Raw genomic sequence first — 255,469 nt, 5'->3', positions numbered from 1 at the left:
CTTATTAAGACACCTTAGAGGTGTCGAAAACTAGTTCAATGGTTGGAAACAGTGAAAACTGGTAGCCGTTTTCCATAGTAGTTTACGGGGCCAGAACTAGGTTTCTAGATCAACTTCAGTGCTCATATATGGATCACTTCTAGTAAGTCTAGCTGCGACAGCTTCAAAACTACAAATCCTAAACTAAAAAGTCAAATATTAGAACGGTATATAACATGGCTGTCTCTGTCTTATTGCAGATTATATGCGAGTGTTCGACGTTACCGTAATCTTCTTTGCAGAATCGAAAGAATCAGTAACAGATTTGGTGGAGCTATGGCTTTGGAATTTACTAATGGTACGACAAAGATTGTTTCAGCTTAACCAAACAGTCTGGGCTGCAAACGGTTACCTCGCTCCTGCATTAAAAATGCTACACATAACTGAGAACCATTGAGAAATATTACTGAATTCTCGAACTGGAACGCTCCGTCAGTGTGACACTACACGCGCTAGATCATTTGGGTTCAGGACGTGGCGAGAGGCTTGTTAGTAAAGGAAACAGTTTCACTGACTAATGGTAGTCACTTTGAGAACACCTTTAAATACCCTCTCGTCTTTTCACTACCTGGGCTCGGGTTCATATACAGACCACAGGGTCTTGTATACTGGAATAGATAATGAAAGAGTAATATAATACAAAGAGTACCTCAACCGCGTAACTCAATCCACCTCAGCAGCTGCGAGGCCAGCATGGCACATTGCTAACCGAAGAGCTACAGGTTCGATTCATAGCAAAGTCGGTGACTTTTCTGCGCTCGGGTACTGGGCGTTGTGTTGTCTTACGTTGGTACCATCATAACTGACAAGCCAACAGTTTGTCTTTCCATTGTTGAGATGACTAAATGTGCATCAACTAACTGAAAAAAAACAAGTCACCGTACAATAGCGTACTGTTTCTATAAAGGTTGATATTCAAAATATCGAACTCCTCGAACATGACTGATCAGTGCACATGCCCATTCTGGACTGTCATGCACAGAAGACCGACACGCAGCTTAACCCCCGGATGAACATCAGAACAGCCACATCCATACTGGTGTGTAGGGGAGTCAAATAAATTCAGTTCTTCTTGGTATCAATGTTTCCGCAAGGGTTCCACACGTAAGGATATTAAGCAAAAAATGTTCATAGTACTTTCAAAGTTTTTCAGAAGAGTTTAGACTCAGCATCATATATAATAGGAGGTCTGTCGAAATTCGACATCAGTTAGCTCAAAGTTGGTGCACATCCCTCATATTGTTACTATTACTATAAACGTGGTCATTCTTATAAAAATTTATTTTATAAATTCTAAGCTTTATTCAAGATCTTGCCAGCTAATCCTATTATTAAAATACTATGAAATTTCAAGGATCACTCTGAACTATAAGAACAGATTTCGTAGAAAAAGAATGTGCTGGTTAACTATTCTGTCTTTTTTTGTGCAAGTAAGGCTGCAACAGTTACTAAGAATTGAATCATTAACACCCTAATTACACTGCGCAACAGGATTAAAGGATGACTTTTTCGAAGCCCAGTAACCGTTTCCCATTGCGACACAGAAGTTTGAAAGTTGATTCAAAGATGCCTACAACCTTTCTCTGTAATGGTGAAAAAGCGTAGCGCCCTGAAATGTCAAGCTCGGGCTCGACGACGCTTCAGACAGCAAGGTGTTGACACGCGAAAAGAACGCCGGAGCCCAGAAATCCATATCGATTCGTGCAGGCGTCTGCTGATATTGTTTGCCGACAGTAGCCATTGTCTTCGGCTGAAAACCACCCCAGGGATACCAGGGGGCATTGTTGAACAGAGAGTTCTTGGGGGGGGGGGGGGTGGAGGGGTCTTGGAGCTGCCAGTGGGGTAGTCGTGTAGTGACGGCCCTGCTAGGCACCAGGGAGTGAGCCGACACAGCGAGGCAGGGTCGGTTGTTCCCGCCTGACTGGGAGACTGGACTCTGGATGGTTAGCCACCGAGGATCACACGCTCGTACATCAAGTCACTTACATGGTTATTGAGATGTGATGTGTGGCTCTGGCCGGTGGAACGCCTTGCCCTGAGTTTCATACACGTCGGTACCCACTGCCTATGCTGGAAATGCACACCTATTAATCAGAAATGTGCATGTATGAACCCAAGTGATCATTTTGTCAAGACTATAATTATTCTGGTGAGCTTTCTGTTGCTTCTGTAGTGTGGCGCTCCAGTACTTGTGTGGTGTAGGTTCAGTTTTTAGATTGACTGTAAATTCTGCGGAAGTGTGTTGTTCAATTGTATTACAGGAAGTGCTATAAATTTAAATGGTAATTGATTCTGCTCGTATTTGCACTCTGGCGGAAGTTGTCAGTTTGGATAAATGCGATGCAAGGCATATGCATGGTAGCTTCACGTATTTTGTATTTTGTTACCAACGCTTGAATATGAACTGAGTCCAAGCTGTCGAGCGAACTTTCTTAGTGTTTGTTTTCAGATTTCATTACGCTTAATAAAAACGGTCAAAATATATTGGACTACACCATTTTGGAAAGAAAAGCTGCTTCACTCTCTGGTTACTGTCAATTTTAAGAATTCTGTAGCTTCCCAATATTGGGCAAATTGACTAGAAGGCCCTATTAGCGTAGTACAGTTTATGTACTCCTCACATTGTGCAGTTGCTTAGCAGTCTGAATCAGGTTTTCAGTCTGGCGGTTTAATGCCTGTTGCATTAGGTAGTTTGATGCACATACTGCAGCTTGCCGTATGACTCATATATGCATTTGTCGTTGAATTATGTTTAATCAATTACGTAAATGTTTTATAGCATGGATGGATGTTGCTGTTCTGATATCCTTGCAGTTATTAAACTTCAAAGTGGCATTTATTCTAGTGTTATTGGTTTTTAATTATTTGTGATACTTTCATTATTTCAGTGCCGTTTCAGATAGGGTCCTTCTGGAACTATATTTGAATTTACTCAAAAAAGAGATTAAGTTTTAAAAATTTCAAGGTTTAAATTGTTTATTGCCGTTTAGCTCAGCCCAAATTTATTAAATTCGAGTAGTGACTTTTCTAAAGCGCCACGATTTAAATCTTTATAGCGTTTCAGTTTTCTGGTTAAAAAAAATAAAAAAAAGATGGGGTCCGTTCATATTTGAAATTTAGTCTTAGTTTTTAGTCTGTTGTAGTGACCTGATTGTAACTGCCCTTCTCTCTGTGTCCGCGGGTCATGCTGGGTGATCCTGTAGTCGCTGCTGGGTTTGCCGGACTGTGACCATCTGTTATGGCGCCCGTTTAAAAATTCTCGTCCTGAACTTTATATTGTATTCTTTCCAAAATGTTTAAAATCAAGGTGCAGATAATTTGATTATTAATGTGTAAAATGGCCTTTAAAATAAATATTTGTTGAAATTTGTTATTTAACTATGAATGGTTTTTGAAAAATTATTTCCGCTACTTGTTGCGGCGTCAAACTCGGGCCAAACAGCTAACTGTGCTGACGCAAAGGTTACGTGACATATCACGTAATCCATATAAGGTGGCCTAATGATGTCACAGTAGCACCAAATTTCACCACAATCCTGCCCAACGCTACCGTGGTAGTGTCCCAGAATGGGAAGGTCGTCGCAGCCCCTCTTACCTACATTTCACCTCTTCTTTTGACGCCTCTGCAATGGAGGTCAGAACCGCGATGTCCAACGTTAAAATCACGCAACCTGTAGTTCGTCAACTGGCAGTGGATGTGAGTCAAGGAGTTGCCTGACACATGGGTGAATATAATATCAAAGTGTCACTCTAATACAAGGGGTGAAATGTGGGTAAGAGGTACCTTGACGACCTTCATATCCTGTGACACGATCATGGTGGCGCTGGGAAGAATCGTGATGCGATTTGGTGCCAATGTAACGTCACCAACCCATCTTACACGTCACATAAGCTTCTGAGCTCTGGCATTTTTCTTTTTTCTTCTTTTGCGACTTGTCGACAACTTGCTGTCTAAAGCATCGCGGAGCCAGAGGGTGACGTTACAGAGCGCCACGCTTTTGCACCATTACAAACGCATGTTGTAGGCACCTTAGAGCCACATTTCAAACTTTGTGTCACAGTGGAAGACAATTACAGCGTTTCGAAAAAGTGATCCTTTAATTCCGTTGCACAGGGTAGATAACTGCAGCTATACGCCTCAGCAAACTAAACTGCAAGCAGCCAAGTGTGGCTGGTTGCCTGACTGCTCAGTTGCAGGCGTTATTTCATAACTGTTAGGGCGTGAGCTGCACCACGCTTGTCAGTGACAACTGCGAATATCCACGGAATTTCGGATGTACCATCGCACGTTTGAGCTCCACTAACGGTTGCTTCATAGACCATGTGCACTGTATAGGCCTCACACCATTTACTCTCATATGTGTTGCAGTCACCAACTATATGATCTTCGATTGCTCTAATAGCTGTGATTTCATATATGCCTTACCTCAAAATCTATAAAAATTGAACAGGTAAACTTGGAAATCTGTTTATAATACTTAAATGGCTACAGTGGCATGTGAAACTGATAATAAGTTGTAAATTATATATTACGTTGTATTTTATTCCTAATTACAATACAAACGTGCTGGCTGAGTGAGATCTTCTCAGACGTAAAAGCAAAAGAAAGTTAGCCACATATTCCTGTTGATTAAGCTATATGCCAATAGGAAATGCAAAAGCAGATAGCGATAGGGAATACAGAAACAATTGGAAGGGCCGTGTCACAAGAATGGAAGTCGAAAGAAAACCAAAATTAATGACGAATTATTATCACACTGACAGAATATCTTTAGGGAGACCTAGGAAAAGGTGGAAACATCAACAGTTTCAATCAAGAAGTCGCAGCAGGAAAATGCCTTAGACATGCAGAAACAAGAAGAAGAAGAAACGTGTAAGTTCTTTGTTAATCAAATACCAGAACCTGGTAGACTTAGATAAATCTGTTATACTCCTCTACTCTTTGAGAAATCCTGTCTCAATGATGTTATAGGCTCCCTACCAGCATTTATTGTAATAGATCATAAAAATTTAGACATCGAAATGATTGTCTACGAGCAGGGCTTGCATCCGACGATCGCCTTTGTTCCTGATAAAGATTATGTGCCCTAACAAATACTAGATCGGTTAAATTTTCAAACAAAATTTTATAAAACTAGCTGAGAAGCGACTGCTGCACTTGGTCTTAAGTTACCCTTTGTTGTATGATTTGAAAAACAATGTGCGATTCTCATAGTATCTAACTCATTTAGAGTATATTGCTACAAACTACACTTGGTGGTTTGCATTAGGGTTTAAATAGGAGTGTTTTGTGGTCCTCTAATAAGCGAACAGGCAACGTAAAGTTGTCTGTGTGAGAAACACGAGTCTTTTAAATTCACTATGCAACACTGGAACGTTTACCAATGTGCTTTATTGAATGTCATGCTGTACGCAGATCTTACCAGGAATTGGAGAGGTGCAGGCAGTAGAAACCAAGGAGAAATTAGGAAAAAGGAATTAAAATAAAATAAAAAAGTGAGTCACATAAGAAGGACTAAAAATAATAATGTGATCATTAATGTCTATACTAATCATGTAAACATTTCTAGTAAACTAACTCGTTCCACGTCAGTTCCATAAAAGAAGCGTTCAAATAATCTATGGCACATGTAACTAATCAACTAACTAAAAAAAGGAAATAAAACCTTTCAATTTGCAGATGACAACGAAACGCTATGAGAGACGGCAGAGGATTTGGAAGCTCTAGGAATGGGTCTCTTGAAAAGAGGTTCTACGACGGTTATCAACAAAAGTAAACCAAGAATAATCGTATGCAGCAAAATTAAATCGAGCAGTACTAAGAGAATTATGTTAGGAAACAAACCATTAGAATCAGCTGCTTATGCAGCAAAGTAACTGAGCTGGCAAAATTAAAGAAGATATAAAACTCAGAGTAGTTGGTTTCGTTTGAGATCCAAGACGGCAGCCAGAATGGTGAGTATTCAAGCTGCAGTGTTAGAACGTAACTGAAATCGGCGTCGTGTGAAGTTTAGGAACCTTGTGACCAATTTAGAGTTGTTTCATAGCCGTAGTCATGATCTTACAGTGAACCTAGAGTATCCGTTAAGTAGCTCGTTAACTAGTCTGGTACACATATTAATTTCGGTGCTTGTATAACCTCTCCTTAATACCACAGGTAACGTAGTTATTTCTGCCACATCATTGAAGACCTATCTCGGCGATCCTTGTAAATAGTGCCTCTTTTACACCATCTCTCCCAGTACCCCGCAGACGTACCATATGCCCCCGTTAACTTTAACTGAGACAGTGTAAGGCCTCACGTATTTCTTGTTATTTCTGAACGAAGATGTTCGCCATTTTTATATTCTCCGATGTGTCTACACACAAGGGAACTGCATTAATGATAAGTGAGATAGTTTAATGCACCATATATTTCTCTTTGTTTCTAGCGGTGTTCGCCATATTTAGCTTTTCCGATGTGCCAATAATGTGTTTAATTATCAGACTCTGGTTGGTATCATTTCGATAGTTTATTGATACAGTGTAATTTGAAACAAAATTAACCAAGGCCATCAGCCATACCTATGGGTGAAGGACATTGTTTCTGATGACAATTCTGTGGTGCAAACCTTCTTTAAAATAACACATAGCTTCCGATCAGTCTGCAGGTCATAAGCTATATTTCTTTGTTTTGTATTATTCATTGGTGCTCCATATTTAGCTTTTCCGATGTGCCAATAATGTGTTTAATTATCAGACTCTGATTGGTATCATTTCGATAGTTTACTGATACAGTGTAATTTGAAACAAAATTAACCAAGGCCATCAGCCATACCTATGGGTGAAGGACATTGTTTCTGATGACAATTCTGTGGTGCAAACCTTCTTTAAAATAACACATAGCTTCCGATCAGCCTGCAGGTCATAAGCTATATTTCTTTGTTTTGTATTATTCATTGGTGCTCAGGCTTCTGGTGACCCTTGTATTGGCTCATTAGTAGAATGTAACTGCAACAGGTTACTTAGTAACTCCCTACATATAGGTTAATAGTAGACATCTTTCACACGTGCTGAAGATACTTTTAATATAATTGAACCATCTGCTACGGTATATCTATAGCTTCTGTAGCAAATTAATTTCATTATTAACAACTCATAATCGATTATTAACAACTTATAATCCAAGAGCTTCGCATGCTGCTTCACAAAATGGTCAATGCTTACCACTAGGTACGACCAATAAGAAGAAACTTGCCACCTCATGATGGCAATCCATCTAAACTCGTAGCAGATACAATAAAATATCGTGATTGATGCAGAATAATATTTTTTTCAACGGTCCTGAAGTCGCTGTTCAATGCCTTCGGCTTACTCAGGACATATGAAAGGGGGGACTGGAAAAACTGAAGCAGATCTGTTGTTGTTGTTGTCATCTTCAGTTCTGAGACTGGTTTGATGCAACTCTCCATGCTACTCTATCCTATGCAAGCTTCTTCATCTCTCAGTACTTACTGCAACCTACATCCTTCTGAATCTGCTTAGTGTATTCATCACTTGGTCTTCCTCTACGATTTTTACCCTCCACGCTGCCCTCCAATGCTAAATTTGTGATCCCTTGATGCCTCAGAACATGTCCTACTAACCGGTCCCTTCTTTTTGTCAAGTTGTGCCACATACTCCTCTTCTCCCCAATGCTATTCAATACTTCCTCATTAGTTATGTGATCTACCCATCTAATCTTCAGCATTTTTCTGTAGCACCACATTTCGAAAGCTTCTATTCTCTTCTTGTCCAAACTATTTATCGTCCATGTTTCACTTCCATACATGGCTACACTCCAAACAAATACTTTCAGAAACGACTTCCTGACACTTAAATCTATACTCAATGTTAACAAATTTCTCTTCTTCAGAAACGCTTTCCTTGCCATTGCCAGTCTACATTTTATACACTCCTGGAAATTGAAATAAGAACACCGTGAATTCATTGTCCCAGGAAGGGGAAACTTTATTGACACATTCCTGGGGTCAGATACATCACATGATCACACTGACAGAACCACAGGCACATAAACACAGGCAACAGAGCATGCACAATGTCGGCACTAGTATAGTGTATATCCACCTTTCGCAGCAATGCAGGCTGCTATTCTCCCATGGAGACGATCATAGAGATGCTGGATGTAGTCCTGTGGAACGGCTTGCCATGCCATTTCCACCTGGCGTCTCAGTTGGACCAGCGTTCGTGCTGGACGTGCAGACCGCGTGAGACGACGCTTCATCCAGTCCCAAACATGCTCAATGGGGGACAGATCCGGAGATCTTGCTGGCCAGGGTAGTTGACGTACACCTTCTAGAGTACGTTGAATGGCACGGGATACATGCGGACGTGCATTGTCCTGTTGGAACAGCAAGTTCCCTTGCCGGTCTAGGAATGGTAGAACGATGGGTTCGATGACGGTTTGGATGTACCGTGCACTATTCAGTGTCCCCTCGACGATCACCAGTGGTGTACGGCCAGTGTAGGAGATCGCTCCCCACACCATGATGCCGGGTGTTGGCCCTGTGTGCCTCGGTCGTATGCAGTCCTGATTGTGGCGCTCACCTGCACGGCGCCAAACACGCATACGACCATCATTGGCACCAAGGCAGAAGCGACTCTCATCGCTGAAGACGACACGTCTCCATTCGTCCCTCCATTCACGCCTGTCGCGACACCACTGGAGGCGGGCTGCACGGTGTTGGGGCGTGAGCGGAAGACGGCCTAACGGTGTGCGGGACCGTAGCCCGGCTTCATGGAGACGGTTGCGAATGGTCCATGCCGATACCCCAGGAGCCCTGTCGCAGTGTCCGGAGCAAGTATGGTGGGTCTGACACACCGGTGTCAATGTGTTCTTTTTTCCATTTCCAGGAGTGTATCTTCTCTACTTCGACCATCATCACTTATTTTGCTCCCCAAATAGCAAATCTCCTTTACTACTTTAAGTGTCTCATTTCCTAATCTAATTCCCTCAGCATCACCCGACTTAATTCGACCGCATTCCATTATCCTCGCTTTGCTTTTGTTTATGTTCATCTTATATCCTCCTTTCAAGACACTGTCCATTCCGTTCAACTGCTCTTCCAAGTCCTTTGCAGTCTCTGACAGAATTACAATGTCATCGGCGAACCTCAAAGTTTTTATTTCTTCTCCATGGATTTTAATACCTACTCCGAATTTTTCTTTTGTTTCCTTTACTGCTTGCTCAATATACAGATTGGGGACAGGCTACAACCCTGTCTCACTCCCTTCCCAACCGCCGCTTCCCTTTCATGCCCCTCGACTCTTGTAAGTGCCATCAGGTTGCTGTAAAAATTGTAAATAGTCTTTCGCTCCCTGTATTTTACCCCTGCCACCTTTAGAATTCGAAAGAGAGTATTTCAGTCAACATTGTCAAAAGCTTTCTCTAAGTCTACAAATGCTAAAAACGTAGATTGGCCTTTCCTTAATCTTTCTTCTAAGATTAGTCGTAAGGTCAGTATTGCCTCACGTGTTCCAACATTCCTACGGAATCCAAACTGATCTTCCCCGAGGTCGGCTTCTATCAGTTTTTCCATTCGTCTGTAAAGAATTCACGTTAGTATTTTGCAGCTGTGCCCTATTAAACTGATAGTTCGGTAATTTTCACATCTGTCAACAACTGCTTTCTTTGGGATTGGAATTATTATATTCTTCTTGAAGTCTGAGGGTATTTCGCCTATCTCATACATCTTGGTCACCACATGGTAGAGTTTTGTCAGGACTGGCTCTCCCAAGGCCGTCAGTAGTTCTAATGGAATGTTGTGTACTCCCGGGGCCTTGTTTCGACTCAGGTCTTTCAGTGCTCTATCAAACTCTTCACGCAGTATCGTATCTCCCATTTCATCTTCATCTACAACCTCTTAAATTTCCATAACATTGTCCTCAAGTACATCGCCTTTGTGTAGACCCTCTATATACTCCTTCCACCTTTCTGCTTTCCCTTCTTTGCTTAGAACTGGGTTTCCATCTGAGCTCTTGATATTCATACAAGTGGTTCTCTTTTCTCCAAAGGTCTCTTTAATTTTCCTGTAGGCAGTATCTACCTTACCCCTAGTGAGATAAGCCTCTACATCCTTACATTTGTCCTCTAGCAATCCCTGCTTAGCCATTTTGCACTCCCTGTCGATCTCATTTTTGAGACGTCTGTATTCCTTTTTGCGTGTTTCATTTACTGCATTTTTATATTTTCTCCTTTTATCAATTAAGTTCAATATTTCTTCTGTTACCCAAAGAGTTCTACTAGCCCTCGTCTTTTTACCTACTTGATCCTCTGCTGCCTTCACTACTTCATCCCTCAGAGCTACCCGTTCATCTTCTACTGTACTTCTTTCCCCCATTCCTGTCAATTGTTAGCTTATGCTCTCCCTGAAACTCTGTACAACCTCTGGTTCTTTCAGCTTATCCAGGTCCCATCTCCTTAAATTCCCACCTTTTTGCAGTTTCTTCAGTTTTAATCTACAGTTCATAACCAATAGATTGTGGTCAGGGTCCACATCTGCCCCTGCAAATGTCTTACAATTTAAAACCTGGTTCCTAAATCTCTGTATTACCATTATATAATCTATCTGATACCTTCTAGTATCTCCATGATTCTTCCTTGTATACAACCTTCTTTCATGATTCTTGAACCAAGTGTTAGCTATGATTAAGTTATACTCTGCGCAAAATTCTACCAGGCGGCTTCCTCTTTCATTTCTTAGCCCCAATCCATATTCACCTACTATTTTTCCTTCTCTCCCTTTTCCTACTCTAGAATTCCAGTCACCCACGACTATTAAATTTTCGTCTCCTTTCACTACCTGAATAATTTCTTTTATCTCCTCATACATTTCTTCAATTTCTTCATCATCTGCAGAGCTAGTTGGCATATAAACTTGTACTACTGTAGTAGGCGTGGGCTTCGTGTCTATCTTGGCCACAATAATGCGTTCACTATGCTATTTGTAGTAGCTTACCCGCACTCCTATTTTTTTATTCATTATTAAACCTACTCCTGCATTACCCCTATGTGATTTTGTGTTTATAACCCTGTATTCACCTGACCAAAAGTCTTGTTCCTCGTGCCACCGAACTTCACTAATTCCCACTATATCTAGCTTTAACCTATCCATTTCCCTTTTTAATGTTTCTAATCAACCTGCCCGGTTAAGGGATGTGACGTTCCACGCTCCGATCCGTAGAAGGCTAGTTTTCTTTTTCCTGACAACAACGTCCTTTTGAGTAGTCCCCGTCCGGAGATCCGAATGGGGGACTATTTTACCTTCGGAATATTTTACCCAAGAGGACGCCATCATCATTTATTCATACCGTAAAGCTGCATGCCCTTGGGAAAAATTACGGCTGTAGTTTCCCCTTGCTTTCAGCCGTTCGCAGTACCAGCACAGAAAGGCCGTTTTGGTTAATGTTGCAAGGCCAGGTCAGTCAATCATCCAGACTGTTACCCCTGCAACTACTGATAAGGCTGCTGCCCCTCTTCAGGAACCACACGTTTGTCTGGCCTCTCAACAGATACCCCTCCGTTGTGGTTGCACCTACAGTACGGCCATCTGTATCGCTGTGGCACGCAAGCCTCCCCACCAACGGCAAGGTCCATAGTTCATGGGGGCGGGAAGCAGATCTAACAAAAGTAAAAAACAAAATTGCAAATTTTCTTGTTGAAAGCTAACGATAAATTATATGCAGTTAAGCGTGGTGTCAAATAAAATACTTTCTAAGTGTGGACGATGATGTAAATTCAAGTGTATGCATTCCTGGAAGCAAGTACTGAGATGACTTTTTCACGAACCCTTGTTACAACTCAGCGACTGTTGTTCTGCAAATGGCGAGCTTACCAAAGAAATGTCGAGCCGCTGCAATTGTCATTCTGGCTGTATGAGCCTTGGGTCCGGTTTTGCTGAAATCAAGGATTAGGAACATCTGAAGAGTTCTGAAGTTATTCTACCACAAAAGTATCGAGCATACCCACATATCGTTCAGACATGACTATCGTTGCATTTCACGTACCATTTTCAATGAAGAGAGGGGCAGTCTTATTTCTTTGTGTAACACACCGAAGTGTAAACTTTATATTGTGTAATGCTCTTTCGTGCGACTTACGAGTGTTTTTCAGGTGCCCCAAATCTGGAATTCTACTTGTTTCCGTACCCACTAATGTGCCAATGAGTCTCATCCAGCATGAAACGATTGTCAAGAAAATTGTTGTCAATCTTTTCCATAGTTGTTGCACATTTTTACTGCCGTTCCATGTCTGATGATTTCTGTCCCTGAATAATTTTAATTTTGCTAAAGCATTCCACGGACAGGATTGTCCGACTTAGGTTTAATGTTGCTACGTGTATTCTTACCACATTTCTTCAATGTTTCCTGGTGTCCGTTGAGTGGGTTACCTCCTGGTCGATTCTTTTTAAGAACAGAATCCACTTCTTCGAAATTCTGAACCCATGTCTTTATCGCCTGATAAGGTGGAGCGCATGTTGTCGAAACTCACGTCGATTACCAATCAGACTCATCATCGTCATTATCATCAGCACTTTGATCACTCGGTGATGTGCCCCGTTTGAGTCGGCGTCCTACGTAGGATCTCTCCAGGTTCTTCCATTTATGCCGATCTTGAGCTTCCCGTTGCCAAGTCAGTTCGGTTGTCTTTCTTAAGTCTCTGTTCAATATATCCAGTGGTCTTTCCCTTCGCGTTTTAAGTAAATTTGGTTCCAGTCTTGCGCTTACTTTGACCACCCACCATCTTCTCTTCGAGTGACATAATCAGCCCAGTGCCATCTCTAGGTATTCACACTTTCCATTATGTCGTTCTTTCAATTATTGCTGACATCAACTGATTTCTTTACAGAAAGAAAGACTGTCAGCATCGTTGTAAAATGCTTTCAGGGTGAATGCACGTTCTAAATCGATCAGCTGTTCCCTGATACGGTTATTACTAAATGAAAAGGAGTTACGCGTAACGGGATGTACGCAATTTCCACATTTTAATCAACGTCTTAGGATTACTAATACATTAGTAATTTCCGGCTTCTACACAATAACTATTTCGTTCGTTCTTCAGAGATGTCATAGAACCAGCACCAAAGCCGGTTCTATAAACCTTAAGGACGTTTGGAATTGGATTTCTAATAACAGCAGTCATAAGTTTCATTTCAGTCTTGTTCATTCATCTTATGCCAAGGTCTTGGAGGCCTCTTGTCCTTCTTCTGGACCATTCTTGAGGATTAACAAGCGGTAGGAATATGATCTGTGACAGCAGTTTCTCTACGAACACTGAGATATAATTCTTCGCGCATGTAACAGCAAGACATCCAATATCAAACATTTTCAAATTTACAGCCGGCCACTGTGGCCGAGCGGTTCTAGGCGCTTCCGTCTGGAATCGCGTGACCGCTACGATCGCATGTTCGAATCCAGCCTCGGTCATGGATGTGTGTGATGTCCTTAGATTAGTTAGGTTTAAGTAGTTTTGAGTTCTAGGGGACTGTTGACCTCAGATGTTAAGTCCCATTGTGCTCACAGCCATTTGAACCATTTTCTCAAATTTACATTGTGCTTTAGGAGTTATGCTTTTATTTCTCATCTTGAATTAGTGTTTTAGGGTCCGGTAGCACTATTTACACGGCATCTCTGGATGTTTTAATAAATAAAAGTATGTATTACAAAATAAATTTTAATAAATGATCTAACTAAGAAAATAAATACAATCAAATATTTTCACACTGTACATACAATCATATACAATATTATTTATAACTTATATTATATTTATGGTTTTTCGAGCACTTACTGCCATGTAGATTATACTTAGAAAATACACCACAATTGTCAACAAAGAAACAAATAATTAACTACTGCTGGAATCCATGTAAAATAATGAATAAAAAATTTGTAAATTTAATAAAACTCAAAATCTGTGCGTGATTAGTGGAAGAAACACAGTGCTTGACAGTCTTTGGTTACATTGGGTGTTTTTGGCTGCCCTTGCTGCTGCGACATCTTGATCCCTTCCCAGAATATATACTTAAAAATTTCCCAATGTTCAGTACCCATGGAATAGCAAGTTGATTTAAATAACTGCAGATCATTTTCATACAGCTTATTTATTAGGAACTATAGTTTAAAACTCGGTATTTATTTGTAAAATCTGCTTGAAGTTTTTGAGTAAATTTAGATAAAACTTTGTACTATCTCCTTTGATAGTAAGGGAAAAACACGACCGAAATACAACGAAAACTCAGATGATAATGTAACACTTGTCAAGAAAATACGAGCATTATTCATACGTATCACTTGTTCAGTAGGCTTGATTTGGAATGTAGCGGGTAAAATGAGACACTGATGTTTCCTACAAGTGGGTGATCAAGGAAGACTTTTTCCGCTGTCTTTCATCTGTTGAGAACTTGTTCCGTTTTTAATGGCCACGTTGTCGACAAGCTGACAAACGATCATCTTCCTGCTAAAATAAAATGCTTTCTTTAGTTTTCAGTGCACATCGAACATTAAACACTCAACTTCGACAGTGGGGAAGAGGGTGATCTTGGAAAAAATTTCTGAAACGAAGTAAGAAAGTAAATTTTTGAAGGAATACCTAGAGCAATGGTAGTCCACTAGGTCCCTACCCTTCACCAGAGGCAGTTTCAGCTTTCATGATGGGCGTTAGGTGCAGGGGTTTTATAAAATTTTGACGTAGAACGTCTGGTACGTTAACTATTACTATATGCTCTGATTTCCTATAACTCTGCTTTACAGATTTTGTAAAGTACGTAACTTCCCTACTTTATTCATCACCATTACTGAGGAAACGAAGGTCGGTTAGAAAATTTTAGTACTAACAATGATACAAAAGTTGGTGGCAACTAAAAACGTTGAGCATCCCTGACCTGGAGGAAGTAAATGCGGAAGAAAAAGTGCACGTATAAAATAAATAGGGGTAAGAAGGCTAATGACAAGAAAAGATAATAAAGGATCAGTGTTCAATAGTATTCTTAACATATAGCATGGAACTGACACCACATCAGGGCTAAAAAAAAATTTTAACGACTGGAATTCGAAAGCAAACGATACAAAAATTGTGTTGTCACTAATGACAAAGACTAAATGAAAATACAGTATTGAACATAATGTTTCTTGCAGCTGACTTTTTGCAGCCGTCGAGTGCCAGTGCACCCTTTCCTCGCTAGAGACAGTAGACAAGTGCCGGCTACCGGCGGCCCGACTGCAGGCTGTGCAGCTTGTGGTAGATGCCCCGTCGCTCCAGCAGCTCTGTGTGTTTCCCGAGCTCAGCGACGCGACCTTCGTTGATGACGCAGATGACGTCCGCGTCCTGGATGGTTGACAGTCGGTGCGCGATGGTGATGCACGTGCGCCCCTCCTTCGCCTTGTCGAGGGCTTCCTGTACCACCTGTCGGACGATCACACGTCATTGAAGAAGTATACTGAAGATAAATGTGGCAGTAATAACAATATAACTCGTCTAAACCGAGTCAGGTGGTGTGCATTAGTTAGCACACTGGACTTGATTTTTTTTTTGGGGGGGGGGGGGAGTAGAATGGTACAGATTCCCTAAATGGTTTAAGGCAAATGACCAATTTCTTTCTACATCCTGCCCTAATACGAGCCTGTGCTTCGTCCCAAATGACCTCATTGTCGACGGAACGTTAAACGCTAATCTTCCTTCTTCCTCGCTTCGTCCGTCTCAAGAACTATTTCCTAAACTAACTGATTGATGAAAGTAACGTAGTGAAGTAGTTATGCTGAACATATTTACAAGTGTGTTGGTTTAATGTTATTTATGGAGAAGATGACATCTCTCTTACGTACTCATCCTATGAACGTGATGGTATATGTATGGCAGATATTTTTTTTAAAACTTACATTTGCATGCAGCATAAAATTTTCCAAATACTCCACTTGAATGTGGCCACATGTCCTAAGCTACACACATCAAAAAAAGTTTTGTTTCACCCCGGTTCGCAGAAATCCTGAAGACAGACTGACTGTGGATATTGTATCACAGACACAGTCCCTTTGGCTGTTCAGAGATGTCACTAAATCAGCCCAAAGATGTAAACAACCATGGATGAGCAGTGTCCGACAGCCGACAGTCGATCAGTTCCAGTCATTCCACAAGGAAGGAGGTTGGACACGTCTCGTGTTGTCTGTAGTTCAACCATGCCTAGATGGTCAATACCACAGTTCGATCGCCTACGCATTGTTGCTATGTACCAGGAAGGGCTCTCAACAAGGAAAGTGTCTAGATGTCTCGGAGTGAACCAAAGAGATGGTGTTCGGACATGGAGCAGATACAGAGACTGGAACTGTTGATGACACCCTCGCTCAGGCCCCCAAGGGCTACTACTGCAGTGGATGACCGCTGACCACGGATTATGGCTCGGAGGACCCCTGACAGCAACACCACCATGTTGAATAATGCTTTTCGTGTTACGACTCAAACTTTGCGCAATAGGCTGCATGATGCACAACTTCATTCCTGACGTCCATGGCGAGGTCCATCTTTGAAACCACGACACCATGCAGCGCGGTACAGATGGGCCCAACAACATGCCGAAAGGACCGCTCAGGATTGCCATCACGTTCTCTTCACCGATGAGTGTCGCATATGCCTTCAACCAGACAATCGTCGGAGGCGTGTTTGGAGGCAACCCAGTCAGGCTGAACACCTTAGACACACTGTGCTGCGAGTGCAGCAAGGTGGAGGTTACCTGCTGTTTTGGGGTAGCATTATGTGTGGGCGACGTAAGCCGCTGGTGGTCCTGGAAGGCGCCGTAACGGCTGTACGATACGTGAATGCCACCCTCCGACCGATAGTGCAACCATATCGGCAGCATACTGGCGAGGCAATCGTCTTCATCGACGACAATGATTCGCGCCGCCATCGTGCACATCTTGTGAATGACTGCCTTCAGGATAACGACATTGTTCGACTAGAGTGGCCAGCATTTTCTCCTGACATAAACACTATCGAACATGCTTGGGATCGATTGAAAATGGCTGTTTATGGACGACATGACCCACCAATCACTCTGAGGGATCTACGCCGAGTCGCCGTTGAGGAGTGGGACAATCTGGACCAACATTGCCTTGATGAACTTATGGTTAGTATGCCACGACGAATACAGGCATGCATCAATGGAAGAAGACAAGCTACTGGGTATTAGAGGTACCGGTGTGTACAGAAATCTGGACCACCACCTGAAGGTCTCGTTGTATGGTGGTACAACATACAATGTGTGGTTTTCATGAGCAATAAAAAGGGCGGAAATGATTTTTATGTTGATCTCTATTCCAATTTTCTGCACAAGTTCCGGAACTCTCGGAAGCGACGTGATAGAAAACTTTTTTTGGTGTGTGTAATATGGTGGATTTCGTGAATGAATATTTTTCACAGTCAAAGATGAACACGAGCTCTTTCAAAAAAATTTTGGTTCCACTGTGTTTTCCGAGTAATGCCACTGATGACAGCATATTTTCTCCGTAATGCTTTTCATTGTATGTAACGGATCGTGGTCATCAAATGATTTCTATTTCCTGTGTGCCCTTACTGCATATACAGGAGTATGTATAAAGAAATGAAGTGGATGAGGTGAACTGCTCGTAGTGTTGGTACGTTTGCTACTCGGTAATGGCACAGTGTCTTTAATCTTTCCGCAAAAATCAGGCGGAAAAAATGAAATTAATGTCAAATTTATTAACATTAAATCCAGTAGACAATGTAGACTTTTTGAGATTTGTTTGGAGGACTTTGAAAAGAAATAATTGATGTATTCGCGTGCAACATACAACAGCAACTAGTGTCCGTGTAAAAATTGTGTTCTTTATAATCCACTTGTCACACCACTGGAATAGAAACAAATGACTAATTTGGACGTCTGTGAGCTCCACCGAAATGCTCAATGAAGTGTGTTGCGTAGCGCTATTAACACACTTAAAGTTGCAGGTGATGTAAAGTTATGTATGGCACACATGTTATAAGCTGTATGAAGTTTTTTTAGGTGTTAGTGCCCGAATTTCTCAATAATCTGACGCATCCTGATACTCTAAGTTACCTAATACGATTATTCGAACGTTTCTCAGCCTTTGCTTTCTTTCAAGAGACTGTTTATTGTCAGACGAACACAGTAACAGCGAAGACCATGGTTACATGCTACATTTTCCGCATAGACGGTCGTTAGGCGATCTGGTCACACAGCAGCTGGGCTCTACCAAAAAGCGATTCTGTAGACGTGTGTTTTTCGTTTCTTTGTTTCTTTCGCATATAATTAAAACCACACTTCGTTCAGTGTTAGTCCATAACGTATTTTACGTCCTTACAAAATATAAATTGCATTTTATAAGTCATAAAATTACCCACTCTTATACCTTCTGCGCCTCTACGCAAACAAAGCAGTTACTTGTATACATAAACATAAAAAATCTGTATACTTATTCTTATTTTGTACTCAGTGGAACGTTCCTCAACATGATCAAGGGCAGTTTTCTGTCATTGTCGATAGGTGCGAATGTTGTTTGTGACTAATAGAAAGATGTTTTATGTAGGCGCAACGATGTATTGAAGCGATTTTTGATATGTTTTTGTTTTGTAGTTTTTTTTAATTTTACTTTTTTTTAGGAAATTGTGTTTTGTGGCACTATATGGCAAGTCTGTAACTTTTTATTATGCTTTTATTTCACTACAACATTCCTCTGTCTCACATTACAGATCAACAATTTTTTGAATAAATCCTGAATTAAACCATGAAAATTTCATTTTTCTTAAAAATACTGATTATTTATAAGTAACTGACAGGAGGTTAACTAAGTAGAGCAGACATGTCTCGCAGTTTACGCAGCCTATTATATACCCTCACATATTTTCTAGACGGTTCACTGCTTCTGGTTTCTAGGGTAATCTGGTTAGGACAATAATCGCAAAAAGCAAATAAAGCCTTCGAAACGAGGTAACGCCCGATAGGTATGCAGCACACCTGATGTACAGGTAATGCGGTTACAATCTTAAATGTCCCAGGCTACCAGGAAAACTACCGTAGTCTGCACTTGCTTGTGATAGCCTATGGTAGTTTTATAGCTATACATATTGCATACACGGAGGCAAGAAACTGCACATACACTGTAGTAAAACCGATTTTTGGTACCTACCTTCTCACTCTCGGCATCGAGTGCAGATGTAGCCTCGTCGAGCAGCAGTATCTTGGGGTTCCGGACGAGCGCCCTCGCGATGGCCACGCGCTGCTTCTGCCCTCCAGACAGCTGCGTGCCCTTCTCCCCCATGCGCGTGTCGTAGCCCTGCAAAAACACACCAAGTGCGACACGTCCCGTCAGGCTCACCATCGAAACTGTGAGAAGCTATTTTTCTTCTGTTCAGATTTGCACCTATTATTACTCATTTCGTATTTGTGTTGTGTTTATAATGCAGATGAGAGTAAGTATCATTCGTCTTTTGCAGATGAATATTTATTTCCTTTCCAACCAACATGTTTCACCACTGCATGAGGATAAAAAGAAATACGGCTGTCTTACACTACTGTCTGTATTGCTAAACGGCAAAAGACGATCATACAGTGCAGGCTGCAGATCGTCTATCTGACGACTTCCAGGAGCAAAAAAAAAATGATTACAGTACTTCATGTAACTATTGACCTTATTTAAAATTTTGAATAGCTGTGATGGTATACTCATTAATAGACAGGACCCCATATTAAAGATTTAACACAGTAAGCCAAGTGTTAAAGTTAGAAACTGTGTTGACGCAACGTAACTCACTACGCGTAAGTTACTCACACTATATTCATTCAGTGTTTTATAATGAAATTACTTCCAACAAACTTTAAACATAATTTCAATCGCTTTTTTCAACTTTTTCTCTCTGACATCTCCCACAAACTGCACGTACAGTCACATTAGTGTGACCACCCATAGAAAGTTTGAAAAACCACCTTTTGTAGCGCAGAAAGAGAGTTAATGAAGTATTGCAAGGCACCAACATTGATTCGGAGCAATCCCGACTCCACTGCTGTGACCGGCTGCGCTAGGTTTCTCGGCTGAGGATCCTGGTGCGAACAGTCAAGTCGAATTGGTCCTACAGATTTTCCATTGGGTTTAAATCCGGGGAATTTGATGGCAATGGAAGAACGATATACATATCCTGATGCTCTTCAGACTATACACGTACACTGTGAGTTCTGTAACACTCTGCCTCGTCCTGCTGGTAGATGCCATCATGCCGAGGAAAAACAAAGTGCATGCAGGGTGTTGTTCCTCAACCATAAGGCATAGTTGTGTTGATCCCTTATAGCTTCCAGAATGCCAAGATTATTGAGGGAATGCCACGTAAACATTCCACAGACCAGATCGCTCCCTTCTCTTATGTGGACCCTTCGGATGATTCTTGCCAGACATTTTACTCCGTACATGCCAAAGGCCATGTGTCCAATGGTGAATAAAACGTGATTCGTCTGAAAAGGCCACTTCTCGCCACCCAGTGGCCGTCCAGTAGCGGTACTGGTGTGCAAATTCCAGCCTACGGCGCCAATGGAAATGGAAATGAGCGTTTGGCTTCATTGGCCGGGAGGCCCGTTACAGAGCAGGTCCGGCCGCCTTGGTGCATTCGAGGCCACATTGGGCGGCCTGCGCGCCATATGGGGATGAAATAATGATGAAGACAACACAACATCCAGTCTCTGATCCGAGAAAATCACCGACCCAGCCGGGAATCGAATCCGGGCCCCTTAGGACGGCAGTCCGTCACGTTGACCATTCAGCTATCGGAGCAGACTACGCCGCCAATGAACAGCAGTCAGCATGGATGCCTGAACCAGGCACGTCGGAGGCCCGTACGTGGCAACGTTCGCTGAACAGTTGCTGGAGAGACAGTGTTGGTCGCTCCTTGGTTCATTACAGCGGTCAGTTGCTTAGCAACTGCGTCTACTCGCCCGTAATCTCCGCAGCCGTTGTCCACCATCTTCGTCTATGGCCCGTTGTGCACCACAGTTCTTTCCGCATCGGTTTCGTACAGGGCCATTTTCCTACTCACGGTGTAAATTAACCACAGCGGCATGCGACCAGTTTACAAACTTAGACGTTTCGGAAATGCTTCCAATCTTGGTCTAAAATCCAATGATCAAGCGCTTTTGAAGGTCTGATAAATCGCTCCGTTCCCTCCTAACGACAAAGACTGCGCTGAGTTCCTCATCCCTCTGACACGCTTCGTATACCCCCTACTGCTAGTACTGCGACGTTCCACCTGCGAGCGGTTACAGTACTTTGACGTCTAGCATAGGCGGTGGCCACATTAATTTGACTGCGCTGTGTAATAACATGAAAAGTTTATCTCTTGCTACATTTTTGCTGTTGATGTAAATCTTCGGGATCACGTATGACATTTTAATTTACTCCTCTACTGCTAACTTTATTTACAACACGATTTGCAGAGTTTAACCACATATGCTACTGGATGAACCTGCAAAATTAAGTCATCGTACGACGGATTTCGTTTGAAGCTGTTTTATAAATGAGAGTTCGATTCTTGAAAGAATGGTACGTGGTAAAGGGGCAGTGGCGGTGGGGGCGCGGGGCATTACTCTGAAGAAAAGAAAGGGTCTGCTCACTCAGAAAGTTTATTTTATACAAGGAGGCATCAACAAAAATGAAAGGTTGCTCAATGACCAAATAAGAAATAATTGAAGGACAATAACCCAACTAATTCAGAGATTAGCGTAAAGTTATTATAAATGAAAGTAAAAATCGGATTAAGATAATAGCGTGCAAGAACGTGCACGCTCGCGCGCGCGCGCGCACACACACACACACACACACACACACACACACACACACACACACACAGAGAGAGAGAGAGAGAGAGAGAGAGAGAGAGAGAGAGAGAGTGGTACCACCCTATCCACACACCATCCCTCCCCACTCCAACATCTTACTGCACTGGATCCCTCAGTTAATCCTGCAGCAGGAAGCACGGTGTGAAGTGTACAGTGAGGGGCACACTTATCACGTGCAATTACTACAGATGAGCCAATACACTTATGAAAAGAATAGCACACAAAATAATAAATGATTAATCACAATCCTATCATCGTAAACACACTCTAAGGGAAAAAAAACGATGTACCACGAAGGAATTATCCGAGTGGGACGGAAATCGATATGTGTAGCGCACATATAGAGATAAACAAATTATTTTACAATTTCGGAAAAAATGGATGATTTATTCAAGGGAAAATGCATCACAAGGCACCGACACTGATTCGGAGCAATGCCGACTCCACTGCTGTGACCGGCTGCGCTAGGTTTCTCGGCTGAGGATCCTGGTGCGAACAGCCAAATCTGGCCTCTATGCAAACAGTTATTCGGCTTGGCATTGGTTGATAGAGTTGTTGGAGTTGCTCGTGGGGGACATCGTGCCAAGTTATATCAACTGGCGCGTTCGATCGTCAAAATCCCAAGCTGGCTAGAGGGCCCTGCCCATAGTGCTTCAAAGTTCTCAATTGGGGAGAGATCTGGTGACCTTGCAGGCCAAGTCAGGGTTTGGCAAGCACGAAGATAAGCAGGAGAAACTTGCGCCGTATTCGGACGGGCATTATCTTGCTGAAATGTTAGTCCAGAATAGCTTGGCACGAAGAGCAACAGGACGTACGGTATCGTCGATGGATCGCTGTGCTGTTAGGGCAGCCAAACGAGTTCTGCTGTGAAAGGAAATAGCACCCCAGACCATCAATGCTCGTTGTCACGCCGTACGACGGGCGACCGTCTAGTTTGTATTCCCCCCGCTGTCCAGGGCGTCTCCAGATACACCTTCGGTCTGGAATGTCATTAACAGGAATAGAATTGTCTTCAGTGACGGGTGCTGCTTCGACTTCAGCTCCGACCCGACTATCGCCCACCATACGACCCCATAACCAGGAGTCATGGTCCGGGGTGCCATTTCCTTTCTTTGGTTGTCATCCGCGGCGCCCTTACAGCACAGTGGTAGGTCGATGACATTCTATACCCAGTTTTGTTGTCCTTGATGGCAAGTCATCTTGGGCTTACATTCCAGCAACATAATACCCACCCGCAGATGGTGAGCGTTTGTAATGCTTGCCTTTGTGCTTCTTAAACTTTATCTTGGCCAGAAAGGTCGCCGAATCTTTCCTCAGCAGAGAACGTTTGGAGTATTACGGACAGGGGCCTCCAACCAGCTCAGTATTCTGACGATCTAACGAGCAAATTGTGCAGAATCTGGCACGATATTCCCCAGGACATCCATCAACTATCAATCAATGCCAAACCAAATAACTGCCTCCATAAATGCCAGAGGCAACACAACGCATTGTTGACCTGCTTAGTTTGTGATGCTCTTTCTCTTGAATAAATCATCGATTTTTTTATAAAATAGTAATCATTTGTTTATCTTTACATGTGCATCACATCTACCGATTTCAGTCCTATTCAGGTAAGTGCTTCGTGGGTCACCTTTTTTGTTTTAGAGTGTATTACGATAACCCAAACCTGCCTCCAGAAAATGTTTCTCGTCTCACAAGAAAATATGTACATTTGAACAATTACATTTTATTTTGTAGACCATTGATAGTGCCTAATATGAATAGGTGAAACGTGTTTGGTTGAAAACATAATAAACATTCAGCTGGGGAACAAATAATATTTATTCTCATCTACATCATAAATGTACCACATCTTATTCGTTCTAACTGTGTAATATCCTTAATTAGTGTTTGTTCCCGAATACTGTTTATCAAAATCGGTATCATTTTTGAGGACTTTAATTCTAGGATTACGTATGACAATATAACTGTGCACGGTGAAGAATGACCACTATGGCAGTGAAATATCGTGTTTTGGCGTTAGACAAGCACAGTTTTCGACGTGTCGACCTTTCAGGTCAAGTGTTTTACCAACCGCTTTTCATTGGATAGAATCCGTCACTAAAACGTGGTTCTGGAAGGTCTCACAAGGCCCTGTTTTACAGCTGCCATATTCTACTCATCCAATTTAAAGATTTTTTCTAGACGCAAATATCTTTAGATGTAGGGCCTATTATATCTTGTGAATGATAATGATCTGCTGCCAGTCTAGCTCTCATGATGTAAATGTTTTCAGATGTCGGGAGTATTGTAACTTCCGAATGATAGCGATCTGCTAGCTCTCATTGGTTGTTTTAAAATAACCTTTATTTTGCATTTAGAACCACTGAGCAGTTTCATCTGTTTAGCCAGTTTGAGTGGTTGTGTAGTGTAAGATGGACTTACTTGGTTAGAGCTGGTGCTTCAGTAATATAACAGAAACACTACGACTGTGTGGCAAGAATTATTATTGATGACATGCAAAGCCAAACAATCTACGGAATGGAGAGATGCTGCAGAGAATGGGCAAGAATCGAAGTTTATAACTGTTTTTAACAGTTTCACAAAAAGTTTGCTAGTGTCATAGTGTCACACTGTTAGAACTGCAGCTCGCTTTAAACAACGGTTGTCTTAGATTTTATTTTGTTGAACAAAGAACATGAACTGAGAATGGTGAAAGAGAAGATCAGTAAAAAGGTCTTTGGTAAGAAATAGTCATAGACACGTTCCCTACATTTCTGTACATATAAATCACTTTTGGGTTATACAAGATTAGGCTGCTGTTAACAATGTCCAAGCAGTGGCGAAGGTCAACTAGGGAACATAAAAGGTATTTCTGAAATCAGCCTCATTAATCAGATATCGGTAATTAGTTGATTGATACCCTATCTAATCTTTGGTCTGACGACATCTATCCTCTTCTACTTTCTGCAGTGAAAATGGCTGGATATTACAGTTTTCAGATTCGACGACCTTTCCTCCCCATTACATATACCGTCAAAATTATTGAATTACTGAGAAGTATCAGTATCAAACATCTTTGCAGATTAAAAATGTATAGAAGGTCGGCCTCTGGTAGGCATTTCATAATCCTGTTCACCTTGAAGCCTCGCGTCGATCCATAAAATGTACAGATACACTGTGATGGTAGGTACGGTGAGTATGACGTCTAAGTATTGTTCACCGTATTGCTCTTCCTTTTTTTGCTCTTATGAAAGTGTAAGATGGAAGACATATAGCTTTTTCTAACATATACACAGGTCAGTCGCCACGTTATAATGAAAGATACAATAGTAAATGTCCCTAGTGTCCTAATGATAACCAAGAACAACGAACATTTCATTATTACCTCAATTCGATGTTGAAGAAATAGATTTTGAAATTTTAGACTGTATTGTTGCAAAAAAAAAAAAAAAAAAATATCGTCAGGCTCCCATGAGTTGATGTTGCACTTAATCAAAACTACTATTAGACCTCTCAAATATTTGTGTTTACGTATAAATTTTGCAATATTAAAACACCGATGTTTTGACCCAATTTTTTAAATTCATAACAGAGTGAATATGCACACGTGATGTTACTGAATAGTTAAAAGATGTAATACAAATAATTATCAGTTAGTAAATTGTTAAATGAAACATCTGTAACAACAGTGCTGACGACACTTTTCTGTGTTTACGCTTAGTTGCATCACTTGCCCGATACTGACATAAATTCTATATGTGATCAAATGCCATTGTGTCGCACTGTGACTGAAAAAGGTATTTTACGTTTTCCATCAAATATCATAGTACAACATCCTTAAAAGACTTCTGGGTGTTATCTTAGTTTAGAATATAAAGTACAAACCATAATAAAACAAGCAGCACTTAACCTGTACTGCAGCGATCATTTGTCAGAGCAAAGGCTTCTTTTAGTGAATTTGTTTGCTCCTATATATTGTATTTCAGGCAATCTCAAGCTGCGCATTAGTACGCTTGCAAATCAACTAATCACCTACGATTACACCTTGCCTGCATTCGGTAAGTGAGAGACGCTTCTTGGCAGACGATTTGTCTGACGTGGCAGTTATTTTGTTTTCCAGGCCATTGTGTAAAGGTACTTCATATAACCTCAATGATTTAATCAACAAACGCCCGGAAAGTCCTCAGGAGGCATGAATGTTGCGCGTTATACATGCAGCTGACTTCCTGGAGTGACATTTCGTGGAGTGAACAAGGGCCACTTGGTGGTCACCAGGTCGCAATGGAGCTCGATGCGATCTACAGCGACTTTCTGGCCGCCCGACTCCGGAGCAATTCCGGCGCTTGCGACATTTTCTTTGTGACCTTTTCATACATTTCGGCTCACACCCCGTAAACTCTATGGGGAAGTTAGGCTGTCGGCAATAGCTAACGTCGGCCTTCTAGTAGCAGTAGCTCGCGCCTGCCTGTCACTGTGGTCGGGTAACCTTATGCCTTTCTCCTGTGCCCACAAACCTCCCTCGTGACTCTGTGTGTATACGAATTAAAACAGTATCAAACTTTTTATAGTAGTTCCTGAGATTAGCCAGAACATACAGACAAGAAAAATGTGTCAGGTGCCCTAAATTTATAATATCTATGAATGATTCCAAAGAGTTCTGTCATTCACCACTAGGTGGCAATGATATCTTTTCACAATTTTGAGGGACTTTAATTAGTTGAGCCAATTTCCACGAAATATTCGTGTATTATACGCAAAAAAATTTCTTGCAAATTAGTTTATTTAGTGTTGAAAACCGTATGAACATATTTACAGTAGTTCCTGTGATTCGTGCAAGCATACTAACTGATACTTCGGTGTGGACTTTGTACAGGGTGGTTACAAATCGTCTGAAAAGCTTGTAAGGCTGTGGCAGGGTGCGCGTGTGCTGAGAAATAACTGTTAAGGATAAAATTCGATACATGGATACGTTTCCGAGTTAATTAGCATTGAATTTACTCAAAAATGGCGAGCCGCCCGCAAATTCAAGTGGCCTAACAGAGACAGTGTCGCCAAACGTGTTCTTCGTTTGGTTTCCTAAAACCGAACGAGAGAGAGATACAAAAGCGGCCAGGGGACGATGGTAAGAATCGAACCCGAGTGAAAGACTTAACGGTCTCTTGCGCTATCGTCTACGCTATGAGAGCAATTGACACTACTCGTTCCGGCAGGCTGGTTGAAAATGCGCTTGCAGAGACCTGATTAGCTTACTTCAGTGTTAAATAACTCTGCAACAGATGAACGTATAGATTTTTTTTAACAGCTGTTCTCAGCAGCCGGCCGCTGTGACAGAGTGGTTCTATGCGCTTCAGTCCGGAACCGCGCTGCTTCTGCGATCGCAGGTTCGAATTCTGCCTCGGGCATGGATGTGTGTGATGTCCTTAGGTTAGTTAGGTCTAAGTAGTTCTAAGTTCTAGGGGACTGATGACCTCAGATGTTAAGTCCCATAGTGCTTAGAGCCATTTGAACCATTTTTCTCAGCAGAACGTCCCTTCCAACTCCCTTACAAGCTTTACAATCTGTTTCTAACCACCCTGTGGATCGCACCCAGACAAGAACAGCAACACAACTAAAAAAGCAATACTTGCGAAAACTCGACTTAAAGAATTCATTCTGTAAAAGTTATATTAAAATAGTGTAACCTTCCTTTAAATTTCGAGTAAGTATTGTTGGCCGTCAATTCCATTGCACTTTTAGTGTGCGTTGGGACACTTCACGTGTATTTTTCAGCGACATACTTAAATTGTCGGTTTTGTCACTTTTCATGCCAAGTTGCAATATGTGTAGAAGTTAGAAGAAGAGGATGGATAGACAGATAATGCTGTTGCTAGTCTTACCACATTGTTGATACCATGCAATAAATAACCACATCAGTATAAAACGCAGATTTCCTTAGGCCTTCACAATGGAGCTGAAATGTTGCTCATTTTAAGAATTTTGAGTTACGGTGCAACTGTAAAGAACTTTAACGCTACCAAAAGCGGAAGTTTAAGCGGTTATGTTATACGTAAGCTTACCCACGAATCTGTTTTAACAGCAGAGATTACAAGTACACCGGAACAAAAATTAGCCACCCAATTAAATGCTCCTACCCTCGTTCATTACCTTAATTCCCTGAAAAACTGAGTCCATTAGACGAGATTGTGCACAGCATACATACAGCATACTACATCATGATGGCGTACAGGGTCAACCAGAACTCCACGGACAAACTTTCAAAGGTTCTTCAGGGATATCGTCGTAGTATTTGGGAATAAGGGAACCACGGTCTCCGGCGGATTGTTACAGAGCAATAATGTAAGTATGGTTCATTTGGTTTGTTACCGCAATTACGCTATTTTCTGTGCATATACATTCGTAGCTGTGAAGAAGCATGTAATGTTCAATAAACAAAACATACAACAGAAAACGCAGAGTAATGAAGCAACCTCTGTCGGCAGAACTGCTGTGATGATATTGCCAGACGTTGGGACCAGGTTCACTGCATTCAGCGGACCAACACAAAGGGTGCATATCGGCCAAACTTCAGTAAACCGTCCGTAGTGCTGCTGTGTGTCACTCTTAACGTACAACCAACACCGCTGGAAAAAAAAAAAACCTGGCCATATCCGAGCAGTACTGAATGCAAACTGAAGGGCAACGCGTTGAAGAGGGCATTACTGTTCTCAACAGCAGAAACCGTGAGCGAATGAGAGACGGGACACACAGCGCATTATGTCGACGTGTTCACTGTTGTCCACTCTTTTCAATGGGATACAGATAAAGAGCTAACTGGGGCAAGAATCCAAATGAACTGCAATAGCTCTATAACTATCCGCGGGAGGCCATGGGTCCCCTGTACCAAATACCCAGGGCATATCACTGGAAAATCTCTGAAATTTTGTCGGTGGAGTTCTGGTTCATACAGTAGAAGAAACGGTAACACGAATACTGAAATAAACATTATGGATCATGTTCGTACTAACGTGAATGAGTGCGCCGAAGTCATGGCACGAAACATACCACCAACCTCCGAGAATTAAGTCCGACCTGAACTACACCTTCCAAACAATGTGGTTTAGACACCTCATTGGGTCATCGGTACTCTCCTCGTATCACACTAGAGGCCCAAGTCAACTAATACCCAGTTTCTGTGTTGTTTGGCCAAATGCAGACGCATAGCCTTATGTACCGCTGTGAACAATGCGAGTTACGCAAATCCCTTCTCAATAATCTATCGGAAAATTGTGTAGGTGGATCTGCATTCGCTGATAGCAGCAATTGCTGTATGTTATGAAACAGATTCTCATTGACAAGGCACATTTCTGTCGCTCAGGATCTCTTTGAACTGCTGCTCTCCAGCCGTTTTACATAGGTACGACCGGTACACGATTCCTTGCAGAAACGCTGGACAATCCGCATTGATATATCTACAATTCTGGTATCGTGATTCACATTGTCGCCAAGGACATGCCCAAACACGATATTTTCTTTCTGTCACTATGTCGCGTACCCACGTCGGCCGACTTTTCTGCGCTCATCCCATGCAATGGACACTCGTAATACTTTAGTACCATGACTTACTTCAGGGGTAGAGGATCACGTGACCGACAGGTACCAGCTGTGCACCATCTATAGCGCTCCACAATGACCGTGGGCTCTTTTAAGGGAACGATTAATATTTTGTGCGGAATGTTTATATTTTCCACAAATTTGACAACTGACGTGGTGAAAACCGATAGCCAATAAATTATTAATTAGTAATAGAAATTACAAATTCTTATATGTAAGTTATTTGCCTAGTGTAGAGGAATTTGAGTTGTACTACATCTATATCTACATCTACATGGATACTCTGCAAATCACATTTAAGTGCCTGGCAGAGGGTTGATCGAACCACGATCACAATTCTGTATTATTCCAATCTCGTATAGCGCGCGGAAAGAATGAACACCTATATCTTTCCGTACGAGCTCTGATTTGCCTTATTTTACCGTGTTGATCGTTTCTCCCTACGTAGGTCGGTGTCAACAAAATATTTTCGTATTCGGAGGAGAAAGTTGGTGATTGTAATTTCGGGAGAAGATTCCGTTGCAACGAAAAACGACTTTCTTTTAATGAAGTCCAGCCCAAATCCAGTATCATTCGTGTGACACTCTCTCCCATATTTCGCGATAATACAAAACGTGCTGCCTTTCTTCGAACTTTTTCGATGTACTCCGTCAGTACTATCTGGTAAGGATCCCACACCGCGCAGTAGTATTCTAAAAGTGGACGGACAAGCGTATTGTAGGCAGTCTCCTTAGTAGGTCTGTTACATATCCTAAGTGTCCTGCCAATAAAACGCAGCCTTTGGTTAGCCAACCCCACAACATTTTCTGTGTGTTCTTTCCAGTTTAAGTTGTTCGTAATTGTAATACCTAGGTATTTAGTTGAACTTACGGCTTTTAGATTATACCGTGTAACCGAAGTTTAACAAGTTCCTTTTAGTACTTACGTGGGTGACCTCACACTTTTCGTTATTTAGGGTCAACTGCCACTTTTCGCACCATTCAGATATCTTTTCTAAATTTTTTTGCAGTTTGTCTGGTTTTCTGATGACTTTATTAGTCGATAAACGACAGCGTCATCTGCAAACAACCGAAGACGGTTGCTCGGATTGTCTCCCAAATCGTTCATATAGATAAGGAACAGCAAAGGGCCTATAACACTACCTTGTGGAACGCCAGAAATTGCTTCTGTTTTACTCCACGTTAAATGATTGCAGTACCTGAGGCAGTGAGGCGATGAAGTTGTGGATGTTGGACTTCTTGGCAGCCTCAATGATCTCCGCCATGGGCACTGTTCTGGTGTTGTCTCCGTATGCGATGTTCTCTGCGACCGTCCTGTCGAAAAGAACCGGCTCCTGAGACACGATGCCGAGCGGAGCACGCAGCTCCGACATCAGGATCGAGGACACGTCTCTTCCGTCCATGGACTGAAAAAGAAAACCGAAGAGTTCTCAGAAATCACTTCGTGAATGTGCACTAATGGTTCAAATTGATTTGAGCAGTATGGGACTTAACATCTGAGGTCATCAGTCCCCTAGAACGTAGAACTACTTAAACCTAACCGAAGGACATCACACACATCCGTGCCCGAGGCAGGATTCGAACCCGCAACCGTAGCGGTCGCGCGGTTCCAGACTGTAGCGCCTAGAACCGCTCGGCCGCTCCGGCTGGCTGTGCACTAATCTCAAAGCTTCAGAAAATGAGTAACGTTCGCCACAAGAAGTTTATTCACATGAAATGCTGACAAGGAAACTAGTGGATGGAACAAGGACTACTGACACATGAAAAGAAACAGGAAGGAAAGAAGTCTATGGCAGAGCAGAAGAAGAGTCTTGTCCACTAACGCAAGGGAATTTGGTATGCACTGTCAAATTGAGACCTCATACTAGAAGTAGAAATGGTTTCCACACAGACTATACGTTCCTATCCGGAGTTCTCAGTTGAATTTTAGATGATGGACAAAAATCGATTTGAAATTTCTGGCATATTTCAAACAGGATATTGGAAATGACAATCTTGTTGCCTCGGTGACACTGTGTAATGGGAGCTTTACCAATGAACTACACTCCTGGAAATGGAAAAAAGAACACATTGACACCGGTGTGTCAGACCCACCATACTTGCTCCGGACACTGCGAGAGGGCTGTACAAGCAATGATCACACGCACGGCACAGCGGACACACCAGGAACCGCGGTGTTGGCCGTCGAATGGCGCTAGCTGCACAGCATTTGTGCACCGCCGCCGTCAATGTCAGCCAGTTTGCCGTGGCATACGGAGCTCCATCGCAGTCTTTAACACTGGTAGCATGCCGCGACAGCGTGGACGTGAACCGTATGTGCAGTTGACGGACTTTGAGCGAGGGCGTATAGTGGGCATGCGGGAGGCCGGGTGGACGTACCGCCGAATTGCTCAACACGTGGGGCGTGAGGTCTCCACAGTACATCGATGGTGTCGCCAGTGGTCGGCGGAAGGTGCACGTGCCCGTCGACCTGGGACCGGACCGCAGCGACGCACGGATGCACGCCAAGACCGTAGGATCCTACGCAGTGCCATAGGGGACCGCACCGCCACTTCCCAGCAAATTAGGGACACTGTTGCTCCTGGGGTATCGGCGAGGACCATTCGAAACCGTCTCCATGAAGCTGGGCTACGGTCCCGCACACCGTTAGGCCGTCTTCCGCTCACGCCCCAACATCGTGCAGCCCGCCTCCAGTGGTGTCGCGACAGGCGTGAATGGAGGGACGAATGGAGACGTGTCGTCTTCAGCGATGAGAGTCGCTTCTGCCTTGGTGCCAATGATGGTCGTATGCGTGTTTGGCGCCGTGCAGGTGAGCGCCACAATCAGGACTGCATACGACCGAGGCACACAGGGCCAACACCCGGCACCATGGTGTGGGGAGCGATCTCCTACACTGGCCGTACACCACTGGTGATCGTCGAGGGGACACTGAATAGTGCACGGTACATCCAAACCGTCATCGAACCCATCGTTCTACCATTCCTTGACCGGCAAGGGAACTTGCTGTTCCAACAGGACAATGCACGTCCGCATGTATCCTGTGCCACCCAACGTGCTCTAGAAGGTGTAAGTCAACTACCCTGGCCAGCAAGATCTCCGGATCTGTCCCCCATTGAGCATGTTTGGGACTGGATGAAGCGTCGTCTCACGCGGTCTGCACGTCCAGCACGAACGCTGGTCCAACTGAGGCGCCAGGTGGAAATGGCATGGCAAGCCGTTCCACAGGACTACATCCAGCATCTCTACGATCGTCTCCATGGGAGAATAGCAGCCTGCATTGCTGCGAAAGGTGGATATACACTGTACTAGTGCCGACATTGTGCATGCTCTGTTGCCTGTGTCTATGTGCCTGTGGTTCTGTCAGTGTGATCATGTGATGTATCTGACCCCAGGAATGTGTCAATAAAGTTTCCCCTTCCTGGGACAATGAATTCACGGTGTTCTTATTTCAATTTCCAGGAGTGTATTTTCTTTCGGAGCACTTAGTCTATTTTCAAACTAATGTCCCTTCAGATGAGTAGGTTGTTTATTTTCTTTGCAATGGATTACGAAGCTTTTGATGGTGTCATCTTAAATATTTACGTACAGTTATAGAAATTAAATACAATCACAAGTAAATCTTATTGCTTTACCGCAGCTCCTTCTAATGAATACACTACCTAACAGAAAGTGAAGCACCCGGCATGAGACGGGGAAACGAAACATCTCTGGCTGAGAGGGTGTGTGGTGTTAGTTTGATGATTAGAAAATCATGTCGTATTCACAAAGAACTAGGTAGTATGAGCCCATATACCAGTATGATGTTGCATCACCTCTGTCGTCGATGCATCCACCGATTCAGTTGGGTACGCTTTCCTGGAGCAATTGGCAATTGTTAACTGTTCCTTGGTATCGTGGATACTGGGACAGAGTTGACGTCCGAGGCTACCCCAGACATATTCTATCGGGGATAGATCCAAAGAATTGTGCTGCTCACGGGTGTACCTCAACATGACACAGAGAGTTGAGACACGTGCCTTGTGTGGGCGAGAATGGCTGTTTTGAAAAATCGCACCACGATACTCTCACACGACAGGAAACACGTGAGAACGCGGTATGTCCGTGCCACACCATTTTGCAGTCAGAACTCTCTTGGTCACAATCAGCTGTGACCGGAAGCTACCCGCAACGTGTCGCCACGTGAAACACAGCTACGGCAGTCCAAAATATTGTAAGAATGATGTACATCCGTAGTAGTGCAGGTCCGATAGTCGTCGCGACGCCGTTCTTCAGCAGTCCATGCACCTCAGTCATGGCACCACTCTACACGCAGTCGTTTATGTTTCGTGTTAACGTATGGAACGATAACTCCCTAGTATAGCTGCTGCTGGTCTCCGACCAGTGGTGTAGGATGATACAGGATGTCGCGTGGAGTCCATTACTTGTCCTTGGCGGCAGGCGCAGATGTGAATAGCTGACGATGTCCTTTGTGTACAGTATGGCGAAGCTCCCTTGTCGTTGGACAGACTTAGTCGGCCGGAACCCTGACGACAAGCATGCCTGCCCTCACGTTCCTATAGTCCAGTACTGGACCACTGTCAGATTCGAAAGTCACACAAATCTGAATTGCTCTATTCGACCAGCCAGACGAATGCAGACCGACAATAATTCGTCAGGTGCTGATAACGTTGTCTCATACGTATGCGCCGTGCCCGTGTCCTTCGCAGTGATCGCCCAACATCTGACGCTGTACACACTCCTTTTATAGCTTGCCTGGTCTGTGTTACAATACAAACAGCATTAACAGATTTTGAAAAAAACGGGACTTCTGTCGGATGTTCGTGTCGTTCTCGCACGGTATCTCGACGGCGTAACTCGCTGTCTTCTTCAGGTGCTACCAGAGAATGGTCTTTGGGCGGATCGAATGCAATATTTATGCCTGTAAGGTGCTTGGCGCTCCCTAGCCGGTCCGCGCCGCATCGGCTGCTCCCTCCGCGGTCCGCTTCCACCAGACGCGGCTCCTATGGTCCTCTCTGGCCGCTGGTGTTCCCACTGCCGACCGCGCCGCGGCCTAGCCGGGCGGTGCTTCCTCTCAAGAATTTACACCCCAAGCAGGAGTACCACAAGGAGGCATCTTGTCTCCGCTACTGTACGCGCTTTGCACGGCTGACGTACCATCGACAACAAACCATACAGAAACGGTATGACTTAACGCTGACGACACCGCCTACTGGTGTACAGAATTGAAGGCGACAAACGTACAACGAAAGACACAGACCTACCTACAACGACTACAAACCTGGATGGCAAAATGGAGGATCCGTCCAAACCCATCCAAAACCCAAAAGGTTTTGTTTGGACACAGACACCTGACAAAAAACGAAAACAAAACACAGATGACATTCAACTGAAGCTCTGGAACACCCCACTAAGGCTTAATGACACTTTCAGGCACCTAGGTGTGTACCTAGACAAATATCTAAATTGGAAAACACGCCTCACATACCTGCTAAACAAGACAAGACAAAGACAAGGCCTAATGAGACGAATACAAGGACGATTTCACGGATCTGACGACCAAACTGCAATCCACACCTACTAAACGTACATTAGACCTGTGGTAGAATATTCTGCAGCCCCCTTAGGGGGCCTGCGTAAACCGGTAGCAGAACGACTTTATTCGACCAAGAGACGACTCTTACGCAGCATCTCAAGACTAAATGGCTCTAAGAACTATGGGACTTAACATCTGAGGTCATCAGTCCCCTAGACGTAGAACTACTTAAACGTAACTAACCTAAGGACATGGCACACATCCATGCCCGAGGCAGGATTCGAACCTGCGACCGTAGCAGCAGCGCAGTTGCGGACTGAAGCGCCTAGAACCGCTCGGTCACTGCGGCCGGCTCATCTCAACACTGTGAAGGCTCACGCGCAGTGACGACGTATATATGACACCACTGGCGTGGAGCCGCTACAGGCCAGGTTAACTAAACTCAGAACAAACTACGGGAGACACATATTAACGAAACGTCCAGACATGGGAGACATCCTGACAACAAGACCAAGAGTGAACAGGCGACCAAAATTTAAATACATCCAACCAGCGCGTACAGTAGCATACAACACCAGCCAGGAATACCCAGACCTCGCCATTACCATGGAACTCTTAACCCAAGACATTCCACTTCCCCCACACCTGAACCAAAGACAGAGAAACTATCCCTACAAAACATGCAAAGGCGCCCCCCCCTCCCCCCAACACACACGCACGCACGCATATAAAAAATAGAATTAAGCTATACATAAAATGTAGCATAGATTTAAATAAATTAAAAAATTATATACAATATGTAAGTCTTCACCACTGCCACGAAAGTCATGCCCCTAAGGTGACTGGAGGAGCTGATGTAAACAGGAGTGCGCCTTAAACGCCCAACTGACAACAGCTCTCTAAATTCAATTCTATAATCAAATTAATAGTATGTCTTCAAATTATCCTCGCCTCCCACCTATACCGGACAATATAAAGAAAAGTGGAATAAATTGCATAAGTAGTAGCATAAAACAAGAACACCACCACTCACACACATAAAGTGAAGCAACACCACAATTGTATTATATTTTTATTGTATTCTACTAACTTTATTGTATGTTAATGTGTTCCAATATGATACATGGAATAATCGTGATATAAAATATTCTACAATCTATAGCACTTGTGCTGTATTTCAATATGACTTAAAATTTTATATTCCATATTGTAAAAATGATCAACTGCACAATTGCAAGAAAGCTGAACAAATAAATAAACGAAATGTGCCAGTACAACAAAAGGGTGAACAGGGTAATGGAAGCCCTCAAACACCCCGCCCAACCCCTTCAGGGAATGGAATGAAAAGTGAAAAAAAAAACACCCAAGGACCATTCTCTGGTAGCACATGAAGAAACCATCGAGTTACACCTTCAAAATATAGTGCGAGAACGACGCGAACATCCGGTAGATGTTCCGTTTTTTTTTTTTTTTTTTCAAAGTGTCAACAGATCGCCAGGAAATCCTGAAGAATTACAGCATTAATACACTTTGGTAGGCTTTCTAGGTGACACAGAGGATTGCAGTTCTGAGTGTTGATCTACCTGCCGAAGGTGTGTACGCGTGTGAAGCTACACTGACATCGGACCATGTCTTCTGGGTGCTCAGTTTTTTTTATAGAGTACAGGGCTATTACAAATGATTGAAGCGATTTCATAAATTCACTGTAACTCCATTCATTGACATATGGTCACGACACACTACAGATACTTAGAAAAACTCATAAAGTTTTGTTCGGCTGAAACCGCACTTCAGGTTTCTGCCGTCAGAGCGCTCGAGAGCGCAGTGAGACACATTGGCGACAGGAGCCGAGAAAGCGTATGTCGTGCTTGAAATGCACTCACATCAGTCAGTCATAACAGTGCAACGACGCTTCAGGACGAAGTTCAACAAAGATTCACCAACTGCTAACTCCATTCGGCGATGGTATGCGCAGTTTAAAGCTTCTGGATGCCTCTGTAAGGGGAAATCAACGGGTCGGCCTGCAGTGAGCGAAGAAACGGTTGAACGCGTGCGGGCAAGTTTCACGCGTAGCCCGCGGAAGTCGAAGAAAAAAGCAAGCAGGGAGCTAAACGTACCACAGCCGACGGTTTGGAAAATCTTACGGAAAAGGCTAAAGCAGAAGCCTTACCGTTTACAATTGCTACAAGCCCTGACACCCGATGACAAAGTCAAACGCTTTGAATTTTCGGCGCGGTTGCAACAGCTCATGGAAGAGGATGCGTTCAGTGCGAAACTTGTTTTCAGTGATGAAGCAACATTTTTTCTTAATGGTGAAGTGAACAGACACAATGTGCGAATCTGGGCGGTAGAGATTCCTCACGCATTCGTGCAGCAAATTCGCAATTCACCAAAAGTTAACGTGTTTTGTGCAATCTCACGGTTTAAAGTTTACGGCCCCTTTTTCTTCTGCGAAAAAAACGTTACAGGACACGTGTATCTGGACATGCTGGAAAATTGGCTCATGCCACAACTGGAGACCGACAGCGCCGACTTCATCTTTCAACAGGATGGTGCTCCACCGCACTTCCATCATGATATTCGGCATTTCTTAAACAGGAGATTGGAAAACCGATGGATCGGTCGTGGTGGAGATCATGATCAGCAATTCATGTCATGGCCTCTACGCTCTCCGGACTTAACCCCATGCGATTTCTTTCTGTGGGGTTATGTGAAAGATTCAGTGTTTAAACCTCCTCTACCAAGAAACGTGCCAGGACTGCGAGCTCGAATCAACGATGCTTTCGAACTCATTGATGGGGACATGCTGCGCCGAGTGTGGGAGGAACTTGATTATCGGCTTGATGTCTGCCGAATCACTAAAGGGGCACATATAGAACATTTGTGAATGCGTAAAAAAACTTTTTGAGTTTTTGTATGTGTGTGCAAAGCATTGTGAAAATATCTCAAATAATTAAGTTATTGTAGAGCTGTGAAATCGCTTCAATCATTTGTAATAACCCTGTATAAAAACTACGTTCACAAAATTTTAGTGTCTAGAGGAGAAAAAATAAATAATTCTTTATTTGATAAAGATGTTTCACAAGTGCGCCGTTTCCCCTCTAGGCATAGAGTCAGAGCGGGTTTTCGAAGTATCATGTGATGAATATTGTTTTAGAGACTTTACTTGACTTCTCTATCTTTCTTTTTGTGGAGGCAGATGAAGCGTTTTGTGTACGAGACTGAGATGAACACTCTAGAAGAGATAGTTGCCCATCTGGCTGAAGCTGCAGCCATTATTTGAAAAACAGCTGGTTGGTTTGAGCGTGTTGGACAGTTATTATTAGCACGTAAATTTCAGTTAAGCATTAATGTAAATGGTCGACATTTTTAGGAACATTTATAAAATAATATCCACACGCTGTCACTCTGCCTCTGATTGTGATTAACGTCAAAACTCTCATGCACTACTATAGAGATAAGGCAGCACCTGCGCAACTTTTGCCACATAAAAAGTGTTTCTTTTTATCTATTCTACTTTAAAGTTTTGTATCTGTAGTTTTTTTACACGCTGACTCAACGTTGCTGTGTCACAAATCGCTATGGGGTAACATCTCTCAATCACGTGTTAATTACATTCTCACAGTATTCTCAAGAAAAAGTGGGTTCAGTGTCTGACCTGCCTTCCGAACAGAAACAACGACTGTGATTGCCTGCCGCGACTTGACTGAAATGCAAAACGCGGACAATTCTTTTCTGTAAAAAGTCATCACAGATGTTGAGACTTAGTATTGTCAATGCGAACCTAACACAACACGACGAAGTGCTGAAATTCGCATGAAGCCTCAACGCTTTGACCACATAACCGCCTAAATTCACGCCAATGGGATGCGCGAGTCGAACAGCATCCCCGAGGAGGGCCTCTCAGACAGTTTCGTATGGCTGTGTGGGGCGGTCTGTGCATTGTACACAGTTTGGGGGAGACTACGCGGAACACCACCATCTTACTTTTTCTTAGTTTTTTAATTAATCAAGTCTTGAAACTACATGGGCTGACGGAATGTATTTTATATTTATAAATAATGCCGTAAAAGTACTTTATGAAAACTGAAATGGCGGGTGCAAAGTGGGGTCCGTGATTTGCTTGCAAAATTTCATTTGTTTGAAAATAATCCGAAATACCTAGTGAACTGTTTTCATATTGCCAATTTCTCTGGTGTGTTGTTTTTTCTATTCTTCTACTACGTTTAGGGCGTTCACTACTAGAGTGGAAGTCCAATGTGGAACTACTTAATTTAGTTGACTTGGCGTTCGCGAACGAGGAATTATGAAAAGTGTGATATACTAGTAATGAGACAGTATTGAATTTTTGTTAAAATCGCAGTCGAATTTTCTTAAAAATGATTGTCACTTCCAATTGCCTTAAAGAATAGCTTCTGTAAGGTTTCCATGTGTTTATAATAGCCACATTCATGCAATAAGATAATCTGGTCGATTCTGCCTCTGTATTATTAGGTAATTATCTTACTAATAGTTTGTTTACATTAACTGTAAATTTATCACCAATGTTATTTGCGATGTCAATCAGTTTTTGGAACAGCTAGATTTCATGTCATAAAAGGAAAACAGAAAACATCCGCAGCTATTTTTAAAAAGTTCCACATACTGTAAACTAGCAAACAAATAAACAGGGCGAGAGTACTTGGAAATTTTATGTAGAGACTGACATTTAAATTAAATAAACACATGTAGTCAATATTCCACATTTAGTCGTAGTAAATAACTTACATATTGTCAAAACTGCATCACATCTGCAGAATTTTGCCTCGTATTCATGTATTTTCTACAACACACGAATTGAACACCTTAGTACACAAATGAAACGTGTTCACTTTGGTCCGCAAGGGTTTAATATAAAAATTAGCATTCTTTCAATCCATCTAATGTTACTTATTTGTTTTACATTTGGGAATGATTTCTAGCATTCTGTCCACTGTGCAGCGCAGATAACTGCTAGGGCCACATTTTGGAACGTGATACGCAGCGTGTTCTACAGGTCAAGCATTGTTCTCCATTCAGCCGTCGCGGTAGCGTGAATGGGAGGATGATGTTACTATAATACCACGCTACAAATACGGCCCGAATCTGCGTTAACAATTACGTGCAACCTTACCATGGAGATTAGCATCTTTCGTTCTGAGAAGTTTTGTAAATACAAGTCGTCTAAGTATGGCCTAGGAGACGAGTGAAGCGGACGATATAATTATCCGTGTGGTACTGGTCATATCACGTTATGAAGAATTCTGAACACAGGTAGAAACCAGTGTCTATTACTCCCTATTCTCTTTGCAGGTACTATATAAGACATGTTACTAAAAATGTTCCAGACAGGTCACATACATGCATTTCACATATCACTTGTCGTGTGCTCGTAGCTGGATCGTAATCTACACATTGTAAGGCTCTGTAATTTTTTAGAACATTTCTCATGGAGAAAAACAGCGGTTTGGCTAGAATAAATCAGAAACAATTTTGGGCGCCATAAAATATTTATTTGCAGCGGTTACCAGTTTCGGTAAGAATGTGAGCAATTGACAATCGTGGAGTCACAACGCCTGTCCCGTTCATCCCACCGCTTTCATCTCGGTATAAAGGGTCTGAAGATGGTCACATTCTAACCGAACCCAGTAACCACTGCAAATAAATATTTTATTGCAGGCAAGATTTTTTAATCCATTTTTATTGTAAGGCTTGTTTCTCCAGTAGTACTGAGTCTGTCTCATACACGCAACAATGCGGTGCTACAGGTAGTAAGTTTCGTGTACAGAAAATGTTCCCGATGCAGGAATATTTTTTCACACTTTGCATGTCTACACATTAACATCGTGTCTCCATGTTCCATATTCAAATAATGTTCCATATTTGCACATGTCATGCTACATGCCCTGTTGAACTGTGCACTACTCGTCGACCTTTTCACATGAATGACTGAAGACGCGCTAGGTGTATTACACATCGAAAAGCGTTTGTTTCGTACTGCCTGTGGTCTAGTACAGAAGTCTCTAGAACAAATAATCACTCCAAAACACTGTTCAGTAGATATGCACCGTACAACATTTTGTGTAAATACCAGTCCAGTACATATTTTAATTGGAATTTATTGAGTTGTCTTTTTCTCCTAGGAATCAGACCTCGTTCTCTGTGATAGCAGATTTAAACATCATGTTGTGTGCGACATGTTGTTGTTGAAAGAGTGTAATAACATTAGTGACGAAACCAGAAGTGAATAAGAAAGCTTGCGGTACGTCGGAGGCGATTACTCACCACAATGCCAGAAATGGGGTCGTAGAACCTCTCGAGCAGCTGTATGCAGGTGGACTTGCCACAGCCAGAGGGCCCCACCAGCGCCACCGTCTGACCGGGCCGTACCTCCATTCTGAGCCCACGCAGCACCATTGTGGTGAGCCGTGTGGGATACGCGAACTCCACCGACTCGTACTGCACCTCTCCACGTGTCTCCTAAGCAGACGACCATCTGACTTTTAATTCGCTCATCGTATTAATATTACAATATTACTATATTTCTCAATAAATACTAAGCAATGGAATGAAATAATATGTACAAAAACCAAAAATGAAAAATATAATTACGAAAACGAGAAAATTATTTCTCATGTGGATACTATAAAAATACTATATTGCTTAAATTCAGTATCGAATGACAGTGAAGAAAACTAAACAAGATCTAATAACACAAATAAAAGTGTTAGTGGAACAGACACCACTAATATACTTCACAAAAGATGTTCTTCTTCACTGGAGCTGCCACTATCCTCAAATGTCTAGGAACAGGCGGAATGCCCAGACATTTTCAGTTGTAGTAAATGCAGATTGAGATTTACTTCCTGAATTTAAAGGAAATGTAAATTCATCCACGAAGGAGATGATTTACTAAGCCCTCGTTCCACCGAGCATTCTTCCTCGCCAGAATGACAAAACTGTTGCGTAGCGTAAATTACGGAGTCAGAAGAAATTTAGTGAAGAATTAGATATTTTGTGCTGAGTTTGTTCTATAGGCGCTAGAACACCTTCCATTTCATTGCAACGACGGACGTCACAAAAGAGGCGTCGCACAATGTTGTTATTTGTTAAGATCTAGAGATTACTTGTCCCAAGAAGAGTAAATCAAATTTCGTATGTTTCTCACGAAAACATATAATTTGAAAGAAAAGGAGAGAGCGCTTACTTGGAGAACTGCAGTCACTCTTCTTTCCATTCCTCATTTGCGAATAAAACAGAAATGGAAAGCAATGACGTTCAGCACACAGCGTAAACTGTGCTGCGACAAAATTTATAGATTTATTTAGAAAGGAATGTAATAGACAAAACAATAGTAGGAAGCACATGAACATACGAGTCAGAGGTTTAGAAAATAAGAGAGATAGAAAAAGATCAACTGCTGTCCATGGAAAATGATTACAGGAGACGAAGTGCAAGAGTTTCACTATTAAACGACAACTTAAATGAAGAAAAAAAATGGTTGAACTAGAAGCGAACTTAATTGAAGTTACTGATAGGAAGAGGTTATTGTCGTATGGCCATTTAGAATGAGTGGATTATAATATATAGGCAAAGAAGATGGGATTAGCTCCAGCAGGGAAAAAGGAAACGAGAATATTGATGAGAGATCTCTAGAAAGCCATGCATTCTAGAAACGTCCAAGAGGGAGCATTGTGCAGAGCGAAAATAAGGAAGGTGAGAAGCGAGAAACCATATAATCGTACAGATAAGCAGAAATACTAGTAATAAAGGGCGAGGACGTCTGATATACAGTCTTCTCAGAACAAGCATCAGAGTTTCGGAGGACACGATAAAACAATCAGAAACCGTAATTCAGCAGTATGAGGAGAAACTGAAAATAAAAATCGGAGCATACGAATATTAGCGAACATCAGCATATGTAAAGATGATTACCAAAGACGTTGTGTGTGACAGCACACGGCGCGAAGAGATGGAGCAAGAAGACTCATGTTTAAAAAAAAATTGTTTTGCAGTTCATTCAGCTCTTTAAGGGAACAACCTAAACACAGAAATAAGGGTGGACTTGCTTTGAAATCTGAGAAAAATGATCATAGTTTCAGGAAATCGCACTAAGAGATATGGTTAGAATGAAATGATCAGAGAGAACCAGTGAGAAACTACCTGAACAAGAGCTTGCCTGTGCGAGTCACGATGGGCAAGAGCATGGCTGTTACTCACGCGCATTTCCTTGGAGGGATTTGCTGGGTCTGTGATGCGGGGCTCCCGCCTCAGGAGGTGAAACACGTTGGCAGCTGCGTCGATGCCCTTCTGCAAGTTGGGTGCGAAGGACAGCGCGTTGGCCACGACCGTGGTGCCCATGATGAGCGACTGCGACACTCTAAACAGTGTGAGGGCATGCCATCAGATAGCGGCGAAGACACCTTTAATTTCTAAAATGCGTTACGAACCAGTATTGAGAAAGCCATTAATCTTCAACAAAGCTACTACAAAAGATATGCACTGCTAACAAAGAGGAAAAAGACTGTTACGTTATGACGACATTATCAGAAAATAAGAAATTTAGAGCTTAATTGTGTAATATATTTTCCTTGAAGCAACATTCTCTATAGAAGTGAGCAATTAATTATTCATTATCAAGTATTTGTGGGATACAGTTGTGGTATTGCTGTCTAATGTTATCATTCAGGTGCCACATAGATGGGCACCTACACGGTGAAGCCATTCCAGAACGACATATTATCCAGCATTATAACTGCATCAATCATGTTCAACCACGTGTACCACGGAAAGAACCTTGAACGATTTTTCCACTGATACTTTCCGTTAATATTGAGATACAGATTTTTCCTCAACTCTTTCGTGTGGTATATTTTTGTTTACAACTTAATACTTTCGTCACAATAAAATATGAAGCTGTATTAATACCATACATCTACAGTGAGTTGACTAAGTCAGGAGATAGCGATATTCACATATACAGATGAAGGTCGCATCGCTATCACAAGATGTAAATGGATAGTGTATTGACGGAGCTGTCATTTGTACTTAGGTGATTCATGTGAAAAGGTTTCCGACGAAATTACGGCCGTGCGACGGAAACTGATAGTCTTTCAACGCGGAATGGTAGTTGGAGACATAAGGATAGCATATTTCATTTCGGAAAGCGTGAGAGAAATCAACTGTCCGAGATCCACAGGCCAAGAGTGTGCTAAGAATTCCAAATTTCAGGCACCTCTTACCACAGACAAGGCAGTGGCTGACGGCCTTCACTTAACGACCTAGAGCAGCGGCGTTTGTGTAGAGTTTTCAGTGCTAACAGACAGCAACCCAGCATGAAATAACCGTAGAAATCAACGTGGAACGTACGACTAACGTATCTGTCACGAACGTGCGGGAGAAATTAGGCATTAATGACTTATAGCAGCAGACGACCGACGTGAGTGCCTTTGGTAACAGCACGACATCGCCTGCAGTGCCTCTCCTGAGCGTGTGAGCATATAGTTTGGACCCTAGACGACTGAAAAACCGTGACCTGGTCCGATGAGTCCCTATTTCAATTCATAAGAGATGATGGTACGGTTCGAGTGTGGCGCAGACCTCACGAAGCCATGTACCCAAGTTGTCAACAGGGCACTGTGTAAGTAGGTGGTGGCTCCATAATGGTGTGAGCTTTGCTTCCAAGGAATGAACTGGATCCTTGTTCCAACTGAACCAACCACTGACAGGAAATGGTTATGTTCTGCTGCTTGGAGACCATTTGCAGCCATTCATGGACTTCATGTTCGCAAAAAACGATGAAACTGTATGACGATGCGCAATATTACCGGTCGACAGTTGTTCGCGGTTGGTTTGAAGAACATTCTGGACTATTCGAGCGAATGAATGATCCACAAAGATCGACCGACACGAATCTCGAACATTTATGGGGCACAATCGAGAGGTCAGTTCGTGCACAGATCCTGCACCAGCAACACTTGCACAAGTACGGATGGCCATAGAGGCAGGAAACTTCCAAAGACTTGTTGACACCATTTAATAAAAAAAATAAATAAATAAAAATAAATAAAAAAAACGAGCTGATGTACTGCGCTGGGCAAAAGCATGCCCAGCACGATATTAGGAGGTACCCATGACTTTTGTCATCTAAATGTGTATGTATGCATATACCCCTCAAGACAATGTACAGTGCTTGGTGCTGCGACTCTATACCAATATTAGCGACCCTTAGTACTTCCCTAATAATCGTGTGGGCCGAGGGAGAAACGACTCTATGTACAGTGAGTGCAGGCGTCGCCTGAAAGGAAAAAAAGCGACCTTTAGAAATTAAAATTTTGGAGCAGCCACAAGTCGCATACATATCACCTTTACTGACATGCTTCACTCGACAGACACGCGCATCTTCGGAAATTTAGTAGCTAAGAACCACGAGTTAAATATATCTGGCTATAGCGCCATTGTCGTTGTTCGCATATGTGCGAGGTTTGTCCGGAAAATACGTATAAAAGTTGAATAATAACTTTATTTTACAATTATTCAGGTATTACAATATGGTCTCCTTCAAAGTACTCGCCCTGAGACGCGATACACTTCTGCCAACGCCGTTTCCACTCTTGATATCATTGCTGAAAGTCTTGAGTTGTGATGTTGTTCAGTTGCCGTGTCGTTTCCGCCTTGATGGCTTCCACATCTCCCAAGTGCCGCCCCCGAAGCACCATTTTGCATTTCGGGAACATGAAGAAGTCACACGGGGCTAAGTCGGATGAATAAGGCGGGTGATCTGTCACGGTGATTGAGCTTCGGGCCAAAAACTCGCGCACAACGAGCGACGCGTGAGCGGGCGCATTGTCGTGATGAAGGATCCACCTGCCCCCTTTTGCCAACTCCGGTCGAAATCGGGCCACACGAGCTGTGAGACGTGTCAGAAATTCAACGTAAAAATTTCCATTCACTCTTTGACTGGGAGGGACAAATTCCTTGTGAACAATGCCCCTAGAATCAAAGAAAACAATCAACATTGTCTTCACATTGGACCTTGATTTTCACTACTTTTTTGTTCTCAGTTCTCCTGCTAGTTTCCATTCCTTGCTTTGAGATTTGAGCTCCACATCGAATTCGTAAAACCAGGACTCGTCTCCAGTGATGACTCGGTTGAGAAAGTCCCCTCGTTCCTCTGCTTCCAAGCAACCCTCACAGCACTCAACCCTCTTTGCTTTCTAAAAATGGCTCTGAGCACTATGGGACTTAACATCTGTGGTCATCAGTCCCCTAGAACGTAGAACTACTTAAACCTAACTAACCTAAGGACATCACACAACACCCAGTCATCACGAGGCAGAGAATCTTTGCTTTCTGTTCTGGCGTCAAGAGCTTCGGTACGATTTTCGCACACAGTTTCTTCATTTCAAGTTTTTGTGTCAGGATTTCGTGAACGATTGTTTTGGGGACTGACAGCTCGTCAGCAATCATTCTGACTGTCAATCTACGGTCTTTACGAACACAAGCCCGAATTCGTTCAACATTTGCATCGGAACTCGATGTCGACGGGCGTCCTGGGCGAGGGTGATCGTTCACTTCTTCTCGGCCATCCCGGAACCTTTTTAACCACTTGTTCACGGTTGGTTCCTTCAGAGAATTGTCTCCGTAAACCTGTTTCAAACACTCAAAAATCTCACGGGCATTCTTGCCTAGCTTTGCAAGAAACTTGATGTTGACGCGCTGTTCCTCAATCAGAGAGAGCTCCATGCCGACGGCAGGTGAGAAAGGGTAACTGTCAACAAGCTGCCGCGCACTCCTACCTTCACGCAGAGTGCTCTGACTCGAACTGAGCGTTGATGGGATTGATTACAGCAGTAGTCCCACCTGGCGGTGATTGCAACTTGTAACACAAAGACATTATTCAACTTTTATACGTATTTTCCGGACAAACTTCGTATATACAGACAGATATATTTAAAGTGTGGTCCTTGGCTATTAAATTTCCGAATATTTGATTTTCGCGTCTGTCGAGTGAAACAAGTCAGTAAAGGAAAGCTACTCTATGTGGTCAAAAGTATCCGGACACCCCCAAAAACATACATTTTCATATCAGGTGCATGGTGCTGCCACCTACTGCCAGGGGCGACATATCAGCGACCTCAGTAGTTATTAGACATAATGAGAGAGCAGAAAGGGGTGCTCCGCATAACTCACCGAATTGGAAAGTGGTCAGGTGATTGGGTGTCACTGCTTTTCTTCATGCGAGATTTCCACACTCCTAAACATCTGTAGGTCCGATGTAGTAGTGAAGTGGAAACGTGAAGGGACAAGTACAGCACGTAAGCTTGCTGGCCGACGTCGTCTGTTGACTGACAGAGACCGCCGACAGTTGAAGAGTGTCGTAATGTGTAATAGGCAGACATCAATTCAGACCTTCACAGAGGAATTCCAGACTGCATCAGGATCCACTGCAAGTACTATGACACTTAGGAGGGACATGAGAAAGCTGGATTTCATGGTCGAGCGACTGGACATAAGCCACACATCACGCCAGTAAATGACAAACGATGTCTCGCTTGGTGTAAGGAGCTTAAACACTGGACAATTGAACAGTGGAAAAACGTTGTGTGGAGTGACGAATCACGGTACACAATGTGGTGATCCGACGGCGGTGTGTTGGTTTCGCGAACGCTCGGTGAACGTCATCTGCCAGCGTGTGTAGCGCCAATAGTAAAATTCGGAGGCTGTGGTGTGTTTTTCATGGAGGGGTCTTGTACCCTCGTTGTTTTGCGGCGCACTATCACAGCCCAGGCCTACATTGATGTTTTAAGCACGTTCTTGCTTCCCACTGTTGAAGAGCAATTCGGGGATAGTGATTGCATCTTTCAACACGATCGAGCACCTGTTCATAATGCACGGCCTGTGGCGGAGTTGTTACATGACAATAGCATCCCTGTAATAGACTGGCCTGCACAGAGTCCTGACTTGAATCCTACGGAACCCCTTTGGGATGGTTTGGAACGCCGACTTAGTGCCAGGCCTCACCGACCGACATCGATATCTCTCCTCAGTGCAGCACTCTGTGAAGAATGGGTTGCCATTCCCCAAGAATCCTTTCAGCACCTGATTGAACGTATGCCTGCGACAGTGGAAGCTGTCATCAAGGCCAGACGTGGGCCAACACCTTATTGAATTCCAGCATTACCGAAGGAGGTCGTCAAGAACTTGTATGTCATTTTCAGCCAGGTGTCCGGATACTTTTGATTGTATAGTGTATGTGGGACAAGTGACTGCTCCACTTGGTTACCACAGGAGATATTGAATTTAATTGAGGAAAGGAAAAATATAAAAATGCAGTAAATGAATCAGGTGAGAGGGAATAAAAACCTCCAAAAAATGACAGACAGGAAGCGCAATATGGCTAAGCTTGAATGGCTAGAGGACAAATGAAAGTCTATTGAAGCATGTTTAACTAAGATAAAGACAGATACGCCTTTGGAGAAAAGAAAAGCAGTCGTCTGAATACCAAGAGCACAGATGGAAAACCAGAACTAAGCAAAGAGGGGAAAACTGGAAGATAGAAGGAATGTACATACAGAAATAATATTGAAGACAATATTCCAAGTAGGGAATAGTAAATCGCTGAATATGATATTAGATGTATAATGCTGCTAGAATCATGTGACAGGGCGCTGAAAGTCCTAAGACGAAACAAGGCCCCTGGAATAGCCGGTATTCCCTCAGAAATGATGATATCTTTAAGACAGCCAGCCATGCTAAACCACTCCATTGGTATGCAAGATACTTGAGACAGGGAAAATACACTCAGACTTCAAAAAGCGTGTAATAATTTCAATTACAAAGAAAGTGGGTGCAGACTGTTACGAATTTTTTACAGAAGAATGGAAAAACTAGTAGAAACTGACCTCGGAGAGACCAGTTTGGATTTAGAGAAATGTAGGAACACGTGGCGCAATATTGACGGTATAAATTCCCTTAGAAGATAGGTTACGGAAAGGCAAACGCACGTTTATGACATTTGTAGACTTAAAGAAAGTTTTTAATAATGTTGACTGGGATACACTCTTTGAAATTCTAAATGCAGCAGGCGTGAAATACAGGGAACGAATGGCTATTTGCAAGTTGTTCAGAAACCAGAAGGTATTTGTGAGTCGAGGAGCGTGAGAGGGAAGCAGTGGTTGAGAAGGGAGTGAGAAAGGGTTGTAGCTTATCCCCGATGTTATTTAATTTGTACATTGAGCTAGTAGTAAAGGAAACCAAAGAAATATTTCGAGAAGAAATTAGAAGTTCAGGGAGAAGAAATGAAAACTTTGAGGATTGCTGATGACATTGTAATTCTGTCAGAGAGCACAAAGGACTTGGAAGAGCCGTTGAATGAACTGGAGGGTTTCTTTAAAGGTTGATATAAGATAAACATCAATAAAACAAAAAGAAGGGTAATGGAATATAGCCAAATTTAACCGGATGATGGCTGAGGGAAATAGATGGGAAGCGACACACTAAAAGTAGTAAATGAGTTCTCCTACGTGGACGGTAAAGTAACTGATGATGGCCAAATTAGAGACTATGAAAAATGGCAAGAAAAATCTTTCCGAGAAAAAAGTAATTTGTTAACATCGAATATACATTTAACCGGTAGGAGATCTTTTTTGAAGTTAGTTGTCTGACGTGTAGCCTTTATGGAAGTGGAACGTTAACGATTAGCAATTCAGACAATACGAGAATAAAAGCTTTTGAAAAGTGGTGCTACAGAAGAATACTGAAGTTTAGATAGGTAGATCACGTAAGCATTTGACAGAGAGCAAGAGAGAGATGCATGAAGTGGCTTCAAGCGAATGAGCGTTGCAATAGTTATTCGGAGATGAAGACAATTGCCCAGGAGAGAACGACGTGGAGAACTGCATCAAAGCAGTCTTCGCACTGAAGACAACAATGTCTTCGGGTCGAGTGCCTTCACAGTGTATTGGTGAATTACAGCATGGAAATGGGTTCCCGCCCGGGGGATTAGAGCGTCAAGTTATTATGTGAGAACATTAGAGTTCCTTCCTCCAGATTTGCAGGGAGCCTAATATATACAAAATTCTTTGAACCCAAAACTATGGATTTCCTCCCTTCATACATTTTGCGAAGTAGGTAAAATATTGTGGGCACGTCATATATAATGTAGGGTCAGCTTTTTCGGTCTGTCCCTACTGACTCTTTCATCCTCCGAAGTATAGCTTTGTCTAGCAGATATTTGTATTTGGGAATGGATTCCTTAGTTTGCGTGGCATACGTACAGCTAGTGCCTGCACAGAATTTCGCGCATGCTGACTGCGATAACCGTTGGCTTGAAATTTAATACAGTTAAGCTAAGGAGGATGCTATATCAGTATAACGCATAAAAATCTTTAATAGATAGATAAAAAGTCCCGGGACTGACATTTGCACCGAGCAAGGTAGGGCAGTGATTAGCACATTGGACTCGTTTTCGGGAGAGCGACGGTTCAAACCTGCTTACGGCCATGCTGATTTAGGTTTTCCGTCATTTCCCTAAATCACTTCAGGCAGATGTTGGGATGGTTCCTTTGAAAGGGCGCGGCCGACTTCCTTCCCCAATCCGATGGGACTGACAACCTTGCTGTTTCTTCCCTCTCCCAATCAACCAACCAACTGACATTTGCACGAGAATCAAGTTTAACTGCTACTCGAACAAATATGAAACTCTGTAGAAAGTACTAATGTGGTAATTTTTTTTTTCGTTTTGACGACTGGCGACAGTCTGCTTCTAGAGCACGAGATCAGCGAGGGGGCGTGTTTATTCGTGGGCATTGTTTAACGTGTGTTGCACCAAAAATGTTTTTGCAATTGTACCTGATTTACTCTAAAAAGGTTTAAGGTGCAAGGTGTATAAGTTTTTATTACATTATAAAAAATAACTCAGGAAAGCCATAGTCTTTAAGCAAACCTATGACTACACACAGACTAACTGACCATTGTCAAATAATATCTGATGCTTCCATAGTAACTCACGTCTTCTCGCTTCATTCTTTGGCCTAACGAGGGTCAAAACCCTCGCTGCAGGTGTTTGACAAAGGAATGCATGCATGTTGGAAATATACATGTTGCATTTTACACAGACTAGGCATACTGTCCTGCGGGTGCATAGCACCAGCTTCACTCGCAACGTGGACTCATACAAATTAATAATTCATATTGCCCTTTGAACCCATTAAGCTTCTACGTTGAGAGCTGAATCATTCCACCCACTAAATCATGAGTGCAAAATGGAAACACCAAAGTACCTACAAATGCAATACCGATCCCATATAATGACGCAGCATAACCCACTATTGAAAGTCTTCTCGGGTTTGCTGCCGGATCCTAAATTCACTTCATTCAATATTTCGGCGATCCAACAGTCCGCCATCTTCAGGAACACGCTGCTACTGTTGAGTCCTGCTGCAAATTGATGCCAAGTCTGCAAAACATTCTACTATGTAGGCCCCTGTACCGTACACGGCGCATGCGCCGTCCGACACAATTGCTGCCCTTCAAGACTGGGCAGGTGGTGCTGAACTTAGCAGAACACCGGAGGCAACAATATAGCGCACTCAAACATTTAGACTGGCCGCTTCGTAGAACGTTCTGTTTTTATGCGGGATAATGCAGGGCTACATGTTTTGCTAAGAGAAAAGCCATTGTCTCTATTAATCAAATCGTCTGCGTACCATATTTCAATTGCTTCTTTGTAAATGCTGTTCCAAAATCCGGCGGAGTTGGCAACTATCATAGTCTCGTCAAATTTCATCCCGTGTTCCTCGTTTAAGCTGTGTTCTCCTACCACCGTTTTTTTCGTCTGTTGGATACTCGTATAATAGCGATGTTCCACGCTCCTGCCCTGAAGAGTGCGGGTCGAATGGTCGATGTAATCCTTCTCGCAGTCTCACGGAATTTTGTATATGCTATGCTTCCTAAGCCCTACATTACCTTCCAGAGCCGAATAGTGCCCCAGTACTGGAAGGCGAATGGAACACGCTCTTCATGTTAAAACTCCTTAAAATTCTTTTAGTCACAACGACATGCACCCAGCTCAAGGAATAAAGGCCATAGTTTTATGTTCCTCCTCATGCATTCTCCATATTCCGTAGCCCGATGAATCTGCTTCTCAGAGAATTCATTTTCCTTAAAACTGCCGACAAATGTGCAAGTTCTTGGGTTAAACTGTCCGTGTCGGAATTGGCATATGCTCTGCGAATAGAGTGTTAAAGACACCACTTGATTGGGATGGTGGATGGCAACTCTTAGGGTGCAGGTACGAATCGGTATATGTCGGCTTTCGATGAACACTATGTCCCTGAATATCATTTTGTTTTTTGTGAACCTTGACGTCCAAAAATGGGAGCATCTCATTATTTTCAGCATCCATTTTAAATTTAATACTGCGCTGAAGTCAGCTGAAGTGGTCCAGAAATCTGTTGAGAGTATCAAGTCCACGCGGCCAAACGAAAAAGGTATCATCTATGTACCTCGAGAAGACCGTTGGTTGCAAAGCTGAACTCCTCAGTGCCGTATCCTCGAAGTTCTCCATAAATAAGTTAGCTACTATGGGCGATAAAGAATTACCCGGAGCCAGTCCATTATTCTGTGCAAAAATATTTCAGTTAAATGAAAAATACGTGGATATCAGCACATGACGACAAAGCTCCATCAACTCTTCATGCAGTTTTTCACTAATCATATTCAGGCACTTTTCCAGAAGGACTCATGTAAGCAGAGGTATCACATCAAAACTCACTAGTAAATCCGGAGGACGCAGCCTCAAAGATTTCAGTCATCGAATAAAATCCATCGAATTGGAGATACGATGTTCAAACCTGTGAAAATATGGGCTGAGAACAGACTTCGCCAGAATATAAGTGGGTGCACCCAGATTACTAACAATAGGGCTAGAGAAACCACTTCTATATGTAACTTAGGCAGACCTTGCAAGGTAGGCTCCACAGCGGGACCAGGATGAAGTTTCCTAAGCAGATCTTCTGACGACGAAGCCTTTTAGAAAAGTTTTTTTTTCGCTCAATCCTTTCTGTGGTGTCCCTAAATAGTCTTCTGTAATTAGTGTCGTGGAGTAGTAAATCCATTTTAAGAACATAATCATCCAGTGTCAATACAACCATGTCATTCCCCTCTGAGTGCGAGTTGCCGTTGCTGCCGGTGCTCTGCTAAGGGCAGCGTCATCTGCCCAGTCTTGGAGCACAGCAACTGTGATGGGCGGCGCAAGCGCCGTGAACGTTACGGAGCCTTATACAGGATGATTTTTTGCAGACTTGGTATCAGTTTGCATTGGGACTTAGCAGCAGAAAGGTGTTCTTGGAGATGGCGGACATTTGGATCGCTGAAATATTTAATCAAATTCATTTTAGGCTCCGGCAGCAAATCCGAAGATTCTTTCACGACTTATTACGCCATGAAAGCCTACGAAGTCACATAGCCCAGTACTGTGGTAATGGACTTAGGCCAAGTGCCCTGTCTCTCTTGTATTCCCTCTTTTCGTCTGCCTCTTTCTCCCTCGTAACTTACAATTGCCCTTTTCTCTGTTATTCAGCATTCATTCGTGAACTATTACTGTTCCTTCCTAATATTTTTAACCACCCACCGCTGTTGCCTATGATGCTGGTACGGTATTAGTGCATCCATCGCAGGCGGTCCCTATGTAAACCCTCAGCTGCAGTAAACGCAGACAATGAATGATACCAATGACCCGTAACAAACTACCTCTTCAAATTGGTTCAAATGGCACTATGCGACTTAACTTCTGAGGTCATCAGTCGCCTAGAACGTAGAACTAATTAAACCTAACTAACCTAATGACATCACACACATCCATGCCCGAGGCAGGATTCGAACCTGCGACCGTAGCGGTCGCTCGGCTCCGACCTGTAGCGCCTAGAACCGTATGGCCACTCCAGCCGGCACAACCTCTCCCATCCAGCCCACATCGCTCCCATCGTCTTGTACACGGGAAGACAGTGACGAAATTTTTTAAATTGTATTTTGTATTTTATTGTGAGCTAGTGCCGAAACTACGGAAACTACACTGTATGTATTGATCAGTTTCAGTCGCTATATGCGGTCTTCTTTAGGCGATACAGCAACTCGTCCCGGTTGTCAACCACTGGTAATAGGTGTAGTGATCAAGACGTATTAAAAAGTTACATGTAGTGATCTGTCTCACTGTTTCCGACCGCCACTACGTCTATTTTGGAAGGAACAGAGTACGACATCCCCAGAATGAGTTTTGAGGAAGGAATTTGCAGGCTCACAGTACTTACTTGAAGACGTTCTTGTAAGGCAAGCCCTCTGCTTCGACGAGCGAGCCTCCGTAGAACATGCAGGCGGAGTAGGCGAAGAAGCCGATGCTGCGAGACAGGCCGAAGACGACACCCCGGACGTGCACGTTGCGCCGCGCCAGCCGGTAGCTGGGCCGCAGCTCCAGCATGTACTGCTGGTGGAAGTAGCGCTCCTTGCACAGGCCCGCCACCGTGCGGATGTTGCCCACCGCCTCGACTGCCAGCTGTAACAAACCAGAGTGTCACTGGCTGCACAATGCAAGCAGGTCGCTGTGCAGAATATCTACATATGATCCATCTACTAGGAGTATACTTTTTTTCTGAAAGCTGAATGTTTTATTCAAGATTCCAATACACCATATTATTGCCAGCTCGTTTAGCCTACAATATGCTATTTTTGAACGTAAAGGCGATGACCTTACGCTGTCATACTAGGAGGGACTGTATCCACGCATGGTACCTCTCTAGTGGTTCAAATGGCTCTGAGCACTATGGGACTTCACTGCTGTGGTCATCAGTCCCCTAGAACTTATAACTAGTTAAACCTAACTAACCTAAGGACGTCACCCACATCCATGCCCGAGGCAGGATTCGAACCTGCGACCGTACCGGTCGCGCGGTTCCAGACTGTAGCAACCTAGAACCGCTCGGCCACTCATGCTGGCCATCAATAACCTCCTATCATCCAAACATCTGAAAGACTGAAGGTGCTAGATCCGGGCTGTAGGGTGGAAGAGGAAAAACAGTCCAGTGAAGTCCTGTGCGCTCCTCCCGTGTTCGCAGACTTGTGTGACGCCTTGCGTTGTCGTGGAGAAGGAGATGTTCATTTGCATTTTTGTGGCGATGAACACGCTTAAATTCCAATACTGTGGAAGCCACAGCGGTGTGCGACCGGCCGGCGGCAAACAGGACAGGTTTGCGCGACGTTGTTACGATTATGACAGACGACACACCGTGCATTTCTTCACTGCCGGGAAGTCTCCGTAGACATTATGCAAGTGCCTAAGAATATCTATGATGCTCTGGGTTTCCGCCAAAAGAAACTAAATGACAGCTGTCTGCCTGGAATACAGATGCCATTTAGAAGGCTACTTATCGGAACTTCACGAAACTATAGACGCTGAAGCGGGAGTTTTCCACGATGTCCCACAACAAATTCCGCATCATATCAACCGAAACTGGCCGATAATATGTGATCCATTTCTTATGGAACGCCTCTCGTACGATAATACTCCGCAAGTCACCTGATAGTGCGTGGCGGAGGGTACTTCTGATACTACTGTCTGTATCCCCGTTCCTTGATCCATTCACGAACGGCGCGTGGGGAGAATAACTGTCGGTAAGTCTACATCTACATCCATACTCCGCAAGCCACCTGACGGTGTGTGGCGCAGGGCACCCTGAGTACCTCCAACGGTTCTCCCTTCTATTCCAGTCTCGTATTGTTCGTGGAAAGAAAGATTGTCGGTATGCTTCTGTGTGGGCTCTAATCTCTCTGATTTTATCCTCATGGTCTCTTCGCGAGATATACGTAGGAGGGAGCAATATACTGCTTGACTCTTCGGTGAAGGTATGCTCTCGAAACTTTAACAAAAGCCCGTACCGAGCTACTGAGCGTCTCTCCTGCAGAGTCTTCCACTGGAGTTTATCTATCATCTCCGTAACGCTTTCGCGATTACTAAATGATCCTGTAACGAAGCGCGCTGCTCTCCGTTGGATCTTCTCTATCTCTTCTATCAACCCTATCTGGTACGGATCCCACACTGCTGAGCAGTATTCAAGCAGTGGGCGAACAAGCGTACTGTAACCTACTTCCTTTGTTTTCGGATTGCATTTCCTTAGGATACTTCCAATGAATCTCAGTCTGGCATCTGCTTTACCGACGATCAACTTTATATAATCATTCCATTTTAAATCACTCCTAGTGCGTGCTCCCAGATAATTTATGGAATTAACTGCTTCCAGTTGCTGACCTGCTGTTTTGTAGTTAAACGATAAGGGGACTATCTTTCTATGTATTCGCAGCACATTACGCTTGTCTACATTGAGATTCAATAGCCAATCTCTGCACCATGCGGCAATTCGCTGCAGATCCTCCTGCATTTCAGTACCATTTTCCATTGTTACAACCTCTCGATACACCACAGCATCATCTGCAAAAAGCCTCAGTGAACTTCCGATGTCACCCACAAGGTCATTTATGTATATTGTGAATAGCAACGGTCCTATGACACTCCCCTGCCGCACACCTGAAATCACTCTTACTTCGGAAGACTTCTCTCCATTGAGAATGACATGCTGCGTTCTGTTATCTAGGAACTCTTCAATCCAATCACACAATTGGTCTGATAGTCCATATGCTCTTACTTTGTTCATCAAACGACTGTGGGGAACTGTATCGAACGCCTTGCGGAAGTCAAGAAACACGGCATCTACCTGGGAACTCGTGTCTATGGCTCTCTGAGTCTCGTGGACGAATAGCGCGAGCTGGGTTTCACACGACCGTCTTTTTCGAAACCCATGCTGATTCCTAGAGAGTAGATTTCTAGTCTCCAGAAAAGTCATTATACTCGAACATAATACGTATTAGAGATATAGGTCTATAGTTCTGCACATCTGTTCGACGTCCCTTCTTGAAAACGGGGATGACTTGTGCCCTTTTCCAATCCTTTGGAACGCTACGCTCTTCTAGAGACCTACGGTACACCACTGCAAGAAGAGGGGCAAGTTCCTTCGCGTACTGTGTGTAAAATCGAACTGGTATCCCATCAGGTCCAGCGGCCTTTCCTCTTTTGAGCGATTTTAATTGTTTCTCTATCCCTCTGTCGTCTATTTCGATATCTACCATTTTGTCATCTGTGCGACAATCTAGAGAAGGAACTACAGTGCAGTCTTCCTCTGTGAAACAGCTTTGGAAAAAGACATTTAGTATTTGAGCCTTTAGTCTGTCATCCTCTGTTTCAGTACCATTTTGGTCACAGAGTGTCTGGACATTTTGTTTTGAGCCACCTACCGCTTTGACATAAGACCAAAATTTCTTAGGATTTTCAGCCAAGTCATACATAGAACTTTACTTTCGAATTCATTGAACGCCTCTCGCATAGCCCTCCTCACACTACATTTCGCTTGGCGTAATTTTTGTTTGTCTGCAAGGCTTTGGCTGTGTTTATGTTTGCTGTGAAGTTCCCTTTGCTTCCGCAGCAGTTTTCTAACTCGGTTGTTGTACCACGGTGGCTCTTTTCCACCTCTTACGATCTCAGAGTTCCTCATGGAAGACTCCCGGAACGAGGTTGATTGGCTGCCGGCAGTGTGCAGTGGTGTTCTGTTTTAAACTGGCCCACCTTTAGATGTGAGGTATAGTTTATGGGCAGAGCGTGACTGACGACCAGTTCTGCATTTACCGAAACCAGTGTGGAAAGCAGGATAGAAACACTGAGGTTGGCCGATGTTCCATGCCAATAGACATTATTACTCATCGCGGGTTCAATGCAAGTCTGACACATCCTTGTGTGGCATGCTAGTCCGCAGCGTGCTAAATTATAGGAGACGGCCCATATTGAATTACTATGAAATTATAATTACACAAATTTGCTTATGTGGAGGCGTAACAAGCGTCATTCTTCCAATTATGCAAAGTTCGGGAAGGGAAAGTGGAAGAGGGAGGGGAGGGGGCGGAGATGCTGCCGGTATACTGTGTAACTTCGCATCATATCTACATCTACATGGTTACTCTGGCAGAGGGTTCATTGAACCACCTTCAACATAATTCTCTATTACTCTAGCCTCGAACAGCGCGGGCCGGCCGCTGTGACCGAGCGGTTCTAGCCTCTTCAGTCCTTAGGTTAGTTAGGTTTAAGTAGTTCTACGTGTAGGGGACTGATGACCACAGATGTTAAGTCCCATAGTGCTTAGAGCCATCTGAACCATTTGATCAGCGCGCGGAAAAAACGAACACTTACACCTTTCCGTGCGAGCTTTGATTTCCCTATTTTATTATGATGATCGTTTCTCCCTATGCAGGTCGGCGTCTACAATTATTTTCGCACTCGGAGGAGAAAGTTGATGATTGAAATTTTATGAGAAGATTTTGCCGAAACGAATAACGCCTTTGTTTTAATGACGTCCACCTCAAATCCCGTATCATGTCAGTGACACTCTCTTCCGTATTTCGCGATAATATAAAACGTGCTGCTCTTCTTTGAACTTTCTCGATGTAATCCGTCAATCCTATCCGTTAAGGATCCCAGACTCCGCAGCAGTACTCCAAAAGAAGACGGACAAGCGTATTGTAGGCAGTCGCTTTAGTAGATCTGTTGCATTTTCTAAGCGTTCTGCCAATAAAATGCAGTCTTTGGTTTGCCTTCTATATGTTCTTTCCAATTTAAGTTGTTTATAATTGTAATACTTCGATATTTACTTGAATTTGTGGGCGGTGGATTTTGGTCTACACTCATATTGTTAATGTCGAAGGAAGGATTCAAGTGAATTTTTATCAGATTTCTTGCACGGGCTTAATTTCCGTTTGTTTTAGGAGGATTTGGGGGATACAATACTCAGTCTCGCTACGATAACCCTGTGTTCACTAGTAACTGCATCCGTTTTGATGCTCGTTATTAACTCAGCATTACTTGTTGCTAAGAGGTCAAGTGTGTTTTCACAACCGTTTACTATTCGCGTGGGCTCATGAAGTAACTGTTCGAAATAATTTTCAGAGAATGCGCCCAGCACAATTTCGGATTCTAAAGAGCATAGAAAATGGATCTAAATTAAATGAAAGAAAGGTGAAAGTAATGAACGGTATCAGAAATGAGATGATCATAACATGAAAATTGGGGACAACGAAGTAGAAGAAGTCACGTCTTGTACTTTGAAAGCGAATAAATGAATGCCGGACGAAGCAAGGAGGTCATAAAAGGCAACTATCACAGTCAAAGAGGGCATTCCTATCAAAAAGAAATCTATTAGTATCAGGCATCGGCCTTAACTTGTGGAAAAATTTATGAAAATTTACATCTGAAGCACAGCATTGTGTGTAAATTGTCATGGACTGTGGGAAAACAGGACAGAAAACGAAATGAAGTGCTGAAAGTTAGGTGTACTGATAAGGTAAGAAGTGGAGAGCTTCCGACCGAACGAATAACTTCCACGGTATCAGAGGAGGCTATAAAGATGAAGTTCCACTTCCTGGCCATTCACAGACCAATCCGACCCTATTGACCGCCGTGTCATCCTCTACCAATTCCGTCGTCGGGTGCCGTAAGGATGGACATGTAGTCAGCACACTGCTCACCCGGTCGATTTTTGACGTTGGAACCGCCACTGATCACTATAGAAGCTCTTCAGTCACCCTCACGTCATTGAACTCAATCCTTGACGCCAGTCTTTCCCCTTGGAAAAATCCCTGGCAGTTCCGGGAATAGAAACTGGGTCACCCGCACTGACCACTCAGCTACGGAGGCGGATTAGAGGAAGCTGTAGAGGCTAAAAAACTGTAGAGGAAGACAGGGATTGGGGTGTATCCAACAAATAACCTCGGACGATGAGCGTAAGTGCTACACTGAGCTGAAGAGGTTATCAGACGAGAAGTCGTAGCGGGCCTCATTAGCAAGAAAACTGACGCAGAGAGAGAGAGAGAGAGAAGTCGGAGCGTAACTTCTTTCTTTCTTTCTATGGTGCCATTTCCCAAGCTGACGCGGTGTCGGCATTGTTAGGAACGTATTTGGCAAGGTTACTGGAAAGGGGTGGCCGGATGGCCTTCCTGCCGCCAGCCCCGTGCCCCCTGGGACGGAATGAGTGTAGCCCGACTGTCTGCGTCGAGTGTAATTAATGGAATAGTGCAAGAGTGTTCAGATGTCTGCGAGTCGTGTAACTGAGGCGGAACAGGGGTACCAGCCCAGTATTGACTTATTGGGATGTGGAAAACCGCCTAAAAACCACATCCAGGCTGGCCGGAACACCGGCCCTTGTCGTTAATCTGCCGAGCAGATTCGATCCGGGGCCGGCGCGCCTACCTGAGTCCAGGAAGCAGCGTGTTAGCGTTCTCGGCTACCCTGGCGGGTCCGAAGTCGGAGCATAAGACTATCGTCGAATTCTGATATTGGTGGAGGCCGTTAGCAGACTGCTGTACCTTGATGGCCTTCTCCATGGCGTCAGCTTGGCCCAGCGTCTCTCCCCGCACCAGCTTGCGCTGCATGACTTGCGCGGCCAGCATGAAGGGCGTGAAGGAAACGGCGACCAGCCCCAGGCGCCACTCGTAGTACACGGCCAGACCCACCGCCAGCACCAGCGTCGCCAGCGACTGCACGATCGAGCCGATCCGCTGGCCCGTCGCCTGTGGGTATACATGTAACACCTGTTTACAACATCCGCTACACCACGGCCAACTTACACTAGAAAAAGTTTAGATGTACGAACATCATATAGCTGCTTATGTCACAGTAATGTATTGAACAATATCCTGACAAGTAGGTACCGAATATTCCGATTCGAAAAATTATGAGCTCATCATACCAGCAAGCCAGAAAAAAATTGAATCATCTCTCCTCAAGTCTATGTACAAGCTCACAAACGTGATTTAGCAACAGAAAAGGTGAGTGATTATAAGTACGAGTTGTCGTAACAACAAATAATAAGCGAAGCACAAGCCTGCAGTTTTTAAACATTGTGACAGGCAGTTTAATGCAGGATATAACAAAACAACACGGACGAAAGGGCTATGGAGAATGCATTGAGCAACAAATCAAGGGTAGCAGTCCATTTACGGAGATGTCACCGAACAATGTTACAGTGTCTCTAATTTAAAATTCCCGGTCATTAGGCAACCTCACTGGCAGTAACGAGAATTTGTACGTCGTTGCCTCTGCCACCTCTGCGCTTAGCGGTCTCTACGGTGATGTATTAGGCGTGCAGCGCTCGACGCCATCTAAGGAACTGACGAACTGTGTGTTGTTAGGGCCAATGTGATACGGCTTGCGATCGCTCTGTGTACAAATTCACGCATGTTGCAGAAGAGTAGCCCAGCAAAAGTCGTATGTTCCTACAGCTTGAAAGTTCCGCTGGATGACGTGTTCGGACATGCGTTCCCAACCTCAGTTCGTTTCTCCAGACACATACTCCAATCCTAAGAAGTTGGTTGTTAACCTTATGTTAGACACTATATAACACTTTGCGTTATTGTGTTATTTGTAACCTTAATTACAATGTGTGATTATGGCAGCAGCCGATCTCGCCAGTAATATGACTAACAAATAAAAAAAATAGATCAGATGCTATTGTTCGAAAAAATTAAATAATAAATAAAAAAATCGAATGAAGCCATCCGATACGGATTTCTCTGAGTGAGTTAAGGATGTTCCTACATAAATTGTAATTTCTTTCAGAATGTCGTCTTGGATCCATGACATTCATAAATGAGTATTTTACAGATCTTTCCAAAACGCAAGTCAGCGGTAGAATCTGCTCACTAAAAATCATTTGACAATGTACTTGACATAAAAAAACGCTATGTAGCAAATTAAATGCAGTTTTATCTGAAGACTGTTAATCTTTCAAAGCCACACCGACGAACTTTCGCTTTGTCCTCACATCAGAAATGTGTACCCGGTAGTACGAACAATACTCCCTTCTCGCAAATTTCGAAATCCTTGATCAACGTTTTTTTCACCAGTTTAGAATAAAACATTTCGCAAAAATAACCGCCCAACTTTCTATTGCCACGTGGACTTCCATATAAAAATACAAGTCTAAAGCAACGTTACGCTGGACTTCGCGCTTGGCATATTTCCCCCTTACTTTTGTGAAACACGTCATTGCGGACGTTTATTTTCAGTTACAAGCATCCCATTCCAATATTAAGGTGAGTTACATTACTATACTCCAGACCTATCAGATACCTAGATACAAGTAGTAAGTTGTAATTATTAACGATAGGGAAAAGTACTGGGTTTTTTCGTAGCTTTCATTGCTTTAAAACTTTGTATCTATGTGCTGAACACTTGGTGAAAAATTAAGATTGTTTACTGACAGCATTTCTGCGTAATAGAGATACCGGATTCAAGCACAGTACTTTAGAAAGAATTTCATGTCCAGTAGTGCTGTAACTACAATAAAACTGTAAATAGAAAAGAGAGACTCATTTTATGAGAACCATCATGCGAACGTTTATTCCAAGCGAAAATTAATTGCGTGATTAGTACTGTTCAGCTTCAACCAAACGTGGTGTTCTGATGGTCCACAAATGTCATAATTTATTGACACCCCCATGTTTACAGTTAACAGTTGTCCACCTGGAAGTACCTATTCGTCATGACATAAATCTGATACAGGGAAGAGTTTGTCTGAAACCACTGTGCAATTGTGACAAACTGGAAGAAGCACTGTGTGATCGGAAAGAAGAGCTTGTAATGACCTTAGCCAATCAGGCCGTTGAGTGCGCAAATTCAAGCAGCCCGTCAGACAGAATTTTTGTCAGTTGTTCTCGTAGACTAGATGACAGCGCAAGAGACTGCTCAGGCTGTGGCTCGGATTCGATCCTTATTACCGTCCGAAGTCCAATTTTGGTATCACTTTCTTGTTCGGTTTTAGGAAACCAAGCGAATAACACATTTGGCGACACTGTCTCTAGAGGGCCGCCTGTATTTGTGTGCGCAACGGCATGATTGGCTAACTTCAGTGCTAATTAACTCAGATAGGGCGCAACGTAACGATTTTTTGCCTTAACAACTACTTCCCAGCACAACCCATCTTCAAACACCATTACAAGCTTTTCATTCTGTTTCCGACAACCCTGTATAATGCGTAGTCACTGTAGGAGTTAGGAGTACAAATATAGAAAAAGTAAGCATTAATATTCAAGAGTACCAGCCATCGAGGATAAGGTAGCTACAGGTGTAGTTAGTAGTAAAGAGTTGTGTTGCAGTAGTAATACGTAGAATTTTGTAATCCCTTAGGCTGGGTTATCTAGATAAAACAAAAACCATAATAAAGGCTTTCACAGAAAAGAGAGTAAGCTGAGGACATCATAAGACTGCTAATGCACTGTGGAATTACACAACACGAAGTCGGGCACGGAACGCCTGCACCCCTTCAGTTACGAGTGAGTTCGTACTCACCCCCTGAACGCTGGCAGCGTCACCGGAGAGACGGGCGCAGAGCGCTCCCGTGCTGTTGTTCTTGTCGTCGAACCAGGCCACCTCCTGGCGCAGCATCGCCGAGAACATGAGGCTTCGGACTCGCATCGTCAGCTTCTCTCCAGCTATGCCGTACATGAAAATCTGTAACCGTACGAACACAAGCACACATTCATCGCTCTTCTGTTAGGTGAGGCACCCACAACATTTATTGGACACACGGAGCTAATGTCAATGAAGCTGTAGGCAACAGAATAGTCGAAGAGGTAGTCTGACAACAGTTGTTACAAACACTCTACAAGACTCGTTATTTCTTGCCAATCATTTTTTCGCGGAGCCACCGCAGAAAGTAATCCATTGTCGATAGGACATGTGAACGGGCGTTTTGAAATGTCCAATTTATTTTAGTAGTGCTGCCAATATTTCCACAAGTCAGTATCAAAATTTATTTAGATACTTAGTTAATTCGAAATCGATGTGAGTATGGCATATAGTATTCTAACATTCCGAATAGCAACATACTGTTACATTTGTGTAAATAATGATTACCGCTTTCATTCAAATTTTAAACGTCTTCAGATCCACTGTAGTCGCAGAGCAATCCGTTACTTTTATGTGCTACGCGCAGCTGCCAGAAGTCTCTAGGGCACATACATTGAAAAGTCGTGAATTAGAAAGGAGAACTATAAAGGCTGCGTAAAACAGATAAAACTGACCGGTTTCTCTGCGACTACGACGGATCTGAACGTGTTCAAAATCTGAAAAACTCGGTAATCGTTATACAGACTAATGCGACATTAGACTGCAATACAAAATGCTAGAGTAATAATGAGGTATAGCGGATATACCTCCACTTAACATCATGCCAAGCTTACATACACTATATGTAGTCTCATCAACAGGCACCAGACGATCTTCAAATTCTAGTATCGCGACCATTCGTCAAAATCTAGAAGATACCACAAGGATAGTTAGGTTTAAGTAGTTCTAAGTTATAGGGGACTGATAACCTCAGAAGTTAAGTCCCATAGTGCTCAGAACCATACAGTTATACCACATTTAGCACAGTTTTAAGACAATTAATTTAAGACTAACAGGTCAGTTTATCATCGTTATCATTTGGTTATCGGCCTTGCGCCAGGTTTAGGCTTCATAGCCTTCCATGCTTCTCTGTGCTCTGATTTTCTCTTCATTCTGTGGTACCTTCCTTGAGGTCAACTTACGTCATCCGGATTCTGATGTCTTCTTCTGACCTTCCCTCTCTTCCTCGGACTAAAACGTTCAGTTGCTTCTAGTAGAAGCAATCTCGTCTCAAATTATGTGCTATGCAGCCTGTTATCCTATTCTTCACTGTCAGCAACATCCTCCGACCTTTTCCAGCTCTTCTCAGTACCTCCTAATTCCTGACTTTATCAGTCCAGTTGATTTTCTCCATACTTTCTCCAGGCTGCGCTATATCCACATTACACAAGCTTCAGTTCTCCTCCCTTCCTGCTTGTTCAGTGTTCATGCTCCTGTCCCGTAGAAGGCCGCGCTCCACATCAGGCATTTCACTAGTCACTTCCTTAACTCTGTGTAAATCACTTGCTAAGAGTCTTTTCTGAGTTTGCTAGCCATTCTGACTTTGGTGTCCTGTTCACAATGCTTATCTTCCTTCACCATACTTCCCAAATATTTGAATGCTCTCACCTTTTCTATGGTTTCTCCTATCATATGAAAGATATTAAATAAGTAGCACGTACTCAACATATATCCTTTATCAGACATAATTAGGACATTGGTAGCTAGCTTTTAGAATCCTATGTTTCTACAGGCTCCGAAACTACAATGTCGCACTCGCTCTATTTATGATTGAATTAATCATAGGTTACCTCACAAATTGTATAGCTATCTTCGTATCTTATTAATGTTGATAAAAACAGCGTGGCGTAGTTTTTGCCTTGTAATATACCATTTTTTCCTTTAAAGGATAAAATTTGATTTGGTTGAACCATTTTGAATTTATCCAGTCGTTATGCCTTAAACATTACCTGCAAGAAATAGCTGCATCCTATGACAACGCCAACAATAACGAAGAGCACACAGTAGCGATTCGTATCTTTCCGCATTTGATCTCCATCTTGCAAGCTGAGTGTCTGAAACAGAAACACACAATTAAATAGTATCGCTTTACTTCCCGTTAGATGGCTAACCTTTTGCAGGTTGGTTTTGTAACGTCAGGAGTAACAAATGTGTACAGTACCTTAATTCTATGATCACCATTCATCTTGTTGTCACTAACGTCTTGTGCCTGGTACACTAACTGTATCTCAGACTTGTGAAAACTGTAAGATTTTTCCTTCGTTAGTCTGTGTAGGTAATTGAACTTGCTGTAACAGACGAATTGAATGGTACAGCTGACCAGATTACCAAGCAGTAGAGCAACCCGTGTGTACCTAAACAACTGTTTGCTTATTACATTATTCTGGTGATGCACGTGTAGTTACCAGGTCGCTGAAGCATTCGAATGATCCATGCCATATAAATTATTTGCATCTGATCATTTTACTGTTTTTACATATTCCATAAACCGTAGCTACGATAAAGGTAATGATGTGTACTGTGACGCTCTTACATATTGGCCATTTTTAATTATCTGATTGACTACATAATTCTGTTCACGAAGATATTTTTTCATCATCCTCTCCTTCACCTCCACTCCTCCCCCCTCCATCACTCCAGAGGTACATTATGAAATTTGTTCATGGCTTCCCGGGGAGATAATTACATGGAGAAACATACCGCTACAGTTTTCCAGGTACCTGAAGGAGGCACTTGCAGCGCTGAAGTACAGAAACGTTTCGTTGTAATACGTCAGTCGTAGAATAGCAACGACATGAGACAGTACCTGCAGAAGTTCTATTTATGGTGCAGGGACTGTTAGTTGATCTTGAACGTGAATATATGTGATATATTGGTCATAAATGGTTGAATAAACCCATTCTCTACAAATAGACCTTACTGACGGATCATTGGGCAAAGTAATTACAGTAAAATAACTAGAACAGACCTAAAATGGAATTACCACATAAAACAAATAATTCCAGATTCATAGGAAGAAACTGAAGGAAATGTAATTCACTTACCAATTTACTCGCTAACAAAGCACTTGTCCGACAGGTTCGTGAGTATTGTTCATCACTCTGGTATCCTTATAAGGTAGAACTGACAGAACAGTTCGAGAGGATCCAACGAAGAGTGGCACGTTTCTTCACGAGATCGTTTAATGGACACGAAAGCACCACAGATGTGCTCAACAAACTCCTATGGCACGCGTGGCAAGAGAGACGCTGCGCATCACGGAGAGGTTCACTACTAAAATGTCGAGAGAGTACGTCCTAGGAAGAGTCGAACAACGTATTACTTCCTCCATCATACATCTCCACTGGTGTCCCCCTTAACAATGCTCCACCGTCGTCTCTGCTCACTACCTGATGAGACATGGTCTGAAGATTCTTTTTGATAAAATCGTAACCGATTACGATTATGACGTGTGATTTTTAGTTTTTAATAATCAATGTTACCAACACTGATCGGTATTTTAGCTCTCCAAAAACTTTGAGATAAAAATTGGAGACAGGGTGCCAGTGCTACTCTGAGATGATGAGGTTAGCGCAGGAGAGGAATTCATGGTGGGCCGCATCGAACTATTCAGAAGACTGATAACCGAGAACGAAAGTGCAGCGAACTGGGAAACCAAAAAGATAACGTCAATAAGGGCTGCCTGACAGTCGCATATGGCACTGCCTTGGTACCAGACACACAGAAAATGCTACTTCTGTCGGAGACAGAATTTAGAACAATTATTGAAAATATTCCACAGAAATTATTCAAAAATCAGTGCAAAATCATAAAAGTGAGCTCATTCAAATATTTACATGAATGGCTAAGTATAAACAACAAGTCAAAGGAAGTCTACATAAAAGAGCGAATAAGATGAACATTGTATTCCAGAACACTGGAATAATTAAACATTACTCAGAAGGCGTTCAATAAATAAAACATTTTTTCCTGGAAACTGGTTGGTCTTATTCAGGATTTCTATACACCATATTATTCTCCACTTTCTTGGCTACAAAAAATTAGTTTCAACAGAATCTGCGTTCAGTACGACGACCTTACGCCACCGTACTGGGAGGGCCTGGTACCACTGTACTTCTCGACGTCGGAGCCGACGTTTTCGTGGATCAATAACCTCATACATGTACTGCTTTCCGCAGAGTGTATCCTTCGTTGGGCCAAACAGGTGGAAGTCGGAAGGTGCGAAATCCGAGCTGTAGGGCGGATGAGAAAGAAGAGTTCCGTGAGGTTTCGTGAGCTCTTCTCATGTGCCCAGAGTTGTTTGTAGCTATTTGAACAGCGAGATATTTGTGATCCGACGATCACATCGAATGGGTGTGTCCGCACGTTCTAACATTGCAGGAATCACAGCTGCGTGCGGCCGGTCGGCGCGCACGAGATCGGGTAGGTTGCTGTTTGAAGACAGATTCCCTGCCCCACGAATCACCGTGCTTTTGTTCACTGCCAGGTCTCCGTACACATTCTGCAATAATACTCAGACCTGAGACTCTTTATGGCGGGGAGACGCAAAAACTAATGCGCAAAGGCGGCATAAACAAATTTATGAATATGGAAAGAAGATTGCTTAGACGCAAAATTAGCCCAAGTGCAACTGACACAGAATTGAAAAGACCACAACCTCACAAAGAACTCTATCAACATGCAGAGAATAAACACAACGTGCAAAAGAAGACTGTCGCTCTTCGGAAATTTGGATGGACTGGATGATGACAGACCGACGAAGCAAATATTTAGAAAATTTAAAAAGCTGAGTGGACAACCGAAACCTAAAAGAAGCAAACATCAATGCAATGGACACGTATAACACGTGTTTGTTTAGGAACAAGATTCAGACAATGGTCTTCAGTGACGAAGAGGAAAAGAAAAGAGAAGAGCCTCATAACACAAACATCTCTGGAAGCAGAGATCATAGCATATACGCCGAGACTGACTGTACCCCCTCCATCCTCCCGCTGACAGTACCGGGAACTGAGCTCCAGAACTGCAGACATGCTGATCATTCATTTAGGGAGGCGGAGTTACGAGTGCATACAGATCAAAGACTTGCGGATACGCTTGGAGGTACGAATAAAACCGTCGGCACACGGATCGCGCTGTCGAACGTCAACGTTGAGCGTGCCAAGTTCAACGTGCTGCTGAACACTCAAGAACGATGCGACTTGTGCATAAGGTACATGGGCCCCAACGTGGTATACGCGATTGCAACACACTCCAGCGGCAGTTGAGCCACGTTTCTAGTTCGTAAATCACACTGTTTACTCAACGGGCGCGAGTAAAATTCTCACGTTAGCTCTATTAAAATGCACATTTCCTTCATTGTCCACGAAAAGGAAAGTACCACGTCCAATCAGTAAGGACACAGGCTTATAAAAGTTCCATTACAAACAGTGCGGTACAAATATGGAAAACTCCGCATAAGATAAACATTATTTCATCATTCCCACATTTTAGTAAAACCCCAAGGTCAGTCTTACTTGATCACTGTTCCTACCCAGTAGCAGAATCTTTGCAACATGTAAATTACGAAGCGTAAAAGAAAAAGGAGTAAAATATCTTTATACAAGTAGCGCAAGCTGTTCTGTAGATTAAGCCAATCGAACAAGTCACCCCTAAAAAAAAGGTGAGCTTATATTTACATAACTTCAAATATTATAACATATATTAAACTAATAATAAAGTATCAGAACCTAATAAAAACGCGAATGTTAGGAAAAAAATTTTGGGAGTGTTACGACGCGAACCACCGCCCTAACGGAAACTCATTAATGGTCAGAGTCGTTGCTCATTACGCTGAATCAACAATACACTCTGTAGCCTTAGCCATATTGTGTTACCTCTTGCTAAAAACTTTAATCGTAGATAATTTTGTTACTTAATTGAAATTTAACTATAACAAATTGTACCAAGAACAATGCGGTTTGGGTGGATCTTCAGTGTGTCGCTGCCTTCAAATAGCCTGCTCTCACAATACGCAAGTTGCAACAATTCTTTTGCCACGAATGTGATGTTTCTCATTATTTTATTGGAACGAATAACACAGTTAACAACGGGTTTCCAGTGATTCTCAATTTGATGGTGCTGAGAAACGGCATATATACATATAGGCTTGAAATGAATCCCAATATGGCGCCTCACAACTCTGAACTGAAGGCAGACGGCGTGCGTGTGAGTAGGTGGCGTTCTGCCATCTCATTGGTCAACGCTGAGACGCACGCTCAGAATATCTGACACGCCAGATATTGCTCCCCACGTTCGGAAAGACTCCCGAACGTGCTATTCCACGCTATGACGTCAGAAACTCGGCACGCTCAACGCTCAACGTTCGGATGCACGGTCCGTGTGCCGACGGCTTAAGGGACGTGTGGATAGCATTACTTGGTTGTCCACACAAATTTGTTTGGTACCCATTCGTAAAGAAATAGGGCTAGTCGTCAAAATGTGGCTCATTCCCTTACCCCGATGACGTCACCGAAGAGTACGGCGAAGACGGGCATGGCGCAGCCGGCGACTATGGAGAAGACGGTGCCGATAGCAAGCTGCGGCCACTCGGGGCTGTTGAGGCGCATCACCTCGAGCACGCCCACCGGCTGCGGCGGCTGCTCGGCGTACCTCTCGGCGGCGGCGCGCAGTGCGGGGTTCATCTCCTGCTCCTCCGCCTCCTCCTCCCCCGCAGCCGACGACGCGTCACTGCGCACACTCAGCAGGCGTTCCGGCCTCACGCGGCTCGCGTCTGCAACCACCGGTTCCACGTGACACTTCTACGCCATTCACATCTACCCTACTGGATACCAAAGTTGCAACAAAATTTTACTTACTGCATGCGTACAGTATAGTGGGCAGAACACCTGATTAAATTTGTATATGATTCAGCGGTACGCGCAATCTAAATCTTAAAACAGATCAGTCACCTCTGCCAGCAGCAACAGCTCTGTTGCCCGCCCGTATGGAGTCGAAATGGTCTTGCGTGACAGATGCAGGTCTGTTCCAGATATAGTCAATCGACTGGTGGAATGATGGTCTCCAATACAACGTGTGTTTTCGATGGGTGAGGGGTCTTTAGTATGTGATGACCCAGGAAGTAGTTCAGGGTGCCATTTATCGAGCTAGGTTAGCACAGAAAGAGCAAAAAAATTCTTGCGCTATCTTGTTGAAAATATAACGTCACAGACACCTCGAAAATGGGGCACAGCCACCGATTCTAACACATAATAAATGTAACGGCTGCTGTACAAATTAACACTGGAAATGGTGTTATGTATCCAATACAGGGTTATTCATACATACCTCTGGAATTTCCAAATACGACTGCACGAAAACTACAGGGCGTACAGAAAACAGACTGCCCAAGAAAATACCACTTCTTCGAAACCCGAAAACAGTCAAATGGTTCAAATGGCTCTGAGCACTATGGGACTCAACTGCTGAGGTCATTAGTCCCCTAGAACTTAGAACTAGTTAAACCTAACTAACCTAAGGACATCACAAACATCCATGCCCGAGGCAGGATTCGAACCTGCGACGGTAGCGGTCTTGCGGTTCCAGACTGCAGCGCCTTTAACCGCACGGCCACTTCGGCCGGCCGAAAACAGTCGCTCATTGTGACCCGTAAGTTTGAAATTTGGTTCAAAGGTGCCTACAACCTTTCTCTGTAATGGTAAAAAACTGTAGCGCCCTGCGACGTCACCCTCGGGGTCGGCAACGCTTCAAACAACAGAGTGACATGTGGAGAAAAGGCCGCGGCTCAGAACGTCGCGTGACGTGACAATAGTCATGGGATAGCCATATGCGCATGTACAGACGGCGACAGTATCGCTTACACGAGGTATAAAAGGGCAGTGCTATAGCGGACCTGTCATTTGTACTCAGGTGATTCAAGTGAAAAGGTTTCCAACGTGATTATGGCTGCACGACGGAAATTAACAGACACTGAACGCGGAGCAGTAGTTGCAGCTAGACATTCCATTTCGGAAACCGTTAGAAAATTTAATATTCCGAGATCCACAGTGGCAAGAGTGTGCTGAGAATACCGAAATACCTCTCACCACGAACAACGCAGTGGCCTACTGCACTGACTTAACGATCGAGAGCAGCGGCATTAGTATAGGATTGTCAGCGTTGACAGATAAGTAGCACTGCGAGAAATAACAGCAGAAATCGTTGTTGGAGGTATGATGAGCGTATCCGTTAGGACAGTGAGATGAAATCTTTCGTTAATGGGCTATGGCAGCAGACGACCGAGGCGAGTGCGTTTGCCAACAGAACGACATCGCCTGCAACGACACTCTCGGTTCGTAACCATATCGGTTGGACCCTAGAAGACTGGAAAACCGTGGCTTCGCCAGATTAGTCCCGATTTCAGTTGGTAAGAACTGATGGTAGTGTTCGAATGAGGTGCAAACTCCATGAAGCCATGGACCAAAGTCGTCACTGTGCAAGCTGGTGGTGCCACGACAGTGGTGCGTGCTGTGTTTACAAGGACTGGACTGGGTCCTCTGGTCCAGCTGAATCAATTACTGACTGGAAATGGTTGTGTTCAGCTACTTGGAGACCATTTGCAGTCATTGACGAACTTCATATTCCCAAACAATGATGACAGTTCTATGGATGACAATGCGTCACGTAAACACTTCGCAGATGTTCGCGATTGGTTTGAAGAACATTCTGGACAGTTAGAACGAATGATTTGGCCGTCCAGATCGGCCGACACGAATCATATCGAACATTTATGGCCCATAATCGGGAGGTGAGTGCCTACACAAAATCATGTACCTGCAACACTTTCGCACTATGGACGGCTATGCAGGCAACATGGCGCAGCATTTCTGCAGGGACTTCCAACCGTCGAGCTGCTGCACTACGTGTGGCAAATGGAGGTCCAACACGATTTTTAGCCACATCATAATCGGGAGGTGAGTGCCTACACAAAATCATGTACCTGCAACACTTTCGCACTATGGACGGCTATGCAGGCAACATGGCGCAGCATTTCTGCAGGGACTTCCAACCGTCGAGCTGCTGCACTACGTGTGGCAAATGGAGGTCTAACACGATTTTTAGCCACATCAGTGTACATTAGACGATTACTCTAAGGAAATACATCAGTAATTTAATAACAAATAATTTTTCTCCTTCACGGCTTATGTTTCTATAGCTGTTGTCGCGTTTTACAATAATTTCTGTTGTTGCTTCCTGTTATAGTACGAATCTTCATAGTACTGTGTTCCCTGGCTGTAGTAAGCGAATAATATGCTTCTGTTCAGTGTAGACGACGATAGTGACACTTCTCGCCTCGTCACTTCATGCGCATGCGGCAATTTTTAATATACACTATATGATCAAAAGTATCCGGACACCTGGCTGCAAATGACTCACAAGTTCGTGGCGCCCTCCATCGGTAATTCTGGAATTCAATATCTTGGCCCACCCTTAGCCTTGATGACAGCTTTCACTCTCGCAGGCATACGTTCAATCAGGTGCTGGAAGGTTCCTCGGGGAATGGCAGCCCATTCCTCATGGAGTGCTGCACTAAGCAGAGGTATCGATGTCGGTCGTTGAGATCTGCCACGAAGTCGGCATTCCAAAACATCCCAAAGGTGTACTATAGGCTTCAAGTCAGGATTCTATGCAGGCTAGTCCATTACAGGGATGTTATTGTCGTGTAACCACTCCACCACAGGCCGTGTATTATGAACAGGTGCTCGATCGTGTTGAAAGATGCAATCGCCATCCCCGAATTGCTCTTCAACAGTGGGAACAAGAAGGTGCTTAAAACGTCAATATAGGGCTGTGCTGTGATAGTGCCACGCAAACTAACAAGTGGTGCAAGCCCTCTCCTTGAAAAACACGACCACACCAGAATTTTGCTGTTCGCACTACACACGCTGGCAGATGAGGTTCACCGGGCATTCACTATACCAACACCCCGCCGTCGGATCGCCACATTATGTACCGTGATTCGTCACTCCATACAACGTTTTTCCACTGTCAATCGTCCAATGTTTACGCTCCTTACACCAAGCGAGACGTCGTTTAGTGCCCGCATCTCGTGGTCGTGCGGTAGCGTTCCCGCTTCCCACGCCCGGGTTCCCGGGTTCGATTCCCGGCGGGGTCAGGGATTTTCTCTGCCTAGTGATGGCTGGGTGTTGTGTGATGTCCTTAGGTTAGTTAGGTTTAAGTAGTTCTAAGTTCTAGGGGACTGATGACCATAGATGTTAAGTCCCATAGTGCTCAGAGCCAGCCACGTCGTTTGGTATTTACCGGCGTGATGTGTGGCTTATGACCAGCCGCTCGACCATGAAATCAGTTTTCTCACCTCCCGCCTAACCCTCATAGTACTTGCAGTGGATCCTGATGCCGTTTGGAATTCCTGTGTGATGGTCTGAATAGGTGTCTGCTTATTACACAGTATGACTCTCTTCAACTGTCGGCGGTCAACAGACGAGGTCGGCCTGTACGCTCTTGTGCTTACGTGTCCCTTCACGTTTCCACTTCACTATCACATCGGAAACAGTGGACCTAGGGAAGTTCAGTAGTGTGGAAATCTCGCGTACGGACGTATGACACAAGTGAACCGAATCACCTGACCACGTTCGAAGCCCGTGGGTTCCGCGGAGCGCCCCATTCTGCTCTCTCACGATGTCTAATGACTACTGAGGTCGTTGATATGGTGTACTACTTGGCAGTAGGTGGCAGCATAACGCACCTAATATGAAAAACGTATGTTTTTGGATGTGTCTGGATACTTTTGCTCACATAGTGTACGTTTCCATAGAGAAGTGATCTACTCATCAAGCTTTCTGGACATATATTGGAACGTAATATGTGCCATGCAAAGTGTAATCAGAGTAGCAAGATACGGTGAGTATACTTTTAGTTTCCTGGACATGACGCAACTACAACTGTATGCACCCTTCTTTAAAAACGCTGGAAAATGGGTAACAGGCGAGGACACTCGTTCTTCGTAACTGTCTCTAAGCGGCTGTGAACGCACGACGGGCTCTAAGAGGCTTACCTGCAGATTCATTTGAAGATTTAGAAGTGTCTTCAGAGTCGGTGACCTGTGTGGTGACGAGGTTGTGGTAATGGCCCTGCAGTGCCATGAGCGCGTCGTGCGGACCCTCCTCGACGACGGAGCCTCCGCTGATCACCACGATCCTGTCCGCGTTGCGGATGGTTGACAGTCGGTGTGCCACGATGATGGTCGTGCGTCCAACGCTGGCCTGAAAGAGTTGGAACTAGAGAGTTTCAAAAGGCGACAAACACAGAGAAGCCCAGAAAATGAATACACTCTTTAGTTACACATAACTTCTAAATTAATTGACGAAAACGTCTCATTTTCCTTGAAAGTGTAGCTTAAACTTATTGAAATCAGTGCAGGTGTTGGAAATGGTCACCATTAACATCCTTACAGAGGTGATGTCGCAGAAATTCTGCACTACCTACTGACTATAACGTTTCCAGTTGGATACCTGTACATGAATGTTCTATGCATCCTCGACGTTCATCCAGTGTGGGTAGTTTTTGTGTCGATAAACGACGTCCTTTAGTGTTACCCATCGGGTAAATTTCAGAGTCGTTAAATCTGGAGAACGTGGTGGACACTTGACAGAATCTCTTGCACCTGTCCATCGTGAGGATAGAATTTTGTGGAGGCACTCCCTGACACGATTATGGTAGTGGGGTGGGACACCGTTTTGTTGAAAGTAAAGCCTTTCTTTCGTATATCCATCCTTTTAGCAGGAGGTGTCTGCGATGACGGCCGTTTACTATCGTGACACAAAATAATAACACCTACAGCCGTCCTTACGATTTTAATTTATTTTGTCGCTACCAGTTTCAACGCTTCATCGCGTCATCTTCAGGCCTGTATGCATAAAACATTAAAGATAGCATTATCAGCTTATACCTTCTATGTATACGTTCTATATATGTGGGTGTTGTGTGATGGCCTTAGGTTAGTTAGGTTTAAGTACTTCTAAGTTCTAGGGGACTGATGACCATAGATGTTAAGTTTCATAGTGCTCAGAGCCATTTGAACCATTTTTCTATGTATATGGGTCCTACATTCAGTTTATACCACGTCTTGGACGTTCATTTTGTAGATATGACGTAGTGTGTGCCCCTTATCTGTGTACAAATAAGCACTTTATACGTACTTTGACACGACACATAGGTCATGTTCCTTGTTTTTACTTCTTTGTGAGGTATTGTTTCCTTCCTTTCATCACCTTTTACAGTTATTTTGTCTTACAGTAAGTTGTTTCAGGATTGTGCGGATAATGCATGTCCGACTGTCAGATAAAACTCATGATTAGTATTTAAAGAAGTTTTAATAGATAGTATAATTGTACAATGTATTGAGTGGAAATTCGTGATGGTACATTTTAGATATGTGACAATGGATTTATCTGTTCTTTCTGTCAGATGCTCGGTGTAAATTCATTGTAGAGTCTTGCCATTGTTCTCATTCTGTTTTAATCTGTTTCTATGTAACTTGATTGATAAGCTGATAATGCTATCTTTAATGTTTTATGCATACAGGCCTGAAGATGACGCAATGAAGCGTTGAAACTGGTAGCGACAAAGTAAATTAAAATCGTAAAGCCTTTCGTCCCCATGCAATTCACGATCGGGAGATAAAATAGATGTCTCAAGTTTCTCTGGTTAAATCTCACTGCTAACAGTGCCTTCAGAGAAAAATGGCCCGATCAAAGCCCGATAAGATACCCCACACCACAGATTCACTCCCGATAAACTTACGGTTCTTTTCACATTGAAGTGCCAATTTGCTGCAACCCATTAGGCGCAACTGTGCCGGTTTTCTGTACCACCGCATTAACGTGCACCGCAGTAGACCACGCAATTACCTCTACAAACGCTTCATCTCCGTGCGCCGTACTATTAACCCACTCGCAGTTCTACATTCTACGATATGCGTTGTCCTCGTTTAGTGTATTTGGTCTTGGGATGTAGCGCTTAAACTTCGCAGTCTTCTAAACGCGCTGAACGCCTGAGCGGCTCAGAGTGGTTTCAGGGGCTCGCTGTCTCTCAGACATCTGTCATGACCGAGCGAATTGTTGTAACACAGTACGGGAAATCGCTGGACGTGTTGCTGCTAGAGGGTTTCCGTATCATTGTTTGTGAACATCTATAACACAGCCTTCGACTTCAAACTTGTTTCAAATGTGTGCAACTGTTACACTTGTCGATGTCTCTGTTTGAAACTCATATTTCCATTGGTGTTGAACCTCATTAATGTTTTCATACTTAATTTACCAGTTCAAAACTATTTTTCTTTAATCGAATGTCAGCCTTGTACTAGCCATGTACAAAACAACGCTTGTGTGGTGTCGAACATGGAAAAAAGCAAAACAACACTTCTGTGGCGACTATCATGCAACAAAATAAAAGATATGTGGCAACTGACAGACAACAGCAAAATATGACATGTTTCGGCAAATTAATTAGGAAGTAATGCTAATTAACCAACTTACACTTTTTGAACCACTCTGAATATGTGGTGCACGATTGCAAACGTGAATTTGTCAGGAATTATGGTAAAATCCTTATAACTATAATAAGTAATTAGTTATCAGCAGAAGAATACTGGAACAATGTTGTATTATTTCTGTTGGCCTGGAAAAACGAGACATACTTTAAGAAGTCCTGTCACCAGTGGAGAAGTCCAAGTGCAATAACAACAGCGAAGACAATATCAGAATCGCCTACCAGTTTTTTACTAACTATTCTGCGATGTTTTCTGTCTCCTAGGAAACAAACCTGTTTACATTGCTTTTGCAGTGGCTTATTTCCTGATGCAACTCTTTCCGCGCCACTTTAGTATCGGAAGTGTCACTATGTTAACGGAGAGAGTCGTTGAGTTTGGCGAGTGTGTGTGTAGTATCGCATCGTGTTTCTGCTATTGATTCTAATGAAAACACGGGATAGTAAAACTAGGTGCCAGTATATAATCTCGTCCAATCTATTAACACCAATGAGGCCGCCATACGTATCATCCCTATCCGACGGATGCCTTACCGTGAAGTGCCAAGTACTCTCACACTACGCCAATATTGGCGCATCTTCCCTTGCTGTAATAGCGCTAATGTCTAAAATTCATTGCCCAACCAAGATTCGTGCAATCATATATTAGCTAACTCTGTGTAAGGACAGTGGTTGAGGTTAACTGCCATATCTGGTGTTGGATGCGACCGAGTGCCGAGGAATAGGTGGGTACTCGGACAGAAATCAGAAATAGTTAGAAGTACACGTCGTCATACGAATGACATAATAACATCAGTTAACTTGAAACAGTTAAATCCAAAAGTATCCCTTAATCAGAGCGTAGTTATCTCACATTAGCACAATCACGGATAGCTACTATAAACTACTGACATGTGTGTGTATACGAGTGGTGTCTGTTCCGTTGCACGTGTCCGACAGAACAGACACTGCTCGTGTATATATATGCATTTCTGTAATAGCGTGATGGATCCATGACATTCACTTCAGTGCGAATGCAGTAGTATCGTCCGAAACTCTGCGGGAATCAGTTATTTGCGAGTAGGACGTTAATGGACGAGGGACGCTGCACTGTAGCCGTAGCAGATGGCAAGAAGATCATGTGCAACAAATGACCATACAACGAACACCGCGTCAGCGCCACCTATCTGTTATTTAAAACCAACGTTAGTTCTCAGTTCAACAACAGTCCAAAACACAATGCAACTCCTGACGCAGTTGTAAACATGATGAATCGCTGATACAATATGAAGTATCCGTGTCTGCGTCAGAGATGAAATATATCTGTAGATCTGTCAACTGTTAGTGTAAGTAGGCTGTTTAGGTTTTCTTATTGGTAACGCCACGTAGCACTCTGTGTGAGAATCACTGGCTGTGCTGTGTGCAGTCTGTGGCTAGTTTGTATTGTTGTCTGCCATTGTAGTGTTGGGCAGCGGCAGCTGGATGTGAACAGCACGTAGCGTTGCGCAGTTGGAGGTGAGCCGCCAGCAGTGGTGGATGTGCGGAGAGAGATGGCGGAGTTTTGTAATTTGTCATGAACTGATATATATATTATGACTATTAAGGTAAATACATTGTTTGTTCTCTATTAAAATCTTTCATTTGCTAACTATGCCTATCAGTAGTTAGTGCCTTCCGTAGTTTGAATCTTTCATTTAGCTGGCAGTAGTGGCGCTCGCTGTATTGCAGTAGCTTGAGTAACGAAGATTTTGGTGAGGTAAGTGATTTGTGAAAGGTACAGGTTAATGTTAGTAAGGGCCATTCTTTTGTAAGGATTTTTGAAAGTCAGATTGCGTTGCGCTAATAAAAATATTGTGTGTCTGGTTAAGGACAGTCTTGTATAAATTTTTCAAAGGGGACGTTTCATAACGTTACATTATCAAATTAGACCTAACTACACTATGCAAATTAAAGTTATCCCATCATATTTCTTAGCACATGGCTGCGTCACTATTATTTATGTAGTGTAATTATGTGTTTATCTAATTTTTGATGTAGTATTGATAAGTGTGTATGTTGCCTATTGTGTCTTGTTTCATAGGGCTGTTGAAAAAGAATTAAGTGTCGAAACCGATTCAACCAATAAACACTATATGTGAGCATAGACCGGTAAGCACCAATTACGAATCAAATATGAACGAGCTACTTATATGGCATATCTTACCAATATTATCTCACAATGCAACATCAGTTCAACTTAGAACTAATGAAACGTCCGCTTTGAAAAATTTATACAAGACTGTCCTTAACCTGACACACAATATTTTTATTAGCGCAACGCAATCTGACTTTCAAAAATCCCTACAAAAGAATGGCCCTTACTAACATTAACCTGTACCTTTCACAAATCACTTACCTCACAAAAATCTTCGTTACTCAAGCTACTGCAATACAGCGAGCGCCACTACTGCCAGCTAAATGAAAGATTCAAACTACGGAAGGCACTAACTACTGATAGGCATAGTTAGCAAATGAAAGATTTTAATAGAGAACAAACAATGTATTTACCTTAATAGTCATAATATATATATCAGTTCATGACAAATTACAAAACTCCGCCATCTCTCTCGCCACATCCACCACTGCTGGCGGCTCACCTCCAACTGCGCAACGCTACGTGCTGTTCACATCCAGCTGCCGCTGTCCAACACTACAATGGCAGACAACAATACAAACTAGCCACAGACTGCACACAGCACAGCCAGTGATTCTCACACAGAGTGCTACGTGGCGTTACCAATATGAAAACCTAAACAGCCTACTTACAACGTTGACAAGAGCATTTTTGTATATTGTCTCTAGTTTCGTAGGGATATTGACCAGACGTCCCGGTTTTGCCGGGAAAGACCCGGTTTTCACATAAATGTCACGGTGTCCCGAAATAATAATTGGCACACACAATTGTCCCGGTTTTGTGTCGAGAAAGGAAATGAGAGGAATAATATTTCTCATTTAATTAAATATCTGTGTAAAACAAATTTCCTAGAAGAAGAACGTTATGGAAATATTTATTTTCACAATATATACCACATTTGATTAACTCATCTTCTGCCTAAAGAAAGAATGAGAGGTGTTGGAAAGACAAACAGGTATTACCTACGCTCGCCCCAAACTTGCCGACCTTCTACTTTTCGGCCGTCGAGACAATTAAAACCAAAATAAAAGGAGGTATAACAGAGAATCATTCTCCTAACAGGACTGCAGCCAAATGGAAGTTAATTTTGTGAAGAATGTGAGCGATGCAGCTCGTGTTAGCGGTGCTTATTGAATATTGCTTGGCATGTATGCACTAGACTAGAAGTAAAAGTCGGTGGCTGATCAACTGTGCACACAAAGTTACTACCTCGTTTTGTTAGAAGTCAGTGAATGTGGATATTAAATAAAGGAAGTGTGGTGTCTGGTGAAAATGCCCAACTGGAGGTGTTCATTTAATGAAAGGTTAAAGAAAGAATTCATTTCTTTGCGAAAGCTTCATAAACGGTAAAGTTGCATGTACGTTATGCAGATCGGTGTTTTCAATAGATCGCGGCAGGAGAAGCGATTTACAAAAGGAGAAGCTCAAGGAAGCATCATCGACATCTACAAGTAGCAAGGAGATGAATTCTTTTTTTAAGAGAAACACTTCAAGAGTGCTTGAATTAAAACTGGCTACTGAAGAAAGCACGTTTGCGTATCACGTCATCTATCAAAATCATAGCTTTCGATTAAATCACTGTACTTCTTCTCTGATTCGTAAACTGTTCGGCAGTCCCAAATATTGTTGTGCCAGAACTAAAAGTGAAGCAATTGTTGTTAATTGTTTGTCACTCATGTTCTTACAGTAATAGTTAATGAATCACAAAAAGAAAAATATGTTTCCACAATGAATGATGTATTAAATCTCAAATCAATGAAAACGATTCTATTAATATTTCGATATTACATTCCTGCTTGCGACGTAAAAGTAAAAAGTTTGGTTATTATCTAAGTTCAAAACGAAATAGCTGACACACAAATACGTTTTAATGGACAAAGTAATTGCATATTCTGCAGACAATGCAAATACCAATTTTGGGGGAGCCAACCGTAATGGAACACTCAATGTTTACCAGTATCTCTAAGCGAAACTAAATAAGTCACGTGTTGATGTTCGACGATGTGGTGCTAACGTTTTGCACAGTAGTGTTCAATCAGTAGCAAATAGTCCGTCTATTGATGTTGAGGTGACTATGTTCAAAATTTACAAATGTTTTAAAACTTGTACCGTAAGAGACCAAGCCTTAAAAGAATTCCATGAGTTTACTGGAGTTGAATACAAGTCCCTGTTACATAACAGGAAAACACGTTGGCTGTATCTTCTTCCTGCCTTGCAGAAGATGCTGATGAAAGGTGGTGCTAATTTAAATAAAGTAACAGCTGTTATTATTGTGAAAACTCATTTCAGTTTTCTTGCACAGAATTTTATAATTATTTTCTTTCTGACAAGGAACTGCTACAATCCGTTCAGTCTCCTGATAAATACAGCAAAGTAAATCTTAGAACGAAAAATTGTATCTGATAAATAATATTACAAAGTTTGCAGGACTAACAAATTTTACCTATTTAAAATAGTGACTGAACATTGCAGAAAATACATCCAGTCTATTTCTGAAGAAAAGAATTTTACTTATTTGTAATGCACCTACATTTTTCTTTCCAATTCACAAAAAGAAAATTCATTCTTGCTCTAGGTTTTTCAGTTGCTGCAACGGCGTATCCCTGTAGTAGATTTCAAAATCTGACATGGAATACAAGCTTAAGTGCAGTAACGAAGTTAAGTATAAACTGCAGCCACAAGAGTCACAGTTTTTTTGTCTTTGAGATCTGGTCAGCCTAGCTATTGAAAATGACTGAAGTGTTGTAACGTGTCCAACCAAAAACAACATGTGAGAGCACCGACTGATAATGTCTGTATTCATATAAGTGGCGTTCATATTATATTCGATTTATGGTCATATATTGCGGATGATCATTGTGGCATGTCCTACAGCATTCAATGTGTAAAATTACTTTGGAATAACCATGAATCACTTGAAAACGAGTACAGATCTGAAATTTCAATATTGTAAAAAAGCAGAATAAAAGAACAGTCAAACGCTTAGACACTTCTAAGTGACTTTGACTCCCAGTCAGGTGCAGAATGTAACTATAGTACATCATAATTACTCTGATGGTTTGGAGCATCGCTAAATTTACCATTTACCAAGTTACTTAATACGTTACTCAGAACCACAAAGCAACAAAGCCACATGTCTCCATTACTATGAATTTTTTAAACCTTACTAGCAATTATTTGAGGATCACTTTTCTAGATGTTAGTTATTACTTTGAGGCAAGCAGAACATTGGCAGCTGGAGTCTGCCAGGGGTGCTTTATTGTATGTCGTTATTACAAGGCAGGTGTTTTACTGGTGGCGTCAACATTCGCAAAGATTCAATTTTGTTCCCTGGAATCTGCGTACAGTGGTCGTCTCTATCACAGTCGATAGTACAAACTAGATTCACCGTCTGCCAGCAACGTTTCAGATCGATAGTTATCGCTGACGCTCCCAACGAAAGTAGAGAGTGACATTCCATCGGAAAACGAGGCATCTAATGTCAGAGATTGCAACAACGTCCTATTCAGTATAGCTATATCAGAAACTCTTCTTTCCTATACTCTACTTCAATCGCCACCGTAATAGTGTTCTTATCTTGATTGGACAGACAGACTCTTAGTGTCATCAGTTGAATTACTGATGCTCGTGACTAGAGCTTCCTTTTAAATAATTATTGTCCTGAATGTATTCTTGAGTAATGCCAGTATCTCTCCAGTAGTCTGCAAAATATATTTTATGCTGAGACACAAATTTTCTGATACTGGAACTGAATAATTGTGCGTTATTATCATCACCTGCAGTCCGCCCCTGGTAGCTGAGTGGTCAGCGCGACGGAATGTCGTACCTAACGGCCCGGGTTCCATTCCCGGCTGGGTCGGAGATTTTCTCCGCTCAGGGACAGGGTGTTGTGTTGTCCTTAGTATCATCATTTCATCCCCATCGGCATGCAAGTCGCCGAAGTGGCGTCCACTCGAAAGGCTTTCACCAGGCGAACGGTTACCTGACGGGAGGCCCTAGCCACACGGCATTTCCATTTTTTATCACTTGCAGAGCAACAGCTGATAGGTCCCAGTCACAACCACAGAGACACTTTGAGAGGTTTGCACTGGGTTCATTGACTGGCGAAAAATCTTCATCCTTGTCTTCAGATTTATCACTGTATCGACACCCATGACTTTCATAAACGGTAAGGCATCTGCCGCTTGTACTTACTGTGAGGCTGAGTTCTTTGCACTGTGTGTAAGCAGATCCGCAAAAAATGCACATATGGCAAGTTTTCCTTCCGCGATTGTATGGCTTAGAGCGTATATAACTGATATAACCGCGTAGGCATAAATATCGTACGGCGTAGAAATGTAAATAAACTATACTGGATAAACTAACGTAGACTCGGAACACTCAGAAGGAGGCCACTGTAACGGTGCCAGAAACGTTGACATTTTTATGTCAATTGGATGTGATTGAAACACTAACTGCTTCCGTAGCCGAGATCGCTAGCGCACAACTATGTGATGGCCCTCGGAAGTACACTGCTGGCCACCGTAAATGCAACACCAAGAAAGACAAGAGGTAGCACAACAAAATTTATTTTGTAGATAACATGTTGACCAAGTATCAAATGATTACGTTTACAGACGTCTGTGACATGTGGTTCCTGCCAGAATCAGTAGCCAGAGTAGCCGCCATTGTTGGAGATCACCGCTGCCACACGTCTCGGCATTGAGTCAAAGAGACGTTGGATGTGTTCCTGGGGTACAGCAGCCCAAGCAGCTTCCACACGTTGCCAAAGATCATCTGGTGTGGCAGCTGGGGATGTAATCTGGGTCACTCGTTGAGCAACCATGGACCACACGTTTTCTATCGGCGAAAGATCCGGAGAGCGAGCCGGCCAGGGAAGCACTTCAATCTGGTTATTGACAAAGAACCTTTGGACAATGCGTGCCACGTGTGGTCGCGCATTATCCTGTTGAAATATGGCTGTGGCCGAGCCCTGAAGGTAAGGAAGGACAACTGGCTCCAGCACCTCGGATATGTAGCGCCGGCTATTTAAAGTACCGGCAATGCGTACTAGAGGCGTGCGAGAGTAATATCAAATACCGCCCCATACCATAATACCCGGTGCAAGACCAGTGTGGCGGTGCATAATGCAGCTGTCCAGCATCCTCTCTCCACGGTGTCTCCACACTCGAATCCGACCATCGTGGTGCTGCAGACAGAAGCGTGCCTCGTCAGTAAAGACAACGTCATTCCATTCTGCCGTCCACATCCGTCTGTCATCACACCATTGGCGACGGAGACGTCTGTGGCTCTGCGTCAATGGTAGACGAAGCAATGGACGTCTTGCGGACAGACCACTCTGCTGTAAACGGCGTCGAATGGTACGCGCAGACACTGGATGATGCGTTACAGACGCAATGTGCTGTGCTATGGTTCAGGATGTCACTGAGCGATCCGTCACTGCCATGCTCACAATTTGCCTATCAGCACGTGCAGTGGTGCACCGAGGTGAATGCGATCGACCACGCCGGTCCGTCGTACCCTCCTGCATCCAACGGTCACATATCCGCATTACGCCGGCCGAAGTGGCCGTGCGGTTAAAGGCGCTGCAGTCTGGAACGGTCGCAGGTTCGAATCCTGCCTCGGGCATGGATGTTTGTGATGTCCTTAGGTTAGTTAGGTTTAACTAGTTCTCAGTTCTAGGGGACTAATGACCTCAGCAGCTGAGTCCCATAGTACTTAGAGCCATTTGAACCATTTTATCCGCATTACAGTTGTTTGGTTTCGTCCAACACGACTAGCGATTTCTCTGTATCATAATCCACAATCTCGGTAAGCCACTACCCTTCCTCTGTCGAACTCGGATACTTGATCAAACGATGTTCGCGCTGTTGTCTACGAGGCATAACTGATCGTCTTGTGAAACAACCACAAGGTAAACACACGTGCCGAATGTACACTCGTCGAAATCGCCAAGCCTTAAATGGCGCTATGAGGTGGCGCCACAGACGCGCGTGATGTGCGTCTGCGCTGAAATTCTAATCAGTTGCATATCTCATCGCTGCAAACCCGTGGTGTAAATTTCACTTGATTCGGATGCTTCCTTCAGGGTGTTGCATTTACGGTGGCCAGCAGTGTAAATCAATTCAAATATTGCTCGTATAAAATGTTCACTGGCAATATTTGGAGGAGAGGTGTTGGTGTAAAATTCTTGATCACCAAACTTTGCACCAGCATCGTATATTAAATTCCAAATCTCTCCGCAGTGTCTCCTGAAATGAAGGCATATGACATCGTTGATGGTGATCCATCCGTCTGTTGCAAACGTTAAGCTCAAGAGCCCTCTCGGTGCTATTCGAGAGGAGCAGGATATATGTCGACACCGAGTTTCACTCTCTCCCTTCCGTTTATGCATAACAACACAAACTCAACACTACGCTGCACAAGCATTCACTCCCGCGACACAGATACACACTTGTCACTTCGTAACAGGTGGAGGAAGGTATCGAGAAACCAACTCCATTAAGACCTGACCAAGAATGGCGATGCGGGTTCTTGCATCTGTTCATTTGGCTTTCTGAACTGCTACACTACGAGCGCCATATCACAATAAAGCTGCGTATCTGGTGGTAAATAAGGAAGTACAAATAATCAAGTCTGCAAGAATTCTGTTCAAGCACGTTGCTGGAATTAACTTTTGGTGCGTTGCTCTCACCTTGTCTAGCGCGGCCTGCACCTTGGCCTCGCTGCCGGTGTCCAGAGCAGAGGTGGCCTCGTCCAGCAGCAGGATCTTGGGGCGGCGCACCAGCGCCCTGGCGATGGCGATGCGCTGCTTCTGGCCGCCCGACAGCTGGGCCCCGCGCTCGCCCACCAGCGTGTCGTAGCCCTGCACAGGCATGTGGTCCACTGTCAGGCACGTGGGCAGTGAGGGTGGTCACACACGGTTACAATCCACCTCTGCAACCACTGCTGTTGCTTGTTTTAGTACTTGGGTCTGCAGACAGTTACTATAGTCACGAAAACGAGTAATAAAAAGAGCGCGGTATGTAGTACCTCTGAGGCTTAAAGTAGTATTTATTACCCCCATTAGTGAAGACTAATCAAGTGGTAACCGGAGACGGACCATTAGATACTGAAATACGGAAGAAAATGGCTATTTACACTACCGGCCATTAAAATTGCTGCACCACGAAGATGACGTGCTACAGACGCGAAATTTAACAGACAGGAAGAAGACGCTGTGATATGCAAATGATTAGCTTTTCAGAGCATTCACACAAGGGTGGTGCCGGTGGCGACACCTACAACGTGTAGACATGAGGAACGTTTCCAACCGATTTCTCATACACAAGCACCAATTGACCGGCATTGCCTGGTGAAACGTTGTTGTGATGACTCATGTAAGGAAGAGAAATGTGTACCATCACGTTTCCGACTTTGGGGTATAGGTTGGATTGTAGCCTATCGCGATTGCGGTTCATCGTATCGCGACATTACTGCTCGCCTTGGTCGAGATCCAATGACTGTTAGCAGAATATGGAATCGGTAGGTTCAGGAGGGTCATACGGAACGCCGTGCTGGATCCCAACGGCCTCGTATCACTAGCAGTCGAGATGACAGGCATCTTATCCGCATGGTTGTAACGGATCGTGCAGCCACGTCTCGATCCCTGAATCAACAGATGGGGACGTTTGCAAGACAACAACCATCTTCACGAACAATTCGACGATGTTTGCAGTAGCATGGACTATCAGCGCGGAGACCATGGCTGCGGTTACCCTTGACGTTGCATCACAGACAGGAGCGCCTGCGATGGTGTACTCAATGACGAACCTGAGTGCACGAATGGCAAAACGTAATTTTTTTCGGATGCATCCAGGTTCTGTTTACAGCATCATGATGGTCGCATTCGTGTTTGGCGATATCGCGGTTAACGCACATTGGAAGCGTGTATTCGTCATCACCATACTGGCGTATCACCCGGCGTGATGGTATGGGGTGCCATTGGTTGCACATCTCGGTCACCTCTTGTTCGCATTGATGGCACTTTGAACAGTGGACGTTACATTTCAGATGTGTTACGACCCGTGGCTCTACCTTTCATTCGATCCCTGCGAAACCCTGCATTTCAGCAGGATAATGCACGACCGCATGTTGCTGGTCCTGTACGGGACTTTCTGGATACAGAAAATGTTCGACTGCTGCCCTTGCCAGCACATTCTCCAGATCTCTCACCAATTGAAAACGTCTGGTCAATGGTGGCTGAGCAACTGGCTCGTCACAATACGCCAGTCACTACTCTTGATGAACTGTGGTATCGTGTTGAAGCTGCATGGGTAGCTGTATCTGCACACGCCATCCAAGCTCTGACTCAATGCCCAGGCGTATCAAGGCCGTTATTACGGCCAGAGGTGGTTGTTCTGGGTACTGATTTCTCGGGATCTATGCACCCAAATTGCGTGAAAATGTAATCACATGTCAGTTCTAGTATAATATATTTGTCCAATGAATATATGTTTATCATCTGCATTTCTTCTTGGTGTAGCAATTATAATGGCCAGTAGTGTATTTAATAAAGATCCATATAGGAGTACAGATAAGATAGCAATTTGCCAAACAAATACAAGGTTACATTCTTATTACCTGCCAAAGAAAATTTACAATGATACAAAGGAAAGACAAACTTGTAGCTTATTTCCAAGGGGCAAGTATAGCAAGTTCGGCACATGATCCGCTCAAGAGAGTGACACATTTTCCCGTAGTAAATAATTCCTATGATTAGAATTTGACAAGAAAAAAGAAAACAAAAACGAATGTGCTATAGAAAGGAAAGTACTCCAGTTAATGCTGTCTGGTCCTCTTCTCGCGGACGTGTCAGTGTCTGTTCAGTAACAGTTAGATCAATATACACTACTGGCGAAAAATACAACAGCCTCAAGTACTGTGTTCGTTGGCACCTGTGTATAATATGTGCATACTGTGTTAGTGGCTCATTTTTCTTGGTGTTCGCGATCAGAAGGCGCTCGGGAGGCCTCTTTGTACACGCTCTGTTTTCACTCTGGAGGTAGAAACATTCGTTCCAGGGTACATACTCTGGTTGAAGATCTTCAGGCAATTGAGCAGGACCACACTACAGGAAGCTGGACGGAAGTATCAACGGATTGCTGCACGTGTTAGCCACAGTGTATCGGTGGTGTGTCGCTGCTTTCAGCAGTGGTCTGTGGAACGTTGCCACACCATTAGACCAAGTTCTGGACGTCCGCGTAGTGCAGGCTCACGTCAAGATGTACGTATTACGTGAGCAGTGGTGGCCGACCCAAAAGCATCCACGGACGAAATCGTGGCCCATGTTGCCACGTTCTGTGTGACCAGGGACCATTGAGAACCCTCTGCTTGCAGCACGACCATCACGTGTGCCTCTGACGATGCTATCAACCGTACAGCGAAAACACCAAGCATGGCTGCTCTGGTGTCGTGAAAGAGTCAACTGAAGAGTGGTACGGCGCTCTATTATCGTCCTTGCAGAGTGCCTGTATGAGAGTGATGGATATACTCGTATATGGCTAGACCAGGTAAACTGCCTATTGTGGAATGTGTTCGCCCACAACACACATGTCCCATTCCGGGCTCCTGCTGTTGGGGGCAATCAGTTACATCTCGCGTTAACATTTGATGTTTCTGCTGGCTAAGGTAACCAGTGCCTGCAACATTGCACAGGCTGTTAGTTCCACGCTACTGCCATTTCTTCGAAAAAGGGTGATGCACTTTTTCAACAAGACAATGCACGTCCATATGCGGGTACTACGATGCATCGTGCTCTCCATCGAGTAAAACAATTGCCCTGGCCGCAAGATTACTAGATCTCTCGCCAAATAAACACATAATGGGACACGATGAACTTATTGTTCTCCAGAGTCTGCAAGAACCATTGCCGAATTAAGTCGTAAGATGCTTGGTAGAATCCATCGCAGGGTGCCGTTCTGCTCCTTTGTGATTATTTACATGTGAGACTACACGCCTCCATTGCTGCCAGAGCAGGGTACACTGTGTTCTGATGCGATTGTTTGGACATCCTTTACTATCAGAAGCGTGTATCATTTGCTTTGAGTTTGTTACCATATACTCTTACAATGATGAACAATCAATAAAATGACCTTATCTTGAGGGTGTTGGATTTTTATTTTCCGGCAGTGTAAAATACTCAGCATGAAGAGAATTTTGTATGTTTAGTCATTTCAGCCTTTTGTTGTCAATAAAATGATCATAACATCAACTAAATCTTAAGGCCACACGGCAAAAACCATCTACATGTTGCTGCTGTGAGCGCAGATTCGATACAGGAAAACGGCTGTCTTGTGGCTGGGCACCTCTCAGGCTCTCTGTGATAAGTGAACTGTAGCCTGTACCAAGCTTTATTTCACACAACTACAAACCTAATGAAAGAAATAACTTGAACATCTACATCTGTGCAGAAAGTACATCAGATAAAGACCGACTCAACAATATCTATAAGGAATTTTTATCATTAATATCATATGTTGAACTAATAAAGACATTACTTAGTGTGAAATGCTACAAGATGTTCGAAATTATCTGAACTATAGGAGTATTGGGAAAGACGGGCAGAAATATACCTTAAGTACAGGAACCAAGAGGGTATGACAAGAATGTAGGAACAAGAAAGAAGCACCTGGATTAAGAAGACTGTAAGAGAAGCAGTCTTTCGTCCCTACTGAACGATCTACACATCCAAAAAGCAATGATGGACATAAAACAAAGATTGAAGAGTGGGATTAAAATTCGAGGTGAAAGGATATCGACGATAGTATTGGACGGTGGCATTATTATGCTCAGTGAACGTGAAGAAGAATTACGCGATCTGTTGACTGGAACGAGCGGTGTAATCAGTATATAATATGAATCTAGAGTGAATCGGAGAAAGACAAAAATTATGACGATTAGCAGAAATGAAATTAGCGATAAATTTAACATTAAAATTATTGACTTAAACCCAAGAAAGACGAATCTTATAAAGACCAGCAGATGAGATTAGCGACAAACTTAACATCAAAATTGTTGATTAGGGAAATCTGCTACCTTGGAAAAAATATAACATATCGGACGAAGCAAGGAGGACATAAAAAAAGCAGATTAGCACAAGCAAATAAGGTAATCCTGTTTAAAAGATGTCTACTATTGAGGAAGAAATTTCTGATAATGTACGTTTCCCGTATAGCATTGTGTGGTAGAGAATATGGTCTGCGGGAAATCCGGAAAAGAGATTCGAAGCGTCTGAGATGTTGTGCCACAGAAGGATGTCGGTAATTAGGGGACTGGAAGAAGGTAAGGAATGAGGTTCTCCGCAGAACCGGTGAAGAAAGAAATTGCGGGATTTATATCAAACAAAATAACAAATGATGGAACTGATCCCCCGCGGCACACAAAACAGGTCAGAATACTGTTACAGAAACAATGAAAAAAGCATACCAAAATTAAACGAACGCAAAATCTCCAAGATTGGTGATCTTTGACAGAAAGCCGAAATTCGGCGCAGACTTCAATGCGAGATGCTTATAAAGCATCTGTCATTCTGGTCGAATGTAAAGTATGCTAGCGACAATACTCATTCAAATGCCTTCTCTGCGCTATAGCAATGGAATTATTATCGATCACAGTGCTGCTAAAGCAGAGTTGCTAAACACAGCCTTCCGAAATTCCTTCGCTACAACAGACCAAGTAAATATTCCAGAATTCAAAGCAAGAACAAATGGTTCAAATGGCTCTGAGCACTATGGGACTTAACATCTGAGGTCATCAGTCCCCTCGAACTTAGAACTACTTAAACCTAACTATCCTAAGGACATCACACACATCCATGCGCGAGGCAGGATTCGAATCTGCGACCGTAGCGGTCGTGCAGTTCCAGACTGAAGCGCCTAGAACCGCTCGGCCACACAAATCAAGAACAGCTGCCCTAGAAGTAGTATCCTTGGAGTAGTGAAGCAACTTAAATCACTTAATAAATGTGAGTCTTCCGGTCTAGACTCGATACCAGTCACGTTTCTTTCAGAGTATGCTGTTGCAATAGCTCCATACTTAACAATCATATACAATCGCTCGCTCGACGAAAGACTCCTACCCAAAGGCTGGAAAGTTGTACAGGTCACACCAATGTTCAAGCAAGGCAACGGAAGTAATCCGCTAAATTGCAGGCCCATATCGTTAACGTCGATATTCAGCACGATTATGGAACATATATTGTGTTTGAGCATTATGAATTATCTTCAAGAGAACGATCTATTGAGACACGGATTTAGAAAACATCGTTCTTGTGAAACACGAAGTTTTGAGTGCTATCGACAAGGGATTTCAAACTGATTCGTATTTATAGATTTCCAGAATGTTTTCTACACCGCACCTCACAAGCGGCTTGTAATAGAACTGCGTGCTTATGGAATAACATATCAGTTATTAGTACTGGATTCGTGATTACCCGTCAAAGAGGTCGCAGTTCGCAGTCATTAACGGAAAGTCATCGACTAAAACAGAAGTGATTTCTGCTGCACCTTCTCTACATAAACGATTTAGAAGACAATCTGAGCAACAGTCTTAGGTTGTCTGCAGATGACACCGTCGTTACCGCCTAGTAAAGTCATCATCAGATCAAAACCAATTGCAAAACGACTTAGAAAAGATATTAGTGTGGTGCCAAAATTGGCAATTGACCCTAAATAATGAAATGTGTGAGATCATCTTCATGAGTACTAAAAGGAGTCCGTTGAACTTCGGTGCCACGATAAATCAATCAAATATAAAGTCAGAAAATTCAACTAAATACCTAGGAATTACAGTCACGAACAACTTAAATTGGAAAGACCACACAGAAAATGTTCTGGGGAAATCGAACCAGGGACTGCGTTTTATTGGCAAAACACTTAGAAGATGCAACAGACTGCCTACACTGCCCTTTTCCGTCCCGTTTTGGAGTACTGCTCCGCAGTGTGGGATCCTTACCAGGTAGGGTAAACGGAGTACATCGAAAAAGTTTAAAGAAGGGCAGCATGTTTTGTATCATCGAGAAATAGTGAAGAGAGTTTTATGGACACGATGCAGGATTTGGGGTGGATATCGTTAAAAAAAAGGCGTTTCTCGTTGCGGCGAGATCTTCTCACGAAATTTCAATCATCAGCTTTCTCCTCCGAGTGCAATATATTTTGTTGACTCTGACCTACACAGGGAGAAACGACCATCATAATAAAATAAGGCAAATCAAATCTGGCACTGGAAGATATAAGTGTTCGTTTTCTCCGTGCGGTGTTCTAGAGTCGAATAACAGAGAATTATTGTGAATATGGTTCAATTAAATGTGATTTGCAGAGTATATGTGTAGAGGTAGATGTAGACATAGATACGCAAAACATTGACAAAAAGACGGAAGAGTATAATTGCACATGTGTTACGACACCAGCGATTAAGTTCCTTGGTGCTAGAGGAAACTGTAGGGAGTAAAAACTACTAGGGAAGACATATATCGGAAACATTCACGGACTAATTGAGTACGGTGTAAGTATAAGTGCAGGTGGAAGAGACTGGCACAATAGTGCAATCAAACCTGTAAGAATACCGATGACTCAAAAGAAAATGTTAAAACCATGGAACACAGACTGCATTCGTCGTATATGCACAATGGCGTGCGGTATCGCACCTCTGACGTATCACAATAGGCAGCTTAAAGTGTCCCAGCGTCTGCTAGAGCCACTCGCCTGTATGAGTCCATTTTACCATGGCGGATAATGATTGTGAAAGCATCCGCTTGCAATGATTAAACTGATTTTCAACGTGTTTAACGACTAACCGTGACTCACTCCGCTGGAAAAGCTACATTTCACAAACAACACGAAATGCCTTGACCAGTAACCCAGGTTCATGACAGGAACGTCGAATGCTGTCCCTTTACTTTCAACATCCCCACTGGTACTAACAAAAATTAAATATTTTTCTATTCTTATGTGACTTTTAGACCACCGATAGTTTATGACATTAACAATCAACGATATAATTCAGGAATGAAATTCACTAAAATGAAAAGAACTAATCGATGTACTTGAACTATTGAAGATACAATGACATGACTACGTCATTTCGAACGGTTCAGATATGCTGCACCTACAGTGCGTAAGACGCCATTATGCTACGGCTAATTGTAAACTATGCCTCTCTGATCTGCACAGAATGAACCCCACGATATGCAGATTGTCCCACAGGGACTCGGGTATGAAGTGAAAAACTGCGTAACGGAAGCAGCGACGCCCTAACAGGTGAGTCCAGGGTGTGGTCCTAACAGAAATTAGTGGTAATAAAGGAAGCTATGGAGTTCATCTGTATTCTGAAATTAAAGATAGGTCTAGTTTGACCATAATTTTTTGTTATAAAAATGGAAACAGGAACACCAGTATGATTAAGAAATGGTACCCTATCACCTCCAAACCAAGTATCATCTACAAACCTACAGAGATAAGAGATTATTGGTACACAAATACTTGCAATAAAATAATTTAAGTATAAACACTAAACGGTAACATCCTCGTGGAAAGGGTAGAGAAAGGTATCTGGTAATTAATCCTCTGAGATAAATCCAATAAGTGATTCGGCATCGGAAATGATGACTGAATCCATCTACTGTGGCGCAAAAAAACTCAAATGTAGGAACAAAAAGTGCCCGGACCATGAGTGAGGCACCAAGTACCCAGAGTAACTCTAAAACGACGTCCCATTAACTTTACGAAGAAACACAGCTACATCTTTCTCGTCACTCTCATCCGCCATTCATCTTGGCAGCGTGATCTTACCATACTTCTCCGTCACTAGAATGTGGTCTACTCGTACATCCGCCATCCGGAGAAACGAAATCCAGTACCAAAATCTCCACAGCCATGGCCATTTTCCAAGTCTCCAAAACAAGGTTTGTCTTCCTAAGTCTAAATCCAAGTTTCTAACGTCGCAATCGATGTCTCTCATCCCGAATCCAAAATCTACCTGTCTCCAAAATAACTCTACTCCGGTGGTAGTCATATTCTGGATACCACGCAACAAAAATTTGCCTCACTCCTCCGAATAGTCTACTTAACTGCTAGCCAATCACTTACTTTTTCAATTATACAAAATTCTAACAGTTCCACAAAATTTCGGTAGTGCAGCCGCATTAATTCAACTTCTCAGAAGAAGAAATTTTATGGAACAGTTTTTGCGCCACGATAATATGAAGATGCAAAATCCTAATAATCTGGCGGCAAATTCCCACTCTCGTGAAACGTTGCTGCCCTGACCAATAGGAGCAAAGCTTTTCTCGGAACACGACTTCCGATCTCCCACTCCGTCTAATTTTTTGGGCATCATCTACTGATCTTTTCTTGAATAATTGGTTCAACAAGCTCCATGGTCCGACGACAGGAAGTCGTGTGCAGGCTTTTCTCAAAGCGCGCGTAACATTCCATAAATTTTGTTTTCTCATGGACCTAGCAAGATGTCATCTGGTTTCCGTCTCACTACTGCATCATCTAAGACTGGTTAAGCGTAATCCGAAAAATTAAACGACGGGCTGGCGCCAGTCTGACGCGTTTCAATTGTAATGAACATGTAGTGGCAATTGAAAATGCGTGCTGAATGTGACTGAAATACGCTCAAGAAAGAGACAAAATCGTAAACAATACGTCTCTATATTTTGCATTATAACCGGCATTATACATCAAATGGCTGCGATACAAAATAATTGTTACTTCTGAGAAATAAAACTGAATTCTTCAAAAGCTTCAAGAACAACCAAGTGGTGAACGCTTTGGTGCCTTTATGAAGTATGTTCTGTTTTCAGGGGAGCTATTTTATTAACGGTGAGATAACTAAAATATACTGAGCGAAAGGTCGATGGTTGTGCAGGAATGGACTACATTAACTGCATATTTAGTGCAACAGAAACAGCATGTAAATTAACATCGGTCTCGTAACTGTAGGCGGAACGCAGACACAACTGTGGAAAGATTAAAAGTATAGTGTTTGCAGTACCACAGATTACGTGATGCTAAACATGAAATAGACAGATAACGTATGAAATGAGGTCTCCTGTTCCATTCGAAAACAGAGCAAGGGAAAAGGGACTGTCTCTATTCCTCCATACGAGCCATAATCTCTCTAGTACACTAATGGCCATTAAAATTGCTACACCAGGAAGAAATGCAGACGATAAACGGGTATTCATTGGACAAATATATTGTACTAGAACTGACATGTGATTACATTTTCACGCAATTTGGGTGCATAGATCCTGAGAAATCAGAACAACCTCCTCTGGCCGTAATAACGGCCTTGATACGCCTGGGCATAGAATCAAACAGAGCTTGGATGGCGTGTACAGGTGCCCATGCAGCTTCAACACGATACCACAGTTCATGAAGAGTAGTGAGGGCGTATTGCGATGAGCCAGTTGCTCGGCCACCATTGACCGGACGTTTTCAATTGGTGAGAGATCTGGAGAATGTGCTGGCAAGGGCAGCAGTCGAACATTTTCTGTATCCAAAAAGGTCCGTAAAGGACCTGCAACATGCGGTCGTGCATTATCCTCCTGAAATGTATGGTTTCGCAGGGATCGAATGAAGGGTAGAACCACGGGTCGCAACACATTTGGCGCAGTGGTTAGACACTGGACTCGCATTCGGGAGGACGACGGTTCAATCCCGCGTCCGGCCATCCTGATTTAGGTTTTCCGTGATTTCCCTAAATCGCTCCAGGCCAATGCCGGGATGGTTCCTTTCAAAGGGCACGGCCGACTTCCTTCCCCGTCCTTCCCTAATCCGATGAGACCGATGACCTCGCTGTCTCGTCTCCTTCCCCAAAACCAACCAACCAACCAACACATTTGAAATGTAACGTCCAAAGTGCCGTCAATGCGAACAAGAGGTGACCGAGACGTCTAACCAATGGCACCCCATACCAACACGCCGGGTGATACGCCAGTATGGCGATGACGAATACACGCTTCCAATGTGCGTTCACCGCGATGTCGCCAAACACGGATACGACCATCATGATGCTGTAAACAGAACCTGGATTCATCCGAAAAAATGTTTTGCCATTCGTGCACTCACGTTCGTCGTTGAGTACACCATCGCAGGCGCTCCTGTCTGTGATGCAGCGTCAAGGGTAACCGCATCCTTGGTCTCCGTGCTGATAGTCCATGCTACTGCAAACGTCGTCGAACTGTTGGTGCAGATGGTTGTTGTCTTGCAAACGTCCCTATCTGTTGGCTCATGGATAGAGACGTGGCTGCACGATCCGTTACAGCCATGCCGATAAGATGCCTGTCAGAGACGTGGCTGCACGATACATTACAGCCATGCCGATAAGATGCCTGTCATTTCGACTGCTAGTGATACGAGGCCGTTGGGATCCAGCACGGCGTTCCTTATTACCCTCCTGAACCCACCGATTCCATATTCTGCTAACAGTCATAGGATCTCGACCAACGCGAGCAGCAATGTCGCGATACGATAAACCGCAATCGCGATAGGTTACAATCCGACCTTCAGCAAAGTCGGAAACGTGATGGTACACGAGGCATCACAACAACGTTTCACCAGGCAACGCCGGTCAACTGCTGTTTGTGTATGAGAAATCGGTTGGAAACGTTCCTCACGTCAGCACGTTGTAGGTGTCGTCACCGGCGTCAATCTTGTGTGAATGCTCTGAAAAGCTAATCATTTTCATATCACAGCATCTTCTTCCTGTCGGTTAAATTTCGCGTCTGTAGCAAGTCATCTTCGTGGCGTAGCAATTTTAATGGCCAGTAGTGTATTATCTTCATGGCCCTTACGCAAAACGTACGTTGGCGGCAGTAGAATCATTCTGTGGCCATCATCAAATGCCAGTTCTCTAAATTTTCTTATCAGTGCTTCTCGAAAAGGAAGTCTCCTTTCCTCCAGTGATTCTCAGTAGAGTTCCAGAAGCATCTCCGCAACGCTTGCATGTTTTTCTAGCCTACTGGCAAAAAATCCAGCAGACCACCTCTGAATTAAAAAACTTCCTGGCAGATTAAAACTGTGTGCCCGACCGAGACTCGAACTCGGGACCTTCGCCTTTCGCGGGCAAGTGCTCTACCAACTGAGCTACCGAAGCACGACTCACGCCCGGCACTCACAGCTTTACTTCTGCCAGTACCTCGTCTCTTACCTTCCAAACTTTACAGAAGCTGTCAGCGCACGCTCCACTGCAGAGTGAAAATCTCATTCTGGAAACATCCCCCAGGCTGTGGCTAAGCCATGTCTCCGCAATATCCTTTCTTTCAGGAGTGCTAGTTCTGCAAGTTTCGCAGGAGAGCTTCTGTAAAGTTTGGAAGGTAGGAGACGAGGTACTGGCAGAAGTAAAGCTGTGAGTGTCGGACGTGAGTCGTGCTTCGGTAGCTCAGTTGCTAGAGCACTTGTCCGCGAAAGGCAAAGGTCCCGATTTCGAGTCTCGGTCGGGCACACAATTTTAATCTGCCAGGAAGTTTCATATCAGCGCACACTCCGCTGCAGAGTGAAAATCTCATTCTGGGAACCTCTGAATTACTTCGATGTCTTCTTTTGATCCAACCTTGTGCGGATCCCAAACACTTGAACAGTACTCAAAGGGCCGCACTAGTGTCTTATGCGCGGTCTCCTTCACAGATGAACCACACGTTACTAAAATTATTCCAGTATACTTTACTATGGTCCATTCCATGTTTAATCGACGTGACGGTGTGAAGTAGCACACTACCAGCGCTGCATTCGAACATAATGGATTTATTTTTCATTCCCATCTGCATTAAATTACGTCTTTTTTTGCATTTAGAACTAGCTAGCATTCATCCACCAACTAGAAATTTTGTCTAAGTCATCTGACGTCGTTCTGGTCGCTCAACGACGACACCTTCCCATACTCCACAACGTTATCAGCAAACAGTCGCAGACTGCTGCTTACCCTGTCCTTCAGATTATTTATGTGTATAGAAAATGAAAGGTGCAGTCGAGGAGAGCTTGTGCAGGGTGGGGCAAATAAAAGTGGATCGGATGACTGGATGTGATTGGACGTGTATGTATGCGTAGAACCACACCCCGTGACGCGCACATGTGTACCTCCACCGCGTGATTCACACGGGTTTAGAGCGTATTGCGGGCAGTGACAGTGTCAGGGGAGCGCTGCAAAGGGTACGACGGTACTCACAGTGGAGCAGCGGGTATTCGTTGTGGAAAGTTACGTGACAACGAAGTAGTGGAAACTGTGTGGTCAGTTGTTTGCTGAGACGTTTAATGGTGTCGAAGTGCCAGCAAAGAGTGCCATGCAACGTTTAGTCCGAAAATGCTGTCAGACAGGCTGACAGGCTCTGTTTTTCTCAACTCAGATACTATTCCGAACCACGGCCCGAAAGTTCCAAGAGACGAATGGTAGTCCGTTTCAACATCTGTTATGGCCCGGTTTTTTCTGTTTCTTTTTTCTTTTCTTTGAATCATCATTCTTCTGACTTGTTTTATGCGCCCCGCCACGAATCCTTCTCCCGTGCCAGCTTCTTCACGACAGAGTAGCATTTGCAACCTACGTCCTCAATTATTTGCTGGATGCATTACAATCTCTGTCCTCCTCTACAGTTTTTCCCACTACTGCCATGGAAGTCATTCCCTGATGTCCTAACAGATGTCCTATCATCCTGTACCTTCTCCTTGTCAATGTTTCACACGTATTCCTTACTCCACCGATTCTGCGCACAGCCTCTTCATTCCTTACGTTATCAACCCAAAAAATTCGTCTGTAGCATTACATCTCAAATGCTTTTATCCTCTTTTCCGGTTTTCTCACAGTCCATGTTTCACTACCATACAGCGGCTGGTCCCGGCGGAGGTTCGAGTCCTCCCTCGGGCATGGCTGTGTGTTTGTCCTTAGGATAATTTAGGTTAAGTAGTGTGTAAGCTTAGGGACTGATGACTTTAGCAGTGAAGCCCCATAAGATTTCACACACATTTGAACATTTTTGAACTACCATACAATGCTGCGCTCCAAATGTACATTCTCAGGAATTTCTTCCTCAAATTAAGGTCTGTGTTTGTTAGTAGTAAACTTCTCTTGGCCAGGGATGCGCTTTTCCCAGTGCTAGTTTGCTTTTGATGTCCTCCTTGCTCCGACCATCACTGGTTAGTTTGCTGCCTAGGTAGCAGAATTCCTTAACATCATCTACTTCGTCACCACCAATCCTGACGTTAATTTCCTCCCTGTTCTCATTTCTGCCACTTCTTTTTATTTTCTCTTTCTTCGATTCACTCTCAATCCATATTCTGTACTTATAAGACTGATCATTGCATTCAGCAGATCGTGTAATTTTTCTTCACACCGAGCGAGGTGGCGCAGTGGTTAGCACACTGGACTCTCATTCGGGAGGACGACGGTTCAATCCCGTCTCCGGCCATCCTGATTTAGGTTTTCCGTGATTTCCCTAAATCGTTTCAGGCAAATGCCGGGATGGTTCCTTTGAAAGGGCACGGCCGATTTCCTTCCCAGTCCTTCCCTAACCCGAGCTTGCGCTCCGTATCTAATGACCTCGTTGTCGACGGGACGTTAAACACTAACCACCACCACCACCACCATCTTCTTCACTTTCACTCTGGATAGCAATGTCATCAGCGAATCATATCATTGAAATCCTTTCACCTTGAATTTTAATTCCTCTCCAGATCTTTTCTTTCATTTCCACCATTGATTCTTCGCTGTACAGATGCAACAGTAAGGGCGGAAGACTACATCCCTGTTTTAATCCGAGCACTTCGTTCTTGGCCGTCCTCTCTTATTATTCCCTCTGAGCTCTTGCACATGTTGTTCATTACTCGCCTCTCCCTGTAGCTTATCCCAATTTTTCTCAGAATTTCGAACATCTTGCACCATTTTACATTGTCGAACGCTTTTTCTAGGTCGAAAACTCCTATGAACGTGTCTTATGTAATCTTTAGTCTTGCTTCCATTATCAACCACAACGTCAGAATTGCCTTTCTGGTGCCTTTACCATTCCCAGAGCCAAACTGATCGTCATCCAACACATTCTCAATTTTATTTTCCATTCTTCTGTATATTATTAATTTCACCAAATATTGTTTTGATCTATATGCTGATTCAGTCCTTAAGACAATCTTTTCATTCTCAGTTTCTTCGCATTTTTGATGCAACCATTTCGTCTTAGCTTCCCTGCACTTACTGTTTATTTCATTTCTCAGCCACTTGTATTTCTGTATTCCTGAAATTCCCTGAACATTTTTGTAGTTCCTTCTTTCATCAATTAACTGAAGTATTTCTTCTGTTACCCACGGTTTCTTCGCAGTTACCTTCTTTGTATCTATGTTTAACCAGGTTAGTACTATATTTACTTTACTCTACTGTGTTTCTTTGTACCCTGGAACTCTGCTCTCCAGGCCACTTTTATTTGCTCCACCCTGCAGAAAAATGTACTGAGCACTGAAGAAACAAAAGTGAAGCATTGACACGTTATACAAACAGAGTAAACATAGAATCGAAACGGTAGAAAAAGTAGTGACTGTATAAATGCGAACCATGGTTTGCTAAATAGTAGCATACGTCTAGAGCTTACCTGCGGGAGCTTGGAAATGAAGTCATGCGCGTTGGCCATTTTGGCTGCCTCTATTATTTCCTCCATGGTTGAACCGTCTCGTCCGTAGCGTATGTTCTCTGCAATGCTGGTCTGGAAGAGTACCGGCTCCTGTCCCACCACGCCAATCTGCGACCGTAGCCAGCCAACATTCAGCTTCTTGATATCGTGGCCATCCAGCTCCACCTGTGTGCAAACACCAGCATCCGTTGGTTTTCACCATTAGCACTCTGAACATCTCAAAGAAACACGAGACGGTTAAAAATAAAACAGAACGTCGTCATTAAAGGAGACCAGTGTTACAGGGCCATAGCCGGCAGTGAGCTATGATATTCCAGAAAATAAGCAAAAAAAAAAAAATTGTTTTCCCATCTCTGACGAGGATTTATTTCCACTCTCCAGTTATCATAAATTTCTACATCTACGTAAATACTCCGCAAGCCACTGTACAGAGCTTGGCGGAGAGTACGTCGTATCAATATTGTTTTCATTCACATTTCAGTAGAGTTTTGAACGAGGGAAAGATGATCGTCGAAATGCCTCCGTAAGAACCCTGATAGCTCATCTTCCTCTCACGTTTCCTATGCGAAACATACGTTGGTTATAGCGTGATGGTCACACAGTCGCCTACGAACACTGGTTCTCTAAATTTAACGAACAGGGTCTCCTGAGAGCTACGTCTTTCTTTCAGGTATTCTCACTTCATTTAGATTTGTTCGTCATTTTTCCTACTTCTCCTCATTTCCTGTGTCACGAACAGTTTATTTCCTAGAATGTTTGTGTTTCTTCCCTTCTCAATTTTCTGTTCTTTACACCGATCAACCATTTGTTCACACCCATTCTTCACCTACCTATCCTGGGCGTTATCTAACAAGTGTGGTATTCAAGATTTCTTTGCTCTGTCGAGGTAGTCAACATACATCATTATAAGGAGGACGTTCAATAAGTAATGCAACACTTTTTTCCCGAAAACGGGTTGGTTTTATTCAGGATTCCAACAAACCACATTATTTCCCACTCTTTTGGCTAAAAAACTGTATTTTTCAACATAATCTTAGTGTAATACGATTGCCTTACGCCAGCTTGTTGTGAGAGCCTGTGTAGCTGTATGGTACCACTCTACTGGTCAACGTCGGAGCCAACGTCTTGCTGCGTCAATAACCTCCCAGTCATTCACGTACTGTGTCCCGCGAAGTTCATCCTTCATTGGGCCAAATAGATGGAAGTCGGAAGGTGCATTGGCGGCAAGGAACCTAGCACACACACACATAACCTCTGAGTACCCCACCTGGTCGACGAGTGTGTCAGCACTACCAGCAGAGACGTTTAGTTGTGCAGCGAGGTGTCTGATTGTGATCCGTCAATCACCTCGAATGAGAGTGTCCACACGCTCAGTATGGAAGGAGATGCAAATGTGTGCAGCCGGCTGTCATGCGGGATATCGTACGGGTTTGCACGACCTTGTCGCGATAATGACGTACGCCTCGCCTTACGACACACCTTGCTTTTGTTTACTGACAGGTCTTCTTAGACATCCCCCAAGCACTTGCGACGCTCTGGTTTTCCGCCAAAAGAAACTCACTGACAGCTCCCTGCTTGGAACGCTCCTCCGCTGTAGCCGCCATTTTGAAGGCTACGTATAGCGTGCCACTTATCGGAACTTTATGAAACTCTACCTGCTTAAGTGGGAATATTCCACAATAAATTCCGCATTTTTCTAATGAAATTTGGTGGAAAAAATGTATTGCATTACTTGTCGAACGTCTCTCGTGCTATACCTCCTTAGAAGTCCTCCAGAATTATTTTAGACTTGGCTGTCTCCTTAGCTAATTAGCCTGTTAATTCCAGTCTCGTTACTTTCTCCTAATTCTTATTTTCTACATCTACATCTACATGATTACTCTGCAATTCACATTTAAGTGCTTGGCAGAGGGTTCATCGAACCACAATCATACTATCTCTCTACCATTCCACTCCCGAACAGCGCGCAGGCAAAACGAACACCTAAACCTTTCTGTTCGAGCTCTGATTTCTCTCATTTTATTTTGGTGATCATTCCTACCTATGCAGGTTGGGCTCAACAAAATATTTTCGCATTCGGAAGAGAAAGTTGGTGACTGAAATTTCGTAAATAGATCTCGCCGCGACGAAAAACGTCTTTGCTTTAATGACTTCCATCCCAACTCGCGTATCATATCTGCCACACTCTCTCCCCTATTACGTGATAATACAAAACGAGCTGCCCTTTTTTGCACCGTTTCGATGTCCTCCGTCAATCCCACCTGGTAAGGATCCCAGCAATATTCTAACAGAGGACGAACGAGTGTAGTGTAAGCTGTCTCTTTAGTGGACTTGTTGCATCTTCTAAGTGTCCTGCCAATGAAACGCAACCTTTGGCTCGCCTTCCCCACAATATTATCGATGTGGTCTTTCCAACTGAAGTTGTTCGTAATTTTAACACCCACGTACTTAGTTGAATTGACAGCCTTGAGAATTGTACTATTTATCGAGTAATCGAATTCCAACGGATTTCTTTTGGAAATCATGTGGATCACCTCACACTTTTCGTTATTTAGCGTCAACTGCCACCTGCCACACCATTCACCAATCTTTTCTAAATCGCTTTGCAACTGATATTGGTCTTCGGATGACCTTACTAGACGGTAAATTACAGCATCATCTGCGAACAACCTAAGAGATCAGTAATCAAACTGTGAATCCTGGAAGAGATGTGGTCGTTGAAGTTTTCTCGAGTTATGGTATCTTGACCATCGTCTAGCGGAATCGTTGACTGCGTTTTGCTTACAGTATTTGGAAGAGAGAACTTATCATCTTCGTGAGTCACTTCGATCAACCGTCTTACGTTTGGGCACTGCCTAGCCTAAAACCAGACATTATTTTGCACCTTTTACATCCCGACAAAATTGGGAGTATTGAACGCTGGGGAGGATGAATGGTGTAGAGAAACTACCACGTGCAGCATTTCTCTGATAAGCAAAGTAAAGTAACAACTTTAGTCGGGACAACGAGGATGGAACCGTTTTAATTTGTTTCTGCGATAATGTTGCCCTAGACAATAACATGAAGACCAAATGTCTGTATTCACTCTTTTTTCGTATGTGTGTATGTGTGTTACGTGACTGACTGGCCGCTAGAGTACTTATAACAAAATGGCAAAAGCCCGTTGACTTATTAACTCTTGTGAACTGATATGACACAGCAGAACATTTCCACTGCTGCCGTTAACGAATTACTAGGCGATATTGCACTCTATTTTGATTTGACTCCTCGGCGTGTTAGGTTTCGGCTGCGGGGAATTCAATGTGTACCACGGCTCCGGACATGTACACTAAGATGACAGAAGTTTTGGTATATCTCCTAATATAGAGCGTGCCGAACCTCCTTTTGCCCGACGTAGTACAGGAACTAGATGTGGCACAGACTCAGCAAGTCGTTGAAAGTCCCATTCTTAAATATTCAACCATGCTGCATCCATAGCCGTCCACAATTTCGGAAGTGTTACCGGTGCAGGATTTTGTGCACGAACTGACCTCTCAATTATGTCCCATAAATGTTCGTTGAGATTCATGTCGGTCGCGCCAAACCATTTGCTTGAATTATCCAGAATGTTCTTCAAATGAATTGTGAATAATCGTGGACCGGTGACATGGCGCACTGTCATCCATAACAAGAGGTCCATGAATGGCTGGAAATGGTCTCGAGGAAGACGAACATAGCCATTTGTAATCAAGAATGGTTTCATTTGCACCAGAGGACCCAATCCATTCTGTGTAAACATAGCTCACACCATTATGGAGCCACTACAAGCTTGCTTAGTGTCACAGTTGGGTCCACAGCTTCGTGGGGTCAGCGCCATACTCAAATCGTACCATCAACTCTTACCAACAGAAATCGGGACTCATCTGACGAGTCGTCCAGGGACTAACTCATATGGTCACGAGTCCAGGAGAGGCACAGCAGGCGATGTCGTGCTGTTACAAAACGCAATCACGTCTGGCGTTTGCTGCCACAGCCCATTAAGGACAAGTTTCGCCACACTCTCCTAGCACATACGTTCGTCGTATGCCCCACATTAATTTCTGCTGTTACTTCACGCATTGTTGCTTGTCTGTTAGAACTGACAACTCTACGCAAATGCGGCTGCTCTCGGTAGTTAAGTGGAGGCCGTCGGCCACTGTGCTGTCCGTGGTGAGAGGTAATGCCAGGAATTCGGTATTCTTGGCTCAGTCTTGACACTGTGGATCTCGGAATACTGAATTCCCTAATAATTTCCAAAATGAATTATCTCATGCGTCTAGGTGCAACTACCAGTCCGCCTTCGAAGTCTGCTAATTGCCGTCGTGCGGCCATAATCACGTCGGAAACATTTTCACATGAATTACCTGAGTACAAGTGACAGCTCCACCAGTGCACTGCTCCTTTGTCTGGAGGTCCTATGTTACGCCGTCGCCAAGGTAGCCCCTGGGGGCTGGCAACACATCTAACACCACACAGGACCGAGGTTGTCTATGCCCAAGGCGTCAGCAATGGTAAACATCGGCTGTTTAGGAAACAGACATTCCGTGCGCTACTTCCTGCAGAGAGAGTTGAGATGGTCTGCAGAGAGTATTGCTACATCTGATTGGCTGGCCCATATTGTTTAAAGGCTAGAACCAGCATCGGACGTCAGTTCACGCCGAATACCGACCTCAAGGACGTCGGCACGGAAGGTTACGTCTTCGTCAGCGGAATAGGACTTGGAATTAAGTGGATGTGTGTTACCACGGACTCTTGTCGGAAACTTAGACGTTATCTTTTGTGGCCTCTAGTAGGAAATTCGTATTGGCTTTGTGATTGTGACTTTTGGTTGTTATTCAGTCATTTCCATGGAGACTCACGTAAATAAAAGTTGTGTTGAAAAAACTTACAAATTGTCAGCTACAGCACAAGTGGCGACGAGTTTGTGCCTGCGTGTCTCTTCATCATGGCCGAAGTAGTGCTTCAGCAGCTGATCCAAAGTGTGCACTACCTACTGCAAGGTTTTAAACAGTTTAGTCAGAAATCTCAAGATACGCAGGAACGTTTCTTTACGGAAGTCTTGAAAAACCAACCGGTTCCGCCTCCCCCACGGTTTCCCATTTTCAACGAAGATACTGAGGACTGGGAAACATACGAGAAGCGGCTCCTGCAGCATTTTCACATCCACCAGGTTGTCCAAGAGGCTGCTCGTCGTTCCTACTTTTTGTCCTGATACCAGCCCAAAGTGTATGTACTCTTGACGATACTACAACCTCAGCCTCCAGATTCTTTGACTTTCTCCCAGATTTGTGAGGTTATCACAGCTTACTACCGACGACAGTTCCACTTGTTGGCTGCCAGGGTCGAATTCTACCAGTGTCGCAAGAAGGCAGGCCAAACCTATCGCCAGTGGGCAGCATAACTACAAGGTCTCAGCCGGAAGTGTCACTTCACCACACGGGTCTCCAAAGGATCCTACGCGGACGAGATGGTCCGAGGCCACCTCATCCACGCTGCCCCTGACTCGACTTTCCGACGCGACTCCCTCAGACTCGACGATCCTACTCTGGACGAGATCATTGATCTGGCATTCAAGTACGAAGTCTCTACGGCGGTCGACAAGCGTTTGGAATCCTGGGCGGGAGTAGCGTCCCTCCGAGACCACGACGCCTCGGAGCCTGCCGCATCGCTGGTGGAGGTCGAAGACATCGCCGACATCCATTCCTATGACCGGCGCCGGCCCCCAGGTTTAGCACAGCATCGGCAGGGCGACTGCCCTGTCCAGGACTTCGCAACCTCGGCCGGCTCCTCGGATCCGGCGTGGAGTGTCGGTACACAGAGGCCTCGCCAGCGCCGCCAGCCCCTCCGGCTTGCGTCCTGCCCACGATGCTTTCAGGACCATGCACTGGAAGACTGCCCTGATAGGTGGGCGTATTGTACAGTGTGTACCCATAACGGACATGTCAGTTCGGTCTGCCGATCTCGGCAGCCTCCTCCTCCTCCTCCTCCAGCCATGACCGTCGGAGGCCTATACTCATCGACGTCAACCAGGTGCAATCTTCGGGATCTTCCAAGCTGATGATCAACGTTTAGGTCAACAGTCGGCCGCTGCAGATCCAGGTGGATACCAGAGCAGCAGTCTCACTGATCAACTATTCCCCTTATGCGAAGATTGGGGCACCCCCCCTCCCCCAACCACCCTGACGCCGCACCTCGGCGCCTCCTTACTTACACTAAGCAAGCGATTGCTCTCTTGGGTCAGTTCACAGCTTCCGTCCTGTATAAATCAGTTCGCCGGGAAGTTACCTTCCTTGTGGTCAACAATGCAGCCACCGCGGGCCTCTTTGAGTTGGCTGCCTACTCCCACTTCCCTTTCATTGTCTGATGCTCATCTTACCACGGAGACTACTATCATGGCCCTGTACAAGATATTTTCCGTTGAAGGCCTTCCCGTCACCTTGGTCACTGATAGCGGCCAGCAATTTCGCAGTCAAGAGTTCACCAAATTCTGCCACGATAATGTTACCCACCGTGTCTTTACCCGGCCTTTTCATCCACAATCCAATGGCGGGGTGGAGTGCCTTGTTCGCACGTTTAAAATTCAGATGCAGAAGTACACGCAGGACCGTTCTCCGGAAGACGCTCTTACATTATTTCTCAGTTCCTACAGGACCATAGCAGCTGAACTGCTCCATGGTCACCAGCCTCTGACGCTACTCCATCTACTCCTGCCGCAGATGCCACCTTGCACCTGGCCCGGCGCTTCCAGATATTCATTCGGCTCCACGGGTCCCGGCCCCAGTGGCTGCCATGGGTCGTTCTCTGGTCGACAACTGTTCGACGTCCGCCTGGACGACAGGGTGGTTTCACGTCATCGCAACCAACTCCGACCTCGTTTCCTCGGCCATCCGCAGCCCCAAACGCCGGCTTCTCTCTCTCTCCCGTTGCCGGCCCCTTCTGTGAGGCCTATGTTGCTGCCCTCTCCTCAGTTAGTGGGGGATCTTCTAGGAAATGGCCAACAGCCGCCGGCTGCGAGCCCCACGCCACCGCCGCCTTCTCTGGACCTGGGGCAACCCCGAGACCTTCCCCAGGATCCACTTCTCGGCCCCTCTTCGGCGCCGCCCGGTTGGACTACGCGGACGTTCCCATGCCGCTTGCCCAACCCACCGTCGCCTCGCAACCGCCACCGTTTCCACGTTCCCTCCGCATCGTGGGGAAGGCAGCACCCAACTTACCGGAAGCCGGCTTCCACCGCCTCCTTCAGATCGACTTAGCTGCCGATCGGCCTACGGCACCGGGCTACGTTGGTGCTCTCTCCCCCGTGGTCGCCCGTGCCGCTCCAGCTCTTCCAAGGGGCGAGGGGTGTTACGCCGTCGCCAAGGTAGCCCCTGTGGGCCGGCAACACATCTAACACCACACAGGACCCAAGGCGTAAGCAATGGTAAACATCGACTTTTTTGGAAACAGACATTCCGCGCACTACTTCCTGCAGAGGGAGTTCGAGATGGCCTGCGGGAAGTATTACTACACCAACATCTGATAGGCTGGCCCATACTATTTAAAGGCTAGAACCAGCACCGGACGTCGAATACCGACCTCAAAGATGTCGCCACGGAAGACTACGTCTTCGCCAGCGGAATAGGACTTGGAATTAAGTGTATTTGTGTTACCACGGACTCTTGTGTGAAACTTAGAAGTTATCTTTTGTTGCCTCTAGTAGGAAATTCTTACTGGCTTTGGGATTGTGACTTTTCGTTGTAATTCAGTCATTTCCATGTAGACTCATGAAAATAAAAGTTGTGTTGTAAAAACTTTCAAATTGTCAGTTATAGCATTTTAACTACCGGTCCATAGTGAATTAGATGTTTTATTAATATTAGAGGTGTGCTTGAACCACTACGAAACCAGGAAAACCCACTTTCGAAAATTTTCTTTACTCATGAAGTGTTTCTATTGCTACTGTCTTGTGAATTCCGCTACAGTTGATACATCAATTTTTTAATAGCTGTATCTGTACATTTTAGATGTCTGTACGCAAGCAGTTTCCTAAAACTTTGGGTACTGTTTTATTGTGACTTGGTAGTAACTTCGTATTTTTACCCATTTTTAACATATATTCTCAGTCTCTGTTGTCGATTCCTTTTTTTATTTAACACATATTTCTGCCACTTTTCCTATTTCTACGCACACATTTCACACATCACGTGATATGGAGTCCATACATTAGCATCTCTGCACTCCATATCACTTACTCTCTGAATATTTACACATTTGCCGCCTTTACGATCCACGTAGCACGGCTGCTACGTTTTAAACTTAGGTTTTTGTACCTTTATTTCAACTGCTTTTGACACGTGTACATTGTATGGAACAGCAGATAAATTCACAACACCAGACACAACTGCTCTTACACAGCGGTGACAGCTTTATATTGTTGAGTGGGTTACAATACCCACATAAGGAGCTTTAAAATTTTCACTTTCAATGTTTGTCACTTTCTTAATTAGGTGTATTATATTTGACGACTAATTGCTTTCAGAATGCTTCTAAATGACCACATGTCGAAACTGCAGTCGCAATAAATAACGTTTAAACAGCCAAAATCAGAACGATTTCATTTAAAATATTTCCTAAAAACTGTTTAGTTTCTAATTTTTTCCTCGAGCAACGAAAGCCATTTTTTATTTGTTGCTCGTAATATGTAATCGGACTTCGAAATAGTAACATAAGATGTTTGATCGCACGGTGGCCCACTGATGGTGTTTGTAACCCTATTTGCACTTCAGTAAGGAAAAGTCGGTTCTTTATTTAATGTGCAGTGGTCCAACGTGTAGTGGCTACATTGAGTGTGAAACCAAAATTGGCTGAAGTGAAATAACTATTTATCAAATAATGTTAGTACAACTTTAGAAAGTGAGTAGGAGCTAGGATTACACGTTTATGATCTTACCGAGCCTTGCAGCGGGTCGTAGAACCTCTGGACCAGCTGAATGCACGTCGACTTTCCGCAGCCGGACCCGCCGACCAAGGCCACTGTCTCCCCACGGTTGATGGTCAAGTTGAGTCCTCGCAGAATCTGCACAGCACACAAACACAGAAGCTGCAGTACATCTTCTCTAGATAGATAAATTCAAGTTCTCTACTCGCTTCTGTCTGTATGTACGGGCTAATCTCAAAAACTACTGTAGGGGTTTTCATCCTGTTTTGTCTGATAGATAGACTGATTCACGAGGAAAGTTCACGGATTTAATTTATAAATATTTTGCGGAATTTACGTCGAATGCCTCTGTGAAAACGATGACAATGCACGTAGCGGTTCAGCCGCCGCCTATGTAACAGTAGCGAAGCTTGATCAGAATACCTGTCGGGACTGTCGTCTAGCATATGCCTCAGAACTGAAAAGTAGCGGAATCCAATCCCAGGCGGATCACAGTATTTCTGTCTGTATGTGGAGGGTAGTATCAGCAACTACAGATTTTGATAATCGCGGAGTCTTCGATGCACGGCTGCGGTTGCGGTCTGATAGTTCATTCATGCCTTTACGATCTACAGTATTCCGTCAGGTGGCGTGAACTGCTAAAAAAAAAAAAAAAAAAAAAAAAAAAAAAAAAAAAAAAAAAAAAAAAAAAAAGAATATTACCGCTACGCCCGACAGGTCTTCCGGCCACAAATACTTCCTTCTACCCGTGCGAAGCCGAGGCGGGTTGCTAGTGTAATATAAAGGAGACGTAAGTTCACGCGCCGCTCTGGCCTTCGGGTATTCTCATTTGAGTGAAACGTCTCAATGTGGATAATATCGTTAAACGTCTTTGCCATGCTACTGATTTCTATCCTGTCGTCTTATGCCAAAATAATTTTAAATATTCGTGGAGGTTTTTCCGTTTTTGCAGCTAAAAGAAAGACAGTTTGTTGGTTGCCATAAGCGTTTCGCTTCTTTTATTTATGAACCATCTTCAGTAGCCTGTAATACATGTTCGTTTTTACATACATAATAAATACATTATGATGAAGTTATAACTATGTCACTATGATTCGTTTTCACACATGTTTTTCTCTTATTTTTCGTGTTGGAAACAACTTTTGTAGCACAGGTTTCATGACATTGAATTAATGTTTGGTGTTACTTACGATTTTCAGTGTTGTTAGTCCATCTGGGTGGTGCTGGAGATATGTTTACTCGCTCCCCATACTCAGGATGGCCGATATCCGGCTTTCTTTTTCTCATCCACATTTACTACAACATTTCAATTGTACTTTTCATTGTGTGTCGAACGTTAGTGTTGTTATATACAGGCCGAAGAGACTGTTATTGTAGTCTGATAGGATACTGAGGATATAAGAACAAGAATCTTCCTCATTGAGCAGTTGGCAAAAACACCCTGGAGCAGTCCACTTGCAACAGCGGCCGAAACGTCTGGGAATTTTACACGCTGACAATGCGGTCACATATCCAGAAGTATTTTGTTGGTCGTGGCCACTGTCGCGGGATCCTGCGCTTACATTTAACATACGCGAACCTCGAAGTAGGAAAATAGCCATTCTGCTGTTGCTGAACAGTTGATAAAACATGGACATGAACCACTGAACATGGACTAAGACATGAAAGTTATTAGAGTGACTAAACTCCTCACATTACAGGAAAATTTTCATATATGGAGAACCCTTGTAATGAAAAACAAAGAAATTTGACCAAATCAATATAAGCAATAACTCACTGATCATGTTAGCCACTAATACAATAACAAACAGAAATTTGAAACATAACCAAAACAAATAAATAATGAATCCCTCTCTCTCCGCTCTCTCTCTCTCTCTCTCTCTCTCTCTCTCTCTCTCTCTCTCTCTCTCTCTCATCCACACACACTCACACATACACACACACGAACAAATGAGCAGATATCAAACCACACAAACACAAACAAAAGACAAAAGATATACGCACAGAAACAGCTGGCTACACTACTCATTGTAAACAAACAATCAACAATGAATGATAAATGCACGTGCAGCGTTGTAATAAATGTGGGTAAAAAACCACCGGAAATCGGCCATCTGGAGTGTGGGAACCGAGTAACAACATCTCTGGAGCCACACACATGAACCAGCAACACCAAACGATAATTTAACCACACGAAATGAATGCTGCATAAGTTGTTTCTCAGGAGATAAATAAGAGAAAAACTTGAGGAAACGTATCATGTTAATATACTTGCGACTAATACGCGTATGGCAACAAACAAACTGCAAAGTTGTAAGGACGGAAAGTACTTCCATGAATTATGAAGTAACTTAGGAACGACGGGAAACGGAAAAAATGGCGGTAAGTACAAAGAATTTCCAAATATCAAAAAATTTTCACGTCTTAATACGTGATGGTATCGCTGATCTAGAACCACTATAAATTATATACAAACTATATTGTTCAGTGTATAAATACATCAAGAATTACGTGCTACTTGAAGGGTACATGCCCAGTTTCATAAATTGTGAAACTGACACTGGCGGTAAGGTGGCAGTATATGAAGAGCTCACCTTGACGCCTTTGCGAGACGGATACTCGAAGTGAACGTTCTTGAAGCTCACGTTGCCGTTGACTTCCTTGAGCCTGTCGCCCTCCTCAGACATGCTGTTGATTGGAGACACCCGGTCCACCACGCTGTACACCTTGGCGGCTGCACCTTTTGCGATGGAGAAAGCCTCGATGTACGGCGAAGCCATACCGAACATCATGGAACCCATCATAACGGAGAAGAAAACCTGGGCACAAGGAAAAATACAGAGTCATTTCCGCTCACTTTCCTACACCAAGTTGTCTTGTGATACAAAAATCGTCACCTGCTCGATGTTAGTATACTGAAAATTCATAGTCATTTTCGAATGAGGCTGTTTGTAGGATTCATTTAGAGAGGTCTCAATACGGTATTAAAGTAAATAAAGCAAAGATCCGATTGTGTAATCGCAATCGCTTAGTACACTGATTAAAAAATGGTTCAAATGGCTCTAGGCACTATGCGACTTAACATCTGAGGTCATCAGTCCCCTAGACCATACACAACTTCCCAACGCATGTCGGTTTCTTAAACAAACACGTGAGTTTGTGCTACCACGGTACTACTCTCACACAGCTATTCATTCTTTCAATGGTATGAAAATCATCACACTGAGCTGCTTAAGTCAGATCACAACTTAAGCTTGTTGGTTAGTACACTTGTTATGTACTAAAGATTCAGATTTCGCTTCGATTTAAGGTTTTATCTGGTCGATGTAGGCTCCAAATGGCTCGATGGTGAATGAAATCTAAAATGTTTCACTAATTGCGATAAGAAAATAATAAATATCTTGTAACTAATGTTTCTTTTGTCCCAGCTTGACACTGATGGTCCTTACACAGTGCTGAAGCTTGTGGTGAATCACCAAAGACGAAGTTTATAACGTGCACGAAGATTGTTCTGCCGCTACGGTCGATGAGTTACATTGTGGACGATCCCTCTCGTAACATCTTGATTCGTTGGTCTTTCGCGCCACAGCTATGATATTACTGCGACCACGGCACTTATGAACTGATTTATCCCTTAATATCATTCTCTTGGATGAGTTGGACCCATTCTTTGTTGGGCCGACAGTACTATTGACTTTTACAGCTTACACCGTCCTACCTGTATGTTTCTAGGAAAAGATAGTGCTTACTATTTTGTGTCCTATTTAGACCAGTATCACAAGATCCAGAGTAGAACAAATAGTGTTCTTCTTGTATGTTTTTTTCTTAGATGTTTTAGGGATTTCTCTGAGGAAATGAGCTGCGGCGAAACATGCCTGAACAATCCCATTTTCGCGGTGTGCCCCCCCTGCTGTAACAACTCACCGTGATCATCGTTGCGGGGGTGTACACCTTGTCCTCGTAGTTCCAGCCGATTTCCTTGATGACCAGCCCCACTCCATAGTAAAAGGCCAGAGCATAACTGGAGTAGATACAGAACCACAGCACGCCGAAACCCAGAGCCGTGAAGAAGCTGCGCTTTATGTTTATGTTCTTTGCGGACACGAGGTTCTTTTCGTACCTGCAGACAGATGAAGGAATGTTGTACGGTGTAGAAGTGGACTGTAACTAAAAACGTAAAAGTAAATAAAAATGTAATTCATTCCTTTAACGTTTACCATTATGTACTGCTTGTGTATTTCCCTGCTGGATCACTCCCACTCCCATCCTTCTTACATTCTGCACTTTATATAGTTTTATATACGTATATTAAACGTATGTCTCATGCAGAAAGTTCGTAAACTCCCGTTACAAACTTGTAGGACTTGTAGAGGGGAGTGAGTGCATACTAATTTCAATATCAATTTGAATATGAACCCATGACTTGAAACTTATCGTTTCGGTTCTACGACGGTTTCAGTTCAAAAGTTTAACTCACCCACTTCTATATGAGGAACTGAATTAGGAATGAGGCGGCGCAATTAGTAGGTAATGACTCTAAAGGATACATAACGAGACATCCATTATCACTTAAGCACATTTGTTTGTATTAACACTTAAACATGACGCTGTAACCTACCCCTCACTTATCGACCTTAATGACAGTGAAAAATTAAACCGCGTGTACCTAATGGAAATTTGGGAAAAGCAATCGTCGCCGAAGTTAATCTATCGGTAAAGAGGGAGGAAAGGGTTACATCTAAATGAAAGGAAAAATGCAAATGAAACTGGTGGAAATTAATTTTGAAAAGGGGTGAAGTTAATAAAGAAAGTAAATATGCGGCCGTTACGTTAACAATTAACTAGCGGTAATTAGATATTTGAGATTTGGGGGAAATCACGGTCGCCAGTCCTAAGGACAATTACTATAGTAACTGAAAAAGAAAGGTTATTACACATATAATTAACACTAGAAGCGTGGCAACTGAAGGTTGACACGTGTAGTGTGAAATCTGAAAGTTTGTCAGAAGTAATAAATTTCGCTACACTCTGACTTAATTTAGCAAAAGAATTAATAAAACCAGAAAATCGAAAGTTAATTTAGTGACTGAAGTTAATAGTGAGCTTTCTTTCTGAAGCACATCGAAATCCAGTAAAATACGGTTAGTCTTGGACTACCTCAACAATCATTTCAAAAGCAACTTGACTCTACGCAATTTAGAAACAAGAGATTTAACTTTGAACTTGAATTAAATGATTCTGAACTATTAACAATAGTAAAATTTAGTACGTACCAAGCTGAGCTGCAGTCACAGGTAAGCTAAAATATGCTAACAAAACTCGCACTCTAAATTTGTGCTCGTGTAACCTAAATATTGTAGCCAGCTACTGAACTTTGAAATTAAAGCAGTGAAATCTAATTATATTATTTTAATGCTGGCGTTTGAATTTCAACGACACTCGGGTTCATTTCGGAAAAGGAAGGGACCCTGCTTGGCAATGCAATTGGGACAATGAGCAACAAAGGTTCATGCTAAGTTGCTGTAATTTTGCGAGGCAAATGGAACAATTTGAAAAGCTGAGGTCTGCCATACAGTTCTGAAACTTTACGTGCTTTTAGTCTTCCTTGTTGGCTGATTGAAGGTTTGAAGCCGTCGATCGAGGAGGTGGCGACAGTCACTCATTTTCGGCCGTCGCTGTTGCAGAAGCTGGATGTTGGCGCGCCTTCTTCTCGACACGGTCACCAGGCGAAACGGGCTCTTGATGTGCGCCAGCTAATGCTTCCGTCCGCGACACCATGTCAGAAACTATCATCGCGAGTCGAGCGCAATTACATGCTGCCAAACCCCGAAAGCGTGGCAACTCGCGGGAGCGTCACACAACACCTGCTCCACTCGCTACTCCCGCCAGACTCTCCCTGTTCTGCCCGCGCTCCACGCGGCAGAGTTAACACTACCAACGATCCTACACACTTTGATTCTTCACACGACCTATCGACGTAATCTTTCGATAGCAGTTTTCCCTAGGCAAGACCCAGCGTAACAATACAAATAATATTTACGAAACAAACCAATTAGACATCGACATAAGTGCATAAATATATATATATATCCAAACAGTAAAGCAATTACAATATATAAAGAGACAGAAATGTCATATCTTGAGGTAACAAAACAAGGAAAAAAATAATAGTACAATAGATGGAAATAGGAGGATATGCATTTCCGGCGTTACACGTGCCCCACATTGTCTGAGGATGTTCGTGTAACGTAAACAGACTCAGAAAATGTCCCAAAAAAGAAACAGCGGAAATGCATATGCTCAAAACATCAACAAAATTTAGCATTCGTCTAATTAAGCATAAATAAATTTTTAGACCATAATAATTGAGTGGAGACACTCCTAATCTTATTCCACTCTGTCACCTTGCACAAAATAAAACAGGTTGACAACATATTAAAATTCATAGAAAATATAGAAAATGGTTTAGCTATTCCAAAATCATTAAAATTCGTAACACTGTGAGAAATGGAATACTATTTACAAAATTAATCAGAGTACATGGTCATAAAAACAGGTATATCAAAATACGCAAATTAATTATTAATTACATAGAATACACATTTTATATAACCTTTTCGTAATTAATACGCTTGCCATGAGAGTCCACTTAATGCTAAACAAGAAAATAATATTCAGTAGATCGAAAAAAACATAAGTATTGACAGCAGAATTCTTTCACATCGTCTGTCCGGGAAGAAAAACAATTCCGCCTTCCGTACTTGCAAGTACAAAGAATGCCGACAGCGGCACAAGAGCCGACAGCGGCACCGCCTCGCCAGTATTGTTGCGCCCGCCTGTGCGGCACGCTTGATCTCACTCGCCTGTGTAACGGCATTTCCAGAACGTCCGTTTCACTGAATTCTTTCGGAAAAACTCACTCCCGAGTAATCTCAAGGAGTCCCTTAATACTATCACAGTGGATAACTCAACACTGTCCATCATCACACGCATGTACTAGCCTGAAACTTAAAACAGCGTCTAAGTACATCGGCAATGACTAATAAAACACACATTCATGAAATCTGACAGCTAGTTACAAAAGCATATTTACATTCCTTAATCTACTGTGACTCAGCTGAAAACTTAAACTAGCAGCTTGGATTTTTCAGTTGGTTAAACGTCTAATCAAAATTAATTACTTGTTAATTACAAGTTCTTTAATGATCTCTAGGTCAGGCAAAAGCATCGCAACATGGCACATCCTTAAATCTTCTAACTCGCTCGATTTCTCATGAGGTTTTACAAGTACTAAGTCTCCGATTGCAAACTTAGCAAAACGCGCTTTAGCGTCATGACGACGTATGCGAGCATCGGCTTTAAGCTTCATTACTTCTCGCAAACGATCTTTTTTCACACCAATACTAATGTTAATTCGTGGAGGGAATTTGATTATCTCTTCCAATTCACTTTCTACACTTTTGTCAATGCCGAAATTCCTCATGTTACGGCAGTTCAAACCCATTCCTACGTCAATGTCATTCGGCCAATTAACAATGTGTATAGGCTGGTATTGCCTATGCACACCGTCTCCTGTCTCGTCAAAACTAACTACTATTGTTTTATCTTGTGACGTACATGTCAAAGTTTTGCTTTCGCAATTAATCACTGCACGGTACTTTAATAGCCAATCTAACCCGATAATTACTTCCGTAGTTAAGTCTGGCACGACGACAAACTCTTGTTCAAATCGTGCCCCACATATCTCGAAGTTGACAAAAATCTGTTTTGTGACCGGTTTACTGGCCTTCCCAGTAGCACCGATAATTTTCACTCCTTTTACTGGCATAACTACGATGCCAGGTCTGTCTTTCAGTAACTCAAATATTTTCCCAGATACAACACTCAATTCTGCACCGGTGTCAATAACACGTTTAGTTGTAGGTCGTGCATATTAACAGACACTACTATCTGTCTACACTTGTCCTCGACTGTTTCTTTATTTTCCCACAGTAAATCCTCGTCTATATCCAGGTCATTCCAGAAAAAACCATCCGGCTTTGATCCCAAATCCGGCTTATCTGGCGGCTTTTTCAGCCTCTGTTCACATACAGTTCTAATTTCAACACGTCTGTCCTGAGGCTTAGTCTGTAGCTTCGCCTCCAATACCGAAACCTTTTCCTGTAACTCGTCAACTAGTGAGTGCTGCTTTGCTATCACTTGACTAATTGTCACCTTCGTTGATTCCTCTTTGGTCAGATTGATCTCATCTGCCAATCTACCTGGAAGAATGTGCCCAGTAGCATCTGAAATTACTTCCTCTGGATCTGCGCAACCCACACTGCTACCGTCTGACCGTATAACGTCAGCTCTAACCTCATACACGCTGTAATCTACGTGCTTTTCTACCAATCGTTTCCGGCTATCACTAAAATTTTCGTAATCTTTCTCCTTAATACTCTCGCAATGTTTAAACTGGATGTTCGCGTCGGATGGGTCGGCTACTTCTACCACTACAACTTTCGGTAAAGTCTGCCGGTTAGGGCCAGAGCTTTCCGTTACTACTTCAACATTCAACTCTTGCGGGACGAAACACGACGCATCTTGCTCGTGCTCCCCATTAACATAAACTATTTCTAGTAAAGTCTGCCGGTTAGGGCCAGAACTTTCCATCACTTCACAATCACTATTTTCCTGCGGGACGAGACGCGGCAAATCCTGCCCGCGCTCCCCATAAACACTTCTCCCGTACAGGCCCCTATAATCTCTTAGTTCGTCGTATAAGCGACCGAACTGCCTTAACCAGACCTCATCCCTCTCTGCATCCCCTCGCTCGATGACGGACGTTTTATCCGACATCTGATCTTCTTTCAACACTTGCGAATCATTCTTAAACTCAATCTCCAGTTCCGCTGTGGGTATTACAGCTGCCACTTTATAGTCGATTTCCGGAACACTACCTAAATTGTTCTCACTGACAGTGAATGTATTTTCTACTGCCGTGTCTACAGCTGATCTACTACTTGTGGGCGCACTCCTTTCTCCTAATACTGGCACACTCTCCCGCCGTTGATTATTCCATACGGAATTTTCATAACGACGACACCTGGGTTTTCTCCTGTTATTGGGCCGCCAAAATTTCTCCACGCCCGGTCGGCCCCTCACCGGCGCGGCTAATGGTTTCCCTGTCTCGTCCCAGCAGATACGCTCCCCGGATACTGCTGAGGCGGCTGATCACACCCTCTGGCGTTATTACTATTCTGCGAAGCCCGAATCACGCTAGTATGATACTGGTTTCCGTCATTCCTGTTATTATTTGCATTGTACCGATTGTTATTACGGTCCGAACCATTATTGTTATTGCTGCCATGGTTGCGGTATGCATTATTCCCATGGTTATCGTTGTTGTGGTTGCTGTGGTACCCGTTGTTGTTACCACGGCCTCTACCACTGTCGCGATTATTGCGCCAATTGTCCTCGTCCTCAACTCTTTCCAGGAAATCATTGATTGTCCTGTAATTGCTTCCTACGTAGCGTTTTGTATCATCTGGAAGCTTCATGTAGAGTTCCCAGACTATTTCGGATTCCGTGCGGCGATCGCGCAAATATTCCAACTTGCGGATCCAGCCCTCACAAAACTCCTTCATCGAACCGCGCGAATTCGCATCGAAAGGCCTCGATACGACAAATTCGCGCCAGACACTTTGCTGTTTTTGCTCTAACCAGTATTCAGCCAGAAACAAATTTTTAAACTCGTCAAAAGTCAGGTTCGTAATGTTGAGGTTTAAGCCCCAACGCTTGGCATCACCAGCCAGCACATCAATAACCGCATTAATTTTTCTCTCATTAGTCCATGATCTGGGTAAAACTCTTTCCCAATTTTTAATGAAATCCGTCGGGTGTATACCGCCTTTTTTCAAGTGGTCGAACAGCTCCTCTTTCGTCAACAACTCCGAACTATGTGCACAGATTGGCACATAGCTCTGTTTTTCGTCAAGTGTCCTTTCTAATTCCGACACCCTCGTAATCACTTGGCAAGTGGTTGTCGCAAGCGTTTCCACTTCCCTCTTTTTCTCTTCGCAGGTATTAGCCTGCTTCGTCACTTTGGTATCTACTTCGGATACTAAAGCCTTTAAAGTTTCCACCTTCTGATGATCCTCTTTTATCACTAATTGAATTTGTTCCGTCACCTTATTCTCGATGATCGGAGCAACTGCGTCTCCTACACTTTTCTCGATTCTGCTAATTTCGGAATCAAAACGAGTATTTATGCTCGCAATTTCCGCCTGAACGCCTATCATTTCCTGTTTAAGATTACCGATTTCGGTATTAATTACAACAATATCTTCTTTGATTTTATCAACTTTTGTGTTAACAACTCCAACATTGTTGATAACAACGTTAATAGCTTTGCTCTGATTGTCTAGCATCCGTTCAAATTTTTCAGACTGAGCTTCTTGCTTGGCAGCCTGAGCTTCTTGTTTGGCAGCCTGATCTTCTTGCTTGGCCGATTGACTCTTGATTTCGTTAATCAAAACATTCAATAAATCAGTTAAATTCCCGGAAACTACCGGTTTTACTTCCGCAGCAGCTTCCTCTTTAATTGTCCCCCCGTATTCTTCATCAAGGGATTCAGATTCGATTTTCACTTCCGATTCCGAAACAATTTCTAAAGTTTGGAATTCCATTTCTGCTCTTTGTTGCGTTTCGGCGGTCGCGTCTTTCATGCTAGCCGCCTGCCCCTGAACAATGGGTACCGTGGTGCGCGTTTCCCACTGTTCGACCGATTGTTCTGTATCCAAGTCTACCAAATTTTGGCAATTGTTGCCTTCACTCATTTTAATATTTTTCAATATAAATGCCAAATCTCAAATCTAATTAGGATTACTCCCACTACTTATTCTCGCTGACGTAACGGCCTGTACGTAACCAGTACTTCGTTACGAGATTTGCAACATACAAAATTCGTGTCCAGAACAACCTCAAATCCGAAGATTGTCCTGTCACCAGGTCGCCACGTGTAACCTACCCCTCACTTATCGACCTTAATGACAGTGAAAAATTAAACCGCGTGTACCTAATGGAAATTTGGGAAAAGCAATCGTCGCCGAAGTTAATCTATCGGTAAAGAGGGAGGAAAGGGTTACATCTAAATGAAAGGAAAAATGCAAATGAAACTGGTGGAAATTAATTTTGAAAAGGGGTGAAGTTAATAAAGAAAGTAAATGTGCGGCCGTTACGTTAACAATTAACCAGCGGTAATTAGATATTTGAGATTTGGGGGAAATCACGGTCGCCAGTCCTAAGGACAATTACTATAGTAACTGAAAAAGAAAGGTTATTACACATATAATTAACACTAGAAGCGTGGCAACTGAAGGTTGACACGTGTAGTGTGAAATCTGAAAGTTTGTCAGAAGCAATAAATTTCGCTACACTCTGACTTAATTTAGCAAAAGAATTAATAAAACCGGAAAATCGAAAGTTAATTTAGTGACTGAAGTTAATAGTGAGCTTTCTTTCTGAAGCACATCGAAATCCAGTAAAATACGGTTAGTCTTGGACTACCTCAACAATCATTTCAAAAGCAACTTGACTCTACGCAATTTAGAAACAAGAGATTTAACTTTGAACTTGAATTAAATGATTCTGAACTATTAACAATAGTAAAATTTAGTACGTACCAAGCTGAGCTGCAGTCACAGGTAAGCTAAAATATGCTAACAAAACTCGCACTCTAAATTTGTGCTCGTGTAACCTAAATATTGTAGCCAGCTACTGAACTTTGAAATTAAAGCAGTGAAATCTAATTATATTATTTTAATGCTGGCGTTTGAATTTCAACGACACTCGGGTTCATTTCGGAAAAGGAAGGGACCCTGCTTGGCAATGCAATTGGGACAATGAGCAACAAAGGTTCATGCTAAGTTGCTGTAATTTTGCGAGGCAAATGGAACAATTTGAAAAGCTGAGGTCTGCCATACAGTTCTGAAACTTTACGTGCTTTTAGTCTTCCTTGTTGGTTGATTGAAGGTTTGAAGCCGTCGATCGAGGAGGTGGCGACAGTCACTCATTTTCGGCCGTCGCTGTTGCAGAAGCTGGATGTTGGCGCGCCTTCTTCTCGACACGGTCACCAGGCGAAACGGGCTCTTGATGTGCACCAGCTAATGCTTCCCGTCCGCGACACCATGTCAGAAACTATCATCGCGAGTCGAGCGCAATTACATGCTGCCAAACCCCGAAAGCGCGGCAACTCGCGGGAGCGTCACACAACACCTGCTCCACTCGCTACTCCCGCCAGACTCTCCCTGTTCTGCCCGCGCTCCACGCGGCAGAGTTAACACTACCAACGATCCTACACACTTTGATTCTTCACACGACCTATCGACGTAATCTTTCGATAGCAGTTTTCCCTAGGCAAGACCCAGCGTAACAATACAAATAATATTTACGAAACAAACCAATTATACATCGACATAAGTGCATAAATATATATATATATATCCAAACAGTAAAGCAATTACAATATATAAAGAGACAGAAATGTCATATCTTGAGGTAACAAAACAAGGAAAAAAATAATAGTACAATAGATGGAAATAGGAGGATATGCATTTCCGGCGTTACAACGCGTTTAAATTATTCCAAAACAGGAAATAATCCAGTATACTGTACGTACAGAACAGTACTGATGCATTAATACAGCGGTTCGATGTGGCGACCACTAGGCATGTGCTGGTGCACACTCTCCACTCCACCTAGTGCTTCTTCATTTTCTAGTGCAGCTACCAGAACTCGTCCCAGCAGATCTTCCTCTGTCTCTAGAGGAGTCTCGTAAATTAAACTTTTCATACGACCCCACAAGAAGTACATGACATTATGTCTACCTTATTGCATGCCAGGACAAGCAACTTCGAGATCTTTCTCTTTCCCTCAGCACACGTGGTCGCGTTAGAAATACGAATTGAAATAGTAGTAGAACTGAAACGGTACGTTTCCGAACACATGTCCTACTCAAAATATTACCTACTCATTCCGCTCTACAAGTCCTACAAGTTTGTGACGGGAATTTCCGACCAGCCTATAAAGGATTATTTTTGTTGTGTGGCCACAGTGCACATCTGATTTATCAGTACGTGATATCTCGTTTGTTTGAAAGATTGAGGGGATGATGGAGTACCACAAATCTATGAGTTATATACAGAAATCACGTACAGGAATCTAGATGCTAGAGACTGTCAGGACAACTCTGCTCAGCAGTTCGGATTAAATGACTGAAATTATGAAAAATTCTTCTTGATAGTATGTTACCTTCCATATATAATATTCCACAAAACCACGAAGACAGCAATTTCGACGATAATTTTGTCAGTGGTAGTACCATGCAGTAGGCGAAGTGAAGAAATTCTGCTACCTTCAAAGCAAAGTAACACGTCACAGACATATCTGAGAAGGATACAAGTAACAGACTAGCTTAGGTAAAAGAGAGCATTCGTGTACAAAACATACTCGTATCAAAAATACGCTCTAATTTGAGAAAGAAATTTCTGTGAATCATGGACAGTGTCATTGTCGGACAAGAAGAGGTGTTTGAGGTATGGTGAAAGAGAAGAATCGTGAAAATTAAGTGAAATGTTACGAAATGAGGAGGTTTTCTGTATTATCGGGGAGGAAAGGAATACATAGAAAACGATAACTAGAAGAAGGGACAGAGTGATAGGGCTTGTATTAGACATCAACGAATAGTTTCCGCCCATGATGCCAGAGAGCGCTCCAGAAAGCAAAAAGTGGGGAGGAAGCCAGTAGTTAAGAGTATACCCATCCAGTGCTGTAGCACATCATCACACTGTTGACAAGATTGATAAACTGATGAACTAAAAGAAAATTATTTCCTCCTGGGTGTTTTTACAACGACGTACCTTAATTTTTGTTTATAGTATATCAAAAATACAGGATGTTTAAAAAAGACTCACACCGTTTTGCAGGACCTTCAAGACGAAAGAAAATAGAAACTTCGGTTGAATTTAACATTCGCATGGGACTACATTTCATTTACAAGAAAAGTCACAGAATTTTAGTAGGGTATATGTTTTACATGCAACCACGTTCTACCTAGGAGCACGTATTTCAAATACATATAGGTTCAAAGTTTGCTTTTACATTTAACAAATGGCTGATGCGCACTATGTCGGACGCACGACAAACATCCAGACGATAGTTAACCTCGTCCCACACTTTTGAGTTTGAAGTCATGATGTTGTGAACAGCGTCGCAGTGCACCCAAATTTGTTGTAAGGATGACATACAGACGAAGTCTTTCACAAACTTCGATAAGAAATAAATCGCATATTGTCAGATCTGACGGCCTAGGAGGCGAATATTGCAATGGAAGACTCATACGTCCCTTATGACCGATCCACCGTTGCGACAGTTCAGTGTTAATTCACGTTCTTATGTACACTGTCAGTACGAAATTAGACCACTCTCAAACATGAAATTTTCCGTATGCTATCGCAACTGCGGAAAGGTCGGATCTCCAACACATCTCCAAAATATTCCGCAAAATAAAAAGACTAAATGTGCGAAACACGTGAAACTCAGGAGTGCCTCTCTCGTTCTTGGCGGTGGTATGTGGCACCTGTATTTTCTATAACCTTACTGTAATGTAACTTAACCTCATCACTGAAAACTAAAGGTAAAGGACAATTTTTATCTTTCATCTCCAGTTCAAAACAATTATGATAACTCTTTAAGTTATGGTGCATTACTAACATGAAGGGCTTACAGCGACTGAATCTTGTTTAGTTTGAAGCACAAACGAAGCCGTCAAACACGCCAGAGAGACCCATGAGGAGTGGCCTTCGGGATGACTTCAGTGGACAAAGTGAAAAACTGCTGAATATACTGTATTTCCTGAACGAGCACAAGGGGGCGACCTGTGAGCTTCCCCTTACACATACAATCACTCTTGAAACTGTTGGTACCAAATACTTCTAAATGTGCAAGACGTGGAACGAGTGCCCTAATTTCATCAGGCAGATCGCTACAGACAACGAGTGAACTGGCATTCTACCGATGGTAGGGAATAAATTTGTAGTTTCGATGTGTAAGTTAAAAACGACCCAAAATTCCTATCTCCATTCACCTAGAAGATTTGTGCAGTCCGATCTATGTCAAATTGCGCGTTCTCTACGTGACGAAAAACGTAAAGCATCAGAAGCAGAGGATCAAAAGAAATGAAACCACACAGACTGGGATGGTATGCGATATTACTTCTGTGATTACAGTCCAGTTTGCAAGGAACTTGACAGTATAAGCTCATTTGCCTGTATCACGTTGCACCATCTCTGGCCTGAACGTATGGACTGATTGGTACCCAGAAGAAGGCTGCTGTAACTGTGGCTGAAAGGTTGGTATTCCAATATAGCTTTTTCATGTGACATGGTACTACACTCAGAAAAGTTTTATGTCAAATAACCGTGGCCGCACAAGCATACACAATTATATCACGCAGACGTTTCGTAGAGACGCCTGCCACGTGTGAGCGTGCATTATTCTATAGAAAAATGGCTCCATGATATTGTCACGTGAGAACGTACCGTTGTGCCAGCAGAACTCCCTCAGTCCCTACCAGCCGTGACCTGAAAACGTATCCGACAGCTCCCCACACCTCGACACCAGGAGTAGCACTGCTGTGCCTCTTCAAAACGTTGGAAAAATAGGACATTTCCACAGGTAACCGCCATAGTTGATGATGATGGCCATCTGGGTGGCAGTTCATCCTTGAGCACAACAACGACATTCACTAATGACATTCACCAGCAGTCCTTGATTTCCAGTCAGAACACCATTCTAAACGCAGCCGTTTGTGTTGTGATGTAAACGGCAGTCCACGTACGGAACGGTAAATCCGTACTGTGCCTGCCGGTAATCTCCAACCAATGATGCGGCATGTCACAGCATATCACAAAGATTCTACTACTTGTCCTCGGATGGTACGCGCAGATGTGATTGGGTTACGAAGTCACTGATGCACGGTACGGCAATCTTTTCATCTAGCCGTCAGACGTGGTTGACCATCCTCCCTCAAGTTTCTATGCCGTCCACCATCGGATCACTGTCGTTTCTGAACCCCTCACAAATCTGGACGGTATAAGATTCGACAAGCTGACCAAATGAAGCCCAGGATGAGGCTCCTCTCAAACTCTGTCAAATGCCGATGACATTGTCTCACACGATTATGCGGCACCTTCGTGTCCTTCACAATGATCACTCAGCACATGACGCTGTCCCCGTCCCTTATTTAACCTACCAAGCTTGCTGTGACCACTAAACATAAACAACACTGATGCATTCTGGTGGCGTTCTCCCTGTCACAGTTATATGCTAATGCAATAATTATACTTTCTCGGCCATAGTGTACATCTGACCAGAGTTACATTGACATCCGGCCATGTCTTCTGAGTGTTTCACTTTTTTTGACTGGCAGGAAATTTCAGATTCATGCGTTTCTTCTGCTTCACCTTGTACAACAGCCCTGGATCATAAAGATGCGAATCTATATAACTCATAAAAATGGATGTATGTAGGTATGTACTCACATGTATGTACGAGGAGCTACCAAAAGGAAACCAAACTTTTTTAAAAAATTTTATCTACTCACATTTTAAACACAAACCTTCAGTCCTTTTCGAATTACTCTCCAATTGTACAAATACGATCATCTAACCTTTTATTCCATTTTTAAAAACATTGCTTAAATTAATTCATCTTATGCGATGCCTGACAGCATCTCCGTCTCTTTCCTTTTTTTTCCAAACCTCAGCACCATCAGTAAACGCTTTCCTTTCATGCCTCTTCCTTCTAGGGAACCAAAAAAGTCGCACTGGGAAAGGTCGGATGGGTGTGGTGGGTGAGAAACAGGGGTCATAAAATTTTTGGTCAAGAACTCCCACAGGCAGAGTGTGTGTGAGAAGAGGCATTTACATGATGGGCAAACCAGTCACCCGACTGGCACAAATAACGTCGCTTCTGCTACAAATTGTTACGCAATTTTTTGAAAACTTCCAAGTGGAAAGCCTGGTTAACTATTTGACCCTGCGGAACAAGCTATGAATGAACGACCTCTCTCACATCCAAAGAACAAATCAACAGTGTTTTAATGTTTTGATTTCACGTGATAGGCTTCCCGATGTCGCGACGAACTTGCAGTCATCTACTGGCTCGGTTGATGTTCTGATTCAGGATCGTAAGCATAGCACAAAGTTTCATCACTCGTGATAGTTTTTTAAAAATAGTTCATATTATTTCCGGACTCGTCATCCAAAGAACAGCATGCTTCCACGCGACCTTGCTTTTGATCAGCAGTCAGCTATCGTGACACGAATTTGACGCCAGCTCTTTTCATTCCAAAACTTTCTGTCACAATTTGCTGTACTGAAGAACACGTCAGTTCTTCAATGGTCAGTCGTAAATCTTCGTTGATGATTGCACGAATGTTTTCAACATTTTCATGTGTTCGGAACCATGAAGGATGACCAGTAGGACGTTTGAGATCAGTTGACGTTTCACCAATTCTGACACGGGAAAAACCACTCAAACACTTGATTTTCCCCATAACATTGTCCTTGTACGCCGTTTTTAACATTTCAAGAGTTTCTATTTCATTTTTTTCGAGCAAAAACAAGAATTTCACCACCGCACGCTGTTCACGAAAATCAGCTACTGCAAAAACGACAATAACGCGAAACAGTTGTCACTATAAAATCTGCCGAAACTAGTACTGACCTTCTTCAGCAACGGCACTCGGCATACTCACTCTGGAATGTTCGCTCTATGCACCTGTAGCGGCAAAACGAGGTACTGCAACAGCTCTGCCCACTAAAAAAATTTGTTCTGTTTCTTGTGGGTATCACTCATATGTATGTATGTTCCACATCTCCTCCTAAGCAACTGAACCAATTTCAACTCAGCTTGGTACACATATCACTTTCTGGCTGCAAAGACTAACTGTGCGGGTAAGAACCACCCACCTGCCAAAAGGGGGGAGATGGGGTGAGAAAGCAGTGTAGCCCACTACACGAGAATAGCCATACTTCGGTCATCCATTATTTGAGAATGAGAGCACTTATAGAATGCAACAAACTTTACACCTAATTGCATAGCGCAAAGAAACTTTCGTCGCTGACGACCCCATAAAAGTGATGAAAGAAAAACAGCTTATCGCTAACTACATATTCGTTGTTAAGACAGTAAAACTGCCACATGAAGCGTGATGTTATAATTTATTATTTATTTACTACCAACCATACCCGTGAGACATTTTTCAGACAATATTCACTTATACCACTGAACATCCCAGAAACATTATATCGTTGTAAGACACTTACTTCAGGTGATATGACGTCATAAACACTGAACATGTAAATAACTACTACATCATGCGAGATGTTTACATTTATTATTTCGTTAACACAAACTTGATTCGCAACACTTCTCGCACATAATATCCAAATTTTCCGTTGAATTTACCTATAAAAAGTATATAATTGTACGATACATAGTTCAGAAGATACGAAGTCATAAACACTGAGGCGCTTGGTAAAATGTCGCATCATGCATGACGTTTTAGTTAATTACTTCTTTACTATCAACTCTATTCACAATACCTTTCGCACAGAAGGCACATGAACCACTGAATGTACCTGCGAAATTATATCATTGTACAGCAGGAAGGTCATGAGATGCAACGTCACAAACTTTAAGTTTCATAAAAATGAAACTGAAGGGCGAAATTGGCTAGAAATGTGGGTGAAATACGTGTACAAATACGTATAAAATATGTTAAATGTCTGTGAAATATATTTGACATGTGCGTATGAGAACAAAGCCACGTGTAAAAATCTGATCCTACTCCTCTGGAGCGATTTCAATCAAATTTGGTACACATATTAGCTACAATATGGAAAGAAGTACTGTAGAGGTAAGAACCACTAGCCTCCTACTGAAGCAAGTGCGACAACTTGGAAAGAGAAGGCAGGGCGACGAAATGGATAAATAATAAGGGAGAGGAAGGAGGTATGAGAGGGGGAGATGGACAGAAAGAGTAGAGAGGAGGAGATGTACAGAGAAAGGAAAGAGAAAGAGATGGACAGAGAGAGGGGAAGGACGAGATAGGCAGAGAGATGGGGGAGGAGGACATGAACTGCCAAGGGAGAGGAGGAAATGAACAGAGGAATAGGAAGTGATAGACAGAGATGGAGGAGAGGAGGAGATGGACACAGAAAGTAAAGGGGAGGAGATGAATAGGGAGAGGGGAGGAGGAGGTGGAGAGAAAGAAGGTGGAGGAGGAGGTGGATAGATAGAAGGGGAGATTGAGAAAGTGCTTGGGAGAAGGAATTACAGAAGGAAGGAAGAGGTGAAGAAGGAGCAGATGGACAAATGGGGGAGGCGCAGATTGAGAGAGGAAGGTTGAGAAAGAGATGACGGTGAGGGGGACATTAGGAGATGATCAGAGAGGGCGGTGGAGGAGATGGGTACAGAGAGCAGGTGATGGAGATCGACAGAGAGAGTGCAAGGAGGACACTGACTAGTAGAAGACTGGAAATACATACCTGGGCAACGCCAGGTACTAAGCTAGTGATGTAATGAAGAACGGCAAATGCTACTCGCTCTAGTACCTTTCCGCCTCAGTGGCCTGCCCGGAGAACGCTATGACGGTACGCACGGCGCCCAGCACCTCGGAGGCAATGGAGCCGGCCTTGGCGTATTCTTCGAGCTCGCGGCGCGCCAGGCGGGACGAGACGATGTTGATGGTAACCATGGCGATCATGGTGATGGGCAACGAGATGAGGCAGATGAGTGCCAGCTCCCAGCCCTTGACCAGCGCCAGCACCAGGCTGCCCACGAAACCCAGCAGCAGATGCAAGAACATGGCCACCTTCTCGCCCATGCCCTCCTCCAGTTTCAGCAGGTCCCTGCAAACGCACAGCGCAATAAGTACAGTCACAATAGGAGATCAAGCACTCGTAAACAACTGTGATACTTTGATGGAAGATAGCAGTAGTAGAGATGTAAAACAACCGTAGGCTACTGTAACAGTGATAAGTGTAGACTACTGTTGTATTCCTAGTAGCTTTGGTCTGTTAAGGTCATACCGGCGTTACCTGTGCGCTGGGTGTGCTGCGTGCCTGTAGGTCGTTACCTCATAACGATCGCATTCTTTACGTATGCAATCGGCCTCTTACAAGATTCTCCTAAAAACCAGAATCGGTGAACCATCTAGAAACTGAGTGAATATACAGGGTGTTTCAAAAATGACCGGTATATTTGAAACGGCAATAAAAACTAAACGAGCAGCGATAGAAATACACCGTTTGTTGCAATATGCTTGGGACAACAGTACATTTTCAGGCGGACAAACTTTCGAAATTACAGTAGTTACAATTTTCAACAACAGATGGCGCTGCAAGTGATGTGAACGATATAGAAGACAACGCAGTCTGTGGGTGCGCCATTCTGTACGTCGTCTTTCTGCTGTAAGCGTGTGCTGTTCACAACGTGCAAGTGTGCTGTAGACAACATGGTTTATTCCTTAGAACAGAGGATTTTTCTGGTGTTGGAATTCCACCGCCTAGAACACAGTGTTGTTGCAACAAGACGAAGTTTTCAACGGAGGTTTAATGTAACCAAAGGACCGAAAAGCGATACAATAAAGGATCTGTTTGAAAAATTTCAACGGACTGGGAACGTGACGGATGAACGTGCTGGAAAGGTAGGGCGACCGCGTACGGCAACCACAGAGGGCAACGCGCAGCTAATGCAGCAGGTGATCCAACAGCGGCCTCGGGTTTCCGTTCGCCGTGTTGCAGCTGCGGTCCAAATGACGCCAACGTCCACGTATCGTCTCATGCGCCAGAGTTTACACCTCTATCCATACAAAATTCAAACGCGGCAATCCCTCAGCGCCGCTACCATTGCTGCACGAGAGACATTCGCTAACGATATAGTGCACAGGATCGATGATGGCGATATGCATGTGGGCAGCATTTGGTTTACTGACGAAGCTTATTTTTACCTGGACGGCTTCGTCAATAAACAGAACTGGCGCATATGGGGAACCGAAAAGCCCCATGTTGCAGTCCCATCGTCCCTGCATCCTCAAAAAGTACTGGTCTGGGCCGCCATTTCTTTCAAAGGAATCATTGGCCCATTTTTCAGATCCGAAACGATTACTGCATCACGCTATCTGAACATTCTTCGTGAATTTGTGGCGGTACAAACTGCCTTAGACGACACTGCGAACACCTCGTGGTTTATGCAAGATGGTGCCCGGCCACATCGCACGGCCGACGTCTTTATTTTCCTGAATGAATATTTCGATGATCGTGTGATTGCTTTGGGCTATCCGAAACATACAGGAGGCGGCGTGGATTGGCCTCCCTATTCGCCAGACATGAACCCCTGTGACTTCTTTCTGTGGGGACACTTGAAAGACCAGGTGTACCGCCAGAATCCAGAAACAATTGAACAGCTGAAGCAGTACATCTCATCTGCATGTGAAGCCATTCCGCCAGACACGTTGTCAAAGGTTTCGGGTAATTTCATTCAGAGACTACGCCATATTATTGCTACGCATGGTGGATATGTGGAAAATATCGTACTATAGAGTTTCCCAGACCGCAGCGCCATCTGTTGTTGAAAATTGTAACTACTGTAATTTCGAAAGTTTGTCTGCCTGAAAATGTACTGTTGTCCCAAGAATATTGCAACAAACGGTGTATTTCTATCGCTGCTCGTTTAGTTTTTATTGCCGTTTCAAATATACCGGTCATTTTTGAAACACCCTGTATATATAAAGGGCAGGGTAACGTATTGAAAATTCTTATTCAACGTAGCTTAAGAATAAACAGTATTTACAATAATACTGAAACTGTCAACGTTAAATCAGGTTTTATTTGAAAATTATTATTTTGTGATGTGAAACAGAGGGATGTTGTAGTAAAAATAAAGAAAACAATACAAATTTATCATACAGCGCTAAAAAACACATCTTCCTCAACAAAAAGCTAAAATAAAAAGAAAGAAACACAAAACAAAATATGTCAAACATCGCTTCAATACTTCGTCAAACTTACATAAAACATGTTTCCGTTGTTCGTAAATAACTTTCACATTTATCAGTAACAATAGGAAACTTTTGCCTTTGATCAAGATGAAGGACGTTCTGTTGACTACAAAATAACGACAATAATTATACGTAGTTTGTATGTTTGTGCATGTAAACTGTACTTGCATCAAAAGTAATTGCTTTTGTTATATGAAAGCACAGAGTTTACGTGATCAACTAATTTTTATTACTTTCAAAAGGCAATTTATGGAAGAATATAAAGCACACAAAGGACTAACACTGAATCATGTTCGGTTCCAACTACGTGCAAAACAAACAACCAAACAAAGGAAAAACAACAAAGATAAGTCGTTGGCTTTCATTTTGTTCCTTACATGTTCATTGAAGTTTCTTTCCCCACAATTCTACCAATACTACAGGTAATCCTACCATTGACTATGTCATTTATACAGTGCACCAAAAATACCGAAGTGTAGTTTTGGTATAGAGCAGTTTTGAACAATAACGGTCAGAAGACAAATCCACTGAATGGTAGGCACTCCTGCAGTAGCCTAATAATGAGTACAACCGTATGATAAATTGTAAATTATATTTAAATCATCACTTGAACTGAAACTTCCTGATGAATTAAAACTTTGGGCCAGAACCTGTCTTTCCCAGGCAATGCTATTACCATGTGCGCTATCCAGGACCCGCACTCACAGTTTTAGTTCGGAAAATAGGTAGTGGAGGAAGGGAAACTGTGACAGTGGGTCATGAATTGTGCGTAGTTATCTGTGTCGGTAAGAGGCAAGCTCAGCACACTGTTTGAATTAGTCACAAATTTTCAAAATAGCGCACACTTCACGGCAGAATGTAATGTTCACTCTGGAAATCATTTCAGCTGCTGCTAAGATAATTGCTTTAATTTCACTACTAATTTCGCTGAAACCTGGAGTCATTCGGCACATATTGTTGTAACCAGACGGAATTCTTTTGTCCAGCCTTAGCTGCGGATTTTGTCATTGATCTAGGACAAGGCTCATCTAACTAGAACACATGAAATATTAGCTCATTTTATGACATTAATAAACGAAAGATTTACTTAACTTTGGAGCACCTCTTTGCCACAGCAGTTAAGGATAATTTACGATTGTCATGGACAATCAAAGTATCAGTTGATGCACAAACTGTTCTCTTGATGTACAATGTTCAAGATTTTCCATGGTACAAGTTCACTAGAAACTTGAACAACTCTTCGATCCTACACTGAGATGTTTTTCAGATGAGGTCAAGAACTGGGCAGAGCTCTTGTATGCTCGAGACTATATTGACCTCAGCGTGGGGGTGCTGATATGCTGGGGGATGGGGGGAGGGAGGGGAAGTGAGGTCTTCTGGGGTTCCTCCCATTGGTTGTCGCGGATTGCAGCGAGACGTCGCTAATTTCCGTGTTATCGATTAGTATTGACAAATTTTTGTGTGGCACCGCGATCTCTGGTCGACACAATATGTATCAATATAATTTTGATAGCTATATACTTTGGTATTTTAAGATGATACCAATGAACAACGTCCGTGTTATCGATTAGTATTGCCAAATTTTTGTGTGGCACCGCGATCTCTGGTCGACACCATATGTATCAATATAATTTTGATAGCTATATACTTTGGTATTTTAAGATGATACCAATGAACAACAGACTCGAACTGTAAGATAACCGTAGTTTTTTACGTTATGCTACGTGTGAGCCAATCCATTAAACCCACTGTTCTAAGTCAAATACGTGTACTACACAATCACAAATACGCGTACTACACAATCAGATCATAAAAATGAGAGTCGCTTCTAATCAGTCACTGCATCACTTTGGGTAACGACACAGCTGCTAACACGTGATGCATCACTTTAAAAAAAAAAAAAAAAAAAAAAAAAACCTGCTGATCACTGCTCCTTCTTCTTTTGCTGTGGCGCTTCAGTCCATTTTGAGCTTTGACCTTCCCAACGAGCTTCCGCTATCTATCACGGTCACGTGCTACCCTCCTCCAGTTTCTGCGTCCGAGCTTCGTAGGTCTTCTTCCACTCCATCGAGCCATTTTGCTCGAGGTCGACCTCGCCCTCTTTGTCCTCCTGAATTACCAAAGGGAATCTTCTTTACCACCTCAGACTCCTCCATACTTGCCACATGACCTGCCCATCTTATCCTTCCTGATCGTATGATGTTTTTACAGGAGCATCGGGATACATAGTGCATAATTCTGCATTGTACCTTTTCCTCCATTGTTCTCTGTCACACACAGGGTCAATTATTCTCTTCAAAACTTTCCTCTCGAATCCGTCGAGCAGCCTTGCATCGGTTTTCGTCAAGGGCCATGTTTCCGAAGCATAAGTGAGAACTGGTCTACCAAGGGTTTTACAAACAGTGAAATCTGTTGGGCGGCTGAGGAATCTTGACCGGAATAAATTACTCTAGGTGAAACATGCCACATTTGCTGATATCAGCCTAATCATAATTTCAGTTGAGATGTCATTAAAGCAAGTGGCTGAGGAACCAAGATACTTGAAGCTATCAACTCTTTCGAATGTGTATCCACTCACACAGTCCATGTATTTAGTTTTATGTTCATTTATCATAAAATCCGTCTTCTTACTTTCTTGACTTGAGGCTGTAAAACCTTTTCTCAGTACTTGTACTGTCCGTGCCATGATGTCTACGTCGTCTGCATATGCTAACATCTGCACTGACTTGTAGAAGATGGTGCTCTTGGTCTGTAGGCCTGCTTCCCTAATCACCTTCTCTAGTGCTACATTAAATAATAAGCATGCTAATGCATCTCCTTGACGTATCCCTTTTTTTATTTCCAGCAGATCTGAATAATTTCCTCGAACTCGAATGCAGCTTCTTACGTCAGACATCATCATTTTAACCATTCTCAGGAGCTTTCCATGTATCCCCATCTTCTGTGAGGCATGAAACAACTGGTTTCTATTGGCGCTGTCGTATGCAGCCTTAAAGCCAATAAAGAGGTGATGTGTTCCAATTCTATATTCAACAGTTTTCTCCAAAATTTGTGGCAGGTTGAAAATCAGGTCTATTGTTGATCTTCCTCGTCGAAATAAGCTTTGGTGTATTATAATTTCTTACACCTGTGGGGGGTAGTCAATCAAAAATAATATTAGATAACGCCTTGTACCCCAGGTACAGGAGGGTGATTCTACGGTGGTTTCTACACTCCATTCAGTCGACCTTCTTATGTGTGGGACATAATATTCCTACATTCCATTCATCATCCAGTTCGTGCTCACAATCATTAGAGATATCCTCTGCTTGCTCTATCTCTCGATCCAGTAGTTCATTAAAGTATCTTCGCCACATTTCCAGAGTCTGTTTACTCTCACTTATTATGTTTCCTTCTTCATCTCTAATCAAGCTGATTATTGGAGCAAATTGTCTTGTAGCATCGTTTACTTTTATAAAGAACTTCTAACAGTAAGCATCAAAAGTTAAACATGGTAATTGGATGTCTTAATAGACCCCATGGTCTAGGGGCCGTGTTTGGTCAGAGAGCCGGTTGGCCTCTGTAATAAAAAACTGAGTGGAACGATCAACCACCGAACTTGAACAGGCTGTCTTGCGACGTCCGCAACGACCAAAAAAAAAAAAGGGTAGCGCCATTGGCGGCCGAAGACTTCCGGCATAAGAAGTCAGCCTCATTCTGCCAACGGCCTTGTCAAAGAGGGCGGAGGAGCGGATAGAGGTTCAGGGCACTCTCTTGTCCTAGGGGTGGGAAATTGCCCCTAAAGGCGGAAGAATCAGCAATGATCAACGACATGAGGATGCAGAAGGTAATGGAAACCAATGCATTAAAGACACGTAACGTGTATCCACAGGACATGTGGCCTGTATTTGAGGAAAGTGTCATGATGATCTCTCCATTGGCAGAAGATTCCGGAATAGTCCCCCATTCGGATCTCCGGGAGGGGACTGCCAAGGGGGAGGTTACAATGAGAAAAAGATTGAATAATCAACGAAAGGATAACGTTCTACGAGTCGGGGCGTGGAATGTCAGAAGCTTGAACGTGGTAGGGAAACTAGAAAATCTGAAAAGGGAAATGCAAAGGCTCAATCTAGATATAGTAGGGGTCAGTGAAGTGAAGTGGAAGGATGACAAGGATTTCTGGTCAGATGAGTATCGGGTAATATCAACAGCAGCAGAAAATGGTATAACAGGTGTAGGATTCGTTATGAATAGGAAGGTAGGACAGAGGGTGTGTTACCGTGAACAGTTCAGTGACCGGGTTGTTCTAATCAGAATCGACAGCAGACCAACACCGACAACGATCGTTCAGGTATACATGCCGACGTCGCAAGCTGAAGATGAACAGATAGAGAAAGTGTATGAGGATATTGAAAGGGTAACGCAGTATGTAAAGGGGGACGAAAATCTAATAGTCATGGGCGACTGGAATGCAGTTGTAGGGGAAGGAGTAGAAGAAAAGGTTACAGGAGAATATGGGCTTGGGACAAGGAATGAAAGAGGAGGAAGACTAATTGAGTTCTGTAACAAGTTTCAGCTAGTAATAGCGAATACCCTGTTCAAGAATCACAAGAGGAGGAGGTATACTTGGAAAAGGCCGGGAGATACGGGAAGATTTCAATTAGATTACATCATGGTCAGACAGAGATTCCGAAATCAGATACTGGATTGTAAGGCGTACCCAGGAGCAGATATAGACTCAGATCACAATATAGTACATCACTAATGTAAAAGGCATTACAGTTTTGTAAATGAATATATGATCCTTTCCAAACATAGGACATCATCGTCAAATGTTACGATATATCATAGCATCTGTGATACTCATATGTTTGTAAGCTCTTTGTATGTATCAAAACATGTGGTGTGTGGTTGAAATGATCTCAGCGACAAATCTAAAGTGTACAGTGAGAACTGTTACGTGTGCAACAACGAGGATGCAGTGGGAATGCATTTACATCGATTGGACGAACGTTATGAAAACAAACACTCGAAACCGACGTTTCACGTAAGTCACACGCAACGAAAATCTGTAACGCAACCATCTGTGTGTGGCGTGTTTATAATTATGTTTCATTTATATTTTAGGACAATTAATCTATAAAAACACACCAAATGTCATAAAGAAAGCGTGTAAACCGTCTGATGATGAATCACAACGATTCGTAACCGGTAACGGTTTCCTTTGAATAAAGGAACTCAAAGTAAATTTGTGGCTGGTTGCTGTCCTAACACCATCAACATTTGTCTTCAAACAACAGCCACGGTCTCCAACATGTCATCATATGACAAAATTGCACCTGCCAATACATCACAGCATCATCAGCAAACGGCCGCAGACTGCTGTTTACTATGCTCGCTTCCCTGGTGCACTCCAGACAATACGCTTGTCTCTGATGAACACTCGCCGTCGAGGACGACATACTGGGCTCTGTTGCTTCGAGTCTTCCAGCCACTCATATACCTGGGAACCTATCCCGTGTTCTTGTATCTTCCCTAACAATCAGTAGTGCGGCACCGCGTCAGATGCTTCACGGAAATCTAAGATTATGGAATCCGCCTGTTGAGCTTCATCCGTGGTTCGCAGGAACTCATGTGAAAAAAAGGGCAAGCTGTGTTTCGCACGAACGATGTTTATTAAAACCGTGGTGATTTGTGGACAGAAGCTGTTCCCTCTCAAGAAAATTTGTTACATTCGAACTGATGATATGATTATGGATGCTCCAGGAAACCGATGTTAAAAATATTGGTCTATAATTTTGCCGGTTCGTTCTTTTAACTGTTCCTGTGCTGTTTTCTAATCGCTTGGGACTCTGCACTGGGCGGGATATTCGCGACAAATGCAAGATGTGTAAGGGACCAATGCTTTAAAGTACTTCTTGTAAAACAGAACTTAACATGAAACTGCAGAGTGAAAATCTCATTCTGAGAACTTAACATGTTTTATGCTCAAGAATTATGACGTTTTTGTAGCACGAAGACTTTCTTTATAAAAATCTCGCAGGAGAGCTTCTGTAAAGTTTGGAAAGTAGGAGGCGAGATACTGGCAGAAGTAAAGCTGTGAGGACGGGGCGTGAGTCGTGCTTGGGTAACTCAGTTGGTAGAGCACTTGCCCGCGAAAGGCAAAGGTCGCGAGTTCGAGTCTCGGTTTGGCACACAGTTTTAATCTGCCAGGAAATTTCATATCAGCGAACACTCCACTGCAGAGTGAAAATCTCATTCTGGAAATACTTTTGAAGTGCGACTCATGGTGAGCATTCAGATGTCCTTTATCCAAAGTTGTATCGCACTAGCAGAATGAAAAATACTGCTCATAAACTAACTTACTGTGGGAGCACTATCAACTGAGGTTACAAAAGTTATCGGACAGCGACAGGCACGTATATAGGCGGCGGTTGTATCGGGTACTCAAGGTATATAAGGGCATTGCATCGACGGAGCTTTCATGTGTACTCCGGTGATTCATGTGAAAAATTTTCCTATGTGATTATGGCCACACGACGGGAATTAACAGAGTTTGTACGCGGTGTGGTAGTTGGAGCTACACGCGTAGGACATTCCACTTCGGAAATCGTTAGGCAGTTCAATATTCCGAGATCGATAGTGTCAGGAGCGTGCAGAGAACACCAAATTTCATGCATCAGATCTCATCTCAGAAAATGCGGTATCCGAAGGCTTTCACTTAACGACCGAGAGCAGTGGCGTTTGCGTAGAGTTGTCAGTGCTAACAGACAAGCAACACTGCTTGAAAGAACCGCTGAAATCAGTGTGGGACGTACGACGAACGTACCCGTTAGGAAAGTGCGGTGAAATTTGGCGTCAATACGCTACGGCAGCAGTGGGCGACGCGAGTGCCTTTGCTGGCAGCACGAGATTGAAAGCTAGACTGCTGGGAAAGCATGGCCTGGTCGTCAGATGAGCCCCTATTTCAGTTGGTAAGAGCTGATGGTAGGGTTTGAGTGTGACACAAACCGCACGAAGCCGTGAATTCAAGTTGTCTACAAGGAACTTGACAAGCTGGTGGTGTGGCTCCATAAATGGCGTGGGTTGTGTTTTCATGGAATGGATTGGGTCATCTAGTCGAGCTGAATCGATCATTGACTGTAAACGGCTATGTTAATTTGCCTGCAGACCATTTGCAACCATTCATGGACTTCATGTTCCCAAACAACGATGGAATTTTTACGGATGACAACGCGTCATGTCACTGGGCCACAATTGTTCGCCATTAATTTAAAGAACATTCTGGACGATTCGAGCAAATAATTTGGCCACTCATCGAACATTCACGGGACATAAGCGAGATGTTGGTCCATGCACAAAATTCTGCACCAGCAACACTTTCGCATTTATCAATGGCTATATAGGCAGCATGACTCAGTATTTCTTCAGGGGACTTCCAGCGACTTCTTCAGTCCACGTCACGTCAAGATTCTGCAATACGCTGGGCAAAGGGAGGTCCCAGAGGACAGTAAGATGTATCCCATTACTTTTGTCACCTCAGTGTAATATAAAATAAAATAACCTATTAAAAAGTTGCTAATACTTACTCAGCCATTCGACTGGCGAAGTCTCCAGACTGGTGCATATCGTACCAACCGATGTCTTGCTGTAGCACTGACTTCAGGTAGATGTCACGTATTCGGTAAATCTGTAACGTAAAAAGATAAGTTTTTAGATACGGTAATCACAAAATCTCAGTTCTACAGAGAACTCACTATTACATATTTATGTATCTACTGAACACGAGTACATTAGCGGCATTCACTACCTCAGCAGAAAATAGACTTTCGGAACAATACTGCAACTGAAATACACGAAAAGATTACAGGTAAACAGCGTGTATTTCCTCTATCGCCGGTGTAATATAATTATTAATCTCTAGCACCCAGTTTAGAGGGTTTATGGTTTTACTACACTGACTTTTCATTAGCATTACAAGATTATCTTCACCTGCACTACTATGTATTTGACGTTTTAAAGAAAATAGTTCCTGTATAGGAAAACAGCGATCTGTAATTATTATGAATAAATTAGAAGCAGTCTTGATCGCTAGGCAGTACACCACCAGCCTCAAACAAGAGGACTGCCATGCGCCACCGCCTCCGGCGGACATTCATGGTCCGAAGATGATCTGAAAAAAAGATCGAAACCGGTCACCACTAAAGTAGTTAAACGATCAAGACTGCTTCTAATTTATTTACTATGTATTTGCCCTTTTATTTGCATTTCCATTTCCTGTCTTGACTCCCTCTTCCTTCTTTATGTTTAACAAACAGTTTTTCTCCTTTCCACTGTACTCGTTTACCTCTGTCTGAGATTTCATTACCCCCAGTCCATATTCTGTTGTAAGCAGACTGTCATTTAAATTCGTTTCATATAAACTATGTCATCAAATCTTACCAATAGTGTTGTTTCAGTGCGCTCTTACGTACAGTAAGACTCTCTAATTAATGTGCACCATAAAAGTAAATCAACAGGGGTTGTAAGCCGTATCTTCATGTGAACTTGTCTTTCTTTGTTTGTCACTCACACTTAAGTGTGTGTAAAATTTATTTCTCTCTCTGAATTTTGTCCACATTTCTCACAAGAATTCAAATCTTTATTTCACATCATACTGTCAGAGACATTGTCCAGGACATCATATTTCTACTCACTTGAATAGTCATCATGTCTGACCAATATAAGAGAAGATTTTTCTAGTAATTACAATTGCATACGCATCATATTTCTGCTTCATGTAAATAGTCAGCATGTCTTACATGCGCACAGAACGGCTCCGGTGCCCGGTATCACTGAAAAATCTAACTTGGTGGGAGGGCTGGAGAAGTCACGGCTGAGCCACGTAATAGTAAGAAAAACTAAGAACCTATATAATGCAGATGCAACGACTTTAGTTCAGAATCTAACATTATTGACCAAATTTTCCTCCAACTCTGCCATCCACATAATGCCGTAGTCAGACGGTCAACAGACGGGTAGCCAAGGTCACTCCGTCCTCTGCTCTTGCTCTACATGTTAGTTTCATTTTCGGTAAGGACTTTTGTGGAACGTATACATCGTTATGAATATCGGTCGTTGATATCGCATTTCTTTGTTAGCGGCGCCAACTGGATAGGTCATGCCGAATTGTGAGATGGAATCACGCAGCTGCCCTCCAAGGCCGGTTATCGCAACTTGTCCTTCACACTCAAGATCGATTCCCCAGTGGCTCTTATCGTACGATCAGCTTGTTAAGTGGCATAATTTTCCAGTATGGCCACAGTCCTAGCGTAGCCAGATAACAGGAAAGTTCGCGCAATCAGCGATAGACACAAATTCACTGAATTAGTGCGATCGGGCAGAGAACTGTGCACATCTTGATGTAAATTTGCAGTGTTTTACGTCAGATGCTTCCAACGAGGGTAAACTTGGTACCAAATTTCACCCATGGTCTACCTTATCTTGCACAACATTGGGAAAGTGATACGTGCATGATGGGTCATAGGAAAATACAAGATATCCATAATTATAGCTTCAGTTTGAAAACGCTGTACAATGGAACCACTGCTCAGAATGACATCAGATTTGAACAGCGTATTATTGGCGCAGGAGGAAATGTCATGAAAAACAATTCAACGAATATTTGACCAACAGATGGCTGTGTAACCGTCAGAATATGCACACCAACAGGCGCGCGGCACACGGCTGTTCCTCTGTTTGCGTCAGAGACACCCAACATGATTGCCTCAATGAAGGATCGCGCGGTGCTGGTGAAGCTCTTTTACATGAACGGTGACTGTACGCCAGTAGCCCTGCAGAAGTAGCGGGCACTCAAGGGTCTGGAGGAAATGATTACAAAATTCGAAAAGACAAGTTATTTTGAAGTGCAATGTGGCAGATGGAGGAAAGCAGCTGATCTGCCGTCTGTCTAAGATGTGGTCACAGCATTGCAGGAGAGGTCGAGCGGTAGTGTGCAGACATGCAGTGCTTGGGGAATTGGCCGAACGTTGGACATGCCTAAGAGCACGGTGCGTAAAATCCGACGAAACACACTGCGTTGCGATCCATGTCAAATCTTCCATGTCCAGAAGTTGCTTCTTGCTGACCTGCCAGCAAGAGAAATTTTCGCACTGAAATTTCTTGCGGGCGTGGATGGACAATGAAAGGTCATGGAACATTCTGTGGACAGACGAAGACCTTTTACGTCTCCAAAGATATTTCGATAAGGAGGATTGTAGAATATGGGCAACGGAAAATCCGTATGCACATCAACTGGTAGCACTTCTTTCTGCAATGGTAACTGTGAGGTGCGGCTGTATTTCTCCGAGAAGACGTGTCGTGAGGATCCTGTTACCTGTACCGTCACTGGTAAATGCTGTAAGAGTACTTCGTGCACAACGTCATTCCCCAACCCTCCAACAGCGTGGATGTATGGGTAGGATCATTTTTATGCAAGATGGCGCTCTTCCGCACATTACAAGCCAGTGAGGCGGCTACTGCAATGGGATTTCGGATATGCTGGAACTGTCAGCCGTCGTTTCCCTACAGTCTGGCCGTCCTGATCACCTGATTCTCATCCTTGTGACTTCTGGCGGGGGTGTTATCGGAAAGACGTTGTGTTCAGTGTACTAGTTACGGACGTACGTGAACTGAAGGCACCCAAAGCGCAATGCATTTTGAACGTGACCCGCGAGAGACTGCGGTCCTTTGTGGGACATGCTGCTTCTCGATTTCAACTTGTGACAGAAAAAGGTGGACAGAATATTGAAAATGGACTTGCGCCCGTCTCACAACTATAAAGCTATGTCATTTTGCTTTTTATGCTGTTTTTGGTTTTTGGTTTTTCCCATTCGATTTGCCATGGTCTACCTAACTAACAGTGCAACAACTGTTGCCTATCGAACTTATCGAGTCACGCACATTGAACAGTACGGTTGGTGTAATGTGCAACTCAAAAGGCAGTCGTATCGTGATTCATCTGACATTTGTAGCCGACCTCATTTACGTTAAGATGTTTACAGTGCCATCTATTGGTAAAATTTTGGTAGTTTTATTTTCTCATGACATTTCCCGCTGGGTCAATAATATGCTGTTCGATGATGACGTCATTCTGAACAATGTTTCTATTTGTACAGCGTTTCGAAAATGTAATTTTAACTATGGACAGCCTGTATTCTTTCTAGTATAAGACGACACTAAACGATCGAATATGATCCAAGATGGATAAGTAGAACACAGCTTGCACCTTGGCCTCCAAGGTCACCTAACTTCACTCCTCTGACTTTTTCTATCCTGAGCCATCTCAGAACTGAAGTGTACAGGGCTCCCATTGCTGTGGCTGAAGAACTGGAACAACGGGTTGTACAGTTTTCCAATGAGTTGAGGGGGTATTTTAAAGAATGCGTAATTCACGGTAGAGAGGAGTGCAGTGTAGGTTTCATCAAATCTGCGAACGACACGCCGAAAACCAGAACAGCACTTCTAACAGGCACGGGTGCACACGAAACTGTGACTTATAACATACTGAAGAAGTATTTTATTTCTTGTTGCGGTAGACAGTGCGTGAAATTTGAGCTCTCTAGACTCGAACTCGGTCGAACATTTTACTTTTCCGGTACTTTAATTACTAGATCGGGCCCGTCGACTTGAATGTCATTTTCCAACTGGACTGGCATATATTCCCAAAAACAAAACGCCAGTCGTATGCGTGGTATGTGGCTCATTTCATTCCCTATTCGATAACCACAGCTATTCTGGCTATTTCGACTTTCAGTCTTATCTGCAAAGCGACACTGGATCATACGACTAGGGTGTGTCAGAAAATATGTTGAGTGGTTACAAAATTATTAATCATCTCTCTAGGCTTGCAGTCACGAGGAATACAAACTGGAATTCAACTACGACCGACGACGCTTTTTGAAGAGGTAGTAATCTTTACTGGACCACAAAGGATATCATAGTCCCGAAGAAGAACACTTTTCTTTTTCATTTGAAATATGAAGAAATATAATCCAAAGAATTAAGATTAAAATGAAAAAGAAGAGGAAAAACTGAAAAACACATTTTGAATAATATAGAATGAGGAGCTAGCAAAACAGGCGTTTTTGGAGGGAAAAAAGACAGGTAGCGCCTTTACTGGTCGTCTTCACCCAATGGGTTCGATCCCAGCAGCTGCTTAAATTTTGAATAAAAGTCATCCGAAATGACGGTCGAAGATTTTCGGTATAGTCCCTCGTCCTGCCAACAGCCTTGTCAAAGTCAACGGTGGGACGGACAGAGTGTAAGGGCGTCAGGGCAGCTTCTCGCCCATGAGGTGGTAAACTGCCACTAAAAGGCTGAAAAGTCAGCAATAATCAACGCCATTAAGATGCAGAAGCCTGTGGAAGCCACAGCATTCTTTCCTCTTGCAGGCGTTTATCCTGTATCTTCACGGGATGGGCATTTTAATTTGCATTTGGCAACGTTAGTGGATGCCCTTTCTGTCGCCACTCCTTTCCCACGGGATGGAAATTGTGTACCGTATCTGTCTGCGTCTAGTATTATCCCAGGTGAAAGTGTGAGATTTTTTCCGAATCGTGTAACTAGACAGACGTTAGCGTCAAAATCACATCAAGGCTGGCAGGCACGTCGGCCCTCGGCGTTAATCCTCTGGGAAGATTCGATCTGCTGCCAGCCCGTCTCCCCGAGTCCCAGAAGCGGCATGCTAACACTCGCGTCTATCGCGGCGGGCCAATAGAACCCACTGCATTTTCAACACATATTCCTGTAAATGAGAGGTTCCACAATGATTTCTCCATTGGTTAATGACTTCGATTCGCTGAGGGGAGGTAGCCATGAGAAATAATGTTGAATAACCAACAGTCTGCAAATCGGAGCATTGAATGTCGGATGTTTGAACGTGGCGGGGAAGGTAGGAACACTAGACAGGAAACGAAAACTGAACAGGACACGCAAAAGTCCAATCTAGCCATAGTGGAGGACAGTGGAGTGAAATGGGAAGAAGACAACGTTTCTGTTCCCAAGAATAAAGAGAAATATCAGCAGCAGCAAATAATGGTAAAACAGGAGTAGGTTTCTTTACAAATAAGGCAGAGTGTGGGTTGCCGTGAATAGTTAGTTTCTAAGTTTATTCTCATCAGAATCGAGAGCAAAACAAAGCCAACCACAACAGTTCAGCCATACGACGTCACAAGCAGGAGATGAACTGGTAGAGAAACTATATGAATATAATCATAAAGTAATAATTACTAGGGTTGGTATGCGGCAGCAAAAAGAGTAGAGTAATAATGAGAGAGGAGAAACACTAATAGAGTTCTGCCGTAAATTTCAACTAGTAACAGCGAATGCACTACTCAAAAGTCGCAAAAGGATGTAGTATATTTGGAAAAGTCCCCGAGAGATGGGGACGGAGATTCCGCAATCAGATATTGGATCGAAAGGCGTACCCAGATGCAATACAGATTCCGATTGCAATTTAGAAATGATGAAGAGTAGACTGAAGTTTCAGCAAATCGACCAAAAAATTACGGAAAGGAGTGAGGTACTGAAATACTGAGGAATTATGAGATGCATTTGAAGTTCTGTAAGCTTGCAGATAATTCGATAATGAATACCACTGTAGGCAGTTCAGATGGAGAAGAATGAGCGTCTCTACTTAGGGCGACCACAGAGAATGGACAGAAAAACACAGATGCATCGAAGGTAACTACAAAAACCTTGGGTAACAGAAGGAACATTTTAACTGATCGAAAAAGAAGGAGGTCCAAAAGGATTACAGAAGTATAATCAGGAATGAAATAAATAGGAAGATCAGGGAATCAAGTGCTAAACAGCTGCAGAGAAAACCTTAATAAATAGAAAAAAAGATGGTCGTTGGAAGTTCAGATTCAGGATATGGAGAAGTCAAAATAATCTTCACCGTCAGCAAACACAAAAGGAGGTTCATTGAGCTTAAGAGTGCAATTGTAATGCTGGTATTAAATGCATACAAAAAAGCGGTAGATGGAAAAGAATGCATTGACGGCCTCTATGAGGGGGAGGACTTGTCTGATGACGTGACATAAGAAGACATGGGAGTAGATATGAGACCCATTGTTGAACAGAGCCTTGGGTAACTGAGCATCAAATCAAGCGGAAGGCACTGAAAACATTTCTACTGAATTTATAAAATCATTGAGGAAGTGCCAACCAAACCACTATTCAAATTAGTGTACAGAGTCTATGAGACTGAGGACGTAGCATCACACTTCCGGAAAAATATCATCCAGGCTGTTCCGAAGATACCGAGGGCAAATAAAGTGCGCGAACTATCGTACAATCAACAGCTAATGGATCCAAGCTGCTGACACGAATAATATGCAGAAGAGTGGAAAAGAAAATTGAGGATCTGTTAGATAACAATCAGTTTGGCTGTATGAAAGGTAAAGGCACTAGAGAGGCAGTTCTCACATTGCACTTGATAATGGAAACAAGGCTGAAGAAAAACCGAGACATAGTGATGCATTCGTCGACCTAGAAAAAGCGTTCGACAACGTAAAAAGGCGCAAGATTTTCAAAATTCTTTCAAAATTAGTAGTAAGCTATGGGCAAAGACAGGTAAAATATAATATTGTGGCGATTCTCTGTATCAGTCGATCTTGCATCTGCTTCAGAATAGTTCTGTCCACCATCCGACCTACTTCGAACCTGAGGGTTACAAACTGTAATTATTACCTCCGAGGGAACCCACACAACCAGCGGCTGAACTTCTGAAATGTAATTCCCTACATATAAACGATTTTTTGCTAATCGTTTTGTCCTAACTAACTCAGAGTAATTAGAAGAAGTCGTGTGTAATTTCTTACAATTTTAACCAGACGTGAGGAAAGATATAATACAGCTTCGCAGAATACATTAAATACAATTCATAACCTGATCGCTAATTTATTTATCATAGGTCAGTTCATTACAATCGCCCTGAAAACCCTGACGTAATATATCACGTGAACAATTAGTCTACCTTCGTAGACAATTAAAGGTAACACAGTTCGGCATAATTCGTACAAGTACACCGTCAAACCTCTAACTACTCTTAAATCCATTAACATCAATTATACGGCGCCTGTGGCCAAGCACTCAATCCCCGGATCATGGCTGACAATGTTGCTCAGAAGTGTCCCACCACTCTGTAACATATTTAATCATGCGACGAGGAAATTCCCCATCTCGGACCATGCCTGTGCAATCGGCTGCCCATTTGCACTCAGCTCATTCAACCGACCCCTTCGCTAGAATATTACGTGAAACATTATAACTTCTCGGCAGTAGGGGGACGCTACCGTAAGTACAAGAAACAATAGGAAACAATTTCAATGTAAAGCCAAGAACGAAGTCCGCGGATTAAATAAGACAGGGATGCGATCTTTCACCCCTACTATTCACTCTATATCTGTTATAAGCAATGGTGAAAAGAAAAGGAAGATTGGAAAGCGTGATTTATATAAAGGGTGAAAGAGTATCAATGATAAGATTCGCTGATGACATTCTTATCTTCAATGAAAGCGAAGAAGAGTTACAGGGCGTGTTGAATGGAATGAACAGTCTAATGAGTGCAGAATAAGAATTGAGAGCAAACCGAAGAAAGAGTGACACAGGCAAAGACGGAATTCTTAATCGAAAGAAGTCTACCGGTACCAAACATAGACCTAAATTTGAGGAAGAAATTTCTGAGAGTGTGCGCTTGTGTAAATACTTGTATGGAAATAAATCATGGACTGTAGAAAACCCTAAAAAAAAAGGGGGATGCGTTTTGGTTGTTGTACAAATGAAGAAAGTAAAAAAAAAGCAGCACATCTAGTGATGAATAAACAAAGTCCGATTAATATCAGAATCAGAAACACTTGTCAGAGAGATTTTAACGAAGGTAAGGGGGTGAGTGAGAGACAAGATGACAGTTAGTGGGGGTGTAATTAGACGACAGCAGCTTCGATGGTGAAAGGATGAGCGACGCGATGTGATAGGCATGTGACCATACCAACAATTAAAGGAACGCATAACGAAAATACTGGTCGATCAGTAAAATGTTATGTTTGTTATATAGTAGGATATGTAATTGTAATTTAGTTGAACTAAACACGTTAGTAACTATCAACAGGATAGTATGTACGTCTACAAGGAATTATGATGACCCGATGTTTTAGAGAAGCGCTGAGTACATTATGTTGTGCTGGGTCGATGTTTACCAAGCCACACAATAACTGGAGGGCTACTCGCACAGTACAGGACAACCGATCTGTAGTGGGATGGTGCTGACACGGAATGAGGAGGCTATTATCCCACTTTGGGGAGGCAAAATTCGAAATCATACCGAGGAAGCCGCAAACAAAAGAGCAACAATAGACTTCAGAGGCAACACCAATACATTCAATTTTTTTGTTTCATTGCTTATTTTCATTTCACATTCTTTCTAATTATGAATTTATGTATATTTATTCTTACGGTATATTGTCATTATTGGATATTCAAATCAAGATTTAAAAAAAAATGCAGTACTCTGTAAGAAACTTCCAAAGTTGTGAATGTAATGCACGATCCTTTTCTAGACACAAAGGGTTGTAGTTTACATGATGCAATAACTAAGTATTCCCACTGCAAAGCTAAAATAAAATAAATTTTCCGAGGTGCTTCTATGAAGGGAAGGAGAGTCTAGGTATTATCTAGTACTAATGATATACTAATGATAGAAAGTACGAGGGTTGTTCAATAAGTAATGCGCATATTTTTCCTAAGATAATTTCGGTTGAGGAAAAAAGTAGACTTAGCGTACCCGCCAGGGTAGCCGGTACCCGCCAGGGTAGCCGAGAGCGCTAACGCGCTGCTTCCTGGACTCGGGTAGGCGCGCCGGCCCCGGATCTAATCCGCCCGGCGGATTAACGACGACGGCCGGTGCGCCGGCCAACCTCGATGTGGTTTTTAGGCAGTTTTCCACATCATCCTAGGTGAATACCGGGCTGGTCCCCACGTCCCGCCTCAGGTACACGACTCGCAGACATTTGAAACACATTCACCCTATTTCACGATTTACAGTAGACACAGACAGCTGGGGTACACTAATTCCGTCCTGGGGGGTTTGGGGTGGCGACAGGATGGGCATCTGGCCACCCCTTAACATTAACAATGCCACTTCTGTACATAACCCTGCCGACCCTGCGCACAATGCGGGATAAAGGCAGTAGCAAAAGAAAGAAAAAAAAGAAAGAAAGGAGAAAAAGGTGGAATTTGCTGTGGGACATCGTGTAATATTCTTGCTTCAGCCCCTATAATTTCACGAAGTTCTGATAGGTGATGGCGCTCTAAGCAGTCTTCAAAAGGGTGTCTGTAACAGAGGTGCATTTCAAGCAGAGAGCTGTCACTGAGTTTCTTTTAACGGGAAACCAGTGCATCATAGATATTCACAGCCGGTTGCAGAATGTCTACAGAGACTTGGAAGTGAACAAAAGCAGTAGCTGGACGAGGCGTCTGTCGTCATCGCAACAAGGTCTCGCAAATCTGTCCAATCTTCCGTGTTCCGGCCGGCCGCGCACAACTGTGACGCCTGCAATGTTGAAACGTGCGGACATCCTCATCTGAGGTGATTCGCGGTTTACGAACAAATGTCTCGCTGTTCATCTGGACGCAGCACGACGTCGGCTCCGACATACAGTTCCTTCCAGTGAGGTGGCGCAAGGGCGTCACATTGAACGGAGATTATGTTAAAAAATAGAGTTTTGTAGGCAAATGAGTGGGGACTAATAGGCGCATTGGAATCCTGAATGAAACTAACCTGCTTTCAGAAAAAAAAGTGTTGCGTCAACTGTTCGATACAGTTCCGGACTGTCGCGTGATAAACAAAGTAAGAGCCTATGGAATATCAGACCAGCTGTGTGGCTGGATTGAAGAGTTTTTAGCTCTCAAGGGCGTCGCATTGAACGGAGATTATGTTAAAAAATAGAGTTTTGTACGCAAATGAGTGGGGACTAATAGGTGCATTGGAATCCTGAATGAAACTAACCTACTTTCAGAAAAAAAAACATTGCGTCAATTGTTCGATACAGTTCCGGACTGTCGCGTGATAAACAAAGTAAGAGCCTATGGAATATCAGACCAGCTGTGTGGCTGGATTGAAGAGTTTTTAGCAAACAGAAGACAGCATGTTGTTCTCAATGGAGAGACGTCTACAAAGTAACCTCTGGCGTGCCACAGGGGAATGTTATGGGACCACTGGTTTTCACAATATATATAAATGACCTAGTAGATAATGTCGAGAGTTCCATGCGGCTTTTCGCGGGTGATGCTGTAGTATACAGAGAAGTTGCAGCATTAGAAAATTGCAGCGAAATGTAGGAAGATCTACAGCGGTTAGGCACTTGGTGCAGGGAGTGGCAACTGACCCTTAACATAGACAAATGTAATGTATTGCTAATACATAGAAAGAAGGATCCTTTACTGTATGATTATACGATAGCGGAACAAACACTGGTAGCAGTTACTTTTGTAAAATATCTGGGAGTATGCGTGCGGAACGATTTGAAGTGGAGTGATCATATAAAATTAATTGTTGGTAAGGAGGGTACCAGGTTGAGATTCATTGGGAGAGTCCTTAGAAAATGTAGTCCATCAACAAAGGAGGTGGCTTACAAAACACTCGCTCGACCTATACTTGAATATTGCTCATCAGTGTGGGATCCGTACCAGGTCGGGTTGACAGAGGAAATAGAGAAGATCCAAAGAGGAGCGGCGCGTTTCGTCACAGGTTTATTTGGTAAGCGTGATAGCGTTAGGGAGATGTTTAGCAAACTCAAGTGGCAGACTCTGCAAGAGAGGCGTTCTGCAGGGTGCGTTTCTGGATGAAGTATCGAATATATTGCTTCCCCCTACTTACACCTCCAGAGGAGATCACGAATACAAAATTAGACTTTCCGGCAGTCGTTCTTCCCGCGAACCATACGCGACTGGAACAGGAAAGGGAGGTAATGACAGTGGCACGTAAAGTGCCCTCCGCCACACACCGTTGGGTGGCTTGCGGAGTATAAATGTAGATGTAGAATTATTGAATTCCCCTTCTATCGTTAGTTATTTACAGTACGAATACAGTCGCACCCTGAAATACATGTGCTGGATGCGTACCTGTCTGGTGGCGACGTAGTTGAAGAGCGTGATGGAGATGTAGGTGGCGACGAACATGATGCCACCCAGACTGGCGACGCGGACCGAGTACTGCCGAATGCCGTCGAGGAACGCCACGCTCGCGTCCTCCCTGGTCTGGCCGCTGGCAATGACCTCGTTGGGGTCGAACATGGCGCGCAGTACGACGTCGTTGACGGTGTCCTCCGGGGCGCAGCGGCCCTGCAGGTAGTCGTCGAGCGCGCGCGCTACCACCTCGCTCATCTGCGCCGCGTACTCCACCATGACGCCCGTCAGGGTGCCAAAGAAGAGCGTGTTGAGCGGCTGGCACGCGGCCGACACCACCGTCGACAGCACGGCGACCAGCAGCAGTAGCCGCTCAAATGTAGTCGAGAAGCGGAACTGTGCACAGAGGTGAGGCGCGTCAGTGAAAAACAGGCAGGTTTGAGAGACTTTCGCTCAGCTGCGGAGTTGGTGCTGTTACGAAACTCCCTGGCAGATTGAAACTGTGTGCCGGACAGAGACTCGAACCCAGAAGCTTGTCTTCCGCAGACAATGCTCTTACCGAGGGGTCTCCAAAAGACACTCATGTCCAGAAAAAAACAGAACGACTAGAGATAGGGCGTTCATATTCACAGGACATGTACATTGGTATGTTCTGCAGAAACGATTAACATTTCTCTTACTTCGGTTCATCATGTGTCCTGTTGCCTAGTAGACATGGACCCTGATAATTTGTTCCATTCGTGATGGCATCGACGCGTATATGACTCGAATGTCACCAAGTATGACTACCCATGCTGCATTCACCTGGTTCCAAAATCCATCTGTTGTAGTTGGCACTGAGTAACAGCACTGTACTCATCACACACATTTTCGATTGATGACAAGTCTCTTGATCTGGCCGCGGCAAAAGGCTGACATTCTGTGATACCAAGAAGGCACGTGTTCTAGTAGCAACATGTGGTCGTGCATTGTATTGCGGAAAAATGGCGTCTGGTGCACTGTACAGAAAGGGTATTGCTACAGGTAGCAGGATGTCATTCACGTACGTGACAGGGATCACAGTGCCCTGGACACACACCAACTTTGATTTGTCGTTGCATCCCCACACTATAAGGCCTTGAGTTGGCATTATGCAGTCACTGTGATGCTGCTCCCCTGCTGCCATATTTTTCAAGCAAACAGAACCTGGAATCGTCAGAAAACACTATCAGATGCCAGTCCTGTCCCCAGTGACGTCGCTGCATGCACCATTGCCGTCTAGCATTTTTCTGTACATTCGTTAAAGGTAGACAGAGAAATGGACGACTCACACAGAACACACGCCGTAATAAATGGTTACGGACTGTCATACCTGATACGGTAAGATGTGTTACGTTATTCCAATGTTGCACCAGAGCAGAGGACGGCGCATATCTGTCCTGCAATAACATTCGGATGAGGTGTCGAGGGGGGGGGGGGTCTCGTCCTTCCGTCAACCATTCTGCACATACCCATTGCACTGCCGAAACACTTCGCCCTACACGAGCAACAATTTCCCGGATGGTTGCATCACATTCTCTCATTCCAATAATGTGCCCTGTTTCAAACTCACTGATTTGACGGTACGCCTCGCACGTACGTCTGCGAGGCATCCTGCACTTCTGCTCAAGTAACACTGATCCATTACCATCGGTTATTAGCGGCAGTGAGAGCGGCGGGCACATTCTACCGATGGGGTGTGTTGCGCCGCGATGTCGATGTTGACCTTGAATCCGCGGGCTGACATATTTCAAATGCTAATCATTCCTGCAGAGCATACAAACGTGAATATGAACCTCCTATCTCTAGTCGTTCAAAGTGTTCTGCTTTTTCTGAACAACAGTGGGCGATCAAGTCTGGGAAAGGTTTAATCCGCCCCGAGATTGAGAGGAAGTTGTTTAAAGTGGTCCGCGATTATTCCCGCTCGACTAGCTCCTAGACGAGACCGTTTTGTAGCTATACATTCACTTGTTCATAAAGAACACTGTTAACGGAGATGCCACCAGAAGCGTCCAGCCTGCAGCCTACTGTGCCTTCCAAACTCTGTTTGCTGTGTGGTTTTTTCAAGTTTTAGTTCTTACATATACGTGTGCAGTATTTGCAATTCAACTGAACGAGATCTGACACTGAACCTACCTTGCAAGTAATACAGGCGAAACGCGTAAGGGCATAAAATTTTGTTTTTTTGGTTGTGATGAGACAGATCTATACACCAAGGCGACAAAAGTCATTGGATACCTCCCAGTATCGTGTCAGACCTTCTTTTGCCCGGCGTACAAAAATTATCATGTTAATATTATACGCAAAACTGGTATTTAAAAGTAATCTTCCCAGCTTTTGTTATTTTTCTACCACTTCTGCATTTATTCTAGCTCTTTAACAATTTTAATATCCTTGTAATTTTCATACTAGTATTTTGTTATACACATATACAGATGGCGGTAATATCGCGTACACAAGGTATGAAAGGGCAGTGCATTCGAGGAGCTCTCATTTGTACTCAGGTGATCCATGTGAGCTGGCCGCGGTGACCGAGCGGTTCTACGCGCTTCAGTCTGGAACCGCGCGACTGCTACGGTCGCGGGTTCGAATCCTGCCTCGGGCATGTATGTGTGTGATGTCCTTAGGTTAGTTAGGTTATGTAGTTCTAAGTTCTAGGGAACTGATGATTCATAAGTTAAGTCCCATAGTGCTCAGAGCCATTTGATCCATGCGAAAAGTTTCCGACGTGATTACGGCAGCAAGGCGGGAACTAACAGACTTTGAACGCGGTCTGGTATTTGGAGATAGACTCAAGGGTCATTCCATTTCAGAAATCATTAGGGAATTCAATATTCTGAGATCCACAGCGTCAACACTGTGCCGAGAATACCAAATTTCAGGCTTTACTTCTCACACGGCCAACACACTGCCTGACGGCCTTCACATAACAACCGAGAACAGCAGCATTTTCGTAGAGTTGTCAGTGCTAACAGACAAGTGACACTGCGTGAAATAACTGCAGAAATCAATGTGGGACCCACGACGAACGTATCCGTTGGGACAGTCCGGCGAAATATGGCGTTAATGGGCTATGGCAGCTGGAGAACGATGTGAGTGCCTTTGCTAACAGAACGACATTGCCTGCAGTGCCTTTCCTGGTGTCGTGAGTATATGGGCTGGACTCTATACTATTTGAAATTGTGCCTTGCTCAGTTAGTCCCGAATTCAGCTGGTAGGAGCTGATGTTAGGGTTCGAAAGTGGCGCAGACACGAACCCATGGACCGAAGTTGTCAACAAGGCATTGCGCAAGCAGGTGGTGACTCGATAATGGTGTGGGAAGTGTGACATGGAATTGACTGGGTCCTCTGGTCAAAATGAACCGATCACTGACTGGCAATGGTTACGTTCGGCAACTTCGAAACCATTTCCAGCCATTCATCCACGTCATGTTCCCAAACAATTATGTCGTGCCACTGGGCCACGATTGTTCGCGATTGGTTTGAAGAATGTTCTGGACAGTTCTAGAGAACTATTTGGCCACCTAGATAGCCTGACATGAATCCCATAGAACATTTATTGAATTTAATAGAGTGGTCAGTTTGTGCACAACTCCTCGCACTGGCAACACTTTCGAAATTGTGGACGGCTACAGAGGCAGTATGGCTAATATATCTCCAGAGACTTCCTGTGAGTTGATGACTCCATGCCACGTCAAGTTGTTGAACTACGCCGGGCAAAAGAAGGTCTGACACGATACTGGGAGGTATCCAATGACTTTTGTCGCCTCAGTGTATAGTCTAGGAATCTCGGAGGTTAACTGGTTCCGTTATTTTACTATTCATAGTAATTTTCGCTTCAGTTTGATCACCTCAAATGAAACATATTACGTCCACTTTCTTAGGGGTCTTCCATGCCACATCGGCCACTAGGAGGACCGATACGGTATTTTTTGTCACCTTGTTGTATAGTCTAAGAATCTCAGTGGTTAACTGATTCCGTTATTTTCCTACTTGTGGTACCGATAGCTACGATGCCATAGCGTAGGTACAAGGTAAGGTTGGCACTACGAAACCGACACCGACGACAGCGCCCTCTAGCCGGTGTTGTGCAGCCCTAAGAGCGCCGCTCCAGATTCTACCCATTTGATTCTGAGTAGGCGACCAAGAAACATTCTTTCTGTTGGGGTGAGCCATTACAGGCTTGCCTTTGTAACTTGTCGTAGCTGTTAGCTTTGATACTTGAACGGCTTCGCACCTACATGCTCATCTGTACGCAAAGTAATATTATCGATTGTATATATTCATACACAGTAAAAGACCTTTAACCTATACGCAGAACCGAAGTACTTCACCTTTTCCTGCTCCTACTCGCGTCCTTCACTCTCGGCCTATTTTGCAGATGCAGTTCACAGGAGCAGATCAAATGGTTCAAATGCCTCTGAGCACTATGGGACTTAACTTCTGAGGTCATCAGTCATCTAGAACTTAGAACTACTTAAACCTAAGTAACCTAAGGACATCACATGCATTCATGCCCGAGGCAGGATTCGAACCTGCGACCGTATCGGTCGCGCGGTTCCAGACTGTAGCGCCTAGAACCGCTCGGCCACCTCGGCCGGCCGGAGCAGATCCCCAAGCCGCCTATCCAGGTGGGATACAAAACTACTCATTATAATTTTTCCTTCATTTTGACAATTTCCAATGAAACATATTACTTTCGTTCTCTTATCAGATAATTTAGAATGTAGCAGATATTATGATATAACGCAACAGTGAATTGCACAAATTAATATCTTTTACCTCGTCTGACTCCACATTTTCTCTTCTCGTAAGAGAAGCTGACTATTCACAAAGGTTCAAGATGTGGCTTGCCTTGCTTGGAGAAACTTAATCTTCATATTAATACATACATATGTTAAAATTTGATTGCACTCTGGCATACTTACCAGTTTAAAGAAACCCACTGGTGGAGGTGGTTCTGGGCCCTTTTTTTTGGGCTTATCTGTGAATTGTCTGAAAAAGAGAGCAAGTCACTTCGTGATTTTTTTACTATTTTACATTGCGGCATAAAAAAATTGCAGTAAAATAAAGAAATATTCATAAGATCACGAAATTTATACCACACAAAAATAATTTGTATAAAGGTGTTAACAAATGATGGAATTTTCGAACTAAAACAGAGTCGGCTTCATGTGGTATAAAGTACAAATTGCATCAGAGAATCAAATTACAGGTACCAACGTTTTCTCAAGTACAATAGACCTTTAAAAGCCGCGTAGTGGGGACAGGGATTTCAAGCAGCATAAGATGGAGTGTTGTTTGGCGATGATTGGTTCGGGGGAAGTGCTGAAAAAAGAGTCTCATTTTGCTGTAAAACATGGCTTCATTCGTTGGGAAACATAGCTATGTTTATATATTGTACATTTTGTCTTACATTATAAAGGGTCTTCCCATTCATTACTAAGTTAACTACACTAGAATATGCGGCAGTAACATGACCTTTCATTTGGAAAGCGTCTTTCTTATAATTCCTTCTCTGCGTGGTATATCGTATCTGTATTCTTACATCACGTGCCAAATACGTTTTAAAATATTTCTGTAATACTACATTTCAAATTTTTCCAGTGTCTTGTTAGGTTTCGCCACTCGCCAGATTTCCCTTTGTACAGTATTATGTTTCAGGCCTACCACTTCAGCAGTAGCTTAAGTTTCATGTCACTAGTGAAGCTTGAGTGAAAAAAAGTTTCCTTCGCCTGCAGAAATTTGTATCTCTTATTTTTCTTACTTCGAATTTCTTGCACAAACTTGTTTCCCTCATGGGAAAGGTATTAAAACTCTTCTTCCTCCATTTTTCCTCAATTTTGAAGATTAACAACTAGCTGTCAAAATTTATGTTACTTTCCATCATTTATATTGAATACTTCTTAATCCTTTATCCATTCATTTAAAGAGTTCCGCTTAATATCGCGCATTCACGGGCAGATCGGTTATGACTTAGGTGAACTTGATTTGTACATCTTTAGTTTTTTTCTGGCAGAATGAGTATTTCATGAAATTTCTGGATCACTTCCGGTTGATGTTGAGTTCTTCAGATAACGTAAGTCCATATCCCTAGAGATACTTTCTCGCCTCGACATTTCTGCTGAAATTCAGGAAAACATCTTCAGTAGAATTTTACGACTGATGATTTGACTACCGAGCTTCAACTCCACGAATGCGCAAATCGACAATGTCACAAATCAGTGGAGTGTCTCAAATGCAGTACATTTGGATCGATGGTCCTGATCTCAACGGGGGGAGGGGGGGTAGTCGTGCAACCAATCTGTGAGCTGTGAGGGTTGGAACTTTAGTAGTGACAATTACGTACTTTCAGCTGATATAGCTGAGATACATGTTTCGTAGTTTAACTGCCCTTCAAAGTAGTCCCCATCTTCTTATATAACCCGCTAGCTACGACGTGGAGGTTGTAGAGTACTTTCACCAGCTCCAGTTGTGTTGATCGAACGGAGTGGTCTGTAAGCTCGCGAATCTCTGTACTAATTCTGAAACGTGCTACGAAGCGCTTCCTTTATCCTCAGAATCAAGTCGAAGCCGCAAAGATTTAATGACGGGGAGTATCGTAAACACTACAGCACTTCCCAGAATCATCGATGGAACAAATTAGTCATAGCTTGCACCGTAGGCTTGCGAGCATTTACCCGAAAAGTGATGGGTGGATTCTGCAGAAAATGTTGCCGCTTCTTTCTCAGAGTTGATCGCGGGTTCCTGGAATGAACGGTAATATAGCGGAATCACGGTATGCCGTTGGGTAACGGTATACGTTAGAATAACACCAGCTCGGTTCTATACGAGAATCACCATATTTTTCACATTAATGGCGTCTCATTTGGTTACTTGTAAATAATACTGTACGAGATATCCTTCACATTTGTAGCGTGATAGCCTCGTATCGCAGCCGTTCCCGTTATTCCGTCAATTCTTGCCGAACCTATTGTGATACCATTTTTCTCTTGCCCAGGCGTTCCTTTAGAGTATACAGTTCAGCCATACGTTCTACCTCAGTCTCTCAGGCCAGCTTACAAATCACTTGGAGTCGTTGACCATTCAGTAATGCTGTAATATTAATGACTGACACTAGTGACGGGATGGCCGATGTTACATTTTGGCGTTACTCGTTGGTAGCTTTAGCTCACTGTGCCATGTTGCACAAGACAACGGAGATTCCTTGCAAGCCTCTTTTAAGACCTTACTGGAATACTCAATTTTTATCCAACTACCTTGCCCTTGTTTCGAAAACAATGTGACAGCACTACGTTAGTTAGTGCGCTACACGAGGCTTTATTCTTCTTACAACTGCACATGCGCGTGATGTGGAAAGAAGAGTCCATTTGCGAAGTTGATGTTATAAATAATGTGTGGGATATGTGACATTTAATTCAATGGCATTGCATCTTCAGGACTGTTTTGCCACTATAAAATTCCTACCTTCGTACATACCGATGCGTACCAGTAGTCTTCCCCCTCTTCCTTCCATTCTCTTTTCCTAAATTGATGGCATTTGCTGAGAGTAGTTGGCAGAAGAAGGATCTCCATCTTCACCGTAGCACAAGACTCACCATTACCACCTATAATTTTCGTAGTAATACTACAAAAAAATCATCTTCCATTATCTTTCATCTTATTATTTTATTCGTTTCAATTGTGAAAAACTATGTACGTATTTTTTTATATCACCAGTCGTAAGAGTGGTTGTATGGCTGCTGCCAGCATGCCTCCAACCTCTAAAGGGGGTAGCTGAGGCTCGAAACAACAGTAAAGAAAAAACTTGTAACCTGTTCTCGAAATTCACCGGAAGTTGACGTCCTGGTCTTAGCAGAGGTATTGAGGGAAAAACTCATGAAATAAAGAGCTATGTTACCTGTTATCCATGACTGTTATTTTTCTGCTAAAATTTGCTTCGCTTACACATTTCCTAGACAGTGTGAGCGTGAACTGTAACTATGTCTTAAACCCTTTTTGGAATGGCTATCGTGACCTTACATTTTTACAATTCATTCTTACTTTTAGATTTCGATTACTCTCCTGCCTGTGGTGCACTTTGTCTTTATTCTTCTGATAATTTCAGAACGCCCCGTTCCAAATCACAATGTGTAGGGCTCCTCCTAGCACAAGGCTAGCACTAAAATCTAAGTAAACAATGTCCGTCCCTGTAGTGGCTTCATTGTCCGTTTGCCTCAACATTTGTATCAATGTAGTCTCTCCAAGAGATGGCCGTTTGATGTCCTGCAGTGTTATGAACTGCTGTTCCTAGAGAGAACCAACGCCAATAATTACTAACAAGACGATCACAAGCACAATAAGCTGTTTGGCAATAAGTCGTCGCGATACTCTGTATTGAGTATCGGTCGTGACGGTCCAAAATATTACAGGTGTTGCAGTTCCGAAGCACGTGGCAGTAAACAGAGGTCTGCCTGTGATCTGGCAGATCAGCATGTTGATCCTGCGCGTCTCTGATGTTAGGACTGTGTACATTCGCGATGACTATCCAGCTCCACATCTGACGTTGTCTTGACGACGTTCTTACTGGTATCGCTCGCCATCTCCACATCTGTTTCTGTAGCGTTGGATACAAAATACTACACCTAGTAGCACTAACTTTGCTGCATGGTTCAGTGTGCACCGGGAACAAACAAAGTGAATAATTCAGTGTAAGCTATACTCTGTAATAATTTTACCTCAACTAAGACCAAAAACTGCGTTATTTTTGCTGTTTACTATTGCTTATTACTCTCATGAAACATCAGTTTATGATGCCGCCGCTAACCACTAGTACGTATTTATCAGAGCTGTCACAAACTTTATCTTAAAGGACATAAATATAAAATGTATACTCAACCATGAAATTGGGGACTAAAGCAAAGAGTATAAAAAACGAATCCAACAAATTTAACAGTGTCTTACACATCCAAAGGATCCTGTTTCTTTCCAATTGTTTCATCTTCGTCCAGTCTTTTGACCCTCATCACGTGCACGTCGTCCTCACTATTAATGCCATTTTCTGCGGAGTTCTTCATGTTTCTGCGAACCCTGTTAGAAAGATAAACAAAATAAAAATTTTAACTTCCAGTGAAGATTTTCTCAGCAGTAATGGTTTTACAAGAATTGCCATACGTATGTTCGTTGATATGAAGACTGAACTGTGGCCTGATACTCGATCAAGTATCGAGATAAGATCTATACAGTTTACTCCCAAAGATTTGTAGATAACATGAAATTTACATATTACGTAACTTCTGTCGAACCTCTTGTCAGCTTCAAGGATCCTTATCTATCGATAGGCCTTTTCGCTGTTCTTGGATTTTTGAGAGTGGGGATATCAGAGGGAGAGAGGGGATAAAGGTTAAAGATATCGAATTTTATGACTACTATGTAAAGGGGAGGCATTTACCAATAAAATCAGTCATGTTGGATTAAAAGATTAAACTGCTGATCCAGTCCGATGTACTATTGACGATCAAGAGAAATCAGTGGTGATAGGTTATCAGCGTACCACTTGTTTTCGTATATCTATGTAAGTAGGCTGTTTAGGTTTTTATGTTGGTAACGCCATGTAGCGCTCTATATGAAAATCACTGACTGTGCTGTGTGCAGTCTGTGGGTGGTTTGCATTGTTGGAATTTGCTGTTGTAGTATTGGGCAGTTGTATGTGAGCAGCGCGTAGCGTCGTGCAGTTCGAGATGAGCCGCCAGCTTTGGTGGATGTGGGGAGAAAGATGGCGGAGTTTTGAGAGCGGATTATCTGGACGTGTGTCCATCAGAGACAGTAAATTTGTAAGCCTGGATGTCATGAACTGATAAATATATTATGACTTTTGAACACTATTAAGGTAAATACATTGTTTGTTCTCTATCAAAATCTTTCATTTGCTAACTATGCCTATCAGTAGTTAGTGTCTTCAGTAATTAGAATCTTTTATTTAGCTGGCAGTAGTGGCGCTCGCTGTATTGCAGTAGTTCGAGTAACTAAGATTTTTGTGAGGTAAGTGATTGATGAAAGGTATAGATTATTGTTAGTCATGGCCATTCTTTTGTAGGGATTTTTGAAAGTCAGATTGCGTTGCACTAAAAATATTTTGTGTCAGTAAAGTGTTGATCAGAATAGGCAAAGAGCGAAATGTCTGAGTACGTTCAGTTCTTCTCAGCTGTTTGAAAATCAAATAATGTAAGAGGTTTATCAGCACAGTAATTCATTAATTTTTCTAAGGGGAGGTTATACTATAAATGCCGCAAAGTTTTTGGTCAAAATGCTGGGTGACTTGGCTGGCCTGGCGAAATGGACACAATTCCTGTGTTCACATGAACTTCTGGACTGTGGTCTTTCTTTCGCATGTCTCAGCTCTTTGCTGTTCGAAGTGTCGCCGAGCCGTATGGTGACGCCACGCTTTGCACCATACATAAGAAGGTTTTAGGCACCGTTGAAACATATCTCAAACCTGCATCACAATAGGAAGCAATTACGGCCTTTCAAAAAAAGTGATCCTTCAGTTCTGTTGAGCAGTGTCTATTAAGAGGATACGTTCCTAAAGGGATAAAATACAAAGGACGATACGTTAACTGCAAGTTGTACATAAACCACGCTGCAGTTATGTGAGTCCAAGAATGTGAAAAGGAGGCAGCAGTTCAGAACTCTAATCGATCCCCGTATTATTCAGTCAGTATGGAAATGCAAATGAAGTCCCATGTTTCTTGACAGAACGTTGGGGAACGATGCGGGAGACCCGCACTGCCGTACTAGGCAAGGTCCTAATGGAGGTGGTTTACCGTTGCCTTCCTCCGAGCGGAATAGGGATGAATGATGATGATGAAGACGACGCAACAACACCCAGTCATCTCGGGGCAGGTGAAAATCCCTGACCCCGCCGGGAATCGAACCCGGGACCCCGTGCTCGGGAAGCGAGAACGCTACCGCGAGACGACGAGTTGCAGACTTAGTCAGTAAACAGCAATAAATTGAATCAGAGACCAAGAAAACGAGTTAATGTTCATTGAAGAAGTATCATAAACTTCAAGTTTTGTCAGCGGCACTGTAATTCTGCCAGAGACGTTACGATATTCTTCCTGGAAGTATTTTTCTGGTTGCGTACGCTTATATTTTATAATTTAAACGTGGTATACGAACAAATTGGCTTCAGTGGGTATAGCACAATGGATTATTTGGTTTATTAACGCCATATAGATTTCAAGAATGGAAATTCCTAGTTAGAACGTACTGTACGTTAAAGGCAATTGAGAATACAGTAGAAAATGTACATCATTGTTCCAGCTTTCATTAGACAGTATCAGAACAGTGAGAAATTTAGAACTGATGCTGATGTTTGGTTTGGGTGTCGCTCAACCGCGAGGTCATCAACCATCAATTTTTACACAGTCCAATTTTCTTTTTCGCAGTCCAATCTAGCCACTGGCACGAATGATGATGATGATGATGATGAAATGATGAGGACAACATAAACACCCAGTCCCCGGGCAGAGAAGATCGTGAACCCGACCGGGAATCGAACCCGGGACCGCGTGATCCGGAGGCAGCAACGCTAACCACTAGACCACGAGCTGTGGACAAATTTAGAACTGAAACAGGAATTAAGTAAGTGGAATATCGATAACGGCCAGATATTTGTCCCGAGAATTTCGATAAGTTTTAACTTTAAATTCTTTTGTGAAATTTCTCCTATCCTATTGCAATTCCTGAGGAAAAGGGGTCTTAACAGAAGGACAGATAGTCGGATAACGAGTGACCAAAAAATTTTTTTCGTGCGATATAATTACAAATTAACAACTTAAGGACTTTTCCTTCATTTCTACAGAACCCTCGCTCCCTGCCATGTTTCATGACTCTAGGTCAACTTGAAGTATCCTACAAGTTTTGATGAGTGAATTTGCGAGTATCAAAATATGTGACATAAAAGGCTGTATCTTTTGATTTCACTGACTTCGTGCTTAAATTTCTTACATTGCCAAGTGGCCATAGATATTAGTGTGTGACGTAAATCTGAAGTTGGTACGTCCCACTCGTTCCTGAGAAAAAGGAGATCTTAACAGGCAGACAGACACACATACAGCTAACAAATGATAAAAAACATATTTTTTCGTGCGATATAATTATAAATTAGCAATTTCTGGATTTTGTTCCCTTATTTATACTTTGGAACCTTACTTCTTGCCAAATTTCGCGATTTGTGTTGGAAATTATTAGTGGAGAAAGGAAAGAAAGAAATAGGTTAGGGTACAGAACAGAGTGCAAAACATAAACCTGACTATAATGAAAAAAAATGGCGGGCAATAGAGGCAGATGAGACCAAGAAGGTTGTTTATTGGTTTAGAAGAGATAAATAGACGGAGAATATGAATAGTGGAAGGTGAACAGATAACAGTAGAGAACATGCAAGAGTAATGTGGATATTATAGCTGAAGACCACAATGCATGGAAAAAAGAGTCCTTCAACCAAAGGTAGATGTCAAGTGGATGTCAATGATGGCATTCGTCAGCAGATATCGCTCATATGTTTATACATGCCGCACTTCGATCGGAACCAACGCATAAAGTTTGATGAACAGTATATCTAGAAGACTTTTTCATGTATTTAATACACTCCTGGAAATTGAAATAAGAACACCGTGAATTCATTGTCCCAGGAAGGGGAAACTTTGTTGACACATTCCTGGGGTCAGATACATCACATGATCACACTGACAGAACCACAGGCACATAGACACAGGCAACAGAGCATGCACAATGTCGGCACTAGTACAGTGTATATCCACCTTTCGCAGCAATGCAGGCTGCTATTCTCCCATGGAGACGATCGTACAGATGCTGGATGTAGTCCTGTGGAACGGCTTGCCATGCCATTTCCACCTGGCGCCTCAGTTGGACCAGTGTTCGTGCTGGACGTGCAGACCGTGTGAGACAACGCTTCATCCAGTCCCAAACATGCTCAATGGGGGACAGATCCGGAGATCTTGCTGGCCAGGGTAGTTGACTTACACCTTCTAGAGCACGTTGGGTGGCACGGGATACATGCGGACGTGCATTGTCCTGTTGGAACAGCAAGTTCCCTTGCCGGTATAGGAATGGTAGAACGATGGGTTCGATGACGGTTTGGATGTACCGTGCACTATTCAGTGTCCCCTCGACGATCACCAGTGGTGTACGGCCAGTGTAGGAGATCGCTCCCCACACCATGATGCCGGGTGTTGGCCCTGTGTGCCTCGGTCGTATGCAGTCCTGATTGTGGCGCTCACCTGCACGGCGCCAAACACGCATACGACCATCATTGGCACCAAGGCAGAAGCGACTCTCATCGCTGAAGACGACACGTCTCCATTCGTCCCTCCATTCACGCCTGTCGCGGCACCACTGGAGGCGGGCTGCACGATGTTGGGGCGTGAGCGGAAGACGGCCTAACGGTGTGCGGGACCGTAGCCCAGCTTCATAGAGACGGTTGCGAATGGTCCTCGCCGATACCCCAGGAGCAACAGTGTCCCTAATTTGCTGGGAAGTGGCGGTGCGGTCCCCTACGGCACTGCGTAGGATCCTACGGTCTTGGCGTGCATCCGTGCGTCGCTGCGGTCCGGTCCCAGGTCGACGGGCACGTGCACTTACCGCCGACCACTGGCCCACTGGCGACAACATCGATGTACTGTGGAGACCTCACGCCCCACGTGTTGAGCAATTCGGCGGTACGTCCACCCGGCCTCCCACATGCCCACTATACGCCCTCGCTCAAAGTCCGTCAACTGCACATACGGTTCACGTCCACGCTGTCGCGGCATGCTACCAGTGTTTGCGATGGAGCTCCGTATGCCACGGCAAACTGGCTGACACTGACGGCGGCGGTGCACAAATGCTGCGCAGCTAGCGCCATTCGACGGCCAACACCGCAGTTCCTGGTGTGTCCGCTGTGCCGTGCGTGTGATCATTGCTTGTACAGCCCTCTCGCAGTGTCCGGAGCAAGTATGGTGGGTCTGACACACCGGTGTCAATGTGTTCTTTTTTCCATTTCCAGGAGTGTAGAAACCATATCGGTAAAAATTTCTGCGGCCATTATAGTGAAAGACGAATCACAACTGCCGTGACTGTATCTTCGACAGATGGACTTCAAAAAACTTCGACTTCAGCTTCACATTAATATCAGGCTGCATTTGATCATGTACCGTACTCTTTATTTTTTGGAGAACTGAGAACTCACATAACCACTTCAAGCTGTACACTTTGGAGTTTAACTGTAGTATTGCAGCGTTTTGGAGGCTGTGCAGCACTGTCTTGGGCAGACTTAATGAAAATCACGTAGTAGCAAATATAGGATTGGATGGTACATTTGAAGAAGTAGAGAATGTATTAAAAACATCGTTTCACACAACTTTTAGCAGCTAGAAGCAGCACCAAGACCCTTCACTGAAATTAATAGATTTATAAAAATTCTAAAAAACAAAAGCTAATGTGGGGCTAACGGAATTTCAGACAAAATTCTGAATAGTTGTTTCAGCTTAATAAGTAATGTTCTTAGCGATAGATGTAACGCATCACTGGAACAGGTAATTTTCCAGGAAAGTTAAAATGCGCACTGTTAAACTAGTTAATAAGAAAGGTGATAAGACATCATCCAATTCTCATACTGACATCTTTTTCCAAAATCTTCTATAAAGTAATGTGGAAACAATTTATCTAACTTATTACAGTTTGGGTTCCAAAATTCCTCGACTGAGAATGCTATTTATACATTCACTCACCAATTGGTACAAGGCTTAAATAATGATATGTCTCCTGTTGGTACTTTTGTGATCTTTCCAAGGCTTTTGAGTGTGTAAATCATGTTACTTTCCAAGAAAAGTTCAAGTTTCTTGGAATTGATGGGTTTATGCACAACTAGTTTGAATCATAATTAACAAACAGAGTGCAAAAGGTTGTGCTACATAGTTGTGGCTACGTCGGGAAAGGTAGAACATTTTTAATGACTGGGGAATAAATCACAAAGGGAGTCCCACAGCGTTCGATATGGTTCAACTTCTTTTCCTTAAATATGTGAATGAGCTCCCACTTCACATTCAACAAGCAAAATTGGTACTTTTTGCAGGCGATACTAGTGTTACAATAAATCATATTAGAGAGAAAACTATACAAGAGGGAAATGATATTTTGCAAAGAATTATTAAGTGGTTCTCTTAAAATGGACTCACCCTATATTTTCAAAATGGCACCCTACATTCAGTTCTATACAATAAATAAATCATACCAACGGCTGATGTAGTACACGAGCAAGGATCAGTAAATAGGGTAGAAGGCTCCAAATTTTTGAGAGTACATATTGATGAAAACTTGAAAAGGATGAGGCATATTACTGAGCTTGTCAAACAGTCAAATTCAACTACTTTTATTCTTCGTGTAACTGCTAACTTAGGAAACCAACTTATCAACCTCTTGACATAATTTGCACATTTCTACTCAATGTTATCGTACGGAATAATTTTCAGGGGTAACTCATCACTTAAAAAGAAAATATTGTTTGCACAAAAGCGAGCAGTAAGAATTACACTCCTGGAAATGGAATAAAGAACACATTGACACCGGTGTGTCAGACCCACCATACTTGCTCCGGACACTGCGAGAGGGCTGTACAAGCAATGATCACACGCACGGCACAGAGGACACACCAGGAACCGCGGTGTTGGCCGTCGAATGGCGCTAGCTGCGCAGCATTTGTGCACCGCCGCCGTCAGTGTCAGCCAGTTTGCCGTGGCATACGGAGCTCCATCGAAGTCTTTAACACTGGTAGCATGCCGCGACAGCGTGGACGTGAACCGTATGTGCAGTTGACGGACTTTGAGCGAGGGCGTATTGTGGGCATGCGGGAGGCCGGGTGGACGTACCGCCGAATTGCTCAACACGTGGGGCGTGAGGTCTCCACAGTACATCGATGTTGTCGCCAGTGGTCGGCGGAAGGTGCACGTGCCCGTCGACCTGGGACCGGACCGCAGCGACGCACGGATGCACGCCAAGACCGTAGGATTCTACGCAGTGCCGTAGGGGACCGCACCGCCACTTCCAAGCAAATTAGGGACTCTGTTGCTCCTGGGGTATCGGCGAGGACCATTCGCAACCGTCTCCATGAAGCTGGGCTACGGTCCCGCACACCGTTAGGCCGTCTTCCACTCACGCCCCAACATCGCGCAGCCCACCTCCAGTGGTGTCGCGACAGGCGTGAATGGAGGGACGAATGGAGACGTGTCGTCTTCAGCGATGAGAGTCGCTTCTGCCTTGGTGCCAATGATGGTCGTATGCGTGTTTGGCGCCGTGCAGGTGAGCGCCACAATCAGGACTGCATACGACCGAGGCACACAGGGCCAACACCCGGCATCATGGTGTGGGGAGCGATCTCCTACACTGGCCGTACACCACTGGTGATCGTCGAGGGGACACTGAATAGTGCACGGTACATCCAAACCGTCATCGAACCCATCGTTCTACCATTCCTAGACCGGCAAGGGAACTTGCTGTTCCAACAGGACAATGCAAGTCCGCATGTATCCCGTGCCACCCAACGTGCTCTAGAAGGTGTAAGTCAACTACCCTGGCCAGCAAGATCTCCGGATCTGTCCCCCATTGAGCATGTCTGGGACTGGATGACGCGTCGTCTCACGCGGTCTGCACGTCCAGCACGAACGATGGTCCAACTGAGGCGCCAGGTGGAAATGGCATGGCAAGCCGTTCCACAGGACTACATCCAGCATCTGTACGATCGTCTCCATGGGAGAATAGCAGCCTGCATTGCTGCGAAAGGTGGATATACACTGTACTAGTGCCGACATTGTGCATGTTTTGTTGCCTGTGTCTATGTGCCTGTGGTTCTGTCAGTGTGATCATGTGATGTATCTGACCCCAGGAACGTGTCAATAAAGTTTCCCCTTCCTGGGACAATGAATTCACGGTGTTCTTATTTCAATTTCCAGGAGTGTATATGTAACGTTGACCCACGGACGTCATGTAGATAGGTATCTCTTCAAGGAACTAGGCATTGTAATTGCCTCGCCACAATATATACATTCTCTAATGAAATTCGTCATAATCTTTAATGATTTGAGAAGAACTGTGATATTCATACCTACAACATTTGAGAGAAAAATGATTTTTATTACAGTGCTGTCAGCGGCTCAGAAAGGAATTCAGTTTGGAGCAACAAAAAAATTTTGATACTTTGCTCAATAACATAAAATTTCTTACGGGTAGCCAAGCATGTTTTAAATCTAATTTAAACTTATTTCTTCTGGACCAGTACTTCAATTCCATTGAAAATTTATGTATAAAAACTGTTAATCAGTAAAAAAATTCATTGTAGCTTTCTTGTAATCTGACTCGTTCCATATCAATTGCCTCGCCACAATATATACATTCTCTAATGAAATTCGTCATAATCTTTAACGATTTGAGAAGAACTGTGATATTCATACCTACAACATTTGAGAGAAAAATGATTTTTATTACAGTGCTGTCAGCGGCTCAGAAAGGAATTCAGTTTGGAGCAACAAAAAAATTTTGATACTTTGCTCAATAACATAAAATTTCTTACGGGTAGCCAAGCATGTTTTAAATCTAATTTAAACTTATTTCTTCTGGACCAGTACTTCAATTCCATTGAAAATTTATGTATAAAAACTGTTAATCAGTAAAAAAATTCATTGTAGCTTTCTTGTAATCTGACTCGTTCCATATCATTTCCGTAAAAGAGTCGATCAGATGATCTATGTAATACGTCACACACAAAAGTTTACACTATTCAGAGATGGTTCACACGTCCTCTCTCTCTCTCTCTCTCTCTCTCGCTCCCCCCCTCCCTCAGGTGAACTGACGACACGGGGGACAGGAAGAAAATAAGACCACAAATTAAATGAAACTAAATTTGTTACACCATGAAAACGGTGGAGCCCCTAAGACAGGATGCACTCTAGGAAAGAGAGGTATATCCTTCGTGTCTGTTTTGGGAAGATGTTTCACCTACTTTGTTCATTGTGCTAATCGAACGTAGGACGTAGGGTTGGCCATTTCTAAATTCTTGTTTCGTATAATTATCGTCAAAATTTATGCTCGTCTGTCTGGAAGACTTTTATTCTTTTTAATGTCCCAGTTTCAGATGATTTATGAATAGTTTTTTGAATTTTATGATCTTTGTTGCGAGCACGTGGCCTTATGACGTATATCCTACTCTCAATGTAATAAACGCGTGTTGCGTACTGTGTATTTCACAGCGTACTTTCCACCATTTACTGTGATCCCAACGCCTCACTTCGTGTATAAGATTAGGTCTTCAGTGTTTCGTCCTCATAATGTGTGTGACTTGCCAAATTAAAATACCGTACGTAATTTAAGTAACGAAGAGCTCTCCTGTTTCAGTCTCCTGTCTCCAACGGCTTCACAGTAGTTGTGACGTCACGTTCTTCTCATCCATATTCCCTGTTTTCATGCGCATTAGGTACACTGCCTTCGAACTACATTCCTCATCTGATATTTATTGAGAACTACATATCTGTCGCTTTTCGATCAGTATTCTGATAAATATCTGGAACATCCGTTGGTCACGTTTGATTGCGAAAGTACTACACCGTCTGAGTTTGGAGATAAGATAACGATACGATCTGTCGCTTTTGCGCCTGTCAGCGAGTCTTGAAACAGCATGATCCACATTGCCTTACTATGCGCCACTGCCTGAAAATAGACGTCTGGTGTCTCTGAGTTCTGTTTATTCTGAAAACTATAGGTGTACACACGATGTTGACTTTGTATCTCTTGTGTAAAACCTACACGTACGTACTTTTTATTACTCTTAAGACAAAGTTCGGGCATTAGTGCAGAGGATCTTGTATCACATACGTCAGTTTCTTTTAAATTTATTTCTTCTGGTATCTCGTCTTGTGGATGTGTTCGCAGCAGTTGTTTAAAGTTATTTCGAATTTCTTTTGCTACATGCGTTCAGATGGACATCCAGTCCTAAACGGTACAGCACAGAAGCAGGAGAAATAATGAAACGTCTTGACAGGTTAAAAGTGAAATGAGTGAGACGCAGTCCTGCCACCAGTGCGTATTAAACAGTTGCGTCAGGGCAAGAGGAGTAACTCAATAAGAAGCTGTCAGACGCATAAATACACTCTAAGACATACAAAACGACCCACCACGTCGGAATTATCCGAGTAGGCCGGAAATCGATGGATGTGATGTACACGTGCAGATAAACAAATAATTACAGTTTCACAAAAATTGGATGACTTGTTCAAGAGAAACGGCTTCACAAATTGAGAAAGTCACTAATGCGTTGGTCCACCTATTTCCCTCATGCAAGCAGTTATTCAGCTCTGTAACGTGGGACTTAGGGGAAACTGGGACTGATGACCATAGATGTTAAGTCCCATAGTGCTCCGAGCCATTTGAAGCCACTTAAGGGAAACAGGAAAAGGTGTGGACGGGGCCTGATCAGTTACCGTTGGTTGCACGGTAAACACATACACTTTATTTAAGGAAATAAGTTTTTTAAAGCAATCATTTAAAAGGAATTGACTGTAACACAAGCTACACTGACTGCTGAAGGCCTTATTAAGAAAAATTCAAATTATTTGTCGGCTGAAAGCCACAAGAAATAGGAATAATTTAAACAAAACATTATTTTTTAAACAATTTCCACAAACAGACCAAATAAAGAAGGAAGTGATCCACCGACAGTGCTCCAAGGATCAACCTGGGAAGGTCCCTCAAACGTAAGTAAGGTGAGATAGGCAGTCCAGTGTTATACTCACTTAACAGGATGGCAACTCAAACCAGTCACAGTTGAACGCAAGACCAACACTCTCGCAAAATCTACCTAAGTCCGATACTCAATACACAATAGAATAACCCATGCCAGGCAGACGGGCAGACTACACTCTTGACATCGTAAAACGACAAACATTACACAAGTTCAAAATGGTTCAAATGGCTCTGAGCACAATGGGACTTAACATCTTAGGTCATCAGTCCCCTAGAACTTAGAACTACTTAAACCTAACTAACCTAAGGACATCACACACATCCATGCCCGAGGCAGGATTCGAACCTGCGACCGTAACGGTCGCGCGGTTCCAGGCTGAAGCGCCTAGAACCATTCGGCCACGGTGGCCGGCATTATACAAGAGAACATGTTCAAACGCAAGAATAATCCGAGGTAATCACCACAAGTTGCCTCCACGAATCCAGTACGTAGACAGCGTTAAAATGACTGCTCATTCAAAACCACGCTAGATACACACGGATCCTCGAAAACAATTCCACAAACAACTCAAACAATACTACAACCAGTCACTGTGGAGCAACAAGGACGAATTACAAGACACAGAGAACCCAGAAGCGGTCGGAAGACCGAATACACGTCGTCCGTTGAGACGACCGACCGAACGACCAAACAACGGTCGCTCTCAGTCAAGTCAGGCAAGGCAAACGTCCCAGTTTGAATCGTCGACTGACAATTGATTCCATAAGGTCACTTCGACGGACACACTTCGACGGACACACACACATACACACACACACACACACACACACACCAGTGAAGGTTGCACTAGTCGCATATAACGATCGATTCAACTAAAACTCGCTGAATCCGGACCTCGACGTGGTCGTGAACTCTTGCGACCACATTTTTCCATTGGGCAGTGCATGTATCGCCGTCCCCCAAGTGAACTCCGTCACACGACGACCTGAAAAAAGTTGAGGTCGCTCCAAAGATAGTACCACGATACTCGCTATCGATAAACGCCGCTGCTGCCACCCACGGACAGACAAAGCGAGCAAATGCAGTGGCGCCAGAGAACGCACTAAGTAAACGAGAGGTCACAATTCGAATACACGACGCCAACCTGTCAACGGCAGAAACGCGAGACGGAGCGCGGCTCAGGCTTGGCAATGATTGATTGAGTTGTTGGATACCCTCCTGAGGGATATAATGCCAAATTATGTCCAATTAGCAAACTGAATCGACAAAATCCCGAGATGGATGGAGGGCCCTGCCTGTAATGCTGCAACCGTTCTCAGAAGGGGAGAGATCCAGTGACCTGTCTGACCAAGGTAAGGGTTTGGCAAGCTCGAAGGCAAGCAGTAGAAACTCTCGCCGTGCGTGGATAGACATTATCTTGTTGAAATTTAAGCAGGGGAGATTTTCCAAGAATGGCAACAAAACGGGGAGTAAAATATCGTTGACTTGCCGTGGATGCGACCAAAACCGTTCTCCTATGAAAGATAAGGCACCCCAGACCACCATGCCTGGTTGCCGGGCCGTACCGCGGGCACAGTCAGGTTGGTATCCCAGGGGTGTCTGGGGCGCCCAGAGACGTCTTCGGCCTGGAATCTCACTGACACGTAGAACAGTTTTCGGTGATGAGTTACGCTCCGAAATGAGCTCCGTTAACCACCTAAGGCGTGCCTGGAGACACCTCGGACTTAGGCAGGATACCAACTACACAGTCGCCCTCATACGGCCCGACAATCAGGAACGGTGGAACCATTTCTGTTTTTCATTTACTGATTTGTGTAAAGTCTTGATCTAGGCAGGACTACCCTTACGTGCATTTTCGCACCGAAATAAGTGTTGGACGGACAGTTTTATATAAATTTCAGATAAAGTACTTTCGTCAGTTTTATTGCGTTACCTCCCACAACAACCTCATATATGAACGTCAACACAACCTCAATGCCACATCATATTACAAGGCACATAATGGAGAACCGGATTCTTCTTAAGAGAACTATTCCCTGAAATTTTCGTTGACACTTCCAAATGGAAGCTCTTCACTTAGCGCAATGCTCTCCACACCACCATGTTCCTGTTCAGCTGGTTAGTGACTGTTCAGTCTTATCTGGGTAACAATTTTTTGTACCTACACCTTGAAATAAAAACACGTTTTCATGGTAGTTCACCAGTAGAAAAGAAGAGAGCGACGTGGTCCTGTGGTTAGCGGATTGGAGAACATTTCTGGAGGAACAGGCCTCGAATTCTCCAGTGATTATCCAGAAGTAGGCCACCTATCGTTTTCTCAAATCGATTAAGTCGAATGTTGAGGCGGAACCATGGTACAGAACATAGGTGTTCCTCACCCCTCATCAATCCAGGCTTTTGTGATGTCGCTAATGACCGTTTTGTCAACCGTGCGTTAAATTCTAATCTTTATTTTACAGTCAAGAAAAACTATGTAATTTTATATTTTTTATATTATAAAGTGTACAAAAAAACTGAATATTTCCTTTGCTTAGGACACTGATTCTACAGCTCCATCGAGATAGGATGGGATTTCAAAAAGCAAGCTACATGTTGCTACGGCAGGGTAAGTAATTTATATTGAATGCCTCACTAATCGTCAAAGTGACACAGAAAAATGACATTATTTTCCAACATAGTCACCACATCTACCAGTTGTTCAGTCCCTCGACGATGGACCCGCTCCTCGGTCACGAAGCCTTTCGAGAACCGGTTTGTGAATGTCCTCCTCGTAGGAAAGTCTCATTTCCCCAGATATTTTTCGGATTGCCAAAAAGATCTAAATCGCATGATGCATATCTCAAATGTATGGCGGATCAGCATCAACCGATTCTGCGCACCCTTGCTTAGATTGTTGGCACCTTTTCACTAGGACCGGACGCGACGATGCGTTGTTCAGTTTATCTCTAGAATACCGCAGCGAATATCTGTGTGAAATTTAGACGTCTTGACCACAAGAATTGCAGGCCTACTGTCCCACGTACTTCGGAATACATTTCCAGTTGGCGTACCATTTCACTCGCTCACTGGGGTGAATACTGCAGTAGAGCTGTGTCTCCTGTAAACCCGTAACACGTACTCTCTTCCGACAATGTGGCACTACTGTCTTATCGTGGAACGCCATGCTTTGTCCATATTCATATAGGGTGGTAGGTAGAACTGCAGATATTTTTATTGGTGACTGAGGACAGTGTACTAAACAACGTTACATCAGTATTTACTGCATTTGCAGACTATTCATTGAAGCTGTTAGGAGTAATAGGTGTTTAGTTAGGTATCTCGAAGTACATGTGGCAACGGCAAGCCATTAATGCTAATTTCTCCTTGGGCAGCACGTCAGCTGTTGACGTTCGGACACTTGGGTGCAAGAAGGTTAATTTATACTGACAGGCGTAGTCCATTTAGCGGTGAAGTTACGACTGTGCAAAAAACATCAGGTAGTAAATTATTTGCGTTCTCGGGGGAATACTTTTAGATACAATGAAGAAACAATGAACACACTGAATATTTACATGGTTATGGTGCGGAAAGAACAGACACCATTGATGACCTACACGCGACTCGAACATCGACGAGTCTGCTTATCCGTTCAAAATGGTTCAAATGACTCTGAGCACTATGGGACTTAACATCTGAGGTCATCAGTCCCCTAGAACTTAGAACTACTTAAACCGAACTAACTTAAGGACATCACACACATCCATGCCCGAGGCAGGATTCGAACCTGCGACCGTAGCGGTCGCGCGGTTCCAGACTGAAGTGCCCAGAACCGCTCGTCCACAACGGCCGGCTCTTATCCGTTCCCCACGGCATTTGCTTCGTCTCACTTTTTTTTTTTTTTTTGTTATCAGGTTGACTCGGTACTTTCATGAGCATGCGGAAGACCACAGTCAAAAGCATCACGTAGTATGAACTGCAAACTGAGAATACAATTTTTAGTAACAAAACAAGAAAAAAGATTCTGAATAACCAGGAAACTAACTCACAACCTATTGTCAAAATTTTTAATTTCACTTATTTATATTTTTATTTCTTTTTATTTTATTTTATTTTATTTTTTTATAAGGAAGAAAACTGAAGACTTCAGGGGAACTTATGAGGATCGTTCCCTCCTTCAACAACGTAGGGACCCAGTAGCCAGACGACCGAATTCGTTTTCGTCTGAGGGAAAAAGGATACGTCCGGACGAATAGGAAATTCATCCGAAAAAGCGAATTCAGACCCTCGGGGAAGAAAATATAAATGTTGACGAATCCAGAGTCAATGATTCCATCCACAACATACCAGCCTGTGAAGTAAAGTATCAGTGTGATGACGTTCGGTACATGGATCAATCGGGCAAAATCCTATACGAAAAAGACTGATTCTATAACACGACGAAGCAGTATCCATCAGTGTTATAGGAAGGTTGATATGGGACCAGACAGTTTTCCACAATGTTGACGGGGAAGCTGTTTCTACAGGGGAGATGCAAGACAGTTGACCTCAACGGGGTGATAAGTCTCCGATACTGAAATGCGTCTTCGAAGGGATATTAGCACCTAAGAAACTGACAATAATAAAATGTTCGCGGAGGAAATGGAATACGGCTCCTGTGTACATGTTAAGACATTGTGTCGTACAAACAAGATAGACGCCTTCACTTTAATATTAGGAAGACCTAATTCTTCATGTCTGCGGGGCCTGGCCATCGCTTCAGACTTAATTCGAAAGATGTGTCATCGCCACAGCAATCGACCGGATAATTCTTTGAGTCTGTTGGCCATCACTGTAAGAAGAGGGTATATCTGTGCAGTGTAATAGTCTTTAACGAAAATATAGGCGTCCAAGGCCAATACTTGGCGAAGAAGGCTAAGGAAACGGCGTTCATGTTCAAGAGTCGCTACCTGTACACGGATAATAACCTTTCGCCAGTTAAGTGCTGCACGTTTGGTTGGGTTGCGACCTATTATAATTTCTAAAGTAATGTGACGATCGACCACCGTCGCCCAAGGTATTACCATTCAGTTACAGCCCAGCGACCGCAGGAACGCGCATTCGAGATCATTGATGTGGGCATCAGCTAGGGAAAATCAAAGGTATCCTTGAATCCGGAAATGTACTATTTCGTACTAAAACCGTGACGTCACCAGCGGAAGCGAGGAGCTAGAATCGTTCTCACAACAGAGTCCAGCAATACAGTTGCATGGCAATAAAACGAAGCAAGGGTTCTAAGAACAAAATAAGGTGACGTGATAGTGGGTTTCCTTGGGGTAGACCCCGTCGATCGAAATACAGGTGGGGCCGGGGTGAGGGACGGTTGTAAGTAGGCTGTTTAGGTTTTTATGTTGGTAACGTCACGTAGCGCTCTGTATGAAAATCACTGGCTCTGCTGTGTGCAGTCTCTGGCTGGTTGACATTGTTGGAATATTCGCTATTGTAGTGTTGGGCAGTTGGATGTGAACAGCGCGTAGCGTTGCGCAGTTGGAGGTGTGCCGCCAGCAGTGGTGGATGTGGGGAGAGAGATGGCAGAATTTTGAGAGCGGACGATCTGGACATGTTTCCATCAGAAAGAGTAAAGTTGTAATACTGGATATCATAAACTGATATATATATATGATGACTTTTGAACATTATTAAGGTAAATACATTGTTTGTTCTCTATCAAAATCTTTCGTTTATTAACTATGCCTATCAGTAGTTAGTGCCATCAGTAGTTAGAATCTTTTATTTAGCTTGCAGTATTGGCACTCGCTGTATTGCAGTAGTTCGAGTAACGAAGATTTTTGTGAGGTAAGTGATTCATGAAAGGTATAGGTTATTGTTAGTCAGGGCGATTCTTTTGTAGGGATTATTGAAAGTCAGATTGCGTTGCGCTAAAAATATTGTGTGTCAGCTTAGTGTTGATCAGAATAAGTAAAGAGCGAAATGTCTGAGTACGTTCAGTTCTGCTCAGCTGTTTGCAAATCAAATAAGGTAAGGGGTTTATCAGCACAGTCATTTATAAATTTCCAGCGCCCGGGTTCCCGGGTTCGATTCCCGGCGGGGTCAGGGATTTTCTCTGCCTCGTGATGACTGGGTGTTGTGTGATGTCCTTAGATTAGTTAGGTTTAAGTAGTTCTAAGTTCTAGGGGACTGATGACCGTAGATGTTAAGTCCCATAGTGCTCAGAACCATTTATAAATTTTTCTAAGGGGATGTTTCACGGTGGTAAGGTGCCCGTTCACAACCATTGAGAAAAGATTGACTGGGAGCTGGCATGCGTCATGCTTTAAATCCAGAAATTAACACACTCATTAAAAAACTGACTGACACGGTCAGATGCATTGTGGAAGTCGAGAAAAAAAAGGTTTCCAAGACATTAGCGGCCTCAGCCACCTAAGCGACATCTCAACGTTCGATAACAGAAGTCCGCATTGTGCGTCTAGGCACACAACCATTGTGAACAGCAATAATTTTGTGAAGCAACGTAGAGATATAGATGTTTATAGTTCCAGCGACAATTTTATAGTCGGAGTTTAGGTGAGTAATCGGACGCAGTGAGTCAAGATCGGGTCTATGCTTGTTTTCCAGGATGAGGACCATTTTATCTTCCTTGAATGGAGCAGGTAGCGAGACACCCCGTATCACTTCATTGTGTAATTTATGAGAGACCGAAAGTGATCATAAAATTCGTTAGGAATACCATCCAATCCAGGTGACTTGCGTGATTGAAACTTGGTAACAACATCATATATATTTTCCTTGCGGAAATCATTTAAAAAAAGCATCATTTAGTTTAGGGGTGACGACGCAATCCAGCAAAGGGAAAAAGTCGCAGGAAACTTTTCAACCGGAACGTGGGAATCTTACAGTTTAGCAGAGTAGTCAGAAATTAAACTGAAAATATCACGACGGGACGTAGACACTCGATAATTGTCGTTAGCAAGGGATGCAGTGGAAACTCATTTCCTGCGTGCCCACATAGGGATAAGATGGTACAGCGAAGTCAGTTCGCCTTGTAAAACGGAACGTCCTTCCACCTGAAATTGATTTAACTGTAGCAATTTCGCATTAGTTCGCCGTACATCAATAATCCATAGAGGAACTAGCCTAGCGCTATCGTAAAAGTAATATGGAGTGATAAAATTCCTCGGTCCTCCGGACGTCTGCCGCCTTAAAGCAGCAAAACGCACGAGAACATTACGAAGTTTTGGCTTGGCGTGCAGCGTCCATCATTCCTAGTATCGTTCTATAGAACGAGAGCAACGGGCCCACTCTTGCTGAATGACGACACCAAAGGAATGGTCCTGTAGGTAGGCTATACTGAGCATCAAGGGAAGGCGATACAGTTTTACCGGCTGCTGCACATAATTAAATGTGACAGCTACAGCACAGTGATCGGTAAAACGGGCAGGTATCATGTCAACGTCCAGAAACTGCCCGCACAAGGAATCAAAAATGTAAAGGCGATCGACTGCTAGAGGTGGCAGTAAAAAAAGTGTATCGGGCAAGTGTAGGATACCGACAAACCCATGCGTCGCAAAAGTGCAGCCATCGAGTTCTTTACTGAAATTAGGAGGCTGGTTCACCGGCTAGGGAACACAAAATCACAACCCTACAGAATCTTTGTAGGGGATTTACGAAGGAGAAAAGTGACTTCCTCTCTGTATAGAAAGACCGCAGCCAAAAGGGGCATAAAGAAGAATTAAAGTGAGATCACAAAAGGTGCATCCTATACCCCTACCATTATCGTGAAATTCGAAATCTCGTAATGAAATTCGTTCCATTTACTCATAGAGTTCGGAAGCCACATTAAAAAGGGTAGAGAACCCAGGAATTCAAAATGGTTCAAATAACACATCCGGTAAAAAAATAACGTCTGCACCAGAGTGATATATAAACCGTGGTAAACCGGGGAGCCGGATTTCGCAACCAGCCCTGTTAATATCCAAAGTGAGGAAAGTGTGTGCTTACATAGACAGTTTAACTGGAACAAAAGCTACAAAATTACAAAACCATCATCGAACAAAAGCATGTATCAATATCCATGGCAGAAACAGTAGAACAAATGGAAGGAGAAGAAGTATGAACATCTCCCCTAACTTGCAGCTGTTTTTTCTTCTTCGGTGATGCGGCTCTCTCAGCCTGCATACGTTGTTTACTGTCGTGCGCTTGTGTGGACGGGTCATGCAGAAAGTCCACTTCTGAGAGAGGAGACGTCCGAAGCCCATTCGTCGACGGACAGGAGTTCGCGTGTGGAGTTTTGTTCAGTAACGACGAGGTACTCCTGTCATTGGGAATTAATCAAGTCTTGCTCATATATGGCTGTGTCATGGAGGCTGTGACAGGTGGTGCGGAAATAGTTTGTGAAGCTGAGACAACAGGAGACGTATCGATAGAGCCGAGGGAGAAAGTGGGGCCCTGATACAGATGCCCTAACAGGTGGCGGCGGCGAGGCGGCCTGGTTGACAAGAATTTCGCCAGATGACGTACCAGTAACCATCTTTGATGTTAATCAGCCGCTTCAACTGTGTTTCGTCCTTATCACGAAACTGGTTATGATCTCACTAGCAGTTTCTTGACACTAAAAGCCACATCTTCAGGTGAACATACAATTAAAACATTAGAGCTTTTTAGCTCTAATGTTATAGTTTTATGTTCACTTTCACCTTGGAGCATTTTAGCTTTTACGCTTTAGTTACATGTTCACCTGCAAGTTCGTATTTTAGTGCCGCGAAACCGGTAGCAAACTAAAACTAAAGAACTAAATACATCTGAAGCGGTTGGTTATTAACCAAGATGATTACTCATAGCTGTGGTTGCCCTACCTACAAGGCTGTCTCCCGTATCACAAACCACCTGACGAAGAGCAGAAGCAGACTTCCTCGTCCACAAATTCAGGCTGGAGAAGAGGTCCTTCAATGAAAGACTATCCAAAGGGAGAACCAAATGAAAGATTCCTCAACTGCATCATCGTCCTGCGTTCTGTGACGTGGCCGGCATTGCGGGGAGTGACGACGTTAATGCCTCTACGTGTGGGCAGCAGGGAAAAATCACGAGCTTTACTTCTCAAGTATCCACCTTGATCTTCGGTGACAAGGGTTTGCTCAGCTTGTGGGAGAAGATCTACAAAGTCAATTTTTTACGCTTTCTATAAGCGGATTTTAATACCACCCACAATACGCGGACAGTTCGTACGGAGGTTGCCGCTCAGATTAAAAAAAAGCAGGTTCGTTCCTGGCCAGTATAAATAATATGAACCCGATAACCACATACCTACATATGAGAAGGAATAGTTTTTCAATCACCGTTTCCACCGACTGAACAATCACTTCTATTACCCATCACCATAAAAGGGCAGTATGAATTTCAGAAAATTGTCATTTACCACGGGCAGAAGATTGAGAACCCGAACATTTGTACAGACCACTTCCACATTCGCCAAAACAACCATGCTAGAGGAACCATCACGATGAGTAAAGGGCACCTGAGACCCGGACGTAATAACATCCTGTCAACCTGAAGTGGTCGAGAAATTTAACAAAAATCACTTACAATTCCGAGTCAAAGTACGTAGTATGCCCTTGATCTTTGGTAACCTTGATCTTGTCCACCAACTCGTCGTGTATCTCTAAAGAGCCGGGTTGCACATGCTGCGTGGATTTATCAAACTGAACCTGATAGTAACTGTATGTGGAATAGACGTGGGAAGCATGTTGTAAATCACAGCACAAGACAACACCGCTTCAGAAAGGGCACCCCAAACACCAGTCACTATGCAGTCAATGCACGTAAGGTCTCACATGACAGTGAACGCAACCAAGGGAGACACGGGATGCTCGGTAAGAGGAGTAACTAGGACAACCTGCTACCTCAACGCGCGAGTATGAATGCCTTACTAAACCAATGGGACAACTCCCGCGGAGCACACATTTCATGCTACCTATTCCTGGCCGTGCTGCACACAGTTACAGCGATGCCAGAGCCCCGGTTTTTAAATCTGTTGCTGAGACTAGGTTTTGCCAGATAGACTTTTGTCTTGAACTATGATGAGGAGCCGCAAGCCGACCACCAAGTGCAGCATTTTTTCTTCATCCTGTATACAAATACCGTGAGAAACAACCAATCGCCGGCCGCTGTGGTCGAGCGGTTCTAGGCGCTTCAGTCTGGAACCGCGCGACCGTTACGGTCGCAGGTTCGAATGCTGCTTCGGGTATGGATGTGTGTGATGTCCTTAGGTTAGTTAGGTTTAAGTAGTTCTAAGTTCTAGGGGACTGATGACCTCAGATGTTATGTCCCATAGTGCTCAGAGCCATTTGAACCATTTTAGCCAACCAATCAGATATATATACTTTAGATGAAGAGAGGTGTATGATTCAGGCAAACAGACGTGAACACAGTAAACACAATATGCAGCAGGTGCCGCTCAGTCGAGCACCGGCGTCGGGCGTGTTGCGTGTTGCTATCAAGTCAGGTGGGGGACTCCACTAGTAAATACTCTGGGAGAACACTTTCATAGTTGAGATCTCCACTGATACAAAGCAAGTTAAATGGTAAAGTTCTTCATAGCCTAACACGCGAAGTTTTCGCAAATTTCTACCATTTTATGAAGAAAGGAGATGTGTCAGGTTCAAGATGGTTCAAATGGCTCTGAGCACTATGGGACTTAACATCTGAGGTCATCAGTCCCCTAGAACTTAGAACTACTTAAACCTAACTAACCTGAGGACATCACACACATCCATGCCCGAGGCAGGATTCGAACCTGCGACCGTAGTGGTCGCGCAGTTCCAGACTATAGCGCCTAGAACCGCTCGGCCACCCCGGCCGGTGATGTGTCAGGTGCTCCATTCAAACTGAAATCCACGTTGAACAGAATGGAAGAAGCAAATTGTCATTAATTTACCTCCGTTCAGCGATCAGGAGATCTGGGAAGAGTCCAGGTAGCTGAATCCTCGACATTTTCAAAGAGACCAGGTAGATGAATCCTCGACATTTTCAACGCCTAATGAGGAAAGGCCCAGAAGCTCTAGGAAGGCCATTTCAGACAATTTTAATCAGCAAGCCGTCCACCGGATGGTGAAAAATTTCTACATTACCGATAAAGAAGATCCACTTTAAATGAGATTTAAAAAATTATTGAATTCAATATACAGGGTCTTACGAAAAGGTGCGGCCAAACTTTCAGGAAACATTCCTCACACGCAAAGAAAGAAAATATGTTATGTGGACATGTGTCCGGAAACGCTTACTTTCCATGTTAGAGCTCATTTTATTACTTCTCTTCAAATCACACAGCAACAGAACGTACCAGCGTGGCTTCAAACACTTTGTTACAGGAAATGTTCAAAATGTCCTCCGTTAGCGAGGATACATGCATCCACCCTCCGTCGCATGGAATCCCTGATGCGCTGATGCAGCCCTGGAGAATGGCGTATTGTATCACAGCCGTCCACAATACGAGCACGAAGAGTCTCTACATTTGGTACCGGGGTTGCGTAGACAAGAGCTTTCAAATGCCCTCATAAATGAAACTCAAGAGGGTTGAGGTCAGGAGAGCGTGGAGGCGATGGAATTGGTCCGCCTCTACCAATCCATCGGTCACCGAATCTGTTGTTGAGAAGCGTACGAACACTTGACTGAAATGTGCAGGAGCTCCATCGTGCATGAACCACATGTTTTGTCGTACTTGTAAAGGCACATGTTCTAGCAGCACAGGCAGAGTATCCCGTATGAAATTATGATAACGTGCTCCATTGAGCGTAGGTGGAAGAACATACTGACGAAACTAAAATGAGCTCTAAAATGGAAATTAAGCGTTTCCGGACACATGTACACATAACATCTTTTCTTTTTTTGTGTGTGAAGAATGTTTCCTGAAAGTTTGGCCGTACTTTTTTGTAACACCCTGTATTTTGAAGGACCATAGTAGTATTAGGGCAAAACGAACTTCTTACTTAAAAAGTACCCGATAGTAGGCAGGCAGTCGTGAATATCGTCCATATATCTATATGAATGAGACATGTGTTCACAGTTGTCAAACAGGATCGTATGGGTATCGTGATAATTCACTACGGGGTCTGTCGAAATTTGTTTCGAAAAAAAGCGAAAGCGTCATAATCGATACTGGCGGCGAAAACGGTTTGCACCGAACGCCTGCATAATGTTTAAATCTGGCCAGAAGAAAGGGGATTATCAAAACGACATGGATCTCTCAAATTACCAGAAGTGGCTCAGGGTCGGATTAATACCTAATCTACTACCTCATACTGTTATAGATAACGTCCCTTACAACAAGAAGCAACTGACTCGTCGTCCAATATCAATCTTCATGAGGAGACAAAGGATGTCCTGGTTAACAGAAAAGCTAATTCCTTTCCACAACGGAATGTTTAGACCGTAATTATGTACACTGATCAACCTGAACAAACTAGATTACATCACCTATACTATTTTAACCAATCATAGTCATACTGTGTTACTGTTTCCTATGCTATACAAAATGGATCAAAACACTGTTACAGAAACAATGAGGAAAACGTGCCAAATTTAAACAGACGCTAAATCTCCAAGATTGGCGATCTTTTACATAAGCTCGAAATTTAGCGTGGGCTTCAGTGCCTGATGCTATCGAAGACAGTGCTGCCAAAGCAGTCGCTAAACACAGCCTTGTGAAATGCATTCAGAAAAGAAGACGACATAAATATTGCAGAATTCGAATCGAGAACAGCTCCCAACGTGAGTAATGTAGAAGTAGACGTCTTCGGAGCAGTGAAGCAACTTGAATGACTTAATAAAAACAATTCTACTGGTCCAGACTATATTCCAATTAGGTTTCAGGGTATGCTGATGCAATAGCTCCATACTTAACAATCATAGACAACCGTGACAGGTTCCATGTCCTCCTTTGCATGTAGCCTCTCATTTTCATCAATTTTATTAATGTTTTATGTCATTGCACGGTGGCAACAGGTCAAATAAGGTTATTATAATGAGAGTATTTGTACTGAGAGCTCAAAATACTTGATTCCTATGCGTGTTGGGTTACTTCCCTGGGTGGCCTGTGCAAGGCGAGCGCCGGAGGACGCGGCACACTGCGTTTCCGGTTTGGAGCTGCTCTTCCACGAATACTGAGAGGGTCGTACATCAATGGACTTAAGCGCCTGGCGGAACGACTAATGTCGGTCGAGTTTCGCCTATTGTATGCAGGGCGAAACGACCTGTGAGGCCTCTGAGTGTCACCGCAGTTCATGTGTTTACCGCTCCGGCGCGTCTGAAACGAAGACTGCTGGTGACGACTGACTGCATTGTCCGCATCATTCCGAGAATACTTGTGGACCGTGCCCTGCTGGGCGCGACTGTCTGCCGCCGTATGGACAGTGGTCTAGGCATGTTTTCGTAGCTGGTCAAACGGCAAGTTCAGTGCTCTCAACTAAATAGCAGAGGCATGATTGGTCAATTTAAACTGAGGCTAGTTAACGTCATAAAGCCCTGCTCGAAATTGGAGGGAACGGCCGCTATTGGCGCGAATGATGGTCTCAGATAGTGTGAGGGAATTTTAGAATCAGCACTGAATGCTGATTCACGGTTTTCGAGGGTAGTAGGGAGTTGAGCAATGTTGGCTTCGCTCTTGCGTTGTGCGGGCGTAGGGCATTCGGAATCTGATCTTCGTCAGAGTCGGATGGTCTTGTGACTTAGTCGCACTTTTTCGGCAGAACTTACTATTCTCAGATAGCCTTAGAGGCCAGGGGTTGAAACAGTGTTGATGCACTGCAGACGTCGGCGCCTACATCATCAGTACGCTGCCTACAGACGACGTGCTGCAGATTTCAGAACTGGTACAGTATATTGCAACTTCGGCCTTGTAGAAGCTATCAATTTTATACGGAATCCTTCAGCAGCACGCTCGCTTTGCTACAAATCCATCTTGCTTGTTTTTCCATGTGACCCCATTTAAGCTCTCACTAATAATCGCAATTAGAGTTTGGGGAGTAATATTTGATTCATTATGACGTCCAGTCATTATCGTCAATCTATTACATCACAGAGAGTAGGAGCCACTTGTTCTCGAGTCAACTCTTATTCTCATAATAGTTCTGTATAACCTACACTATAGCCTACTGTTTCTATTGGCAATCAAGTACCTTTGTGTTTTGATTTGGAATAAATCACATTGTAATATTTAGTCCGCATATCATTTCATAGATAGATGCAGAATCCCATTTCCTGTCGTTTATTGTGATAAAATTTCGCTTTTCCTTTACTGAGTAGATAATGATTTTTACTAAATTATTGTGAGTGTGCACTCCTTATTTTACCAACTAGCAGGGTCCACCATCAATACCTTTCCTTACAGTTGCGCACATAATCAACTAGGTGGTAGGTAAGGAGGAGATGGAGTGCATGTCCAGTTCCCATGCAAAATTCCCCAGAATTAAAGGATTACAAACTCTTCTCCACCCCGGCACCTCGCAACCGTTCGCTCTACGAAAGACCCGTACCCAAAGACTGGAAAGTTGCATAGGTCACATCTAAAGGCCGTAAAATCTACTAAATACCTAGGAATTACAATTACAAACAACTTAAATAAGAAGGAACACACAGAAAATGTTGTGGGGAAGGCTAACCAAAGACTGCGTTTTATTGGCAGGACACTTAGAAAATGTAACAGATCTACTAAGGAGACTACCTACACCACACTTGTCCGTCCTCTTTTAGAATACTGCTGAGCGGTGTGGGATCCTTACCAGATAGCACTGATGAAGTACATCGAATAAGTTCAAAGAAGGGCAGCACTTTTTGTATTATCGCGAAATAGGGGAGAGAGTGTCACTGAAATGATACAGGATTTGGGATGGACATCATTAAAACAAAGGCGTTTTTCGTCGCAGAGCAGTCTTCTCACGAAATTACAATTTAAAACTTTCTCCTTCGAACGTGAAAACATTTTGTTGATACCAACCTACATAGTGAAAAACGATCAGCATGATAAAATAAGGGAAATCAGCGCTCGTACGGAAAGATATAGGTGTTCGTTCTTTCCGCGTGGTATAACTTATTTGAACAATAGAGAATTGTGAAGGTGGTTCGATAAACCCCTTTGCTAGACACTTAAATGTGATTAGTAGAGTGTCCATGTAGATGTAGATAAGGTGCTGAAACGGGCAAGAATCAAGGGGGCGTTCTGAACGCAATGCGACATTCAGAATGAACACATTATAAAGATTTATAGATTAACAAGTTGCTTCCAAGACAAAAGAAGAGCGAAATAAAAGCTCCGAAGATTTCCAGTGATGGTTTACTGGGCCAAGCGCTGGGGAAGATCATAAACTTGGGAAGTGGTACAGTCATAGCGATGCAAGCAATACTAGTTCCGGAAAATAAGATGAATGTGAATCCATTGACACTGCCAGTGGAAGTGAAGCAGATGCGGCTACTGAAAAGGAAGAAACGTAGGTCGGAGCGTTTTCTAAATGTGTTTTGCGTGTGGAAATACAGACAGTGAAAGATCCACAGCATTATGTCGAACGATGAACTGTATTATTTTTAGTGTACCGTTGTGTCTGCAATTACTCTAGAGCTCTGTGAAGGTCCTCTTAACAGTGAAGCTACTGTTTGCAACCAAATTTTCTCGTCACAGTGCTTACGAAAAAACTCACTTATATTTTCGTATCTACATTCGTGCCGCCCCTAACCCCTTTGCTCGTCCGCTACTCTGCAGTACCTCTTCCACTCCCTTGCATTTCCACTCCTGCGCGTCCTAGTACTTTCATCTGTTGGCATGAAGTGTACTTCCTGGAATATAAGACCAAGTTTACGTCGAAACTGCCAATAAATGTCGAAAATTCATCCGTAAACAGAAGAATCGAAAATTCTTGTCGTTGAGGTTACTCACTCAAACACACGTCTCTGTGTCGAATCGTGAAGTTCGACACAAAGAACACCGTTATGTCTCGAAGTCTTAATCGAACACTGTGCGAATGTATCATGCTCAAGAATGACGTAGATCAGGGTTGCAAAACTACTTCCTTTGCCGTGTTGCAGTAACCTTTCAAAAGAATTATCGTCAGAGGACAATGGTAGATAGCGGTCGCTATCACTTGCGACTGGTTATATAAAAAGAGTGCTGCTGACTGTACCGTTACATAAATGCTGTTATGTAACAGTCTAGTGGCAAGATCATTTGGTGACAACATCGCGAAAATATTCAGAAAATACTTTTGAACTGACTTACCACATCGTTAATAGGAGTGTCAGATTCACCCAACTATCTCACTGAAAAAGCAGGTCTGATCTTCCTATAGACGATGCCGTAGTTAACTGCTTAATATTACAGATATTGGTAACACAAGAAGTAAATGTGTAAAATGCATAATTGTGTAAATGTGTAAAATTATTTAAAATCCTCTCTGTATTTTGATGATGTAAAAAAATCTGATATAAAGCTAACCAAGGAAGCTCACTGCATATTGCAAGTGTCTAAATTTAGTACATCGATCTGTGTCTGAAAGAATGGTACGTTTTTTTTCTGGTGCAAATGTGAACGTTTGTTTAAAATTGAATTCTGATTGAAGGAACCTGTATTCTACTTTCTGATTAACTTTATATGATGATGAATTTTATATCTTGAGATTGTCCCTAGAAAACCTTAAGAAAGGAAGTCACTATCACTCTGGAGAAGTAACATTTTCATTCTGAATCACCGTGGTTATTTATCCACCACTAAAGAGACGTGTGGTATCATTTATTAAATTTTTATCTGGGAGAGTTCGAACCATAATGGTCCTGAGTGACAATTTCAATTGATCAGCTGATCTCTTTTCGTGTTTTTTCTCTGCTTCATTGGTTTGAGTCTATTTCTTAGTTAACTGCATAATATGTGTAGATCTTGGTAATAGAAGCAATAAAATGTGCTATATCATATTAGTAAGAAACGATTCAAATTATTTAAAACCTTTTCTGTGTTTTACTGATATAAAAAATTTGTTACAAAAGTAACCATGGGTAGCTCATTACACAGTACGAGTCTCTGGATTCAATACATCGATAGGTGTCTGAAAGAATGCCACATTTTCATACAGGTGCAAGTATGCAACGTTATTTAAAATTTGATGGAAGACACTTATCTTCTATTTTCTGTTATGCTCTGTATGATGGAAAACGTTACATCCTCAACGTATCCCCAGAAATAGTTTACGAAAAGTGATCTTGATCGCTCTTGAGAGATAATATTTTCATTCTGAATCACCTTGATAATTTGTCAACCGTTAAGTGGACACATCATTTATTAGATTTTCCTAGGTAGGTTTCGATCCAACAGAGCCCTGAACAACAAGGTCAGTGGATCAGTGGTTCTCTTTTCGTGCTGTTTCTCTACTTCATTGGCCTGAGTCTATTTTCTAGTGTAAGCTTGCCTATAATCTTTCATTAGTATTCTGATCTTGTACCGACGTCTGTGAATTTTACCGCGAATGTCAATTACACCCCAGTATTTTCTTACTTCCTACATCTAGTTAAACTTATTGTGTTCTACGTAATGTAGTCTATCCTCATTAAGTGTCCCACGGGTTTCATTCTTCTCTTTGGTGCTATGCTCTGGTGCAGCTGCTGCCTCGAACTATATGACTGAACTTCATATTTTACCATGGCTGATATATCTCTTATTATGTGTGAATGCAATTTCTGTGGCTGTGCAAAACACCACTTGCCCAATGTCATTCCTTTTGTAGCATAATGTGCTACGTTCTTAGCCGTTGTCGTACAGTGACGTAGTCTCCAAGTGGTCAGTAATCTTCTTTTTAAAATTACATAACAGTAACACGAAATAAATCTAAAGGTACATTTAAACAATATATGCGAGACTATACTGAATCATAAGTACTATGTAACTCACTTGTTGGCCACGATACAACTCAGACACCTCATCTTCGCACAGTGTGAGGGTACTGATCAGACAATAGGTGGTATTTACACGGATAAAGGAGGAACGATGGTGTTCCACATGATTTTTGACAATTATCGCTCAAACTGTTGCGTTTGTGTGAGAATAGAACAGCGATGGTGTATCGTCGGAGTGAACACGGAGAAACTATTACCTGCCAGCACAAATCAGAAATGTAGTGGGAGTTTCAGAGTTGAGGGAAGCTTCGAATTCAGCGACCGGTACTTATCGACTGTGAATCAGTTGACTGTCCTACCGACCAGTGCTCACCTCGACAAAATATCCATGACCTTGTGACGGCCATTCCAGCCGAGGCCCTTCGGATTCTCCTGCGAAATAGTTTCGTCTTTTCGAATGTACATGCCAAATTATAGATTAATGACTAAAAATAATATGAAGCGGGATGTTTAAGCCTCTAATTGGACACGTGTTCCACAATACGCACATAAGGCTATTGCTCGTGTTTGGTATCCGATGACTAGATCGGTGATCACTGAATGGTGTAAAAAGTATACGGACTGCTGATACGCTTAGCGAAACTAGCGATTTTATTTCTGTTTCACGAACTTCTTGCAAGCTAGGTGCGTTTGACAACTCCGTTCATTTCCGCCAAAGCAACGGTTTCTGTCAAAATGAAATGCTGCCATAGCGCGCATGTCTAGTGCAGAATATGGGTGCATTAGCAACTTATATAAACTTCCCTGGTTCACTGAATGTTATTAGTAGTGAGATATTGTGGTACTCAATAAACGGCATATCCCGTGACAAGAATCTAATTCTCAAACCGACTTAAGCGCTTGCAGCCTGATTGCCTTAATGAGCATCTTATTAGACTTTGAGGACCTTCCAGCGCTGGTTTTCGCTATTAGAGACCAATTCCCTAAAGTGCTTTTAGATGTTCGACCACGTCATCATGTACGATTTGATCTAAATTGGTGTCTATAACAACAGCCGAAACGTCAGTTGTTACTTTATACACTCCTGGAAATTGAAATAAGAACACCGTGAATTCATTGTCCCAGGAAGGGGAAACTTTATTGACACGTTCCTGGGGTCAGATACATCACATGATCACACTGACAGAACCACAGGCACATAGACACAGGCAACAGAGCATGCACAATGTCGGCACTAGTACAGTGTATATCCACCTTTCGCAGCAATGCAGGGTCCTATTCTCCCATGGAGACGATCGTAGAGATGCTGGATGTAGTCCTGTGGAACGGCTTGCCATGCCATTTCCACCTGGCGCCTCAGTTGGACCAGCGTTCGTGCCGGACGTGCAGACCGCGTGAGACGACGCTTCATCCAGTCCCAAACATGCTCAATGGGGGACAGATCCGGAGATCTTGCTGGCCAGGGTAGTTGACTTACACCTTCTAGAGCACGTTGGGTGGCACGGGATACATGCGGACGTGCATTGTCCTGTTGGAACAGCAAGTTCCCTTGCCGGTCTAGGAATGGTAGAACGATGGGTTCGATGACGGTTTGGATGTACCGTGCACTATTCAGTGTCCCCTCGACGATCACCAGTGGTGTACGGCCAGTGTAGGAGATCGCTCCCCACACCATGATGCCGGGTGTTGGCCCTGTGTGCCTCGGTCGTATGCAGTCCTGATTGTGGCGCCCACCTGCACTGCGCCAAACACGCATACGACCATCATTGGCACCAAGGCAGAAGCGACTCTCATCGCTGAAGACGACACGTCTCCATTCGTCCCTCCATTCACGCCTGTCGCGACACCACTGGAGGCGGGCTGCACGATGTTGGGGCGTGAGCGGAAGACGGCCTAACGGTGTGCGGGACCGTAGCCTAGCTTCATGGAGACGGTTGCGAATGGTCCTCGCCGATACCCCAGGAGCAACAGTGTCCCTAATTTGCTGGGAAGTGGCGGTGCGGTCCCCTACGGCACTACGTAGGATCCTACGGTCTTGGCGTGCATCCGTGCGTCGCTGCGGTCCGGTCCCAGGTCGACGGGCACGTGCACCTTCCGCCGACCACTGGCGACAACATCGATGTACTGTGGAGACCTCACGCCCCACGTGTTGAGCAATTCGGCGGTACGTCCACCCGGCCTCTCGCATGCCCACTATACGCCCTTGCTCAAAGTCCGTCAACTGCACATACGGTTCACGTCCACGCTGTCGCGGCATGCTACCAGTGTTAAAGACTGTGATGGAACTCCGTATGCCACGGCAAACTGGCTGACACTGACGGCGGCGGTGCACAAATGCTGCGCAGCTAGCGCCATTCGACGGCCAACACCGCGGTTCCTGGTATGTCCGCTGTGCCGTGCGCGTGATCATTGCTTGTACAGCCCTCTCGCAGTGTCCGGAGTAAGTATGGTGGGTCTGACACACCGGTGTCAATGTGTTCTTTTTTCCATTTCCAGGAGTGTATCATGACGCGGTCACATGCCGATAGGAATGCTACTGAACAGTAGAGAGATCATGTTACTTCTCTCTTCTAGGATCGCTACCATAATATGAAAGGGCAATAACAATCATATAGTGAACAATCATTTGTTGAACTCGAAGAAAACAAATGGAATTAAGATTACGGAAATTCGCTGCCTGCCATCGCTTACATCTTATTAGGTGATTAGACAGAACCGCACATTAAAAGTTTGTGAAACTTATCTGGAGAAGAAAGACATTTTGAAGAATATGATAACCCAGAGGCAAACACATAACAGGGTAAATGAATTAATTTAGTAACCTTTTTTCAGCCGGCAGGGGTGGCCGAGCGGTTCTTGGCGCTACGGTCGCATGTTCGAATCCTGCCTCGGTCATGGATGTGTGTGATGTCCTTAGGTTAGTTAGGTTTAAGTAGTTCTAAGTTCTAGGGGACTGATGACCTAAGAAGTTAAGTCCCATAGCGCACAGAGCCATTTGAACCATTTTTTAACCTTTTTCACATTTATATTAGTCATTTTGTATCAAGCTATGCCATTATACGGTCAGAGAAACGACGTAAACACCACCAGCGTCGCTAAATTAAATCGTACATTGATTAAACTAACGATTATGCAGTGGTTAACAACGACATCGCGGAAGCAGCAGTAGCTTTTTGTAATGAATATTTATATCCAGACAACTAGTTTCAATCAGGCTAACATCTTTAGCTAACCTGTGTATGGATGCGTTACATGGCAAAATCGTTGCAGTGAGCTATTGTATGCAACAGATACTTAAACGCTAGTATACCTCAAGTTTAAAGAAGATTGCTTGGCGTCAATACATAAATGTTTCTTAGTTCGATCATCTACAGCAGTTAGTAAAAAGTAAAACACATGTGAAATATTAAAATGAATAGTATAAAAATGTGTATTCCAATATCCGTGACATAATCGTGCTTCTGTTATCTCATAAATTTTTCAACAGTCATTAAGTACAAAATTCAACACAATATTACTTTGTTAACCTCACTGTCAGACCAGAGTGGTACGAGATACTGATAATTGAATTTTTACAAGTAAAAATATCTCGTATGTTCTTAGTTATGGATGATTAAAAATAACGTTGGTAACACAGAATAAGCGATATGGACTGCCAAACCATAAAATGACTGTGATGAAGCGTGGATTATACTAGCATAAACGAAAAATGTACATTAACCTATAGAACCAGATACGTCATGTAAGTTAAGGTACGACGCAGTAGCTTTGTATTATCTGCCATCCATAAAACAATCTTGCTTTTAGACAATTACGTTATATTATATTGCTATTTTTATATAACTAACAGCCAAGGCGACACGAGTTTACAACGATTGTTCCACACAGACGTATGACGTATACTTCCTCATCATCCACAATAAAGGACACAATGTACTCATGTAATGCATCTTTGAGAAAGTTATGATCGCTTTTCTACATACATTTGGATGTGCTAACTTCTAACAAATGTCGCTGTACTCGTGAGTAAAGCAAACATCGGCTGATAGAGTCATAAATTCTCAGCTTCAAAGGATTGGATTGATTTAGTGGAAGAGACCAGACAGCGACATCACCGGTCTCATCGGATTAGGGAAGGAAGTTGGCCGTGCCCTTTCAGAGGAAAGATCCCGGCATTTACCTGAAGCGAATTAGGGAAATCATGGAATACCTAAATCAGGATAGCCGTACGTGGGATTGAACCATCGTCCTCCCGAATGTGAGTTCAGTGTGCTAACCACTGCGCCACCTCGCTCGGCCTCAGCATTGTAACAGACTACTGATTTTTGTTCTTGGACACTTCTGGAAAGCGTATGAGGTAATAGAAGTACTTGTATGCGAAAGGTACTCGTGATAAATCTATGTATACATACTGCAGATAACTTGTATAAATTGGTAAACTAAATACCTGGATATTCAAAGACAAAGAACTAATTTCAGTTGTTTATTGTAAAGTATGAAAGACAGAACCGCAATGCGCATGTCTCTTTATGTGGGAATGTTGAAAGTTTTGACACAGCTGCGCTGTTGTTTGTTTTTTTTCCCCATAGGGAACATAAAATGCAAAATCTTTGTCTCACCTATAGCAGGGCAGCTACTCTTCAAGAGCTGAGAAATCTAATTGTTGAAGCTGTCGATTCCATAAACGGGGACCTGTTGACTAGTATGTGGAGTAAAATAGACTACCGTTTCGATGTTTCTCGAGGAACGAGAGGTGCTCATGTTGAGTGCATGGTGTAATGTCTATACGGACCATAAACTTTCAGTCTTCCTCTATACAGCGATGTTCGTAATGTGTTTCTACTTTTCTTAGCTTGTCTGTAATAAACAAATGAAATTTGTACAATCTTTTTTAATGACTCTGTATTTTAGTGATGTTATACATATCTTATTTTTAACTCTCTTGTAGATGCAGAAAGAAAGAAACGTGTATCTGATGCCAAGGAAGCTTCCTTAAAATTTGTGTAGTGCTCTTCCGTAAGAATCTTTTAGGTACAATGGTTTACCGCAACAGTTCTGTCATGTAATATTTGTTATACTTGTTGATGCACACGTTGATGGCTTGAAAACTATCACTTAACCGAAACTAACTATCTTGAAATAAATATTTATTACCACTGCTTTTGGTGATTTCAGGAACTCGTTCTTTAAAAACATAGAAACTGTGCAGCACTGTTTACAGAAAAAAAGTAGTTTTGGTTATAATTCTGGACTTGTATACAAGAGAACGTAGTGGTTTAGGTTTACCGAGTTTCCCTAAGACACTTCAGTAGAGTACTGGAATGACTTCATCAGAAATTTCACGAGAAAACACTTCCTGTTTTCCAAATCTGCGCTAGTTCTCTATCTCTAATAACTTCAACGTCGCATTTCCTTACTTGCCCATTGTGTATTAAATAGTCCTCAGTTCAGTTTCCATAAGTGCTTCGATTACTTGTGTGGTGGGGTGCACGGATACGGATAGTAGATAAACAAGACATAAGAAAAAGTACTGTGATTCAAATATTTTTTCACCTTTTGCTGCCGCAATTTATATCATCATCAGCAGCATAGGTTGTCAAACTTCAGCACGGATGTGGATTTCGGTGACAAACTGTCTTTTGAGTTTTGCCATCGCCCTGTTCTTTCACGTGCAGTTTTCGTCAGCACGCAGTTACTCCATCTTTTAAAATTGCACCGTTCTTTAGGAATGTAAGTGTCCTCATTTATTATTTACTTTCCATCGCTCACATTGAGCGGAAGACGTGTTCCTTAAAGGAAACGAGAAGTAAGTTGCGGTGGCTATGATTACCAAGGAAACGAGAAGTAAGTCGTGGTGGCTATGATTACCGTTTATGTTTTTCGTTAGTCACATTTTTTTTTTACTTTTTCGAGGTTTCTAGAAGAAAATAATGTATCTTAAACATTCCGTATAGTTACTCGGGAGGGGTAGATTAACAAGGGTGATAATTCAATTTTCTAAAAACGAAAATTTCTTATTATGAACCACGTGGAGAGTAGGCAAGTGTCAGGGGTCTAAAAAGCTGGAAGTTTTATAAAATTGAATTAGTAAACAAAGAAAATTAGGGTTTGCGAAGTCTGGGAATGTTTTCGTTATTTGAAAAGAAACCATTTACCGTTCGTCAGACAGTACCTTGAACCAATAAGATTCAAAAATGTTCACGCGTGCATAGTTTTTGCACAAGTATTACGAAATTATGTTCCCTCGAGGACAATTGTTCTTTATGTCTTCAGTGTACATGGTGCTATGATACAATGGAGTCATTTGAAAGCTTTAACACAAGAACAAGAATTTCAGAGATACTGAGACGCAGTATCAGTATAACATTGCCTTCCTCTATTCCCAGCACACACTGTTCAAATTTACAAAAGAAAATGTAGGCTCTTACGAAAACAGCAAAAAAAATTATAATACTTAGATCTTAGGAAAATTTAGTGGCCAAGTTAAGAGCTGTTTTAATCAGACAGCCGACCGGAGTGGCCGAGCGGTTCTAGGCGCTACAGTCTGGAACCGCGCGACCGCTACGGTCGCAGGTTCGAATCCTGCCTCGGACATGGATGTGTGTGATGTCCTTAGGTTAGTTAGGTTTAAGTAGTTCTGAGTGCTAGGGGACTGATGGCGTCAGAAGTTAGGTCCCATAGTGCTCAGAGCCATTTGAACCATTTTTTAATCAGACACACACACACACACACACACACACACACACACACGCACACACACACACACACACACACACACACACACACACAGGATAAACTTTTAAACTTTTAGATTTGATATTGTAGTTAACGATCCGTTGTTGGATGAAAAGATTTAGATGCTGAAAAACTGCTAGTATCTGCCAGTAACTGCTTATATTCATTTCAGAAATTGTTAAACAGTGTTGACCAAATTAAGTAGGGGACAGTGCTAGAATCTGTGTCATTCACAACAAATTAAATTACTGTCCTAAAACAGTAATTTAGCAGGAATACGTAGCATGCTTGTATAAAACCTGCTCAGTTCAGTAAATAGTAACTTCAAAGCACTTTGGAAACTAAACAAAACGATTTTTGTAGATTTCCCAACTCAGGGACAAACAAGACTGAAGCCGTATTGAGAAAGTGCCACTGAACTTACCAGTTCCTCCGACGCCAGACAATCACTGGTCACCTGTAAGCTGCCACCTGCTCTGCGATGGAAATTCTACACTGACAGGATAAAACCAATGTGCTTTACGTAAGAGGCGGCCAGAGTCCAGCGAATCGATATGAGCTGAAAATACGTGGACGGAACTTTATCTAGAGACAGCGTCAGAGATAACGGGTGACTTGCGCTGTGAAGCCGTGAGTTCTGTGCACTAAGGTTCCAACCAGCGTAGGCCTACCTCACGAAGCCACTGTGCGGTAGTGTAAGGCACCACCGACGGACAGTGTAAGCACGGGACAGAGACAGGCTGATTTACAATATCGGCCAAAGAGTTCTTCCTTTCCGTTATCCGCCCCTCTCGTACCCTGAAAACATTCTCTCTTTCTAATCCTATCGCGTATATTACTGAACGCCTAACTCAATACAAGGTTCATTGAGCATTATGCCAGTTGCAGGTTGCCTATCTAACAGCTTCCATGAGCAAAACAGTTTCATTTTTAATACATCGTATAATTAAGGGCCTAATTCAAAAATTCAAGACTCTCTCACAATATACTCATTTCAAAGTTTTAACAAGTAACACAAGTATTACAGCAGGAAACTGAAAATATATCTACAGGCAGCATAGCTGATCGCGCGTAGATACCCAGACTGTATTCATCCAGTATTTGAGAATGAGATCACTTAGTGACTTGCAAGAAACTTCACACATGGTTTCAAATCTTCAGCTCCGGGCTTGAAGTTTTAACTTATTCTTCATTACTAACTCTATTCACAACATAAGTTTTGCAGGCAGTATCCATTGAATATACCTGTAAGATTGTATCGTTGTACGACACGTAGTTCGGGAGACGTCATCAGCAGTGGGATACGTGAAAAACTAGCTTTTGCTTAAAACGAGGCGCAAATTACACAGAATATGTTCATCCACTGTTTGGTAGTGAAAGGACTTAGGGACTTCCAATAAAATTTAAACATAATTTCTTATAATTAAAGTCAATTATTTAACAAATTAATTTATTTGTAAAGTATTTATGTTTGATTTTTTTGGGTTAATTTTGACTCTTAAAAGACGGGAGGGGGGGGGGGGGGGAGTTTACTGGTCATTACTAACTTACTACATTCTTTGACTCCAAAATTATTTCCTCTCCACCTCCAGTCTTCTCTCCTTCCTTCCTCCTGCTGTCTCTATTTACTGTAATCGCATTCATTCATGTCATTTACCAACTTTCCCACGATGTTCTTTCATTTGCTTCATACATCTGTAACGGAACAACCGTAAACCATTACTGAGCTTTCAGTTTCGCACCTACTAACTAGACTAGAGATCAATACTCAGTATCGCTGTGAAGAAGCTGTGATTTTATCCTCTATTTGTCGCCTTCGCCCGTAGCCTCTTCGTCCATACAGTTTCCCTTGGCTTCGCCTTTCGTACTTTCGCTAATCTGCAACGCGTCATCTTTAGTCAATGTCACGTCTTCGGCAGCAATTGCTACATCATCATCTGTCTGTCAGTGAATCATCTTCCAATACCTCAATCGTCAGACCATTTATCCATCAGCCATTCTTCTGGTAGTTGCTCTGGCTGGCGGGAAAATACCCTCTTTTTCCAACCCAGCCCTCTCCTGCCTGTTCTACATCAAGCATACCTGGAGCATGTATATCGGGAGCAACATCGATCAGACCCCTACAACACCAACATCAGCACTATACATCGAAATAGCAACATCATCTGCAGCAGCTTTAACATTATCTTTGCAAACGGGTGTTAGCCATAGACTGAAACTAGTTAATGTCTTCATGCTCCTATCTCCGAACTTTATTTTTTTTTTGTATTACTTCAACATAAGAAAATTTTCTGATACAATTAAAAATGGCCTGGAAATGAAGGTTGAAACAGATCGTGGATTTAAATAAAGAATTAATTAATTCTAAGAATAGATCCTCTCACAACTTTCTTATTTCCCGTTAAGACTAAAACAAGTAAATCTGAATCCTTTCATATCTGAAATCAAAATAAGCACCACTTCCTCACATGTAAACCATATTATAGTGCGCAAAGGCTTCATCTTAATATCCCCAAACTTTGACTTCATGTTCCTCCAGAAACTCCCAACATTTCATTTGGTCCAATTGTAAACATAATGCCTTTCCCCAGAACCAAAATCTCCAGACCGTCCACATCCCTTCCTTCCCCACCCCTATCCACCACCAATCACCATCCTCAATGAAGTGATGAAAGAGCTAGCCCTTGGCATCACAGATTACGAGGTCAGTTTATATACAGTTCTAGGAAACTGGTATAAGCAGGCATATTCAAATACAGAGATATGTAAACAGGCAACGTCTGAATAAGACAAGAGTCTGGCGCAGTTGTTAGATCGGTTACTGCTGCTACAATGGTAGGTTATCAAGATTTAAGTGAGTTTGAACGTCGTGTTATAGTCGGCACACGAGCACTGGGACACAGCATTTCTTAGGTAGAAAAGAAGTGAGGATTTTCCCTTATGACCATTTGACGAGTGTACCATGAATATCAGGAATCGGATAAAACGCCAGTCTCCGACAACGCTGCCGCCGGAAAAAGATCTTGTAAGAACGGGACCGCGACGACTGAAGAGAATCGTTCAACGAGACAGAAGTGCTGCAGATTTCAATGCTGAGGATTCAGATTTACTTGTTTTAGACTTAACGGGAAATAAGAAAGGTGTGAGAGGATGCTATTCTTAGAATTAATTAATTCTTTATTTAAATCCACGATCTGTTTCAACCTTCATTTCCAGGCCATTTTCAATTATATCAGAAAATTTTCTTATGTTGAAGTAATACAAGTGTCTGCGTGCGAACCATTGAATGAAACATCATCGATATGGGCTTTCGGAGCCGAAGGCCCACTCGTGTACCCTTGATGACCGCACGACACAAAGCTTTACGCCTCACCAGGGCCCGACAACACCGACATTGGACTGTTGATGGTTGGATGCGTGTTGTCTGGTCGGACGAGTCTCGTTTCAAATTTCATCGAGCGATGGACATGTGCGGGTATGGAGACAACCTCATGAATCCATGGACCCTGAATGTCAGCAGGAGACTGTCCAGGCTGGTGAAGGCTCTGTAATGGTGTGGGACGTGGGTAGTTGGAGTGATATTGGACCCCTGATGCGTCTAGAATCGACTCTGGCGGTCACAAGTACGTAAGCATCATGTCAGATCACCTCCATCCATTCATGTCCATCGTGTGTTCCGACGGGTTTGGGAAATTCCAGCAGGACAATGCGACACCCCATATGTCCGGAATTGCTTCAGAGTGACACCAGGAACACTCTTCTGTGTTTAAACACTTCCAATGGCCACCAAACGCCCCAGACATGAACATTATTGAACATCTCACTGATGCCTTGCAACGTGCTCCTCAGAAGAGATCTCCACCCCCTCGTACTTTTACGTATTTATGGACAGCCCTGCAAGATTCATGGCGTCAATTCCCTCCAGCACTACTTAGTCCAGTCCATGTTACGTCGTGTTGCGACACTTCTGCGTGCTCGTGGTGGCCCTACGCTATATTAGGCAGGTGTACCAGTTTCTTTGTCTCTCTCTCTCTCTCTCTCGTGTGTGTGTGTGTGTGTGTGTGTGTGTGTGTGAGTGTGTGGGCTGACTTACCCAATAGCCCATATGTCAACCTTTGGCAATCATAACAGCGGCGATGCCTCGTGACCTGGAAGCCTCGGTATGTCCCTCGAGGTAGTTGTCACCATATCTGCACACATAAGTCATATATATTATCCACAAATTCTAGGTACGGGGGCGAGGAACTTTGACACGACGTTGAATCACATCCCAGATGTGTTCGATCGCGTTCAGATCTGACGAGATGGGGGACCAGCACATCAATTAGAACTCGCCACTGTGTTCCTCAAATCACTCCATCACACTCCTGCCGGCCGGAGTGGCCGAGCGGTTCTAGGCGTTTCAGTCTGGAACCGCGCTACCGCTACGGTCGCAGGTTCGAATCCTACCTCGGGCGTGGATGTGTGTGATGTCCTTAGGTTTAAGTAGTTCGAAGTTCTAGGGGACTGATAACGTTAGAAGTCAAGTCCCATAGTGCTCAGAGCCATTTGAACCATCACACTCCTGGCCTTGTGACAAGGTGTATTATTTTGTTGAAATTGCCTCTGCAGTTGGGGAACATGATTCTCATGAACGGGTGCACAAAGTCTGCAACCAATGTATGATACTCCTTGGCCGTCACAGTGCCTTGCACGAGCTACTGGACCCACGGACTCCCACTGAATGTTCCCCTGGGGCATAATGGAGCCGCCAGCAGCTTGTCTCCGTCCCGCCGTGTAGGTGTCAAGGAGCGGTTCCCCTGGAAGACGACAGATTGGCTCCTTCCCACAGGCATGGTGAAGAAGGTATCGGTATTCGTTAGACCACGCAACGCTCTGCCGCTGCGCCAACGTCCAGTGCCGACAGTCACGTGTCATTTCAGTGGTTGTTGTCGATGTCGTGGTGTTAACATTGGCACATGCACGGGCCGTCGGCAGTGGAGGCCCATCTATAGGAGTGTTCGGTGCACTGTGTGTTCACACACACTTGTACTCTGCCCAACATTAAAGTCTGATGTTACCCAACATTAAAGTCTGATGCGAATTCCGCCCCATTCGCCGCCTCATCTGTTTTACCTGTCTGCTCAGCCTACTACGTCCGACATCCGTGCCCTGTGTAAGGAAAATCTTGGAATGACCACAAAATCGAATGACAGAAATATCATGGGCAGTTATTTGGACTAGCATGTAGACATCTCTCAAGGGTTTGCACTTTGCGTAGATTAAGCCACTGAGACGCTTTGCCACGAAGATTCTATTCACAGCCGTTAAAACTGTGCAGTCGCTCGTTCGTTGTCCTGCTCTCGGTCGGCATTCTGTACACGTTGTTGGCAGTGTTTTTATGCTGAGATAAATGAACGTGGACCAAGATGCAGCTGTTACTAGTGAGATGGTGACAGGCTTCTGGCTAGGGAACACATTGTTTTTACGGTCTACTGCACTCACTTGTAACGAATATGTTCATCCCAGATCACGCTTTTATGCAAATTCTTCCTTTTTTTGCTTTCTGATTGAAACTGGAACTTTTATTTCGTGAATGGGTTTGGCCTTGTGCTCATGTGGGCTTGTTTATCCACTCAGTCTATCGGTAACAGTGCCTGTATTGTACGTACATGCCCTTTCTCAACTGGCAGCAAGTTAATCTGATTATAGTGAAAATCGTTATTTGTGATGCTTTCCCTCAAACTAACCTATTTTGTATTTGTTTCGAGTATGTTTTCGTATGAAATTAATATCACAGTTTTGAAAGCTGGGCAAATGTATCACGGCCCACAAAACCCATCATTTTCCCATAGTACTTGAATAGCTTTTGGTAAAATATGTATTCAGAATTCTAGTGCTTAAGGACTACAGTAATTTCCTTGTCTGTAATATGTTCATATTCAGTTGGTGGGACCGCGTGGTGTTGCTTAATGACACTAAATGTGCACTTTTTTGTCTCGAAAAAGCTGTTTCTTGTATATAGTGATTCTAAATAATCTTGTGAATATAGCTGCCATCTTCCGAGATTTCCTTTGTTTTACATTTACTAATAGCATGTAGCATGCGACTGCGTCAGTCTCTGCAAATGTTTCGCACCTTCCGCAGCACTTCTGATTTTTAACATTATATGTGTTTTCAGCCATAAAATATAAGTCTTCGAGCAGTAAAGCTGGTGGCAACAACCTGAAGCATAATCATGGGCCTTCATATAAATGCCCTTCAAACATTCAGTTAACAGTCCCAGGCAAAATATTCTATCAACTCACTTAAGAAACACTCACAGATTTTGCAGATTGTACAAAAAAGTACCACATGTGTATAGCAAGGACTATTCCTATACGGAAAATTCCATTTATACTAAACATCATCCAGAAGATGACTAATTTTTTGGGTTGGTAATTGTTGTTGCTCTTAATCATTTCCGGTGACGCGTCATAGGCTATGTCCGTTGCTCTTTATATCGCGAGAACTAATTGTTGACCCCATGTTACACAGATTACATAGTCAGATGCATAATTAAATGGGCTTATCTCGAAATGGCTTCAAACTAATTTCAAATATAGCATTCTTAACTCGAAATATTAGGTAGCAGTTAGCTTTCAGTGTGAAGAATCTATTAGAATCTAAAAATACCACAGAATTTCTGAAGAATGTGATCCAACAGCACTTAAATTAATAAGGTGGGATAAATATGGGAATTATCGTGTAAACGATCTCAAAGCTCGCAATAAAGGAGAACAGTGGGTCTTTTGAATGACGACGAGTTTTCCTTGAGGAAAAGCAAAGGTTCGAGAGAGGCCGGTGTTACAAGACGTGTGATAATTGAAGCAAGACGATTCAAAACACTTTCGTGGGATTTGTCGACCTAGGAGAAGCGTGCGACGTAGTAAAGTACTGCAAGATGATCATAATGTAGAATGTAATATGCGTTACGGGGAAAGACGCGCAAGTACGCCATGTATGGGTATCAATAGGGTATTCTCCTCTACTGTTCAAACTTTATCGTAGAAGCGATGAAGGGGATAAAAGATAGGTTCATAATGATCAAATTTTGGGGTGAAAGGATATCAACGATAATAATCACTGATGACATTGCTGTCCTCTGTGAAAATAGCGAGTAATTAATTACTGGAGGTATTGTAATGAAGTTGGGCCCATTTAGCAGGAAAAAATTACCGTATTCTGCCACCTTGGAAACAAAATAATGCATGATGAATGATACAAGGAAGACACAAGAAGCACACCAGCTCAGACAAAGAAATAATTCCTGATCAAACGAAGTCTATTTTGTATTAAACATAGAACTTAACGCGAGAAAGAAATTTCGGGGAATTTGCGTCTGATGTACAAGCAGGGCAGTACTGGGGCCTTGGTGAGATTAGCCTCCGCCAAGAGCGCCGGCACAGAGGGGCGGGTCAATAAATGGCTGAAAAATTTAAGAAAATAAAATGTCTAGGAAGACTGTTGAAGAATAAACCTGGAGGAATATGTTGATTCACTTGCTCGGCGTGTTGCTATCTTCTGAATGCGAGAAGAAGCCTTTCCCTCGACCTGAACTGCAAAACGAATTTTCATTAGTCGCTTCAGTCTCCATATGTAAGTCATAGATGTTCGAGAGTTGAGAAGGTCTCTGCAAGCATATAGCTTCATTTCATTACAAGCACCTCTGCCTGGGAGACAGGACCCCGCTTTTTGCTCTGTGCTGAGGTGTTATTCCAATACCGTTGGAGAACATCTGCAATGCTTTTCGAGTTTAGAGGGAGTGCCAAGTGGACTGAGGCCTGAATGGGAATATTGACGGAGGAGGAAAACATACCAGGGAAATCTGTGCAGTTGTCCAAAACCACTCTGTCAGGATGGCATAGTGGTTAGTGCATATGACTAGTGAGCAGGAGACCCGGTTTCGAGTCCCGTCCTTCGTACAAATTTTCATTCGTCACTTCAATCTGCATATATGTTGATTTCTGGCACCTGACGGCTGAAGTGAAACTGTTTAAGCTAGAGTGCATCAAAATATATAATAAAATAAAAAGTGAAATAGGAAACAGATCTCACAAAAAACATATCAACTCACTTCAATTTCTTCTCATAAAAACCTAAAATGAGCTCTTTACCTTATACAGCAGAAACATAAACGCAGGTGAGCTTGTTAATTAAATAGCGGCTTACAATTTATGACAGTTCCATTGACTGGTCAACGCAGTTTCACCGGATTAAACATGTTAAGAACTACGTACGATTGAGCACTGGTGACGCTGACTGTCAAATTCAGTTATCTTGTCAACAGAATATGACACAGTTGTTAAATTTGACTTGAATGAGGTAACCAATAGAAGCATATGGAAACTAAAATTATATAAAAACGTAATTCTAGAAAATAAAGATGTCCTCAACACTTCGTTACAGTGATTTTCTTTTCATTTCCAGCTAATAAAGTATAAACTATCAACAATTTATGACGAACAAATAAAATCGTGTTAATATGCATCATAATAAAATCAGTGTGCAGTCACCGACATAAAAAATATGACTTACGTATTGTTTTATTTTCATTTTATTGTACGTGGAATAATTTTATTCTGTTGTTGATGTTGCAATCTTCTAGTCCACAGAATTGTTTGATGCAGTTCTCCATGCAGGGTCGATTCCAGAACATCTTTCCACACAAGTGACTTACCATTTGATGCCCCCTCCCCCACCCCTTCGTTTTCTCGCATGCACTTTTACCCGTGTCAATTTTCGCTACTGACTGTGATACAAATGTATACAAATCCTGCGCTTTGGCGTCATTGGCACCCCTCAGAGCTTCCTGTGTGGATACCTTTCAGTTATGCTGCCTTTGGCCCCGCTCCTGGCTTGGTTCCCCAAGGTGCGGCTTGATCTTAAACCGACCCTGCCTACCTACTGGTCTCTTCTGTGTACGCGTCTTCATCTCTGCGTAACAACCACAGCCTACATCCATTTTAACCTGCTTACTATATTCATTTCAAGTCTTGGTCTCCCTCTGCAGTATTTACCACCTCCCCCGACCCACCCCTGCCCTCCCCCCGCTCCACACACACACACACACACACACATACACATACGCACACACGCACGCACACGCACTTGCCTCCATTAATAAACTGATAACACTGATGCCGCAGGATGTGACTCGTCAAGCGATCTATTCTTTTAGTCAAATCTGCTTAAAATTCGTTTTTCCCGGTTTATAAAAGTACAGAACTCCTCATTGGTTATTCGAGCTATTGAGTATTTTTCTATAGCACCAAATATCACCTTTCATCTTCTTCTTGTCTAAATTGTCGCCAGCTGGTGTGGCCGTGCGGTTCTAGGCGCTTCAGTCTGGAACCGTGCGACAGCTACGGTCGCAGGTTCGAATCCTGCCTCGGGCATGGATGTGTGTGATGTCTTTAGGTTAGTTAGGTTTAAGTAGTTCTAAGTTCTAGGAGACTGATGACCACAGATGTTAAGTCCCATAGTGCTCAGAGGCATTTGAACCATTTTTTTCTAAATTGTCTATCGCCGACCATTCTCTTCCATAAAAGGCTATCCTCCAGACATGTACCTTCAGCAAAGAATTCCCAACACTAAGGTTTGTATCAGATGTTAACGAAAGCCTCTTTCTCAGCAATACTTTACTTCCAACTGCCAGTCTGCATCTTATTTCTTTCAAGCTTTGGCCATCATCTGTAACTCTGCATTTCGACCAACGGAACTCATACAGTGCCTTTAGTGTTTCATTTCCTAATGTAATACCCTCAGTGATGTAGCTCTGCTACATTCCACTAGCATTACTTTTACTTTCATTTATGGTCATGTTATAATCTCCACTCAAGACACTCTTCACTCCGTTCAAAAGATCTTCCAGGACCTTAGGCGTCTTTTACAGAAACATGTTATCAGCCAAAAGCAAAGTTGTTATTTCTTCTTCCTGAATTTTAATCCCCTTCCCAAATTTCTCTCTCATTATCTTCACAGCTTGCTCAATGTACATATTGAATAACTTTACGGATAGTTTATAATCCTGTCTTATTCCTTTCCCAGCTACTGCTTCCCTTTTATTTCTTTCGGCTCTTATAATTACAGTTTAGTTGCAAATAAGCTTTTGGCCTTCGTATTTTTTCCCTACCATTATTCTAAATTTCAATGAGTACGGTCCAGTCAACATTGTCAAAACCTTTCCTAAATCTACAAATGGTGTAGACGTAGATTTGCCTTTTCGCTATCTTTCTGCTAGGATAGGTCATAAGTCAGTGTTGCCTCACGTGTTCTTATATTTCCCAGAAACACAAACAGATATTTTCCAATGTCACCGTTTACCCGTTTATCCATTCTTCTCTAAATAATTCGTGTCTGTATTTCGCAAACATGGCTTGTGGTCCGATAGTAATATTCACTCCTGACAACAACTGCCTTCTTTAGAATTCGGATTGTTCCATTCTTTCTGAAGTCTGAGGGTATTTCGCCTCTCTCATATATCGTGCACGGCAAGCTGAATAATTTTGTCATAGCTGGCTGGATCTCTCAAACACTTCAACAACTCGGAGGAAATGTCGTCTACTCCAGGGGCATTGTTTCCACTTGTTTCAGTACTCTGTCAAATTTATCTCGCAGTATTGTAACTTCCGTCTGATCTTCACCTACTTTCAACTTCCTTTTTCAAAATATCATCATCAAGTTCATTTTCCTGAAGAGGTCCTATATTATACTCCTCACTTCTTTCGGCTTTCTCTTTTGTGCATAACACCGTCTGAACTCATCACGTTCACATAGTTGTTTCACTTCTCTCCAAAAGTCTCTCTGCTTTTCTTGTAGGCAGCGCTTATCTTTCCTCTTTGGATTTTTGTTCTCTATACCGTAATTAATAATTAAGCATTTTCTGTCAATATCAATTTTTAGATGTCTTTATTCCCTTTCTCCTGATTCATTTGCTCCGTTTTTATGTTTTCTCTTCTCACCAGGTACATTCAACATTTCCTGTAATTTCTACTACGTCTTATCTTCTTATCTATGCGATCATCTGCTGCCTTCACTATTTCATCTCTCAAAGCCACCCATTCATTTTCTGTTGTATTACTTTCCCCTGTTTCAGGCAAACGTTGTCTAATGCTCCCTCTTCAGTTTATGAAGGTTCCATCTCCTTAATCTAACTTTTTTGATTTTCTTCACTTTTGGTCTGCAGCTCTAAACAAATAGATCTTTATCTGTCTATCGAAAAGTCGTGTTTTGGTTTCTAAGTCTCTGTCTTAGCATTATGTAATCGATATAAAAGCTTCTTGTAGCCCCAGGTCTCTTTAACATACACAGATTTTTCTCGTGATTCTTAAATCAAATGCTCTCGGTCATTAGATTATGTTATGTGCAAAATTCTACTGGGTGGCTTCCTGATTCATTTATTTTTCCGCCATCCATGTTCTACTACTTTGCCTTCTCTTTCTTTTCCTTCTATCGAATTCCAGTCGCACATCACAATTAAATTTCATCTGCTTTAACTACCTGAATAGTTTCCACGTCTCATCATGCAGTGCATTAACGTACCCCATTTTCTGTTGATAACCTTGTACTGACCTGACAAGAAGTCTTCTTTTTCCTGCTGCTGTATTTCACTAATACCCGATATATCTAAGTCCAGAATACCTGTTTCCCTTTTTAATTCCTCTAACCTACTTAACTGATTAAGGGAGCTAACACTGCGTTCTCCGACCCGCAACATGTCAAGGCACTATGTTTGTATGTCCTCTTCTGGAGTATTGCTCCGCGGTATGGGATCCGTTTTTATATTTTCTCTTTTCACCAGGTACATTCAACATTTCCTGTAATTTCTACTACGTCTTATCTTCTTATCTATGCGATCATCACATACGATTGACGGAGAACATCGAAAAAAATCGAAGGATACGATATTGCAGTGCAGGAGCAGGCACTGTGGCGACTACAGCCGTTATGAAATACACTAAATGTATTCGCAGTTGCGGATATGGACAACCGTCAGCTGTGCAATGAAAATTTCTGCCGGACCGGAACGCGAACCCGGATTTCCCGCTTATCGCCACACAGAGAGGTTGCAAGGCACCTCCACGCCGCTCCGCTACTTCTCGCTACCGCTTTTGTCATGGCCCGCGCAAATCAAACGATCTACAAGTCGACGCGTGGAAAGGCACCGCGCGAACAGCTCGCTGCCAAGGCGGCGAGGAAGAGCGCGCCCGCCAACCGACGGCGTCAAGAAGCCCCCCCGCTACAGGCCGGCAACCGTCGCCCTGCGAGAAATCTGCCGCTACAAAAAGAACACCGAACTGCTCAACCGAAAGCTGCCTTTCGAGCGCTTAGTGCTCGAGATTGCCCAGGACGTCAAGACGACCTGCGCTTTCAGAGCTCCACCGTCAAGGCTCTGCTGGAGGCCAGCGAGGTCTACACCATCGGCCTCTTCGAAGACACCAACCTGTGTGCTATCCACGCCAAGCGAGTCACCATGATGCCCAAGGACATCCAACTCGTGCGCCGCATCCGCAGCGATTGCGCCTAAACTGTCCTCCGGCAGGCACAAGCGACACCCCGCACCGCACTGTCCCATGTTTAAATGAAAGTATAAATGAGGTATTTATTTTATTTATTAAGGAATAGGATTTAATAAGAAGTGGAATGGTGGAACTAAAAATAGACATAAGCTGCTTCGTGCAGACCAAAACAATAATGGACTGCTTCCCTCTTCGTGGTCGCATTTCTCGCCGATACCGCAGTATCTCGTGTTGCAGCCAGGTATATCTTTGTATTTTTTTTTAATTTTTCATTTTATTTTATTTTTTACAGCTCATAAGTAGCAGGGAAATGAAAACAATTTTCAAAAGGAAATAAATCAAAGGAAACAAGATTCACCTTTTTTTAAGTTTACAACGATATCATCCACCGGGTGCTGTTCACTAAGGAAATAACATGTGTTGTCGAATAAGAAGAGAGGAAAAAATCTCCGCTGGTGGGTGAGTATGAGTGGTCCTCGCCGGCGCTGCTGCCTCAGGGCATGTCTTCTCGTAGAACTGAAGGAGATAATCATTTCATCATGGCCAGTGTATTCCTTTTCATCGTCTTCAACATCAGCTTCTCATATGCGGGACGTTCCACCTGCGATGGGAATCTCGTAAAGAACTCCCTAGGTAATCAGAATAATATTGTTGGTATTTCGTGTTGCATACAGTGGCCGTATGTCGTTCATGCAAATGGGTCCAGAAGTCCAGCTTATTCTTCAGGTCGTTGCGAAGCAGGTAATGCACCGCTTGGCCTTGTATCTATGTCACTGCGCACATCTTGTCTCGTGGGTAGTAAGTTCTGTCCGGAAATAGAACAGTTGTAGGTTCAAAAATGGTTCAAATGGCTCTGAGCACTATGAGACTTAACTTCTGAGGCCATCAGTCCCCTAGAACTTAGAACTACTTAAACCTAACTAACCTAAGGACATTACACACATCCATGCCCGAGGCAGGATTCGAACCTGCGACCGCAGCGGTCGCGCGGTTCCAGACTGTGGCGGGACAGCTGTTCGTGAGCATTCGATAGACGCCTTGCGCTGTCAGCTGTCTATTGGCTGGGAGATCTTTCATAGTGTAGCTATATTCAAAGAAAAGTTCTCTGGTACGATGAAATAGCAGGGAAATGTTCTTCATCGCCAACGGTACAATTCGAAAAGCTGCTGCCAGTTCGTCTACCAAGAGTCCTGACAGGCTCATCTGTTGTCTATCCCGCATTGTCAATATCACAACGAGATAAACGGTCACCATACGATCGTAAACATGTACGAGCCCGAGGCCTCACCTATCAGTGGGTAGGGTCAGGGCATTATATCAGATCTTGAAGAGCAACACCGTGCTTACGATGTATCCAAATGCCGCCAGGACTCATCGAGTGATCGTCTTCGGCATTGGAAGAAGCTGAGTGTAGTGGGGGATTCGCGACGCCAAGTAGGTATTTATGTAGGTGACCCGTTGAATCATGTCCAAGGTGCTGAAGTTGTTCGCTCTGACACCATTCTGGAAGGCTTGGAGCGGCCTCTTGAAGTTCGTCGGCGTTATGCGTCTCACATCATTTGTAAGTAAGTTCCCCAGGCGCTTTATACTGTCCCGTATCTGGATTCACAAAAGTTGGAAAGAGAAACGTAGGTACAAAGAAGGTTACTGCGAAGAAACCATGGGTAACAGAAGAAATACTTGTGTCGATCGATGAAAGAAGGAAGTAAAAAATGTTCAGTTAAATTCAGGAAACAGAAATAAAAGTCGCTGCGGATTGAAACAAATAGGAAGTGTAGGGAAGCTAAGACGAAATGGCAACATGAAAATACGAAGAAATCGAAAGAGAAATGATTTCGGAAGGATTGAGTGCGCATATAAGAACGTCAAAAAACTTTCGGTGAAATTAAAAGCAAGGATGGTAACATAAACAGTGCAACAGGAATTCCATTGATACACATAGACAAGAGAGCGGCTAGGTGGAAAGAGTACATTGAAGGCCTCTATGAGGGGCTTGATTTGTCTGATGTGATAGAAGAAGAAAGACGAGTCGATTTAGAAGAAATAGGGGATGCAGTATTAGAATCGGAATTTGAGAGACCTTTGGAGGACTTAGGATCAAACAAGGCAGATGTTACATACGTATATCCGGTCTGGTCTCCTTGGATATTTTCCCAAGAATTTACAAACTGCAGATCTTCTACCAATGGATATTTTCCCAAGAATTTACCAACTGCAGATCTTCTACCAGTGTTCTCAGTTCTGGGCACGGTGAAACGTACCGTTAGAAAAATTATGAATTACTGTGCTGGCAAACTTCTACGTTATTTGATATAGAGACAACTGAGTAAAACTGAACATACTCAGACATTTCTCTCTTTACTTATTCTGATCATCAATAAATTGACACACAATATTTCTTTTTAGCGCAATGCAATCTGACTTTCAATAATCCCTACAAAAAAAAAAGGCCCTGACTAACAATACGGCCGGCCAGGGTGGCGGAGCGGTTCTAGGCGCTGCAGTCAGGAACCACGCGACCGCTACGGTCGCAGGTTCGAATCCTGCCTCGGGCATGGATGTGTGTGATGTCCTTAGCTTCTACATCTACATCTACATCAATACTCCGCAAGCCACCTGACGGTGTATAGCGGAGGGTGCCTTGAGTACCTCTATATGTTCTCCCTTCTATTCCAGTCTCGTATTGTTCGTGGAAAGAAAGATTATCGGTATGCCTCTGCGTGGGCTCTAATCTCTGATTTTATCCTCATGGTCTTTTCGCGAGATATGAGGGGGTTAAAGCCAATGTGGTGTAAGTCATGTTTCATGCATTTTGAGAAACAGAATGTTTTGTGAGAAGCATTATAATGAACTCTACAAGAAATCAATACCACTTTTTTGGTGTTTTACATCAGAGGAAGGTGTCATTGTTTCAATGTGTTCGTAATTTAAAACGGTTTAATACAAAATTATGTGTCTTTTGAAGGGCCCAAACGACTTACACCATTTTGCCTTTAACCAATCTTATATTTGCAGTAAATTTAAATAAAACCAAAAGGTATTTTTAATGACAAATGATATACTTCAGAAATAACTAAGAGCAGTACAATGAAATATCCTTTCTTAGCTATGACAATGTTCGGCCACGTTCAGTATCAACAACATCCAGCGGGCCTGCATCATCTACTTATAACACTGCAACAGCATTTACGTAGCTTATACAATCAAATACCAAGTTTGGCTTAGTACATACGATGCCCCAACAGAACAATTAGTCCTGTCACGGAAAAGCCACGTATAACACTACCGTCTGCTACTGCTATACCATAACCTCGAAACTAGAGGCAGTTTGCAAACAGAATTATTATGTTAAAGTAATTATGGTATAACGCAACAGAGCAGTGTTACCCTATGAGAGGAATTTTGCTAGGTTGACCGTGCTGTACCTAACGGGACTGGCTTATCGAAAATGAAAGTCAGAATTACGTAAATATTTGAACAGTACGAACAAAATTTTGCCTATCTGTACTGTTCAACTGATAAAGAAAACGGTCGCCAGCCTAACTAGGCAAGAGAATGATTAACATTCTCGTTTAACAAAATAGTTATTAGTTATTTTAACGAATAAACACAACCTATACTTTGTCACACGCGAGTGCAATGAACTCTGACACATACATATGTTTACGGTAAGATTGAAACTAACAGTTAGAGCAGGAGAAACTATTTGCAAAATTAAAAGAGATACCGAAACACCCTATTACTTTCAGACTTTAAATAAATTATGGTTTTTTATAATTAGTGGTCTTTCCGTTACTAACTACCCAGCATTAATACAATAGACAAACTGTGGATCCTGTTATATTATTAATATGCACTTCCTATACACAAGAGAAACATACACTTAGCAAACATGGGTATATAACGTTTCACAACGGCAGTTTTCCATTTTTACTACAGTGAAACACAAAATTAACATATACGTAAGATACTGACTCACCTTCTGTGATTTACAACAGGCAGTAATGTGATCATTCATTAAGCAAAACTTTATAAGCCTCAATCTTAAGAACTTTTAATTTTGAAGTAGGCAACAACACATTAATAAGCAGTTTTACTAGGAAAATTATTTTCAGCAAGCATCATTAACTTTAACCCACTCTCTTGCCACATTAACTTTAACTTTCTTTTTACTAAGTTCAAGAGGCATCAATTAGCAAAACTCTAGGCTTTAATTTCTTTCAGTAAGGACACTCGGAAATCACTTTAGTTCAAACGGAGAGGAACCTGAGAGGTGTTATGATGAGGAGAAAAATCAAGGTTGGTATATAAATTCAGATATAAATTACCTTATGTTTGAACACACTAACACATCCATTAAGCTGATCCTTCACTGTACATCATTATAGCATTCTGATGCAATGATTGCGCAATGTGGTGGCAACTGCATGTTGGTAGGTGGAATTGCAGGCAGAATTGCTGGACTCTGTCAGTTCTTTGTGGCGATGATAGATACAAATTCCAGAATAGTTCCAGCTATTTATCCATCCATCCAAGGCATTGGAAAGTAGCAGAAAAAGCCTCTCTCGGAACCAGCACAATATGCATCTTTTACATGGCAGTGCACCGACTCGTAGCTCGTCCCCGACTCGTAGCTCGTCCCCGACTGACTATCAGTTCCACCTTTTCTACGTAGGCCAACCACAATTTGCGCGCGCTACACAGTTCCGTTCCCGAGGGGAACCACTACACCTTTTACATACAAACTAACTAATAACCCTAAGTGAGGATCAGCAGTTTACATAACAGCAACCAAATACATTAATTAAAACAGAACATTTGCACATATTGACATTTCTACCAAAAATTATTCACACAAAATTACAGTAATATACAGTAAGTTTTGTTCCCTCCAAATGGGACAAAGCATTTAAACGACAGATATACTACATCGCATAGAATCAGACCATGACTCAAAGTTTTTACAAAGAAAGGAGTATACAGTTTTGTGTTTTCTATTCAAACAAACACATTTACAGAAGCACAGCACTGTAACATTAAATGAAACAAAAGCAAAATAAATCAGTACAGCATTAGAGCTATGGTGTTACATACTGTTGCTTCAGCTGTTGTAAGTCCCTGTAAATAAGCATGGTTGATGGGTGGAATGTATGGTAGAAGATCTAGCATGCCCCTTTTCTTTTCCTAGGTTACAGGTCTTGCTCCATGGTATAGGTTTTCATAGCAATACGTCCAAGTGAAACGGGCCTTCCTGGTTTTGCTGGCTTTAGACATAGAGCGGAGAATGGAAAATCCTCATTAAGAGTCTTCTTGTAATAGAGCATAAAAGGTTCGTTCTTCAGTAAACGAATCCACTGCTTATTAATCCACTGGCTTTTTAGCGACATTTTGTTTTCTCCTTGTAAAAGCTTGTTCAAGATTCTTCGTAGACTTGAAGTCTTCACAAGACATTTGCGTAACAATAAAAGCTTTCTTTCTTCTAATTTTGCGATAATGGAGCACCAGTCAGCAGGAACATAAACTGTTTTACCTCTTGCATAGGATTCTATAGATCCAAAATCTGAATCATTAGGGAGATAGGAGTGGCCACTAACCATAAATTTATGGTCCATAATGTCGATGTTAACACTGGTGTGAAGCAATTTCATGCGACACAACGCAAATTTCAAATTCCTATTTTGCCCCGTACAAGTGTCACTATACATGACAACATGTTTTGAAGCTGAAGCTCTTGTAGTAATATGTTTTGTAACACAAGAATCTAGTTGTTGTGGCCCACGTGAGGCCATTGTCTCATCCCATGTGTACATAAAGCCAATATCAGTTGACAGCTCATGACAGCCAAGATTGTATAAGTACATGTTTCTTTTATAATAGGTCACAGAAGTGGTCAGTTTGGGGAATGGTAGAGCTTTCTGCAAGTCAAAAGTGAAGGCATAATACAGTTTATCTTTCTGTGACTTTTCTTTATCTAATTTCATGGATGTTCTAGCAGCATCCGCCTTTCGAAGATGAAGTTCGTGTTGTACTTCCACGTTCTTTCTTTCTATTACATCTTCTAAAGTGGACATCTGTATTTTGTACTTGTCACACTTCACACAGGTATCTTTACGTGGAGCATGAAAGTGCAAGTTGAAGTCATGACTGAAACATCTGCGATAAATGGACTCTTTAACAGGTAAGATTTTTTTCTCTTAGCAGTATTCTCTGTATAAGTTATACATAAGACGTACATTAAGGTCAGGGGATAAATATTTTCTGTTTGGATTTTGAGCTCTTGTATAATGAGACTGGTATGAGGGGAATGATGAAATATGCTTCCAGACAATATCCATTCTTTTATCAGAGATTTTGTTCACGGGTATCCCACTTCCTCGTTTGTCCGATCCTGGCTGCTCTCCCATTTTCAACTTTTGTGCAGCTCTGGTCATCCGCCCATCTGATGCTTGGAATGTTTGAAGGAAATATTTTTTGCGTACTTTAACACTAGTTCCATCAACTTGAATATAAAATTGATTGCTGGTTGACTTTGGCAATCTTGACCCATCTCTAGGACGCCTGTGTTGAGGACTTATTTGCTTAATTAACTCACATAGAAAAAGCATTCTGACGGGAAAAAGAACCTGAATTCCAAAATGTTTCGAATGAACTTCTGCGTGCCACGTCTGATATCTCATCTATACATTTTAATCTGCAGTTACAATTTATGTTTGAGAACGTCTTTTCAGGAACCTATCTCCCTTCCTTAGTTTCATATGCCTGAGCCAAATTTCTTTTTTTCTTTCTTTCCTGCTTCGCACTCCCCCTTTTTTGCCTCTTTCTACTTCGATTTGGTAATTCGTGTTGTGTTATTTCCACTTCTTCCTCTGCAACCAAACAAACACGCATAATTATTTTCCGAATGTTATGCTACGACGTTTTGAGGTTGTGTATCAAGACTATTATTATTTTTACGAATTGTTTTGCAGAAATTATGCTACATCGTTTAGCTCGCGCACCACGTTTGCTATTATTTTCAGTGAAATTACGTTTATAGGCCAGTCATTGTTAAACTTCAAAGACATGATAATGTGTTACTAACGTAATTGGCCAAATGATAGACTACGTGAGTTAAACTTACCTAAAGAACCAAACATTTCATTCTCTGCAGGATCATAATAATCACTAGATCCTGCATTTTGCAATATAAAAGGGTTCACTACTTGTGTCTTCATCAAATTGAGGGTCCATCTTAACCAAAACAAGTAAACTACACAGTACGAAAGCACACCTTAGAAGCACTTAGAGGAATAATGGCGTAAGTCAGACTTGCACAGCACTGCCTGTAAACAAAGCGGCCGTTTCATTCACGAGTGAAACTGCTAACGCCATCTATGGGGGTAAGAACAAAACTGTGAGTTACACTATTCTTCCATTTAACAGATCTATATTTCAAAATTGTATTGCAGCACTTAAGCCAATAATTTTAAAAACGTGACTTAACCCCGTCATATAAACACATAATCACATTCCTCATATAACATCATCTTATTGATCATAAACATATTTCAACAGCATAATACACACCGTCGTCGCAATAATATCATCATAGCACATCAGTCAAATCTCACAATCGTCGTAGCTTCCTCCAGTAATCTCAAAACCTTTTAAAAAATGCTCTCTGCTCGTTTCAATCGAGTCATCTACCTCAAACGTACCTAAAAAATTATGATCCCATACAAAATACATCATTCAAAGCTCTCATAGTATCACAATGGTTCCAAAAAAATATGAACGGTTGACAAAGTACATACAAAAACACAATTTCATAAATGTGTAGTTATCCAACTGTGTAACTGCGTAAACATCTATCACTGACGTAGTAAAACAAATGTTTGTCTCTCTCAGTTAAATGATCAGATAGCTACGTAATTCTGCATTAGAGAAATATGGTACCGGTGTGTAAAGCTGTATAAGCAAATACCATTTTAGCTAGGGCTCCCAGCGCTTGCCACACGCTTAGTACACAAAGTAGGCGTGTACCCCTTGAGGATTAATGTAATTTTACCCTCAGGTGTTACAGATTACAGCAATGGAATGAAATGTATCACCGAAAACCTTCTTTCTATCTTAGTAATCGAAAAATCTTTAAAAAATGTTTTAAGTACAAAAATTAATCACTCAAATGCGTGTCCTGTAGCGCTAAACTGTGCGTCTTTCTGTAAGATAATTTCTGTTATTACTTAACGGTAAAAATGTGCCAAGTATCATAATTATCGTCCTCCGTAAGCAAAGTGCTGCAAAAGTCAATGTACTTACCTCTCCATAAACAAAAGTGAAATGCTATGCGTATAGCTATAATAGTTATTACACTTATTGCCATGATCAAGAAAGTACTATACTGTAACGTATTGTTGTGCTACAGAAAAGGCTGTCTCATTGTAACTATACCATAGAAGTTATTACTAAAACGCGTTTTACTTTCCGGAATGATACAGATAAACTGTGCAGATATAAAACAGATACAGCGCAAAGGTAATAGCGTAAATTGTGTTACTTATTAATAGCATCATGATATAATCGTGTAGCTGTCAAAAAAACTAACCACTGTGTCATCTGTTATCCCTCAGAAATTACTTTAAATCCAGAATGTCTTTTCAAGTAAACCAAAATGTTGCATTAAAATCTCATTAGCAGTATATGTTCTAAGTACGTAAGCCTTATAGTCGTTACGTAATTGTGTAACGAACAAGCAAGAACGTACACACAGTAACACAGGGTCATCTATTCACTATAACAATGCATTAGTAATTACTGTCTAAATATGTTCCCTAGGTTCTTGCCTGGATAGTTGACTTCAAAGCATTGTTGCATGTTAACAGTTTCTAAGGGTGAAAAGCGTACTAGTAACGTGAAGTGAAAAATTTTATGGCAATGACTAAGTTAAAAAGAAGATCATCTCTCAATAGACGGTTTTACATGTGAAAGGTGGTGTAAACCTTTACTCTTCCTAGTACGCAGAGCTTCTGCTTCGACGCAATTATCATGTGGTATACATCGGTAAAGAATGCTCAAATTTTACTCAAGGTTAGCGTCTATGTTATTTTTCTTTAAGCCAGCAGGCGCATGTGGCTGCCTGCGGTGCGAGTTATTGCCTACTGTCTCTTTGTTGGTGCGTCGTTATTGAGATTTGGAGATCTAACTTCTACAAGTTCACCTTGCCGAGACGGGCCCTGCCCTGTTTGTATCCCACCAGTTCTGATGACATTCAGGTCTGTTGTCATGTCAGTAGTTTCTGTAGTTAAGTGGTGGAGAATTTCTCCCTGAATTGTAATTGCACGGTGGACCGTTGCATCTGAAGTTATTCTGTCTACTTTGAAAATAATAGTTCTGGTTCCTATATTGTCTGTTTCCATGACTGTCGTTCTTTCTCTGTAATTATTACTACTCTGCCAAAAGTTGTCATACGGGTGGTGTCTTTTTTGTCACGACTAGCGTTCTAAGAATAGCCTTGTCGTGTCCTGTTACTATTTCTGTGGTCGCGGTATTGTGACGGGTGTGACCTGTAATTGTTGTTCTCCTGGTTTCGCGTCCCGCGATTGTCAGTGCCAATTTCCAATTCTTGTAAGTGTCCCTGAAAAGCTTCAATGCCGTCTTTGCAACGTCCTTCCAAAATAATATGTCGTAAATGTTCAGGCAATTTGATTAAGCAAATGCGGATAAGCTCTGAGGGGCTGTATGGGTTTAACAGGTACTGATTCTTGTGCAACGTTTCTTCAAAATATTTGACAAGACTGGAAAATTCAGATTGTTCGAAGTGTTTCATCATTATGATGCTATGTTTTACTTGGTCTTGAGTAGCTTGAGACCAATATGCTGAGAGGAAGGCATGATAAAATTCTCCTTCACTGTGACAATCGCGAATGATCGAACACATTCTTACAGCAGGTTCGTTTTCCAAATAGCCATATATAAATTCCAATCTGTGCTCTAATAACCAGTTGGGAGGAAAACAATGAGAGAATTGATGAAACCACGCTTGTGGATGGATGTCGTTTCCAGAATTCTTAAATGTTTTGAATTTACGTGTAGTGACGAACAGCTTATAGTCAAAGTCATCGTGTCGGCGAGTCGCATATCGGTCATTGTTACGTCGTGACGGCGGTTCCACCTCAAAATTCGGTGCATCATGCCAATTTCTTTTATAATTTCCAAAATACCCTGTGTTGTTACTTTATGGCTTTTCCTTATTTCTGAATCCCTCTTCCCGTGTAGGAGCGTGAGTCTCCTCTGAAATATATAATTCTTGTAATACTTGTGCCAACTGATCTTGTACTTCCCGGATTTCTCTTTTGTGTTGCATATTAATTTAATTCTGATTTTGTTTGAATTTTCTTTTTTGTTCGTACTCTTCTGTGTCAGTAACGGACACTGGTCTTGTGTCATTCAGATCATCATCTACGTTTGTAGGTAAGTTAGTGAACCGATCCGAAAGTTTGGCTACTTTCTCCGATAATGAACTGATTTCCTCATGCGTTTTTCTGAACCAAGTTTCAGAGTGTCCATTTGTGTTGAAAGCGTATCCACTGTGTCATTTAAGTTTTCCTGAGTCTTTGCAAGTTGCGTAACCAAATCGATAGATGCAACTGAGTCAATTTTAGCCCGCAAGGTCTCGTGATTTTCATGAACAATAGTTTGCAGTTTTTTTATGACAGCTTAGTTGTTCTGTAATGCATTTTCATGCCACGAAAAAATAGGTTGAATATACTCACAAATTTGTGTTTCTATGTTATTACAGACTTTTTGACATTCAGATTCAATTTTAAGTAACTCAGCAGTTAAACAAGTGTTTGTTCAAGCATTTGCTCGATTGTATTTAACTTCTGAAGATTTTGTTCCATTGTGTCTAACTTTTGTAACAGTTGCTGTGTTTGTTCCTGATTTTGATCCATTGCGTGTAACTTTTGAAGCTGTTGTCCCATTTGTTTCTGATTTTGTTCCATTCGTTGCATGAATTGCAATAACAATGTATTAGTGTCTGCAACATGTTCCTCTGTGCTTTTCGGCAGTGCATTTGCACCGGCAACATTTGCATTTTGAAAAGCAGAGAGTAAGTCTTGACTTAATTTAGAAGAAGGTGAGGACGCAAAACCTGAATCCAAGGTATTGTGTCCTGTCATTTCGGGTTCCTGGGGTGAGCTGTTGCCGACCGATAGATCGACAATACTACCCTGTTCACTAATTTATTTCACTGTCTACACCATTATTTGCCGTCTAGTCCACTTCCCTATGCACAGTTACCAAATTACTATGTTGAACATTAGTTAATTAATTACACGGTGGCGTTAACACACTACTCTCGTCTTCACTGTCATTTCTCAGTTTACGTTGGAGCCTAGTATTACGTTTTTCACACGCCACAATTGTCACAATATTTCACACGGTGACACAGAAAAGCACAATTTGAAGTGTAAAATAAGAAAACACATTAACATAGCACTGAAAATAATATCTAATTAATTGCAAGCGCAGCTACGAAATACTTGGTGCAAATATACATGCATGCCACAACTGTTTTACTGTAAAACAATGAAAAACTACAACTACAAAGGAAATTCTCTCTACAATTACGCGCTAGCAATAAACAATAGCTACACTAATCACACAAACTACAAGAAAAAATCAGAAGATTCCAGTGGTGTGTCCTCGGCTAAGGGTTGACATATGAAACGCCCCCTTAGAAAAATTATAAATTATTGTGCTAGTAAACTTCTGCGTTATTTGATACAGAGACAGCAGAGTAAAACTGAACGTACTCAGACATTTCTCACTTTACACATTCTGATCATCAATAAACTGACACACAATTTTTTCTTTTTTAGTGCAACGCAATCTGACTTTCAATAACCCCTACACAAAAAAAAGGCCCTGACTAATAATACGGCCGGCCCTGACTAACAATAACCTATTCCTTCCATGAACCACTTAACCTCACAAAAATCTTCGTTACTCGAACTACTGCAATACAGCGAGCGCCAATACACTCCCAGCTAAATAAAAGATTCTAACTACTAAAGGCACTAACTACTGATAGGCATAGTTAGCAAACGAAAGATTTTGATAGCGAACAAACAATGTATTTACCTTAATAACGTTCAAAAGTCATTTTATATATATACATATATATACACTCCTGGAAATTGAAATAAGAACACCGTGAATTCATTGTCCCAGGAAGGGGAAACTTTATTGACACATTCCTGGGATCAGATACATCACATGATCACACTGACAGAACCACAGGCACATAGACACAGGCAACAGAGCATGCACAATGTCGGCACTAGTACAGTGTATATCCACCTTTCGCAGCAATGCAGGCTCCTATTCTCCCATGGAGACGATCGTAGAGATGCTGGATGTAGTCCTGTGGAACGGCTTGCCATGCCATTTCCACCTGGCGCCTCAGTTGGACCAGCGTTCGTACTGGACGTGCAGACCGCGTGAGACGACGCTTCATCCAGTCCCAAACATGCTCAATGGGGGACAGATCCGGAGATCTTGCTGGCCAGGGTAGTTGACTTACACCTTCTAGAGCACGTTGGGTGGCACGGGATACATGCGGACGTGCATTGTCCTGTTGGAACAGCAAGTTCCCTTGCCGGTCTAGGAATGGTAGAACGATGGGTTCGATGACGGTTTGGATGTACTGTGCACTATTCAGTGTCCCCTCGACGATCACTAGTGGTGTACGGCCAGTGTAGGAGATCGCTCCCCACACCATGATGCCGGGTGTTGGCCCTGTGTGCCTCGGTCGTATGCAGTCCTGATTGTGGCGCTCACCTGCACGGCGCCAAACACGCATACGACCATCGTTGGCACCAAGGCAGAAGCAACTCTCATCGCTGAAGACGACATGTCTCCATTCGTCCCTCCATTCACGCCTGTCGCGACACCACTGGAGGCGGGCTGCACGGTGTTGGGGCGTGAGCGGAAGACGGCCTAACGGTGTGCGGGACCGTAGCCCAGCTTCATGGAGACGGTTGCGAATGGTCCTCGCCGATACCCCAGGAGCAACAGTGTCCCTAATTTGCTGGGAAGTGGCGGTGCGGTCCCCTACGGCACTGCGTAGGATCCTACGGTCTTGGCGTGCATCCGTGCGTCGCTGCGGTCCGGTCCCAGGTCGACGGGCACGTGCACCTTCCGCCGACCACTGGCGACAACATCGATGTACTGTGGAGACCTCACGCCCCACGTGTTGAGCAATTCGGCGGTACGTCCACCCGGCCTCCCGCATGCCCACTATACGCCCTCGCTCAAAGTCCGTCAACTGCACATACGGTTCACGTCCACGCTGTCGCGGCATGCTACCAGTGTTAAAGACTGCGATGGAGCTCCGTATGCCACGGCAAACTGGCTGACACTGACGGCAGCGGTGCACAAATGCTGCGCAGCTAGCGCCATTCGACGGCCAACACCGCGGTTCCTGGTGTGTCCGCTGTGCCATGCGTGTGATCATTGCTTGTACAGCCCTCTCGCAGTGTCCGGAGCAAGTATGGTGGGTCTGACACACCGGCGTCAATGTGTTCTTTTTTCCATTTCCAGGAGTGTGTATATATACATATATATATATATATATATATATATATATATATATATATATATATATATATATAATTCTTTTACATCCAATTAAACACATTTCCTTTTTCTGACGGACACACGTCCAGATCGTCCGCTCAAAACACTGGCATCTCTCTCTCCACATCCACCACTGCTGGTGGCTCACCTACAACTGTGCAACGCTACACAAGCGAATATTCCAACAATGAGTCCAACCAGCCACAGACTGCACACAGAACTGTCAGTGATATTCGTACAGAGCGCTACGTGGCTTTACCAAAATAAAAACCTGAACAGTCTACTTACAACGGGTTCTGCAGTGGGAGCAGATCCTTCGTCCCCAGAACACAATTGAAGTCGCCGCCGAGGATGTAATCAGCGTGCCGTCGTAGAAAGAGGGGGGTTATTTCTTCCGCGAAGAGGCGTGATGGTTCTCTTTGTTTGTCCGTGACTCGGTGCGTAGATGCTGATAAGCCGCACTCCAAATACAGTCACGGCCATTCTGCCGATGGTAAGTAGGTGACGTCGACCGCAACGATACCCTACTTAACAAGTATCGTTCTGCCACGACCGGTTTCTGAAGTTGGCTACATAAAGCTGTCGTAACCATAGAGGAACGAGAATTCGTCGTCGTATGCTGCCTGTAAACGATTTCTTTATCTGCTGCCTCTAACATATCTGCGGCTAAGGTCATCTTGACAGCCGATCGTCTGGTATTACCATTAATGGGTTCGATATTGAACGCCTGCTGTCTTATTTGTTGTAGGCAATGCATGTTAGGCGCACACTGTCCTGGTCAGTGCACTCTACGTCGGCGGTGCGAGTCAGTCGGTCATCGTCAATTATAAAATGGGCTCTGAGTGTGTGGGGGTTTGTCTCAACCGAGATCCGTAATTCCCGCGGTTGTAGGCGGCTGGATTTCCTCACTTTTATCGGTCCAGTTCTGTTAAGACAACTTCTGCTGCCGAACCTTCTCACTCTCTGCTATTACAACCATGTCTTTCTCCGCTGTACCGCGTTCTGGGACTTCCTGGGGATCTACCTAAAAGGTCTCGATGGTGGAGAGAAGTTGGCATTCGATGGTATTGTCGCCGGAGACTCCAACGCTCTCTACTGTGGCGTCGTCATCGTCCGCCTGTTTTCGTTTATGGCCTTCCTACGGAGAAAGCAATAGTCCGTTGGTGTGCGACGTCTTTTCTTTCGCCGTTTCGGTGACCTCTGTTTGGGATGTCGTACATCCATCTCCATATCTGGATACTGTTTAGAAGCGTCATCGTCATGGACGTAGAGGACAAAAGCGGCTGTCGGTACCACCAGCCGGCCGATTTCCATACTCGTCTCCCTTTCCGCGACGTCAGACTCCTGTTTCAGTCGCTCAGCTAGGCGTTCCTCGTTTGACATCTTGGACACATTGTCATCCATCTGTGTCGACTGTTCCATGGGGTCGTCCGTCATTTGGTACTGTGGAACGTGCAAGGGCGACTATTCACAAAGAAGCCATGGATGCTGTCGTGGGTGAGGGTACAACTTCGCTCTTCGGTATCTGAATTATTCTCCTTTAGACGTATTCTGAGCGTATGTGGCCCTTCTTGTCATAATACGAGCAGGTCTTTGGCGGCCCTCGTAACTAATTATCGCTCTGCAGCCACCAGTAAGGAAATAAGATTGGACAACCCTTTTAAACACGATCCGAACTTGCCTCATCCCTTTAAGAAAGGGATATGTTGTCCATTTTTCGGTGACGGGGCTGAGGACGCGCTCGTTTGGTTGTAAAGCATTGACCACAACATCTTCCGGTTCCTCGAAGGAAAAACCCTAGTAGTGCGGAGTTCAAATCCCTCGTTATCGATTAACACTGTCCCCACGTTGCCATCAGAATGTTTAAATTTTAGCCCTTCCTTATTCTCATGTACAATTTTATCACATACTGTGTTGTTGATCAATTTAAGGTAAACCACACCACTCAGAGAGATAGGTGCCTATCAGGTTCTGTGGATCTACTCTGATCTCTTCCCGTACGAAACGTTCGATTTGGAAGGCTTTGGATCCCGCGAATCCAGTAGAGAAGCTAATTTTGATGGTTGACTTTCTATAGGAGTAAGCCATGTGTGTCTTCAGCGTAGTTACTTGAGAGAAGCACAAGAGATAAACAACCTCGCCCGGCGTTGCTGGAGATGAAGTGATCCATGAGGCTATCAGAGGACGAATCACGGCCATACTCGAACTTCCATATGTTCTCAATCATGTGTCTACAGTCTGTACTCGTACATACATATGCATTTAAAGCGAAAAGCGCTTGTCCACTGTCGAAAGATAAATACGATACTGCAGTGCCCGTGTTATTCAGAAATACGATGCAATGTTCCTTCAGACGTGCCATTATCAAATACATGAAATGTATTCACAGTTGTGAATGTGGGCAACCATTAGCTGTATAATGGAATGACGACAATGAAAATTTGTGCCGGACCGGGTACGAACACCGGATTTCCCGCCTTTCGTGAGCTGTCACCTTACCATTGGACTATCCGATCACATATCATGAACACACCCAAACTTCCATACGTCGTCAACCATGCATCTACAACCTGCACTTGTACATTCATATCTATACTCCCGTAGAGGGGAGACATTTTAATTGAAAATAAGTTGCGCGCTGTCGGTAATAAATACACTCAAGTTCAGAAAAAGCAGAACACTTTGAACGACTAGAGATAGGTGATCCGTATTCACAGGATATTTACGTTAATGTTAGTTTGAAAGGGGACGCATTATTGGCATGAGAGAATGTGATACATCCATCCGAGATATTACTGCTACTGTGGGACGAAGTATTTCGGCAGTGTAGTGGGTATTTGCAGAATGGCTCATGGAAGGACGAGATTGGTCAGGTCGCACAACGCTGACCATCCTCCCGAGAAGATCGATTAGCATTTTAACCATGAAGGCCAGCGGGTTCCAGGTCAACATCGATATCTCGGCGCAACACCACCTACCGGTAAAATGTCCTTGCGCATCTCGTTGTAGCTATTAAGCGACGGTAATGGATCAGTGTGACTTGGGCAGAAGTACAGGATGCCTCTCAGACGTATGGGCGAGCCGTACTATCAGATCAGTTAGTTTGAAAGGGGACGCATTATTGGCATGAGAGAATGTGATACGTCCATCCGAGATATTACTGCTACTGTGAGACGAAGTATTTCGGCAGTGTAGTGGGTATTTGCAGAATGGCTCATGGAAGGACGAGATTGGTCAGGTCGCACAACGCTGACCATCCTCCCGAGAAGATCGATGTCTCATCGAATGACATTGGAGGACAGATCTCTGTCCTCCTCGGCTCTGGCGCAACAGTGGAACATTGTAACACATCGTACACTATCAGGGATGAATCCGTCGCCATTTATTACGGCATGAGTTACGTGCGCATCGTCCATTTCTCGACCTACCTTTGACGAAAGTGCAGAAACGTGCTAGATGACGAGGGTGTAAGGAACGACGTCACTGGGGACAAGAATAGCATCAGATAGTATCTTCGGGGGAATCCGGATATCGTTTGTTTGAAAATGAGGGTCGCATTTTGGTTCGCCGCAGACAGGGGGAGCGGCATCACAGTGACTGATTCGCACAAGACATGCAGCGCCAACTCAAGGCCTTATGGTGTAGGGTGCTAGTGGATACAACCACAAATCACAGTTGGTGCGTCTCCAGGGCACTGTGACCAGTGTGAGGTACATGAATGACATTCTGCGACTCGTAGGCATACTCTTCCTGCACAGCGACCCAGACGCCATTTTTCAGCAAGAAAATGCTTGACCCCATGTTGCTGCACGAACACGTTCCTTCGTGGTGTCACAGGATGTCGAGCTTTCACCCTGGCCCGCCAGATCACCAGACCTATCGCCAATCGAAAATGTGTTGGATATGGTGAAAAGACGAGTGCAACGCTGTGACCCAACACCAACCACTACAGATGAAGTTTGGTACTAGCTGAATGCAATAGGGATGGCTATGCTACAGGACGCCATTCGCGCCATATACACGTCGATACTAACAAGCATGGAATGAGTTATCAGTGACCTTGGCGGACCCTGTGGCTAGTACGCTACAGCACATGCTGAAATGCTAATCATTTCTGCACAACATACTAATCTCCATTCCTATGGATATGAACGTCCTATCTCTTGTCGTCCAAAGTGTTTGGTTTTTTTCTGAAAATGAGTAAACGATATTGCAGTGCCTCTGTTATTCAGAAATACAACGACTGTTCGGAAAGTAACATCCGATCGGACGCGAAATGAAAACCACAGTGAAAATAAAAAAAAAATTATTCAGAACAGCTAGCCACACCTTCCAGCTACCTCTCGAAATAATCGCCGCTCCGACTTAGACATTTGTCGTGGCGTTGTACAAACTTTCCAGTATCCTCGTCACAGAAAGCAGCCGCCTGTGCCTTCCACCAATTGTCTACGCTCGTCTTCCTTTCATTTTTTGTGCAAAAAAGGATGTCTTCGTAACCAGTGGTTCATCTGAGCAGAGATGAAAGGGAGCCAATTAAGGGCTATATTGTGGGTGATCAAATACTTCTCTTCCAAAACGCTGCAGCGCCGTCTTCATTGCCCCTGCAGAATGCGGCTGAAAATTGTCTTGAGAAAAGAAACACACGAAATTTATGTTACATGGTCTACATAGCTCCAGGCGAAAACTCTCAGCAGATCCACATACTTGGCGGGAGAGACTGTTGTTTTAGGCATTTCTACATGATCACTTTGCGCTCTGAGCTGAAAAGAGCGACGTGAGGCGATCGAAGGTACACTAAAGATAGCGACCAACACATCTGTGCAACGATCCCTCGTATTTTCACGGTGGTTTCCATTTCGCGCCTAACCGTACCGTGCTTTCCAAATACGCCTTGTACGATGCATAGTTCGTTCGGACATGACTGCGTCCAAAAGAACAGGCACTGTGGCGACTGCAGTCGTTATGAAATAATTGCGTCTAATCACAGTTACGAATATGGACAACCATCAGTTGTATAATGAAATGACATCAATGAAAATTTATGCTGGGCTGGGGACTCGAATCCGGATAAAGGGGAAATACCATCTTCATTTAACCACACATTAGAGAAGCATGCCTCGGAAGAAAAGTAACAGCTGCAGTTTTCCTTTACTTTCAGCCGTTGAAAGTACCAGCACAGCATGGCCATGTTGATTGACGTTAGAAGGCCAGCTCATTCGATCATGTAGACTGTTCTCCTTCAACTTCTCTTCAGGAACCATTTTTTAGCCTGACCTCTTCACAGACATCCCTCCGCAATGGTTGCACCTGCGGTACGGTTGTCTGTGTAGTTTCGTCTATTCTAGTCATTCGAAAAGAAACGAGCCGAAGGATATAAAATGAAAACCGCTGAAAGAATCGTAACACCGTTGCCTACGTCAAAAGGTGTGGTCAGTATAGGAGTGCTGAGGCCACAGACTCGCCGCTAGAGGGACACGGGCGCACACCCAAGTTTCGACAGTGCCCGCTCGTGAACCCATCGGCCGTCAGCTATTACTCGCTTGTGCTGAAACAGAGAAATGGAAGCTTCTAAAGAACAGAAAGGGACGTAGCGCGTTACGTGGTAGCGAAAGGAGTGCGGGCAACGGATTGCATGGAAGATTGATACAAGTGATAAGGTGGGGACGTCATTTTGATTTTTGTAAGTTATCGATGTGTACATCAGAGAGAGGTGGTAAGTTATGATAAGGTAAAACAATCTATGGTCTTGTTGTGGCACGGTCTTTGCTTCTGCCCAGTCTGATGCATTCTTAATTGTAGTGCCTTAAGTGATGGACGTATTCAGTAGTGCTGTGTTGGCTTGTGGTTTTGTCTGTTAGCTGAAAAAGGATTTATTGTAAAGGACAGCAAGGATGAATATGATGTATATATTGGAAGGCGAAAAGAATTTCAGTTTTGAATATCGTTATTATTTTTGAAGAGAAGATGTTTGAGAGAAGACTGCAGCACTCTGCACCTAATTTGTTAGAGTAATTATTGTCAGCTAGTTAACTTGCTAAGAGCTGAGAGAAAGACCAACCCAGTTCCCTGAGTCATGGATTTAGATATCAACTTATTAAGCTGTGTCGCTTTTATAGAAATCCTCTGTTAACATCGTACCTTTTCCAAATCTTTTGTTCACTTTATTAAGCACAGTATTGTTCAGACCAGTGTTACGTGTGAACATCAGCTGAATTTTTACGCTGTCTTTTTGAATCCACATTTCATCCTAATATCATTCGCTTGGAATATCATTTCACAGGAATAGTTACCCTCCTCATCCCACTGTTTAAAGAAGGCTTATCACTTACGCATTTACCACATTGTACCACATATTATGCAATAGTATGAACATCATTTGGAAATTTTATTTAAAATACATTATAGAAATTTAGCTTAGCCGTGGCCTGCTTGCTGTTCACTGTTGGCTTTCGAGAAATCTGCAACAATGTTGTCAAGAAGTCAAGTAAGTCAAAATTTTGATTAGGGCTAGATAATTGTTTCACTTCAGTTGCGCATTTAATACGAACACAAGCTGTATTCCAACCAGTTACAGTTCAATTCAAATTAGGTTCTGTTTAGTGGAAAGGTTAGCGTATGAGTTTAAGTTGGACAACAGTCTGTGAGTACATAGTTTTGGTAATAAGTTGAATTTTTATAGAATAGAAGGTAATTGTGGCCTAAATTTCATACAGAAATGCATAGTGGGGAGCCTGCATATGGCGATTCTGCTACGATAGTTCGTTGTTTCCTTTGGTAATACGTAGTCAGATAGTGTTGGATTTCTCGAAAGCCAAAAATACCTCTCCGCTAATTTACTAATATTGTACTTCTATTTCAGGCAATTTATTTAAAATCTTGCGTTCAAGTTTTGGAATTGTGCGTCGTGTGACGATTATCGATTACTTATTTACATATACTATTGAGGTAATAGTAAAGGTTCTGTGGGGTTTTCATTCATTGTTGAGTATTTGCGTATCAGCCGGCCGAAGTGGCCGTGCGGTTAAAGGCGCTGCAGTCTGGAACCGCAAGACCGCTACGGTCGCAGGTTCGAATCCTTCCTCGGGCATGGATGTTTGTGATGTCCTTAGGTTAGTTAGGTTTAACTAGTTCTAAGTTCTAGGGGACTAATGACCTCAGCAGTTGAGTCCCATAGTGCACAGAGCCATTTGAACCATTTTTTTGAGTATTTGCGTGCGCAATAATAAAGTTTTTGTTTGGTCATCGTTACAGCTTTATTTTTCCAGGAAACAGTGTTTCATCATATCTGGTACAATAGAAAACTATATGAAAATATATAGTAGCACAAGACAACTTGGCTGTCGTCGTAACTGCCGTCCGCTTCACATTTGCTATGCAGCGAGCTACGTTAATATAAGTATTAACTGTATTTTCCTTACTTTTCACTTCTTCTTCCGTGTGTTTTTGCTTTTAGGAAGCTTTAATTTTCGAGTACTAGTAATAGTGTTCCATAGATTTCGTGTTTGTTTTGAATACAGTCAGAGAAACTCCCTTTAGTCATCTGTAGTGCCAGTAGTGCTAGTGTTTATTTTGAATACAGTCCAGATACAGGTAGTGCTTATTTCCATTGTTTTCAACAAGAAGTGTCTAGTAATCCCAGTTTAGTCAGCTATCAGCCACCTTTAGTGAATTAGCAGTCTAGTTAAAAATTGATTAACTCTCTACATTAAATTGTTGATTTCTCAGGATGGATAGGATGTGCGACTGCTGTGTACGCACGCAGGAGGAGCTGGCCACTGTTCGCGAACAGCTGAACGTGTTGATGGATGCGGTCAGCTAAATGTCATTTCCAAAGCTGTTTCACAGAGGAAGACTGCACTGTAGCTCCTCCTCTAGATTGTCGCACAGATGAAAAAAATGGTAGATATCGAAATAGATGACATAGGGATAGAAAAACAATTAAAATCTCTCAAAAGAGGAAAGTCTGCTGGACCTGATGGGATACCAAATGGCTCAGAGCACTATGAGACTTAACTTCTGAGGTCATCAGTCGCCTAGAACTTAGAACTAATTAAACCTAACTAACCTAAGGACATCACACACATCCATGCCTGAGGCAGGATTCGAACCTGCGACCGTAGCGGTCGCTCGGTTCCAGACTGTAGCGCCTAGAACCGCACGGCCACTCCGGCCGGCGATGGGATACCAGTTCGATTTTACACAGAGTATGCGAAGGAACTTTCCCCCCTTCTTGCAACGGTGTACTGTTGGTCTCTAGAAGAGCGTAGCGTTCCAAAGGATTGGAAAAGGGCACAGGTCATCCCCATTTTCAAGAAGGGACGTCGAACAGATGTGGAGAACTGTAGACCTATATCTCTAACGTCGATCAGTTGTAGAATTTTGGAACACGTATTATGTTCGAGTATAATGACTTTTCTGGAGACTAGAAATCTACTCTGTAGGAATCAGCATGGGTTTCGAAAAAGACGATCGTGTGAAAGCCAGCTCGCGTTATTCGTCCACGAGACTCAGTGGACCATAGACAAGGTTCCCAGGTGGATGCCGTGTTCCTTGACTTCCGCAAGGTATTTTATACAGTTCCACACAGTCGTTTAATGAACAAAGTAAGAGCATATGGAATATCAGACCAATTGTGTGATTGGATTGAAGAGTTCCTAGATAACAGAACGCAGCATGTCTTTCTCAATGGAGAGAAATCTTCCGAAGTAAGAGTGATTTCAGGTGTGCCGCAGGGGAGTGTCGTAGGACCGTTGCTATTCACAATATATATAAATGACCTTGTGGCTAACATCGGAAGTTCAATGAGGCTTTTTGTGGATGATGCTGTAGTATATCGAGAGGTTGTAACAATGGAAAATTGTACTGAAATGCAGGGGGATCTGCAACGAATTGACGAATAGTGCAGGGAATGGCAATTGAATCTCAATGTAGACATGTGTAATGTGCTGCGAATACATAGAAAGAAAGATCCTTTATCATTTAGCTGCAATATAGCAGGTCAGCAACTGGAAGCAGTTAACTCCATAAATTATCTGGGAGTAGGCATTAGGAGTGTTTTAAAATGGAATGACCATATAAAATTAATCGTCGGTAAAGCAGATGCCAGACTGGGGTTCATTGGAAGAATCCTAAGGAAATGCAGTCCGAAAACAAAGGAAGTAGGTTACAGTACACTAGTTCGCCCACTGCTTGAATACTGCTCACCGGTGCGGGATCCGTACGAGATAGGGTTGATAGAAGAGAGAGAAGATCCAACGGAGAGCAGCGCGCTTCGTTACAGGATCATACAGTAATTGCGAAAGCGTTACTGAGATGATAGATAAACTCCAGTGGAAGACTCTGCAAGAGAAACGCTCAGTAGCTCGGTACGGGCTTTTGTTGAAGTTTCGAGAACGTACCTTCACCGAGGAGTCAAGCAGTATATTGCTCCCTCCTACGTATATCTTGCGAAGAGACCATGAGGATAAAATCAGAGAGATTAAAGCCCACGCAGAGGCGTACCGACAATCTTTCTTTCCACGAACAATACGAGACTGGAATAGAAGGGAGAACCGATAAAGGTACTCAAGGTACGCTCCGCCACACACCGTCAGGTGGCTTGCAGAGTATGGATGTAGATGACAAAGTTCAAAGGGGGTTCAAAGGGCTCTGAGCACTATGGGACTTAACTTCTGTGGTCATCAGTCCTCTAGAACTTAGAACTACTTAAACCTAACTAACCTAAGGACATCACACACATCCATGCCCGAGGCAGGATTCGAACCTGCGACCGTAGCAGTCGCGCGGTTCCGGACTGAGCGCCTTAACCGCGAGACCACCGCGGCCGGCGACAAAGTTCAAACTATCTTCCATTTTTATATAGTTGAACCGTTTTTTTCCGGTTTCAGTTTCGCAATTGTTAATAACTAAGATATATCATCAACTACGACTTCATTATTTACTAGATTACCTACCTTTCTTCGCTCAAGAGTGCTTGTTTGACTGGCACTCACACTGAACTGAACCGCATCCCATCCTTTCACATTTACAGGCACGTCACTCTCTTCCATCATGGCAAGACTTTCAACACAACCACACAACAGTTACAATACTCGTTGTCTGCTGTAGACGCAGCGTGTGGCTCCTGTGGGTCCCATCTCCGCTTATAGTAATATCAGTCTCAGAGGCCCCTTGTGATGCGTACTTTGACTTCTGCGCTGCTCCTCTGTACTGGCTGCAAACTGCATCTGACGCTATCTTGTCCAATTCTACACTGTGTCCCCTGTCGTCCTGATGTTACCCATCCGTTTCCCCTTGTAAATATCCACTTACCGGTACATTTGATCTTCTTTTTCACTTTCTCATGCACTGTATCATTCTGACATTCACTCACTCTGCTACTCTGTTCCCTTTCAAAACTGTTCCCGATCGCGGTTGCGAACTGCTACTCTTTTTAATTTTCCACTTACAGAAAATATGTCTGCTCATCTTGCGGTAAATTTCTTTTCTGCAGCCCAGCACACACGCATGACCTGTTAGAAAACGTGTAATGATCGTCAGATAGAGACAGCTATAGCGAAACCTCGCCGCACAACTTGCCTAAACAGTTCGCATCAAATATTTCCTAGTATCCGGTTATCAAACCTATTACAGGGTACACCGATAAGCCAAAACATTATGACCACTGCCCACCGTGACGTTGGATGCCGCCTGGTGGCGTTGCGAACACGTGACGAATTAACAGAAGTACACTCCTGGAAATGGAAAAAAGAACACATTGACACCGGTGTGTCAGATCCACCATACTTGCTCCGGACACTGCGAGAGGGCTGTACAAGCAATGATCACACGCATGGCACAGCGGACACACCAGGAACCGCGGTGTTGGCCGTCGAATGGCGCTAGCTGCGCAGCATTTGTGCACCGCCGCCGTCAGTGTCAGCCAGTTTGCCGTGGCATACGGAGCTCCATCGCAGTCTTTAACACTGGTAGCATGCCGCGACAGCGTGGACGTGAACCGTATGTGCAGTTGACGGACTTTGAGCGAGGGCGTATAGTGGGCATGTGGGAGGCCGGGTGGACGTACCGCCGAATTGCTCAACACGTGGGGCGTGAGGTCTCCACAGTACATCGATGTTGTCGCCAGTGGTCGGCGGAAGGTGCACGTGCCCGTCGACCTGGGACCGGACCGCAGCGACGCACGGATGCACGCCAAGACCGTAGGATCCTACGCAGTGCCGTAGGGGACCGCACCGCCACTTCCCAGCAAATTAGGGACACTGTTGCTCCTGGGGTATCGGCGAGGACTATTCGCAACCGTCTCCATGAAGCTGGGCTACGGTACCGCACACCGTTAGGCCGTCTTCCGCTCACGCCCCAACATCGTGCAGCCCGCCTCCAGTGGTGTCGCGACAGGCGTGAATGGAGGGACGAATGGAGACGTGTCGTCTTCAGCGATGAGAGTTGCTTCTGCCTTGGTGCCAATGATGGTCGTATGCGTGTTTGGCGCCGTGCAGGTGAGCGCCACAATCAGGACTGCATACGACCGAGGCACACAGGGCCAACACCCGGCATCATGGTGTGGGGAGCGATCTCCTACACTGGCCGTACACCACTGGTGATCGTCAAGGGGACACTGAATAGTGCACGGTACATCCAAACCGTCATCGAACCCATCGTTCTACCATTCCTAGACCGGCAAGGGAACTTGCTGTTCCAACAGGACAATGCACGTCCGCATGTATCCCGTGCCACCCAACGTGCTCTAGAAGGTGTAAGTCAACTACCCTGGCCAGCAAGATCTCCGGATCTGTCCCCCATTGAGCATGTTTGGGACTGGATGAAGCGTCGTCTCACGCGGTCTGCACGTCCAGCACGAACGCTGGTCCAACTGAGGCGCCAGGTGGAAATGGCATGGCAAGCCGTTCCACAGGACTACATCCAGCATCTCTACGATCGTCTCCATGGGAGAATAGGAGCCTGCATTGCTGCGAAAGGTGGATATACACTGTACTAGTGCCGACATTGTGCATGCTCTGTTGCCTGTGTCTATGTGCCTGTGGTTCTGTCAGTGTGATCATGTGATGTATCTGACCCCAGGAATGTGTCAATAAAGTTTCCCCTTCCTTGGACAATGAATTCACGGTGTTCTTATTTCAATTTCCAGGAGTGTATATAAAAGGAGAAGACAAGGACGGGGGTCGCCCTAGTTACGATATGTGCTGCATATGGGGGAAATCCAATGAGATAAGAGATTTTGAGAAAGGGAATGTTATTACTATGCAGAGCCTGTGAACACGTACCTCGAAAACGGCGTAGTTGCTCGAATGTTTACTGTCTACTGCCGTGAGCACTACGGAAAGAGGTGGAAGGACAGTGTATCTACCACTAGACACTAATTGGTTGCACGTCTACGACTCTTCACAGAACGTTGGGTTTGGAGGCTTGTGTGCTCTGTAAAGTAGGACAGACGGTGGTCAGTGCCATCTCTGGCGAAAGAGCACAGTTCTGCTGCACGTGTGTTTCGGAGCCCACCGTTCATCGTACATTCTTGAACATCGAGTTCCGAAGCAGACCATCCCTGCATGTTCACATGTTGACCCAATGACATAGTCAATTATGATTTCCGTGGGATTCTACCGTCGATCAATGGAAACGTGTCAGCTGTTCAGGTGAATGACATTTTTGCTACAGTAGGTCGCTGGTCATCTCCACAAACGCCGTCATCGAGGTGAACGTCGGCTCAAAACGTGCAGCGCGACACGGATGCAGGTCGGTGTGAGCATTGTTATGCTACGGGAGACTTCTGCTGCACTCGCATGGGACCTGTGGTAGTAATATAAGACCACTGACAGCTGGCGTTCAAAAAGTTTTGCACAGTCGTCTCTAATTTTTTTTAATTTTTTGCAGGAGGAGAATGAAATCGTTTGTGAACATCCTTGGAACATTTAGCTAGGAGTTGGTGTATAAAAGTATTTTCTTTTTGTGGTTTGCGTACTGTAAGACCTTCAGTACACATACCATCAGATTATTTGACTTGTCACTCTAACGAAGTAGGCGAGTGTCAGCAATATGTCTCGTGGTCTTATCGTGGCGTGTTTATTTTCTGCCATTAGGTTAGACAATAGAAATGCCACTTGCACGCTTAGAGTAGCAGATTGACGGTGACCAACTTTAAACAGAACTTGACTAATTTTCACACGCATTTATTAAAATAATAACAAGCATAAAAATTACTTAACTTGGTTCTGATGCTATTTGCAATTGACAATCTGAAGTTCCTTTGGCATTGGTACGTTTCTCTTATTCTCACATATATCTCTGATACTTGACAAATGTGTCTACACATTTATCTTCATGGCTATGTACAGGAATAGGGTAATCTTATTAGGCGCAGACTGAAACTTGATTATAGGCTGGTACAGACAAATGTAGAACTCGTACAGACTGGTACAGACTAATGCAGACTGGTACGGACTGGTGCAGACAAATGCAGACTGGTACAGACTGATACAGACAAATGTAGACTCACTATTCGGAGGTCTGTACACTCGTTATAATACCTCGCGCGTTCATGTATCACTGCGCGAATGTGATCCGCGAGGAGAAAAGGTTCTACGTTAGCAGCAGTCACATTGGCTGCGTTACATATTAATACGCGGATCGGCGGAAGCAGAATTTGGTCCATCTCTATGGCAGCGCCATCTTGTAGTGCGGAGACGGACGAGCGCTGCGTCTGCGCTGTTGTGCTTAGCGGGGCGCGCTCTAGTGGGAAAGTTGTGTCCGCGCTGACTATGCGGAACTATGTACACAACACTTTTATTTACAGGTGAGCCATAATGGACCGTAAAGCAGATGTCTAGTTGTGACAACGGTCAGTGATGGAGTTCCTCTTCAAGACCAGCGATGACTCTGCCACATCGATTCACAGGAAGTTGCTCCCTGTTTATGTGGTGGACACAGTGGGTCGCAGCAGTATCCAGCGGTGGTTGCAGAGGTTTAAAGAAGGTGATTTCTCTCTACTGGATAGTCCACGATGCGGTAGACCATCGACGGCAGTGAGTGATGTGAACAAGGAGACCATTGATCAAATCATCCAAAATGACAGATAGGGTAGTGTGGTATCACTGGTACAGTCACTAGGGTATAGAAAAATCTGTGCACGTTGGGTGCCTTGATTATTGACAAGAGAAATGAAAAGGATGAGGAAGAATGTGTGTGAGGGTCTCATACTGAAGAGTGGAAACAGTGCTTTGACGGCGTCATTAACCAGAATGAAACATCCGAACCTGAGAGCAAAATCCAGTTCATGGAGTGGCGTCATCCGGGTTCCCCTCAGAAGAAGAAACCAAGACTTTCACGAACAGCAGGCCGAAAGGTGATGGCATCCGTCTTTTGGGATCAATGTGGTGTCATTTTCATTGACTTTTTGGAACCTGGCCCACAATTAACCAGGACCGTTACTGTTTGTCATTGGACAAGCTGCGACATGCCATCAAGACCCACAGACCACAGCTTCAGGGTCAGCTCATCAGACTACACCATGACAATGCCAAACCCCATACAGCCGTTATGACGCAGGAGAATATCAGGAAAATGGGTTGGAAAAATGTTCCTCATCCTCCCTACAGTCCGGACTTGGCTCAGTCTGATTTTTACCTCTTTGACCGTCTGAAGGCCCACCTGCGCGGTAAAACATTTGATAGTGAGAAAGACCTTATTTTTTGTGTTAAGCGATTGTGTAAAAGTCAGTCCCCAGAATTTTACCAAAGAGCATTTCCATCATGGAAAGAACGGTGGTCCAGATGCGTCACAGCTTATGGAGGCTACCTTGAGTAGGCTCAATGTACAGCTAAACGCTCCAAGTATGTTCACAAAAAATTTCATTCACCTCCTGCAAAAAATAAAAAAAATTCGAGAGGATTGTGCAAAACTTTTTGAACGCCCTTTGTACATTCCTTCATGTTTGCTGTCTTCCCGGAAAGCGATGTCATCTTTCAGAAGTATAATTGTCCGTGCCTTGGAGCCATAACCGTGCTACAGTGGTTTCAGTCCTTCAAGTCCATGCTAATCTGAAGTTAAAATTTCGACATACAGAGTAATCACAGTATCATGTTGTTGTTGTGGTCTTCAGTCCTGAGACTGGTTTGATGCAGCTCTCCATGCTACTCTATCCTGTGCAAGCTTTTTCATCTCCCAGTACCTACTGCAACCTACATCCTTCTGAATCTGCTTAGTGTATTCATCTCTTGGTCTCCCTCTACGATTTTTACCCTCCACGCTGCCCTCCAACACTAAACTGGTGATCCCTTGATGCCTCAGAACATGTCCTACCAACCGATCCCTTCTTCTGGTCAAGTTGTGCCACAAACTTCTCTTCTCCCCAATCCTATTCAATACTTCCTCATTAGTTATGTGATCTACCCATCTAATCTTCAGCATTCTTCTGTAGCACCACATTTCGAAAGCTTCTATTCTCTTCTTGTCCAAACTATTTATCGTCCATGTTCCACTTCCATACATGGCTACACTCCATACGAATACTTTCAGAAATGACTTCCTGACACTTAAATCAATACTCGATGTTAACAAATTTCTCTTCTTCAGAAACGCTTTCCTTGCCATTGCCAGCCTACATTTTATATCCTCTCTACTTCGACCATCATCAGTTATTTTGCTCCCCAAATAGCAAAACTCCTTTACTACTTTAAGTGCCTCATTTCCTAATCTAATTCCATCAGCATCACCTGACTTAATTAGACTACATTCCATTATCCTTGTTTTGCTTTTGTTGATGTTCATCTTATATCCTCCTTTCAAGACACTGTCCATTCCGTTCAACTGCTCTTCCAAGTCCTTTGCTGTCTCTGACAGAATTACAATGTCATCGGCGAACCTCAAAGTTTTTATTTCTTCTCCATGAATTTTAATTCCTACTCCGAATTTTTCTTTTGTTTCGTTTACTGCTTGCTCAATATACAGATTGAACAACATCGGGGAGAGGCTACAACCCTGTCTTACTCCCTTCCCAACCACTGCTTCCCTTTCATGTCCCTCGACTCTTATAACTGCCATCTGCTTTCTGTACAAATTGTAAATAGCTTTTCGCTCCCTGTATTTTACCCCTGCCACCTTTAGAATTTGAAAGAGAGTATTCCAGTCAACATTGTCAAAAGCTTTCTCTAAGTCTACAAATGCTAGAAACGTAGGTTTGCCTTTCCTTAATCTTTCTTCTAAGATAAGTCGTAAGGTCAGTATTGCCTCACGTGTTCCAGTGTTTCTACGGAATCCAAACTGATCTTCCCCGAGGTTGGCTTCTACTAGTTTTTCCATTCGTCTGTAAACAATTCGTGTTAGTATTTTGCAGCTGTGACTTATTAAGCTGATAGTTCGGTAATTTTCACATCTGTCAACACCTGCTTTCTTTGGGATTGGAATTATTATATTCTTCTTGAAGTCTGAGGGTATTTCGCCTGTTTCATACATCTTGCTCACCAGATGGTAGAGTTTTGTCAGGACTGGCTCTCCCACGGCCGTCAGTAGTTCCAATGGAATGTTGTCTACTCCGGGGGTCTTGTTTAGACTCAGGTCTTTCAGTGCTCTGTCAAACTCTTCACGCAGTATCATATCTCCCATTTCATCTTCATCTACATCCTCTTCCATTTCCATAATATTGTCCTGAAGTACATCGCCCTTGTATAGACCCTCTATATACTCCTTCCACCTTTCTGCTTTCCCTTCTTTGCTTAGAACTGGGTTTCCATCTGAGCTCTTGATATTCATACAAGTCGTTCTCTTATCTCCAAAGGTCTCTTTAATTTTCCTGTAGGCGGTATCTATCTTACCCCTAGTGAGATAGGCCTCTACATTCTTACATTTGTCCTCTAGCCATCCCTGCTTAGCCATTTTGCACTTCCTGACGATCTCATTTTTGAGACGTTTGTATTCCTTTTTGCCTGTTTCACTTACTGCATTTTTATATTTTCTCCTTTCATCAATTAAATTCAATATTTCTTCTGTTACCCAAGGATTTCTACTAGCCCTCGTCTTTTTACCTACTTGATCCTCTGCTGCCTTCACTACTTCATCCCTCAAAGCTACCCATTCTTCTTCTACTGCATTTATTTCCCCCATTCCTGTCAATTGCTCCCTTATGCTCTCCCTGAATCTCTGTACAACCTCTGGTTCTTTTAGTTTATCCAGGTCCCATCTCCTTAAATTCCCACCTTTTTGCAGTTTCTTCAGTTTTAATCTACAGGTCATAACCAATAGATTGTGGTCAGAGTCCACATCTGCCCCTGGAAATGTCTTACAATTTAAAACCTGGTTCCTAAATCTCTGTCTTACCATTATATAATCTATCTGATACCTTTTAGTATCTCCAGGGTTCTTCCATGTATACAACCTTCTTTCATGATTCTTAAACGAAGTGTTAGTTATGATTATGTTGTGCTCTGTGCAAAATTCGACCAGGCGGCTTCCTCTTTCATTTCTGTCCCCCAATCCATATTCACCTACTATGTTTCCTTCTCTCCCTTTTCCTACACTTGAATTCCAGTCACCCATGACTATTAAATTTTCGTCTCCCTTCACAATCTGAATAATTTCTTTTATTTCATCATACATTTCTTCAATTTCTTCGTCATCTGCAGAGCTAGTTGGCATATAAACTTGTACTACTGTAGTAGGCGTGGGCTTCGTATCTATCTTGGCCACAATAATGCGTTCACTATGCTGTTTGTAGTAGCTTACCCGCATTCCTATTTTCCTATTCATTATTAAACCTACTCCTGCATTACCCCTATTTGATTTTGTGTTTATAACCCTGTAGTCACCTGACCAGAAGTCTTGTTCCTCCTGCCACCGAACTTCACTATTCCCACTATATCTAACTTCAACCTATCCATTTCCCTTTTTAAATTTTCTAACCTACCTGCCCGATTAAGGGATCTGACATTCCACGCTCCGATCCGTAGAACGCCAGTTTTCTTTCTCCTGATAACGACATCCTCTTGAGTAGTCCCCGCCCGGAGATCCGAATGGGGGACTATTTTACCTCCGGAATATTTTACCCAAGAGGACGCTATCATCATGTAATCATACAGTAAAGCTGCATGCCCTCGGGAAAAATTACGGCTGTAGTTTCCCCTTGCTTTCAGCCGTTCGCAGTACCAGCACAGCAAGGCCGTTTTGGTTATTGTTACAAGGCCAGATCAGTCAATCATCCAGACTGTTGCCCTTGCAACTACTGAAAAGGCTGCTGCCCCTCTTCAGGAACCACACGTTTGTCTGGCCTCTCAACAGATACCCCTCCGTTGTGGTTGCACCTACGGTACGGCTATCTGTATCGCTGAGGCACGCAAGCCTCCCCACCAACGGCAAGGTCCATGGTTCATGGGGGGCACAGTATCATAACCACCAGCTAATGGTATATAACCGAGTCTTTTACGGGAAAGATTGAAAAATGGATTGTCTGTGACAGAATGCTCGCTCTAATATTATCCAGACTAACATCTTCGAACGCTCAGTTTTCTGTCACAACTTTTATACAGAGCCAGGTGGATTTTAATTAGTTCAGAAGTTACACTTTAACAAAAAAACTCAGAATTACGTACGCTCATCTTTAGCTATCGTCTGGTTCACTTTGAGGTACGGCGCAGTCACGTTTAACTCATAATCCCGCACTGTTATCAGTACGAAGGCCGAGCTCTGAATTGCCCTTCGACTTCACAGAGCAGTTCTATAGCCTGTAAAATAAATGCGATCGTACTCTGTGACTGGCCGAGGAACATCATGGACAATCCGATATAGTACTAAATGGCACAATCCCACCTCATTTACATTTGACCAATCAATAAATAATGGCTTTTATGAGCAATTCATTAAATGAACAAATTTATAAAAGCCACAAATATAAAAGCAACTCTCTCATTAAATAACTGAATTATCGTAAAATGTTTGTTTCCCAGTACTTATTTTATCACCTGGGTAGCTAGCTGATTAGACGCAATTTTCGATTGTTTCTGTTGAAATTTTTGACTTACTATTTCCTTTAATGATCGAAACATATCCCTGATGGCCTCTTGTATGGGACTAAGAGACTGACTAACAACTTCGCTTCAGCTTGCAATTCTGTTTCACTTGAATGTTCTCAACATCTGCACCAGTAAATCTGCTATCAGCTGCTTGGATGTTTAAATTATTTTGCTTAACTTGTTCCACTTCACTTACTTGGTGATAGGTTTTAACTATGCTACTCTACTGTTCAAGTGGTTGGAACTGGTTTTGCTAATACTACGTATCTGAATCAATCTATATTGTGGTAGTGGTGAGTTCCTATGGGACCAAATTGCTGAGGTCATCTGTCCAGACGGAGAATATCGAAAAAGTCCACAGGAGGGCAGCTCGTTTTGCATCATCGCTAAATAAGGGAGAGAATATCACGGATATGATAAGCGAGTTGGAATGATAATCGTTAAAACAAAGAAGTTTTTAATTGTGGTGAGATCTTTTCACAAACCTTCTACTCTGAATGTGAAAATTTTTGTATTGTAGCCAAACTACATACTGATAAATTACCATCATAATAAAATAAAAGAAATTAGAGCTCATACAGAAAAATTTAAGTGCCCTTTTTTCCAAAGTGCTGTTAGAGAGTGGAAAGGTAGAGAAATATTCTTAAGGTGGTTTGAAGAGCCCCTACCATGCACTTCAGTAAGAACTGCAGAATAATTGCAGAATAATCATGTAGATGTAGATACAGATCAAGAGGAGGTAGAAACTATTGGAAATAATAATTGGTAACACTCATCCGCTCAACTGTACTTTAGATAATACAATATGTTTTCGATATTTAGCTTATGTGATTAAGATATTGTAAACTTTAACGACAGTTTTATGATTTTAATTAAATAAAATACATTCGAATTTGAGTTCTCGTCTCACATAAAAATCCTCCACTTCTTTCCCTGTCAGTTCAATCATATCCCGCCAACACGCACCAGATCGTGTCCCGTTCATCGGCTGCCGAAGCTGTAACTTCAATTGAAATGAAAAATGTGTGTGCTATAAACTTTACGTAGACGACATGCCTTTGTTTGTTGATGGTACCGAATAGGACATAAAGAAAGTAGTGAGAAAGTTTACAGATTTCCATACTACTCAGTTGCACCATGGAACACGAACTTTATGGCAGTTTACAGTTCATTGATTTGAATATTAAAAGGCAACGTAATAAGAATGTTTTTAGCGCTTACAGAAAAACAGACAACGACTAATGCTGTACAGGATAAACAGACGGAATCAAACGTTATTAGGAAGATAACACGGTAAAGAATGGTCAGAACGTATTTTCTACCTGAAAATAAGGAGAAAGAAAAGAAGGATCTTGATGAGGAAGATAACTTCTGACAAAACATAAAGATTTTTAAGCCTCACCAGTCAAACTAGCAGTCCACACGAATAAATTAGGGAGGTGTAGCCTGAGGCATAATCTTTGTTACAAGATGAGCAGATTGATAAATCGGGTGTACACTGATCAGCCAGAACATTATGACCACCTGCCTACCGAGCGAGGTAACGCAATGGTTAGCACACTGGACTCGCATTCGGGAGGACGATGATTCAAACCCGCGTCCGGCCATCCTGATTTAAGTTTTGCATGAGTTCCCTAAATCGCTCAAGGCAAATGCCCGGATGGTTCCTTCCCCATTCTTCAATAGACCGATGGGACCGATGGCCTCGCTCTTTGGTCCACTCCCCCAGATCAACGAACTAACCAATCACCTACCTAATAGCCGGAATGTCCATCTTTTGCACGCATAGCAGCGGCGACACGTCGTGGTGTGGAAGCAATGAGGCACTGGTACGTTCTTACAGGGAGTTGGCACCACGTCTGCACACACAAGTCATGTAATTCTCGTAAGTTCCGGGATGGGAGGGGGGGGGGGGGACGATGAGCTCCGACGCCACATTCAATCACATCCCAGATGTGTTCGATGGGGTTCACGTCTGGCAAGTGGGGGAGGGGGGCAGCACATCAACTGGAACTCACGACTGTGTTCCTCGAACCACCCCATCACACTGTGTGTGCATTATCTTGAAAAATGTCTATACCGTCCGGAAACATGATCGTCATGAAGGTGTGTACGTGGTCTGCAACCAGTGTAAGATACTCCTTGGGGATCATGGTGCCTTGCATGAGTTCCACTGGAGCGATGGATGCCCATGTGAATGTTTCCCAGAGTTTAATGGGGCCACCGCCAGCTCGTCTCCGTCCCTCAGTACAGGTGTCAATGAGCTGTTCCCCTAGAAGACGACGGATTCGCGCCCTCCTATCGGTATGATGAAGAAGATATCGGGATTCATCAGACCAAGCATTGCTCTGCCACTCGCCAAAGTCCATTTCAGTCTAGTTTCCAATGCCGTAATGTTAACATTGGAACATGTATGGGTCATCGGCTGCGGAGACCCATCGTTAGGAGTGATCGGCGCCCAGCATTAAAGTCTGATGTTAGTTCCGCCACAGTTCGCCGCCTGTCCTGTTTTACCAGTACGCCCAGCCTACAACGTCCGGTATCTGTAATGAGGGATGGCGGCCCAACCCACGACGTCTGGACGAATTTCACCTTGGTTCCGTCACGTGTTGAAGACACTCACCACTGCGCTCCTAGAAACATCCGACAAGTCTTGCAATTTCCGAAAAGCTCATGCCGAGCTTCGGGGCTCTCAGAATCAGACCTCTGTCAAACTCAGATAGATCGCTCGCGTTTAATATTCTACACACGGGTAGAATGCTCACTGATACTACATGCATCGTGCGCGTGTCTGAATAGCAGTTATTCCAGGTGACGCTGCTATCGCCTGGTCGGATTCATATCGATTAGGTCGGTGGTCACAACGTTCTGGCTGAGCAGTGTATATGACATAGGCTTAAAGCGCGCGTCATGACATGTAAAATACACTGGTGTGCGGAATTTTGGGACGGAAGTAACTCTCGCATGGCGTTTCACTGCCAACTTGAACAGTAAAAGGAAACAAATGCTACAGCATAGTACAATTCAGTGCAGTTTACTACAGAAGGTATCCAAAAGAAATACGCAATAAGACGAACAGAAATGGCTTCTTTATTCAAAGACATTTACGCTGAGGTTATTGCTACTCGTGAAGGTCTCGTAGACCTCACAAATGGCGGTATATGGTTCTTAATAGCCTTTGTGAAGACTACGGATGGCAGTGCATGCTCCGCTACACACTCTGATCATGATGACTACAAGGTTGGTGAAGAGTTCTTGTGTTAGGCGTTCCATTCCTCTTCCATCGCGGTTGCCATTTGGTAGTTGGGTGTTTGTATGTGAGGACGTGCTGCATGATGCGCAACTTCACACCCGACGTCCATAGCGAGGTCCATCGCGCGACCCTGACATCATTTTTCTGGATGACGAAGTGTGACAGCATCGAACTGCACAGATAAAGTACCTCTTGGAACGAGAGGATATTCGGCGAATGGCCTGGCCTGTCATTTCACCAGATTTAAATCCCCATCAAGATATTTATAGTGATTCTCCTAATCCTGAATTTCTGTTGTATTCATTTTCACATAATCTCTCTCCTACTCATTCAGGTTCCTCACCAATTTATAAGAGAAGTCCATACGTCCATGTACATAATTTTCTGTTTGGACGACAAAATTATTCCAACTTTCCCTGCATTCATTTCTTAGTATTGCTTTAGTTTTGTTTCATTGTTGCTTGTATTTGACACTTGATTCTTCTGAGCCATCTTTTATTAAATTCAAGGGGGAATTTTATTTTTTTTGTGATGCCTGTTTTATTTCTGTATTCCATGTTCATAACCCTTTCTTATTTTTATTTATTCTACATTTCCCCAATATTTCCATAGCTTCTCTTATAATGCATTATTTGATTTTGTTCCATTTCATGTACCTGCCTTCCGCTGTTGGTGTTTATAAGCCGTGGGCTAGGGGTAGCGTCTTTGATTCATAATTAAAACGTCTTCAGTCCCGGGTTCGATCCCCGCCCCTGCCTAAATTTTGATAAATAATCAGCATTGGCGGCCGAAGACTTCCGGCATAAGAAGTCAGCCTCATTCTGCCAACGGCCTTGTCAAAGAGGGCGGAGGAGCGGATAGAGGTTCAGGTCACTCTCTTGTCCTAGGAGTGGGAAATTGCCCCTAAAGGCGGAAGAATCAGCAATGATCAACGACATGAGGATGCAGAAGGCAATGGAAACCACTGCATTAAAGACACGTAACGTGTATCCACAGGACATGTGGCCTGTAATTGAAGAAGTATCATGATGATCTCTCCATTGGCAAAAGATTCCGGAATAGTCCCCCATTCCGATCTCCGGGAGGGGACTGCCAAGGGGGAGGTTACCATAAAAAAGATTGAATAATCAACGAAAGGATAACGTTCTACGAGTCGGGGCGTGGAATGTCAGAAGCTTGAACGTGGCAGGGAAACTAGGAGATCTGAAAAGGGAATATAGTAGGGGTTAGTGAAGTGAAGTGGAATGAAGACAAGGATTTCTGGTCAGATGAGTATCGGGTAATATCAACAGCAGCAGAAAATGGTATAACAGGTGTAGGATTCGTTATGAATAGGAAGGTAGGACAGAGGGTGTGTTACTGTGAACAGTTCAGTGGCCGGGTTGTTCTAATCAGAATCGACAGCAGACCAACAGCGACAACGATAGTTCAGGTATACATTCCGACGTCGCAAGCTGAAGATGAACAGATAGAGAAAGTGTATGAGGATATTGAAAGGGTAATGCAGTATGTAAAGGGGGACGAAAATCTAATAGTCATGGGCGACTGGAATGCAGGTGTAGGGGAAGGAGTAGAAGAAAAGGTTACAGGAGAATACGGGCTTGGGACAAGGAATGAAAGAGGAGAAAGACTAATTGAGTTCTGTAACACGTTTCAGCTAGTAATAGCGAATACCCTGTTCAAGAATCACAAGAGGAGGAGGTATACTTGGAAAAGGCCGGGAGATACGGGAAGATTTCAATTAGATTACGTCATGGTCAGACAGAGATTCCGAAATCAGATACTGGATTGTAAGGCGTACCCAGGAGCAGATATAGACTCAGATCACAATATAGTAGTGATGAAGAGTAGGCTGAAGTTCAAGACATTAGTCAGGAAGAATCAATACGCAAGGAAGTGGGATACGGAAGTACTAAGGAATGACGAGATACGTTTGAAGTTCTCTAACGCTATAGCTACAGCAATAAGGAATAGCGCAGTAGGCAGTACAGTTGAAGAGGAATGGACATCTCTAAAAAGGGCCATCACAGAAGTTGGGAAGGAAAACATAGGTACAAAGAAGGTAGCTGCGAAGAAACCATGGGTAACAGAAGAAATGCTTCAGTTGATTGATGAAAGGAGAAAGTACAAACATGTTCCGGGAAAATCAGGAATACAGAAATACAAGTCGCTGAGGAATGAAATAAATAGAAAGTGCAGGGAAGCTAAGACGAAATGGTTGCAGGAAAAATGTGAAGACATCGAAAAAGATATGATTGTCGGAAGGACAGACTCAGCATACACGAAAGTCAAAACAACCTTTGGTGACATTAAAAGCAACGGTGGTAACATTAAGAGTGCAACGGGAATTCCACTGTTAAATGCAGAGCAGAGAGCAGATAGGTGGAAAGAATACATTGAAAGCCTCTATGAGGGTGAAGATTTGTCTGATGTGATAGAAAAAGAAACAGGAGTCGATTTAGAAGAGATAGGGGATCCAGTATTAGAATCGGAATTTAAAAGAGCTTTCGAGGACTTACGGTCAAATAAGGCAGAAGGGATAGACAACATTCCATCAGAATTTCTAAAATCATTGGGAGAAGTGGCAACAAAACGACTATTCACGTTGGTGTGTAGAATATATGAGTCTGGCGACATACCGTCTGACTTTCGGAAAAGCATCATCCACACAATTCCGAAGACGGCAAGAGCTGACAAGTGCGAGAATTATCGCACAATCAGCTTAACAGCTCATGCATCGAAGCTGCTTACAAGAATAATATACAGAAGAATGGAAAAGAAAATTGAGAATGCGCTAGGTGACGATGAGTTTGGCTTTAGGAAAAGTAAAGGGACGAGAGTGGCAATTCTGACGTTACGGCTAATAATGGAAGCAAGGCTAAAGAAACATCAAGACACTTTCATAGGATTTGTCGACCTGGAAAGAGCGTTCGACAATATAAAATGGTGCAAGCTGTTCGAGATTCTGAAAAAACTGTTGCGTCTGAAGTTATTCTGTCTGCCTTGATAATAATTGTTTTTGTTCCCATATTGTCTGTTTCTATGGTAATCTCTGTCATATTCATTACTACGGAAATGCGATCTTTCTCTGTAACTATTATTACTCTGCCAGTGGTTGTCATATGGGTGGTGTCTGTTTTGGTCACGATTTGCGTTGTAAGAATAGACTTGTCGTGTCCAGTTATTGTTTCTGTCGTCACGGAATTGTGACGGATGTGACCTGTAGTGATTGTTTTCCTGTTTTCGCATCCCGCGACTGTCTGTGTCAATTTCTAATTCTTGTAAGAGTCCCTGAAAAGCTTCAATGTCGTCTTTGCAACATCCTGCCAAAATAATATTTCTTAAATGTTCAGGCAATTTCAGTAAGCAAATGCGGAAGAGTTCTGAAGGGCTGTATGGTTTGAAAGATATTGATTCTTATGCAACATGTCTTCAAAATATTTGACAAGACTGGAAAATTCTGATTGTTCAAAATGTTTCATCATCATGATGCTATGTTTTACTCGGTCCTGTGTAGCTTGAGACCAATATGCTGAGAGGAAGGCATGATAAAATTCTCTTTCACTGTGACAATCGTGCATGACCGATCGCATTCTTACAGCTGGTTCATTCTCTAAATAGCCACACATAAATTCTAATCTGTGCTCTAATGACCAGTTGGGAGGAAAACAATGAGAGAATTGATGGAGCCATGCTTGTGGATGAATGTCGTTGTCAGAATTCTTAAATGTTTTAAATTTACGTGTAGTAATGAATAGCTTATAGTCAAAATCATCATGTCGGCGAGTCGCATATCGGTCATTGTTACGTCGTTTCGGCGGTTCCATCTCAAAATTGCCAATTTCTTTCATAATTTACGAAGTGTCCTGTGTTATTATTTTGTGGTTGTTCCGTATTTCTAAGTCCCTCTTCCCGTGTTGGAGCGCGAGTGTCCTCTGAAATATGTAATTTTTGTATTACTTGTGTCAGCTGATCTTGTACTTCCCGGATTTCTCTTTGGTGTTCCGTATTAATTTGATTCTGATTTTGTTTGAATTTCCTAATTTGTTCGCACTCTTCTGTGTCATTAAAGACTACCGGTTTTGTGTCATTCAGATTATCGTCTACCTTCGTAGATAAATTATTTAGCTGATCCGAAAGTTCAACTACTTTCTCTGATAATGAACTAATTTCCTCCATGTGTCTTTCTACTGTGTCCTTTAAGTTTTCCTGAGTTTTTGCAAGTTGCATAACCGAATCGGTAGATGCAACTGAGTCAATTTTAGCTTGCAAGGTCTCATGATTTTCATGAACAATAATTTGCAGTTCTTTTATGGCTGCTTCGTGATTCTGTAATGCATTTTCATGCCGCGAAAAAATAGGTTGAAAATGCTCACAAATTTGTGTTTTTACGTCGTTACAGACTTTTTGACATTTCGATTCGATTTTATGTAACTCAGTAGTTAAATCTTCACATGTTTGTTCAAGCGTGGTGTGAAGATTTTGTTCCATTGCGTCTTACTGTTGCCGTGTTTGTCTCTGGTGTTGTTCCATTGTGTCTAACTTTTGAAGCTTTTGCTGTGTTTGTCTCTGGTGTTGTTCCTTTGTGTCTAACTTTTGAAGCTTTTGCTGTGTTTGTCTCTGATTTTGTTCCATTTGCTGCATTAGCTGTAATAACAATGCATTAGTGTCTGGAATCTGTTCCTCTACGCTTTTCGGCAGTGCATTTGCACCGGCAACATTCACATTTTGACGAGCAGAAAATGTGTCTTGACTTATTTGAGAAAACGGTGAGGACGCAAAACCTGAATCTACAGTATTTGCAAAATTGTGTCCTGTCATTTCGGATTCCTGAGGCGAGCTATTGCCGACCGATCGATCGATAATGCTTCCCTGTTCACTAATTGTTTCACTGCCTACGCCATTGTTTGCCGCCCCCTCCATTTCCCTATGCACAATTACCAAATTACTATGTTGAACATTAGTTAATTCATTACACGGTGGCGCTAACACACTGCTTTCGTCTTCACTGTCATTTCTCAGTTTACTTTGGAGCCTAGTGTTACGTTTTTCACACGCCATTATTGTCACAATATTTCACACGACAACACAGGAAAACACAATTTGAAGAGCAAAAATAAGAGAACACATTAACATAGCACTGAAAATAATATCTAGTTAATTGCAAGCGCAGCTGCGAAATATTTGCTGTAAATCTACATGCATGCCACAACTGTTTTACTGTACAACAATGAAAAACTACAACTACAAAGGAAATTCTCTCTATAATTAAGCGCTAGCAATAAACAAAAGCTACACTAATTACACAAACTACAAGAAAAAAATCAGAAGATTCCAGTGAGGTATCCTTGGCTAAGGGTCGACGTAAGAAACGTCCCCTTATGAACAATTATACATGACTGTGCTTAAACTGACACACAATATTTTTAGCGCAACGCAGTCTGACTTTCAATGATCCCTACAAAAGAATGGCCCTGACTAACATTAACCTATACCTTTCACAAATCACTTAACTCACAAAAATCTTCATTACTCGAACTACTGCAATACAGCGAGCGCCACTACTGCCAGCTAAATAAATGATTCAAACTACGGAAGGCACTAACTACTGATAGGCATAGTTAGCAAATGAAAGATTTTAATAGAGAACAAACAATGTATTTACCTTAACATTGTTGAAAACTCATAATATACATAGTAGTTCATGATATCCAGTATTACAAATTTCAAAACTCCGCCATCTCTCTCCCCACATCCACCACTGCTGGCGGCTCACCTCCAACTGCCGCAACGCTACGCGCTGTTCACGTCCAGCTGCCCAACACTACAATGGCAGACAACAATGCAAACCAGCCACAGACTGCACACAGCACATACAGAGCGTTACGTGGCGTTACCAATATAAAAACTTAAACAGCCTACTTACAAAGTAGCCAAAATTCCTACATCTGCTTTTCCAGTACTTCACTGTTTCATTGCCTGGATAGGGTGGCGACCATTAGCAAATGTTTTTAACCACTAAATGAACTTGGAATTGAGTTGCCCTAGCTTCAGTATAATATTATTCATACTACGTTTCTGTGTAACCGCTGGGCAAGATCTTATGAAAAGAAATGAATAATCTGATTTACTTATTCATTGTGCATTTTCAACTTCTCGCGGCGTAATGAATAGTCCATTAAATTTTGGGCATGCAGCCGCGCAAATAAAATAAGTTGATGAACCAATAGTGCTCGTTATAGGTTTTTTTCTGCCAAATATTTAGCTTCCTTATTAAAACCATTGATAGGAAAATGTAGTCACCACATTCGTAATCGCCGGCCGCAGTGGTCTCGCGGTTCTAGGCGCGCAGTCCGGAACCGTGCGACTGCTACGGTCGCAGGTTCGAATCCTGCCTCAGGCATGGATGTGTGTGATGTCCTTAGGTTAGTTAGGTTTAAGTAGTTCTAAGTTCTAGGGGACTGATGACCACAGCAGTTGAGTCCCATAGTGCTCAGAGCCATTTGAACCATTTGAACATTCGTAATTCAATGGATTTTATTCAGAGAATTAGCAATGTCAGGCTAAACAGAACGGATGTGCTTGTTAGTTTTGACGTGGTATCATTATACACCAAGGTACCTTTAAAGGACTCTTTATCTCTTTCCAACCAACATTTTGATAAGAACATCACGGCCTTATTTGAATATGTGCTTTTATCATCTTATTTTCAGTTAAATAGTGAGTTTTATGAGCACGTTGATGGTGTTGCTATGGAAAGCCTCCTCTCCCCTCTAGTAGCTAATTTATCCAGGAAGACTTCGAGGACAAGGCACTGGACTCAGCAAGTTTTAAACCAACGGCCTTCTGGAGGTACGGCGACGACACATTTGTGGTATGGCCGCACGGGATGGATTAATTACATCGATTTCTTGAGCATTTGAATTCCATCCATGCTAGCATCAAATTTACTGTGGAAACAGAAAAAGACGACTGCCTGCCTTTTTGGATGTTGTCGTTCGCCATAAAGTTGATGGCACAGTAGGACATGCCGTATATCGGAAACCGACACACACATACCAGTAGCTGCCATCACACTTCAGATCATAGGTGTCCTCAAGACCTTAGTGCATAGGGCGCACTATATATCCGATAAAGACAATTTGCAACAAGAGCTCACATACCTCAAAAGCATTTTTGAATCGGGATTTTCTCCGCAACAGATTCGTAGAGCATTCAATGCAAAACCTAGAATGCAGGTATGTGATGGGGAAGAAGATAGTAATTTCTTCAGATCTAGTGCGTTTTTGCGCTTTGTGGGTGCTCTTTCCTCGAAGATAGTTCGTATTCTTGAGAAACACTGTGTTAAGGTGATGTTCCGGCCCCTCACGAAGATTGCAGTTTTACTCGGCTCTGTGGAGGACGATTTACAGCTTTGTAAAGCGGGTGTGTATCATATTCCTTGCGGAAATTGTGAGAAGTCGGAGATAGGTCAAACAGCACGCATCGTTCATGAGAGATGTGCGGAGCATCGAAAATACACATGCTTATTACAGACAGACAAGTCAGCTGTGACCGAACGTTGTATTGATACAGGGCATTCCATGAATTACAGTGATGTGAAGATTTTAACATACACCTCTTCCATTTGGGAATCTGTCTTCAAGGAAGCTATAGAGATTAGATTAGCTAATAATTTAATAAATAGAGATAATGATTTTAATTTGGACGAAGCATGGAATCCGGCTCTTGGGGTAATGAAACTGCAGAGAAGTCGTCGGAGCGTCACCGCCACCGATCATACATGGACAAGCGAATCGAATGTCTATACGCCTTCGCCATAGGCGGCGCATGAGTAAGCGTATTTCTTTGCCGCCGAGCAGCATCTGTGACTCGCATGCGCAGTACCGCCGCGGTGGAGCATATAAGGCAGAGCTTGGGATCTTGTCATCAGTCTTGTGACTCACTCTGAGGATGGCCGGACGATACGCAGCCGAAATATCAGTGGAGGAAATTTTATTTGCGCGCCTGCATGCCCAAAATTTAATGGACTACTTATCCATTACCCACAACACACGGTCAAACCCTGTAAAATGGGCAACTCTACTGATTAGCTTTTCCTATTAACTGGACTATCCTCCCATTTATTTGGAAACTAAACTAAATTTCAGTAAGAGGGTTATACGTGGCAACATCGAGACACGGTTTTCTGTTATATAGGGAAAATTATATTAAATTACAACAGTAGTGGTAGGGCTATAGGCGGTCGTCACGAACAGTTTCCTCGGTTTTTTGCACCAGCTCATGGAAAGTGTTCCACTCCTTTGTTCGTCATGAACATTTCTTCAGCTCCCGTAAAATCCCTACACCACTTGAACAAAATATTTCTGTTCACAGCACCTTCGCTGTAAACCGTTTTGATTCGCGAAAAAATTACGGTAGACGTTATTCCTTCCGCGAATAGGAAGCCGGACCCCAACGCTTGGCGGGATTTATTACCGACGTCTTTCACCCAGCTGGAAACTACCACGTGATCTGAAATACTACCCTGTTCCAGCTGTGCTCGCTCTGGCCAGGAGATCCTTCTCTGCCACCCACTTTGGTCACTGTATACTTAGTTTATTAACATGCCTCGTACATCTCAAACGGTCACACGATGCATTATTTCTACTATTATAGGTTGGGTGGAACATAGAGGTTATCAGATAGAAATGCATCACCGGCTTGTGATATTATTAGTAAACTGGTGTGTTTTTGGCCTTAGGGGTGAGTCTGGCCCGTTCAACCGGTTAACCTGCCTGTTTGGACAAAAATAAATAACGCACAAACAACATATTCATTGCTGGGGTGAAGACAACTTTATTCGTTCGTAGGTCGAATAATACAGAACGTTCTTCAGACGCGCTGTACGCGAAGGCAAACTCGAGAAAGAACGAATAAGCCTCTTGTTTACTCGTTACAAAGGGCTATGGGCAATCACACAACAAAACTTATAGGAGACATGAACATATAAATCGTTAGAAACTTAGTGTAAACGGCACGGAGTTTATAGACCAAACACAGAGCTCCTGGCGGCCTACGGGAGCTAATTTAGCGGCGCGAAATCGAATACTAGCGCACGACACACGCGTGAAAAACTCGTCACTACACTGTACGGAACTGCTGGCCGCGGTCGCTACAGGTTCATCGCGAAAGCTAGAGTTAACATCACCTTATTTTATGTACTGAAAGTAGCTGAAACCCAAGATGGGAGATAAGTTATTTTTTAACAACACGCGGAATGTTGAAACTTCCTGGCAGATTAAAACTGTATGCTGGACCAGGACCTAGGGCTATGTTCTGACCGGTTGAACTATCAAGATACGACTCACGATCCGTGCTTACAGCTTTACTTCTACCAATAAGTCTCTCCTATCATTTAAATTTTACACAAGTTCTTCCGTGTATCTTACAGTATTGACATTCCCGGTTGTTTCTAAGCCATTTCTCCATAACTTACTTTCCTCTGGTGTCGGATCCCGGAAAGGCACATTGCTTTAATCTGGCAAGAAGTTTGAAACAACGCACACTCCGCTGCAGAATAAAAGACTGATTCTGGAAACGTTGAATCATCATTTAAAAGACGGATCAGTCTCCTCAGAAGTTGGGCAATTTGCAGCAGCAAGTACAGTGCGTCCGAAACGTCATATTGAAGTTGTGAACGCTTGTTATGGCTAATAGAAACGAAACGAAAGATTGAAACTTGTGCTGCGTTGGACAGTATCGCAAAGAGCTTCTGTAATATACCGTTCACTGGTGTGCACGAGCAGGAGACGACGCGACACAGCGAAGCCTGAAGCAGCAATAGATCAGGCCACGTCAGTCGAGATATGGACGGTACAGAGGAAAGTTTTCTTTAATTTATGGATGTCCATCCTATTACATGGACGAGGACTTCAGCTGATGTATATGAGAAAAGGAACCACCACAGCTGTGTCTTGAGACAATAAAGACTTTATCAAGATACAGCTGTGGTCGTACATTTGTTCTGTGACTTGCTAAACTAGAATCCGTGACCAGTGTTCAACGTGAATATCATCGTATGTACACCGAAGCACCACAACACAGAAATAACATTAATCGGTGGGATAAGCAGTTGAAGGATACCTGCAGTTTGTTGGACAAATCGGCGTTTAGTGCCTTGAACAGGGGTGGGCAAATGCGCTATTGCAGGCACGAGCGTCTGTGTGCCCACATAGTTTGCCCGTGGGCGCTTCAGCCAGCAGCTTGCCCTCCACTTCTCTGTTAGAGTCGCTCCTTTGTTACCGTTGTGCCCGGAGCAAGACGGGCGTCTTTACTTTCTGTTGTTCGTGTTGTCGGTGTTGAAGGCTCTTTGATGTTGCAGAAACAGTGAGTAAACTGAGATCGTACTGTATGGGTCTTCGGCAGTTTAAATCCTTCCTGATAGAGCTGGTAGGTGTATCTGGCGATGTGCTATATTTTTACGAAGTACACAGGTTGTATCGTGGTGTTGTTTTAGAACGTTTTTTCAACTTGCTTAAAGGCTTAGTATGTACAAGAGAGGAACTCCGTAAAAGTGTTTGATAACTTGCAGTGGATATTAGATCTTGTACTTCTGCATGATGTTACGAAGCACCTGAATGAGTGTAACTACGCAGGGTAGACGTTGACAAATGAATAATATTTTTGACTCTGGTTTTGGGATTTAAAATAAAACTGTTGTTGTGGATAAAGGAACTTTCATCAAGATCATCTGCGCGCTTACCGAATGTCGCACTAGTTATAAATGAATAAGTCTTGAAAAGGAGACATTGGGCAAAACTTTTGACGAATTTCTTACGCTGCTACAGGCTTTGTTGCAAAACTTTGACAGTATACTTCGTGGTTTAAATCGATTTGAACTTGATTTTAGTATTTCCGCAACTGTTTTTGCAATGGGTGTTGAAAGTGTGCTACTGCAATCCAGATGGAGCTCAATAACTTTCATAATAGTCGTGTGCTCATTGAGAGGTTTCGTACAACAGAAAATACTGAAACGTTGTACTAGAAGCTCCCTTGAGAACAGTTTCCGCGGTTGTTAATAGCTTCTCGAGTCTTTAGTATGCTCGGATCACATATGTACTTGCGAAAGTGTTTTTTCAGCAATCACATTAACGAAATCGAATCTTAGAAGTAGTCTTACTGATGTTCTTCTGCTGGATGACTTGTAATCTCACTCCGAACGTAGAGATGCTAGCGAAAATACGTTTTAAGACAATAGCTGAGTGATTAAAAGAGATGTTTCTTTCTTTCTCATAAGTATTTGGCCAGCTCCGTACTTCACGCTTCTTGGTAAGATGACATGTATTAACTTTACTGATGTTTGACAAAAATTATGTGTTCTTTGCTTATTACTTTGTGTCTGTGTTGTATCTGCGACCAGTAAATTAAACCGACGCGAGTGGTATTTCATTCTCTTTCTCTTGATATATGTATCCCCGCCCCTCCCTCCACCCCCCCCCCCCCCCACCCTCAACGTTCTCTACAGAACTGAACGACAGAATTTGGAACGTTTCGCGCTGGTCGTGAGTGCTGTCA

At 43.1% G+C, this 255,469-nt stretch overlaps 1 protein-coding gene across 1 annotated transcript; it reads right to left on the bottom strand.

Annotated features, from left to right (window-relative positions):
• Positions 1–15,280: 15,280 nt before the first annotated feature.
• Positions 15,281–160,200, bottom strand: LOC124788968 (ATP-dependent translocase ABCB1-like). Its single transcript, XM_047256258.1, has 22 exons — positions 160,088–160,200; positions 156,073–156,139; positions 151,376–151,522; positions 151,124–151,276; positions 139,549–139,649; positions 129,534–129,830; positions 113,800–113,995; positions 112,470–112,694; positions 109,888–110,013; positions 100,902–101,105; positions 85,980–86,150; positions 74,617–74,849; positions 70,086–70,344; positions 65,541–65,645; positions 63,493–63,654; positions 60,510–60,713; positions 54,365–54,606; positions 43,275–43,434; positions 41,340–41,534; positions 30,703–30,909; positions 19,237–19,383; positions 15,281–15,481 (listed from the first exon to the last, which is right to left on the bottom strand). The coding sequence occupies exons 1-22, from the start codon at positions 160,198–160,200 to the stop codon at positions 15,281–15,283; spliced, it is 3,915 nt and encodes a 1,304-aa protein (XP_047112214.1).
• Positions 160,201–255,469: the final 95,269 nt, after the last annotated feature.

Source organism: Schistocerca piceifrons, chromosome 3 (assembly GCF_021461385.2).
Source record: "Schistocerca piceifrons isolate TAMUIC-IGC-003096 chromosome 3, iqSchPice1.1, whole genome shotgun sequence".
Classification (NCBI taxonomy): domain Eukaryota; kingdom Metazoa; phylum Arthropoda; class Insecta; order Orthoptera; family Acrididae; genus Schistocerca; species Schistocerca piceifrons.
The sequence above is the reverse complement of the archived record's forward strand: the minus strand, read 5'-3'. Positions and strand labels throughout refer to the sequence as shown.

Excerpts from the sequence above, each read along its gene's own strand:
- LOC124788968 (XM_047256258.1), bottom strand. The coding sequence starts at position 160,200 with ATGAAGAACTCCGCAGAAAATGGCATTAATAGTGAGGACGACGTGCAC. Across the intron at positions 156,140-160,087 it reads AAACAGGATCCTTTGGATGT|ACAATTCACAGATAAGCCCA; the intron begins GTAAGACACTGT and ends TCTCTTTTTCAG. Across the intron at positions 54,607-60,509 it reads CCATGGAGAAGGCCATCAAG|CTGGCAGTCGAGGCGGTGGG; the intron begins GTACAGCAGTCT and ends GGTTTGTTACAG.